The sequence below is a fragment of the Sarcophilus harrisii genome, chromosome 3, assembly GCF_902635505.1.
Source record: "Sarcophilus harrisii chromosome 3, mSarHar1.11, whole genome shotgun sequence".
NCBI classification, from domain to species: Eukaryota; Metazoa; Chordata; class Mammalia; order Dasyuromorphia; family Dasyuridae; genus Sarcophilus; species Sarcophilus harrisii.
Window position 1 is genome coordinate 398,305,968 of NC_045428.1, and position 210,000 is coordinate 398,515,967.

Here is a 210,000-nt window from a genome sequence, read left to right on the forward strand (position 1 = left end):
ATTTCGCTGCTCCTAAGTTTCCTCAACTGTAAAATAACAAAGTTGAACTGGATGACCTCTGATAGCCCTGTTAGCCCTAGATTTTATGATCATATGAACCTATGACACTGAGAGGTGACATGTATCCTCCTCCTAATGTCTTATTAACCACTAACTACAGGATAGCATCTCAAACTCAGTCAGCATACTCACAATTAAACTTATTTTCTTTCCCCTCTAAACCTACTTCTCTCCAAACTTTCCCATTTCTGTTTCCTATTTTGTCGAGAGTGGCCATCATCTTTTCAGTCACTCATATTCCTCTTTTTTAATAATTTTTTTTTATTTACAAGATATATGCATGAGTAATTTTTCAGCATTTACAACTGCAAAATCTTTTGTTCCAATTTTTCCCCTCCTACCACTCACCCTCTCCCCCAGATGGCACGTTGACCAATACATGTTAAATATGTTAAAGTACAGAAACTCATATTCCTAATCTCAGAATCATCCTTGATTTTTTTCTCTTCCTCATCCTTAAATTCAGTCCTAGTTCAAGACTTTATCCTCTCTTACCTGGATCGCTGTAGCTTCCTCCTTGACCTCCTTCTTTTTCAATCCAGTATATGGAGACTAGCTGCTAAATTAATATTCCGAAGACACAAATCTGATTTTGCCACTAATATGTTCACAAATCTAAAGTACCTCCCTATTTCTTCTAGAACTAAAATTCAAATCCCTCAGCTTGATATTTAAAGCTCTCCACAATCTAGCTGCCCCCTTCCTTTCTAGATTTATTTCCTGTGCTTCTCTTTCACATTCTCTATATTTCAACCACATTGTTGGAGCTACTAGCTATTCCCCAGACATGATACTCCACTTCCTCTGCCTTCATAGGCTGTCTGTCCCTCATGGCGGGAGGGATATATATATATATATATATATATATATATATATATATATATATATATATATATAAAATCTCTCTTTTACAAATGAGGAAATAGAGGCTCATAGAAGCTAAATAATTTGCCCAGGGTCATAATAAATGTCACAGTTCCTTTCCATGTGTCCAGATTTATTCCAAATGTCCAGTTTCTGATGCCAACCCCTTAGATCTGTTCTTACTATCCATATGTGGAATGGAAAAAATAGAATCAATTTGACTATTCAGTTTAAAAGGTCTAATACTGGATTTGTGCTACATTTATTCCCTTAATTTGCACTCTCCCCACCCCTCTTTACAGAGCATAAAATTGTTTTCGTAGGTGAAGTTAGCATCCTAGCAAACTTAACAGTGTCATATTGATAACTGGAGGAAAGTTCTACAAACAAGAATATTTAGAGGCTACTAGGTTAAAGATAATTTTTGCAAAAATTTCCTTAAAGACCTAGAACTTCATTGTATACCATTAATTGTACCCATTAGTCAAAATGAGCAGATACAATCATCTTTTTTATTATACTATGTTACAGAAATGCTTGTTCTATTCCATAAATTATTTTCTTTTTAAAAAAGAACAGGTTAACTCATCTAAAATTACATGACCAAAGCTAATAATTTGGTGAATTGACCTAGATCCAACAGATTCATGAAATCAATGCTATAGGGAAAATTAAAGAAAGACAAATCAAGTTTTTCAATTACATGTTATAATCATCAGAGCATTTATGAAATCCCACCCTGAATCAACTCTTTCTGAGGTTTATAACTTAACCTTCTGAGTCAATATCTCTCCTTTATTTGTGATAGAAAATGCCATCCATATACAGAGAAAAATATGAAGACAAAGCAAATCAAACTAATATTTTCATTTTTTATGTGTTTTGTTTTTTTTTCTTTCTCATGGTTTTCTTTTTTGTGATTCTTCTATGACAACATACTAATATAGAAATATGTTTGATTGTACATATATAATCTATCAGATTTCTTGCTGTCTTGGCATGGAGGGGGTAGGGGAGAGAAGGAAAAAAATTGTAGCTCAAAATCTTACAAAAATGAATGTTAAAAATTATCTTTATATGTAATTTAAAAAATAAAATATTATTTAGTGGGGGGGGGAATAAAAACAGTTAAGCAAAAACAGCAGAAAAATCCCAAAACATCAATTTATCTCTTTTTAATTTTTTCTTTCAGGGGAAAAGATGACCTTGAGTATTTCCGTCTTACTTTCTTTGACTGTGTTCCTCTTGGTTATTGTGGAGCTGATTCCCTCCACCTCCAGCGCAGTGCCCTTAATAGGCAAATACATGTTGTTCACCATGGTCTTTGTCATTGCGTCAATCATCATCACAGTGATAGTCATCAACACTCACCACCGCTCTCCAAGTACTCACATCATGCCTGAATGGGTGAGGAAGGTGAGTGGGGTGATTTCCAAACATCTTGTGTTGCACATTCAAAAGATGTTCATTCATGATGGACATCTGTAAGTCCATCATAATACATTGAAACTGATAGAATTCTTACTGAAGAGCCAAAAATTCTTTCTCAGCATATCTTTGTAGGAGCCCTTTTTCACTTCTTTTTCATCATGAATAAAACATGTAATATAGATCTCAGAGGGATAGAAAACATGAATTGAAAATTCCATCCCAGATACAACCTCAGTTGTATTTTTCTGATTATGAAGGAAGATTAAGCATTCCTTCCCCTCCTATTCACAGGTTATACGATTTCTGAAATAATTTTTTACCTTCATCTTCTTTGTGGAAACCAATGCATTTCTACTGGAGGGACCACCAGCAGAGAAGTAAACGAACAGAGATGTTGAGGCTGGAACTGGATGGAATTTTTCTATGACAAGACAGGGCAGAATTTTGCAGGAATCAGGATAGGACAAGAAGACAGGGGCCTTCAGATAATGATTCCATAATGGAGATTTCATAATAGAAGATAGTCAAAGATGTGAATTATGTGTACAGGAAGTTTGGAAGCAATGGATCATTTTCACATATAAAAATTTTATATAGATTTTCTAGACATCTTTTATTTCTGCATTGTCTAGATTTCCCCCTGTACCTCTTCCACTTCCCATGTCATGTAAATTTAACAAATGTAGAAGAGTCAAATGAAATCATCTATACAAAGCACTTTGACAACCTTAAGGCACTATATGAGTATCAGCTATTATTGTCATTGACATACGATGTTATTTACAGTACTAAGGAGGAATCATAAAGTAGTCAATGGACTAATTGTATTAATTCAAATAGAAACTGGGGCCATTAAACCATCCCTTTGAGGTACATATTGGTTTAGAAAATCACATGCTAACATTATCAATCTTTTATCATATTTTTTATTAAGTATTTTCAATTTTTTAAATCTGGTCTATAAGGTGAAGTGCTGTGGGCTGTAATGCTGCTGTGGGCAGCTTGTTTGAAACCTCTGGTCTAGAGAATCAGATTTGAAATTAAGAGATATAGGTACAAGTCCCTTCCTTACCACATACTAGTTCTATGATCATAAACAAATTGCTTAACTTCTCAGACCTCTAAGTAACTCTTCCAGAATATGAAGAACCAAAAGGGAGCTGCCCACATTGGGAAAGATTTCCTCACTCAAAAGTTTCCCAAACTGATCATTACAGATCCCCCGTCCATACATATTGGACCAGACCTGTGATTTCACTGTGCAGGAAACTTCCAATAAGGAAAAACTTATACTATATTGATTGGAATGTATTCTGCAATTTGCCAAGACGTTTGCCCAGCACATTACACAATCTGCTCAAGCAAGATTACACCAGAGGAGAAACCTGAACCCACTTCTCCGTAGCCACTATTGCACAATGCTTCTTTAAGTTCATGTGTATTATATTTTGGTAATAACAACAATAATAAAAGCTGACATTTATTCAGTGCCCTAAGGTGTGCAAAGAGTTTTATATACATTACTTCATTTGATTCTCCTACAATGTCTGTTGGGGCCATATGACACCTCTTCTTCAAAGAGATCAAAGTTCTTCTGGTACCAAACCTAGCTGCTTGTTTTAAAACGGAAATAAGAGAAAGAACAGAGAAAGGAGTGAGTAGAATGTACCAAAAAATACCTTGGGGAGAAAGTTAAAGGAACCAGGAAATAGCCTGAATAAATCCAAGTCCCAGCAGTCTGCTTCAGGATACTGGGGAGGGCATTGAAGGTTTTTAGAATACCCTCGGGTCTCGCCACAGGCTGGAGCTGAAGAGTAGACCAGTGATTTCTCCAAGATTTCACAGTTTCTACTTCGATCCTTAACATTCCATTCAGTCCCAAAAGATCCTACAGGCTCAGGAAATAGAAACAGCTTCCTGTACAGACCTATACATTCATATCACATCCAGGTAATGTTTCATCTTGTGTGGAGTTTGTGGGAAGTGTCTGCATCACTGATGCTTATCCTGCACAGCCTCTTTTGTGGGGTCATTAGCTTACATAGCAACAGACTGGAGGTGGGATTTACTTCACTTTCCTTGTCTTAGAAACATTCATGCTATATAAGAGGAGGAAAATCTAAATCAGAATCTTTTAAATGAAAGAAATAGAGATAGTGCTAAAATGCTAAGCATCCCAGGGTTTTCTGAACAAAACCACACAGTAATGATGAATGATGTCTCTTTTTATGGCATACAAAGGGATTTTGTTGGAGTTGGAGTACCAGAGTCTTAAAAAAAAACCCTCTGAGGATCCATATAGCACTTTTTCCTCAATAAAAAGAAACGGGAGAAATCCAGTGGAAGTCTGAGATAGCAGGCCACTGTGCAGAACAGGTTCCCCCCAGTGGCAAATGTATTATATTACAGAACACCATTGTTAGCTGTGACATTCTGTTCATCCCAGGAGTCATTTCAGAGGGGTCATTTCTGATACAATCTTTTAAAGTAGAATATTTTTCCCGTTTTAGGTTTTCATTCACACAATCCCAAATGTCATGTTCTTTTCGACAATGAAACGACCATCCAGAGAAAAACAAGAAAAGAAGATTTTTACAGAAGACATTGACATTTCTGAGATTTCTGGAAAACCAGGACCCCAAACCATGACCTTTCATTCTCCACTCATCAAACATCCTGATGTGAAGAGTGCCATCGAGGGAGTCAAATATATTGCCGAAACCATGAAATCAGAGCAAGAATCCAATAATGTAAGCACTAAAGTTTGAGAGTTTTAAAATGATTTAATTATGCTTTTAGATGGATAGAATAGATTTGGTGGGCTTAGCTTTCAGGAATGGAATCAAGGAAAATTTTCATCAGATTTTCATATTGTGTTAGATCAAAAAGTCAGCTATTAAAAATCATCCATTTGTAAACAAGTAATAATGATTGTTGTCAGTCAATAATTGTTGAGTGCTTTAGAATCTCCAAACAAACCAAAAAAAAAAGAGCTCTGCAGAATCATTAAATGATAGCAAGACTGCTAAACCATTGATCAAAAGAAGACTGATAATTCTTTTAAAGACATTCTATTCTAAAGACATTTTCTTCTTCCTCCATTGTAGGCTGCTGAGGAATGGAAGTTTGTGGCAATGGTCATGGATCATATTCTGCTTGTTGTCTTCATGCTAGTGTGTATTATTGGAACCCTGGCTGTATTTGCTGGCCGTCTCATTGAGTTAAATCAGCAAGGATGAATATGAAAGTAGATCTCCTCCAGCAGAGAGGCAGGAGGAGATGGAAGAAGAGAAGAAATGAACTAATTTCATACACTCTCATTTGTCTTTACCTAGCTCCCATTGTACCCAAACAGGAGAGTGAAATTTTTTCAATAAATGTATCAAGATCTCAAAAGTTTACAGTTCCACTTGGCATGCTGAAGTTCCCTCCCAAAGATGGTCATTTAGAGTTTAACACATACACATCCAAAGTTGGGTGATAGGAGTGGACTTTACTTATGACATTAAACGAAAAGTCAATCCCCTATTTTCTGTCTGTGTTCTTAATTGTATAAATCAAATTTTGTGTGTAAACATTTATACAAAACATTTTATTTATGCAAGTGAATTTTTGATAGAAGCCTATGAAGAAAAATTTCCCTGGGAGGGTTCAAGAATAGTTATGGAAGAGCAAATCTAATTAAATCTGCAATTTTTAAACCTTTAGTTTTTTCATCTTTCCCACTCTTGCAGATTTGCACCAAAATCAAGAAGAAATCTAATTGTTCCTCTTATTCTAAATTTCCCAAACTCTCCTGCTATGCCACAATACACCACATTGTCTTAGAGAAGTGAATTCAAGCATGAATTAAAATGTCTATTAAGAACCAAGTGAGGCAGTATAGCAAAATTAGTAAAGATCTAACCCTAGCATCAGCAAAATTTGGGTTCAAATCCCATTTCTGACACATTCTGATTTTATGACTTTGGCCAAATCACTTGACTAAATGTCCCAAAGTCTTAAGACTCTAAATTACAGAACTAATCCTTATCTACATTGATAGAGAAGTTTTCTTATTAGGAACTCCTTACACCATTGAAATCACAGGTCTAGACAGGCAAAAATAACATATCCAAGTACTATACTAGATGCTGGAAATATAAAGGCAAAAAGGAAATCTTTGACTTCAAGGACCATTCGTTGTATTGGGGTGAGAGTGGTGGGGATTTATCCAAATCATCAGATTTGGAGCTAAAAAGGTCCTCAAAAGTTATCAAGAAGAATGCTTTCATTTTATAGATGAGGATGCTGAGCCTTAGAGTGATTAAATTATTCATTCAAGATTACATGAGCCTTAGAGTGATTAAATTATTCATTCAAGATTACACATGTAAAAGTGTTATTTTATAAGCACTTTAACATACATTGACTATTCTGGAAGGTGGGTAGGAGAGATATTATCCCCATTTTACAGATGAAAAAATAGCTTACATATATGGTCACAAAATTGGGATCAAAGGTTCAAGGATTCAAAGCCTAATTCCAGGACTAACAGAAATTCTTTCCTTTCTCTTGGTAAGGTAGGGTGAGTAAGGAACTTAATCCTTTGTCTCCAAAGGGAAGCTAGGGGCACCATATTATATAGAGTGACTACTCCAGAGTTAGGACTATTCATCTTCCTGAGTTCAAGTCCAGCCTTAGATACTTATTAGCTGTATGAGCCTTGCCAAGTCACTTAATCCTGTTTGCCTCAGTTTCTTCCTCTGTCAAATGAGCTGGAGAAGGAAATGGCAAATCCACTCCAGTATTATTCCCAAGAAACTCTAAATAGGGGGGGTCAGTAAGAGTTAGACACAACTGAAAACATTCTTTGTCTCCAAATATAATTTTTTTTTGTCTATTTTTGAAAATTTGAATCCAGAAGGAAACCTGGGTCAACTGCTTCAAATGCAGCTATACTAATGATTAAACCGCCAATACTCAATAAGAAAATACAAAAATGCTTACAAAGTAAATAGAAAAGATAAATAGAATTTAGGGGGAGGAAAGAAGATGAGCAAAAGAATGGAGGACAAAATAAAATTGTCATGAGAAGTAGAGAGAAAGGAGAGTATATGATGGAGACATTAACAACATTTGCCAAGCAGCTAGGTGATGCAATGGATAGAGAGTTAGAGTTATTTGTCAGGCAGACCTGGTTCAAATCCTATTTCAGATACTTAATAGCTATGTGACCCTGAGCAAATCATTTTACTTCTGTCAACCTTTATTTCCTAATCAATTTAATGAATATATAATAGGATCTCACAGGGTTGTTTGAGGACCAGATAGTATAAAATTTAAAATAGTTATCAAACTTAAAGTGCTGTAAAAATGCTATTTTAGAAATACTTTAAGGTTTACAAAACATTTTAACATATTTTGTTTCATCTGACCCAAGAAGATAGGTAGGACAGGTATTATCCCCATTTTACAGATAAAAAAAATTTAAATCTATGGTCACAAAGTTGGCATCAAGAGTTCAAAGATTCAAAGCCTAATTGAAGGGCTAATAGTGATTCTCCTTCCTTACTATTAGGGAGGTAGGATGAGGGCCAGTGATGAAGAACATTAGCCAGATGACTTTGGATAAGTTTCAATAAACTAATGAAGATTTGGAAGTTAAGAAGTGAGATGGTGAAAGAAGTGTGTAAAGAAGATTAATCTGAGAGCAAGCATTATATGGAGTAGATTGGAGGGCAGAAAGACTGGAGGCAGGACAGCAGCTCAAATACTGTTGCAATATCCCAGAACTTCAAATTTTCATTCAGTGGGAGTGCAGGCCTTGCTGCCATTAAGTTCTGACTCTCTGACATTTCAAGGACTTCACTCACCTTTCAGCACCAATATTGAATTAAGTACAGACATCAAATTTTATTACCAGTCTAGGAAAAACCCAGGCTAAGTGAAAGCATTTCAGTGGGAACATTTAATAGCACCTCCCATCTAGCCAGGAATTCCATGGGGGGAAGGAGTGTTAAAGACTGTGTGGCCCTATAAATTAGAGGGGGCTGTATATTTTTGCATTAAGCAAATTTGCATTTGAATTAACCAATTCATGGCCAAAAACTTCAACCTGAATTTAAATCCTCAAAATGTTTATTTATCAGTTTTCTTAATTCCATAAGAGATGCACAGATAAATTTTTAATCCTGTCTTTGCCCTAAACTTTCTATGTGATCTTTAATAAGTGTCTCAATCTCACTTACCCTCAGATTCCTTAGAGAAAATCTATTAGACTCTCAGGGACTAAGAGCCTAAAGTCTCTACCAACTCTGCCTCTATGATCCTAAATCCAAATTATTCCTAATGCTTTCATTTTATTATTATTGTTGTTATTCAAAAAAAAAATTAAAGGACTAAATGACTTCTAGTTATAAATGTAAGATGCTATGATCTTGTTCATCCTTCAAGGTCCAACTGAAATCCTACTGCTCCCAAGAAGACTTCCCTAACAATTTTGGTTCATATTATGCTTTCCCCTTCATAACTTTACATGGAACTGGAGGAAGACAGACCTTAAAAGTTGCTGCTTTAATCTTTACCTAAAGCAGTAATCTCATAGCATATCCTGTGGCTTAATTATATTCTCTTTTGCATAGTTCTCTAATTGTTTCATGTTGATAACAACACTTAGCTTTTAGAACTTTAAGGTTTTACAAAACTCATTGCAATTGTTATCTCATTAAATCTTCACAACAACCCTGTGAGGTGAAGCTATTATTATTCCTCATTTTATAGATAAGGAAACTGACTGAAGCTGAGAGGAGGTTGTGATTTGTCCATTGCTAGTGAGGGTCTAGAGCAAAACTCAAACTCAAGAGATGCTAACTCCAAGGACATCCCTCTATCTGCTATGCTGCCTTGCAGCCTTTAAGACTTGTTTCCCCAAGTTAGTCTTTACACTTTTTGAGAATATAGTCTATGTCATATACTTGTGCCTATCCTTCCCCTCTTCCCATTCTACACATAATATGTTGTTATTGTTCAGTTGTTTCAATCATGTGGGACTCATTGTGACCCCATTTGGGGTTTTCTTGGTAAAGATACTGGAATGGTTTACCATTTCCTTCTCCAACTCATTTTTAAAAATAACATTTTTTCAATTTTCATTAACAAATGCAAAGAAAGTAAAAACTTTCTTAAGCCTGTGCTCAAATTTTATCTCCTTCCCTTTTCACCATTCCCTCCCCCAGATAGCAAGCAAGCCAATACATGAAAAACATGTGCAATTGCTCCACATATACTTCCACAATCATCATTCTACACAAGAAAAATCATATCAAAACAGGAAAAAATGACACAGAAAAACAAAAAGCAAGCAAACAACAAAAAGATGAAAATACTATGTGTTGATCCACATTCCCCTCTCTGGGTGCAGATGGCTCTCTCCATCACAAGTCCATTGGAATTGGCCTGAATCACTTCATTGCAGAAAAGAGTCAAATCCATCAGAATTGATCATCACATAATCTTATTGTTGACATGTACAATGCTTTCTTGGTTCTACTCATTTCACTCAGTAAGTTCATGAAGCCTCTCCAGGACCTTCTGAAATCATCCTATTAATAGAACAATAACATTCCATAACATTCATATACCACATAACTTATTCAGCCATTCTCCAACAGATGGGCATCTACTCAATTTCCAATTCATTTCTACAGATGAGGAAGTAAGGCAAAAAGAATTAAATGACTTGTCCAAAGTCACAGCTAGAAGTGTCTGAGACTACATTTGAACTCAGGGCCTCCTAGTTCTGTGTTCGGTACTCTAGCTACATGCCACCTAACTGCATATAGTAGATTCTTAGTAAAGTTTTGACTTGAAATAAATTGAATTTTTCTTCCTATATTTAAAAAATTCCTCCAATTTGTATGTTGTCAAAACTCACTTTTAGTAGGGCACCATAGTATTACAAATTAAATAAGATTTTTTTAAAAAGCTCACTGAAATATGATTTTTATTTACTCTTGATTTAAATGATTATAATGATCTTTTCTTGAAATTCTAAGGGAAAAAATTCATAGCTAAGTCCAAGAACAAAGGACAAAATTTTAAAGGGTGTAAAAGAATTTGAGAACTTCAAAAATTTTATTTTAGCAAGCAAAAACAAGTGAGTTTAATAAGTTAGCCAGAATCAGTTAAAATGGGAAATCCCCATATGACTTACTTCCTCTCTCCTTTCTCCTCCTTTGTCCCCCACTGACCACCAGAGCAAAAATTTAGAGGGGTCTCTAATTCTTTCTTCAAATGTTTGAAGAAATGTAGACACATTGAACTTGTGCTTGTCTCCAAAAGACAAAACTAGTACCAACTGAGCAAATTTCTTTGCTTGATATAAGAAAGAAATTTTTAACAATTAGAACTGAAGAGCTACCTCTGAATATAAAGTTTGTTTGGGAACAATTGAGGACTTCTGTAAGAGTTAAGGGTAACCATTTGTGGGGCTGAGAGAATTCACAGGAAGGCATTTTTTGAAAGCTAGAGAAACAGGATTAACAAACCATTCATAATATACATTAGACTGGAGCTCCCTCATGTGTTAACAACTGATTACTGCAGTTCTCAATTTAAACTGTTCCACATATTCTCAAAATTGGAAGACACTTCTTAAATTATCATAATAACAATGAACAGGAAATCCTCTTCTCTGTATCCCTACCAAGTGGTTATCTAGATTTGGCTTGAAGATCTCCAGTAATGAGATATATATATATGCTCATTGTCTTTGAAGGCTGCTCTAATTGTTAGGAAGTTTTTCCTTTTATCAGGCTGAAATTTGCCTCTTGGCAACATCTAGCTCATGTTCTAACAAAGAAACTCTGTGAACTGAATGAATTTTTTTCCCCCAAACAGATTTGAATCATAAAGGGACATTAAAACTGGTCCTCTATTTGGATCAACAATTTTAAGATTCTTTTAAATAATTTATATATTTATATATTATATATTTAATATATTTAGTATTATTTGATATATAAATATTTGTATATTATTAATAATTCTTTTTTAATAATTAAATAATGTAAACAAAAATCAGAGCATTTATACTATGTGCTAAGTGCTTAAAATTTCATTTGATCATTTCAACAACCCTTCAAGATAGATGCTAAAATTATCCCTGTTTTATATTTGAGGAAACTGTCGCAAACAGAGGGTAAGTGAGTGACTTGTTGAACTCATTCAGATCTTCCTGTCTTTACTCCCATCTCTCTATCCACTTAGCAACTTGAACTAATTAAGAACTGCTTCTAATACAGCCTTTTAGTCTGCAGAGCCCACAGGCAGAGGTCATATATAGACTCCGTGGTCAGTTTTTCAGAGCTGGCAGAATGTCCGCTGAATCTTCCTTGCCAATTTCCTGGGGTGTAATGAGGAACTTTATACTTCCGAGGAGGGCAAGGTTAATTCTAGAATCTTGGGGACTGGAAAGGATCCTTTGATATATCACCTTCCATCCTGTCATGAAAGGAGATTAGATTTCAGAGGTCCTTCTTGCTGGAGACATGGCAGGAACCTTATTGTTGATGATTCTTTCAGAACAATTTGTCCCCTCTCATTCTGCATTCTGACCTGACTGGGGGTCTAAATCATTCATAGAATCAGAGCTTGTTAGAGCTGAAAGGGACCTCTCAGAGATAACTCAATTGAACCTTTCCCCTTGGTTCTTCATTTTACATAAGAAAACATCTTAAACTCTGACTTTAAGCAAGACATTTCTCTGAATTTTACTTTTCCTGTCAGATGGGAAATTTTCAGATCATCACAAGACCCCTTTCATTTCTGTGATTCAATAATCAAGTTACTTGTCTAAGGTTTAATAACAAGTTAGTAGAAGGGTCAAAGCTAGAACCCAGATCTTTGTTATGTTGCAAGATGAATATTTTGTATCTTTTCTTTTAATTTCTACAGAGAATCTTCTATCCTTAGACTTTCAATACATGCATTAGCTCATGAATCTCACTCCACAGGGGATATAAGTGGATGGTTCTACAAGGGCTATCACATCAATTGTGCATTGAATTTCCCTGAAAACTTGGCCCTCTAGGCTCATGTTCATCAAATGCTCTATCATATGCAATGCATGATACACAATTTCTTTTCATTACACTCTCTCTTTGCTTCTTTTCAGCAAGGAATAATTATGTTGCAGGATCAATCTTCCCCCAGGTCAGAGGCTCAGCAATACTGACAGTATTAGTGTTACACTTATTTGAAGGCAACAAATATAACCATCCTGTATGGATGTAGAGAGAAAAACCTCAATAGGGAAACACCATTTCCCTAAACCCTAGCAGAGACAAGTTTGGAGATTTTGAATTAATAACAAATTCAACATTTATTGATTGCCCTGTAGGTATGAAGACATCATAGGGATGAATAGGATATATTCCTACCTTTACAAAGTTTCTAATGAAGTATAGATGATAAATGTAAACAAATAACTATATTATAGGTGGATTGGGTCATTTGGGTTTTGTTTTTGTTTTTGTCCAGACTTATGATTCCTTTGGTCTAAGAAATTCTAAGTAAGCCAGCTGTACTCACTGATACAAATAAAAAAATTGTTTTTACAGTTTATAGCCTTTGGAAATTGCAGGGAGATATTTGGAATTTAGGCAGTTTACCCAGGATCATATAACTGGTATGTAACTGATTCTGGGCCAGAATTCTATTCATCATACCAACAGTGGCTTATATCTAATTGCACAGGAGATGTATGAGTGTCTAAGTATGAAAGTTACTAGGAAGAAGAAATCAAGGAAATTTTCAAGAAGGAGGTAGTATCTAATATAGTTTTTTGTAGTTAAAAAAGATAGAGAAGTCAACAAAATGCATTCTAAACATAGGAAAGATAAGAGCAGTGTGAGCAAAACTCATGAGTAGAAAAAGATGGGATGAGTTCAGGGAATGAGTAATCCAATTGTTCTGAATATAAACTATATAAGGAGATAAATGTACAATGATATTAGAAAGGTAGAAGTGATATTAGTGAAAGCTTTGGGAGGAGAATCCATTATGCAATATATTGGCTCCCTCCTTCCTTTCTAGTCTTCTTACACCTGAGACCTTCCCTAAACATATATCTCTTTACTGTTCCTCAAACAAAACCCTCAATTTCCCGACTTTGGGCTTATTTTGGCTGGCTTCCATAAGTCATTGTCTCCCTCCTCCTCTCTATCTACTAGCTTCCCTGATTTCCTTCAAGTCTCAGCTAAAAGCCTATTTTCTACAAATAGCTTCTCCATTTCCCTCAATGCTTCCCTATGTTAATTATTCCCTATTTATTCTTCTTGTAGCTTTTTTGTACATAGTTTTCATGTTGTCTCCCATATTAGATTGAGTTTCTGAAAAGTAGGGGCTATCTTTTGTCTTTCTTTGTATATTCACTGGCTTAGCATAGTTCCTGCCACAGAGTAGGTGATTAACAAGTAATTATTGACTTAGCAAGAGCCTGAACTTTACTGACAGAATCTTCAAGAAACCTGAATTATCTACATATCATAACATGGCATTGGAATAGGACTTTAGAAGACAACTTTTTCAAAATCTCGAACAGACATAGTCCTTTCCTTTCTTCTGTGGATTTATCTTTAGGATCTATGCTTTGGTTGAAACAACCTTTCATTAATCATCAGAGAATAGAATTCTAGAATCCTAAACCTTGCAGAAACTTTGGAGATCCTTTATCCCAACTCCACCAGGATATAAGTGAGTTAAGTGAGTGAGAAAAAAGTGAAATGACTTGCTCAAAGATGCTCAATTAGTGCCAAAAGTCATTCAAATCAAATCAAATAATCCATGTCCATTTGTACAAGGCACTCTACTATTCTGGATATTTAGTAATAGGAAAAAATGAAGTAATGTAGAAGTTAAGCTCCCTTCTTATACTCCATTTGCTTTTTTCTTCAATTTAATCATCTTTCTATGTATATCTGCTTTTCACATGTATCTCTTGTAAGCAACAAATTTTGGGGGTTTGTTTTCTTAAAACATTTTCTTCATTTTATTGTATTGTTTAATTTAACCATGAATTGTATTGTTTAATTTAACCATGAATGCATGGTTAAAGCTATGACGTTTAAGTGTGTATTTTGCTCCATTTGTCTCTAAAGTTGAATTTTTAAAATAATGATTTTTCCTTCTTCCACTCTATTTTTTTTGTTAGGTAATCAGGGTTAAATGACTTGTCTTCCACTTTAAACATTATACCCTGTTTCTTCAAATACTTTAGCTTAACTTTTTAAGGTGTCCCTATTCCTATAGACTCTTTTCTTCTCACCATTAAGTTCCCCTTCTCCCACTGTTACCCTTTTACCTTTATGGTTTTGTATATTAGTTCTTCTTTTTTTTCTGATTTTGTCTAATACTTTAATTCTTTTTTTCCTCTCAAAAAGAATCCCCTTCCTCACCTCTTTAATTTGTCTTGTTCATTAGTTTTTAAATTTCATTTTTGTACCCATTTCCAGAAAAAAATTTCTCTCCCTCAATCTATTCATTAAGCATCCTCTCATACTGTCTACTAAAGATCCACATTCTCCGCTTCATGACCCCTGTACTTCTTTTTCCCCTCTTTATTCTCTGTATTCTTCATGGAATCAAAGTTTCTGAGGTATTCATTCTGATCTTCACCCTTTAACAGTTTCTGCCATTGACTTATAGAGCTTGCTCCTAATCATCTTTTTCCATTGTGTTTTACTCCTAGAAAGAACAACCAAAACAAGCACTTTTCCTTTTCCCACTCCTTCCAAACTTCAACTTCCACCCTACCACCTTTCCTATTCCCCTTCAATCACTCTTTTTCCTAAGACCAAAGAGTAATATTCCTCTTACTGCTATCTCACTACTAAATCATATATTCCCATCTAACTTCTTTCTCTTCTCCTTCCTTCCATATACTCTCCTACTTTGTAATTTCGTCCCCCCAAAAACAATGATTCACCTATACCATCATTCCATAATGCTACAGATCTGCCTCTCCACTACCACATTCACATACTTTCACCTTCATCCCATTTTCATATATATATATATATATATATATATATATATATATATATATATATATATATATATTTAGAAAGATATCTCTTTCTGCTGTCTCTCTGTTGGTGTTGCTATTGCTGTCCTTGGTTCCTATATTTATATACTCCTCCTGTATTTCCTTTGTTAAGGTGTCTGAGAAAAAAAAATATATTTCAAATATAGCTTTCTTTCTAAGAATATTTCAAATGCTTCTTTATTATTGAATGTTTAGCTTTTTCCATTTAAACTCAGATTTGAAGAGTTGATCACCATGGACTGCATCCTGAACTTAATTACTCTTGAGAACACATTATTCCATTCATTCCTGTGTTTTTAGAACACAAAAAATAATCTTTTATTATTTAAATTTCATTTCCTTTTTATTTAAGCTTTTTTGTGATTGCTTGCAGAATTTATTGTTTTATAATGTAATTGTTAAAGTTAATCATGATGTATCTTAGAGTTTGCAGCACTGGAATTTTTCTAGAGGCAATTTGCAGATTCCTTAAATTAGCACTTGATTTTCTGAATTAAGAAGGATTAGGAATTTTTTCTTGTATTTTTTTTGCACTGTGGTTTTCAGTTTTTGGACTTGTCATATTCTTTTGTTTGGTATTCCTTAAGTTGTTTCTATGCATCTTATCTTTATGCTTGTATGGACAGAATGCTTTCTTTTAACATCATTGCTTTTTGCTTCTTTTCTTCAAAACTGTCCCTCACTTCTGTGTGTTTGCGTTTCCAATCATTTATTCTCTCTTTTGTTTCTTTGGTGAGATTTGCCACCACTTAGTCTCCTTTAAATCACTCAGGAATAGTATATTGTGGTTCCATGCTCTCTTCAAAAGCCACAGGGTCCTCTGTCTCACCATTTTACTTCCTTTTGCACTTCTTTCATCTCCCTTTTATCCTTGTCATTTCTGGTTTCTCTCCTGAAGAACTAATAATACCAAAATTCCTTTTTCTGGCAGTGTATCCCTCTATTTGCCCCATTCCTAGTAAATGCAATATCTAGTTATTCATTCTGTTTATAATTGCTCATTTGAATCTATACTGTGAAAAGTGTGGTATTATGAATTATTTAGAGGTAACTGAACTAATTTACAAGATCTGGCAGCTGTATTCCCTTCCATTGTTAGTGTCTTCCCTGATGATTTATCTGCTTATACTCAAGGCTTTTAAGTTTTCTTTCTCCTGAAATTTTGGTGATTTCAGGATTTATTTTCCTTTAATTTCCCCTATTGCTCACTTTCTGACTCCTTTCTGATGATGGTTTTCTTAGGGGCTGAATCTCAAAGCATCTCAGTCTCTTCCCGTGCTGGGCAATTCATGATTCATTTGCCTATGTTTCTTTACCAACTGGCATTTTGAGAACAGAACTGACTCCAAATGAATGTTGGGCTCATTCCTTCAGGGTTAGTGGAGTTGCCACAGGGCCCCATATTATGGAGCCTTGCCTTATTCCCTCAATTTTCTAGTTTAAGTTTTCTGTTTAAGAGCAATGCTACATAGCTGGGCAAAGTCTTGCTATTTGGAGTTTGGGTCTTCATGGCACTAGGGAAGGAGGAGGGGGAGAGGGACCTTTACTACTAACCCAGTCATATGTTCTTCTCTATTCCCTCTCTTCTTCCATTCTCTTGAAGAATTCTTGTTACAATCCAGAACTCTCCCAAAAAACTGACTACCATAAGTCTCATCAAGTTTCTACAGTTGGGCATATGGATAGACAGGAAATGGAAACGGGATTAGGGAAGGAATTTAGTTGTGAAATTGCATTTTATTGAAAGTCCATGGGTCAGGTCAATTAACATAACCTTGCTTCTGGAAGTGTGGTATGGGCAATGTGGAATATAGGATACTGAGGGGAGGAAAGGAGAGGAGGGAATAAGCATTCATATGGTGCTTACTACATGTCAGGCACTGTGCTTTTTACAAATATTATCTCATTTGATTCTCACAACCATCCTTGAAAGTAAACTATTTTATTCTATTTTACCTTGAAGCAAATAGAGGTTAAGGGATTTGTCTAGGACCACAGAGCTAATAGTGGCCAGATTTGAAGCGGTTCCATTCACTGAACCACCAGCAGCCTCTACAATGCTGAGTGACTCTCAGTTAGGGTGTTTTAACATTTGGTTCTTGGATGTATAAGTCTGGGTTGGGTGTTTTAAATTTTGGTACTCTGGTGTCCTAGGAAATAGCTGAAATTGTACTGTCTCTGATGTATAATTCTGTTTTAGAAAGGTTTGAGAGAACATAATTATCAGAGAGAATATCAACTCCATTTTATTTTCAATTATTTCAACTATTTAACTTTTCTGAACCTCAATTTCTTTATCTGTAAAATGGAAATGGCATCTATCTCCTAGGGTTTCTATGAGGCTCAGATGAGAACTTGTATATAAAGCATTTTGCAAACATTAAAGCATTGTTTAAACATTTCTTTTATTAAACTATTGTCCTTGTAATTATCTCTTCATTTATGTATTTTTTAAAAATTATCCTAAATCTCATTCTTCTAGTTCTTATTTCACGGCATCAATTCATACAAATTTCTTCAAGTTTCTTAGAATTGCTAATATTTTTTCTTTCTTACTACCCAGTTCTATTCTGCTACATTTATATTCCACAGCCTGTTCAGCCACGCCCCCAGTGGCTGAGATCTGCTTAGTGTTCAGTTCTTTGATGTTACAAAGTGCATCACATTTATTTGTGAAGGTATCGTTGCACTGAGACACAGAGAAAGTAGGTGACTTTCAAGAAACCATAAAACAATCCAGTGACAGAACCAGGACTAGAATTTGGACCTTCTAACTACACATCAAATAATTTTTTTCCAATCCCACCCCTTAGACCTGAGTAGACAATTCATGTAAGAGATTTATTCCACAGTACATATTACTAGGCAGTTCTGATGATGTCCTTTACCAATCCATCATTCTACCCTGGGGATCTGAACAACTAACTTTCTTCTCCTGGCTCCCTTTTCAAAGTCTATAATGCTAAGTGTAGTCCCCAGGGGGGATTCTGGGCTTGCAATTGTCTAGAAGATGCAATCAGAATCCTCCACTGATGATAGTATTCACTACTGTAAGAGACTTAGCTAGTCTTCACAATGAAAGATGGTATTATCTAATTTAATCAGTGAGGTTGGCGCCAGTTATGTCAAACATACTTCAATTGATTTGGATTTGGCAAAGGCTGCAGGAAGAAATTTATGTGAGCAATAGATGGGAGGGAGGAGACTGAAGATGAAGAGGTCTGGCCCAAACAGCTTACAGACTATGCCTTTAAGATAACTCCAAAGTCATAAATCATAGGGTTATCCTAGTCTGACAAGTGAAAAAGTAGTTTTCTGGCCCATGAGAATAGTTTGCTCCCTTAACCTTCATCAAGGAATATTTTGTCACATAGTGTCTTACATATGGGGTAGTCTGTGGTCTAATCACTGCAATTTCAGGGGACCCATTCCTTGTCCCTCCTAACTGCTCCTTCACTATCAGGTATTTATTAAATCCTAAATATCATAATTAGAAATTCATTCTTTGGAACAAGATTTAGATGATATCTGAAATCCCATCCAATTCTTGGGTTTGATGACTCAGTTTTTCTTGAAACTTATCCTTGGTAAATTAATATAATTAACCCCAGTTTTTTATCTCATCACCCTAACCATTATTTATTTACCCTATACCATTATTTACCTTTGATATTAATAACTTGGCAAAGTCATAAGTTTCTAAGTCCCCTCCCTCCACTTGCTATCATCCAACTATCAAAAGAACAGAAGATGTTTCTTCCCCTTGGTTTTTTGGTTCAGCTAATATAACAGGCTCAATGGGAAATTATCTATACAAAGTAAACAGGAAAACCATATAAATAAAGACTACAAAAATGTAAACAAAAGGGGGAGGAAAAACTAAATTGAATGCTATGTAATTATTATGACCAAGCTTTTTTCCAGGAGAAGAGCTAAGAAATTCTGATACCTTCCTTTCCTATTTGGCACAGGTAGAAAAGAGGAAATGGCAAAGGGAAGGAGGAAATAAATATTTTTATTAAGCTTTTACATGGTTCCAGGCACCATGCTAAATGCTTAAATGTATTCTCTCATTTTTGCCATTTTACAGATGAGAAAACTGAGGCAAACAGAAATTAGCTGATTTACCCAGGGTCACACAGCTAATAAGGTCTGAGGTCAGATTTAATTCAGGTTTTTCTTACATCAGACCCAAAATTCTCTCCACTGAGCCATCTAGCTATAGAACATTGGATATATAGTCAAACTTGATTCATGTGTTGGTTAATTTAGCTAAATTGATTTTTTTTCTCTCTTTCTTTTTTTTTCTTTGTTTCAAGAGATAACTCTAGGTAGAGGAAAAGGAAGGGATACATTCAGAAATGAAGGTCATATGGGGCAGCTAAATGGCCTAGTGGATAGAGCACCAGCTCTGGAGTCAGGAGGACCTGAGTTCAGATCAACCAAACACACTTAACACTTACTAGCTAGCTGTGTGACCCTGAACAAGTCACTTAACTGAGATTACCTGGTTAAAAAAAAAAAAAGAAAGAAAGAAAGAAAGAAATGAAGGTGATTTGAAAATGAAAGTTATCAGCATACAAGTCATACTTACCTCCCTTGCTTGGATGCTACTTGACCAAGTTATGAATATTTTAGTGCATTTCATCTTTCAACATAAATCTCTCCATTCCTTAATCATTATTGTTCTCTTGGCTCATTCTGGTTAATACTCCTTTATTTTTATGCTGACACAATGTGCTGAAAACACTCAGCTTATAACAATAGCTTCCAGGAAGCCTGGTTATTATTACCAAACTTCAATTTCTGACTTTGTGAATTATCTGAACTCGAATTTTTTTCTATCTCTAGTGTCTAAATTTTCTATGACATATTTAGGGATAAAATTTTGCTTTTCCACTGATTTGTGATTAATGATTAATCAAAAATCATTGATTAAGTTTATATTATGTGTCAGGCACTAGTTTTTGGAGATATAAATACAAAAACAGTCATTGTCTTCAAGGAGTTTACATTCTAAAGGGGACATAAATGGAAAATGTGTAAAATAAATATAGACTGATTTGGGTTTATGTGGTAACTCACAGAGATAATAAGGAAAGACCTCTTGAAGAAAGTACCATGTGCACAGCCTTGAAAGAAGAGTATTTCAGATAGAAAGGACAGGACCCTGTATTAGAAACTATAAGCCAGTATGGTTGGATAGTAAATTGCTTGAGGGGAAGCTTTGAACAAATCTGGCTGGAAGTAGCCTGGTGACTCCTACAAATGAACTAAAATGGTATGGGGGAAGTAGAATTATTTCAGCTATGAAAATGTTGAATGTAAGATGCCTGGGTTAGAGACGCCCAATTTGGATTTGGGAATCACTTGCTTTGGGATGAGAATTAAAGCCGTAAGATCTGTGGAGATCATCAAAAGGGAGAGTTTAGACAGAAAGCCTATGACAGTCTTGGGATAAGTGTGATATACATGATGAGTGTGTTATGGAGGCTAAGGAGAGAGTGCCTGGAGAGGTAGAGGAAGAACCAATATAGAGTATCCCCAGGAATCCAGGGAAGAGAGAAGGATGAAGACTGTGAAAAGTTCACTGGATTTAAAAATAGAGATCACTGATTACCTTGGCCAAAATCAGTTTCAGCAGTGGTGACAGAATCCAGAAAGGATGGAGAAGTGAATCAAAGGTGGAAAAGTAGAGACAAGTAATATAGAGAGCTTTTTCTAGAAATTTGATTGGAAAAGGGAGGAAAGATGTAAGATCATAACTTAAGGGAGAATGAATTGTTATTGTTGTTGTTGTTCTTGGATTCTGAAGATTGGAGGAGTGAGTATGATCATTTTTGCACAGTTTTATCTCACTTAAATCCAATTCACCCTCATGTTGTCATTGGTTCTCTTTTTTAAAATTAAATCTTTTTATTTACAAAGCATATGCATGAGTAATTTTTCCAACATTAATCCTTGCATAACCTTTTGTTTCAAACATTTCTCTCCTTCCCTCCCACTCCCTCCTCTAGCTGACAGGTAGTGCAATACATGTTAAATATGTTGAAATACATATTAGATCCAATATATGTATACATATTTATACAGTTATCTTGTTGCACAAGAAAAATCAGATCAAGAAGGAAGAAAAAGAAAAACTGAAAAAGAAAACAAAATTCAAGCAAATAACAACAGAGAGAGTGAGAATGCTATGTTGTGTTTCATACTCTGTTTTCCATAGTTCTCTCTCGGAGTGTAGATGGCTCTCTTCATCATTGCACAAGTGGAACTGGTTTGAACCAGTTTCATTGAATGTCCATCTTCTTCCCTGAAAGAAAATGCTCAGTTTAGCAGGGTAATTTATTCTTGGCTGCATTGCAAGTTCCTTCACCTTTTGGAATATCAAATTCCAGGTCCTTCGATCCTTTAAAGTGGAAACTGCTAGGTCCTGAGTAATCCTTATTGTGGCCCTCGGTATTTGAATTGTTTCTTTCTGGCTGCTTGTAATATTTTTTCTTGGTCCAATATTTCTTGGGGTTTTAATTTTGGGGTCTCTTTCAGGAGGTGTTTGGTGAATTCTTTCAATGGTTATTTTACCTTCTCTTTCTATGATATCCAGGCAGTTCTCTTTGATGATTTCCTGAAAGATATTGTCTAGATTCTTTTTTTTCATGTATTTCAGGGAATCCAATACTCCTTAGATTGTCTCTCCTAGATCTATTTTCCAGATCAATTGTTTTTCCAATTAGGTATTTTACATTTTTTCTTTTTCTTTTTTTCTTTTTTTTTTTTTGGTTTTGTTTGACTAATTCTTGTAGTCTCATTGAGTTATTCATTTCCATTTGTTCAATTCTGAATTTTAGTGAATTATTTTCTTCATTTACTTTTTTTACTTCTTTTTGTGTTTGTCCAATTGAATTTCTAAATGAATTGTTCTATGAAATTTTTTTCCATTTCACAAATTCTGTTTTTTTTAAAGGAGTTATTTTTTTTCTGTTTCACAAATTCTGTTTTTCTGGGAGTTGCTTTTTTTCCCATTTTATCAAATCTATCTTGTAATGAGCTATATACTTTTTCCATTTCTCTAAGTTGATTTTGTAGAGAATTTTCTTCAGATAGTTTCTGTGTTGCCTGTTCCAAATCCTCTTGAAAATTTTTAATTTCCTTTCCCCATTTTTCTTTTAGCTCTCTTTTAAGATCATTTAAAATTTCTTCTAGGAGAGCCTTATTTGATGGGAATCAGGTTATATTGCCTTTTGGGGTTTCATCTGGAGACAATCTCCCTTTAGTCTCTTCAGGGTTTGAAATCTGTTTTTTTCTTTCACCATAAAAGCCGTCAATTGTTAGAGTCCTCTTTACTTTTTTAGTCTTTTTTTTTTTTTTTTTTTTTTAAGTTAAGGTCTGCCTTTAGGGCAGGGGAGGTTTTCCAAATAGCCACATCTGTGCTGGGTCAATGCTGATTCACTCCTGGTGCTGGGTGGGCGTGGCCGGGTCCCATGAGATTCTGGCATTTTGGGATTCACTGTTTATCTTTTGTGTTCTGTTGGATGTTTTATAACTTCTCCACTGCTCTACTGGCTTGCAACCAGGGCAGAGTGGCCAACACTGCTGCAGATTCCTCCCCGTAGATTCTCTGCCATGTGAAGTCTGAACCAGGAGCCAGCACCACCCAGGACTCTGCGCTGTCTGCACTGGTGTTTGTAGTCAGCTGTTTGTGTTAGGTTGCCTCCCTCTTGTTTCCAATTGAAACAGGCCTTTTCTGGTGATCTCCAAAATTATCTTCTGCTGATAATTTGTTGCACTCCCAATATTTGTGCATTCTGCAGGTCCAGAGCTAATTTAGAGGCTGGATTAGTGTGAGGGTTGTAGAGAAGGTCAGGGAGAAACATTTGTCATCTCCACCATCTTGGATCCACCCCCAGAAGTCCCAAGTTCTCATTTCTATTGGTCCTCTTTGAAGGATAAAGGTCAGTAGTATCAAGTGAAGGTTACAACTCAGACAAAAGATTTTATATAATATATATCTGGGAAATCATCCTACTTTTCCATCCTTATCCTTCTTTGGGCTAGTAGAGGTACTAATAAGCCTCAGATGTAAAGTAAGATGGAAGGAAATTGATTGGTTGGTTGATTGGTTGTTCATTGGTTGATTGTTGTTCTTCATTCTCAAAGAGGATCAATATGACATCTCTATGTTAGAGTCAAGTTACAGTGTATCCATCTGTTGCTGATCAGATGAATATGAGCTTGAAATGGTCTGCTGCAAGTCAAGCACAAATAATCCATGTGAACATTTGGGGTGATTTCTCTAACTTTGCACATTTCACGTTTCTTCTGATCTAATGCAATTCTACTTTGTTTATAGAGCACAGCCCCTTCTCTGATGAGGGTATATCATGCTGAAAATAAGCCCTTATTAAGCACCTATTGATGGGATAAGTCGATTGCAGCAAAATATTATGTCCTAGTCTCTGACTGGGCCCCAGTGAAGAGCAAAGTGACTCTTTGAGTTATCATGTACAGAGCTATCCTATACTTAGGACCACAATTACTATATAGAAACTGGAGAATAAGTTATAAACATTAACTCCCTAGGCTATCTTATATAAACAGAATCACTATTTGATTCACTGATACACATTAATTGCGAATTCATTAAAACTTTGCCCTCTTGCTAAGCATTATAATTAAGATTTGCCCCTTGACCTTGAGATGATTTGAGCCTGTGAATTCAATCTGGATGAGTTCCCAAATTGTGACTTGTTGTATCTCATCATGACTTGTTAGACTGATCACTTACTATATGACTTACAATTTAATTTAATTTAAAATTTACAAATTGTATCTCATAACAATCCTTGGAGGTAGATACTATCATTAGCTTCATTTACAGTTGAGGAAACCAAGACAGACAGTAATGAAGTAGCTTGCCAATGTTACTAAGCATCTGAAGATTAATTTGAACTCAGGTTTCCCTGACTCCTGCCCTTGGAAAGGCAGAAAAAGGTAAAAAATTGAATTATCAGCCTAAATAAGTTACAGGTTAGATATTTAATGATCTAAAAGTATATTGTCATAAAATTAAACCAACAATTTATCTTTATTCATTTGCTACTGGGGTGTTATCAATCCAGTGAACGCATAGTCTTTTTTCCTTAATTTTAAGGTGAATAGAGAGCTAGTTTTGAAGTGAGAAATATCCAGGTTCCCATCTACCCTCTCAACTCCCACCAATAACACACAACCAGTACTCTAACCCTGAGTAAAAGCCATTTAATACATTCTATAAAGGATTTTTTTCTCCAATAGTTCCTTCTTCCTATGAAATCACAGGCCCAAGTCTGATCTCTTGTCTGGCAAGAGCCATAGCCAATTTTTCCCTCTGCTAGTTGGTATTTTATCCTTTACATACCAAAACAAAGACAGTATCTGTTCATATTTATGTCAAAGTTTTATGTGAATATTAGAGCTAGGTTACATGGATGGCAATCGGTAGGATTTCTCTGATTTCCCTTATATTCTGATTCTTTTTTTCCACTCTGTTCTCTCAAAGTTTTTCAAAATAGTTTTCTGATTCTGTAGAATTAATAATACTTACATGGTGCTACAGAAAATATTTTCCAGATGGATCCTATTTTAACAAAGTCTTTACAGAAAGTTTTCTAAAATCCTCTGGTCCTCTTTAAGTATATTTAGGTCACAATATTTGCATTAGCCCAACCTATAGGTATTGATATTGCCTACTGCCCTTTCTCCATTCCCCCATAAAAATCATTAGGCTTACTCTGGGACCCTGGGATGAGTCCTTGTCTTGTTATTCCAATTTCCAAGTATTTTCCAATAGTAATGCTCTCCAATAGTAAAGTTCTTTTTTTGCTTGCTAGCTTACTTTCTTAGTGTTTTATGTCATTCATTATACCAACAACTAATTAATTATTTGATTTATTAATAACAATATCTAACAATGATTATCTAATTATTTATTAATAACTCATAATTAATGTAATAGCAAAGTAATCTTATATCTGCAACAGATAACAGCTAACATTTAAATAAGCTTTAAAATCTGCAAAATGTTTGACATTTGTTACCTTATTTGATACTCACAACAACCTTGTGAAAAAGATGTTAATAACATCCCCATTTTATAGGTGGGCAAGTTAAGACAGACACAGATGGAGTGATTTGGCCTAAGAGCACAATGATAATAAGTGTCTGAGACCTGAGATGATTTTTATATTTAGTTCTCTATGCATTGTCACCTACATGTTCCAAAAGTATCTGTGACCCTAAAATTGAGTCTTCTGTTATACCAACTAAGCTGGCTAGGGGAACCAGTCTAAAATTAAACTTTCTAAAATTCCTTTAGCAGGCAATCAAACTATGCATACTTTTCGATCCATCAATACTACTACTAAGTCTGTATCCCAAAGAGATCATAAAAAAGGGAAAAGTATTTACATGTACAAAAATATTTATAGCAGCTCTCTTTATAGTGGCAAAGAATTGGAATTTAAGTGCATGTCCATCAATTGGGGAACACGTAAATAAGGTGTTGTTTATGAATGCAATGGAATACTATAGTGCTATAATAAATGATGAATTGGCAGATTTCAGAAAAACTGAAAAGATTGCATGAACTGATGCTGAGTAAAATGAACAGTATATAGTAACATTGTACAGTGTTCAATTATGATTGATTTAGCTCTTCTCAGCAATACAATGATCCAAAATAATTCCAAAAGACTCATGATGGAAAATGCTATCCACATCCGAAAAAGAACTCATAGAGTCTGAATGCAGATCGAAGCATACTACTTTCAATTTATGTTTTTCATAGTATTTTTTTCTTTTTGTTCTGTTTCTTCTTATATAATAAGACTAATATTGAATACATTTTTACAAGATATATAGCCTATATCAAATTGTTTACCATCTTAGAAAAGAGGGAAAGGAGAGAAAAAATTTGTATCTTAAAATTTCATTTTAAAAATAAATGCTAAAAATTGTCTTTATCTAGGGGCAGCTAGGTGATGTAGTGGATAGAGCACCAGCCTTGAAGTCAGGAGAACCTGAATTCAAATATGACCTCAGACATTTAACACTTCCTAGCTATATGATCCTGGGCAAGTCACTTAACCCTAATTGCCTCAGCAATAAAATAAAATAAAATAAATTACTTGTAACTGGAAAAAAATTAAATGATATTTAAAGGAAGGAAGAACTCTTTAGCATACAAAGATAGCATAATTAACAGAAAGGAAATAGGAAGACCTGGATTCAAATTACCCCTATCATTCTGTCACATAGAGTTAACTTTTCAGGACCTTATTTTCCTGTCAATAACATTATGGGACTGGATAAGATGGCCCCTGACAATCCTAGATGTTTATGACATCTTTTTAATCCCTCCCTCTGGATCCACCCAACCCCATGGGTATGCATATTGTCTTTCAAATCCATCTTCAAACATTTAGTAGCTATGTGATTCTGTTTGTCTTGGTTTTCTCAACTCTAAAATAATAGTCGCTACCTCTCAGGATTGTTGTGAGAATCAAATAAGGTAATATTTATAAAGCAATTAGCACAATGCTAAGACAGATAAACAGTTGTCTCTCATGTTAATAGTCAATTATTAAAATTGAGAGGACTCAAGCTTTTTTCCCTGTCTTTTTCCTTGTCTGAAGGCAATTTCTCAATTACAATACTGGCAGAAGATAGGACTAAATTTCTCCTGAGTGGTAGTCAGACCCTCGACACAAACACACACATCCAACCTTAGAAGGAATCTAAGGTGAATTCCTACCCATTGTGTTCCATTCAAACAAATTTGGGTGGAGGTAGATCCTTCATCTGGCCTGCCCAAATCTGAGGGTGGTCTAGGTATAAAAATAGTCTCTTTACCCAAAAATAACATGATGTTATTCCCAGATTCTCTTTGGAATAAGTCCACTTGTCTTTATAAATTGTTAAATAATTGTTAAACAATCAGAATTGATTGTTATCCCCAAGAACACCCAACTTTCCAAAAGTATATAAGCTATGAGCTCACCATGATGATCTTTGATCCATGAGAGAGACAACCAAATGACCATTCATTTTATTGACGAAATTCTAGCATTATTAACAAAATGATTAATTACTCAGAAATCACATCTCTCAAACTTTTTAAATGCCACAATGCCTGGCACTTAGTAAGCTTTTTTATTGTCCAGTCATTTTAATCATATCTAATCCTACATGACTTCATTTGGATTTGAAAAAGATACTTGAGTGGTCCACCATGTCCTTCTCCAGATTATTTTATAGATAAAGAAACTAAGGTGAACAGGATTTGCTCAAAGTCACACAACTACTAAGTGTCTGAGACTGAATTACAAGTTAGAAAATTCATCTTCCTAACTCAAGGCCTGGTACTCTATGCACTATTCACTACCTACCCTAGGCAGTTAGTATTATTATTATAGTTACATCATGTATTATGTTATATCATATAAATTATTCCATAGTGTATCATATTATTTTATACTGATTATTAGTCTATGGTTACTGGTAAGGTTTACAATGATCTTCTAATGTTTTGTTCTTTTTACATCATCTCTAATTATATGAAAAGTCTCTGTTTAGCCTTTAATATTTTTTTCTATTCCTGATATTGTTTTTTCTGAATCATACAGGTATAATTCCTATATTGAAGAATACCAGTTTAACCAATCCTTTCAGACACAGGAATGCTCCTGTCTCAATGCAATGAACAATCTTGTTTGCAGACTGGATTCCCTATTCATTGGGGATAGAGAGGTACTTTGCTCTGAAAACAATTATCAATCTTTATAACTAAGCAGGACAGGTCAAAAGTAAATATCTCCAGAGTAAATTATAATTTTTCCTCTCCACACCATTTTTTTAAAAAATAAAAGACAAACAAAAATTTCAGCTAAGTCTCCTCAGATGTTTACTTTAAGAGCTTCTTGCCCGCTGTATATTTAAGTACTTTTAGCTTATGAATGACCCAAATGCAAAATCTGGCATTCCTACAAACCCCAAGGATCTTCTTTGGAAGACATGGGGGTCTTAAACCAAAGATTGAATTAAACTAATCAGAGGCAGAACTAAAATGGAGGAAAAGGAAAGAAAGTGCAGCAAGTTTTCCTTACACAGGGCAAATTCCTCCAAAACAGACCTAGAAAATTCATCAGACTGACTCCTGATGGGAAGATCCAAGGAACAGTCAGAGTGAGTTATTTTTCCAGCCCAGGTTAGTGAAGGAAGACAGGTAGAGAAGTAGACATTGGGGAAAAGGGCTGGCCAGAAGCATCACCTGTGCTTATACACCAGGGTAAGAGGAGGTCCCAGACCAGGGCATTGTGAAGGAAACATGTGACCACTGTCAGCTATGTCTCCTATTACCCAGTATTAGAGTGAATTGAGGAGGAAATCTGCACCCAAGGGCACCATGTCATAGGAAAGAGCTTTGTGGAACCTGCCCTGTTTATTTGCTGAAAAAGGAATAAATTTAGAACCAAGCAGCAGTCCTGTGGCTAAAACCCAGAAAGGGAACAGGATCTCAGGTCTAATCCAATCTGAAGCCTACAAACAAATAATCAGGATAGAAATATCAGATCAAAGCGATGCTTGAGGTTCTGTGACTCTGAACCAGCACTTCTGCTCAAATGGCTGATGCCAGCAGTATTTTACCCTTGCTCAGACCATTAAGAGAAGGATAAAGTTTTGTTCTGGACTAGATCATTTTTGAAACACCAAAACTTGCAGGTCCCTTCTCCAAAGTATCTCTGAATGAAATAAAACAGTTACACTCAAAACTTCCAAGAAAGCAGCAACCAGACCAGCCTATACCTTCCCTCCAGAAGTATGCAGAACCTGGCCCTAACATCAGCTCTCAAGCCAGGAAATGAATTGGAAGAATGAACTAATAATAATGATGATGATGGTGATAATGATAATAACAACTGAGCAGAATGCTTAAGACACAAACCCAGAAGAAAAGAATAATTCTAAAGCCTCTACAAGAACAACCTCAAAGGAAAACACAGCTTGGGCACAAATTCAACTATTGAGTTCCTAGAAAAGATAAAACAGACGATTTAAAAAAAAACTTTAAAATGTTTGCTTCTCTTTTTTAAAAAAAAATTAAAATGTAGAGGAAAAATCAGAAAAAAATGACATAGAAATAAGTAAATTAATGATTTGCCACAAGAGACAACTGAAAGTGTTCTCAAGGCAGATAGGCAGCAATCAGAATAGTTAAGTCTTTTCTGAGGAAAGAGTCCTCCTTTCACATATCCCCAAAGAAATGCTGCATTTTGGAAGTTTTAATGTTTGCAAAGCTTTTTACACACAATAATCTAGTATAAACATTTTTGTCCTCTCATTCTTTTAAATAAAAATGCTTTGCATGATTTCATCATCCTTTCTTAAGATATCAGGATGGCTCAGGGCAGAAAGTGACAGGCCTGGAGTCTGGAAGACCTGAGTTCAAATGTAACCTCAGATTCCCTATATTTAGAATTATATCATGGAACTATAGCTACAGAGAGGAAAGGGACATTAAAGATTATTTACCCAATTCTTTCGTTAACAGATGAGGAAACTGAGATCCCAAGGGGTTTAGGGTCTTGCCCAACTTCACATAGTTTATAAATAGCAGAATCAGAAGTTAAGCCAAGTTGCTCTAACTACAAATATAATGTTCTTTCCACTGTATCTCCATGTTCATATCCCTATGAATGGAATGAAAGTATCTTGAGAACAAGGACTATCTCAATTTTGGTTTTGTGTCTCTAGCACCTACCATAGTGCTCTTTATGTATTAGGAGCTTAATAAGTAGTTACCAAATTAGATAAAATTGCATTAAACCTGCAGGTGTTAAGTCTAATTGTCTTCAGCTGGACAGTCTCTTAGTTGTGAAGAGAGCCATCAGAGAGAAGAATTCTTGGAAGAGATTGTAAAGTGTTAAGTTCTTCAATTCTATTTATATAAATAGATAAATACACCCAAAAATAAATAAAAAGGGGGAAGAAGACTAAAGAAATAGGGTAACTAAAGATCCTGATAAAAGGACATTTTCTCAGATGATGAAGAGGAAAGAACAAATAAATTAACAAGCATCAGGGATGTCTGGTAATCTTTCACATGACAAAAAACAAAATTTTTTGTTGTTGAATAATGCTAGTCCTGTCTGACCCTTTGTGTGACCCAGTTTGGGGTTTTCTTGGCAAAGATACTGGAGCAGTATGCCATTTTCTTCTCCAGTTCATTTTATAGATGAGGAAACTGAGGCAAACAAGGTTAAGTGACTTGTTCAAAATCACACAACTAACAAGTATCTGGTATCAGATTTGAACTCAAGAAAATGAGTCTTCCTCATGTCAGGCCAGGCACTGAACCCACTGTGTCATAGACTAAAAGATCTATAGACAAAAAGGATCTTATAAGTAATTTACCAGAAACAAAAAAAAAATAGATTAAGTGAAGATACAATAAATAAAATTAAATTAACATAAAACACATTAAATTAGACAATAAATACTTTAAAAGAAAGAAAGAATTAGTGTCTGTAAATAAAGATTTCCTACTGGTATCTGTAAAGGGAAATCTATCCTCAGTTTACAAAAGAAACAGAACAAAACAAATAGTTAAAAGTCAGTATGAATAAAGTGATATAGAAAGAAACATGAATAAAGAAATGGAATCAATTGCAAATAACCTTCTCAGACCTGAAGGCCAGTCAGTAAGATCAGCAGAAAAATCTAGCAAAACAAGATCAAAGAATGACTCACCTGGAAAAAGACTTGAAAACTTTGTAAAGTTTTCAAAGATGACAAAAATAGAAAACAAAGTTTAGGGAGATCTAAGGTTCATCTTTTTACCTGAAACAGATGAAAAAAAAAAACCTAGCCACTATTTTCCCAAAATTGTTTAAGAAAATTTCTCAGAAATGAAGTTAAAAGAGACTCCAACAGTTCAATGGACCACTCAAGATGATCATAAAGAGGAACATGAATTTCAACTTAAGTAGCATCTTTGATCTTAAACTCCTTCTATAAATGCAGGCACATCACTTCTTCTCTTTTTATTTACTTATCTGTAAAATGAGGAGTTTGAACTAAATAATCTCTCAATATATGATTCAAAATTTCATAAAAAGATGATGTTAAAAGAGAAAAACATCATTTATTGGGTTTATTATTCAGGATTACTTAAACATTATAAGAAAATGTTTAAAACTGGGAATGTAATTTAAAAGAAAGATAGATAGATACACAAATATATATAGCCATGTAAGGATGTGTGTGTGTGTGTGTGTGTGTGTGTGTGTGTGTGTGTGTGAGTATAGCCATTTCTTTCTCTAGCTCATTTTACAGATGAGGAGTGTATGAGATCAGATTTGAACTGAGGAAGATCAGTGATTTTTATCTTCCAACCCTTCACTCTATCCACTGTGCTACTTAGCTACTATGGACTAAAAGATCTGTAGAATAAAAGATACTTCAAATAAGTTACTAAAACAAAAAGTTAACAAAGTAGTCTCTCCTTGAAGTCTTTGGCAAAGATAGTAGGAATGGTGCACAAAAATATTTCAAAAAAAATTTAATTCTCTTCAATATTTCTAAGTATTTCAATAACAACAACAAAAAAATCTGGCTTAGAATCTTTGATATGACAGCATGGTTTGCCATGCTTAAGATTTGCCAACCTTAAAGTGCTATATAAATAAATGTAATTATTATTATTATTATTACTATAGATTAATAAATCCAGGCACAAAACTCCAGGTAATTATGAAGAGGCTACAATAGTCACATATCAATGGTAAACTCAGGTAGAACTTAGAATAGCTAAATCAATAGAAAGATATTTGTTATCAATATTAATAAACATTTATTAAGTACTTATTATGTGCTAGGCACTGTGCTAAGTGCTTGGGAAACAAAAAGAGGCAAAAGATAATTACTGTGGTCAAAAAGTTCCCAAACTAATAATAAGGATTGTGGATTAATACTTCAATAAATTTATACTTTTGCTGTGAATATAGTCACCAGTACAGATTACAAATCATCCACGATTTCTTTCCTTTGTAACTTCAGGCTGTTTCTTTCTATAAATTATCCATTAGAGGTTCATCCAATGTGGTTGAGGCCTTTTCTAGATTTTTTGCTATTGTTTGAATAGCAGTGAAAGATAAGGCAATTTGTTAATTATCCCCCATACTTACTACATGAAAATCCCATATCCTTTTCTACTTGTACATTTTGTTAATAATAACCTTTGCAACTACTTCTCCTGAATAGTTTTCCATTAGTAATATGCTGTAGATTTCTCAAACCCACTTAATATCCCAAATGCAATGTAGAGTCTTCAGAAATAAATGCTGATGAACAAGTTTTATTGGCCACCAATTCAACTGTTCACCAAGGCCTAAACAAATATTTATCAATTTGTTTTTTTCCTGTACATATGGTTAATTTCAATTCTTTTCTTTCTTTTTTTGAACAATCAGAGTTATATGACTTGCCCAGGGTCACATTGTAAGACATATATGTAGATATATATTCAATATTCAATAATTCAATATATAATATATTTTGTATAAATGGGAGACAATTTATTGGAAGAGAAGTTTTAAGAAGATATTTCCCTTTGTAGATTCAACTTTTTACAATTAAATAAAATGATAACAAGAAACAAATATATATATTAAAAGGTTTATTATAATAAAGTAAGATTTATACCAGGAATGCAATGACAGTTTAATATGAGGGGGAAAGGAAGTATAAGAGGAATTATGTATTTTGTGCATCTTTCAGTAAATTATATAATTATAAAGATGTAGTTGCTTCTTTTTTATAGTGTTTTTAATGTGGATTCATGTTCCTTTTTTTGTGCTTTTTTTCTTCTTCTTCTTTTTTTTATTATAACTTTTTATTGACAGAACCCATGCCTGGGTAATTTTTTTTTTACAACATTATCCCTTGCACTCACTTCTGTTCTGACTTTTCTCCTCCCTCCCTTCACCCCCTCCCCCAGATGGCAAGCAGTTTTATACATATTGAATTTCATGTTCCATTTTATCAAAAACATGCATGTATCAGTATAATCATATCTTAAAGTTGTTTTTATTGTTAATATGAATTATCATGTTGTTTTTCTAATTTTAAGCCATATTCTGTTTCCTATTTGTTAGCATATTATTTCTTGTTTGTTTAATATTCATATAGGTTGAAAATAAACAATCAGATTGGAGGAACACCAAGAGAAAAGAGTATCATGAACACTCAGGGAAGAGACTCTCCAGAAGAAACAGGTGGGAAGATGGGCAGTTCTGTCAAATGCCCTAGAAAGGTCAAGAAGAATGAAAACTTTAAAAAAAAGAGTCATCAAATTTAGAAATAATGAGATCACTGGTGATCTGAGAGAACATAGTTTCAATAAAATGATGAGAGGAAAAGCTAGATTACAAGAGACTGAGAAATGAGTGGGATGTGAGAAAGCAGAGGCAACAAGCATCAATAGCTATTTCTAGTAAGTTGATTATTAAAGAAAGTAAAGATATAGCATGATAGTTTGAGAAGAAAGTAGGGCATGTTTACATTTTTAATCTTTGATTCAAATAATACAATATTCTTTCTCTGAAATGTATGTATTTAGTCAAATAATGGTTAAGTGATGATTTGTTAATGAAGGAGGACATCAGTACATGTTTGAGACAATTGAGGAGCCAGTGATTAAAAGTAATAGTAAAGAGGATGGGCCTCATATACCTAGGGAGGAGCCCCATTATGGCTTGAAGAAAGAATAGAAATCTCTTGTCTGTTTTTCCATTTCCTCTCCACCTTTTTCCAAAGAAAACTTCTATTCCTGCCATGAAAGAAAGCAGGAAGTTGGGCTACTCCATTATTCTTAGAGAAAAGAATGCCAGAAGTATATCTAACTTGCCTTTAATATTGTTCATATAGAATTGGGTTCCATTTAACTTCTAATTTCTTTGTCATTTAGGTAGGAAGGAGAACTTCATACTTTATAGCTATGACTTGACTCCTTTTCTGCAGATACTATTCCACAATGAATACACATTGCAAATAGCAAAAACTCATATATCCCAATCAGTAGCAAAACAAATAAAACAGTTATACATAAGAGACTATATGCAAGACAATATAGGGTGAAGTAGCTCTCCCATTAGAAACCAGATTACAATTCAAATAAGAGAATATCCTAGATCTCATCCAAAGGGAAATTCCCCAAAGTCACTAGAGTAGCAAACCATGGATAAGGACATGGAAACCACAAGCACCTCTCATATCTTCCCAGAGTCTTTTCCTTTAGCAACTTGGAATGGAGTCAATCTCTTCCATCTTCTCTCTTGAAGATGGAAATCAAATTGAAACTCTAAGAAAACTCTCACTTGGAGAATCCTCAAAGAGGGATTAGAAAAGGCTGGAGCCCTCTTAATTCTCTCCAACTCTGTTCCACTTTTCACATAAATCAGGGCATTCATTTCCCTCCATAAGAAAACCCATACTTATGGATTTGGGGACAGGGGTTACAAAAAACTGAAAAAAGGAAAAGGGAATGATAATACTTAAGGGACAACTTCCAAGGAATGAGAACATTTGATAATCCTATCAAATATTTTCAAAATTTTAAAAAAGAAGTATCACTAGAAAAGGAGGTTGGGTGGTTATGTGATGAGAGTGAAGCAAGAGACTTTCTGCTCTATTAGTATCTACAAAATTTCAAGAGATCTAAAAGAAGTCTTTCAGGATGTTGGCTGAACTTTCTGGAAAGAATTTATGGCAGAACATGAACAATAATTATAAAAAATTAGAAGATGTGAGAGGGTTTCGATTAGAAAGAAGTCCACTAAAGTATAAATATATATCTATACACATACATATGTGTGTATGTGTGTATATATGTATTTGTATATACACATATAACATATATATATTCGTACATAACATATATATTCATGCTGATACCGCCACCTCCACTAAGATTGTAAACCTTTCTAAAAGTACCTTTTGTATCACTCCATTTCTCTTGTCTTGTAGAATGCTTTAAACACAGTAAATGCTTAACATCATCTGTCAAATTATATTCAGTTCAATCAGTATCTCGGTTTTTCAATCAAATCACCACAATCTCCATTTTACTCTACCTCAGTTTTCCTAAAGGGTCATAACATCTAAGACCTCACCATCCTCTGCTTGCAAAATACCATCTTCTGAGGAAACAACTTGTCTACTTTTCCCCAAGTTCACCCACATCCTTGAATCTCCTCTTTGGCTTCATCCTGAGAGCAAACATGTTTTCCCAGGCTACTATCTCCAGTCTAGTTTCATGTTCCCAGGATCCATTCCTATTCTAGGATTCTGTGGTCCTATGCTATCAGTCTTGATGAATAATGAATCATTTCAAAAAGTCACTATTTAAATCAACTAATACATACTTTTATTGTTCCTGACCTGATAATTCTCAACCTTAGATAACCTCCAATCCCTATCTGCAGTTTTCCCTTTTATTTCTGATCATTACTTGAGGGCTGCTAAAGGAAACCTGTATAATATGTTATTGAATCTAACTGTGCCCTCACTACTGCATAGGAAACCTTAAATTCATTTCTGATGGACTCCCCAATAAATTCTCCAAACTCCTAACCTTTATCCACCCTTTCTTAACAAACCCTGTTCCAGAGGAGTGAAGCTCTCAGACATGAACTCTCTCATTTTTCCTCCACAAAACAAAATCTTTTTCTTTCTCCACCCATTCTTTTCTTCTTCCCCCAGAATGAAAAGGGAAGACTTCTTCATGGTCCAGATCTAGTCCACCTATACTTTTGCTTTCATTCCTCCCCATCTCTTCTATTACCTTGCAACTCTCTTTCATCTTCATCTCATTTTTTTCTTTTGATGTCAAACCTTTTAAATCATTTTTCAATTCCTTACCATATATGGGTCTCTCAATAATCCATTGTAGTATGGCTTTCTTCCCTACTTCACGGTGAAACAAATATATATGAATTCAACAATGACCTTTGAAATGATTTAACCTTTTATCAGTCCTGAACCTAAAAATAATTCTAAAACATCTTCATTTTGATGCTCTTCTCCTTTGCCTTCCATGTCTGTGTACTCTCCCCAGATCTGATCCTTTTCTGACTTCTTCACTAATTTTTCTCTCCATCTTATAACAAACAGCCGCCTCAGCGTGAGTATTCACTAAGGTTCTATCTATGACTCCCTCTTCTCTTTCCTCCCTTTCAATGCTAAACTTCTAGAAAGAGTGGCATTCATGGTCTCAACTACAAACATTCCCCTTACACAAATAACAAACAAATCTATATCTCCAGTTCCAACATCTGCTTTTAGCTATATTGCCATATCTATCTCCAGTTCCAACATCTGCCTTCAGCTATATTGCCACATCACCTACATGACCTTCCTACACATCATTCAACATATCCAAAATGGAACTCAAGCTTCTCAGAGGAAAAAACAAAAAACCAAACCCACAACTTGTCCATTCTCCTTGTTTTTATATTTCTACTAATAATACCATTATGTTCTTGACTCACTCAAGTTCATTTAAAGACTAGGACTCAATCATATTTCACTCTTCCCTCTCCCTCACCTCGCACAGTCAATTAGTTGGCAAACTGTTCATTCTGTCTTCTCAGAATGTCTCATCTGTTCCCTTTTTCCTACTTCTCATTGTCACCATCTTACTTCAGACTTTCTATCTTTGGCTGTACTATTTTTAACAACATGAGCTATCTGAGCTACCTGATTCTAGCCTCACCCTTTTCCAATTAATCTGACACTGAGTTAGCAAAAAGAAAAAATTCTGACTACATCTTGCCCCAAATACCTATCACATCCATGCTGGAGGCTTGGAGTTGAGAAACAACTTGGCTCTAATCCCATCTATTATCTACCCCCTGTGGGATCCTTGAGCAAGCCACATAACCCCCAAAGTCTTATTTGTAAAATAAGAGTGATAATTAATTGGAACTTTTATTTAATGCTACATCAAAACTGATTATTTCCCCCAGATTTTTCCACTATGAAAAATATCTATTTTTCTTTGGGACAAGTTTTTAAAAACCACCATTTAGTTTTTCAAATGAAAATTTTGGGATAACTATGACCAAGATTCAGTGAGTAAAGTCTTCACTTAGACACAGAGGCATATGGAACTTTTGCATTCCTGTCCCCTCACCCCAATCCATACCCAAATTGAGGTGAGGCTGGAAAAAAGTCCCCAGTGGAATATTATTATAACAAGATAAAGTTGAAGTTCCTTATTCCTACATTCAAAGCTGGCTTCAACCCATCTTTCCAGATTTACTCCATCATATTTCCTTTCATGCATATCATATTCTAGCTAAAATGAACTAATATCTATTTCAGATCGCTTCCTGGAATCTCCCACCTCTCCACATTCCCTTTCAGGGATAGCAGTAAACTTAAAGACCATATAGTCTATTCCCTTCATTTAAAAATAAGGAAACTGAGGCAGTCTCTTCCCACTCCTCACTATTAAATGGCTTGCCCTAGGGTGATTCAAATAGAAAATGATGGAACACAAATTCAAACCCAGATTTCCTGTCTCTGAATATTGTGATATTTCAAATCATACCACTTTTTTTTTCTGAAAAATCCTTCTCTTCCTTTATCTGCCATTCTTCCAGAAACCTTTCCTTGATCCCTACCCTGTTTACCCGAATAAAAGATTCCTAGAGGCTCTTCACACCCTTCTGTTTATCTTCTCTCTGTTAATTCCTCCATCATATTTTAACATGAAATCATAGATTCAGAATTGGAAGGAACTTTGGAAATCATCTTGTCCTTTTTATTCCCCTCATTTTATTAATGAGAAAAAGGAGGCAAAGTTTAAATGACTTGTCCAGGGTCACAGAGTTAGTTTCTGAGATGAAATTTGAACCAGGTCTTCCAGACCCCAGTGGGCATTCCCCTACTGGACTATATGTTTCTTGAGGAGACGTCTTTTTCACTCTTTTTCACCTTTCTAAACTCAGTGCCTCGCACACGGCAGGCAGTCAAAAGTTTGTTGAATTAAAATAGGAGAGAAGCCATCTATCTCTAGCGTTCAGAGTTGCTGCAACAGCAGCAGCAGCGAAGTAGCAGCGGCCTGTTAAGTCCACATGTGGCAGGGCCGGTAGAGGGGCGGGGGGCAGGGGGGGATGTTTGGAGTGGGAGGGTTTACATCACAGCGAAGTTCCCGGATGGTCGTAGCCTCCGAGCTCAGAAAGCTTTTCCTGCCCGCCTGGGAGAAGTTTCCCAGAGAAAAATGCCCCGTGCGCTGCAGCTGCTGGGGAACAAGCGGGAGCCGCCGCCTGCAGCTGGGACCGCCGCCCTGAATCCGAAAGGGAACCGACCGGGAGGGTTCTAGGAGCGGAGCACACCAGGGTAAGAGCGCGTTTTTCTTCCTTGCCCTGGCTTATCTTCTCTTTCCCCCCACCCCCCACTTTCAGAACCGGACTCCAGCTCAGGAGGTTGGGCGTGGGGTGGGGGATTGGATGAATATTTGTGTGCGCCTGTCAACCAGTGAGGTTTTGGGAGACTGGCTGAGCTCTTGAAGCCTGGAGGTTACTTGAGTGCAACATCTGGCTTGGAGACCCTCTTTCGGGTCTGCAAGACACATCTGCAGAAGTGAATGCCCGGTTTCTTCCCTCGGGCTGGGAGGGGGGATTTGGAAACGTTATTTTGGGGATCCGTGTGAGTGGGAGACAAGGAGATGGTGACGTGGGAGGTAAAGAGAAAAGAAGAAGAAAAAAGATGTCGAAATATCCCTTGTTTGCTTCGAGAGTGGGTTCCGTTGTATAACATCAGTCCCCTCCCAGGCCCTACTCTCCCAGATGTGTTCGAAGCAATTTCATCCAGCTTTCACAAAGTGGCTAACTTTTTCCTTTGGATCGCGGCAAGGCGCTTTCTCCAGTGCCTCGCCTTCTTGGTTCCTCCCTTCTTGCGGGAATGGGGCTATCCGGGGCTCGAAGGACAAGAGATGTTTAGAGATCTTAGGGAAAAGGTGACTGTGATGCTGCCCTTGCACCCTGGGACAAAGCGAGCTGACAGTCCCTCCGCGGCTCCGCCAGACTTTCAGGGACAATCTGGCGAGATTGCAAAAATCCAGTACTCAGCTGCTCTAGGTAGAGGCATAACAAGTCCTGAACTAATTTGCACACTACCTGCACCAAAACAAGGGGAAAAGCTAAAAGAGACTTGTAGAGCATCCCCATCACCGATTTTATTTTTAAGTAATAAAACAACTATTTTCTATTGTGTGATCCACTAACATTTCACCTTTCTCGGTGCCTTCCTTAAATTGGACCCCAGCCTCCAAACATTCCCTCTTTGCATTTGCTGGTATCCGCGTTTGCATGTGTGTGTGCATATGGTCACTGACCTTAGAATCACTGCCAATTCTACCCAGGACTTTTCAAAAATGTAGAATGTACTTTTCCCAGACTTCTCTGCAAAAATTTGTTTCTCCAGGTTCTTACTCTTTCTTTTGCCCTTTTCTATTTTATCTTTAAAATAAGATGAAGACTATGAAGATTTAAAAAAAGTTGTCTGTACTCTCACCAGGAAAAGGAAACAAGCTGACCCAGTCAGGAATTCTGCCAGGTGGTCCAAATGCAGAACTGGCACTAGACTTGGAAAGTTCTTAGTTTAACAAAGGGTGGGTCTGTTTGAAGGCAAGCCCTAGACAACTGGTATTGGTCAGAGCCAGGCTAGATCTGGGCACCCCTTTTGTTTCTTTTTTGTCTCTCTTAGTCTTACATGAAAAAGAAAGAGGGAAATAATGAATAACTATAGGAGTTAATAGCAAGAAGACCTGTGTTCAAATCCTGCTTCTGGGATTTTTTAGCTCAGATTATTTGATTATGGGCAAATCTCTTAATCTTTCTGAGCCTTGGTCTTCTTATTTACAAAATGTTTCAGTTATTATGAAATTCAATATCTGAATTTCATAATGTATGTAAAGATGTGATGTGGCTGAAATAGCAACCAATAGATGTTAAAAGTGTGAAGGATGTTATTATAGAAGTTCTAAAATGACATTCCCAGGCTAGTATTGACATCTTTTTCAATTGAAGATCATTTTTAAAATCTTTAAAGTCACTTATCATTTTGTGGTAATTGCCCCTTATAGTTCACATTCTAGCCATGGAGTTCCATGGCTCCAGAATCTTTCTGGGTTCTACATAAAACCCCCAGTTGTTGACACTGTCGATCTGATTTGAACTTCATTTCTGAATAGTATTAATACAAGTGCTGAACAAACTAGTCATTCCTGAGACACCAAAGCCATCTAATCACTTGCTATAGAATATTTTAAGAGAGTATGGACAGTTTTCCTGTGTCAGTTACTTTTTCTTTGCCAGTGTCCCATTCCAACCGCAATTTCAGTACAATAGAATAACTTCATTTTAAATTGTTGGCATCCTTGTCTACAAATTATCCGTTTCAAACATCAGTAAATTGAGCCCAAGAAAGTTTTTACTGAAATTTATTTGCAAATGGCTTTGTAAGGTTTGTTCCTCCTGGATGCTATGGCTTGTCATAGTGGAGGGACTTGCATAACTCAATGAAAATATGAGCTGTGCTGTTCAGGATTACCCAGGTGGTCATAGTGGAGAGTTCTGACCCAAGACAGATAGGTCATAGTGGATAACTTCTGATAAAAGGTGGAACCATTAGAGAAGGAGATGACAAACATTTCGATATCTTTGCCCAAAAAACTCCTCTGGACCATATTAAAATGCTAAAAGATAGAACATCAGAAGATAAGCTCCTTGAGGTAGAAAAGCCTGGTTTGCTAGCAGCTCAGTCTCATGAAAAAGTTAGACATGAATGAACAACAAATGTGAAGTTTTAGAAGTGAAGGGAGCATAAGATCTAATATTAAGAATAGAGATTCTATTAAAATATAATGAGATAGATTTTTTCCTGAGGCTAAAGTCCTTTTCTGCTCCTAAGGTAGGCTCTTAGGCAAGTCCATAAGCTCTTTTGGATAAGCCCATTAGGATACCATTTAATACATTGTACTTAAACTAAATAACAAGAAAGAAATAATAGCCAGTAGAAGAAAATAAGAGAAACTGGTTTGTCCTTAACATTTTTTAAAATCATCAGCTCATAGTGCTCTAGACACAGATACAATTACTATTCAATAGTAAGTATGTCCATGTCACTTGCTGCTTGTCATATTCCAGGATGATATTGCTGGCCAAGATTTAGTGTGTGGCTGGGAGAAAAAATAAACCTAACAGCCTCTGTGCTGATTCTTCTACATTCCACACAGGTAAAATGTCTTCTGAGTTGTGGGAGCTGCAAATGCTGCTTGTCTATTCAGCTGAATCTGTCCCTGTCCAAGATTCTGCCCACTTGGAATTTTGATTTGCTTGAAGCCTTTCCTTCAGTTAACTTTAATTCAACAAACATTCATTTAGCAGATGGTAGATATCAAATCCAGTATTGGGGCTGGAGGTTCAAAGACAAAAATAAATACTTTCTGTCCTCAAGAAGCTTATATTCCACTAGAATAATATGTTTGTATCAATAAATTCACACAATATACTTTGAGGAAAGAAAACAGACTAACAAATGAGGTAATAATAGAGCCAGAGTTTGAAGGGTCTTTAGTAAATATCTGTTATAATGAACTGCTTTACTTTACAGAAGAGAAAAGAAAGGCCTGAGAAATTAAATGATTTGCCCAAAGTCATTTTTGTAAAGTTATTTTTCAGTTATTTTTGACTCCTTGTGACCCCATTTGGGGTTTTCTTGGCAGAGATACTGGAGTGGTTTTCCATTTTCTTCTACAGCTCATTTTACAGTTGAGAAAACTGAGGCAAATAGGGTTAAATGACTTGCCCAGAGTCACACAATTAGTATGTCTGAGATAAGATCTGAACTCAGGAAAATGAGTCTCTCTGACTCTAGACCCAGAGTAGGGCCTTTCCTGTCCACTCTGTCCACAATACCACCTAGATTCTTTCCCAATGTCCAGGATAACAGGACAGAAATTTGAGCTCCTGTGTCATGATAAATACATCACTTTTTCCACTGTAGAATTTCCCAACGGAACTGGCATCTGAACCTTGAAGAAAGGTAAAGATTCTAAGTGGCAACAGTGAAGAGGAAATGTGTTCCAGATATAGGGTTCAGCCAGATGGGAGATGGGGAGACAAATTTTTGAGAACCACAAGTAGACCAATATTGCTGGAATAAAAGTGTGTGAAAGGGAGTAATGGGAAATAAGTCTAGAAAAGTAAATTTGAGCTAACTCATGAAGGATTGTAAATGCCAGGGTGAAGAGTCTATATTTTATCCTAGATGCAACAGACTGCTGTTAAAAATTCCTATATGGGAGACGGGTAGGTTGCACAGTGCACAGAGCATCAACCCTGGGAGACATAAGGACCTGAATTCAAATATGATTTCAGTCATTTGACTCTTACTACCTGTAATATCCTGGGAAAATCACTTAACCCTAATTGCCTTACCAAAAAAAATCCTAAATGAAAATATGGTGCTTTAGTAAGATTATTTTGGCAGTAGTTTGGAAGATGTGATTTCAGATGGAAGCAGGGAGACCAATGAGGAGGCTATTGCAAATATTTCTTCCAGGCAAGAGATAATAAGGACCTGATTTTTGTGAGGAAAGATATTTGAGGTGATGTGAGAAATGCTATGGAAGTAAAACTGATAAGACTTGGAAAATGATTGCATTGCATAGGGATTGGGGGAAGAGGTGAATGAGAGGGAAGAGATGACTCCAAGATCAGGAATCAGGCTGACAGCAATGATGGTAATACTCATAACAGGAACAGGAAATTGGAGTAGCGACAGGTTTAGAGGGAAAGATAATGAATTTTGTTTTGTATATGTTGATTCTGAGATGCCTATGTGATAACAGGTGGAAATCGTTAGAAACTAAACTGTTAATGAGAATTGGAAAGGATCTTAGAAGTCTTCTTATTTTATAGATGAGAAAATGGTCTAGAAAGTCAGTGTCTAACAGACAGTTGGTGATGCAGCCCAGGATCTCAGGAGAGAAATAAGTTGGCTCTATAAATTTGGAAGTTAATCTAGTTCACCTAATTCCTAATTGTTGTGCAACTGGACAATCTCTCTGCTACTAATTCCCCCCAAAATTCCTTTGCTACTCTTGCTTGTCTTGGCAAGGCGATCAACCTGAGTTCTCAAAGGCTAACCTAGTAGAATATAAACACTAACTAACTGGTCCTACTAAACTTAAAAGACTTTGAATTCTAGCCATATAGATTGCATCTCTATCTTCTGAAAGGTATCTGAATTAAATTTAGAGAAGATTATCACCAAGGTGGTGACAAAGGGAACTTTTCAGTCACAAGCAAATCTTAAGGCATTCTATTGAGTTATAGAGGAGTTAAAATCTGTTTCTATGAATAAAAATAGTTCATTGATTATTGGGGTGTTTCAGCAAAATATATAGCTATATTTCAGGGTACTACCTTGTTTATATCCTTGTGAGCCATTCTAACCTAAACCTGTGCATATGAATCAGGCTAAAGTAGGGATCAAGAGCTGACATGATATCGCTTATTTATTCATTCATTGATTCATTTATTACACATATACTACATGTAAGTCACATAAAAATATATAGGGGAAAAAGGAGGTAGGGCAAGGGAAGTGATGAATGAGAGGGAAGAGTCAAAGATGACTCCTTGGTTATGACTTGGTAATGGCCTTAACAGAAATATTAAAGTTGATGCCCAAAGGTCTATAAAACTGTGCATGCCCTTTAATCCAGCAGTGTCATTAATGGGTATATATCCCAAAAGATCATAAAAGAGAGAAAAGGACCCACTTGTGCAAAAATGTTTGCAGCATCTCTTTGTTGGTGGCAAAGAAGTGGAAAATGATTAGCTCATCAATTGAGGAAAAGTTATAGTATATAAATGTAATGGATTATTGTTCTATAAGAAATGAAGACCAAACTGATTTTAGAAAAACCTGGAAAGACTTACATTAATTGGGTCAGCTAGATGGTGCAGTGAATAGAGAATTGATCTTGGAGTCAGGAAGATCTGAGTTCAAATCCAGCCTTAGGCACGAAATGCATGACTCTGGGCAAGTCACTTGACCCCAATTGCCTGGCCAAAACAAAAACAAAAAGCAAGACTTACATGAATTGATACTGAGAAAAGTGAGCAGAACAAGGAGAATATTTATTGTACAAGATAATAGCAAAATTGTGTGATGATCAAATATGATAGATTTAGCTCTTCTCAGCAATTCCATAATCCTTGGCAATTCCAATAAATTTTGCATGAAAAATGCCACCCATATTCAGAGAGAGATCTATGGAGTTTGAATGCAGATCATTTTGTTTTCACCTTTTTTTCCCTTCTGTTTTTTTCTTTTTCTTTTCTCATGATTTTCCCTCAATATGAGTCATATGGAAATATGTAAAAAAAGAATGTAAATGTACAACTTAAAAAATAAAATTTAAAATGAAAAAAAAAAAGAAATGTTAAAGTTGGAGGGGGGATAATTGAGGGAGGTAAAGATGTAGGTGGGATTGGGAGAGAATATATGCCCTCAAGAAACTTGCAGGCTACTAGGGAAGGTAAGACATGTTCAAGAGTTCATGGAGACACACTAATATAATGAAATGAGTGTTGGAGTTGAAGACAGACCTAACTTCAAATCCTGACTTCATCCTGAATATGCGTGGCATTGGACAAAGTATTGATTTTCTCTTGACTTCATTCTCTTCATCTATAAAATGAGGAGGTTGAATTAAAATATATCTGACATCCTTTTCTGCTTTAAATACTATGATGTTAGAATAACTAAATTTACTACAAGATAGAATGTTGTAATTGCCAGAAAGGAGGAAGGGAAAGAGAGAGGGAGAAACAGAGAGACAGAGAGAGAGAGAGAGAGAGAGAGAGAGAGAGAGAGAGAGAGAGAGAATCCTACAGGTTCCTGTGTCACTTCTAAAGTTTTATAAGTAGGTTTAAAACAAAACAAAGAAGTTGTTCCAAAAGTCTTAAAACAGTAAAAAGAAAACTGCATTAAAATGTGCTATTTTCTCTTGTTTAATTCACAATTACCAATGCCTTCTTTAATTAAATTTAATCATCAATCAACTTCTAATAGCTAGCATTATATAGTCCTTTAAGGTTTATACAGCACTTTACATAAATTCCTTTTTTAACTTTCACAGCAATTTGTGAGATAGATGTTATAATTATCCCAATTTTATAGTTGAGGAAACTGATAGATGCTAAGTGACTAACAACTACCAAGTATCTGAGGCTGAATTCAAACTCCGACCACCTTGATTCCAAATACAATACTTTATTCACTATGCTAATATGTATTCAGCACTTATTCTATATACAAAACTTTGCACCTCCTCATTCTTCCATATCAAGATATTAAAACAAACTAATCCCACCCCCCCCCAAAACACACACACACACAAAACCTAACATGTTGATTTCATAGCAACTATTTGGTGCTATGGATAAATTGATGGACTTTCAATTAGGAGATCCTGAGTTCAAATGTATTTCAGGCACCATAGGCATAAGTAGCAAGAGAGGCAATGAGCACTTAGAACACTAACTTTTCTGATAACTGTATATCTTTGTAGAAATGATAAGAATGGGAATGTTGTAGCTTATAAATGTCTGTAAGGGTAAATGAGAGGTAGATGCAGCTACTGGGAAACTGGGAGCCAAACTCTAGTATAGCCAATGGTATCCTATAAGATTTATATGGCAGATTTGTGACCAACATCTCATCCTAATAGCTACCTTTGGGGAAGTGAAGGAAAGCATAATGGGAAGAAAGAAAGAAATGAAGGCAGAGAATATCCACTTACCTGGAATCTAGACAACTGGAAGCTTTAATGTTCTCCCATTAGTATATGGGGATATCAGCCAATTGCTATTTATGATATATAGACCCAATGGCTCAGAATTTCCTGCTTCTTCTAGAGCAGCAGTTAACCACATGTTGGCAATCAGTTCACCAAATGTTAATGGCAGCCAGTGGACTAGATAATGTTAGAGTAGACGTGGGTATTTTTATCACAGGTGCTGATATTAAGGTACTGCTATATAAATGTGTTATAAAAGGTGCTATATAAATTTATTTCCTTTCATTCTCTATTCTCTTTCGCATGTAAGTTGAAGCCAAAAAAGGCAATTGATGTTTCTATCTTCTTGTAAGATGATGTATCAAATGAGATAATAAAGGAGACATTTTCTATATAAATGTTAGTAATTATTGTGATACGCATTTTAGATATAAATATTAGCAGTCTTCATCATTATCACTGATATACATAGAGACTGAACAAACCAGTAGCATGATATGGCCAGGTACATTTTCATTCTGTCACTCAAGACTGAGGATTAAGGGATTTTGATAAGTTTTCATAGAGCCATACTGGTACTTTGGAATGTGCAGCTGGGTTTCAAATAGGCCCTTTTGGAGAGTCACTGAAGTCAAATGTAATAGACTAATATTCATCATTTTAAAAAGGAATGTGGCTAAAAAGATGAAAAAATATAAATTTTTTAAAAATAATTATATTTTATAGAGATATACTAGTAAGGACAAGCTGCTATGAGGTTATGCAAATAAGACATTTTAATAAAATGTTGAATAAAGATCACTACTAATTTCTTTTTTATTTCTTTGATAATTATCTTTTGGACATACATCAATTTCTTCTGATTAATTTTCTTCTGATATGTTCAATTGTACCTGTCACATTTAATTAAATTATTCAAAGTTTTCCCCTTGCTCACTAGTCCAATCTTATTTTTCACTACTTTTAATGTCCTATGTTCCACGCAAACTGGCTATTCATCCATCACTGAATACCCCTTTGTGCTTTTCTGACTTTATTAACACCACCCCTTCTGTCTGAATGTCCTTTTATCCCCATCTTTCAAAATCCTACCTATGTTTCAAGGCTTAGCCCAAGTGTCACTTTCTCCATATGGACTTGCCTTTTCTTCTACCAGATCAACATAATCTCTGAATTTCCAGAACTCTCAAAGGGGGGCATTGTAGTATAATGATGAGAGCTTAGTATGTGAAGTGGATTTAAATCATGCCTCTGATAGTCACTAGCCATGTAATCTTAGACAAGATAATAGAAGTTGGACTTTGTGATACATACATCCTTCTATAAATCGAGGCAGCTAAGAGGAGCAATGGATAGAATGCTAGGAAAAATGTGAATTCAAATCTATCCTCAGATACTTCCTAGCTGTGTGAACCTAGACAAGGCACCTAAATTCTGTTTACTTCAATTTATTTGTAAAGTGGGGATGATAATAGCACCTACCTCCCAAGAGGAACAAATGAGACAATAACACATAATAAATACTATACAAATGTTGGCTATTATAATTGATATAATTATTCATATAAGTTGAGGAACCTAAGTGGCAAACTGGACAGTGCACTAGACCTGGAGTCAGGATGCTTAAAGCCAGCCTCACAGACACTTACTAGCTGTGTGAACCAGGGCAAATTAGGTATCTGTCTCTGTCAAAGGAAAATAATAATAGCACTTACTTTCTAGGGGTTATGATGATGATCAAATAAGATAATATTTGTAAAATACTTAACACACAGTATAGTCCATAGTAAGTGTTTTTTTAATGCTTATTCTCCTCTTTTCCCCATTCCCTCTTCCCAAATAAGTTGAAGCCAAAAAAAGTAACTGATTTTTCTATCTTTTTATAAGATGATTTATCAAGTTAGATAATGAAAGTGACATACACTTTTTTCTGAATAAGATTTTCCCATTTGCACATAAAAGTAATATCTAATATTAATTTTTTAAAATTTTGAGTTCCAAATTCTCTCCCTTCTTCTGTCTTCTCCCCCCTAAGAAAGTAAGTAATTTGATATAGCTATACATGTGTAATCATGAAAAAATATTATAGACATATATTTTTATATAAATAGTAATTATTATGACATATATTTTCTATATAAACCTTAGTAATCATCGTCACCATCATAGAAATGCATAAAGAATGAACAAGCAGTACCCAAATGTACAGATAAACTTGAAATGAACCTTAGTATAAGTAAGAGAATAGCTACCCCAGATGTGAAGAGTAAAAACTAATGGCAATGTTCACCCTAAGGTATGGGAGGGCCACATGAGGCATCCTTTCTAAATAGGCCTGCATTTATTATCAGTAGTTTATTTCGGTAGCAATAAGGATAATAACACAGAAAGTTAAAAAAAAAAAAACTTCTTTAAACAGCCATAGTTTAAATGTTCAGAAAGGTTGAATTTGTTATGGAGGTTCAAAAATAACATCTGGTGTTTGCATTCACATCAGTTATAAATGTTAAGAGGGCTCAGTCTATTTTATTTTGTTGTATCTTCAGCATCTAGTAAAGTATCTGGTATGCAGTAAACACTTAAAAATTGTTTGATTAATTGATTTTTTGACTAATTGTGAATCTTCCTCAAGACTCTGTGCTAGGCCTCCTTTTCTTTTCTCTCTCCACTTTCTCTGTGACCTTCTCATTTCCTTTAATTGCCATCTCTATGTACAACTCACAAATTTTATCCAGTATCCAGTGTCCAGATCCAGTTTCTCCCTCAAGTTTCAATCCAGTTTCACCAATTGCCTAGTGGACATTTTTAATTGGATGACTTAGAGACATCTCAATTCAGCATCTCCAAAACAGACTTCATTCCCTTTCCTCTCATGACCCTGTTTCTGTCAAAGGCATCTCTGGATTGTAACTTAACCTGCAATCTTTATTCTTCCTCATCCCATGTATTGAATCAGTTGTCAAATCTGCCATTTATCCTTTCCCAACATCTCTATTGTATCCAAGCCCTTCTTTTTGGTCACACAGATATTGAGTCAGGTCAGAGCCATTATCACCTATCACCTAGATTATTGCCACACCTCTAATTTGGCATCCTTGGCTCAAATCTCTTCCTTTACTAGTCCATCCACAACATTACTACAAAAGCGTTTTTCCTTAAACACAGATATAACTCCCATATATGATCAACTTTAGCAACTTTCTGTGTGCAAATTAAATTAAATAGAAAGGATTAAATATAAATTTAATTAAAATAATTATTTAATTATAATTAAAAATAAATTTCCGTTTCACCTTTAAAGCTAATCCCAACCTTATCTTAACCCATCTTTCTTTTATTTATTTTTTGTTATAGCTTTTTATTTACAAGATATATGCATAGATAATTTTTCAGCACTGACAATTGCAAAACCCTTTGTTCCAATTTTTCCCCTCCTTCTCCCCACTCCCTCCCCCAGATGGCTTAACCTATCATTCTAGCCTGATTGGTACATCATGCCTTCCCTTGCACTCTGATCTGTTCAAAGTCGTCTTCTTTCTGCTCCTTACAGATATTACTCCATTGCTCATTTTCTTGTTATTGCTTTGGCCATCCCCTATGGCATGAATGTGTTTCCTCCCTACCTCTGCCTCAAAGAGTCCCTCTCTTCCTCCCAAGAGTAGTTTAAGTACCACTTTCTACATAAACCCTTTTCTGGATCCTTTAACTACTGTGCCTCCCTCTCAGACTACCTTTTTATTTCACTACTTCCTACTTTGTAGTTATCACTTTTATTTTTGTTCTGCATGTGTGTGTGCATGTGTGTATATATGCATATGTATAAGTGCAAATATATATGCATATATATGAATATGTAATACAGATGTTTTTATATATACATGTATATGTATACACACACACAGATGCATACACATATACATGTTTTCCCTGTTTAATTGTAAATTTCTTGTGAGTAGGGGTTTATTCATTCATTCATTTAGTTACTTAATTTTGTTTGTTTGTTCATTGTGTTTTCAATTCCTGTTCTGGCACCAAATGCCTCTTTAGCACATACTTATTGATTAATTAGGAATAGTATTTGGTTTTAAATCTATGTCTTTACACTCTTTTCAAAAAGGCTGTAAGGCAAGATTGAATTGGCATAAAACCCAGAATCAGACTCTTAATAGCTTTGGGATTATAGCAAATTCTCTTGACCTCTCTGAACTTTAGTTGAGGCCATCTGTAAAATGGGAATGCTGTTTGCATCACCCAACTGGAAGAATTTTGAGGAAAATGCTTTGTGAAATATGAATCCTATAGAAATGAGATTTGTCATTGACTTTTCAGAATAGCAGCTCTTTCTCTGTTATTTTGTGTACTGGACATTATTTTTTGATGGAAGGGAATCATAGGTTTGTCTCTGAGAGGGAATGGTGGCTAGGTCATAGGGAAATGAAAAATGAAGACTCTACACCTGCTTCACCAGTGATGTCCTTTAGGATTTATGCTACTAAGTCTCTGGCAATGGGTTCACCTTCTTAGCTGTATCTATTAATGCCAAAATAACCAGTCAGTTCAGTGAGTTCACTCAAACAGCTGGTGCCAGACAAGGCACAAAAGAAACCCAGTCAGTTGTTTGGCACACCCCATAAGTCAAACAACCAGCTGGTTGAAGATTTCACTTTTCAAGCAGTTGCTAAAGTGTTTGTCCCCCTAGTCCTAATTCTGTGATTTGCCAAACAATTTTTGCTTGAGATATCGGAAGATGATAGTTACTAGACGGTTAGGCCCAGTAGAAGGGAAAGAGAAATGTAGCAATTTCCTGGGATGATGCTCTCCTAAAAGTGTTTCACCTGTCATAAAAAAAGAGGAGGGGAAGGAAACATTCTCTAGGGGTTGGATGCTTTGGTCCTGAAAACCCGAAGGAACAGATAAATGTGGGGGAAGTGATGACAAAAGAGAAGCTGAGCACCAACAGCATTTAAAAACCAACCAAAAACCTTTGAAGAAGAAAGAGGAGAAGGAGAAATAGGAGGAGAAGAAGGAGGAGGAGGAGAAAGAGGAAAAGAGGAGAGGAAGAAGAGGTAGTAGAGGAGGAGGTAGAGGACACCTTGTCAAAAACAGGAGCCTTGACTAATTTTTTTCCAAGATTATAAAAAATTATCATGTTTTGTATTGGTCTACCTGCCATCTGGGGGAAGGGGGTGGGGGGAAGGAGGGGAAAAATTGGAACAGAAGGTTTTGCAAGGGTCATTGCTGAAAAATTACCCATGCATATATCTTGTACATAATAAGCTATAATAAAAAATTTTTAAAGTGTGCATAAATAAGGAATCTTCTGCCTTGGTCATCTTTGGTCTAAGAGATGGCCAAATAACCATCTCTTTATTAATAACTTGCTGATCTTATTAATAAAATGATTAAATTACCCAGAAAAAAATAATTACCATGTTTAACCACAGTAGTCTAGGATTAGAGATGGTTGTTTAAACAATGGAGATACAGTCTCTCTGAAGTAGATATAACAAGTATTAATTTGTTCAGCTGATAAAGTCTTTAATAAACACAGCCTTGGAAGTGGGGTAAATGGGATCAGTCAATCATCCAACTTACTAAGCAGGTGTATTGAGTGATTTACAGAGTCATTGATGCAGGTTTGTATGGAAAGAAAAAAAGAGGACTGAAGCCCTTAGCACTTATCAAGCTGGAAAACTGATATGGACAGACTGCACTCAAAGTAATGCCTAGCATATAATATATACTTAATAACTTTATTAATTGACTCACTGACTGTAAGACAGGAAGGCTGAGCTCATTTCTAGAAAGCAGTAAAATTCATTAGCAGTGATTCTTTGGGTCCAAGAGAATGTGAGTTAGTTGGCTTTTAAGACAATAGTCCTTAGAAAATTCCACCAAAGTTCTCATCATGGCACAGACACAAGCTTGTATTCTTGAAAGTTACAAACACACAGCAGAGCACCCAGTGTTGGCAACAACTCCTAAGCTGGAAGCATTTCAAGTCTTGCTCTGCTACTTGCTGGCTTTATGCCTGTCATCTGATAACAATCATTCAGTCAGTAAACATTTATAAAGCACCTACTATATGCTAGACACTGTACGAGGTACCAGGGATGCAAAGAGGCAAGAGTCCTGGTATCAAGGAGCTTACAATTGAATACTGCCTGACAATCAGCCCAGTTAGCTGCGTGTGAAGGAGATATCAAGAAAGGATGAACCACCAGGCACTGAGTTTTTTGACTATCGATAGCATCTAATAAATACTTTTGCTGAGGTGTGTAGGGATGGCTGTCTACATTGAATGGATACTAAGGATACTAAGTGAAATGAATACTAAGGAAATCAATTACCTTTGTAATTTTTGAAGAAATCTCTAAAGCATTTTTTAAAAGTAATATAGCAACAAAGCATTGGGAAGAAAAGAAAAAGTATTAGCTTTAGAGTCAGGGGACAAAGATTCAAACCTGCCTCTGATACTCACTACTAGAGAAGTCATGTAACTTCTTAGGCTTGCATTTTCCTCATCTGTAAAATGGCGGAGGGTGAGGGAGAAAAGTAGACCAGGGGTCCTCTTCCAGTTCTAGACTTCCAGACCTATGTCCCTATATATGCTATGAATTTCAAATGTTGTGACCAATGTCATTGATTCAAATCATTATTTGAGTGGGACGTCCAAGGTTTAGAACAAATTCATTGTATTGATTTTCTAGTGTTATTTGCCTAAATTTTTATTATTGTTCTTTTACAGAAAGCCCTGGTTTGGGGAGGTGTATTTATTTTATTTGAGGCAAATATGAAAATTAGATGGATGTCAAAATCAGGGCTTAAGTTTCATGATTTTTGCAAGATCTTGGAGCCAGAATTTTCTTATTTAGATCCAATACCATTTTTTCCACTGGGATGTATTCTGGGAACTGAAAATTGGACGAAACATAAGAGCCAATCATAGAGTATCAGATATAGAGGAGACTTTGGAGGTCATTTAATCCAAATTTTTTTTTTATAGAGAAGGAAATTTAGGCACAAATGGATAAAGTTACTTGACCAAGATCATGCATGCAATTGGTACAGAGCCTGGAATACAACTTGGGTCTCCTGATTCCCAATCTAATACTCTTTCCAGAGAATCATGTTTCCATTTGGTCTTTCACCTATAAAAGGTCAGTGAGAGAATGATAATTAAAAAAATTAAAGCTACTCAGTCAATCAATAAGACTTACAATGCACTTATTAGCAGGTCCTATGCTAGTCACACACTTTCTGTAGGAATTCTTCTATTTACCAACTATGCAGTACTGAATGAATGATATATAATGAATTAGCAGGGTTTAAAAAAACATATGTATATATGTGTGTGTGTGCATATAGTAGTTAAGAAGTCTATATAAAGCAAATATGAGCCTATGTGTTCATAGATATTCATTTTATAAAGACTTGGATACAAATTTACCCTATCAATTCATTTGAGATGTGCATAGTATGATAATTATTTTCTATTTTGTTTTAAATGATTTGTCCTATCATAGGCACTAAGCACTATGTATTTTCTCTTGTTTCTCTTTCATTAGAGCTAATCATTTCCTGTCATCTTTTTTCATTTTTCAAAGTACAGTCTATAGACATGGATATTTTGTCTTCCAGAAGAGAAAAACTTAGAAACAAAACCTGTACTTAAAGTTCATGGAGTTTCAGTTTCATTTTAATATGTAAAAATGAAACAAAAGCCATGATTTATATTTCATAGAAAAGAAAAAAATTAGAACTTTCTGATCCAATTTCTTTATTGTAAAAAAATTATAAAATGTATCTCAGGAAATGTTAATTACCCATTAGAGAAAATACTTCATTGAGAACTAAAAATCTTGCTTAATATGAAGCATTCAGAGGAAAAATTAAGTACCCAATTTGGGGAGATTTGGGAGGAATTAAGTCTGCATAACTGAGTTCCCCTCTGGAATTCCCAATTCTACAAACAAGGCTCCTTTCAGAGCTTTAGTCTTAAATTATTCTGAATTACAAGAAGAGGAGAAAGTGATGCATAGATGCTAGGAATTTAACTCTAAAGTCTTGTTGATGGCTGTTGCCTTTATTCCCCTTGCTGATTTTGGAAAGAGTTTGTAAAAGCAGCTGCCATCCCTCCTCCCCTTTTAGTTTAGTGGGGTCCTTGCCAAAATGCATTATTTGTATATGTGTAAGGCAAGCAATACATTTTCTAATCAAAAGCAGCTGTAACACTAGATTGGCTTATATGAGCATAAAATAGCAGAATTATTCAGCCAAACTTCTTTTCTCTGAGTAGATCCGTCCATCATTCTCCAGATTGGGAAGAACAACTCAGCTTTGTAGTTCATTTGACACAGATGACAAAAAAGATTTTGTTCAGGGAGCGGAAGTCAGAATGAGAAAATCCTGTAAGCTCTTGATAGGTGACATAATAACGTATTACGCTATTGTTAATGTGAGTATTTGAAAGATTAAGAATCATATGAAGGAGACATTCTGACTTAGAAAGAACAGTGTGTCAGGATAATATTCCCTAACAGCTGGGCCTGTTGAATGAATCTAAATTGTCTGGATAAAAGTCCCTTGGAAGATAAGTTTGGACATTATGCCAAACTGCCAGGGTAATAATAAGCTAAGGGACTCATGCTGTGAAATATGTCATGGATTAGACACGCTAACTGACATGTCGGATGAGAGGAAGCTGACTAAACCTCAGCAAAGATACAAGTTCCCAAATGAGACTGCTGCTCTTCCAGGCCTGACATATTTTGTAACCAAAGTAGTACTTTAGAGTGATATGTCCTTGAGAAAAACACCTAAGGTTCATCAATACAGAATGATATCATAATATTCCATCTTTGTTCGTACTCTTACCGTTTTCTTCTTAATGAAGGTTTTGTAGCAATCATAGGAAATTGTATTGGAAGAGATCTTGGGAATCAGGGTATCACTGGGTCATCAGCTCTAGAGCTATGAGAGATTCCAGGAGCTATATGGTCCAACTTTCTCATTTTACAGATTAGGAAAGTGAGGCTCAGGGAGCCTCAATTGCTCAAATTTAAAATATTACAAGTAAGTAATATAAGTATTAAGAGTCACATGTGTGTTCAATACTCTCATTTTACAGATGAGGAAATTTTCCCTTAATTGCTGCTGATGAATTTTATTACTTTCTAAAAAGTGAATTTAAATTTTCCCAAAATTATATAGATAATAAATAGCAGAGCCAGGATATAAACTAGGGCTTTCTTGCTCCAAATGCATCATTTTTTCCATTAGCTTCAGTGGTAACGTCTGGAAAAATCCCTGGGTCTTCACTCCTAAAGTCTGGTTCAGGCCTGAGATCCCCAAACCCTAAACAGGCAACAAAATATATTTTATTTATGAGAATGGCTTAATACGAGATCTCTGACTGGATTTTAGTCTAAAACTGGACACACACCCCCCAACACACACAAATACACACACATACACACATGACCATCGGCTCAGTCTAGCATCATCATTTCAATGCTGTTTGGTGAAGTGTCCAAGTCCTCCAGCCTCCCTCAGAGGTATTATAGATTCTTAAAAAGGTTGGACCACAAAGGTCCAGTAGTTGTGTTGCTGGCTGTGCAATATCAAGTAATGGGTCTAATCCCCATGCCAGAGTTTCCATTATTTAAATATAAGCATCAGTGTAATAAAGTAAGTGGCGAGACATTGAATTAGAAGTCATAAAATTGGGGATCTAGTCTAGCTCTTCCAGTTACTAGAGATATGATCTTGGGTAGTAACATTTAATTTTTCTGTGCCTCAGTTTCCTTATACCCGTGACATAGTGAGAATCATGTACAGGTCTACCATCTTCTCAAGGTGGTTATGAGGATCAAGTAAGATAATTTACATGAAAGAGATTTTAAAATGAAAGTAGTACTAACAAAAGGAAAAAAAAAGACTCTACCTCATAGTAACAAAACTTCTTTGGTTTTGAGTGTTCTCATATATACAGTAAGGGAATTATGTCAGATGTTTTCCAGGCCACTCCTAATTATATGAATCTATAATCTGTAAGAGGGCAGCTTTTGGGGGAGTAATAGTGTATAGAGAGCCACCCAAGTTTGTGTGTGATGAGATAGAAAAACTCATCTTTATGACTACAAATCTGACCTGAGACACACTAAATAGTTGTGGGCAAGTCACTTAACCCTGTTTTCCTCAGTTTCCTTAAGTGTAAAATGGAACTGGAGAAGATGACAAACCACTCCAGAATCTGCCAAGAAAACCCAAATGGAGCCACAAAGAGTCGGACATGACTGAAAAAACCAAATAACAAAATGATATATAAGAATTAGAGGAGGATAAAAACAGGATGTATATGGTATTCTGCTGGCTTAAAGGCACAATCTAAATCAAGGTCATTTCTTCATCATCTTAATTATTAACATTCTAGTTTATCAGTTACCAATGCTAAAAGTCTTTGTGATTTTTTTCCCCTTGAAGTGACCTAGTTCAAGAGTATTTAAAAATAGTTCCCTGTTAGTTTTAGTTAGCTTGAGAATAACTAAGAGTAATTGAAGCTCAAAAAGCCTGTCCTCAACACTTGCTTTTACTGTTTAACTGGGTAAATCATAATGTCTCTGAGCTTCAGTTCTTTATCATAGTAGAATGGGAGTCTTAGAATATTCAAGGGTGGGAGGTAGATTTTTATCTCTCTATCATCTTTCTGTCTATCTATCCTCTCCAACAAACACATTACTCTATCCCTCCTCCCCTATCTTTCTCTTCTTCTTTCTCCCCTCTCTTTCCCCTGTACACACATATACATACTTACACACACACACACACACACACACACTCACAAATATACATCCCTGAAATTTTTCCTCTTCCAAAATACACCCTTCTTCTAGCCCTGCAAATGTAGCAAATAATTGCCAGTGTTGAATTTTGCTGAAACAGATCTGTCTGTATGTATGTTAGGGAGGCAACAGGCAGCAAGGGGTTTACAGTCAGAAGAACTAGAGCTCTAAACTTTTATTTGTATGTGAATTAATTTCTCTGAGAATCTTCTTTCAAAGCCTCCTAACTAGGTTGCTCTTCCTGGTTGAGATCCTGAAACAGCTTTCTCCCATCTTCTTCTGGGGGGATTTGGAGGCCACGAAACCACTAGTCCTTCAACCCTGAGTATGTGTTGTTAGGTGCAGTGAGAATATCGGTTCAGAAAACCATGGGTTATGTTCTTTTCTTTTTCTTTTTTTTTTTTACAAGACATATGCATTGGTAATTTTTCAGCATTGACCCTTGCAAAACCTTCTGTTTCAATTTTTCCCCTCCTTTCTCCCACCCCCTCCCCTAGATGGCAGGTAGTCCAATACATGTTAAATATGTTAAAGTATATGTTAAATACAATATATGAATACATATTTATACAGTTATCTATTCTATACTCATGTCAATGGAAGTGACCAAGGCCCAGGCCAAATCCCCATGAATGCTCCATGAAAAGGTCACTGTATACAATGCTTGTTCTTTAACTTTTTTTTTTCCTTTTGGAGCAGACTTATGAGTTTACCAGTAAGGGAACCCCACCTCTATCAATTCAGATCTGTGATTGTCCTGCAAACTACAGCCTTACAGAGATGCTTGGGGCAGTCAGAAATCAAGTGACTTGCCTCAGAGTGACATGAGGAATTTAAATTCAAGCCTTCCTAATTCCCAGGTTTTCTCTCTATCAAGTATGACATCCTTTAACTTGCTACCATCCTTCACCTTCATTTGACCACCTAAAATATAGGTCTTTGTTCTTGGATTAACTAGATGTGAGTCTTATTAAAGAAAAACTAATCCTGCCTTTTGGTGCCAGATATATAATAGCTGATTTAATTTAAAACTCCCCCAAATCTGTCAGTAATGGGTCTTAAAGTCTACTGGCTACATATGGTAGTGGATTGAACAGCTGGGCTGAAAACTTGGTTAAATATTGTCTTCTACAAGTTAATTGTTTAAGACTGGGAACATATGTAGAGACACCATATTATAAAGAAGAATAATCAGGTTCACACTTAGGATATAGAATTTAGAATTGGAAGAGATGCTCTTGTCCAGCAGCTCTCAAACATTTTAGTGTCAGGACTCTATTACATCCTTCAAAATTATTGAGGATTTTTTAAAGAGCTTTTGTTTATGTGGGTTGTGTCTATTGATATTCATCATATTAGAAAGTAAAAAAAAAAAAACTTGGTATTATTAGGAAAATAGTTTTGATCTTATGGATCTCCTATAAGGATCTGAGAGACCCCTAGGGATCCTCAGATCAAGCTGAAAATCACTACTCTAATCTAGTTATTTTATCTCTAAGTACTTCAGAAATATTAGTAAGAAGCTAAAGTACCATCTGAATTCAGTTCTACTCTAAACCATACTTTTACTCTTAGGCTATCAATATAAAACAATGCTCTTACTAGCATTATTAGTACATTGTAACCAATAACATTTCAACATTCTGCTGTAATATCATTTGACCTCTCACCTATTTATAATTATGTTCTTGTAGAATGAATCCCTTTAAATAATGCTGTTTGGTTTCATATCCTGTTTTGGAAGGTACAATGCACAATGGAGAATGCCTGTAGTACTAATCCCATTATGGAACCTAACCACCATTATAACATTGTTTCTATAGGAACACTCATTCTTTGTCTCAATTTGGATGCCACGAATACATTGTTCCCTATCCCCCCATCCTACACAGTCCTTCATCCTCAGCACAGTGAGGAGGAAGTGAGAGGTGGAGAGGAACTGGGAAAAGGGCCTTTGGCAACTTCAGTGGCGAGAAGAGGAGAGCTGGGATGGATTCTCTGGCAAGAATGTATGACAATCTTTAGCACCAACAGGAAATGTGAAGGGATGGGGCACCATAGTGAGAGTCTGGGAGGGTCCCAGCACCTGCAGGAAGGTGCTAAAATGGGAGTGGAATTGAAGTCAATAGCTACAAAGCCTAGAATCTGTATAAAAGTTAGTGTAAAGAATACAATTGTACATCAGGAACTGCCTTTATTCTGCTTTTCATTTCTGAGTATGTGGCTATTATTTACATTGCAAAAGATTCCTTTAAGTGTTCTAGTCCCTTGGTGCAATTCAGGCTTGTTTTTATATGTTATTAACTATTTGACTGAGAAGCCTCAAAAGAGAGTGGAAGAGATTATTTTAAGCTGAACTATGAAGATTTCATCTGCTAAATGTCTAGAACACCAGGCCTGGAGACATGAAGACCTGAATTCAAAACAGGCCTCAGACACTTATCAGCTAATGCTGAGCAAGTCACTTAAACCTGTTTGCCTGTTTCCTCATCTATAAAAATGGCCAAGTTTGTTGTGAAGATCAAATAAAATGACAGTTAAGTTCTTAGCCCTGTGCCTGACCATAGTAAGAGCTATGTAAATGTTAACCATTATAATTATTATTAATTATCTATCATTTGTTGTTGTTGAATCATTTCAGTTGTACCTAACTGTTCATGATCTCATTTGAGATTTTCTGGGCAACAGTACTGAAATCATTTGCTGCTTCCCTCTCCAATTCAATTTACAGATGAGAAAATAAGGCAAAAAAAAAAATGGGATTTTAGCTGAGACTTGAAGAAAGTCAGAGAAGCAGGAAAGTGAAAATGAGGTCACTGCTACTTGTGTGACCCCCATTTTGTGGGTGAAGATATTAAGCTTCAGAGAGATTTTTAAAATCACACAATCAATTAAGTTTCAGAGGGAAGATTTAAACTTGGTCTCTCTTGACTTCAGACTTGATAAGTATTCTACTACATCTACTGTAAATATGAGATTCCACTGAGTAAAATTATACTGTCTCCATCTTGACATATTCAAACAAACTGTCAATGCTGAATGTTGGGAAATAGAAACAGGTGATGATATTGATCTTGACTTTCACCATTCTTCTGAAATGTTAAACTGATACAAAACCATCACTACAATGAAAAATCCAAAAGAAGCCCAGGAACTGACTTAGCCAGAAAAAAAACACCTAACCTCCTTGCTAAAGGGAAAGATATTGCAAGCAAAGAAAACATTTATTTAGAACTTATTTATGAAGCATTGCAAAGGAAGATGGCAGCAGTTGCTTGATAAAAAAATCCCTTCACATTTCCTGTTGGTGCTAAAGATTGTCATACATTCTTGCCAGAGAATAAGGAAACAAGAAGCTTGGCATGAAGCCCCAATAAAGCCATGTGATTCTTAAGAACATTCTTAACTGAAAATTATAGGAAAATAACAAGTAAACAGAAAATATTACTAATTTATCAGTATTTCTGAACTATCAATTTTCATCATCACTGACAGAATTATCTATGGTTGAATCCCAACTTCTCAGTCCAAAATGTACTATATAAGAAGTGTTCATGTCATTTAAGAAAATGAAATTGAAAATGGTGGTTAGAGTATAAGTACTCACATAGAGTATAAGTAATAAAAAATTAGCAGGAGATAATATACTCTTGAAAGCATTGGGTATTTGGATAATTTGTAGATCATTTGGATAATTTATCCAAAAGAATGGGGAGGGGGCAGAGATCATGAATTATATTACTAGCTCAAAAGGCAAGTCCTGATCCATATTTCTGTTTCCTCATCATGTGCTTTTCTACAGTAGACCACATCTTTACAATTACACAATTAATTGAAAGGTGCAAAAAATAAAAGATTCTATAGTGTTTATTATTGATGGAACATAAAAAGTACCAAGCCTAAATCTTCCACTTTGTAACTATCACTTGTTGTTGCTAGTTTTTCTCTCTATGGCTAAACTGAAGTTTGGTCTAGCCAAGCTACTTTCATCTTGTATTCATGAAGTTTCTAAATTTTGCCCAAGTTTAATATTTTACATTTATGTATAAGAACTTATATCTTATGGGGTTCAGCCCAAACACTTTATCTTCTACAGATAATTTAAAATCCTGAATTTTTCATCATTGTGTTGACAATCCTTCCTAGCTTTGTTATCTGCAAATTGGATAAAGACAAAAGTATACTTTAACCATATCATTAATAAAATTGTTTATCCAGAGTTAAACATTAAATTCCTACTATGTGCTAAGCACTATGCTAAGCATAAAGGCATTCAAAAGAAGGAATAAGAAATAAAAGGGGGAAGGAGGAGAAGGCAGACAGATAGAAAAAAGGAAGAAAGGAAGGAAGGAAAGAAGGAAGGAAGGAAGGAAGGAAGGAAGGAAGGAAGGAAGGAAGGAAGGAAGGAAGGAAGGGAGGGAAGGAGGGGGGAGGGAAGGAGGGAGGGAGTGAGGGAGAAAAGAAGAGAGAAAGAGAGAGAGAAAGAAAGAAAGAGAGAGAGAGAAAGAGAGAAAGAAAGAAAGAGAGAGAAAGAAAGAAAGAAAGAAAGAAAGAAAGAAAGAAAGAAAGAAAGAAAGAAAGAGAAAGAAAAGAGAAAAAGAAAGAAAGAAAGAAAAAGAAAGAAAGAAAGACATTAGACTATTAATAACTATTCTTGGGTCCAACTCTACCTATATTTTCTGTTGACTAGCTGGAATATCACCATTTTTTTTTTTTTTTGTCAAATGCTTTGCTTAAAATTTATGTAAATGACAAAGTATGCTCCTGATCCTGTGTAGTCACAGTGACAAAAATGGAAACCTGGCATAATTTGTTCTAAATGAAACCATTCTGGCTCTTTGTCATCACTACTTTCTTTTCTGGACATTCACTAGCTATCCCCCTACTAATACATTTTATAATCTTGCCAAGAATCAAAGTCAGGCTCTCTGGCCTATATTTGCAAATTCCAAGTTTTCTCTTCCTTTAAAAATTGGAATAATATTTGACCTAGTCCTTTGTTACTTTTCCTATTCTCCATGGGCTTTCAAAGATCACTAACATATCTCAGCAAACATATTTGCTAGTAATTTCAGTTCCCTGAGATGTACTGAACATTAGTCTGGTAAACTGAATGCATCAAGGACAGCTGGTTGTTTGCTTATTATCCTTTTCCTTATCTTGGATATAAACTCCCTGTTGGCCATTTTTGTTCTGTCATTTCTAATCCAGAGATCCTCCTTGTTGGCAGAAGAAATGAAAGCAAAAAAACCAAGTTGAACTGCTATACCTTCTCTCCACATTCATTATCATTGTTCTATATACATAAACAGTAGTCCTAGTTGTTTCTTGTTTCTCTTCTTGCTCACGATATAGATTTTTTTAAATCCTTTTTTGGTTTTTCTCCAACCCCTGCTTATTCTTAATTTTATTGCTCCTGACAGTATTCTTATTTTATCATGCCAATCTTTTGTAATCATCATCTATTATCTTTCCTTGATTTCATCTTCTATATACATTTTTATAAATGTTAAGTTGATCTGTAAATTCTCTGTACATTCACATTTCTCTCTTTAGACAGCTGTACCTATTTGTCCTTATGAGATTCTTTTTCTTGAAAATGTTATTCTTTAAATTGTGGTATATGAAAATTATGGAATATTACTGTTCTGTAAGAAATGACCAACAGGATGATTTCAGAAAGGCCTGGAGAGACTTACACGAACTGATGCTGAGTGAAATGAGCAGGACCAGGAGATCATTATATACTTCAACAACAATACTAGATGATGACCAGTTCTGATGGATCAGGCCATCCTCAGCAACGAGATCAACCAAATCATTTCTAATGGAGCAGTAATGAACTGAACTAGCTATACCCAGAAAAATAACTCTGGGAGATGACTAAAAACCATTACATTGAATTCCCAATCCCTATATTTATGCACACCTGCATCTTTGATTTCCTTCACAAGCTAATTGTACAATAATTCAGAGTCTGATTCTTTTTGTACAGCAAAATAATGTTTTGGTCATGTATACTTATTGTGTATCTAAGTTATATTTTAATATATTTAACATCTACTGGTCATCCTGCCATTTAGGGGAGGGGGTGGGGGGGGTAAGAGGTGAAAAATTGGAACAAGAGCTTTGGCAATTGTTAATGCTGTAAAGTTACCCATGTATATATCCTGTAAATAAAAGGCTATTAAATTTAAAAAAAAATAAAAGATAAAGACCCAAAAAAAAAATGTTATTCTTGAAAGCTTCTCATCCCTTGTGAGCTGGATTCTTCTAAAAAATTTTGGTTCAAAAGTTCTCCTACTGGTCTTTTCTCTTAACCTTTTGAAATGTGTTCTCCCAATTATACCATACATCAGTCTATTCCTGGACTCTTTCTGTCACTAATTTATAAGACAGAGTGGTCACTTAACCCCAAAATTCCTTTCATTTCTATTCCTTCAATCCATTTCTCTTTGCTGACAATCAAGTCCAAAATGGAAGCTTTCTTTGTTGGATTCTTTACACTTGAAGGATAAAATTATCATTATGTAAAAATCTTTTAAAAATTAGATGTTTTGCTTTTGGCAGAACTCCAGCAAATATCTTGATAATTTAAATTTTCTCAGCAGTACTATATTAAACCTCTGTGCTAAATTTATGATTCCTGAACTTTTCATCTTTTTTCTCTCTCAGGGTGACTTGTATATTCCAATGACAATATTGTTTCTCTTTAATCATTTACCTTTGCCCAAATACTCTCCCCATGTTTTCCTCTTTTGATTCTAGGATTTCCTCACATGACCATATCTTTTAAATATCTAGTACTGTTATTCTCACAATCATTCTCCTTTTGCTTTTTAACATAGCATATACCCTTCCAGATACAAATTCCAGGTGTTTATATTCTCCTGTAAATTCTCAGTTAAACTTATGCAGTCAAATTGTCCTCCTTCCTTCAGAATTTCTAGTTCATCTTTCTTGTTATCAAAACTTTTTGCATTCAATTATGCACATTTTAGACCATGGGCTTTATTGTTGACTTCCTTTGTCTTCTATAAAGTTCTGATCATTTCTATTGCTAGGAAACTAGGTAGTGCAGTGGTTAGATCACTGAGCCTGGAGTCAGGAAGACATGTCTTAAACAGTCTTAAATACTAACTAGCTGTATGACCTTGGATGAGATACTTAATCTCTGTCTGCCTCAGTTTTCTCAATTCTAAAATGGAAATAATGATAGCATCCACCTTCTAAGGAACAAATGAGATAGTATTTGTAAATCATTTAACACAGTGCTTAGTACACAGTAAGTGATTAACAAATACCCATTTCCTTCCTGTTTTTTCTATAATGTAGCTGCTTTCTGTGCAGTCTAATTTGCTGTACACACAGTCTTCTTCCTCTCCATTTTTGATATAAATTTCCTTTGATTAACTTTGTAAAACTCCAAGAAAATACACTCCTGCCAACCCTTGCTAAAATGCATTCCATCTCTTGCCAAAAACCTGTTATTTCTATGTATATTTGAGCTATGCTTCAGAAATCCAAATTCACCTCTCAGAATTCATCTCCTTAACCAGTTTTTCACTTCTCACATCTGCCTTTTTGTTTCAAAGTGTCTTCAGTTGGTCTCAGTAATAATAATAATGATGATAATGATGATGGTGATAACCTGTTCTCCTAAGATATTCAGGTCTCACTCGAGGCTTTCTAATCTTAAAGTCACTCGGTGTCTGAAATTTGGGGAATTGCACAATGTTTTTAATGATCCCAATCTACTTTCCGAAACAAAAACCGTTCTTTTAACCTACATTTTCCCATGATCCCATTTTTCCATTTCCCATAAGCACATGATGCTATATGATTATGAGTCTTATAACAGTCTCAAAGAATCATAGTTTCAGGGAAAAATAGGTCAGACAGAATATACACTTCCTGCACACTGTGCTAGATATCAGAAATACAAAGAAAGGAAATATCCCTTGCCTTTGAATGGCTTAAGTTCTGGAGGAGGAGACATTATGTCACTTAGCCTCCCCAGGCTTGAGTTTCCCATCTGTAAAATTAGTGGCTGGATTAGATCACCTCTGAAATCCCTTTTTGCTTTCAATTAATGCTATGACTTTATCTATACATACACAAATATAAATGTAGCTCTAATAGAATGTCTAATAGAAATTCTGTCTAAGTCCATGTTCTAACTCATGCTCACACACAAGACTAGTCCTCAGAAGGTAGCTACTTTTCTCCTGATATCAATGCCCAGAAACAGTTAATAGGGGCTTAGTTAACAACAACATTATGTGAGGATCAGTTCTGATGGACCTGGCTCTTTTCAACAACTAAGTGATTCAGGCCAATTCCAATGGTCTTGTGATGGAGAGAGCCATCTGCATCCAGAAGAAGAACTGTGGGGCCTGAATGTGGATCACCACATGGTATTTTCACCATTTTTATCATTGTTTCCTTGCTTTTTGTTTTCTTTCTCATTTTTTTACTTTTTGATCTGATTTTTCTTGTACAGTATGATAATTGTAGAAATAAGTATAAGAGAATTGTACATGTTTAACATATATTGGATTACTTGCTGTCGGGGGATGGAGTCGGGGGAAGGAGGGGAGAAAAATTTAAGACAAGTTTTTGCAAGGGAGGATGTTGAAAACTATGCATATATTTTGAAAATAATTTTTTAAAATAGCGACTTAATAATATTTATACCATTCATTAGTAGCCTACTGTCAGCTTAATCAGTGGATTTCTCCTCAATATGGGTAACCAGTAGCATCAATTAGTTCTTACAAAGAGATACTTACAAAGGGACTTAGGAAGAATAAAAATATAAACATTCCCCCTGAATCAGGGAATACTGTCCCTTTTTCTGTAGTAGCTCCCAAAGTCTCCCCCCTTCCTCAGCATAAATTCTAGATGCTTTGCTTCACTTCCCAGATTTCTCTCTTTCTTTCCACTTCAAAAACTATAATCAAAGTAATTCTATTATTGCTTATATAAAGAATGGGTTAATATGCTTCCCTATGGTTCTACCTGACATCCCTATAATGTTCCCAACCAAATTATTCTCTTTAGCCATCTGTCTCCTATATGTTTCATGTTCTTTATTAGAAAATAAGATCCTTAAGCACAGGGACTTTGTTCTTTGTATTTGTATCCCAAACTTAGTACATATAAGGGTCTTAATAAATGCATTTTTATTAAATTCATTCTGATTTTTCAGGATGCCATAGCCTCATCCTAAATCGACTTGGGAGTAAAGAAAGTAGTCAAAAATAAACAACTCCAACAGGTAGCTAGATTAGGCATCTAGATGGGACAATGGGCAAAGTGCTGAGCCTGGAGTTCAAATCTAGCTTCAAATGCTTCCTAGCTGTGACCCTGAACAAGTCATTTAACTCTGTGTGCCTTAGTTTCCTCATCTATAAAATGAGCTGGAGAAGGAAATGGCAAACTATTCTAGTATCTCTTCCAAAAAATCCTCAATTGTGGTCACAAAATGTTGAACACAATTGGAAAATTATTGAACAAAACTAGAGTGTTTTGCAGGATGTCTGAAAGTATCCAGTGTGCCACTGACCCCCTGTTTACTGGGACAGGTATGCAATGATGAAGCTGGGGAAACTGACCAAGCATAACCCTCCTTTCCACTCCTGAATTAAATGTGACAAAAGAATTAGCATTGGTATCAGAATTCAGAAGTTTCTCAATCCCAAAGGTCACTGTTGTCCTACCCAGTTTAGAAATCTGGTTTGGAACTTCAGTTTTGACACTCTCTGAATGGGACTGTGAATACTGTGAAGTCTGTTTGGTTTTTAAGCCCATAGTTGACCAGCCGCCTCTCACATCCGGATCACTGAGTCAGAGTTAATAGAGGTGGGGGCCAGTGTTGCTTCCTCCTTCCCTTTCCTTTTCTTCCTGTCCTGCTTTTTCACTGCAGGAGAAGAGTCCATGCTATTTTCATTGCCTTTTACTTTTTAGGCATTCACTTCTAGGATTCCATTGGATCTAAGTTTTTTCTTCTGAAATGAAAGAAGAAATTAAGTATGTTTTAAGTGTATGTACCAGGCACTGGGCGAAGATCTTTCCAGCTATTATCTCAATTGATCCTCACAATCCCGGGATGTAAGTGTTGTTATTATACCCCTTTTATAGTGGAAGACACTGAGTCAGACACAGGTTAAATGATTTGCCTTGAATCACACAAATAATAAGTATCTGGAGGAAAAAAATTTTAATTCAGATCTCCCTGACACCAAGTCTTGCACTCTATTTACTATACCACCTAACTGCCAAGTTATGGAATTTGGTCCATAATTGTTTCTCTTTGGAAGTAGGATTCAATTGTTCTTTTTTTTTCTGAATCATATGTTTCAGTAGCTGCTTGGCAAGGTACCAAGAATTTGGATTTACAATCCTAAAATCCTAAGAAATGTTTGCAAAATTGTCTTATTTTTCTCTGATTGCCTTGAATAGAGCCCAATGTACAAATTATTTTGGAGGACTTCCCTTGTGGGTAAGCTCCAACTTATCTGTGTCTAGCTTTTTTATACATAGTTGCTTGCATTTTCTCTCCCCGTTAGACTGGCAGCTCCTTGAGGGCAGGAACTTTTCCTTTTCTTTATATCTTCAACATAGTATTTGGCACATAGTAAATTCTTAATGAGTGCTAGTTGTATGACCGATATTGCCCCCCAAATGCAAATTATTCCCCTCAGATACGTGAGGGGATGCTCGGTTACCATCTGGGGCAATTTGAACTCTCTATCCAAATTAAAATGAATAATTTTTTTTCTTTTCACCAAATTATATAAGATGGCAGGTCAAGTCTCTCCCCTTCCACTACATAATCCTTTTCCACAAGTTAAATTGAAAGATTATAGAGAAAGGAAAACTGAAAGTATCCAAAGTTTTAAACAGTATATAGAAGTATATTGCATTAGATAGTGCAGGTGGAGCACTAAATGAGAACTCATTAAGTTAATTCACTATGTCCTAAAAATCTGATTTGGAGCCGTTTTTTGCATATACTGTTCTGCCAAACCAAAGTCAGATTTTGGAATTGAATCAAAGAGAAGGAGTGATGGAGTGAGGGAAAGTTTGTAAAAGAAAATCATTTGCTCTGAATAGAAGTTGAGACACCTGTGGTTTAGTGCATTTGTTGCCTATGTAACTTTGAAAAACTGTGCATCCCTCCTAAAATAACAGTTGACTAGTTTGTTTGAATTCAAATAGAAGAAAATGCTAAATTTTAGTTAAAATTTGGTGAAAATAAAGATTTTTTTCCATTTAGGTTCATGGACCTTCTGAAAGCTAACCATGGAGCCCTTGGAAATTTGTGGACTTGAAGTTCAAAACCCCAGATTAGAGAAAAGAGAGAATCTGAATGAAAATGGAGGGAAAGGCAGGCAGATTCAAATGACCATAAATGAAATAGAATAATACCTAAGCTGGAACCAAGCTAGCTGTAACTAGTTCATAAAACTGATTGTTAAAATTTCGGTATGAGCATTTATACCTTAGAAATAGGCAAATGCTACAAATTAGGGTTTGATTTATTGTTCTGTCTAGCCTTATGAAAGCAATAGAGAAAATGTTAATACTGAAGATTAGGCTTAAAAATGCATCCTGCATATTTTGTTTTTCAGAGATCAGGTTGTTAAACATTTACCAGTACATCCCTAAGAGCACCCCAACTTCATGCTCCTCTGAGCAGGTGGTAAATAGGATAGGACATTGGATTTTGGAATTAGAGAGACTTGTATTCAAGGCCAGACTCATATTTGCTGGCTTTGTTACACTTGAAGAGTCCCTTAATCTATCTCTGCCTCAGTTTCCTTATTTGTAAAATGAGAGAGTTGCATTCAATAGTTTCTGAGGTTTCTACTAGCTCCAGATTCTATGATCCTTATATAGTAAGTCATTCCTACCCTCCAAAGAACAAATGTGAGTTTGGGTAAATATTGAATTAATATAGTACTTGTATGGTCATAGGCATTTATAAGGAAAACAGACTCTAGTGGAGAGATAGGCAATTATCTCTTTTAAATTTATTTATTTTTTGAATCTGGAAATGTGTCAATCTTTTCTCTGCTTCATATTCTCCTGGAATATTTCTGAAAAAAGTAGATTTAAAGAGTAAAAGCCCCATAGTACTATGAAGAAATTTATGTTGGCCCTCTCAAAGATGATGCAGATGGCTTTGAGTTTCTGTAGCTGAAAAGTTTATGAAAAAGTGAGGGAGGCAGAGGGAAAACTGAAGGAGAGGAGAAGAGATTGTGGGACGATAAAGATTGTGTGGAGGAAGATAAAGGTTTTTATTTCTTCTAGAATTTTTAAGCACATACTACAGCAAAGAATTCCATTTTTCACATTCTCCAGGTTAAAAAAAAAGGAACAAAATATATTTCCTTATTATTTGTAAGGCATGATAAATTCTTTCTTTACTGGGGCAATTATTCTAGCAAAGGACTGACTTTGTGTCACACTGAGAAATATGTAATCAGTGCTTAATCAATACTTTTTTATTGATTGATTCAAATAATTTCCTCTGAACAAACACTGCCACCTTGGTCAAACTGTATATAGTATCTACATTAAGAAAGAAGAAGTCTCACAAAATTAGTGCTTCCTTGTTCCCTGTCCTGGAAAGTAAGCTACACCTTATAACCCTCATCCCTTCTTCAATCCAAGTTTAAAAAAGAAAGTCAATTTTCATTTTCTAGTCAAAGCAATTGGTCTGGGTATGTGATAAGTAAGACCCAATGTAGTAACAGCTGAGGTCCGAGTATCCCCTGGGTATAGCTATCAGATATTCCCAACTTGCCAAGATTGTTGGCAATTGGAATTCCTAATCTAGTCTAGAAAGGAAAAAAAAACAATAAAACTCCAAGATATAATAAAGAATTCTCATCTTATATTCTCTGACCTAAGAGTGAGGGCTCCTCCTACTCTACACTCTGCACTCTACAGGTCTTTATCATCTCACATTGGAATTACATATTCCAAAGAAAAATCAAATTAAACCGAAAAGAGGATTAATTCTTGTATTTTCCCACCAAGAAAAGGTGTGATCCCTTTCTGAATACAGGCTATAACTTCTCAAGGTCTCTTCCAGCCCAAGGCTTCCCTTCCCATGCCATGTCTTATTTCTAATATTTTTCTTTTGCCATTCACCTTTTTAAAACATGTCAAATATGAGATCAGAGCCCAGAGCCCAAGTAGATTTTATGGTTATACTTTAAGCAACTTAGTTTTGCTGCATTTTGTTCTCTTGTTCCTATTTGAAAAGTTAACTCATTTGTTAGCCCCCAAACTAACCCAACCTTTGAGATCCAGGAAAGGATATGTATCCACTGCTGATTGATTTGGGGCAAATGATTGAACCTGGAAGCTTAAAGAAGGTGTTGTTCAGTTATTTTAGCTGTAGATGACTCTTTGTAATCTCATTTGGGGTTTTGTGTCAGTTATCCTGAAGTGTTTTGCCAATTCCTTCTCCAGCTCTTTTTACAGATGAAAAAATTGAGGCAAATAGGGTTAAAAGACTTGCCCAGAGTTTCACAGCTAGTAAGTGTCTGAAATCACATTTGAACACAGGTCTTCATGATTTCTGACCTAGCACTCTATCCATTGTGCCAGCTAGCTGCCCTTTAAAGAAAGTAAGATAGCGAACTGACTCATGAGCTTGTACTTCCACTGTTCCTAATGACAAATTGAATTCTTTCAGTGTGGGCAATTTGGGAAATGATGAAGCTTCCATCTCGTTTACTAGTTTACATCCAGTTCAAAATTGGGATGATTCAGTGTTAATCACCCCAGATTTTCTGTGTGGTATCTATCTGTAAAAGAAGTGGGTGTTCGCAGCCCACTTTCAAATTGGATCCTAAATGGTATCATTGTTCAAAATCCCAAACAGAACCAGGCCTAAAGAGACCATGGAAGCTGTGAAGGGGTCCAGTGGCGAGTAATATCAGGCTAGGCTGCAGGCACAGAAAATGAAATGAGCCCCCAGTACCACTCAGAGGCCAAATTCAACCCTTGAAGGCCCAATTCAAATAGTTAAGCTCTGTTAAAAAAAAACTATTTAGGGGCAACTAGGTAGCACCATATATAGAGTGCTAGGCCTGGACCCCCTTTTTAAAGTTCAAATTTGACTTCAGATTCTTACTAGCTGTGTGATACTGGGCAAGCTACTTGACTCTGTTTGCCTTAGTTTCCTCATGTGTAAAATGAACTAGAGAAGGAAATGGCAAACCATACTAGTATCTCAGCACAGAAAACCCCAAATGAGATCACAAAGAGTTGAGCAACAACAACAGGACTGTTGAATTTTTTAAGTGTTTACCTTCAATGTCTCTTCGTGCTTGTGTATCTCCATCCATTTGCCCAAACTGGATTCAGTTAATTAGGATTCCTGAAGTTCACTTTTGTATAATCAAAAATGGAGATTCAGGTTGCTTTTCTAGATTTGAGGAGATTGATTTGAGAAAAGTACTATTAAAGCAAGACTGTTCTTCCCAACTGGGCTTTCTGGACACTTGAAGCACCTTGTGAGATAATGGCAAAAAAAAAAAAAATGTTTATTTGACAAACTTAAATCTCCTATATTGAGGCACTGGAGATACTCTACCAGCTTGAACTAACCTAAAAGCGATTAGGTGAAATACCTACTTGGAACATGATCTGCTGTCCTCAAAAGGCTCCTTCTCACACTAAAACCAAAAGAACAGTATTGTTCTTTTGTTTTGTTTTGCTTTGTTTTTAAAGGACATCTGATTAGTCTAGCCTTTGGCCCCAAGGGGAGGAAGTACAGTGTCTGGAGAATGTGAGAGAAGTCCAGTCTTTACTTGGGTTGTATATTGTTTATAAACCAACAGAGAAACTGAACACCCAGCCTAGCAAGCAAGCTCTTTTTGGGGCATTCTTTATTTTAAGAATTTGCATTCAGCTCAGACTTGATTAGATTAAAAAACTGCCCTGAATAATACCAAAGATTTGGGGGAGGAGCAGTGGAGGAGGAGGGGAAATGGGGGGAAGCATTTGTGTCCTCGCCCCTGGGTTGGAGACTTTGGCTCAGCGTTGGGTAGCAGGTCTTTGCTACTGAGTGCATTCTGAGCAAGCAGTACTGTAGGGGGAAGCTGAGTATCTGGTGAAATGGTGAGGATGGTCTTCCAATCACCACAGCTAGGAGTCAGATCCAAAACTGTTTCTAGACTTCCAGAAGGAGGCTCCTGATAAGGAGGTACAGAACTGGAAGAGAGGCAAGAGACAGTCCAAGGGGCAGTCCAAAGAAGCATTTTGTGGGAATCAAGAAAAAAGGCATTAAGAGCTCTTGCCCCATTTAGTGTCCAAATGACATTCTTCTTTCCACTCATTTCACCTTAAACTTATTCTTGAATTATCGGGGTAATTATTAAGTGGGAAGAAGAAATAGTTTTGTTTCAATCAATACTTACACTAATCCTGGGTCCTACCTTTAGAAGTATATTTGTGAGGACTTTTCTATGAATACAGTATTTTGAATGAACCTACTACCCTCCAAGAAAAATGACCAATTTTTTTTTTCTGGATACACAGAGGAAGGCCTAAACATTCTCAGTCACTTGGCCCCATTAACTGCCCCCAAGAGTCACTAAGAGACTCTGCAGCCCGTCAATTCCTGGAAATGGATTTTTTTTTTTTTTTTGCTTGATATACATCCCAGCTGTTGTACAGATGTGCAATACTGACATCCTTTCTGTCCATGGTATGGCTGTTGTGGTTTATATGTTGTATTTGTTATGTGGTGTTAAGTTTTTAAAGGGCCATTGGCTAGGTTAGTAGGGGATTTTTTGGATCATCTGGTAACCTACTCATGTACCCTGGGTTCTTTCCTCTTTGAGAAACTGGCAGTATAATCCTTTCCCAGATTGGGAATTAGGACTCAACAGAAAATGGGTTTTAATTCCACCACAATCGTTGACTGATCTTCCAGTTTAGAGATAGGATAAAGGGGTGGTATAGATGAGGATAGGACAGCTTCCTTAAAAATACTAAACAAATTTCCAGAAGATCCAGCCACTGGGCAGTTTTCAGGTGCTCAGCATTTTTCTTTTTCTTTTTTTTTATCCACAAACTATGTATCCTACTGATTCTTGGATGACTACCAATCTAGGCTTACTAGGCTAGTAAGCATTAAAATGCCGACTTGTTATTGAAAGAGGCACAAAATACCACTTTCCTTCCAAAATTAGTCTCTGTCTCAGATATTTCTAAGATTTCTACAGAGAATAGATTCTATATCTAAAAGATCACCTTGAGTCTTTTGATTCAAAAACAAAAAAGAGAGAAAGAAAAAGGAAGGAGGGAGGAAGGGAAGAGAGAAAAAAAGAAAGACAAAAGGAAGGAAAAAAAGAAACAGGGAAGGAAGGTAGAAAGAAAGAAAAAAGAAGGAAAGAAAGAAAGAAAAAGGGAAGGAAGGAAGGAAAAAAGAAAGGAAAGAAGGAAGAGGAAAGGAAAGAGAAAGAAAAAGAAAGACAAAAGGAAGGAAAGAAAAAGGAAGGAAGAAAGAAAGAAAAACTTTTCCTGCTTCTGTTTTAACTGTTACAATGTGAAATTGATGTAAATTAAAATATTTTGGGGGGAAAATGATATAAATTGTGTTCCCTTTAATCTTTGGGGGAGTTGGACTATGTCCTCTTTGGGGAGATTCTCAAACCCTGGGAAAAGTACACCTTTCCCAGACAAGTCCTTCCCGAGTATGTGGTCTCATTCAATTGGAGATCTTGTCCTGAGGCACAGTCAATAGTTCTCTATTGCGTGGCTCAAACTGCTCCCCAGCTCCCAGGCCAAGATTTTTCGGATATAATCAAGGGTCTGTTAACCTACCTTTGCCAAATTCCTAATCAAGAGTTTTGCTGGCTAAGAAAGCTTCCTTCTTAGTGAAAAATAAAAATTCCCTTTCTGCCACACAGACTTGGGTAGCGGATTCTTTCACAAAGAATCTGTGACAAGGACCAGAGGAGATCTCTCACCCCTATTCTCGCACCTCATCAGAATCAGCCAAATGAAACTTTCTTTTGGGAAGAGAGAGGACCAATGAGGTTGAGGCCAAGAGAGATGGGGGAAATTCTTCATCCAGGTTACTTCCTTTAAACAGCCCAAAGTGGCCTTTATCCAGGAACAGTTGGACTGGGTGCTTAACCAAGACAGTGATTTGCCTGGGGAAGCATGATCCTCAGGCAGACTCTTTCTTGAATAGTTCATCTGGGTATCATATGCGATGTATGCACTTTGGACTACTGGAATGGGTTAAAAAGAGCCAATTTGAATGCTCCAGTGTGTCAGAGGAGGGGAGGAATGGATCTGGGTGAATAGTAAAGCTAACCTCAAATTAGTTCTCAGGACCAGGCCTCCTAGCAATTCCCCATCCCCACCACACCTCGCAAACAGGCCTCCAAATACCCAGCATGTGATAGGATTCTGCAGATGTCCCTCCTTCCTCCTGAGTCACTCTTTAGCAAGCAAAGGGCTGGTAACAGAGTCCTCAATCCCCTTTCCTCCTCCCACCTACTCCAGATAGGTTGAAGCTTCCAAGTTTCTCAGTCTGTTCACCAAGCATTTTCCTGCCTTTCAGGCTAAGTAAAGCAGAGGCCCTAGGCTGACAATAGGGGTTTTAATTATGATCACTAGTGAATGAGGGCTGCAGTTATTAGAAGCAAGTGTGTTTGTCACTGGGTGTCTTGTCTGATTTGAAAAGGCTCTCATACACAGCATTAAGACTCTTTCCAAACCATGATTTTGTGCCTTTCTGTTAACTAGTTATTTCAAGTCCACAATTGAATCAAGGAACACTCTATTACTAATCAGTTCTGCCTTTTTTTCCTCTTTTGCTTAAAATTTCAACCTTACATGTTTGTTTTACTCCTAATGTCTCATATATGAAAGAGATATGTTTGTTCAAACATTTGAAAAAGACACTTTTCTAAAGAACTGTATTGAACAAATGTTTAGAGCTGGCATCATATGTTTACCAGTAAATAAAACTAGTATTTAAAAGTCTATTTTTTCTCCCCCCAAAATTTGCTGCTATATTTTGTATATGCACATGTACATAACTAGCTGTCAATTAAACATCTGATTTAAGGTTTGTTGCTACTTTTTACTTCTAAGGGTTTCCTAAGCAAATTAAATGACAGTATTTGCATATTGAATGGATATTTTTGACCTGTTTTTGCCCCCTTTTTATTTTGTTTTAGACAGGAAGAAGTAGTCAATTTTGTCATCTTCCTTAGAGATTTTGTGTGCGTGTGTGTGTAGGTGTGTATGTATGTATGTGTCTGTGGGTGTGTATATATGTATATACAATTTACATATACACACATATATATCTTTTTAAAAAAGTGTTACTTTTTAAATTACACTCAGATTCTGATAGATATGAAAGACTGACTTGAAAGTTTTGTTAAAGAAAATTTTGCTTGCAAAACGGGGTAGGGAAGAATGAAAGAAAGAAGTGTTCTTGTTACTGTGTCAGTGATTGAATAGACTTGTGCATGTTAATTTTTATTTTTTTAAAGTCAAATAATTCATATATGTCACTTCTAATTGTGTTAAACTACAGCTGTTTGCGTTTAGAAAACAGAGAGAACAAAAGTAGAGGTGTTATTACAATGGAAAAGCTTAAGATCTTTGTTGAAACAGGACAGTAGCCCAGTCCAAATATTAAATCAAAACCAACTAGTGGGGGAAATGTGCTTTCCCTTTCCCCCTCCTCCATACCTATAAGGAAGTCCATAATGCTTTGAGGGGATTTAGGGAGAAAGTTGTATTCTGATACCTAAATCATTTTCTTGTTTGCATCTCATCAGTATGTGTGTTTTCTGATGTTTGTGGAAAACTAACACTATAGCATAGATGACGAATGTTTTTCAGACAGCTCTTAATTTATTTTACAGGAAAAGTAATGGTATCATTTGGTTTTGTACAATTTTTTTTATTATGAGTTAATATAAAATTAAAAAGAAAAGAAACTCACATGCTCTTTGTAGGAATCAAAGCACCTTTAGTTTAATCCATTTGTTCTGGATAATGTTGGGCAAGTATTTCTTCTCTTCAGTCCTTAATTGCCTTATCTGTAAAGTGAGAAAGTGGGAATATAAAAGCATAAATTTAGAACTAAAATGAACCTCAGGGGTCATTTTATCCCCCTCTTTTGATAAGTGAGAAACCTGAGACCCTGCTAAGAAAAATGGTAAATGACTTATATGAGGTAACAGCAAATAGCATAATTTTATTTTGAACCCCAGACTGTTGACTATTAAATCTGTCATTCTTTCCCCCCTACTAGGGCTGTAGTGGCACTGTTAGGTGGCACCATGGTACATAAAATGCTGAATCTGAACTCAGGAAGACTTTTATCTTCCTAAATTCAAATCCTGTCTCAGAAACTCAGAAACTAGGTGTGTGACTCTGGTCAAGTCACTTAATCCTGTTTCCTCACTTTCCTCATCTGCAAAATGAGCTGGAGAATAAATAGAGCCATCACATTGCTTGTGGCAGAGATTGTTAAATTTTCCATATCAACTTTTATATTGAAGAAATAAATGCTTAGAATTGTGGTTTGGTTTGTTGTTTTGTCTAGACTTAAGAAAATTTTAATGATGCAAATTAAACTTAAAAGTGTATTATAACCACGACAACAAGATTATATGATGATCGATTCTGACTGAAGTGGCTCTTTTTAATAGCAAGGTGATTTAGGCCAGTTCTAATGATCTTGTGATGAAGAGAGCCATCTGCACCCAGAGGGAAGACCGTAGAGATTGAGTATGGATCACAATACAGTATTTTCACCTTTTTTTATTGTTGTTTGCTTGCTATTTGTTTTCTTTCTCATTTTTTTTCCTTTTTTGATCTGATTTTTTTGTGTATAGCATGATAATTGTGGAAATATGCATACAAGAATTGCACATTTTTAACATATATTGGATTACTTGCTGCTTGGGGGAGGGGGTCAGGGGAAGGGAGGAAAAAAATTTGGAACACAGGGTTTTGCAGGAGTGAATATATCTATGTATATATTTTGAAAATCAAAAGCTTTAATCAATAATAACAAAAAAGTGTGTGTATCAACAACCTGTGTCCCATTTATTTCCCCAACCTGATTTTTAAACATTCACAGCCACAACCCCCTTATATTACTTTATGAACACTGCTTGAGCTCAGCAAGAACACAGTAGAAAGCTCAGAGAATAAAGTCATAACTAGATAGGAGGCTTGGGACCTGTAGGCTAATTAATGAAAATAACAATAACACTAATAATAGCTGGCAAGCCTCACAATACCCCTGCCTACTAATGGGATAGAGCATAGGGTTAGAAGTCCAAAGTTCTAACCCTAACATTCTCAGATTCTTTCAAGAACAGATAAATTTGTTCTTCCCCCAAATAGAGTCAGCACAGCATTTCATTATCAGTCACTGAGTATGTGTTTTCCTGTCATGCATAAGGAAGCAATTTTTTATTGTCCGACGCACAGAAACACAGGCGTTCAGGGATAGTAAATTGAAAAGAAAAATAATTGTATGTGTCTCCCTAATATAGCTACTTTGATATGGACATCTTTGTAGGATTTTTTCATAAGTTAGTTGGTATTGGTTTACTTTGATTATTGTTTCCTCATTACCTATTCTGATTCCTTTAATCTCTTTCTTGACTCTTATTGCCGAGGATAGAGTTTCTAATACAATATGAATAATAATGGTGATAGTGGGCAACCTTATTTCACTCCTGATCTTACTGGAAAGGTTCCAGTTTTTCCCCATTACATATGATGCTTACTGACAGTTTTAAATATATGCTCCTGACTAATTTAAGGAAAAGTCCATTTATTCCTATACTTTCAAGTGTTTTTATTAGGAATGGGTGTTGGATTTTATCAAATGCTTTTTCTTCACTTTGATTATTGTTATTTTTGTTGTTCACTCACTTCAGTCATATCTTATTCTTTGTGATCCCATTTGGGGTTTTTTGGGCAGAGATATTGAAATGGTTTGCCATTTCCTTCTCTAGCTAATTTTATACTTGGGGAACTGAGGCAAACAAGGTCAAATGACTTGACCAGAATCATACCATTAGTAAGTGTGTGAGGCCAAATTTGAATTCAAGAAGATGAATCTTCCTAAGTCCAAGAAACTAGTGCAACACCTTGGTTAAACAGAGGTAGAAAGAAAAAGGAGGAGGAAGAAGAGAGGAGGAGGAGGAATAAGAACAGGAGAAGGAAGTGAAGGAGGAAGAGGAGGAGAAGTGGGGGGGAGGAAGAGGAGAATGAGGAGGAGAAAGAGAAGGAAGAGGAGGAGGAGAAAGAGGAGAAGGAAGAGAGTTTTCAAGCCTCTGTATCAAACCTGAAGCCAACTCATATTTTGATTACTTCTTCCTTATTTCCCATCTAGTTACACAACTTGGGACATCTCTGACTTCTACACTATGACCTATTATTAGGAAAACCTCATTATCTTTGAGATCCCATCTTCCTTGGCCCCTTACCTCATTACTACTCTTACCCCCTTTAAATGAAGAGTGGAGCCCTGAACTCCAAAACCTCTAGCTCAGACCATCTCATTTCTCACCAGGCTGTACCAATCTGATATACATCTCTGAGTTCATCATACCTCCCCTACTTCTCAGCTTCCTTTTCTGTGATGTCGTCTACCTTTAGAGTGTAAAGTCCCTGAAAATAGGGGCTGTCTGTCTTTATTTGTATGTGTATCCCCCATACTTTCCCTGGCACCTGGTAGGTGCTTAATACATGTTTATTGAGTGTTCTTTGCTCAGATTTGGAAGAAACAGATATTAATCTGCTATCCTTATACAGAGAAGCAAATTCTTTACTGCTATTAGGAAGCTAAGGGTCCTGTTTAGAGTGAGGAGATCATGAGTTACTGGATGTGGTTTTTCTTAAACTTGACCATAATCTTTCTCTGTGGCTGTTTAAAGATAAATAGCATATTATTACATAGAGAATGCTGTTTTAGTCTCATTTCTGCTTTTTACTATCTGTCAGGAAGGCAGGTCTGAATTCAAATCCCCTGATTCTGAGGTTAACTGTTAAAGTCATACCCAAGTCATTTCACCTGAGTTTGACTCCAAATGGGCATAGTAGTACCCACAGTGCCTCCCTCACAGGGATACCACAAAGCCCAAATAAGAACCTGTATGCATGTAAAGAGCTTTTCAAATGACACAGGGTTACCCAAATTCTTAGTACCGTTCTAAACTTTGAAAGCTATATAAAAGTCAACTGCACTTATTTTTTATTGTTCAGTGGGGTCTGATTCTTTGAAACCCAGTTTGGGGTTTTCCTGGTGAAAATACTGGAGTGGTTTGCCATTTCCTTCTCTAGTGGATTAAGGCAAACAAAGGTTAAATAATTTGCTAAGGGTCATACAGCTAAGAAGTGTCTGAGGCTAAATTTGAACACAGATATTCCTGACACAAAAGTCCAATAATCTGTCCACTGAGCCAAATGTCTTTCTGTGTGTCTCCCTCTGATTGTCTGCCCCTGTATATGCCCCCCTTTCTGTCTCTGACTTTTTCTGTCTCTATTTCTCTGTCTCCCTCTGTTTCTCTCTCTGACTCTGTTTCTCTGTCTCTTTATCTTTTTCTTTCTCTGTGTGCCTCACACTCTGTCTGATTTTCTGTCTCTGTCAGTCTCCCTCAGTCTCTCTGTCTTTTTTTTTCTGTGTGTGTGCCTCACTCTCTGTCTCTGTCCAATTTTTTGTCTCTGTCTGTCTTTCTCTGTCTCACTGTCTTTCTGTCTCTTCCTCCCACCCTCCCTCTCATCTTTTTTCTGCCTTCTTTCCTCCAGCCTCCCCTCCCCTCCCCTTTTGCTCTCATTTTCTGTAAAGACCAGTGAAAAAATGATTGGATAAATATTTGTAAAATGTTTCACATGTAAGATAGCAACTTCCCTTCTTTTTCTTGTGGATACTTCTGGGTAATTTGGGTAGTGGTTAATTTTTGTTGTTGTTGTGGGGGTTTTGGGGGGAGGGGAGATGGTAAGGGAAGTCTAGACCTGTAATTTAACTGGTGTGGGGAAGGGAGGGTGGGGAACTCCCTATGTGGAAACTCCCACTACAGAGAGTTATAATTTATAGTTTTAAGAGTGGCTTGGGGCTACTGAGAGGTTAGAGCACTTACTTGTGGTGACATTTGAACTCTGGTCTTTTTTATTCTCCGGTCAGGTTTCTATCCACTATGCCTTGCTCCCTCTCTCTAAATTATTAGATAAGCCTTTTAGATTTAGAGGAACAACCATACTCTTAATTCTAGAGATGGAAAAAGTTTATTTTTATTTTGAATGTTCAAACAAACTCCTTGTCTGTCTCCAGATTCATTTCCCTCTATAGTTCTGATTAAGGTTTCTCTCTTTTTGTCTCCATATAGTTCTGAACATCCAAGTCCCCTTTACCTGATCTACTGTCCTACTTAGACCATTTGTGCAACCTGGAAAAAGGTCGTTCCTGACAGAGACATGTTGATAGGGAAATAGATTTCCTCCCCCAACTTGGTTCTTTCTCATCTCATTCCTAATATGCTTCTGCCCAACTAAATGTCTCTTTCCCCTCCCCTGACTTTTTTTTTTCATTCAGAGTGGTTCATCTTAGAAATGAAACCTGATGGTGATCACACAGAGAAATATTTTCCAAACATATGTAGTAAGTTTTTACCTTAATAGTCACAGAAGAACAATGGGTAACCCCTCCTAAGTGTTTTCTGGGAAAATGTTCTTTACACTCTCCAAATAAAAGATCACTGAGGAATAATCCTGAAATAGCCTCTTAACAGAGATAACAGACATAAAATGGCTACAAAAATGGAAAAAACAAAACACCCCTCCTTTGTTCTCAGACCTTCCAGGTCTTCCCCTACCTAAGGAGTAGAATAACATTACTAAGTGTTTCATTCAAGGCCCTCCTTTCTTTAGACTTTATTATCCTATCCAGCTGCCCTTTACATCCTGAATGAGCTGCTTGCTCTGTCTCTAAAACTGCACTATGCTCTCTCATCTCATTGCTTTTGCTTACATGATAACCTCTATCAAAATGTCACTCCTCAACATTGGTTCCTATTGAAATTCTACCCCAAAACTCACATCTAATGGTACCTCTTTCATGAAGTCTTCTCTGAACTTCTCAGTCAAAAATGAGCTTCCTCTTCTGTGTTCTAGGAGCTCTTTTTACCATCTTATAATGCTTTTCACATGCAGTCACACATTAAGGGGTTTTTTTGTAGATGCCTGATTTCCCCTACTAGAATATGTTTTGTGGGGAGCAGGGTACATGCCTTACTTAACACTAAATTCCCCATAGTATACAGTAGAAGCTCAATAAAGATTAGTTAAATTGAATTAAATCAGAGCCTTACCTAAGTATTCAGACTAATTCAATCTTTTTTTTTTTTTATTGTTTTGGACATGATTAATAGGGAAATAAATTTTGTGTGATTGCACACATGTATAACCCATATCAAATTGCTTATACCCTCTTAGGGAGAAGGAAGGCAGAGAGGAAGGAAAAGAATTTAGAACTCAAAAAAATTTTTAAATGAATTTTTTCTTGCTGAGGCAAACAAGGTTAAGTGACTTGCCCAGGGTCACACAGCCAAGGCAGTGTTAAGTTCCTGAGGTCATATTTGAACTCAGGTCTTCCTGACTTCAAAGTTGGTGCTCTATCCACTGTGCCACCTAGCTGCCCTTAAAAAAAGAATTTTTAAAATTATTTTAACCTATAATAGAGAAAAAGAAAATATTAATAAAAAATAAAAAAATTAATTGTTTTTGACATTTTCATCAATAACTTAGATATAGCCATGGATGACAAGCTTATGAAATTTACAGATAGGCTTAGGAGAGATAGCTTACTCACTGGGCAACAGCTTCAAGTTATAAAAAGATCCCAATGAGTAGTCATATTGTGCCAAATTTAGTAATGAAACTTGATAGGGATAATTATAAAGTTATATACTTGAAGTATAAAATTTCACAAATGACAAAACATAATTACAAAAAAATCACAAATTCAAGATGGGCAAGACATGGTTCAATCACAGTTTATCTGAAGAAGATCTGACAGATTTAGTGGATTTAGAAGGTCATTTTTTTCTAGCAAAAGGACACGAAAGCCTAAAAAGTCTGCACCATGTTAGGTTGCAGTAAGAAAAGTATAAAACCCAGAATACCAGAATAAGGGCAATAATGCCCCCTCATACTTTGCTCTTATAAGAACATATCTTGAGTATTGTGTTTGATTTTAATATCACATTTTTGGAAATGACAACGGAGAGTATTCAGAGGAGGGTATCCAGGACATTGAAGAGCCTAGAGGAAAGGACTAATGAAAATGATTATAAGGGATTGGATATATTTAGCAGCAGCTAGGTGGTGCCATAGTGCATAGAGTGCTGGACCTGGAGTTGGGAAGATTCATCTCCTTAAGTTCAAATCTGACCTCGGACGCTTACTGGGTGACTGGTACTTAACCCTGTTTGCCTCAGTTTCCTAATTTGTAAAATGATTTGGTGAAGGCAATGGCAGTCTACTCCAGTGTCTTTGCCAAAAACTAATAAACAAACCACCAAGTCGGGTAACAAAAAGTCAGCACACGTAAAAATGACTGAACAAAAAGAGATCCAGAAGTAGAAAGAACTTTCCTCCAGTAGTTCTGGCTTTCATGAAAAGGAAAGAAGAAATAGCATTTATTAGGTATCTACTGTGTGCAGGCCCTGTGCTAAATGCTTTATAAATATTATCTCATTTGAGGTATTATTACTATTCTCTCTCTCTCTCTCTCTCTCTCTCTCTCTCTCTCTCTCTCTCTCTCTCTCTCTCTCTCTCTCTCTCTCTCTCTCTCTCTCTCTCTCTCTCAACAGTTAAGGAAATCGAGTCTTAGGGTCATACAGTAAATAATGTCTGGGGTTGGATTTGAACTCGGATCCTTCCTACTCCAAGCCCAGCTGTCTCTGTGCCATCAGCACTTGTTAGGCATGTTGTAGAAGGACTTTTGGGGTAGCTTAAACTAGGTGGCTTCTGAAGTTCCTTCCTCTTGAGTTCTGTTTGTCTGAGGTGAGAATGAGGAAACTTTATTAGATAGAAATTCATTATTTTCTTTTTAGTTTAAAAGGAATTAACTTTGACCTGAACTTTACAACTTTTGGAAATCACTTTAGAAGGTACTGATTTCAAGTCTTGCTGGGAGTGTTTAACCCTTTTCAAAGCAAATTAATAGACCTGGTCCCGGCCCTTCAGGAGGTGACAGTCTCAAACAGACAACTTATACCCAGACAGAATATAAATATAAAAGCTTCTCTGTGCAATTATGCCAACATTAACTAACGTATTTATTTGGGATTTTATTGTCTATTTCGTGACTAAGAAGGCGCTATCTTATTACTCTCCTAAACAAGGTCATCTACTCTCTACCAGTCTCCTCCCTAACTATGATAAGTAGCCCCATGGGACAGGGTAGAGTCATACTGGAATGACAGCCTTACCCTGTGGGAGCTGGAGACAGCGAAGCTCTCACATCACTGAACTGCTGCAGAGGTATCATAGAGAAATGGTCTCATTTCCCCCACACATCCCTCCATCCCAATAGTTTTGGGTTGAGTTCTTTTTCCAGGGTGTTCAGAACTGTTTCATTGCCGTGCTAGGGATATTGGACTCTTACAACATATCATTCATTAAAATGAGAAGAAGTGAGGGGAAAGGATTAGCCAACCTCCACAGAGCAGGCCAGTCTGATTCCCATAATTCCAGACCACTAGGCAGAGATTTCAAAGAAGAGTCAACTTCTTCTGCTCCCTCCCTCCTCCTCTTTCTCAACTTATTACCCCTTATGTCACCATCCCCTGCTTCCCCACTGAAGAGATGATTGGACTTAAAAGTTAACAGCATCGAAGTGACTCGCCATTTACTTCTCTGTGTACATGAATCCTTCAATAGGCTCTAAATTTTCCACCAATTGTGGGATACAAGATTCAGAGCTGAGAAGGACATCAGAAGTGACTTAATTTGGATCCTTCCTTTTATAAGGGCTTGTCTTATTTTTGTCTTTGTATTCCCAACACCTACCATAGTGCCTGGCACAAAGCAGTTGTATAATGAATATTTTTAAGTGAAATCAAGTGAATTAATTAGCCAGAAACATCAAGGATCAGATGGAATCAGAGTTCTAGTGGGAAATGAGGTGACTGAAGTGGATGACATCTAGGGGGCATACTTACACAGGATCCACAATCAACCTTGCACCATATTATTTACTAACCACACAACATCACCACCATCACCCCACCAACTCTCTTGCCCAGCCCTGGCTCACCACCACCAGTCCCAACTGTCCCCTCTCTCTAAACCTATTTTCCACTCTCCACTGAAGTTGGGAGGTCAAGGGACAAGGATTTATTCACTGTGCTGTAGGGCTCAGGCTAATTGCACCCAGTGCCATTGCACCTAGTCATGGAGAGCTCTTACTCCAATCCCTATTCAAATGAATTTGCTCCAGAATTCCCAGTAATGTCTCTGTTCTCTGTGCACAAGCAATGAGCCATTTTTATTCTCATTTTTAAAAATGTAAAAATTTAGCATTCTGTTACTTTCTCTCTCAGTCCCTCTCTTCTAAAAATAGCTAGATGGTACAGGGTATAGAGCACTGGCATGAGACTCCAAAAAGTCAAACCTTACCTCAAATGTAACCCTAGACAGTGTTTTAATTTCTATTTGCCTTAGTTTCCACATCTGTAAATGGAGATAAAAATAGCACCTACCTTTCTGGGTTGTCAGTAAGGGTTAAATGGGTTGATATTTGCAAATATTTTGTATACCTTACAGTGTTCTATAAATACTAGTTATTCTTACTCAGAATTTTTCAACTCCCTTGAGGCATATTTTTAAAGCTCTGAATATAGTTATCTTCTTGTTTGCTTTATTGGACTCTGGTAGACCTTCTCCAGTTGAGTAAATATCTTCTTTAAATAATGCATCCCCTTCATAAACACTACTGAACTTCATTGCTACACAAACAGGAAACAGATAACCAAGCCTTAAGTTGAAAGTATGAAGATATAGATAATGTTTGTGTAGGGTTAAACAGATTTGACTTCTCAAAAAATGGATGGCACGTTCCATTTTCTTCAGGTTTTTCCATTTATATTAGGACTAGGATTACACAGATTTCAAGAAAATATGCTCCTCATGCTGTGATACAATGATGTTCTCCTCAAACCAGACACATTTGAGTGGCTTATCTGGATATTAAGTCACATTTTATTACACCTCTTTCTTTGTAATTTTTAGTCAAATAAATATATTTTTCCCATGTTACCTCCTTACCCTGAAAGGGAGCAATTGAATTTATTTTAATTATTTGTGTTTATCTTATTAATTATTAATATTTATAAATGATATGTACATTTTTTTCCTTTACTGATCATTGCCTTTTTAACCGCCTTTTAAAAAATTTTTCCACTTAGTAGGTTTTTTAATTTTTTTCCAGTTATATGTCAGTATTCATTTTTATAAAATTTTGAATTCCAAATTTTTCCTCCTTCCCTTTCTTCCCTCCTCCCTTAGATGGCAACCTGACATAGGCTATATATGAACAATCATATTAAACATATTTCCACATAAATCATGTTGTAAAAAGAAGAACCAGAACAAAAAGAAAAAAAAACATAAGAAAGAAAAAATGAAAACAATATGTTTCAATCTGTGTTCAAGATATGGATAGTATTTTCCATCATGAGTTCTTTCTAATTGTCTTGGATCATCATATTGCTGAGAAGAGCTTAATCTATCATAGCTGATCATTGCAGAGTGTCGCTGTTAGTGTACACAATGTTTTCCTGGTTCTGTTCACTTCACTTAATATCAGTTCATATAAGTCTTTCCTGGCTTTTCCATAATCTACCTATTACTCATTCCTTATAGCCCAACAATATTCCATTACATTTATAAACCACAACTTGTTTAGCCATTCCCCAATTTGATGGACATTGATGGATTATATGTCACATGACTCATATAAGTTTTCTTCAGCATAACTCATGTGTCCCCACCCTCTCTCCAATAACCTGTTATGTCACCCTCATGTTACCCTGTACTACCCAGAGGAAGGTCATCTCTAGGAGGAAAGATGATGTAAACAGAGTTTCCTCACTTGCTTAGAAGTTGTGCTTACAGGAACTTGAAAGACATCACAGAAGCCTGAGTTAGAATCTTCTGCCACCATGAACAAGTAACATAACTGCTCTGGGACTCAGTGTTCACATCAGTAAAATAAGGAATAGATGTCCTCTAAGTTTTCTTCCAGGTCTAATGCAAAAATCCTCTCATCTAATCCAAAGGTGAGCCCAATGAAGTTAAATGACTTGTCTAAACTCAAAGGGGTAGTAAATACAAAGCCAGGATTCAGACCCAGGGCTTAGAAATGGCTGTGAATGCTTAGCCAGAATGGAACTTGTTCAAAGAATAGTTTTTATCTCCTGGTCAGCCTGCTTGTTTCTAAATAATAATCTTTAGCCTTTTGTTATAATTTTTGAAAGAAGTCATGCTAAGTCTCATAGACTAGTGGAACTTCAATTTTGACACTGAAGGGTATCATTTCATTTTAACATAGTAATCTAGACTTTGTACAAGATGAGCTTTTTTCTTATTATCCAAGAATAAAAAAGGCTGTAAATAGCTAAATCTAGTCTAATATCAACACTCATGCATTAAATCCAAGATGTTTGTTACTGTTGTTCAATTGTTTTCAGTTCTGCCCAACATGACTTCATAGGATAAGTTTTAAATGCTCCATTTCAAAACAGTACTATATAGGGTTCACCTACATGGGAGTGTCTGGAAAACTCCAAAATTTGCTTTTTGAAATTTTTGCTATTAAGAAGATATTCTTGGCCCTTTGTGACTGAAGGTAAAAAATTTACTGAAGAAATGGTTATCACATAACAATCTACTTCCCTTTTCATAAGAACAATAGAAGAATCACTGTCCATCTTTAAGGTTTAGATTTCTCATCTTTGAAATTAGGGGAATTGGAAATGACCTCTGAGGTCTGTGCCAGATTTAAAAATGACTCCAGATAATGCAGTCATTATAGTTCAGTCATGTCACTCGTGTCTGACTTAGTGACCCCAATTTTGGGATTTTCTTGGCAAAGATTTGTGAGTAGTTTGTCATTTCCTTCTCCAGTTTATTTTACAGATGAGGAAACTGAGGCAAATAAGGTTAAGTAACTTGCCTAAGATAGCATAATTAGTGTCTGAAGCCAAATTTGAATTTAAGAAAATGAGTCTTCCTGACTTCTATCCATTGCATCTTGTAGCAAATATGCAGTCAGATTATAGAAATTGAGGAACCTGTGTACTTTTCCATTTTACAAATTGTCATGCTAATGTTCACTTCCAATTCTTTTTTGTATCTTTTAGTAAGTTAATAATATCCTAAAATTAACAGTGTAGGTCAGCCCTTTCTAGAGTCACCCAGTGTCAATTGGGTGTAGGCCAAAATGTGTGGGTATCAAGGCAGGGATAGGGGTTCAAGAGGGAAAGGGAGAATATCTGGTAAAGTATAATGAAGTTTGGTTATTATTTCAAATGCTCTAGTTATCAAATTCTCATCTGGAGGTCATTAGAAAGAGTGAGCCTATGCCAGGAGTTCTTAATCTTGAGCCCCCAGACCCCTAAGAAGCCTGTAGCTAGGATAGAGGTCTATAAACCTGAATGGGAAAAACCTCTTTATTTCAATATAATTGGTTTCCTTTATAATCCTATATATTTTATTTTTTGCATTTAAAAACATTCCAACAAGTAATATATAGACTTCATCGGACTGATAAGGGGGTTCCACGGCACAAAAAAATTAACAGCCCCTAGACAGTACTAAAGTCTGTCTTCCATTTCTTATTGAGGCAGAAAAATAGCATTGTGTTCAGGAAGCCAAGATGTTTGTTACTGTTGTTCAATTGTTTTCAGTTCTGCCCAACTCTTTATGACAGAAGACCCCTATTTGGGGTTTTCTTGGCAAAAATCCCAATAACCTGTTATGTCACCCTCATGTTACCCTGTATTACCCAGAAGAAGGTCATCTCTGGGAGGAAAGATGATGTAAACAAAGTTTCCTCACTTGCTCAGAAGTTGCGCACTTTACAGATGAGGAAAGTGAGGCAAATGGAGTTGTGACTTGCCCAGAGTATCACAGTTAGTAAAAGTATGAGGCCAGATTTGAATTCAGGATGGAAGGAAGTCAATCTTCTTGACTGAAAGCCCAGCACTCTATCCACTGAGCCACCCAGCTGCCCGAGCTGCCAATATAAGTGGAGTGCAAACTCAGTCATGTTGTACCAGCCTGGAAAGGTTTCAAGTTGGGGCCCAGTGATGGACCTTCAAGCAGGGAACCTCCCCTCCCCCAGATAAATTCCAAAAAGTTGTCTTCCCAAGACTGACCAGATGATGGGGTTTTGTTTTTGTGTCTATGTGTGTGGTTGGATTTTTTTCCCATACGAAGACCATCTACTAAGTCCTGAAACATTGGAATTTGGATGAATGGAAGATGTACTTAAATTAATGCAATCAAAACTCATTTGAATTATTTAGTAATTATTTAGTAAATTAGAGTGAGCAAATGGCTATGATATATGTGTAAAGCTTGATTTAACACATACATGACTGAAACAGTCAATCTGGGAAACCAAGTCCAACTGCTAAAGTAGTCTCTCCATCTCATATGCTCCATTTACTCCAGATAATGCAGTCTCTGCTTACTAATCTGCAGCTGCCAAACTACACTGCACTAAAGAGGAAATGGAAAGAACAGGGTTCCATGGGTGACTTGAGTTTCCATTCATGAGGTGAATGTACTTTGCTTAGAGACTGCCATTCCATTCTTCAGTTGGCCTCCTCTGTGATGAGTTAAACAGATGTTAGTGCGAGATCTGAAACTTTTAAAATAAAAATTCAAATAGAAAGATGCTTTCATTGGCACATGTCTTAGAACCAAAGAAAAGAGCAGAGAATCAAAATGATTGGTTAAAGAAAGACGATTAATAGGAGATCGTGTTGTAGGTCCATAGAATACATAGAATGCTGTAGAGTTGGAAATAGAATATAAGCTCTTTGAAGACAGGAACTATATTATTGTTCTCTTTGTATCCTTAGCATCTAGCACAGTGCCTTGAATACATAAAGCACTTAATAAATGTATCAGTTGAAAATAATTTAATAGGAAAGACCAATCCACTTTGAGAATGGACAAGGGTATGAAGGCAAGGGTAGCCTGGAGAAAATTAAGAAATATTAGATAATTAAACCAGGCAAAGAAAATGGGGGTTGGGGGGGGAATGAGGCATAAAATGAGCTTATGATGAATTTGGAGGGTAGGTAATGAAAGTTGTAATGTCTTACTCTAAAACATTTACTTCTGCCTTCTGCTCCCCCCTTTACAATTCACCACCATGACGTCCAGTTCCTTTGGATTGTCTTTATCAATACAAAAAGGTTCAAAGTCATGAAAAGGCTTACTTAAAGTCATACAACTTGTTAGCAGCTGAACCAGAAATATACCCTCCAAATCTTGGCTTCTTGGCTATGCCCTTCACCATCACTTGGTGATTTCTTATAAGTTCCAAATGCTATGGAAAAAAGTAGGATCAGAGTATTTTAAAGAAAGAACAACTTGGATTATAAACTTGAGAGAACAAAGTAAGATTTGGGAGTGGAGTGGGTAGAAAGGTGGCAGGAAATGAACAGCAGAAAACTAAAGTCAGACAGAGCCAAATGACCTAACTGAGGCAGAGTGAACAAAAACAGTGAAAGGTAAAGAGAGAGGATAGGTGATGGAAATGGGAAGGTCTGTTCTGTATCACTCTAAAATGTTTACTTATGCATGCCTCCCTTTATGGTCTGCCTCTAAAAATAGAAAAGTAAAATTAGCATTCTTTCTGAGTGCCTCAGAGTAGAGAGAAGGGACTCACTAGAAAAAGGAAGGAAATGAACAGTAACCTTGAGTCCATATTTATGTGGAAGAAGGGCAAGAAGGCAGATGAAGAGGAAAACATAAATAACTCATTATAGTTTTTTTAAATAAGATTTTAAAGTAGGATGCTGTATTTTTCATTCACAAGTGATTCATCTGGCATGGAAATATCTCTGCCTTGAGACTCTAGAGCTGTCTGTATCCATGATCAATTTTTAATCAACATAAATAGTGTCATAAATTATACATGACAAAATAGCATACAGTATTGCACAATGAGGGATAAATAATTTAAATGATTAAAAACTGTTTAGCTGTCATAGTTCTAAAATGTAGAAACTACATTTGAAAATCCTAATTAGAGATTAGAATAGAGTGTGAAAGAAGACTTACCATGAATTTGGAATAGAAGGAACCTGGGTTCAAATCTCAGTTCTTTCAATTTCTACCTTTGTTATCCCTTATCCTATGAGGGTCTCAGTTCCTTCATCTATTAAATCAAAAGGATTAGGCTTTATTAGACTAAGGCATCTTTCAAATCAAAAACCTAATATACTAAGTGAGGTTTAACACATAAACCTAATTTTTCCCCTAGCCTTGTTCTCTCCCATTTTCTCCAGGGATAGAAATTGCTGCTTACCCAACTGATGAGCCATCCATTCATAATTTTACTTATATAGGCTGGAATCAAATCCTCTTTTTCAGATGTCCACAGAAAAATTGTTGTTTTATGAATAAGGGGGTTTTGTTCTCTCCACAATCTAAGTCTTGCACCATGTTATCTCAGGAAAGATAACATAAATGAACTTGCCACTTTCTTAGACTGTCTCAGCTTTGCATTGTCATGATCTCCACCCCCAAGTTTCTGTTTATAATTGTCACACAACTAGAAGTATAGCCAGTTAAAGCTAAATTCAGCAAAAATACAGTCATAATCCTACTCCAGATCTCATGAAGTAATAGTCATGAGAATTATATTACACAGGTTGGAATACACCCTAAAGTCATTGATAAAAAGAAAGACCCCAAATACACCAAAACATTTATAAGAGCACTTTTTGTGGTAACAGAAAGAAAAAGTATGACCTATCAACTGAAGAGTAGATCAACACAATGTTATACATGACTGTAGTGGAATTGTACTGGCCTGTTAGAAAAGACAAAAAATGATGACAACAGAGAAAAATGGAAAAATCTACATGAATTGATGCTAAGTGAAGTAAGTAGAATCAGGAAAATAATATACATAATGAGTGCAATAAGGTAAATGAAAAGAACACTTATGAAACAATTGAAAATTAATATTGCAGAACTATAAAGAAAAAGCTCAAAACCAAAACAAAAAATTGAGAAGACATCTCCTCTAACCCCTTTGGATAGGTGGGGTGGGGTGGGATTCTACATGTGTGGAAAATTGCATTTGTTATCATATGGTATTTTTATATACAAGTCAGTTTTGCTCATTTCACTCTTCTATTTGTTCTTTTTTTTAAAAAAAATTGTTACAAGGGGTGGCTATTTAAAAAGAGAGGGAGTAAAACAGGGAAATTTAGGCAATAATATGAAGCATTGTAATATACCATGTTCTATTATATCTCTTCTTTACTACATATAGATTTTAGAAATTCCAAGAAGCACTCACAGTTGGCCAGCAAATACATGATAAAGACATTACTTATCCATTCTCCACCATAAAAGCTATCCACTGGTCTAAATAATCAGTTCAATAGGATTAAAAGTATCACTCACCATATTTTTCTGGTTGCCTTTGGGTTGTTATTAATACCACTTAATTTTTATCTTTTGGCTATACAATACTATACAATACATGATTTAGGTTTAAACAGACCTGGCATCATTACCTATAGTTATACATTCACAAAGCACAAGAGAACCAAAGATAATTTCCCCTATACTATCTTCTTTTCTTTTTACTCAGCACTTATTCAGCAACCAATGTATGCTTTGTAGAAGTGGGTGATCTCTCACAATTCATAACAAAAACTCTTCAATTGGATGACTGCCATTAAAACATGGCAGACCTATTTATATTGTATAAAAAAGTAACTTTACCAGGTTTATTACCATTCTACAAACTCCATGTTACTTTCCAAATAGAGGTATATAAGGAACTTATGAGCAGCTAGGAGGCACAGTGGATAGAGTACCAGACTTGGGATCAGGAAGGTTTATCTTCCTAAGTTCAAATGTGATCTCAGACATTTACTCACTATGTGGCCCTTGGCAAGTCATTCAACCCTGTATGCCTCAGTTTCCTCACCTGTAAAATGAGCTAGAGAAGGAAATAGCAACACACTCCAGTATCTCTGTCAAGAAAACCCTAAATGGGGTTACAGGGTCATACAGGACTGAAAATGACTGAACAAGAACAGGCACCTAGGAGTCCTGAAGACTAATGCAATGATATTATCTGAGTATGGGCATATAACAGTCATTATGCTTTGTGTGAGCCTGGGAAACATGTCATAATCATCATTCTGATTGATATTAAGCTCTCAGATACTAAATCCTCTTTGTTTCCCATCAAGAGCTATGTTACTGCCAAGGGGAATGACCAAAATAAGAAACAGAAAATAAATTAAGTCAAAGTGATTAACTGCTTTAAATCTTTTCCTTTATAGTAATGCTTATTTTTCATCCAAGGAGAGCAGCAGGAGAATCAGCACATTTATTGCATTAGTCATTGTATTAAGTGAACACTTCCCGTACTTTATAATTTATTTGAATAGAACTGTTAGAGTTTTTTTTAAATGTTATATTGGTGCCTGTTGTTTTTTCATATTATTATTTCCAGGTCTATTCCTTTTCCCCTAAACCATCTCTAGTAAAAAAGAAAATAGTTAAGTAAAAATTATCAACAAAGGGATGTTGACTGTCAGTGTATATAATATTTAATATAACTTAATAATTTAATTAATTTAATAATAACTTCTATATTCCCTGCCTCTGTACTGGCAGGAGGGAACTATGTTTCATTATTTGTTCTCTCCAAGACTAAAATTGGTCATCATAAATAATCTGAGTTCAGCTACTATTATTTTCATGAATATCATTACTTAATCATTGTGCATATTTTTCTCATTTCAGCTTTCTTCATGCCATATCAGTTCATTACAATCATCTCATGTTTTTCTGAACTCTTCATATTTATTGTAATTTATGATACGGTGATATTTCATTTTATTCATATATAACAACTTATTCAGCCATTCCCCAGTCATTGGGCATCCATTTTGCTTCTAAAAAGTTCCATTATGAATATTTTTATAGTACAAGACCTTTCTTTCTCTCTTTGACCTTTACAGCCTGTAGGAAAATGACTGAGTCAAAGTTATGAATATTTTGGTGAGTTTTCTCACATTGTGTTCCAAAATAATTAGAGCAATTCATAACTCCACCAAGAGTGTATTAATGTCTTCAGATCCTCCTGTAATAACAATTTCCATCTTTGCCATTTTACACGTGTGTGAAGTGAAACATCAGAGTAAAGTTCTTTTTATTATTCATCCTCAGTTCTTTTTATTATTGTGTTTTAGAACATTTTTCATATGGTTATTGATTGCTTTTGACTGCTCAACTATTGAAGTATGGGTGAGTATAAATATGTGTATGAGAAAATATATACAATATATGATATATAATATATATAATACATTATATTTGTTATATTACTATTGTCATATATTAATATTATTATACTATGTTATATCATATATACATATGTAGAAACATATGTATACTACTTGTATACATAATATTCATATAATATTTATGTAATATATCAATGTCTTGGACATCAGATAGATATAAACTTTTATAGTGGTTAGTTTTCAATTTTTTCTTTAATTTTTCAGTTTCATCAGAAAGGTGTACTAGTTATTTTCCTTTGCCATTTATTGGAATATTGTGAAGATGAATTAGAGACTTAAAATTCAAAAGGGACTTTAAATGTTTGAAGGAAAAGACCTTCTATAGATAGTGTCAATAATTTGGCTTTAGGCCAAATTCTTACATTTCTGAAATTTCCAGTCTTTGCAAAGTAATCAGATAATATATGATCCTAGGGCTAGAGCTAAAAGTGACTTTGTAAGTCAACTCTCCACATTTTACACATTTTTATAGATAAAGAAGCTACAGCTCTTGGAGGTTGTGACTAAGATAAAAATGTTCTTCTCTTCTTTAAAAATGTTTTATTGATGCCCTTTTCTTTCTTTTTATATCACTATAATTTCCCATGAAGTCTCCCTCAGCCCTCCCATAACAGTATTTTCTTATAATTAGTCAAGGAAAACAAATCAGCACATTGACTATGCAAAAATATATGCCTCATTCTAAACCTTTAGTCCTTCATCTCTCAGCAGAGAAATAGGACACATGCTTCTCTCTCAGTCTTTTGAAATCCTAGTTAGTCACTGCACTGACCAGAATTCCAAAATCTTTAACTGTTCTCATTTACATCTTTATGATCATTATATTAATTGTTCTTCTAGTTTTTCTTTTGCTCTGTATCTGTTCATGTAAGTCTTCCCAAATTCTTCTGAAATTTTCATTTAATTTCTTAGGGCATAATAATATTCATAGGATCATAGATCTGGATTTGAAAAGAACCTTAGAAATTCTAGCTTGTCTGAACTTTCCATTTTACAGATGAGAAAACTGAGACAAATAGCAGTTAAGTGATTTGCCCAGGGTCACCTAACGTGTTATATAAGGCAGGTTTAGGACCTAAGTATATCTGATTCCAAATCCAGCATTCTATCCACCATACTACTCAACATTTCCATTCCATTATATTGATATACAGTTGATTCAGCCATTCCCCAATTGTTATGCTTTTAATATCCATGTGAACTTATGTGACTATTTTTGGATTTTGGGAACCCTGGGCTATGCTTCTGGAGTTTTGGTAAGTCACAAGTTCAGAAATGAAGTAGGTTAGTAAAATCATTGAATGAGTCTAGACTAGAAAACCAGGTAGAAGAACTAGTGATTCTTCCCACCTTTTAGGCTACCCATCCCATAAAACAGCATTCCCAGCTTCCCAGCTTTCCAAGATATAAAAAATTGCTTCAGTAGGCAATGCCTATCAAACAGAACACTTTTGTATGGACTTTCCACAATTCTCAGGCAAAGTGTCTGTCTATTTCCAGTAGAATGGTGATGGTACCCAGACAGTTTGGGCACTTAGCCCAGACATTTCTTAATGTATTGCCTCTTCAGGAGTAATCCTCAGGCATAGCTAAGCAGAGATAAGGACGATAGTTCAGCTATGAATGAATATAGGATGCTTTCATTTCTGGAAGACTTCCCAGTCTGTTTGGGTTCCTGTATTTGTTTTTAGGATGCTGGTATAGTATATATGTTGGTAGCCAAATAGAAAACTGAAACCAATAAAGGCAGCCTTTATCATTTAGGAGGTTGGCAAACAGAGGTTGACTTTAGAATTTTGGCAAGGCAAAAAGTCCAGATAGCCTACCAGATGCACTAGAGGATGTGGCAATGAGCAGAGAGTGTTTCCCTCTCTTCCACACCATCACAAGGCATATATTTAATGGAGACTACTTCTGAAAGAGTGCTAATTTTGAAAAATGAATCTTTGAAAATAGATCTATGCTGTACTATCAGGAAGAGATAAGTATTGTAGCAAACTACCTTATTTTGAACACAAATCAACATTTTCTGTTCCAAAGCAATATCTAATGCTCTACAATGCACAATGTCCTATTTATAAACAGTATATTTTTTACTTGCAAGATATTTTTTTAAATCTGGAATCATGGATATCCTAAGGCCTAGTGGGTTTCTTTGCTCCCTTTTTGCCACTATAGTTCATCATGTTGTGATGTCAGCAGGAGAATAACCTCAGAAATACTCTCTAGACTTACGTTCCTGAGACCAAAGCTGTATTTCTCATTTGTTGATATAAGAGCTGACAAAAGGCAAAGTACAGCCTTTAGCATCTTAGCAAAAGGAGCCCTGTGAGCAATTTAACTTAACAGGGCAATAGAGTTTTTAAGATGTATTGTGAGGGCAGGAATAATCATAATTCCCTCAAGTTACAAATTAATGTAGTCAACTGAAGCATGAGGAAAGGACACAATGCAAAGGCATCCATTAAACCAACCCCAAATGGATCTAAAACAAGGTTTCTTAGTCTTCTTTGTGTCATGATCTTCTTTGGAAGTTGAGTGAAGTCTATGAGCACAGAATAATGTGTTTAAGTACATAAAGTGCATAGGATTAAAAAAGAAACATATTAAAATAGTTATCAAAATACTAAGTTTTAAAAATTCACAGACTGACTACTGGTTAAAAACCCCAGACTATGGTAACAATTCCTAGGATTATACCTGTTTTGGTGCAATGTACTCTATTTAATTGTTGATCTCATGGAAGCACAGGTTTAATTTGAATTATAGGAATTCATAGAATCCACCTAGAGTTTTGAAAGTGATTTTTAGAGATCATCTAAGCTAAACCTCACAATTTACAAATGATCATATGAGACCCAGGCAGATGCTCAAGATCATGCATATAAGAAAGTACTAGAAACAGGATTTTAAATCAGTGCTCATTCCACTACACATTACACAACATTATACTTGCTCATGAATCTGGGTTAAAATGAATTTCATTTGCAAAGTAAAACCTGTGTAATACTTCATATTTAATGATATTTTCACACAAATTGTGTTCTCCACTGGTTCACTTTTTAGTTGAAATTTTTTCATCTCAAAAACTCAAAACTGGCAATTCAGTTCAGTCTTATAGCATAAGTAGTAACTTCCCCAAAGCCAAGAAAAGTAGGTGGCATTCAGGATAGTAATTGTCATCAACTTGTCTTGGCATTCTTTCTTGTTCAGTTGTTTTCAGTCCTGTCTGACTCTTTGTGACCCATTTGGGAGTTTTATTGGCAAAGATACTGGAGTGGTTTGCCATAGTTTGCCTTTTCCTTCTCCAATTCATTTTTCAGATGAAATTGAGGCAAATGGGATTAAGTGACTTTTCACCCAGCTGATAAATGTCTGAGGCAATATTTGAATTCAGGAACATGAATCTTCCTTACTTTCAGCTCAGCCTTCTATCCAACATATCACATATCTGTCCCAGACATGATCCCTTACAACCTTGAAGGTTGTCAAGTGGTGTCAAAGTACCAGACTACCACAGATGTTACTACGCAGTTGCATCAGAATAAATAAATTAAAGTAACCGCCCCTCCCCCCCCAAAGAAAAACAACCAATGAGTCAGATTTTATCAGAACATTTATAATATTAGGTACAGAGATATATAGTTGCCCAGGTCCTCCATGGGTATAAATTAGTCTGTGGTAGTAAATTAGACACTGGGGATCTTGTTAACTCTTTCAGAACCATTAGGGTAATATTTAGAGTTGTGCAGTAATAATTTAGTTAAATAATACCCTTGTTAGTAAAAGGCTTTATTTAATTCTCTTTCAAAAAGCTTCCTAACTTATTTCCAGAGGCAAATTGGATGCAGTGTAGAGTTAGCTGAATGGGTTGAGCAAAAAAGAGCCAAATAACAGACTAGCTGACAAAAACTACAACTTGAATTTTCCCTCAATGATTACTTAACCAGTAGTAGAATCTTGAAAGAGAGTCTTGCTTCCTGAAAAAAGCATTTAATTCAGCTATCCTATTTTTCATCATCTGTATATCTAAAGACACAATTCAAGGACAAGTAGGATAACTGGCGTGCCTTGATTTTAGTGAGACATATCCCTATTAATGCCTTTTCACTCATTGCCCTCCAATAAATGGGTTGCATCAAAAGAAAACTAACCAACAGAGAAGTAGCATTGTATTTTGAAAAGAAAACTAAACTTGGGGTCAGTATAGTCCTCAGTCTTCCTCTCCAGGTAATCATAAGCAAGTCATGACTTTTCTTTGAACCTCATTTTCCTCATCTGTAAAATGGGGATAATAATGCCTATAGAGGAAATTTTCTAGGATTGTTGTGAAAAGCAAGTGAGAAAAACCTTAAAGAGTTATATAAATGTCAGCTATTTTTTTCAGATAAAAAGATGTGTTTATATCTGACTGTAACGGTTCCAGTACAACACTATGCCAATTACAACACCACCAATAACAACAATAAACATTTATATAGCCCTTATTATGTGCCAGTCATTGGGCTAGGTGCTTTACAAATATTATTTCCTTTGATTCTCACAACCCTGTGAGGTAGGTGCTATTATTATTGCCATTTTATAGGAACGGAGTTAAACAGGGTTAAGTGACTTGCCCAGGGTTACACAGCCAGATTTGAACTCAGATTTTCTTGACTTTGGATCTGACAGTCTATCTACTACTCCACTTAGAAGAGAAAGGCAAATTTTATTAATATAATAGGTAAGGGATGAATATTTATCCCCTCAGTCACTCTTATATAGGAATGAAATAATTGAAACTATCTATGTATGTCAAATTTCTAAGATTCTTGCAGCCACTACTGCTTACTACTCACATTTCTTCCCCCCTGCCCTATGATGCTACTTTCTTACTGAACTTTTCTTGTAATGTTACAGTTTAATCCATACGCTTAATCAGGACACCTAAAGTACAAGTAAAGGGAAGAAAAGATTTCGCTGTCCACAGGACAGGTTTTCTGCTCATGAGTATTTCTAGAAATGAGCATGTGGGCACTTCTAGAAGCTTAGCATCTGTGCATGGTGAGAGTTTTTGCCCAAACTTTCCCCATTTCTAGATTTTCCTTCCTGTTGAGGGCACTAACATCTACCATAAATATATCTTGTATTTACCAGTTTGTTTATTTATATGTTATCTTAGTCCATTATAATGTAACCTCCCTCACTCTCATTCTCTCCCCACTTCCCAGCAGAAACCGTGTTTTGCTTTTTTTTATGTCCTCAGTATTTAGTCCAAGTCTGATACACAGCCAACTCCTAATAAAGGCTTGTTGATTAACTCATCTGCTATCTCATGATTATTATCTAGCCCAAACTACCTAGAGGAGGAAATCCCTCTAAAACATGTCAGATGAATGGTTATTCAGCTTTCTTTATAAAATATTGATGTCTATAAATTCTCATGAACCTTCTGAAACAAACTTCTTTGCAAGCCTCTCATTAATGTTTGTTGAATGTCTGAGTGACACTTTCTTTGTTCTTTCAGGGATTTCAAGAACCAAAAGGAGACTTAACAGATCACAGAATCCAGTTTTATTTATAAGAAAACTGGCTTGAAGAGGTACAGGGACCTGTCTAAAGTCAAATAGGTAAATCTATTCAAATACAGACTTTCTGACTCAAAATCTAAGTTTCATTCTTCTATGACATTCTGTTTCCCTACCACATAAAATTAGAATTTACTATCCCACTTTTCTTTCATCCTTTTGACTGAAGTAGATATATGAAAAGAATGTATTAATAATAATAACTAATATTTATATGGTGCTTTAAGATTTATAGAGTATTTTACGAATATTATTTTATTTGATGCTTATAACTCTGGGAGGCTGATTTGAGTCTCACAACTTTACTATCATTATCCCTATTTTATAGATGAAGAAATTGAGGCAGTCAGAGGTTAAATGACTTGCTTAAGGTCATATAACCCAAGTTATGAGGTCAGACTTGATTTCAGATCTTCCTGACATCAGGTTATGAGTGTTTTATCTGCTTCACCACAAAGGCCCCTTATTTTCCTCATGCTCTGTGACCACCTTGTGCCAAGGGGCCTCAGATTTGCAGAATTCCTTGCTGTAGATGTCTTGGTTTTTGCTTTGCTTTTTAAAAGTTGCTATTATTATTGTTTGTTCTTTGTTCTCGAGGAGGACCATAATAGCAGGGAGATAATGTCATGATATGAAAATAAATTGGATTTAAGTGACAGAGGACTGGGCAAAATCACCTGCCTCACTTTCTCCTCCAGAGCCATCTGGGTCTAGTGGCCAGATATAGATCAGGAAAACTGGAGATGGCCCTGGATGAAATGGGAGACCTTGCCTTTTTAAGCTAAGATCTCTGTTTGACAGACCACACCCATTCAGTGATTAAGGCTAGGTAGCAATTGAGGCCTTTTTCACCTAGACCAAAAAAAAAAATAAATAAATAAGGAGAGACTAAATAAATAAATAAACCAAGGAATGAATCTGGAAAGAGAAGATGCTCAGGATTTCTGACCGAAACAGAAATAACTGCTATTTACACTCAATTTGAGTCTATCAGAACCCATTCAATGGCAAAACGGAGCTTGGCCTAGGATCTATTGGTGGCCAAATAGAATCAGATCAGTTTTGATTTAAGACCTGGTCCTTAAAAAAGAAATCTAGCCAGTAAACCCTGTTTTTCAACAATAGGACAAGCTCTTGATCTTGTCAACTTCCCTACAGTTTCTCTGAGGCTCAAAAATGTTGTGTGTGGAGTCTGCAGAAATGTAGAAGAACCTCTAGCATGACATAATGCTCCAAAATTTCCCCCAGGGTAAGTGGAGTAACAATTATTCAGGCTTCCATTTGACCCTCATTTTGAAGTTACTGAGAGCCAAGGGTGTGCCTCCCCAGATTTCTTTTGTAAATATCTTGTACATGATGTGCATGAGTTTTTAAAAAAATCATTAATTTCCATTAAGATCATCTTCCCTTTGAATTGTGTTATAAATTAGCAATCTACATGAAATAAATTGGGCTATATCAGTAGGCTTCAAAACCTAAAAGCAGGATATCATTGCCTTCTCTGTGTGTCTCTCTCTTTCTCTCTCTCTCTGTCTTTGTCTCTCTGTCTCTGTCTCTCTTTCTCTCTCACATACACACATACATACACATTTACACGTTCTTATGGTTTGCTTGGATTCCCAACAAGGAACTCTGAAAAGTCCTTTGGGTCGCTGCTGTCTCTATATGTATATGTGCATACATACACACAAACACATATATATGTATACATATACACACATATATATGCCCCAACAGTGACCATTCTCTCAAGGACATGAGTGCCAAGTGTTTTCCAACTCCAATAATTTAAAAGTTTTGTGGAAATGCAAAGAATCTCCTTAGTAAAATATTGGGGATTCCTATTTCTAATTATATTATGCTACTATTTTGTTAGGCAGATTGGAATGATTATCATAAGCTCTGCAACAGGTCAGCAACATTATTTTCAATCCAAATTCTTTATGTAGAATTTTTTGGGGATAGCATGTTCATATTCTTTGGCTCATCTCATTGAGCAGTTAACTAATTCTAGGCTTTTACTCAAGAAATAAACTTCAGTATAAAAAGGAAAGCTTTCCATATCTTCCATTGCCCCATTCTCTCCTAACACCATGGGGTAAGTGGATTCCCAGGCTCTCCTCATTTCAGTCCATCCTCCACTTTAGCTGCCAAAATAATCTTCCTAAAATCCAAGTCTGACCACATCACCCTCCTATTCAATCAAATCCAAGGTAGCTCTCTCTACTTCCAGGATTTGGCTTTTAAAGCCCTTTATAGCCTGGTACCTTCTTAATTTTCCAGGACTCTCTGACACCAGTCTTCTTACAGTTCTTCACATCTTTTTTTCTGATTTTCCTTGCCTAACTCTGGGCATTTTCACTGGCTGTCTATCTATGCTTAGATCTTTCTTCTTCCACTTTTCTGTCTCTGAGCTTCCATGGTTTCTTTCAAGTTCCAGCTAAAATCACCTTTAAGAAGTTTTTCCCTGCCTCCTGTATAACTAGTGCCATCCCTCTGAGATTACTTCCAAGTTTTTCTGTAACAATATTGTTTGTACATAGTTACTTACATGTTCTTTCCCCGCATCTGATTGTGAGCTTTTAGACAGCAGAGAGGGGGTTGTTTTTGTTTTATTTTTTATTTTATTTCTCACACATATACACCCCAGTCTCCATTGCTTAGCACAGTGCCTAACGCACAACAGGAATTTTTTAAATGCTTTGATTAGACTTGCTGCCACTAGAGTTGAAAGATCCAGGTTCAAATCTTTATTATGTTACTGACTTGTATGAGCTTGGATAGTCACTTAATCTGTCTAGGTCCCAGTTCTTTTATCTATAAAATGAGAGGGTTGAACTAAGTGGCTTCTTAACTTCCATCTAGTTCTAAATCAATGAATCATTGGGATACATAGTGATTCTTAGTGGCCCAGGGGCGTGGAGAAAGATATACTCAAATGTAAATATAGTGAGTGTGAAAATATCCTACTATTCCACTCCTTCTACAAAGTGAGAATTACATTCAATCTCCAGTATATCTAAATTGCTGGGGTCATGGAACTCTGGGAGCATTCCCTGGGGCTTTCAGAGCTTGCTCTGGTCATGAGATATCAGTTTTCCTTTTTGCTCAGTCAACTAAAAATCCACCACAGCCAACTAAAAAAATCCACTATTATTGTTTCTCTCTTCCTCCACCTCCTCCACTCCCTACCAATTCCCAAGGGAATAAGTGAATGGAGATGGACAACGTGTCTCTTCCACAAAGTTTCCAACTTTAGTTCTTTCTGAGTCCAGAAGAAAAGAAATTGTTTGATGGTTATTGTAGATAGCTATGTTGTGTTGATCAAATTAATGAACTGGTCATTCTTGATCACAAGAACTTCACCAGTTAGCAAGATGTCCTCTCCTGTAGAGCCATGGTTCCTTTGCTAAGATAGGTTTATCTATTACACTGTTTTTAAGCAAAAAGAGGTTAGTTCTAATTTCTTCTAAGGACTAATTATATATTGTGCTTCTGCCTACCTATCTTTAACTTTTCCAGTAAGAAATACACTGTGTTAGTCACTCAAGGGGATACAAGAGAAATAGAAAAGCCTGCCTTCAAAGACCTTATAATCTTTGTGGGGAGCCAGATCATATGTTCCCAGAAACAAGAGAGAAGCAGAAGAACATAAAACAATAAAATATTCACTTGCGTGTCCAGACAATAAGTGTAAGCTTCCCTTTTTCAAGACATTCCCTCTTCCAAAGAGGTTCTTAGACAGAGAGCTGACAAACTTTAGAGGACATCTTGAGCTAAATGTCTTTATGTTACAGATAAAGAGAACGTGATAAATATTGCATTGGATTTCCCCTGAAGGTGTTAGAGGAATGCATTGTTTATAGCAGCCAAGCTCTGACTAATAGGTGTCATTAGTATATATTTGGCCTATGTGTGAAATGTGGGTGCTAGGATGTGATAGATCAGTTCACTGTGATTCTCTAAACAATCTCTATAGATATCTCTATAGATATATGTCATCAAAAATGTATGAAAGTCAGAAGGATTGAGGAGACTGATCACAGAGGACCGGATGGACCCATGTTTGCCATGTTCTCCTCTAGTTGATTATTTCTCTTAGACAAGTACCATATGATGTTTTGTTTCTAATAAATATTTTTACTAACCAGCAAATGATGTTTTACTTCATACCAAGAAGATAAAAACATCAGCTTTGCATCAGGGTTAACCTGAAGTTTCCCTATCATATTACTGCCAAATCCCAGGGTCTTGAAGAAAAGAGGCAGCAGGGTTAACCTGAAGTTTCCCTATTATATTACTGCCAAATCCCAGGGTCTTGAAGAAAAGAAGAAAGATCATGTAAGCAAGAAATTCAAGTAGTGAATTTAAAATAACTTTGGAAAAAAAAACCTTATTTCTCCCTTCAATGATCAGTTTTTAAGATCAGTTGGAAATTGTTAGATTGGAGTAAAGTTTGAGCAGGTCTGATTGTAGGGAAAAGTTGTGGTTTCTTAGTGTTTAAAGAATGAAATATTTAAACAATGAAATAAGCTTTTTTTCTTCTCTTTTTTCCTTCATTACAAAAGACATTTCTCTGACTAGAGAAGACAAGGTGATGTAAAAACAAAAAAATCAATATAATTCATACTAGTGGAGTTTTTAAGGAGCAAAAGATATTTAAATGTATGACTGTTGCCTCTGGTACACATGGGTGAGTTTTGTAGGGAAATAAAAATTTTCTCAGGCCAAAAGTTTTTCTTTTTACTATCTTTTCAAGACCAAATGACTAAATGGACTTTGAGGGAAAATTACAAGGCATTTTCTTAAAGCCTATAAAAATTCCATACAAGGCATAGCTTAAATGTAACAGATGTTGTAATTGCTTAGTGGAAAAATGTGCTGAGGTAGGTTAATCCATAATGTAATTCTTTATTTTAAACATTTTCATGTAGTGTCTTCATTACTTATTTATACAGAACAAATATTTGTTAAGCACCTTTATGTTTAACACATCTATGTGCTTTTGTACTCCATCCCTAAAGTACACATTCATCTCTTGAAATCTCTGATTTGATCCATATTCTATCTTCTTCAGAAAGACTTTTCCCTTCAGTCTGGGGAGTTCCTTCTCACTTCAAATTAACAAGTATACACAAACACACATATATATACATACATACACATACACATTTTATATGTTGTGTTCACACAATTAAATGTAATAGGGCAGGACTCTTTTTGTTCTTTCTTTATATCTTCAAAACCTATCCTACCTCCCATGACATAGTAAATGCTTAATAGATATTTATTGAAAACTTTGGATAGAAAATGGCATCTATCTTCAGAGAAATAACTATGGAGACTGAACATTGTAGTGAAGTTTACTATTTTCACTATTTTTTTCTTTTGTTTTTTCTTTCTCATTTTTCCTTTTGTTCTGATTTTTCTTTCCCAATATGACTCATATGGAAATATGTTTAAAAATGAATATATGTATATAATCTATATCAGATTGCTTGCTGGTATATGAAGGGAGGTGGCTAGGGAGGGAAAGAGAAAAAAATTTGGAACTCAAAAATCTTAATTTTTAAAAAATAGATATTTATTGGATTGGACTGGATTTTATTTCTCATGGTAGGAAATACAAAGGCAAATAAAGCAGAATAAATGCCTCCCTATGAGATTTCATTTTAGTGAAGAGAATAACATTTTAATATGGCTTAATTATTTCAGGAGATCTGTATTATCATTAATATTGATATTGATATCAATATTCCCTCTGCCAATGAAGACTGAAAATCCTCCACATTAGAAAATGACCTTCAAGGGTTCCTCTGGCCAAAAAGAGTTAATCACCTAGTAGTCAATCTTTTTATGGTTACTACTGAATGATAGAAAGAACACTAAATTTGAGATCAGAAAGCCTAAGTTCAAATTAGCCTCTTTCTTCTTATGTGACTTAGAGCAAGCATTTAAACTTTCTCAGTGATTTGTTTCCCCATGTGTAAATGAGTGAGTCCAGAGGTCCCTTCTAGCCCTAAATGTGTGATCCCACAATCCTCTGAGAAAGCTAGAATGGTCCTCAGACAACAAAACACTAGCAGGCTCATATATAATCAAAGTCTTTTTTTTGGCTTGATGTGGTCCAGTGGAGTGGGCGAATATTCCCTTGTTATGGACCAAGGCTCACCTCCAGGTCCCAGTAAGGAATAAAAGAAGGGTTTTCATGTAAGCAAGGAAATCTTATAATGACAATCATGGCTCACATTCAGATGCTTTGCTTATAGAATTTTATAAGGTAAAATTATTGCAGTATTCCCATCATCATCTGCATTTTATAAATGACAAACACTGGAACTGAACCAGAGAATTTCCATGACTTGCCATAGTCTCATAGCTAGCTGATAGACATAACAGAATCCAAAACTCAGGTCTTGTTCCTCAAGCCTAATGTTTTTTTCTGAAACACCATACCACAAATATACAAATAACTATAATGCAAAATAAGAATAAACAAATATTCTATGTAAAGATGTAGAGGATGGGGAAACTGTCCTTAAAGTTTTGGGTCAAGTTCTGCCACTGATGAGGACTAAAAATCCTCATCAAAAAATGTGTGATGGGGAGCCTCGGAAACCTCAAATAAAACATCATAGATCTAAAGCAGGGAGGGATTGTAGAGATCATCTAAACCAGAGCTTCCTAAACTTTTCTCCCTGTGTGATCCTTAAACCTGAGAAATTTTACATGACTCTGGGCATATAGGTATACAAATAAATCATTTATTAATAATAATTCATAACTTCACAACTCCCACATTCAGTTATGACTCCTCATATGGACTTATGAGCTAATTCTAGACCAATTGATTCATACTCTTGATTATAAATTACAGATGAGTTGCTGATCTGTGTCAGTAGGGGGCGTTTTCAAATGTAGATTATTTTGAAATGTTCCACATCAAATAAAGCCATTAAAAAAAATGTTGCAGACAAAGTCTTACAGAATATTAGAAGAGGGAAAGATCACTTTCTGAAAACTGTTATGTTTTTATATGATTCACATTTTTAGTTTGCCAAACAAGTTCTTTGCTATTGTTGACCATGGGATGACAGTAATTATTGGTAATTTACTTTTAAAATTAGAGAAAATGAGGACAAAACTGATTTGATCATATTAACTAAATTGACTAGAACTGATAGCTAAATTAAATCAGAAAATCAACCATCATTTCTCAGTTTGTAAAAACCAGTTCTATGTGGGTGTGTCCAAAGCCTGTAACACAATCATTTCACTAGAATTCAAGGGGATTGACACTTAATCCAGTTCTCAGTCTCTCTGGACACATTTCTTAGATCACATTTTCCTATGGAAATAGTCATACGGGAACTTTTAGTATTTTCAGGCCTTGGAACAGTTATGCTATGCTTGCCTTTTAGAAAAAAAAATACATTGTAGAAACATTTTTTTCCTTCTCCATGCTTGAGAGGTAGACCATTACAGATGCATAATGTCAGTTGAATTTTGCTTGATTTTTTGTTACAAAGAATGATTCATTGAGGAGGGTACAGGGAAATACTTTTAGCATTCTTTTAAAAGATATTAATTTAACTTGAAAAAATACACATATTATGAGGGCCAGCATCCCATTCTTAAAAGGTTCAATTTTGAACTCCCATAAGAAATCAAAAAAGTTGGAGCAAAGAGTCAGGAGCATGGGCTAGCTTCTTATTCCCAAAATCCCTTCAGCTTTCTGCAATTCCTATGTAGTTGGAGCTCAGAGTTTTGCTAGAGAAACAGTATGGCAGAGGGGACAGAAGAAATGGGATCAAAATAGTCATTCACACTACATATTATATCATAGCTCTTGAAGTAAATTTCATTGTGACATATTGAGGGCATGCCCACCAACCAATCCTGCTGAACAATTTGGAAAATATTCACTTGGCATGGCCTTTTGTAACAAAATACACAGGTAACTGTAAGTCATCATATTGTAGAATTCAGTAGCCTATTGAGTGACCCAAAAGTCTTAGTTTTCTGTTACAAAAAAAGCTTAAAAGGAAACTTGGATTTGGGGGACATTTGTGATATATAATTATATGTTTATTTACTTACATAATATATATATGCACACACATATATATATATGTGTGTGCTTAAGTATATATGTATACATATACATATGTGTGTAGCACAGCCAAGCTAAGGAATCATTCTATTTTAAGGATAAAAGGATAGAAAGAGCACTAGACTGGGAAGCAAGAGACCAGCTTGACTACTTATCATCTATGGGACCTTGTTACTTCACCTCTACAATACTTCATCTCTCTAACACTCAGTTTCTTCTTCTGTAGAATAAGAAGAGTTGGGCAAGGCTCTTTAAGGACCAGCTCTAACATCTTTGGATCTCTCTTTCTAGTCCCTTGGGTGCTCATCTTACTCTTGGTTCAGCATTGCCCCTTCCTCCTTTTTGATGCCTGCAGTGCCAATAATAATTCACTTTTACATAACAAGTTAGGTTGGCAAAGCACTTTACATACACTGTCTCATTTACCTTTGTGAGGTGCCACTTGGAAAGGACACTGGGCTCAGAGTCTGAATACCTGGCTTTGAATCCACTCCATCACTCGCTGGCTACAGGTGAGCATCCGCTGCCTGAGCCTGGACCCTCATCTGTGCTCTTCCTGATTCTTGCAGAAGGGATAAAATGGTAACAGTCATACTTAAGCACGGCTTGCAGGATGGGAAGGAGCAGTGCAGAGGATAACAAAAGAGAAAACTGCAAAAGAGAAGGATGTCATCAATGTATTGTCAGAAAAAGCTAGTTATGTGGTGAGAACAAGAGATAACTACTAGCTAGCCTATGTGCTTCAGAGGTATCACACAGTGTCAGCAGAGTGGCCCCTTCTGGTTAACTTACATCAAGACTCAACAAGACTTAGGCAGGATAGCTAGGTAAGGATGGATTGCAGTCTGCATTACTGGAAAGAAAAGCTGAATCATCAGAAAGTTCACAGATCCACCTGAATAACTAATTTATATCGGTATATTTCCATCCCACTGGATTGTAAGAAAAGTAACTTTAAGGTGCTATAAAAATACAAGTTACCATTATTTTATTAGTAGTATAATTGTCATTACTAATGTCGCATATACCACCACAAGACAGAAGGATATTCCTTCTCAGGAGGGTCAAAAAGAGAACAGATTGAGGGGACAATAGTGCTGTTGAGTAGAAGGCTTGTGGTGGAAGTGACTTCCAGAGTTTAGGGGATAACAGCTAAGGGTCTGGGGCCCAGAGACACTTCAAATCATGGCCACTGGAGATGTCCTCTGCCTACATTGGAGTCGTTGTTGATGTTGATTTATCCTTCATTCTTGAAGAGGACCATGACATCAGGGAGGGGGTGCCATGACATTCACATGAATTGGACTGAAATGAGGCAGGGCTGTGTAAAGTCACCTGTCTCACTTTCCCCCGTTTCATCCTTTCCAGTGGCCAGAGATAGGTCAAGACTCCCTCAGTCATTACTCCCTCAGCAATGCTCGGGCACCAAGTGCACCTTAGGGTCTCTAAGCTTTCCTGAGGTATTTGGGACTGCCTCCGGCATTTGTCAATAGTCCAAACTGTCCTAATTAGGCGGAGCTTTCCTGGGGGCCCTTTGAGACTTTACCCCCCTTCCTCTTCCTGTCTTCTCTCTTGTTCCCTTCTCCCCTCCTCCCAGGAAAAGGAGTGGCTTGCATGGGTGACACAGCCCATGTCCCTGGCTCATCTCTGGTACTATATTCCAAGAACACCAGGAAAATTATTACCTGAGGTGATTTGTAGAGAGGGAGAAGCGAGTATAAGTCACTGCTTTAAAGACAGCTGGAAAAGTCTTGAGTGAAACAAGCAGAGAGATTTTATCACATGCCTCTGGCCAGTTTGAGTAGCAAGCTGAGCAAGGTGCAGTGAGGAAGTGTAGTCACATGTAGCATATACAGGAAACAGACTACAAGAAAGGAGGGGAACCTTAGAACGTGGGGCTAGTCAACGGATTTAAAGAAATACAGGTCAGTGTTTTTCATTAAACAAAAAAACCCAAACCCTTTTGCTGTTTCTATTGTCTAAAATGCCTCTCTCTTCTTATCCTTCTTTTTATTGCTGCTTAAGTGTGAGATTTAGTCTGGATCTGGATGAAGCTGGTAGTCACAAGTTGTTAGAGGAACAAACATGGCTCATTACTGTGAAAATGAAATTCTCAGAATCTCTTGCTTCCCTATTTAGAACTTCTAAGCTCTTTGAGACAGACATAAAACTTGAAAATGTTCAGTAACATTTCAAGGCACCCCTTTTCTGCATGTGACACTCTTTCTGCCTTGTTATAACCAGCAAAACTTGACAAAGCATCTTCTCTTTTGAGGGGACATTTAGAATTTAGATGATGCTAATGGATGTGGTGAAGGCAATTTCATTCAGTATTAAAAGCTTTTTGCAGGCTAATATTTAATCTTAAAAATGTTTACCTATCACCATTAGAAGATTCTAAAGTATGCTTTCCTCCTTTCTTTCTCTTTTACAGTTTCTGGATGGGAAAAGAGGAGATAAAAGAGGGGTAGACAAAAGAGGGGGAGAGTATAGAACAAAAACAAGATGAGGAAGTACTGGCTTAAGTAATGCAGCAAGTTAGTCTAAGAAGAAAACATAATAATGTGCCAACTGACAGATGATAATAAGCAGAGCATGTCAAAACTATGAGATCAGACTCATAAAAGTACTCTAGTACTTTGGGGAGTCTTGGACTCCACAATTTAAAGAGGGACTTGGAGAACATTCAGAGGAGAGCCACGGGACTGATTAAGCGAAGGCAAATCCAACTTGAGAAAAGTTGAAAGGACTCGAGACTTTTCAGCCTGGAGAAGTGATGGGTGAGGGGACAATTTAATCATTATCTTTCAGTATACAAAGGTCTTTTACACTGTTGAGTATGGTCCCTTTTGAGAAGGAGCAGGAGGAAACTGGCTTAAATTGCAACGTGAGGAGGAATCTAGGTTAGATAGAAGAAATTTCTGACGAACACTATAGAGAGGAAGGGAGGCTGGGTGGCCTTTCAGAAGGTTTTTGAAGACAAGAAAGATAACTCACTTAACTGGGATGCTTTGGGAGTGGCTATGACCAAAGTTGGGGGAAAGGGGAAAAGAACAAGGGCAATTTCAGTCTAATTCCCTTTTAACTCTGAGTATTCTGTGATTCTTTTGTACAGCTGGGAAGGAAGAATAAAAGGAGAAAAAGAGGTGGGGACAGAAAGAAGAGAGAGAGAGAGAAAGAAGGAAGGAAGGAAGAAAAAGAAAGAAAGAAAGAAAGAAAAATGGCAGATGGAAAGAAGGAAAGAAAGAAAGAGGGGGAAAAGGGAAGGAAGGAAGGAGAGAAAGAAAAAGAAAGAAAGAGAAAAAGGGAGGGAGGGAAAAGGAGGGAAGAAAGAAAGAGAAAAGAAAAAAGGAACACAAACAAAAGAAAAGAATTTGAGGATGGGAGGGAATACTAGAAATGAAACTGGACTCATGTTATTTTTATTCCAATGATGTAAAATAAGATCATTGTTTCATGTTAACTAATAACAGTTCTTAGGTTGTCATACTTTTTACTATTTTATTTTGCAAGATAATGGAGAAAGCAACCTAAAGGAATAAAGGAGGATTCTTATTAGTAGAAGTATTCAATCCAAGAATTACTTATGCAGAAATCTTGTGCTAGTTCTGTCAAAAGAACTCCATAGTTTGATCCATGGGGATGCATTGAATAAACTCTTCATTGGTGGATGGTGCCCTTTATACAGATAGCTAGAGGAGAAACAAGCCAGTGAATTGCAGTGGGACTGCCTCTTGCTGCATGATAGCTGCACTTTAGCCCCTGGGTGTCTACATGTAGTCTTGATCTGTGGTTTGACTTCCCTCAAAATAGAATTTTCTTCTTTCTTTCTTTTTTTCTTTCTTTCTTTCTTTTTTTTTTTTTTTTTTTTTTTTTTTTTTTTTTTTTTTTTTTTTTTTTTGCAGAGCTTTGTTACTCTGTAACATTTGTGGTCTATTAGTTTTAGCAGCCTAGGGCAGGGACAGCCTTTTTTGTCTTACAATATTTTCCAGGTGGGTGACTGAATAGTTTTAAAAATATATCTTTTTAAATATCATTTCCATTTTCTTTGGCCTTCATGCCTTCCTCCTTTTTTCTCCTCTTCCTGTTCCCATTCATTCATTTGTTCAATAGTTATTAATATTTGCTATATTCCAGGCAGGTACTGAGAATAGAAGGACCAAAAACTGAAATCTTTGTCATCAAAGCATTCGTATTCTACTAGAGAGGATACAAAATATATTCAAGATAATGCAAAGTAATTAAAGTAATTTCAAAGAAGAAGGAATTGATAATAATTGTGGGAAATCAGGAAAAAGCTGCTTCAATGGGAGGTGGTACCTGACCTGGGCTCTGAAGGAAGCTCTGGATTTTATGATGTAAAGATGAAAAGGAAGCATATTCCAGTCCAGATATGGGAAATCATTTCTACAAAAATACGAAGGCTGATTAAAAAAAGATCTAGAGACTCAATTACCAGATTACAATTTATTCATCCTTTTTTTCCTCCCCTCTTTCATGTCTCTGGACAGAAAGTCCCTTCATTCATTAATATCTTTTTCAATTGCCCTATGCCTCTTTGAGGATGGGCCACCTAGACTATTAAGATGAAATTATCAACAGTGTAGTTCTGTTGGGTGAGGTCAGTCTGGGACTGGAACTGTGCTGGTGAGGTTCTGATGAAGGAGTGGATGAGCTCTTAGGGCTCTCTGGAAATCCACTCTCCTTTATTGGTCTCTTCTCTATCACTTTCTGTGTTTGTGCATTAGAAACTTTAAGAAGTATCTGTCATTGAGACCTCTTCCAATGGATGATAGTAACCCAAAAGACCAAGGGCCAGAAAGACTTCTAAAAGAAGAGGAAATGACATAGAATAATGGTCCAAAGTGAAAATAGTAGATCATATGAGGAGTAAGTGAGATGCCCTAGACTAGGAGAAACATGGGAACCCTGGAAAAGAGAAAAAAGAGTAAGTTGGAAACGTAATTTCAGGTAGGATATTTGCAAAAATCATTTCAGCTGGGAAGACTTGGAGCAGAACTAGAAAAGCAAGACTAGAGTAAAAAGGGGAGAGCACAGGAAGACATGAGCTCAGATTCAAACTCAGACTAGCTGTGGAATCCTCGGTAAATCACTTAACCTGTGTCTGTCTTCAATCCCTCCTCTGTAAAATGGAAATAATAATAGCACTTACCTCCCAAGGGTGATATATGGATCAAGTGTGATAATAGTTCCAAAGGGGTTTCTAACTTTAAACTGCTATATAAATGCATATTGTTATTAATGTTGTTGTAAAAATAACAATGTATGTGTATAAATAATATAGATATAATTATAAAAATAAGGATTTTTTTTAAGTTAGTCATTTACAATTTATAAATAGACAAATGTAGAATTTGGAGTAGTGAGGAGAGGAGAGAGAGTTGGGTTCTCTTTGTGTTTCTATCATGCCACAGAATCAAAACTTTAGCCTAGAGGTTGGTGAAATTCACTGGAGTAGTTTTTGTGTTGTTGTTTTTTTTTTCATTCTTTTTCACAAGGGGATTAATGTAAGCAATGGAACTTAAAAGTGGAATTCTCAGCTTACTGAATTCCTTAAGAAGATCAACAGAGGCTTAACTGGGCTATCCCTAATTCACCTAGACCTACAGGCATATTTAGTTTGCTAGCTCTTCTTTCTCAATTCCTTATTAAAATTAGAGTCAACAACCACTGACATTTTGAGCCATTGTGTATTTTAGGGAAGTAAATGCAAAGCATTTCAGGCTAAGGGAGAAAAATGAAAAATATACAGTTCTGGGTGTAGCCTTTATAACGCAATAAAGTTGGTCATCTTTCAGATGAAAGACCACAAGTCATGAGAGCACTCTTTGAGCAGTTTCAATGAATAAACTCTTGTATATAGAGGTATCTAGGAGATACAGTGGATTGATTACTAGGCTTGGAGAGGGAAAGATCTGAGTGCAAATCCATCCTCAGATACTCACTAGCTATATAAGTCACTTAATTTCTATGTCTTGTTTTCCTCACTTGTAAAGTGGGGATAATAATGCTTGCCTTCCCCTACCCACACCCAGGGTGGATGTGAGGATAAAATGAGATATTTGTAAAGTACTTAGATAGAGCCTTGAATATAGGAAGCATTTAATAAATGCTTGTTTCCTTCCTTTACAAATGTCTACTATATTACAACTGTCATTATTATAAATATAAATTATAAATATATAAATATGTAATTATTATAAATATAAATATATTATAAATAAAAAATTATAAAAAATAGATATAAACATAAAAATATAGGATATGAATAGAGGCAGGTGAATAGAGAGGTAACCTCGAAGCCAGGAAGACTGTGATTTAAATTCTACTTCTAATATAAATTACTTTATAACCTACTCACTTAACCATCCAATGTACAATAAGATACAGAGAAACAACCTGCAATAATAGAAGAAGTTTCTTCATCTGGGTGTTCCATGTTTTAAAAGAAATCATAGAAATATGTATAGAAGAATTGCACATGTTTAATATATATTGGATTTCTGCTGTCCAGGGGAGGAGGTGGGAAGAAGGGAAGGAGAAAAATTTGGAATACAGTTTTGCAAGGGTGGATTTTAAAAACTATCTTTGCAAATATTTTGAAAATAAAAAGCTATTTAAAAAATAAAAGAAACCATAGGTTTAATACCTATTATCAATATGGATAGACTAATGGGACTTGGAACATGGGACCAGAACCCTATGTGAATTCTACCATAGATAATCTCTCACTAACGTACTGTGATCATGTACAAGTCAATAAATTTCTTAGACTATTTTCTCATCTTAAAATTTTTAAGAAATAACAATATTAATGTTACCTCCGTCACAGGATTGATTAAAGGAAAGCACTTGCACAACTTTTCTCTGCCCTGAACAGACTTAATTCATATGTGAAATGTCCTTCCTTTTGATCTGTGCCTCTTAGAAATAGTAGCTTCCTTCAAAGCCCCTTAGCTATCTGTGTCTCCCTGTTACACTCAAGAGCCATAGTCATTGGTTACACTTGGAACATGTTATTTCCCCACTATACAGGGGACAAAGCATTACACATAAAAAATATATGTTTAAATGATCTATGGTGATCCTTAAAACATTTTAGAAATATGAGTTATCTTTATCCACACTATATCATAAAGAAAGGGAAACAGATTGTTTTTTTTTAATATTGTCTATATTTTTAATGCACCAATTACCACCTATGAGCAGATCACCATTCCTTGGTCTCTGGCCCAGATGAAAGAGTATTCTCAACAAAAGCTAGTTGTAAGACCATAAAAAGACGTTTTATTTTTTGCTTGTGTTTTTCCTGATACTTTTTTAAGTCAGTCATCTGTGATTTATAAGTAGACAAATATAGAATTTGGGGTATAAAGAGAGGAAACAAAGTTGGGTTCTCTTTGTATTTCTATCATGATGCATCTAGGGTTACATTCTTTTGAACTAGCAAATCTTCAGAAGATCTAATTTATTCTATATTCTATTGACAGAATGCTTGAGAGGAATCTGTACAGTCTCTGATGAATAGTACTGTCTTCTCATAGCGCTGCTCTACAAAAACACAGAATGATTTAGAATTATTATATGCTTACCTTATACTTTTTAATTTTCTGACATTTTCCAAACAAAAGCCCTTCATAAGATAGTAGAGGTACAATTCTCCCCATTGAAGGAAAAGGTGAACTCAGACATGCTATGACATAATTGTTGTTCTTTGTTCTTGAAGAGGACCAGTGGAATCAAGATAGAATATGTCTGACTATGGCTGATCAGACCAATATGAGTTCAGAAGGCTCCACTACAAGTTGAGAATAATCCATGAAAATTTTTGGAATGCAGATGTCTCTAAATTTGTACATCTTATGCTTCTTTTGAGCTACTGAAATACTTTTTTGTTCAGTGAATATTGCACCTTCTTTGATCTGGACACACCATGTAGGGTAGTCCTTTCCAAGTATCTCCAAAGTTTCACAACTGATTTCAAAGTTCTTTGGAGAGACCTCGAGTGTGTATTTGTACTTCTTCTGACTTCCATGAAATAACTCAAAAAGAGTCTTCATGAAAGATCAATGGAATTGTCCAATGATTGGGAGTTAAGTAACAGCAGGTGCTCACCAGAATTCTTCTTTATTAGAGATTTTTAGACTTGGACTAGATGCCTACTTATAGGAGAAGTCGTAAAAAAGATTCATCTTCAGGATTAGCTTTGACTCAAGGCTTTGAGGGCCTTCCAACTTCTGATTCTGTGAGTGTCTTACCAATTCAGCATATACTAGTATTCCTTTTGCTATCTTCTTTTTCAAATGAGATTTCCTCTCTATTTATGCCTATGCCCAGATTTTAATTTTGTACATATATTTTTATATATTTCAAAGAATATATACATCCTTTTTCAAATTCTCATATTGCCTTGATTTATAAGACAGGGGAGTTTAAAAACAAAGGAACTATACTATAGGAAGAATGGGAGGATCTGGTTTGGTTTCATTTCATTTTAGGGAAAGCTTTTCTGGATTAGTTTTTTTTCTTAATTTAGGTTACATCTTTGGGCTTGAAATTTTTTTTAAGAGAATATTCCTAATGCTAAATGTTCCTAAATATTCCTACAGAACTCTCTCTTGATAACTGCAGGATGGAAGACTCCCATAACTTTTCATTTAAAGGAATCATAAAAGGAATCACTAATTTGTTGCCAGATTCTTATTGTGACCATTTCTTTGTGTTTTGTTAATAATTGTTGCATTTGTTTTTCTTACATATTGATGATAAGGAACTGTCATGTGCCGTTCTGTCCCCTCCTGCTTCTCTACTGTGATGAAAGTTGTCAAACAAACAAACAAAAATACCTACCCATCCTGCTGAGCAGAAAGGCTGAAGCAAACAGGTTTAAGACACATGTTGGATTTACTTTTTGTTAAAAGTGGATCAAGTACATAGAGTATTGAGCCTAGAATCAGAAAGACCTGCATTAAAATTTGACCGCAGATGTAACCTATTTGTGGCCATGGGCAAATCATTTAATCTCTGCCTCAACTTCCTTACCTGTAAAATGGGGATAACAGTAATACCTATTTTGCAGAGTTATTCCACGGAGCAAAGAAGATTATATTTGTAAAATGATTATTATAATGTTTGGAACATAGTAGGTGTTTAATAAATACTAGTTTCCTTCCTTCTTTTCTTCTAAAAGTATTTTGCTTTGCCATTATATTGTGACTTCTTAGAAGCATGACAAAGTAGGTAGACTCAGGAAGTCCTGGATTTAAATTTTGCCTCAGATATTTATCAGCTGTGGGACACTGATCACTAAACTTCTCTGTGTCTTTTTCATTCATTCAGTGTATGTTTATATCTATTTCACAATAATTGTAAGGATTTGATTAATTTTTATCAAATTTGGATTATTAATAAGAAATGTCATCATGCCTCATATATTTTATTTAGTGATAACTTACAAAAACTCCAGGAAGTGTGTATTTTTTTTGAATGAGGTCCATAATTCATGAACTGTCTCCATGAATTCATGAATTACTTTCATAAAATAACTTAATTTGTACTTATTACTTTTCTCTATAAATTTTTTAAAGTTGACACATATATGTTTTATATATATACATATTTGTTCTCATCAATAAAAGTATAGCTTTAGGGATAGTAATCATGTCTCCTATAGATTTTCTAGCAAAGAGCTTGGTTCATAATAAGATTAATAAATGCTTTTTTATTTCTTTCATTTATTTATTCATCCCATCGCCTACTCTTTGTGCTCCCTCTTCTTCTGTACCATCCCTCAGGGCTTGTTAATACCCAGGAGTCAATGCTTCATCTCTGGGACTTATTAAATACTTAATGCACAGAGTACTCGTTTAGCATTTAGTATATGCTTCCTTATGTTGTTAAATATATCATTTTTGTACTTGTCCTGTCTCTCCAACTTGATACTAACTCTCGGTCTTATCCTATAGCAATTACATGGATTGGTGATGGTGACCAACACATGGAACAGTCATCAAACTAAAAAGATCGGAGAAGTTATATATATGGGAAATTGTTTGATAAATAAGGTTACTAGAAAAGGAATCTTGGTACAGGAATGAAAAATAGCTGACTTGTCAAGTTCATTAGGGTCTCATGAAGAAATGGTACTAGGGGGAAAGAGATAAAAAGAGTAGAAAATGCTTTGTTCCAAAAGGCAAAAATATGTATTATATAGATACATGTATGTTATATATACATGGATATATGTGTGTTATATGTGTATATAATGTTTTGTGTATGTGTGATGCCAGGAACATATGAGTCTGGCAAAAGTTTAGTATAGAGGATTTCAGATGCTGTGGTCATTATGTAAATCTCAGAGAGGAGGAAAAACTATAGAATCTTAGAATTTTAGCACTAAAGAACATAAGCTATTGTTCAGTCATTTCAGTCATGTCTGACTCTTCATGACTCCATTTGAAATTCTCTTGGCAAAAATATGAGAGTGGTTTGCCATTTCCTTCTTTACATTTTCCAGATGAGGAAACTGAGGCAAACCAGGTCAAGTGGCATGCCAGGATCACACAGCAAGGAAACGTGTGAAGCCAAATTTGAACTCATATCTTCCTGACTCCAAGCCCATGATGCCATTTAACTAGCTGCCCTGAGGGACATCAGAAATCATCTGATTTTTACCAATGGGGAAATTAAAGGTTAAAGAGAATAGTTAAGTGTCTTTCCCACAATAAGACAGTTAATTATTGGTATAGCCAAGAAGACACCCAGGAATCAAATTCAAGTATTTTGATTCCAGTTCATTAAAATAAAAAATAGGATTTCTCAGATTTATCCTAAGAGAGAAGAATGGGAAAATATAGAGATATAACTAGGATAGAGTAAGTGGGGCTTTCCCCAGGTCTCTCAATTTTTAGACTATTTAAGATGACCATTATCCTCGTATTTCTATTAGAAAGAAATGATAAGGGACAAGGAACAGCCATGTGCATTCTTAATGTGGCATTGCACTGTGCAGGTGATGTCAAAGCTGTGTTATATGTAGATTGGTTCCATTTCTAAGCTGCCTGTCATAAGTCCCTAAGGGCTGAATACACTGGGTATATGTGGAGATAGAAGATGGAATCAGGACCCACTGCCAGAGTGGAAGTGTTGTGAATGGGTACTTATAGCATTGCTGCAATCAGAGCCAATTAGGTGTCCTTGCTTCTAGCACCAGTGGTCTCCACACTCACCCACTGTCCCTATGGGAAGCATCACCTTGTGCCTGTTGTTTCACCATCTCTGTGAGTGTGTGAAAGTTCTAGCAGAAGAGAACATGTATCCAAAGCTCTGTTTGGTATGCCCTGGTGGCAAATATTGCTGGTCATGGCTGTGAAAAAGAAATAAGTGCCATAACCTTTGAGACAATCTTGATGGGACCTTAGCTATCCCAGACTATCTAGAAAGGAACTTTTTGTCCAGCCTGCATCCTCTGGGTATCTTCAAACTACCTTGTGGGATACTTATTAGCATATCTTTAGGCAGGATTTAAACTTGGTTTGCCTGGTGCAGACAGACCATCTAATTCTCTGATGTTTCCTCCCTCTAGAGTTTCCTTCTTGGCAACTGAGAAACCCCATTTTCTGAGACTATATTTCCCCTATAAAAGATTTGCTTAAAATGAAGATCTTTGTTAAATTCTCTTCAGGATTAAACCCATTATGAGGTACTCTCTTTCTCTCCCTCATAGTGCCTTCCTTTTAATGGAGTTTTTCTCCTTACTCTAGCTAATTCTGATTAGTCTAACCTTCCAGTCAAGAGCTTTCTCTCTCCTCATGTGCTTCCTTTCTCCTGCTTAGTTGTGAGTTCCCCAGGGGAATTTGCCTTTTTTTCCTTGTTAACTATAAACTTTTTCAACTCTATTTCATATTTGCCACTCCTGGTGTGTCTATTTTATGTTTTGTTTTTGTCTGTAAACTCTTCTCCTAAATTCACTGTCCTTTGGGCAAAAAGAAAAAGAAAGAAAGAAAAAGAGAAAAAGAAAACACAAGTGCCAGACTATAAGAAATCATTAACCTTTCCTTGGTAGTTCTAACAGCAGTAAATCTGTAGTCTTCCTTACAAGAAATTGACACTCTTTTGAACTTCCTTATTCTGTATCTCTCTGGATTCATCTCTTGCTTTTGTTTGTTTAAAAAAAATCTATTAAGAACAGTCTGAGTACTAGTATTATAGGACCTTAGAAATCAATTACTTTTACTCCCCCATTTTTACAGGAGAGGACATCTAGATACAGAGAGGGTAAATAATTTGTCCAAGTTTATGCTTAAATATATTTTGACACAAAATGTCCAGATGCAACTGAACAAGATTCAAACCCAGATTTTCTGACTCTCCATCTTGTGCTTCTTTCTCTACATCAGACTCACAACAGTGGAATTGAGTTGAATGTTCTTTTTTGTATGGGCAAGGGCAAAAAAGATTTAAGGTATAATTTCTTGGAAGGCAACTGAATTTTGTCCATAATGGTTTCTGGAGTCTTTTTCATCTGGTGTCCAAAATAATGTTTTATTGAAAGACTAAATGTAGAAAGAACATTATTTGTAAATATGATTTAATTAATATCTCATTTGAGTTTTGAACTTTCCAACTTTATCCATGGCATGTGAATAAACTTGAGGTCTTCCTGAACAAACAGCAATTTTTTGGCCTTATGAATTGGTTACAGGAATTTCCCTACCTTTTGGGATTACCCTCCCTTGTCTCTTCAGTCAGCTGCTTTCTCATACTCTGCACCTCATCTCTTATCTCCCCTGGGTCTATCTACGGGAAAATTAGCTATAAAGGGAGATTTTTTTCCAGAGGAGAAAAGAAGGAAGAGAAAGTAAGGAACTTAAGTTTCTGGAGAGGGGGAGAGCTAGTGCCAGAATTGATTCACTACATCCCTTTGCAGAAAGAAGAAAGAGATATATAACTTTTCTGAAGAATTTAACTCCCCTTAAATCTCTGCCTTCTCTGTGGCAATGAAGGGGTTAAACTAAAGTCCTTTCTGGTTCTAACTCCTGTTTACCCTTTGACAATTAATCTTTCCTTCCCCTTCCTTCCCTTTTCCTTCTCTCCTCTCTTTCTTCCCCTCCCTTTCTGTCCCCTCTTCCTGACTTTGTGTCCCATAAGACACATGTTCATTATCAATCACACTCATTAAAGCATTTTACTTTTAGGTTGTGATGAATATATAATGCTGGGAGTCTGGAAATTTGATGTTTTAGGTGTATGTATGTGTAAATATAGGTATGTATGTGTGTATATATACACATGTATATATATGTGTGTATTGAGTATGTACATGCTTAAATTTTCTCTCATTCAGTGCTATGCTGTAGTCTATCTATAGTCTTCAGATATATCCTTGTCATGTGCCATGATGGGAGTAAGGGTAGGTCTTTCTTCCTGTGGGCTTCAGCATGCTGCATTGGGCTTTTGGAGAAGCTACTTATCTCCAATAAGATGTCCTGTGTTGTGATTGCTTTGCCTTAGTTGGGAGAGAACCATAGAGAAGGGAAAATGAAAGAGAAAAGGAGTTGAGTATGACAAGAAAGACATAGAGAATAAATGAATGTCAAAATTGAGATTTGAACCCAAGTCTCCTGATTCCAAATCCAATATCAAAATGTGATAAGGGTATAGAAAAGTACTTTAGGATATTTTGAGGTGAAGAAACATCACTTTCAGGCAGTGACATTAGGGAATGTTTCACATAGAGATAGTAAGGGAACTTAGTCTTGAAGGAAAAGAAGAATTTGAACAAGTAGATGAAATATGAATCAGATAAATGAATGAAGAAATATCTGGCATAGGGTTTCCTAGCTTTTGATATATACTACTGATGGGTTCATGGTCATGGTCATGTGGTAGTTTGGTAAAACCTATGGATGCCTTCTCAGAATAATGTTTTTAAGTGGATACAATTAAGTTTATAGGATTAAAAAAGTGAGGCAAAAAGAAAGAAAGGACTTAAATTTCAGATGATGGGAAGATCTACTCCTGAAAATGATTCACTACATCCCTTTATAGAAAAAGAAAAGGTATATGTAACTTTCATTAAGAATTTAATTCCTCTTAAAGCTTTGCCTTCTCTGTGACAATGATGGAGTAAGACTGGCTAATCTCATTCTAAATTCTGTTATCTTATGAGAAATAGTCCTTGGTACCACCTCTACCTCCACAATCATATTGAAATGTAATTATCCAAATGTTTGAAAAACAAGTTCACATACCCCAGATTAATAACCTCTGATCCACACACATCTAGTAGATAGAGAGAACAGGTAGTGGAGAATAGAAAGTCACTTGGTTATTTCTTAAAGCCACTAATTATTTTCTAGTGGATATCTATTTAGCTGTAAACACTAGCTGAATTTTCTTCACTGCCAAGTGCTGGGCAACATAACACCTGCTAAATTGTCCCTGAAGAGAGAATCTATACACAAGGAAGCCCTTTCCAGAGGAAATACAGAATTCATCTTTTGGTTCTTTACATTCCTGGGTGAAGGGAAACCTAAATAACCACTTAGCTGGCATGTTTTAGAGAGTAATTTTTGCTTTGGGTGGGATGGATGAGATGCTTAATGAATTTTTACTTTAATTGAATGGACAGGAAATTTATATAAAATTTCTTGAATTACTTTTGCCTATATCATGTTATTTGACTAGGGGGCCTTCTGAATCTGAGATTCCAGAAGTTCCTTTTTCTCTTAAAGACCACCTGTCCAGAGGAGGTGAAAGGTTTATTGTAATCTACTCTACACTAATCCTAATGTATTTGTGCCAAACACTTGCATTTTGCAGCTGTGACCACTGATTTCAGAGTTAATTTGCTTCTGAGCTGATTCAACAGTGGTACTTTCTCTTAACCATGGGGTCTTTTCAGAAACACACTTAGCACTCACATTCAGTACAATTCCATGACCTGTTTTTGCTCACAAATATGTTAAGATGCTATTGTACCCATCCACAAAATGTTATGCCAGTTTTTAAAAAGCGCCAACTATGCGGTTTTAGAGGAACAGCCTGTAGTATAATATTTCAAATGTTGATTCACTAATGGAAAAAAGATGAGGCTGTCTATTCTTTAAATGCTGAAATATTCCCCAAAGATTCTCTATTTAGAGAAAAACCTTATGAAGGCATCTCCTGCAGATTTTTTAAACAGTTTAACAGTTCTGTCGGTATTGCAGAATACAACAAAATGCCCAGATCATTGATTGTTTTTGCTGTTTTGCCAACCTACCTTCTCAGGCCCTAGAAGTAGAACTGATCTAAATCAAATCTACAAAGTGAGACACATTTATCTTTGGAACCCTGTCCATTGTATTTGACCAATGTACTCATTCTTTTAATCTTCTTCCTCACTTCCCCCATCTATGTCCAGATTCTGTTAATAGTCATATAGTTCCCAGTTTCTTTCCCCTCCACTCAAAGGTATATTTTGTGTTTGGGCTTTTTTGGATCTCCCAAAGTGGGCATGATGATAATCAAATATTGATTTAGTACCCACTATATCTTGAAGAGATAATAAAATCAAACCTTAATTCCTTCCCCCTCCTTCAATCTATCCCAAAGCAACTCAGTTATAAATTCTCCTATGTCTAAGTGAAAGCTCATCATCCTCCCAGTTTCTAATTCTTGATTTTTCCCTCTCCCTCATTCTTTATCCTCTATTCCTCCATCCCATTGCCAAGTGGTTTTCAATTTTTCTCTACGGCCGTGTTCACTTTCATTCTCATCTCTTCACTCCCAGAGTTACCACCTTCACTCATGCACTTATCATACCTCTGACCTAGACTACTGTATATTGCCTTGAATCCATCTGCTTCTTATATAAAATCCTTATCATTCTTTAGGATGCACCCTATCTGTAACTTTGTTGTGAAATCTTTCTCTGATTTTTCTAATTATTAGGAGTTTTCTGCCTTAATTTTATTTATTGGGGGATGTACTATATCCTTCCCATAGAATATAATCTTCTGAATAGCATGCATTGTTTCATTTCTTTTTCTGTATACCCAGATCCATAGCAATCCCTTAATAAACAAATGCTCAATGAATCTGAAGTCTTAAAAAAAGCTGTATCGATATTATTTGATTCAATACAATAGATACTAAATGCCTTCTCTGAACAAGTTGCTGTTCTAACTGGCATTAGAGACAAAAAAAATACCCCTGAAATCAAAAAGCTTATATTCTTTTGTATGGAAACAAACAAAAAAAAGTTCATATAAATACACAGATAAATTTTCAGGGGAAATTTGACAACTTGGGAGGGGACAGGATAGGCTTTGCCACATTGGAGGTAGCACCTGAGTTCACCTTGAATGAAGATAAAAATTCTGAGAGGTGAAAGTGAGAAAGTGCATTCTTTCCAGCTGGGGATGCCTCCTCATTCTAACATGTCTCTCACAAAAAAACTTTTTCTGTACCTCTTTACTGAGGAAATAAAATAAAGAAACAAGAAGCACTTGATGCTGAGCCCAAGCACATATTTCATGGATGTCAAGTGCCTGGGGTTGCTAAAAATTGCCAGTCTTCAGCCATGAGCAAACAGTAGCTCTCTGTGTTAAATGCTCTACTGTGCTCTGTCTATTGAAGAAATGCAAGATTTCTAGAAGTCTGTTTCTTCCAAAAGGAGCAGCACTATGGATTGAATCAAGATGAATAGGTTAGTATAAAGAATAAATCAAATTTGAAGAGACAGAGAAATAGAGACAGAGAGGGAGAGAGAGAAAAACAGGCAGATAGAGGGAGAGGGAGACACAGACAGAGAGACAGGGATAGAGATAGAGAGAGAAGAAAGAAAGAAGTAAATTCCAGGCAGGGAGAATAATCTGTACAAAGGCACAGACAGACGTTAGAGAAGAATGCCAAGTTTAAGGAACACAAATTTCTATAATCCCTTTTTTTAAAGATGAGGAAACTGAGGCTCACGAAGGTTAAATGGCTTGCCTAGCATTCAACATAGATTTTCTCCAGTCTTCAAATCTAATGTTGGTTCTATTATGCCATATCACCTCTGTTTCATCAATTGGAAAAGAAAAAATAGAAGATAGAGTAGATTTGGGGATATTTTTTAATGACTCAAGAAATTTAGAATATAAAAAATGTAAAGTGACTGAATATCGAAATTTAATTTCATGGTCTTTTGCAATCCACAAAAATGATTGTCCATAATTGATAGGAGTAAATATTACCCATATATCATTTCCAGGCTTTTAACCCACAAAATAAGGGTTCTATCCCACAGTATTTATGTTAATTATTCCCTTAGTATGCAAGGGTATTCTTTCTGGAGGTTTACCTTCAGAGCCCTGAGTTTAAAGTGTAATGACTCATTTGAAGATACTGAACTTGAAAATGGCCTAAGACTAGCTATTGACAAAAACTATGCCCATATATCCTAGGTCTTGTATTCTATGCTGCACTGATCCCATCTTCCTCTCTTTCTAGGAAAGAATCCCAAGAAATTGATTGTTACTCCCTAGAAATAAACAATGACCAGGTTATTCTGTAAAACACAATCCTGGTAAAGATACAAGGGAAAAATTATTACTGTTTCTTTGCTTTTAGCCTTTCTACCAGTATCTTTTCCTATTGATGCTATTTTTGAAATGAAATCTAAACTTGGCGTATGTTATTATAAGAAGAAATGTCAGGAAGTCTTCATATTCCCAATGTGACCATGGTATTATGGTGGTCATCAACCTGGTGACCACAGGTCTTTTCAAATGCCTCAGTTCTAGGAAAAGTTTGAGTGGTTGTGATAAATTCCTATGAAGATTGATAAAATAGTGAATATGGGAGGAAGGATGGAATGGTGATATTCTAGAGAAATATTGATTGACACACCAGATACTACATGTGTATAGAAGTAAAAATCTGATTAAAATGAAGATCAAAACCAATCTTGAAAGAGAAAAAGAAGGGTAAGAGAGGGAATGAGAGATCATATGGAGCCAGTAAGATATGGAATTGTGGGTAGAAAAGTTAAGATAGATAAAAGGAGGGGTTAAACATTAAGTTTTAATTACTTTAGTTGTAATTCAATTCAACTAATATTAACTAAGAACTGAATTACAAACAGAGCAATGATGGCAGCCCCTGTTCTCAAGAAGCTTATGATCTAAAAAAGATAAAGAAATAATGCATATAAAAATAATTATGATATGAGAGGAAAAAATGGTAGACACAAGAAAAAATCTACACAGAATAACATGAGGAAAAAATACCTTGGTTGTGTGACATTGAGAATAGAAATAGGAGATATTATATCTGTTAATTCCTTCATTCATTTGGCAAACATTTATTGAATTCCTACAATGACAAGTAAAGTATTATAATGAACTAATTCTTTTTGGGATACTCTGTATCTAGGAAACATAGAATCTAATGAGCTGAGAGAAGACTAATCAAATTGATACAGGGGAGAAATTGTAGGTGTAGTAAAGGGTCTGAGCAAAAGTGAGAAAATTGAGACAGGAGAGAGGTCTATGAAGAAGAGAGTTAGGGTTAATAAAGCCTTCATAGATTTCACCAACATCTAAAGGAAGGAAAGAATAATAAGAGATAGGGACTAAGGGAAGGGGAAGAATACATTCAGAGTATGAAGAGTGATCCAAATAAAAGCATGGAGATTCAACAAGGCAGACCATGCATGAAAAGTAATCTGGCTAAAATTTGAAATATGTGAAGGGAAATAACATACGACTACAAGGGAAAGTAGGAACCTTATCATGGAGAGCCTTGAATGCCAGAATCAGGAATGTATCCTTTATTTGATAATGTAATCCATCTTAATTTTTTGTGCAATGTGGTTCCTTTAGAAAGTTACTTAGGTAGTGGGATAAAGGATTGGTTAGGAAAGAACCAGTTGGAAGCAGAAAGACTTGTTAGAAGATTAGACATTTGTCAGTGTGAAAAGAAAAAAAGGAAGGAAGGGAGAAAAGGATGAAGAATACAAGCTTTTCCACCCAAGAAATTGTGTGCATATTAAATATGCACAAAATAAAAAAGTCCAGAGATCAACTTGTTCTCCAATTCTAAACTGCATCAAAAAGGATGAGAACAAGATAGCAGTAATAACTATAATACTAAATATAATAATAGCAATAATAATAATGATAGCCTGACAATATACAAAATACTTCCTTTACACCAGTGTGAGCTTGGTAGTACCCTTATTTTATTAAAAAAAGAAGCTGAGGATTGGAGAAAAGTAATTTTCCCAGTCATACCAGCTAGCTAGCAGCATAACACAGACGCTAGTATTGAGATACTTTACATTAGAAAAACAGAGATGGTTATGATTAAAAATCAAGAAACAAAAGAAAACTTCAAAGACCTTAATTCAACCTTCCCCTTCCCTTTCCCCCTCTCTTGTTTAAGAATCTGCCCTTTCCAATAGCTCTTTTTCAACTTCTCTATTCATGAATCTTTTTGAAATTCTGTTTTCTCCTTATGATGATATGCTTTATAAACTGTGCATATGCTGAGGAACCTTCTAATTGTTTCATAGACTTAGATCTGATCATTGAGAAGATCCTAGGAAAGACTAGTAATAATATCAATCCTCTTCCTTCCCTCCCACCTCCAATTGGGTTATAAATCCCTTGAAATCAGGATCTGTTTTGTCTTTTTTCTTCTTTCTATCCCAGGCATTGAACAGAGTAACACATATTTTTAGGAGATCAAAACTTATATTTTATTGGCATAAGGATTCCTGGTGAGGAATTTCTTCTATCAATGCAGGTTGACACCTACGCTACAATTTAGCTTTAGAGAGTCACCTAGAACACTGGGAGGTTAAGTGATTTGCCCAGGGTTACACGGCTAATATGTGTCAGAGGTAAGATTTGAATCCTCCTAATGATTCCATGACCAGTTTTCTATTTAACATGCATACCATACAGCCTTACACACCTCAAGAATTGAACAAAGACTTATTCAATTGACTTATCAGAAAATTTCAGCTTCTTTGGATCTGAAAGCAGCTCCATTTCATTCTAAAGTTGGTCATGTAGCTCTGGAATTTTTAAAAATTCATCTAAATAGTCTGAAGGAGCAAAGTCAAGCTAGGTGACAGCTATTTCTTCCATCATCGAATTGTCAGCATTGGCTGGGGGGTGAACATAAAGCACCTCCTTCCAGCTTTTAAAGCTAAAAGCTCTGTATTTCTAATCAAATCTATCCCAGAAACCAGAGCGCTTAAGGAAGGAAGTGACTGATAGGAACACCTCCCTATGCTCACACCTGTCATTTCCATTGTGTCCAGGAAAAAGTCATCAGAGAAGGGGTCACCCTGCATGAGAAACCCTCCTTTCTGCCATTTCTCAAATAATTACTGAAATATTAAGCAATTTCAAAATTCCTCCTTCTAGCTATTATTTTGCCTCAGCTCTAAACCGGGCAGTAGTTATCTAGTTGCTAAAGCTGTATAAAACACAGAAAAGAAACCATCAATGGCAGAGCCCAAAAAATCTATACACCCCATCATTTGGCTTTGCTTGTTTGTACATTAGATTATAGACTTTTTCACTGGACCTTAGAGGTCATCTGATTCAATTCTTTCATTTTTATAGATTAGGTAAATGAGACCTTAGAGAAAATGAAATGATTTGTTTATGGTCACAAAGTTAATAAATGGCAGAGCTAGAATTTGGGCCTCTGAGTTACTTGACTACAGTCAGTTCTCACTGCCACTCTTTGCTGAACCGTTGGATTCACTGAGGATTCCAACTTAAGAGTTCACTGTGGCGTTGACAGCTGGATATTAAGCAGATTATGGAGAATAGGAAAGGTAACTTCTGTGGACTCAACAATTTCACCCTCAGAGGCTTTATAAAGTTATTACCACTGCCTCACATATCTCTTTTTCCCAGTTGTCTTATGATTCGTTATTTCTTCTGGCTAAAAAAAAATAACACTGGAAACTTTTAACAGATCATTCTATCCCATATTGCTCAATGTGTTTTTCCAGAGTATCCTGAAAGGAAATTTTGGGTTATATGAACCACAAAAACTGCTGACTAGGGTACCACCTACCAAGATGGTGGGAAGGCTATAGAATTATATTTCTGTTGTTCCTTAATAAATGTTTTTTCTTCCCCTCACCCCCAAAATCCCTTCTAGCTATAAATTTATCATCCTATAAGTCATGTAGCAAAGCCCATATTTCTCTTGACAACTTCAATTTTTATAAATTTCTAGTTATCTAGGCTTGAAAGAATTATTTAATTTATTTGTTCTTGTTCTAACTGGGTGCTGAATAAATGCATTTCCAGAGGAGTATCCTTCCATTTGAAGATATTTAGTCATGGAGAACTCATTACTTTCTAGGATAATCCAGCTGTCTGCAGCTGTTTTAAACTAACAATGTGTCATTGCCCATTTGACTGTCAGTGGCATGAATTTTCATATTGGAGCCTAATTACTCTGGTCCCCCACCTCTCAAAAAAGATGATCAGATTATAAGTTTACTCAAATGATCATGATAAAAAGCAGAGGAAGAGAGCAGTTTTGAGCTATCTTAACCCTATCTTGGTTTGGGAAGGGTTGTTGGGTTTGCTTGAGAACTGTGATTTCATCAGTATAGAGATTCCTCAGAGTGAAAACTCCATCCAGAGATGCAAATCAATAATTCTGCTCTTACATATCTAACCTTAGAAGATTCCTGGGGTACTTAAAGATTAAGTAACTTGCCTCAGGTCACACTGATGATATTCATCAAAGACAGGCTCAAACCCAGTCTACTATCTCCTGTGAAGAGATAATGATTATTGGATGAATTTCCATCCAGGTGGATTGTCAAGTTGAACAATCTGTAGGGCAACTATAGGAACAATTATCAGAGACAATCTATTCTATCTTCTTTGGATTGTAAGATCCTCAAAGACAGGAATGATTTTTGTCTCTTTTTGTATTGCCAGTGCTTAGCACTATTCTTGGCACTTACTAGGTGTTTAATAAATAATTGTTAACTGACCAAGTTAAGAAAAGATTCTTCTATTTGGGAGTGTGCTGATAAATGTTTAACAACCAGCTCTCAGAAAAAAATTGTAATGCCAATACACATAAGCCCTGTATACTTTTAACCTTATTAACATATTCTCCATTACTTTCTCAAGTCTAAAGAAATCACAAAACAACAAATCAAGGCCTGATTTGTAGTATTTGCCAATTTCTTTTTTTAAAAAAATTCAATGTATTTACAAAGATTATATCAGAATATTTCTTATTTGATATTATTTCCAAATTAACTCAATTATGTTAGAACTAGAATATAAAAATATATTATCAAAATCAAAAGTTTCAAATAAACACATGTTAAAGTAATTAAAAACAGAAGATTTTAGTGACACCATATAAATTCACACTGAAAGTGAATTATGACTCCTGGATGCATTAGAAATACTTAGAATAATTAAGGCAAATTTAAAGGAAAAAAATAAACTTGCAAAGCCATTTGAACTCAATTCCAAATTCCCATATTATTGACAAGCATGAAGTCTTTAAAATAACATAACTCATAGTTTTCATATCTAATTATAGAACTACAATATGAAAATTATTATAACTTTCAACAATTTTAAGTCTATCTGGAGTTTGCCAGTTTCTAATGTATAAATGTTCACACTAAAAATTTAAGAGTCTGGTTTGAATTGGTCCAGCATTTCACACTCCTGCTTCTATCCCAGTGGGGGTAGAGAGAGTTTATAGAAATGAATTAATAGGCATATCATAAGATTTTTTTTCCCTCTGAAATTCTACCCTTCTAAAGGTAAAGAAATGTGCTAAGAGTTTATGACTGAAAGAGAAACTAGGCAAAGAATTTTTTCTTTCCTTGGATCCTATAATGTATTTCCTCTTATTGTCTAAAAATCTTCATAACCTAATTTAATGAGATATGTATTTATTAGTTCTAACAGAATTTTATGTACTTTTACATAAAACTTCAAAGGAATGCCAAATGTTTTTCTTTTTAATTATGAACTAAACAAGTAGAATCATTGTCATAAACAAAAAGTACCCCAAAATAGGGTCAGATACAAAACTATAGACAATTAGGTGGCTCAGTGGATAGAACTGGGCCTAGATTCAGGAAAACCTGAGTTCAAATCCAACCTCAGACATTTACTAGCTATATGACACTGTATGAGTCACTTAACCCTATTTGCTTTAATATATTGAAGAAGAAAATGACAAACCACTTCAATATCTTTGCCCAGAAAATCCCATAGACAATATAGTGCATGGGGTTACAAGAGCTAAACATGACTGAACAACTGAACAACAACATCATGAAGCCCTGAGTCTTCATTATATATAGTTAATAGCAAATATTTATAAAACAGAGTTCAGAAATGAAATTTGTCCTATCTTTCCACTTAATTTAGGTATAAATATTCTATAAGTCTTAAAATTGGAATATCACAGGGACAGCAAGCTGGCATAGTGGATAGAACACTGGCCCTGAAGCCAGGAGTTCAAATCCAGGCCTCAGACATTTAACACTAGCTATGTGATCCTAGGCTAGATACTTAACCCCAATTTCTGAGAGAGAGGAGGAAGAGAGGAAGAGAGAGGGAAAGATAGAGACAGAGAGAGACAGAGAGACAGAGAGAGACAGACATACAGAGACACAGAGAGACACAGAGACAGAGACAGAGAAAGAGAGAGAGAGAGGGAGAGAGGGGGAGAGGGAAGGAGAGAGGGGAGGAGGGAGGAAGGAAAAGAAAATGTGAATATCACAATTAGCTATTTTTATTGTAAATTTGCAGTAGTCCATATTTGGAAGAATTACCGATGATATAGAGAAGAATTCTCAATGTGAAGTCAGAGGACCTGGATTTGAATCCTGAACTGCCTTCTACTACTACCTGTGTGACCCTCAGAAAATTCCTTCATTTTTCATGATACCACTTTCTTCATCCATAAAATAAAGAAGTTGGACCAGGTAATTTCTGAGATCTCTTCTACCTATAAAAATCTATAATCCTATAATTTACTTTATTTGTCATAGACTCTGTAGGGAAGAACAAATACATTTCTGGTAGAGCAGAGTCAAGACAAGACTGCCTCTTTTCAATTCTGTTCACTAAGCACAAAATTTTATCATTCACTGGAGACAGCAAGACAATGGCTTGGTAGTCTAGAAAGTAAAGACAGTCTGGCATAGTGAAAATAAAACCAATTATGAATTTCATTCCCTCCTTTGATACTTAATATCTGTGACTTGAGGAATTTGAACTTCCTCAGCCTGTTTCCAATAAGAGGATTGGATTTAATTCCCTCAAAGATCCTTTCCAACTCTAAATCTATGATGCTATGACAGCTTGCCTCAGAGTTAAGAATTAACTCTCTAAATCTCTTCACGTGTAAAAGAGGGATAATAATAACACCTACTTCATATGGTTTTTATAAGACTTCAGTCAGATAGCATTATGTACCTGCTGGCTACTGGTATTATCGTAGAAGCTTATAAAATATATTCTAATACAATCATTAATAGAAGATTTTGATTATGGGATATGACATTCCAGAGGGATCCAGAGTCCTTGCCAAAAAACAAAAGTAAAGTTGTAAAATGCTTATACCATCATTGATGCAGATGATAAACTTCCACCATCACCATCACTACTATCTCATGCCTAAGACAATTTCATGAGTTGCTCTGGTCAAAAAAAATATTACTTGCTTACTAACCTTCTGGAAATGAATCTCTCCAAAGTGAATGAGGCTAGTCCATGCACTCTAGAAAGAGAATCTCTGGATCTGTAAGCTTGTTAGCACTTGTCCAGGTGTGCCCTCCACTTGGATCTCAAGAACCACCTTTCATCTCTCATGAGAGCTTTCAGACTTTGTAGGACTTGTTATATCTTCTTCAAGGACCCAGGGTCATCCCCCTGTGATGAAAAAGCATCAAAGAAAGACTTCAGTGGAGGGAGGTAATATCCTTTAATGTATCTCTATTCATGACTATACTGTAATCATTTTTCCTATAGCTTGCTCTTATCAGCAAATGACTATGGCACAAATTCTCTTAATAATAGCCACTTCCATACATTCCCTTCGTGCTATCAAGAATTAGCCAAAGGGTACTGTGACTCCAGGTTTAATCTCCATTAAAACAAGCTCAGCTACATGTCTCCACAGGGCTATGTAGAAAAAAAAAAAAAATTTTAAACTGTTTTTCTCGTTTGAAGGTTGTTTTCAATGCATCAGCATCCCACTTCCTTCAACTCATTGCTTTAATTTTTTTGTGGAAATAGTAATTCCTGCTGGCTACCAGACTAGCCTAGCCAAGTAATCTGATGATTGAGTGATGACTGAGGAAACCAGCTAGTATATTTTCATGTTTTTGCATGATTTCATGGAATAAATTCTCATTTGCTAGTCTTGGCAGGAAACAAGGGTAAATTGCCCTCTGAATTCTCTCTCTCTCTCTCTCTCTCTCTCTCTCTCTCTCTCTCTCTCTCTCTCTCTCTCTCTCCTCTGTCTCTCTGTCTCTGACTCTCTGTGTCTGTTGTGTGCATGTGTCTTTTTCTCTCCCTTCTCCTCCTTTTTTCACTTCCTCCTCTCTCCCTGTCTCTTTGTCTCTCTGTGTCTCTAACACACGCACATACAACACACACATACACACACACAAACACACACACACATACACACAAACACACACTCCATATTCTAGGCTGATTCATCAATATTCACAATATTCTAGCTTCTGCCTCTAGGCCTACTTACAGATGTCTCCCATGCCTGAAACTTATTCTCTCCATCATAATACCTCTTATAATTTCAATTTCTTTCAAGGTTCAACTCAGTTCAATTTATTTTCATTCAAGAAGTATCATTTAATACCTTCTGTGCACTAGACACTGTGCTAGTTTCTGGGCAACAAAAAAACCAAACAGTACTTTCCCTTAAGGAGCTTATATTCTACTGAGAGGAAATACTGTGTATACAAATAACTATATTCAGAATATACACACACACATACTTATATATATATATATATATATATATATATATAGAGAGAGAGAGAGAGAGAGAGAGAGAGAGAGAGAGAGAGAGAGAATGAGGGAGGTATGGCAAATACAAAATAATTTTGAGAGAATAACTTTGAAAACTGGGAGGTATTTAGGAGGTCAGGAAACTCTTACTATAGGAGTTGATACTTGGATTGTGCTTTGAAGAAAGCTATGTGTTCTATAGGCCGAAATTAAAAGAAGAGCATTCTAGTATAAGGGACTGTTTATACAAAGATTTGGAAGCTGGAAATGGAATATCCAATTTGAGCTTTGGAATAGTGAATAGACTACTTTGATTCATGCACTGTCTCCTACTAGAAGCCTTTTCTGTGTGTCCTAATTGTAACTCAGCAATAAATATTATATATAAATATTCTATATGGCATGACAAATATTGTACCATAGAGTAATACATTTTGAGTTGAAAAGGATCTTAGAGACCCTACCATTTTAAATTTTTTATTTAATTTAATTTTATCCCAATAGTATTTTATTTTTCCAAATACATGTAAAATTAGTTTTCAATATCCATTTTTGTAAAACATGGTACTCTAAATTTTTCTCCCTTTCTTCCCCACTTGCCTCCTCCCCAAGATAGCAAGCAATCTGATATAGGTTAAATATGTACAATCCTTTTTATTTCCTGAGGCAATTGGGGTTAAGTGACTTGCGTAGGGTCACACAGCCAGGAAGATTTGAACTCTGGTCCTCCTGACTTCAGGGCTGGTGCTCTATCCACTGCACTACCTAGCTGCCTTTGTACAATCCTTTTTAACATAGTTCTATAATTGTTTTGTGGTACAAGAAAAATGACCAAAAGGGAGAGAAAAGCCACAAAAAACAAACAAACAAAAAGATGAAAATACTATGCTTCAATCCATAGTCAGTCTCCATAGTTATTTCTCTGGATGAAATTGGCATTTTCCATTCCAAGTCTATTGGAATTGCCTTGTTGAGAAGAGCCAAGTTCATTACAATTGATCATCATATAATCCTGTTATATTCTCCTGTTTCTGCTCACTTCACTCAACCTGTTAATGTAGGTCTTTCCAGGCTTATCTTTAGTCAGAGAGGTCATACCATTTTAAAGGATTTATTTTTCAATTATCTGGTTTTGGCACTGCTTTAAAAAATGTTGATATATTTATAATCTTGGAAGAATCCACAACATTATATTGGACTAAGTATCTCTTTGATCCTGTATTGTTTTTTCACCTTTCTTACATACTTCCATTTCCCCTGCCTCTCATCCAACATTTTTCAGATGATTTCACTAAACAATCCCAAACAAAGCTTTGGAGAAAGTAGCACAGGGGTATACATTTTTATCCTTCATTTCACTATAAGAGATTTGAACATCAAGATGAAAAAGACAGTGATGATAAGAAATTATTAGATAAGAAATTCCAATAGTTGTGAATAGATAGGTATCTAGACAAAAAAAAATAATAATCATGGCTTTTCATTTTATTGCTGAACAATATTGTATATTAAACTGAAGAAGCAGATGAATAGAAAGTTCCTAAAAAAAACACCATTAGAACAATGATATAAACACTGTGTAAGTGTAGTGGCAAATCGTGACTTCAGAAAAGAAATTTTAAAATCATCTACTCCCTTTCCTTAGAGATATGAAAAATTATGGGTACAGAGTGTTGAGTGTGCTATCAGACATGAGAGCACTATTAGTTGATTCTACTTAATTTTTTGTATTACAAAGAGAAAAGACTCCGTGGGCAAAGATTGGGAGTGTATTGTATATTCAGATATGACTTAGATATAAAAGCAAAAACATCAATAAAAATGTTAATTAGAAAAGGTTTCTTAATCAAAGACCTTTGTATTTCAGAAAATAAAATGCCCCTTTGGCACTTCTCATACTGGCTTTCTGAAAAACCTTGGCCAAGAAATGCTTAATACCTAGCATTTTTTCTGAGTGGCTTAAGATGCATCTTGACTCTGGGCACTGAGTTGAGATTTTTTTATGCCTGACTGCCACCATCTTGTAGTGCCAGTATCTAATGTGAGAAGCAGGGCTGTTATTTCACTTTTTCAGAATCATTAGTCTTTGCTCAGGACTGTTTCCTGCCAGCTTAATATACATTAATAAAAGAAACAGCAACAACTTTGTGTCACCTTCAAAAACATTCATTTGAGAGACAGCCAGGGCATAGTGGGACAAGTCTTGGCCTTGGAGACAGAAGCTTGAGGTCCTCCCCAGACATTTACTAGATGTCTGCCTCTAGATAAGGTGCTTCATTCAGATAAGCCCTAATTTTCTCATCTATGATAGAAGGATAATATTAGCTTCTTACCTACAAGAGACATAATTAGCATAATAATCATTTATGTAGAACATTTCATAATTATAAATGTGAGTTATTATTATTCTCCAGTAATTATTAATGCAATGGAGCCATGAAAATAAGTATGAGCTTTGGTGCCTCTGGCATGATTCTAGTGGAAAGAATTTTGGATTTAAAATCAAGACTTAGGTTCAAAACCCAACTCTACTATTTACTTCCCCTTTGACTTTGTGCAAGTGATTTAACTCCTGTCTATCCATCTATAAAATGAAGGAGAAATGGGTCAGGTCTTTTTTATATATCTATAATCAAAGGGCACTGAGGAAAAGATGCACTTTTTTAGGGAAAGTTTTGAACAAATGGCAGTATTCTGTTGCCTGCCCTCAAGGAGATTATTTTTGCTTAGAGTAAACCTAAGTGTGTGGAGCTCAGAGAGGAAACAACTATGGGCGTCTGAAGGCTCGTGGGCAATGACACATGAATTGATCCTTGCAGGATACTAGGTATTCCAAGAAGTTAAGATAATGAATCACTTTGTCTGATGGACTTAGGTTATACATCCTGCAGGCTGATCAAAGGAAAATACTTCAATGATCTTAAAAAAGAGTTAGCATTCTCAGCACAAAATAACATTTAGTAAATATTTGTTGAATTCAATTAAATTTTTGCTCCCTTCTGTCTTTTCTTTCTGTTCAGTTTCTGTGAGAAATTATATTAATGAGGGAAATCTATATAGTTGATGGATATACATGATGCCATTTGATGCCATTCACTGAGCTTAGCAATATTTGGCATTTCAGAAAGGGCTATTATCCTGGGTAAGTATATAGGACATAACTCTGATCAAGACTTTCTGCTTAAGAACTTTGGGCGGCTCCTGTTACCTCTAAGATGAAATACAAACTCTTAAGTCTGGCATTTTATGTCCAATTTTCTGCCTGAATCCCATCACATAAACCCTACACTGTGTTTAGAATATCCTCATTCATTCACTAATTCAATAAACATTTATAAAGCAGCTAATGTGAGCAAGGCACTGTGCCCAATGCTAAGGTTACACAAACAAAACCAAAGCATCTGTTGGCCTCAAGAAGTTTCCATTCTGCAAAGGAAAAGCAACATGTTTGCATAAATAAACCAATACAAACTAAATACAAGGTAAATATAAAATCTTAGCAGGAGAGACACTAACAACTGGAGAGATCATTCAAGGCTTCTTGTGGCTGATGGTACTTGATAGTGCCTAGAAGAGGCTTGAAGAGAGCTAAAGATATTTCAAGAAACATGAATGAGAAAGTAGTGCATTCCAGGTATAGGAAACACCTTCCCATGAAGGTGGGAAAATGGACATTGTCCATGGGACAGGTAGGCCAGTTTGGTTGACTGTAAAATGCATAAGAAAGAAAAATATGAAAACAGCCTGGAAAAACTTGGTTGGAGTCAGTTGTTTGAAGTGTCAGACAGAACAGGTGTTTTATCCTGCCTAGAGGCAGGCAGAAATATGAATTAGAAGACTATTTCAGTTCTCCAGGTGAGAGATGATGAGATATTAAATTAGAGTGGTAGCCACAGAAGGCTAGGGAGCTAGAATCAACAAGACTCATCAGCTAATTGGAAAAGTAGAGAAGAGTGGAGGGGGAAGTGAGGAAGAGGGAAGAATTGAGGATGACTCCATCTAAGTAACTGGGAGGATAGTGGTGCTTTCACTTCCCTTTCAGATTCTTCTAGCTTGGAGCATAGTAAAGTTCAGTACATAATAGGCTCTTAATCAATGCTTATTGGTTAGTTAGTTGAAGCCCTTATTTCACATGCCTTCTATCAATCATCCCCAAACTATCCTGAATGTATCTTTTTGTACATAGTTGTTTGCAAATTGTCTGTCTCATTAGATTGTGAGCTCCTTGAGAGATTGTTGTGGCCCTTTTCTTTGAATCTCCAAGACTTTTCACTGTGCCTGGCACATAGTAGGTGCACAATAAATGTTTGTTGACTCACTTGCAGATTATCCGTTTATTCCTCCATGTCTCAGATTGTCTTCTTTGATCCCTTGTTAGCACTCTCTCCTCACTCAAATCACCTTGTATTGATGTATTTGTGTACGGGTTATATTCCTCCCAATAGAACAGAGATTCCTTAATGGAGTTTTGTTTTTGTTTTTTTATTCTAAGAACCTAGTCCAACATAATAATTACTTAATAAATGCTTGCTGAATTTTAAAAATTGAATTGATGGTACAGTGAATATATTTCTAGACTACCTCATTTCCCACAATCTTAATGGGCTTTGAAAACTATTTATAGAATTAGTATAAAATATCTTTCTAAAACATGTATCCACTTTTTCACATCTTTATATTATGGATTAAAAGAATCGAATCAGGCTTTAGGTTTAGGTGGTCCCATGATGTGGTCATATCTAAAGAAAAGAAGATTAATTAAATAAATTTCTCTAGGTCCCTTCCGGCCTCTGACTTGATGTAAGCCAAAGCCGGTTGACCCACTTGCTGCTTGAAGAGGCTAATTCTACCTCTGGGCTGGGAAGAAGTTATGCTGTGTTTGAAAGCATATAATAGTGTGTGTGTGTGTGTGTGTGTGTGTGTGTGTGTGTGTTCAAATGAACATGTCTTCTAGGCTAGAAACCAATTTCTTTGCTCTGTAGGTACTTTGCACAGACTCAGAACTCCTTTTTGAGTCTGAGGGAGCTATGCATGCAAAAAAACCCAAAAAACAAAACAAAACAAAACAAAACAAAAAAACCAAAGGCAACATTTAGTCCAGCCAGGAAAGTAAGAAAACAGAGTGATTAGAGACTAGCAATTTCTCAATGAAGTGCCATGTTACTATTAGCCTATTACTATACTACTAGTTCTGTCTCCCATTAGATAGGCAGATGTGGGGGATAGGGCTGTAGAGGATACATCTATTAACAGGGTTCTAACTTTCTCAGTGTCTTGGTTGAAACCAAACTGATTTGAAAAGAGTGACCCTCCTTTGCAGCTTCATCTGCAACTCCAAAGACCTGACCACTGAGCTCTGCTGCTGATTGATAGAGAAAACAGGCCGCCTGAAAAACAAAGTTTTTCCTCTCATCCCTTCCAATTTGTCTGTACTAGGATAGTCTAACAGCCCAAAGGAAATATTGTGGGATATGCTCCCATTTGGAATGTATTGAGGTAGAAATTCCTTCACCTATAAATGGGAAATAAAGATCCAGGCAGTGGGAATATGGCATCCAGTACTCATCTAAAGAAGGCACTTTGTGCTCATGAGAACCATATTTCTTTGTCTACCTATATTGTTACTGGCTGCCTCTTCTTCCCAGTAGTTAAGTGACTCATTCTGCAGCTCTATGGAATTAATTTAAAGCATTTGCAAATTTTCTATCAGTCTCATTAAGGTAACAAGGAGAAGTGGGTAGTCTGTTTAAGGAAATTCCATGACTTCCCTTAAACAGTGACAAGAATGAGAAAAACAAGCCAAAAAGGCTCCAGGGATTCGAAACATGTGGTTTGTGTGTTGCAGTAAGGCCACACAAGAAAGTAAATAGTCTATATTTGAAAAATTACTCCATGGCCCATTTTGCCTCCCATCTCCCCTCTGAATCCCATCCCCCCACCTTCAAGATGTTAGCTTTCTTTAAAACTTGATGTTGCTCTTTACCCTTTGTGAGATAAATAAGGAACTACAGTTAAGGGTAGTAATTTGTTATCATAACCTCCTTCCAGGTCAACTACTTCCTGTGGTGTAATCACCACAGCCCTTCCTTCTCTCTCAACTACTTCTGCTCCTATGCTTCCCTTCTTCTACCTTAACCCCTTTCCCTCCGTAGTTCTTTAAGGTTTGCAAAGCTTGTTACATATGCTATATAATTTCATCCCTAAACAACTTGTATAAGGCAAGTGCTCTTATTATCCCCATTTTACAGATGAAAAAATTGAGGCTAGAAGAGGTGAAATGGCTTGCTCAAGATCACATGGCTGTAAGTATCTGAGCTAGATTCAAACTCAGGTCTCCAAGTCTAGAATTCTATGTACTATATCCCCTAGCTGCCCTAATCACCATTTAAAATGTAAGATTGCAAGCTATCTTAGGTCCAGCAATAAGCTTTTTCTAACATTTGGTGTTACCTTATAAATAAATACCTGAGGCAGAATTTAGGCTCTCTTCTTTTAGACTATAAATCCAGAACTTTAGGCACTATACTGCCTTGCTAGCAACAAAGAGAAACCTACGTATTTTCATGCTTGTAAGGGGCTGCATTAAATGACCTCATATGATGACTTCTCATATTTCTTCTCCAGGGCAAAGCTTGCTCATGTTTTGCCACATTTATTTTCAATTATTTTTTATTTTCAATTGATTTTTGATGATTTTTTTATATTGTGGTAATCATGATGTATATTGTTTACTTGGCTTTATTTATTCTCTTTGTATCAATACTCATTCTATTATTTCCTAAATATTGGAAATTTTTCTAGCTTGGCTCTCAGAGTTATTGTAACACAACTGAGAACTTTTTATCTAAAACATGTTCTTTAAAACTGAAGAGGTATGAAACAAACCTTAGAGATCATTATATTATTTCCAGGTTTAAAATAAACTACATATTATAACAAGGTATTATACTACATGTTATAACAAGGTATATTTGTTTAAAGATTTCAAAGAGGTTGTCTGATACAAACCCTTAGAAATAAGAAAACATATAGGTTTCCATTTATTCTATCCTAGGCAGCATAGAGTCTAAAGTACTGGACCAGGAGTCTGAAAGAACCAAGTTTGAATTCTGACCAATACACTACTTAAAAGGTGAGAACAATGTTTAGATAAGACTCATTGCCTGCTCCCAAGTTGCTTAGTGTCTAGTAATGTAGAGGTGGTGGTAAGTTTCCCAGGTTAGTCTACCAAAATCTGTTTATTCATAACAAAATAGTTCTGCTAAGAGTAATTGACTGCAGAGTGCTTGGGCCCTGTGATAAAGAAAAGTCTTCCTTCCCCATATATACTATTCCAGACAAAATTTTAAAATGAGTTCAGTTTGTTTTGTGTATTAGCCTATGTAGCTAATATGGCTGGAAGTCAAAAGATATGGATTTCTCTTTTTGTAATTACTCTATCAGCTGTGTAATCTTGGACCTGTTTTTTTCCCTCTGGACCTCATTTTCCACAATTGTAAAAATGAAGGAACTGGATCAGATTGCTTCTCAAGGTCATTTCTCACTCTAAGATAATATATTTCTGTTTCTTTTCCTGTCTTCCTTTCAGAGATTTAGGACCTACACATTGCCTCTAAGCCTTCCCTTGTGGTATTCCAGCCAAGCCAGTCACACCTACAAAGTTCTCCAAAATCATACTCCTCCCCATAAGTATCCAACTTCAAAAGCCTTCTGTGCAGATGTTCTCAGTTAGGTGTTAAAAGGAAAGTAAACTGAATTTAATGACTAATGATTCTTTAACCCTCCTAGAGGTGTTTTCAATTTAAAAAAAAAAAAGTGGCTTGTTAATATCAAAATAATAATAATAATTCTAATTGTTGGGACTTCAGGCTTTGTGGTAAATAAAAATGAAATAAAAATATGAGTTTGGGGATAAAGTTTTTTAGGGGACAATAACCATGTGTACTGCAGTGGCATTCCCCTAGAATTAACTTCCCCAAAACTGCTCCTGTTTCCCACAATTTCTTCCCTTCTTTTTCACAACTTTCTCTTTCTCAATTTCTTATCCTCAAGTTCCTTTACAAGACCAGCTAAAGTTCCAACAATGGACATTGGGCCAACCCTTCTTATTGAAGTTGTTTGTACAAGGATGAAAGCAGGAGTGCATATACTCCCAATGGTCTGCATACTTCCATGGAATTCTCTTACCCTCCAACTCAGGCAGATGTGAGCTGCTGTGGCCTGTGGGGATCATTGGTGATTCTTGTGACTCTCCACATCCGGCAACTGTTCCAGCCGGTATAGGGAGGGGAGACTTTTCTGGGCACAACTTACTTCCACAAAGGCCACATGTTGGAATGAAGGACTGGCCTTCAAGTTAACTTTATTAGCAGACTTATTTTTGCAAACCTATAAATCTACATGGATTTTTTTAAAAAATCAAAGAAATCTACATTTAAACCTCTTGTCTCAAAATCAAAAGATGTGGCTGAGGATCTCATAGGATTTGAAGATAAAAAAGGATCCTGTAGGATTCTTCTCACCAGAAAGATGTTCCCCCATAGTAAGATGTAAGCCAAGTTGGCCAAACTTCCTTCTACATTCATGGTTGCTACTATCTACATGCTAATAATCAGTGTGATTAAAATCTAAAAGCAACATTAAAAAAAAGTTTTTCTTTATTTGTCAGATAGTTATGATGAAAAGTATGTAATAAAAGTCCTTTCCTGAGCATAGGTCACCTGAAACACTTATAACAAGCTACTTAATAATTAACCAGAAGTGGCAGGTTAAATTAGTATCCTCTTATTCTTTCCTCCTGAGTTAAATAGCAAACAGTGTGGCAAAATGGACAGAAACAGAAGTGGAGTTAAGAGACTTGGGGTCAAATTATATGTTGGCCACTGATTCTTTGAGTCACCATGGGGAAATTATTTAACTCTTTTGGCCCTAGTTTCCTTATATGTAAAATGAGTAAAGCTAAACAGATGACCTCTAACATCATAAAATGCAAAGTTAGAGGAGACCTTAAAGACCAGGTAAATACTCTTCTAAGAACTCCCTTTATCATGTGCCCAATGAGTTGGTTTTAGGTGTGACTGAAGACTTCCAGAATTTCCAAGGAATGCATAAACTAGCTAGATAGTCCTATCAACATTTTGGACAAACTTAATTGTTAGGGAATTTTTTCTGATGTCCAGCCTAAATCTGCATCTCTGCATTTTCCATTTATTGTTCTTTATTCTGCTCTTGATAGACAGGAAAAACAAGAATTACTCTTCCACATAACAGTCTTTCAAAAACTTGAAGATTACTTTCATGTCCCTTTCTTGATTGAAGACATGGACTCTCATGAAGTTTCCTGAACTGTTCTCTAATATGCATATGTTTGATTTAGAAACCATCAGTCTTTCTAGTTGGACATCCTGGTCTTTATCAGTGAAATGGATTGGACTTTTTCTTAATCATTTGAATAGGAAAAAAATGTGGGGGATGGGGGAGAAGAGAACAACAAGGAGAGCAAAAAGAAGGAGGATGAATAATCCAAAAAAAAACCCAAAGGGAAGTATCATAATTTTTTGTCTCCTAGCACCTGGGTAGAGGGAAAGAATGGCTCTCCTCCCAACCAAAAGACAAGCAATGAAACCAACAAGTAATAAGGATGAACTGCTTAAAGAATTGTCTTTTCCTTCTGTGAAAAGCTGACTTTGAGAGAGATAAGAAGGGGGCTTTCCCATTATCTTGGACAACTTAATTTGCTAGAAATCTCTTAGGAAATCCCCTCTGTTCCCAGGAAAAATTGGGGTGTGTGTATATGTGTGTATGTGTGTGTGTGTGTGTGTGTGTGTGTGTGTATGTGATGTTTTTTCATAGGACACAAGATCATAGATATTTGGGGGATCTCAGAGTTCATCTACTCTCACCCCCTCATTTTATAGATGAGAGAGCTAAACCCCAATATGTTCCATGACTTGCACAGTCATATAACTATTATTATATATTATTACTATATAGAGTCAGGATTCTGTGGTTGGTCTTCTTACTCCAGATGCCTTATTCTTTCCATTTATCCATCATACTCTATGAAGCATCTGTTGTGATATATGACAATGCAAGAAAATTTTGTTTAAGCAGCATGGACAAAAGCAGTACGTTTTAAAAGTTTTAAATACTGTTAGATGACTTTCTGCACCCTGCTCCCCCAGGAAATAAGGCTAATGGGTGGGCAAACTTCAAAGGCCCCTTTGGTTTCAATAAACTTGCAAAATTTTGCATTTTAATCTTACTTGGAAACCTCAAGGGCACATTTCTTTCCCAAACTGGACTATTTCTCCCCCTATCTCTTTTCTTGGTTAATAATTCTATTATTCACCATGATCTTTAAGATTTCTTCCATATCTCTTTTCAATGATGAGGTGATTCAGGCCATTTCCAATTGACTTGCAATGGAGAGAGCCATATGCATCAAGAAAGAAGAATATGGGGGCTGAATGTGGATTTTCATCTTTTTTGTTGTTGTTTGCTTGCTTGCTTTTTTCTTTCTCTTTTTTTCCCTTTGGATCTGATTTTTCTTTTTTTTTTTTTTCCTTTCCCTCTTTCCCTCCTCTCCAGTGTTTTGTTTCTGGTCACAATCTCCCTCAATCAGCCCTCCCCTTTTATAGCCCCTCCCCCTTTCTTATCCCTTTCTCCTTCCGCTTCTGTTCTCCCTTCTATTAGCCCTCTCCTTTCCTTTTTCCCTTTCCCCCTCCTACTTCCCTATAGGATGAGATGTTTTCTATCAAGTTAAATAGGTCTGATATTCTCTTTGATCCAAATGTAACAAGATTAAGGTTCACAAAATGCTCATTCCTCTCCCTTCTTTCCCTCAATTGTAATAGGTCTTTTTTGCTTCTTCATGTAATTTACCCTGTTTTATTTTCCCTTTCCTCTTCTTCCAGTATAATTCCTTTTCCACCCCTACTTTAATTTTTTACATCACAATAAGCCAAATTATATCTACACTCTCTAAGTATATCCCTAACAAAGATACAGTTCTCAAGAGTTAAACATATTTTGATCTGATTTTTCTTGTGCAGCATGATAAATGTGGAAATATGTTCAGAAGAACTGCACATGTTTAACCTATATTGAATTGCTTGCTGTCTAGGGGAGGGGAGTAGGGGAGAAAGGAGAGAGAAAATTTTGGAACACAAGATTTTTACAAGAGTGAGGGTTGAAAACTATCTTTGGGTATATTTTGAAAATAAATAAATATTAACTATCCTATTCAAAAAATAAAAAGAATTTCTACCATATTCCCAAGATTTCCAAATGGCCTTATTTGGAAAAGAGACTATATTTTAAGTGAGTATTAAGTATGCTTCTATATTGTCTTTTTTTCAAGGCCTCCTAATTCAGTGTATGTCAGAAGGAATAAGATCACTTCTGATTCTGTATGGAACAAACCTAGTGGTTTGCTGTTTTTCCTCAGAGTGTGGATTCTAGAGCCAAGGCCATACCAAGCAAGTGTGTAGCAATGTGGCCACAACCCTGGGATAAATGAAGGCCAGATTGGAACTTGGAGCTAAAAATTTATAAAAACATGTCCATATGCTCTCAATTGCTTAGTTGAATGTCATTCAAAATGCACTTCAGTGGAGGATAAAATACTCAGGAAAAAGGGACCTTGAAAAGGAGGTGGATTTTGTATAAGGTATTTGTTTCTGTAATTCAGTCACTCCAACTTTTCATGACCCCATTTGGGATTTTCTTGGCAAAGATAATGGAATAGTTTGCCATTCCTTCTCCTGCTCCTTGTACAGATGAGAAAACTGAGGTAAAGTTAAGTGATTTGCCCAGGGTCACACAGCTACTAAGTGTATGAGGCTGGATTTGAACTCAGTTATTTCTAATTCCAGGCCTAGCACTCTATCTATGATATGCTACCATACAAGATATTAGTTTGGAAAAACAGCCCTCCCTAAGGCTCAAGAATACTTTCGTATAGCTCTCCTAGAGAGATATCTATAGACATATAGGGACTGTCAATCTCCTGAGACTACTACAAAATACAAAATACAAAGGAAACCAATTATATTGAAATAAAATTATAAAAAACATACCCACACACACATCTAGGTATGTGGGTGTGCATATAAATATACACACACATGTATGTGTGTGTGATGACCACGTTAACACTCTAGATACCTTAGAATCAGCCAGAGTCAGGATAAGCAAAAGTCCTTGATCTTTATTCTTTGTCTTTAGAGGTAGGATTGAATTGGATGGAAGCAGAATCTCCGCAACCCTTCTTCGTCTCCCACCCAGAAATGACCCTGGCTAGTTTTACTCTACCCCCTAGTCCAGGGTCCTCAAACTACGGCCCACAGGCCAGATGCAGCAGCTGAGGACAATTATCTTCCTCACCTAGGGCTATGAAGTTTCTTTATTTAAAGGCCCACAAAACAAAGTTTTTGTTTTTACTATAGTCTGGCTCTCCAACAGTCTGAGGGACAGTGAACTGACCCTCTATTTAAAAAGTTGAGGACCCCTGCCCTAGTCCCTCCTACAATTTATACACCAATTATTGAGCCAGCACAGGATACTGGGAAGGGCCATTTTCCAAGCATATGCTTATAGAGTATTGTCCAATTGGTAGTTAGCCTTGCTTGGTTATCCGACCTCAGTGCATTGACTCAAGAGTTTCAGCCCTTTACATCTCCCGCTTTCTTTTGTTTTAGAACACAGGTGCTCACGCCATCCCTGACTTCTCAGGGAGGTGAGAGCCCCTAAAAAGGAGGTGATCACGCCCTCCCTCACATCTCAGGAAGGGAGATAAAAAGCACCAAAGGGAAGTGAGGATTGCTAGCAGTTTCTGGGCTGAAGAGACTTATTAGAGACAAGTATGCACAAACCCACCAGTATGGGAGGTATTACACAAACACATAGCAATAACACACAGGTTATTAGTGATGACTCTCCCCACAGCCAGCACAGGCTCAATGTGGTACAATAAACATGAATTGTACATGCAAGTAGTGATATAACAAACAATATAAATCAACATGGTTTTATAAAAGATTTCCAGAAGTCCTAGAAGGAGGGTATGTAAACAACAGTCACATATACGCCTTCTTCAGCAGTCAAGAGATAGTCCAAAACCAATCTATTGTCCATTGCTTCACGTGTCAGGGAATCCAATGATCTCTACAAGTTTTTGAAGACATGCAACAATCTTTTTATGTGTTAGGGAATCCAATGATTCCAGCAGATTTTGAAGTCCTGCAACAGTCTTATCATTTCTTAGAAAATCCAATGATTCCTGAGGGTTTTGAAATCCTACAATAGTCTTATCATGTCTCAAAGAATCCAATGATTTCTGAGGGTTTTGAAGTCCTACAACAATCTTATGTCTCAGAGAATCCAATGATTCCTGAGGGTTTTCAAGTCCTACAACTATCTTTTTATGTCTCAGGGATTCTAATGATTCCTGAGGGTTTTGAAGTCCAACAATTTTTGATGTCCATGAGTCAGTCGCCATAACTACCATGGTCTTTCAGTGGTGGGCACAATCAGTAACAAAACCACCCAATGTTTCTTGGGTCTTCTCTTTTGTTTCAAGGGTCTGCTCCATCTCTCTCCAATGGACAAAGCAAATATGGTTTATTGGCACCCATCTGATTCCTTCTCCAGCTGTGGAAATACAAGCAAACCCTCTCCCCTAAGCAGTTAACCTATCTGGTCTCTTCCATTCACGGCTTTCTGGGTCTCTCCACAACACCTGGCAATTATCTAAAGATAGTGGAGCTGCTCGCACTGGACACCCTTCCGGTGGGTTATAAAACCTGTCTGCTGGAGCCAGTGCATCTTTGTCAAAAATCAAGAAGTTAATAGTATAAAGGGTTAGATTTAGAAGTTCTCTAGGGTTACCTGTGACTCCCCCCTTTTTTTGTTTTTGGAGGAGTGTCTTAATGTCTCTGTTTCTCCTCTCTACTATTGCCTGTCCTTGAGGATTAAAGGGTATGCCAGTAGTGTGTAAAATCTTATACTGTGCACAAAACTGTGCAAAATGTTTAGAAGTATATGCACATCCATTGTCTGTTTTTATTGCTTGTGGCACACCCATAATTGCAAATGCTTGGATAAGGAACCCACTGACTACTCAGGCTGTCTCTTTTGCTGCTGATATTGCAAAAGTGAATCCTGAAAAAGTGTCTACCACAACATGGATAAAAGACAGATGACCAAAAGATTTATAATGGGTCACATCCATTTGCCAAATTTCATAGGGTCTCAAACCATGAAGGTTCTTCCCTAGAGGCAATGTAGGAGTGTAAAAAGGAATGCAAGCTGCACAGGCTTTTATTATGCTCCTAGCTTCCACTCTTGTTATTCCAAATTGTAAACATAAAGCTCAAGCAGCCTGATGATATTTAAAATGAGATTCTTGGTCTTCCTGAAATAAAGGAGTATTGGCCAACATGGTTAGAAGGCTATCTGCCTTTTAATTACCATAAAAAATACCACCTGGAAGTCCACTATGAGAGTGGACATGCAAGATATAAATCTTACCTGGATGCTTTCTCACTTGCTCTTGAAGTACCTTAAAGAGCTGATATATATTAGAGGCTTTGCAGAATGGCTAGAACACTTTATAACTCTACCAACATTAGTGTACTTGTTTTCCCTTTGTCATTTTCCCTTTTTGTTTACTTTGTTGATCCAACAAGTATAAAGTACCTAAGAGTTGTTCCAGTTCCAGTTCTCTAACTACTAGTGCTTTGAGAATTTTTTTTTAACATAGCTATTGAAGTTCAGGTTTCTTCTTCTTAAAAAATGTCCATCAGCATCCTTTGACCATTTATCAGTTGAAGAATGACTTACAAATTTTATGCCATTTTATATATATATATATATATATATATATATATATATATATATATATATAAATGTGACTTTTGTAAGATAAACTTATGGCAAATATTTTTTCTTCTAATTTTAGTTGATTTATTCAAAAATATATTATCTTATATAAATAAAATTTCCATTTTACTTTCTATCAACTTTTCTGTCTTTTGTTTGTTCACGAACTCTTCCCCTAACTATAGATCTGATAAGTAATTTCTTCAGTGCTTCTTTAATTTCCTTATAAGCTATGCTTAACTTGGTATACTGTGTGAGATGTTGATCTACATCTAGCTTTTGCCAGACTGTTTTCCACTTTCCCCAGAAGTTTTTGTCAAATACTGAATTCTTGCATTTATCAAACACTATTTTACTGTTATGGTTTGCTTCTGTGTATTATATGCTTAATTTATTCCACTGATAAACTTTTATATTTCTTCTCCAATGCAAAATTATTTTGACAACTACAGCTTTATAGTATTGTTTGAGATCAAACCCTATAATCCCCTCTTATACATCTGGTTTTTTTTCACTTATTCTTTTGATATTTTTTTACCTTTTGTTCCTCCACTTAAATTTTGCTTTTATTTTTATAGCTCTATAAAGTAGTCCTTTGGTAATTGGTGTGGCACTAAGTAAATTAATTTGAGCAGTGTTGTCATTTTTATTATAATGGTTCAGCCCATCCATAAGCAATTACTATTTTTCCAATCACATATGCCTTTACTTGGGTAAGGAATATTTTATAATTATGTTCATAAAGTTTTTGTGTAAGTGAGATGAGTCATGCTAGTTCCAATGGTCTTTTGATGAAGAAAGCTATCTGCATCCAGAGAGAGCATAGGAGTTGGACTGTGTATTACAACATAGTATTTTCACTTTTTTGTTGTCGTTGTTTGCTTCATTTTGTTTTCTTTCTCATTTTTTTTCTTTTTGATTTTACTTTTCTTGTGTAGTATGATAATTGTGGAAATATGTATAGAAAAATTGCACATGTTTAACATATATTAGATTATTTGCCATCTAGGAGAGGTGGTGGGAGAAAGAGAGGGAGAAAAAAATTTTGGAACACAAAGTTTTGCAAGGGTGAATGTTGAAAACTATCTATACATGTTTTGAAAATAAAAAGCTTTATAAAAATAAAATTAAAAAAAATTCTTGTGTATGACTTGGCAGGTATGACTTCAAAAGATTTTATATTGATTGTATTTGTTTTAAGTGGAATTTCTCTACCTCTTTCCTCTGGATTTTGTGGGATAATTAACAGAAATACAGGTGATTTGTTTGTGTTTATTTTGTATATTTCAACTTTGCTGACGTAAATTGTTTAAATTCATTTTTAGTTGACTTGCTTAAAATTCACTAAGTAAACTATCATATTATTTACAAAAAGTGATAGTTTTGTTTCTTTGTTGACTGTGTTAATTCCTTACATTTCCCCCCTCGTCTTTTTTTTAAAATAGCTAGCATTTCTAGTACAGTATTGAATAATAATGGTAATAATTGATATCTTCACTTCACTCCTGAAAGATTTCTGTCTTTCTCCTCATTATAGATTGTTAGATTCTTGTTTCTAGTGTACTCTTTCGTTCTCTCCATTTTATGGCTGCATTATTCTTACATTTTCAATTATGATTTCTACCTGTGTAGTTACTTCCATTCCATTCCCTTATATGTTTACTTCTCTTTTTTTCTCCTGTCACCTCTTCAATATTTTGTTTTACATTTGACCACTTCTTCCTTTATCTTCCCATTATCTACTCTTCTCCTCCCTTAACTTCTTTTCTTCCTACTTCACTGTTGGATATGACTATCTGTACTCAACTATATATATATATATATAGGTATATTCTCCCTTCCTTGAACTAGTTCAAATGAGAGTGATGATCAAGTGTTGTTGGCTGTCCTATCCCTTCCAAACTCTTTTTTGTGCACCTTATTCACATGTATTAAAATCTTTCCCATTCTTTCAATTCTCCTCTTTTCTAGTGCATTCTTCTTCCTTATATTTCCATTCCTCTTTTGAGATTATCTAAACATAAATCCAGGTCCTCTCTCTCATTAAATTCCTTCTAAAATAGTGTATGTATTATTTCCCCATGTAAGAATGCAGTGTTTAAACTTATTTAATTTCATATGATTTCTCATTCACATTTATCTTTATGCTCCTTTTGAATCTTATGTTTGAATGTCAAATTTTCTATTCAACTCTGGTCCGTACATCAAGAGCACTTGAAAGTTGAAAATCCTCTATTTCTTTAAAAATTCATTTTTCCCCTGGTAGAATTATACTCAATTTTTCTGCATAGGTTATTCTTGGTTGTGAGCCTAGATCCTTTGTCTTCTGGTATATCACATTTTTTTATGGCCGTGGTTGCTAAAGCTTGTGTGATCATGACTGTGGCTTGGGATTTCAATCTTTTTTTTCTGGTCCTTTCCTTGTATTCTTTCTTTGACCTAGGAGCTCTGAATTTTGGGTATAACATTATTCAGAGTTTTCATTTTGTGATCACTTTCTGGAAGTGGTTGATAGATTCTCCTTACTTTCTGGTTCAGAGGTCTGGGCAGTTTTCTTGAAATATGATTTTCTTTGTTCTTTTTTCTTGTTTAAGGCTTTCAGGTCATAGAATGGTTTTTTAAATTATCTGTCTATGATCTTTTTTCCAGGTCAATTATTCTTCCTATGAGATTTTTTCATATATCCTCTGCTGTTGTTTTTTTTTCCCCTGTCTTTTGACTTTGTTTCATTTTGTCTTAATGTCTCATGGAGTCACCAATTTCCATTTGGCCAGTTCTAATTTTCAAGGAGCTACTTCCTTCAGTAAAGTTTTACATCTTTTTACCAAACTCTTCATTCTTTTTTCAAACTTTTCCTCCATATTTCTTATGGGTTTTGGGAGGGAGTGGTTTATAATAATAGTTTTTTTTTTCCAAAATAAATGCAGAGTTTTCAACATTCACTCTTACAAAACCTTGTGTTCCAAATTTTTCTCCCATAAATCCTTCTCACCTCCCTTCTCCCTAGACAGCAAGTAATCCAATATAAGATAAATATGTGCAATTCTTCTAAACATATTTTCACATTTATCATGCTACACAAGAAAAATCAGATCAAAAAGGGAAAAAATGAGAAAGAAAAAAAAAAAAAACAAGCAAGAAAACAACAACAAAAAGGTGAAAATACTATATTATGATCCACATCTAGTCCCCATAATCTGGATTAGATGGTTCTCTCTATCACAAATCTATTAGAACTGATGCTGTTAAAAAGAGCCAAGTCCAAAAAGAAAATTTTTTTAAAGTTTAAAAAAAAACTCAGTTGTGTGACCCTAAACAAGTTACTTAACCCCAATTGCCTCAGGAAAAAAAAAAAGTTTTTAAAAAGAGCCAAGTCCATCACAGTTGATTACCACATAATCTTATCTTTGCCGTGTACAATGTTCTCTTGGTCCTATTCATTTCACTTAGCATTAGTTCATGTAAGTCTCTCCAGGCTTGATTTCAGCCTGCTAATCATTTCTTATAGAACAATAATATTCCATTTCATTCATATGCCATACCTCATTTTTTAAAAATTTAATTTACTTTTGTTATTTTAAATTCTGAATTATCTCCCTTCCTTCTTCTCTACCTTGTACTACAGAAGGCCACTTCTATAGTGGTCACTACAGTGGCCACTTTTCCCCCCACCTCTCCTTTCTTCCTTCATACGGATGCAATCACACACACACACACACACACACACACACACACACACATACACACACACACAAAACCATACCACGTGTATTTCTATTTATCAGATTTTTCTGTGGCCATGTATAGGATCTTTCTTCATAGACTTTTTGTATTTGATTTGATTGTTTATAATACTCAGAATAACTTAGTTATTCTTTATACTATATTTCTGTTACTTTTTTCTTAGCTCTGCTCATTTCACTCTTCATTATTTCACGTAAGTCTTTTCATACATTTCTAAAACTCATCCTGCTCATTTCTTATAAGAATGGTATTCCATTACAATCATATACCAAAATTTCTTTAGCCATTTCCCAACTGATGAACATTTCCTTACTTTCCAGTTTTTAGCATCACAAAGAGAGTTTCTATATTTTAGAATATATGTTTATTTTTCTTTTTCCCTGATTACCTTGGGAAACAGAGCTGTTAGTGTTATTTCTGGGTCAGAAAGTATACAGAGTTTTATAACCAATTCCAGATTGTTCTCTAAAATGGTTGGATCAGTTCAAAGTTCCACCAATAGCCTCCCAATTTTTCCCACATCCCCTCCAACATTTGTCTTTTCCCCTTCTATCATTTTAGCCATTCTGATAGGTGTGAAATGATATCTCAAAGTTGTTTTAATTTGCATTTCTCCAATTAATAATGCTTTAGGTCATTTTTAAATATTTTGATGAATGACAAGCCCAGGAGACAATTTCTGGGTAATTAATAATTTATTCATCAAACTAGCTAATCAATAAATTGCTGGTTAATGATTTTTCTTGACAAAGACAAAACCATAAATACACTGAATGCTTTAAATACTTTTATAAAAGGGAATATCCCTAACAAGAGAAATCAACCTTGACTGGTAAGTATTTAATGTGAAGGTAGGCTAAAAGTCTTCATGAGAGTCAGCCACCTCCAGTAATCTGAACAAGATAATCCACCCAGACCACTCTGGTTGATAGCTCTTTCATGATCTGAGTTACCCCAAACTCCAAAGTAGAAGTGTCAGGATAGGTTTATTCTAAGAGCAAGAGTTTACCTAGATTAGATTCTGTTTACACAACAAATAAAAGTAAGGTCTCCTAATTGGGTGGGGTCCTATCCAAGATCAAGGAATATATTCCCAGAGGATTGGGGCAATCTCCTCTATCACCCATGCTATTCAGAGACTGGTTGATTGACTTATGGAGGCTGGTCCCTAAGTGAGGAAATAAAAAAACCTAGATCCTAATTAATACTTGTTTATTAATGCAATAGAAAATAATTATTTCTCCCAATATGACATATAGTTTTGATTTATTTTTCAAGAAACTGCCTGTTCATATTCTTTGACCATTTATGAATTGGGGAATGATTCTTATCCATATTGTTACACATTTGATAATGTTCCCTGTATATTTGAGATATGAGCCATTTATTTTAAAAAACTGTCTATAAATTTTTCCCCTGATTTTCCTCTTTTCTTGTAATCTTAGCTATATTGGTTTTATTTGTTAAAGAAAATTAATTTAATGTAAGCAAAATTATTTATTTTACGTCTCACAATGCTCTCTTGTTTATTCATAACTTCTCATCTATAAGTCTGATAGTTAATATGTCCTATGTTCTTCTGATTTATGATATTGTACTTGATCTTTGGACCATTTTGACCTAGCTTAAAATGGTGTAGAGATTGGTCTATATCCAATTTCTGCCAGACTGCTTTCTAGTTTTCCCAGAAACTTTTACCAAATACTGAATTCTTATCTCACAAGTTTAAGCCTTTAAATTTGTCAAACATAACATTACTATAATCATTTAATATGTATTGTATGTCTACTGTGTTCCACTGATCCACTTTTCTATTTCTTAGCCAGTACCAAATAGTTTTGATAAAATTACTACTTTACAATACAATTTAAGATCTTGTATTCTTAAACCTCCTTACTTTACATTTTTTCATTAATTAATTAAGTACTGGCAAATTATGCAGGTTAAAGGAAACTCAATTGCTAGTTTCTTTTTGGTCTTGGTCTCTTGCCCTGGTGCTTCCAGTGCAGGTTAATATGCAGGGCTAATGATTAGAACTGCTGTTTCTGGACCCAGAGCTCAACAGCTAAGTTTCTGGAACTTTCTTGTGCTCAGAACTCAGCAATTTCTGCTCTCTGCCCTGGATCTGTGGCCCAGAACTGAATAATGTACCACACAGTTGTCAGATTGTATGCATTTTTGCTTTCAAAGCTATTTCAGGGATCCCCTGGATTTTCTTTCTGCCCTGGTACTTCCTTTTCTGAGGCTCTCTATTAACCCCCTTTCAATGCCTGAATGGTAGAATGCTCTACCTACCCCATCCTACCACATGCTCCTGGCCAACTCCCATCCCCAATAATCACAGTCTTCTCTGACTTCCTAAGCTATCCTGGACTGTAAAAATGATTCATTGTGACTTTTTCTTGGCTTTCTTAATCAGAAATATGTATGTCTGGTGTGTTTCATAGATAATTGGGGGGAGAGGTTGCTTATTTTTAAGGCAGGGAAGTTGAAGCTACCAATAATAGACCCTAATTTCTGAGAATCTTCATTTTAATCTTTTTTTCCCTACAACATTTTGGGTCTTGGACCATTCCCATTGACCAGTGAGACCTTAACCCTGCACTATGTTTTTGTCAAATATAAGCCAAAGAGATTATTTTGAGAACTGATTGTTATTTCTGTCAATTCTGACTATTTCAACAAATATTTATTGAATGTTTATATGGCAAGCCATGTAGTGAAAAAAGCATTGTCTCCTGGATCAGAGACTCTGGATTTAAATCCTGACCTTTATACTTTTTGTGTAATTCTGGATATCACTGAACTTCCCTGTACCTCTTGTTCCTCAACTATAAAAAGATACAATTGGACTAGATGTTCCTTCTATTTCAAGATCTAAAGAGTGAAAAAAATTTCAACAGCCTCTAATGCTAATGGTATGATGGTTATGATAGAAATGAATAGAGAAGGAAGAGAATTAGGAGAAGATATTTCCTAATTGTATCATAGATTTAAAGCTAGAAAAGACCTCTAAAAGCTCTAAATGGGACAGTGGATAGAGTGCTGTGACCTTAGGTAAGCCATTTAACATCTGTCTGACTCAATTTTTTCAATTATAAAATGGGAAGAATAATAGCACCTATCTGCCAAGGTTCCTGGGAGGATCTAACAAAATAATATTTGTGAAGTGCTTAGCATAAAACCTACCACCTATTAAGTGCTGAATAAATATTAGCTATTGTTATTATTATTAAAGGAGCTAGCTGGATCTGTGAATAGAGTGTCAGGCCTGAGTTCAAGAAGACCTGAGTTCAAATCTGGCCTCAGACACTATTAACTGTGTGACCCTGGAAAAGTCACTTAACCCTGTTTGCCTCAGTTTTCTAATCTGTAAAATGAACTGGAAATGGAAATGGCAAAACACAACTGAAAAATGACTAAACAACAAAATTATTGCTACCATCTAATTCAACCCCATCATTTTGTAGATGAAGTAACTGAGATGAAAGAGGTTAAATTGTTTGCCCAAAGTTATCTAGGTAGTAAGTAGCACATATGAAATTCAAACCTGGATCCTCAGACTTCAAATCTAAAACACTGTACCACGCTGCTTCTCAATTAATTTCTCCCTACTCTCAATGTGATGTCAACATTATTCATCTACACTGATGTGTCAGTTATTCATTCAGATGTGAATTAGCATTCAACTTCTTCTTATTCAATCATTTCCAATTTTTCATGACTCCATTTGGGTTTTCTTGCCTAAGATATCAGAGTGATTCATTTCCTTCTACAGATCATTTTATAGATGAGGAAACTGAGGCATACAGGGTTAAGGGACTTGCCGAAGGTCCCATAGCTAGTAAGTGTCTGAGGCCAGTGAACTTAGAGAGATGACCCTTCTTGACTCCAGGCTCATCACTCTATCCACTGCACTACCTAACTGCCTTTTCAACGTGTTACCACTTGCTATATAACAAATGTGTCTCAGAAGCACAACTCAAAATATAAAAAACTAAGGCTTAAAACTGTACTATCTACCACACTTCAAGGTTTAAATAATTCATCCTTATAGTGATGTCTTTAGATAGGTATGACAAATATTCCTATCTCCATTTTGAGGAAAAGGAGGATCTGAGCTGCTAAATAAGTATATAAATCAGGATTTAATCTTCTAGTCTGATCTTCTTTCCAATACACAATGTTCTTGCAAAGTCCTAAACACATCTTGAAGGGACTTGATTTATATTTTATATATGTAGATTTGGCTATTTTCAGTCATCTTAATTTAATATAAGATGATTTAGACTTCTAAATGATGGTTTCCAACTGTGACTCTCTACCATTCCTCTTTCCTGAGAAAAGCAAGCACAGAATAATCCCTTGATTTTTTCCAATCTATTCCTTTTCCTTTTTCTGTGAATTGAGAAGGGAATATCAGAATCTTATGACCTCTGACCACCAGCTTCTTTCAACATCTGGGGCTGGCAAATTTGAGAAAAGAGGCAATGACTCCAAAGGTGTTGCTGTGAGTCCAACAATTACTGACCTTGTGACATAAATTGGTCACTAGCAAACCCTTCTGTATTTTCTGTATTCAAGATATTGGATGGTTTGAAGTGTAGTATAGCACATGAGACCTTCTCAGAGTTATATATAATATAAAGAAGTATAGAAGCACCCTGAAAAAAAAATCTACCCAGGAAAAACACACTCTCCTTCATTTTCTCTATCCCAAAAATTCCACACTACTCTCTCCTGATTTTCTTTCTCTTTCTTCTTCCCCCTTCCTTCAAAAAGAAATATCTAGCCTAGAACACCACTCATTGGGCAACTCATTTCACTTTTATCTGCTTCAGTTTCCTCCATTATAAAATAAGAATCATGATAGCATCTACGTTCCAAGATTGTGAGGTTAAATGAGATAATCTATAAAGTATTTAGTACTTCCTACCTGACACATAATAGATACTTAAGAAATTCTTGTTCTCTTCTTCTCAACCCCTTCTCTTTCCTATTTGCAGATGATCCAAGGTAGGAGAGGAAGGGGCTGAGACAATCATATACTCTATTATTTATAGATGTTACCTTCTTGCTCTTACAGTTCATCTGCCTTTGCTGCCATAGTATGGTAGCAGAAGACATATTGCTGTAATTTATATGTAACCTGTAATATATAGGACACTTCTGGGCTCTAGCTGTTTTCTATCTTATTGCATAATTGGGTTCACATTGATTGATTGATGTGGGTAATTGGGAAAGAAATGTGAATATAAGATAAATTTTTACAATCTTAAACTGAAATTTTCAAATTTCTCAGCATCTCAACTGTTCAAATCTTTTAACTTTTTATCTTTTGATTTCTTTTATTTTTTCATATGTCCTTTCATCTTCCCATTCCATTTCTGTTATTGTTCAGTCGTTTTCTATAGTTTTTGACTCTATGAGTCTACTTGAGGTTTTCTTGGTAAATATACTACAGTGGTTTTCCATTTCTATCTTCAGCTCACTTGACAGTTTACGAAACCAAGGCAGAGTTAAATGACTAGGGTCAGCTAGTAAGTGTCTGAGGCTGGACTTTGAACTTATGAAGATGAGTCTTCCTGATTCCAGACCCATTGTAATTTCTTGATAACCTAATATTGGCCTAATCAGCTTAAATTGATGTCATCTTAGTTAGCATTCTTATAGCAATTGTTGAATCCTTCAGTATTACCTAAAAGAGCTTTTGTCGTAAAGGGAAGGGAAAGATTTGGGAAGAAGAGAACAAGAATTTGTTAAGTATCTACCATATTCCTGCTACATAGTGCTAAATACTTCTTGTCGAGATATTATCTCATTTAACCTAATAACAACCCTGGAAAGTAGGTGCTTTTATGATCATTTTACAGTGAAGCAAATAGAAATTGGTTGGCAATGTCTGATGCCAAATTTAAATTGCCATCTTGACTCCAGGCCTAGAGCTCTGTTTGCTGTCTCCCCCTCCTTAAAGCTGCCTTTTGGATATGAATGACCAAATTGACCAAAGAAAAAGTTTGGAGTGGCACTCATTGTTAGCCTAATTAATGGCAAAAGACAAAAGTCTAACTAGGCTGCTTGGAGCCATGAATGGATAAATCAGTAGTGTTAATGCCATGCCATAAAATGGGAAACTACAACATGTAGCAGGAGAGAAGGAAGATAGGAACAAGGGAAGGGAGAAGTAAAAAGAGCTTATTCCCCTTTTTCTGGCCATTTGACTTTGGGACTGGCTTTCTTAAACTGAATTATTTCTCATAACTTATTTTATCTCCTCCTTTATTTCTGAACCAATAGGTTTAAAACAAAAAAAGAAAAGAAAAGAAAAGAAAAGCTTAAAGACTGTTTTGATATATTTCCTATACTTTCCACTCTTACTCCCACTCTCATCAGAGCCTTCCTATTTGGATATCAAAAAGGTCACATCTACATTCTCCAGATTGCAACTTTTTGGGATACACATTAGTCTGTCTACAATGTAATTATACTAATTCTACTGCCTCTCTACAGTGCAATTATATTAATTCCTTTGTCTCCATGCTAACATAAGGTTCCTAATCCACATTTGGTACATAAGACTTTTATACTAACTTTTACCTCTAGATTCTAAAATTCTGAAATGTTCCTCTCTAAAGACAAACTCCCATCCTTCTCCTACCAAGAGAGAGGGTTACTGATCTTACCCTTCAGAGAAACATTAATTAATCAATCAATTTATTAAATATCTACTATATGCCAGGTACTATGCTAAGTATAGGACCTAGAAGGAACCTGAGAACCCTATAGTTTAACCTTGTTGCTTTACAAATAAGGAAACTGAGGCCCAGAGAAATTAAATAATTTGTCCAGACTCAAAAACCTCCATTATTTGAAGATTGCTTCAAGTCTTCTTCTGACTTTATTTGCTTTCCTGCATGGTCTGGACCACTGCAAAAAGACTCTTGAGAGCACCCTTGAATACATTTTTCCTTGATCCCCAGACATATGAGAATGAAAAATCTCCAAGAGAAAATCTCAACTATTCATTTTTTTCTACCTTTCTTCTAACCAGCTATTTAGAGAAAGGTATGCTTATGGCTATTTGTCTAATATACATTCATGTTGGTCTCTGCTTCTCAGAATTCCTTTTTATTTATCTCCTTTTGATTCTACAGAATACCACAAAACATCTGTTGTCAACTTTTTTTAGAGTGGCTGGGTAGCACAGTGGATAGCAATCTGGCCTTGGAATAAGAAAGATCTGTTTGAATCCTGCCTCAGATATTAGCTGTATAATGCTAGGCAACTCATTTAATTGCTTTAATTCTTTCTTTACCTCCATTTCCTCATCTATAAAGCAAGAATAACAATAATACCTTCCTTCCAGAGTCATTGTGAGAATCAAATAATATATGTAAAGTGATTGCAAAGCATGAAAGACTGTATAAATGTTGTTTCCTCCTTTAATCAGACTCTCATTCCTATCCTTCTTCCACATATTCAATAGTTCATTTTGCTCCTTATTTTATAGAGATGATCTAGGCCATCCGTTGTAAACTTACTCAGCTATCCTCTTCCAGACTTCAACACTTCAACACTCCTGTTCTAGGGGAAGAAATACTCCTTTTCCATTACAAAACCAATCCTGACAACTTGCCTTATCCCACCCCATACCACTGCCTCTGGGACATTAATCTGTCAATCATCCCAAGAGATAGGCTTTTCTTGCATATTCAATATCTTGGTTCTTTCCTCTCTACCTCCAAATTCCAATGTGTTCACATCTCTCTTATTGAATGTGGGAGGGAAGCCTTTCCTGAGTCCACTACTGTTCTTCTTCCCACTTAACCTTCTATTACTGAATTTCTCAAAACTGTAGTTTACACTCACTAGTCCCACTTCTCCATCAGCTACTCATGCCTTAACTCCTTGCATTCTGGCTCTCCCCTTCACAGATCTTACTGTAGTTACTTTCTTGATGACCAACAATTCATTTCAGCAAGCATTTATTAAATACTTTCTTTATGTGAAATATTGTGCTAGGCATTGGGACTAAAAAATGAAATATTTTCTGCCTCAAGGACCTTACATTCTATTTGGTGACAGAAGAATATATAGATAATAACAGCATTTTAAAGTTTGCAAGCACTTGACAAATGTGATCTCAGTTGATTTTCACAATAACCCTGGGAAATAAGTGTTCTTACTTATCTCCATTTTACAGATTCGGAAAATGAAGCACTGTTTGAGTGACTTGTCCAGGGTCACATGACTAAGAAGTATCTTGAAGCTAGCTTTGAATTTAAGTTTTCCTGATTTCAGGTTTTGAGTGCCCTACCCCTTGTATGCTCTAGTTAATTATGCATAATGGCCATGTAATAAAATGATCAAGTAAAAGATCAATAAAAAGGAGGCTCTAGAAAACTTTGTGAGGTGAGAAAACACTAAAACAATAACTAGGGAAGGATTTATGGATAAAGTGATGCTTCAGTTGAGCCTTGAAGGAATATAAGGATATCAAAAGGCAGGAGATGGAGGAAAAGTATATTTCAGATATAGCCTTTGACTTGTGAAAATGCACATAAGTAGAAGATGAAATTTTAAGTTTGAGAAATGACCAGAAGTTCAGTTTGGCTCAAATGTTTCTAAGAGGATCTAAAAGAGAATAAAATGAAATGAGACTGGAAAGATAGTTGGAGTCAGAAATGGGAAAGTCCTAAATGCCACGCTAAGGAATGTGTAATTTTATCCTAGAGGCCAGTAAGGGATTTTAGCCAGGGTAAGCCTGTGCCATTAGGAACATTATTTTGGCCTCTGTGTGAAAAATAACTTGGAAAAGTGAATGTAGGAAGTAGGAACACTAATTAAAAGGCTGAAATATGGTGTTGGAAGGCTGTAGGAGATGTTCAGAGGTCAAATCAAGGGAAAATTTCACAAAGGAGGGTAATTTTATGTTTATTTTTTTAAGGTGGATTGTATCAGTACCTTTTCTTTCTACTGATTTGGGGCTAAAAATGAATTGCAGGATCTCTGAGAGATGGATATATAGCCAATAAATATTTCCCACTATAACCTTCTCTTCCTCCTTTCTTTTATCTTTTTTTCTGTCCTTCCTCTCTTTGTCTTCTTTTAAATTTTCCTTTCTTTTTTGCCTCTTAGTGGCACCTAGTGGTATCCCTGGGCATTGCTTAGCCTCACTGGTAGACCAAGGGAGTTGCAAATTTCTGCTCTGTTGCATCTTCCCTTTGGAAAACGCCAAAGTTCTTTACCAGACATCTCTCATTCTCCTTGGCTATCCCTGTGATTCCTCTTTGGCAAGTTTACATTTTTCATGATTTTAGATGCTTATTAAGAGTTTTGTATCATTGTAAAATGTATAGGATATACTGTATTTTAAAAGGACCAGGTCTATCAATTGCTTCAAATGATGCCAGATTTTTTTTTTATGATTTCAAAAACATTTCATTTAGATTACTATAATTTCTCCTATCTGGACAAATGCACTTTAAATAAAAATAACTACAAGAAGATATTATCATTTTAATTTGAAAAAAAAAATTTCCTTCTACTATCTCTATTATGTGTAAACTGTGCCGTTGCCTCATCTTGGTCCTTTGAGGTATTCTTAAATTCCAGTCCTTATATCATTCCCTCTTGCACTAGGAAAGGTATTTTATGCATGATAGACATTCAATAAATGTTAATGGATGCTGTCAACATTTTTAAATTAGATCTATGATTTCATTAGTGTAAAAAGCTCTCAGAAAGGAACTCTTCTCTACTGACAAAGATTAGCACTTTCTCCATAATTTGTACTCCTTGGGAGTTGCCTGAGCCACTGAGAAGTTAAGTGATTTGCCTACAAACTTACAGCCAAGTTAGTATATGTCAGAGGCAGGGTGGGAATCCAGATCTTGACTCTGAAGCTGTACCAGGATGTCTCTTGCTAATGGTATTACAAGACTTTAATAAACATGGGAATGGAACCCAAACTCCAGTCCATTGTTCCCCTATCTCTCACCTGCCCTGGCCCTTCTGATCTTTTATTTGGATTCCACTTCATTAATGGGAACAATTTTTAAAAATACATGTAAGTAAGGATTTGCCATTTGGGGATTTTTTCAGGTGTATAAGTTTATGGATACTAAGTTAAGAATCTGTGATATAGTTTTATGCTAGAGAGTGGAAGCTAGTGAGGAGATAGAGGGAGATGGAGTTAAGATATGTGAGATATATCAAAGGGAATTTGATTATGTCATCCATTTAGAACTTCAGAATAAAGCAGTAGACTTAAAGAAAAATTTTAATCATATTACTCAGATTATCACCTCATAGATTTAGAACTAGAAGAGACCTTAGAAATCACCTAGTCCAGCCTTTTTTGTTTTTTGGGGGAGAGGCAATTAGGGCTAAGTAACTGGCCCAGGGACACACAGCTAGTTAAATTCACGTCCTCCTGAATCCAGGGCTAGTGTTCTATCTATTTCACCACGTAGCTACCATAGCCTCTTTCACTTTACAAATGAGATTGCAAGAATTCCAGAGAAGTTAAGTGACTTTTCCCCAAGGTCACCTACTATGTTTGTTGACTGACTATTTAACAGTGATATTAGGGGAATTTATCCTAACATATCTGCTTCTGGATTTACTTCATTCAGGAACGAGACCTCTTTTTTTTTTTTTCTCATGAGTGATTTTGTTTTCCCAAAACCAAAGGACATTTATAGTAAATTTGAACTATAAATCCCACCTGAAAGGAAAATTTCACCAGCATGTTAATATGATTTTACCCTTGCTCCACAATTGTATTATTTTCTATGTTAATTCTCCTTTCTAATTTCTAAATAGTGACAGAAATGAAGCTTTTCTTCATTCATTCTCTTCATTTCTGAACTTTTTCTCAACCATCTCTAAGTACATTTATTGTTGGTTTAGCCAGTAGATTGACAATGAAAACAAACAAAATTTATTTCACTGTATTTTATTGTGGTTTTGCAGCTATCTTTGTGTCTGGGCATACTGAAATCATATGCATACATACAAATAAATACAAATTTTGGCCCAAAATGTACATTTTTAAAAACCTGGCCTTCTTGACTCCTCATTGACTTCCTAGGGTATTTTTTTTTTTTTTAGTCACCTATCTTCCTATTCACTTCCAACTCCCTTGAAAGGCACTGGAATGCATTGAAAATCTCAAGAGCTGGATCTGAATTTTGCCTCTGCAACTTACTGTCTCTGTGATCTCTGACCTTTAAGTTTCCTTATCTGTAAAATGAGTGGGTTGTACTAAATGATGTCTAAATTTCCTCCTAGCCCTAAATTGGTTATTCTTAAATGTAACCCTCTAAGTCTAAGTTTAGGTGTGTTGGTTTTTTGGTTTGTTTTGGGGTTTCACATCCCCTCTTAGGACCATGGGACATTCTTGTTATTCATGAAATGGATATTTTATTTCTCAGCAACCATTTAGTTGCTAAGGTGAATAGTCCACACTGAGAGAAACATTTTCAAACAGACTTCCCTGAAAAGAATCTTGAGAGCTGGGAGGATTATTGCTTATTGCTCAATACTTACTGAAAAAGTTGAGTTCATTCATAACACAGAGATTCACTTAGGTCTTTGTACCAAGTGGATGTAAAGGGTGCAGAGAGGAGAAACATTTTAACATTTTTTTCCTTTTTTCTTAAGACAAACCAATTCAGTGACATTTTCTGCATGTTAGTTTGAAGTAAAGGAAGAAGGAACAAACAGCAAATTAATCAGACAGGAAGCAAATAACCACAGTAGGATGTCTGTCTCTGACTCAGTGTGTTAACACTCACCCAGAAGTCCAGACCTTGTCTAAAATGGCTGGTTTGACTACACTATGTTGGTCCTAGCTGATAATTCAAATTTCAGAGATGGTTGTCATGCTTATCTTAGGTCTCATATGTCCTCTCCGCTTGTACCCTGATCATACATGTTCCACAGTGTCACTTGACGGTAAGACAAACTGCATTTTAAGCTAAACTTATTTCCTTTACAAGGGCCTGGGGAGAACAAAATGGCTTGTAGTGGATCATCTGCTATGTCAAAATGAAAGTGCTTCATTTGCTAAGAAAAGGTCCTTGCTATGGCTCCATGTAGAGTTCATAGCATGGTGATATCCATTAGCCATTACTTGGGGTGACATTAAGGGATTAGTAACTGCAATTATGAATTGTTAATGAGCAAAAAAACTTTACTAGCATTATTTTTCCTTTTCTTTGGAGAAGCCTTAACCTCTTTGCAATACATTTATTCTGGAATTGATATTTATTTCTGTTCTTGTATATATGTATTTACATATACATATGTGGTACAGTGTGGCCAAACATTTATTACTGAGCTATCAGTTTAGCAAGGATCTATGTTAGATTTCCAGTAAAGGCCTAGATAGTTGAACAAACATTATTACTATGATGTGTTGCTGTGCAACTATAGTAATATTTTTTCTTCTTAGGTAATATTCTTTTTCTTATAGGGGAAAGGGATCTTTATTTTATTCAAAAAATTAATTTTATTTTATTTTTAAATTGTTTGTAAATGAATTTTATTTTAAGATTACTTTAAATTAATTTCATTCTATTTTAAAATTATCTTCATAATAGTTTTCTAGAAGAGGAGGATATATTTGAAATTTCATAAACTATTCATTTAACATAAAAAAATTTCAAACTCTAGGATTTTAAAAATCAATTTCAGATTTTTAACAAGCATTTACTAAATCCTTGAAATGGCAACTTATTTTAGAATACATTTTTAGTCCAATGTGACAAGAATTTATTAAGTAAATATTACATTAAGAGACGTGCTAGAAAAAGGAAGGAGGGAGGAAGAAAGAAAAAGAAAGGAAGGAAGGAAGAGAGAAGGGAGGGAGGGAAGGGGGGAAGAAGAAAAGGAAGGAAAGCGAAGGGAAGAAGGAAGGGAAGGGAAGGGGAGAAAGGGAAGGGAAGAGGGAAGGGAAAGGAAGGGGGAAGGGAAGGGAATGGAAGGGGGAAGGGAAGGAAGGAGGAAGGGAAAAGAAAGGAAGGGGGAAAGGAAGGGAAGGGAAGGGGGAAGGGAAAGGAAGAGGAAAGGGAAAGGAGAAGGAAAGGTAAGGGAGAGGAAAGCGAAGGGAGAAGGAAAGGGAAGGGAAAGGGAAGGAAAAGGGAAGAGAAGGGAGGGGAAGGGAGGGGAGGAAAAGGGAAGGGGGAAGGGAGGGAAGGGGGAAAGGAGGGGAAAGGAAGGGAAAGAGGAAGGGAGAGACTGGGGAAAGAAGGGGAAAGAAAAGGGGGAAGGGAAGGGAAGGGAGGGGAAGAGAAGAGAGGGGAGAGGAGGGAAAGGAAGGGGAGAGGAAGGGAGGGAAGGGAAGAAAAGGGAGGGGAAGGGAGAGAATAGGAAAGGAAAGGAAGGGAAGGAGAGGAGGGAGGGGAAGGGAAGAGAGGAGAAGGGGGAAGGAAAGGAAGGGGAGGGGAGGGGAGAGGAAGGGAAAGGAAGGGAGGAGAAAGGGGAAAGGGGAAGGGAAGGGATAGTATACAACATATAAACAAGTAAATATGTACATGATTGTTTGGGTAGGAAGGAAAATACTAACAATTAACATAATCAAGAAAGGATCTCATCTGGAGAAGGTGTGTGACTTGATCCTTGAAGGAAGCTAGAAGTTGTAAGAGTTAATGATGAAGGGGGAGAGGGAATACATTCCAGGAATGAGGATAGGCACAGAAATAGTATTTGAAATACCAAGTTCCAGAGAACATCAAGCAGTTCTATTTTGTTAGAGTGTAAAATGTATAAAGAGGCAGTAATGAGCCATGAGTGTAGAAAATTAGGTTAAAGCCATATTGTGAAAGACTTTAAGTACCAACCTGAGGAAGGTATCCTCTATTTGAGGAACCTCTGAAGGTCCTTTAGGAGGCAAGGAACAAGGGCAGAAATACTTCAAAATATGTTTTTGGCAGCAATGAGGAGGATGAATTGGAAAGGAGACTAAAAGCAGAGGAGCTAATTAGGAGAATGAAGGTGAGAGATAACAAAGACCTTGGCTAGGTCTTGTGACTGGAGAAGAAGGTAGATACAAGGAATGTTGTAGAAGTAGAATTGGCACGATATCGGATGTGGGAGGTGGAAGAGAGGGGAACAGTTGAGGATGACTCCAATCTTGGCAGTTTGAGTAATGGTGATCTCCACAGGAAAAAAAAATTAGAAGAAGAGTGGATTTAGCAGATGAAGATAACAAGCATCTTTTTGAACATGTTGAGTTTGAAATATCTACAGGACACTTTGAGATATATAAGAGACAGCGGATAATGCTGTAGGAGACTGATTTTAATCCTTACTGTGTTGGGCTATTCCTCAAGACTTATCTGTGCTCATAGAGTTGACTCTTGGTAGAGGAAGTTCTCACATGGGGAGTTTCCTTTTTTAAAATTTTATTTTTATTTTCAGTTCTAAATTCTCTCCATCTATCATGTCTTTTCCTTCTCCCCTCCACCCCACTCCCCACTAGAGAAGACAAGATATATAATACCCATTATACATATTAAATGATGGAAAACATATTTTTACATAAGCTGTGTTCCAGAGGGGAAAAGCAAGAAAAATAAAGAGAAAAAAATAACGAAAAAAATGCTTCGTTTGACACTCTGAGTTTATCAGTTCTCAATTTGGAGGTGGCTAAGCTTTTTTCATTATGAATGCTTTGAAATTATGGTGGATTACTGTATATAGGTCTTTTCACTTTTTCTGAAAACATTTCCTTCATCATTTCTTACAGCACAACAGTATTCCATCACATTCATATACTATAATTTGTTCAGACATTCCCCAGTTTAAGGGCATCTTTGCCATCACAAAAAGAATTGTTATCAGTATCTTCATAACTAAGAGGCCTTTTCCTCTTTCTTTGATCTATTTGGAGAATAAATTTAGGATTAATATTGCTGGGTCAAAGAATATGTCCCATTTTATACCTTTTTGGTTATAGTTCCAAAAATTTTTCTCTAGAATAGTTGGACCTGGGGTAGCTAGGTGGCACAATGGATAGAACACCATCCCTGAAGTCCGGAGGACCTGAGTTCAAATCTAGCTTCAGACACTTAACACTTCCTAGCTGTGTGGCCCTGGGCAGGTCACTTAATCCCAATTGCCTCAGCAAAATAAAAATAAAAATAGAATGGATGGACCATTCATAACTCTGCCAACAATGCATTAGTGTATCTAATTTCCCACATCTCCTTCAGCATCTGTCGTTTTCTTTTTTCTGTCATCTTAGCCAATCTAATAAATGAGATGGTAGCTCAGAGTTGTTTTAATTTGCATTTCACATGAGAGTTTCTAACAAAGGTTTCCTACACTAACAAAACCATAGATCCTTTACAAATCCAGATAATGTATGTATTTAAAATAAAGTTCTATGAAATTCTCAAACTCTTTTCCTGCAAATGCCTATTATTTTCCTTCTCAACAAACTCAGAAAACTTGTGGTTTGGGTTTTCTTTTTTAATTCTTAGGAGCTACCCACAAAAAAAATCTAAACTTAGGGAACTTTTTTCCTTAGAAAATCATAAAATGGCCATCCGAGTCAGTCAACAAGCATTTATGGGAATACAAATTTAAAAAAAGATAATCCAAAGAGTTTACATTTTAGTGGATGAAGACAACACATATGTGGGACAAAGGTAGAGGGTTAAGGGAGGTGGAGGAAAGATATGATAGAGGAAGTCCAAAGTATAGTGTAAAGAGGAATGAGAAAAAACTGGTCTGAGTGCCTTCCTTAAATGTGGGTTCTGGCAGGAACCACCCAATCAGAGGGAGAGGTCACAGAGGCAGAGAGAACTTCCAATGTGCAAATTATAAGGCTGGAGTGAGACTTCAAGAAGAAGAGCTGGGACATGGTGGAGGAATTATTATTATTATCATCTACCTTTAAAAATTAAACTTAAAAAATATGTTATTTAAACATACATTGGATTGCTTGCCATCTAGAGGAAGGGGTTGGGGGAAGGAGGGGAAAATCTGAAACACAAAACTATGCAAGGGTCAATATTGAAAAATTATCCATGTATATGTTTTGAAAATAAAAAGATTTTAAAATAATAAAAAAATTAGATTTAAATTTAAAAAAATTTTTAAAGGAAATATGTTATTTAAAAAGTATATCAAATACTAAATTATTTATTAACTTGGGCTATGAGCTTCAGAGTGTTATGGCCTCTAAAATGTGTTTATCTAATCAATCACTGGTCATCTTTTTCAGTTCTTTGAGAGAGAGCACTCTGAGCTGTTAAGAGCAACCCATTATAGTGAAAATTATTCTCTGGACTCTGACCAAAATAATATTTCAGTGATGACCCCAGTGATAACAAGGCCTATGTGGGTCTGGCCTCTAAGCCATTAGTCCCCTTCTTTCTTACTCCCTTACTTTATCTAGTGCCAGGATCCCTAAACAGGATTTTCACAAGAAAAAGTAGTAGAACCAGCATGGATAAATAGAGTAGATTGGTCTCCACTTTAAGGCGCTTAAAAACTAGTTTCTTAAAGACTAGCTAATATTTTGTTAATATTTCATATATTTTGATGAACGCCTCATACATAGTTAAAGTATAATCAATTTCATTTTCATCAGCCTCCCTCTAAAAGATATCACCACTTTGATTTCTAGCTCTTTTTTGTTTTGTTTCATCAAATTGTTACCTAGTTCTTCTAAGAGGAGCTTTTACATCTACAAACCTCTTGGGTTTGTTGAAGCTAAAAGGAACCTTAGAATCTCATCTAATCCCCTCATTTGGCAGATGAGGAAACTGAGGGGGAGGCCAAGTGACTTGTCATAGTGATAGTAAGTGTAGAAAGGCAGGATCCAAATCCAAATATTTAGGATCCAAATCCAGCACTGTTTTCGTAATGCCATACTGTCAAAAAAAAAATCTACCAAGGAAGACTAGTCCTTAACTTTGCATTGCTCAATGTAGAACATTTAATTCAAGGCACTAGAAGGATGCAAGATTTAATTAGAAATGTGTTTCTGAGAAACTGCACATTAGATTGAATGAATATGTCCCGTAATAATAGCTAATATTTATGCAGTGCTTTCCAAAGAGCTTTACCTGTTCTTTCTCATTAGATCTTCACAACAATCCTGGGATATATTATTTTAATGATGAAGAAACTAAGACTGTGAGAGATAAAGGGATTTGCTCAGGTCTTTCTAATTCCAGCCATAGCTAACGATCTAAATCATCATCTGGCTTCCCCAATTCAATAATAATAGCTAAAATTTATATATTACTTACTATGTGCCAAACTCTGTGCTAAAAACACTTTACAAATATTATCTTACTTTGTCCTTACAACAACCCTTGGAGAGAAGTGCCATAATTATCCCCCTTTTATAGATAAGTAAACTGAGGCAAACAGAGGTTAAGGGACTTGTCTCACTACCCTGATCTAGCGGATCACCAGTTTGCCCTAGCTCATGGAGCTAGTATATGTCAGAAAAGGCTCTATCCCTACAAGGACAAAAATGAAAAAATAACCTCTGCCCTCTAGGAGCTTACATTCTATGGAGAGATACAACATGTAAACAGGTAAGTATCAGACAACGTAAGGAGAAAGAGAGTACTGACAACCAAGGACAACCTTTCCCAAAGAGAAAATTCTTAAAAGAAACAAACGATTATGAAAGCTAGAGAGGGGAGCTTAGGTTTGGAGGAAAGTATCTTGAACTGGGCAGCAGCATAATAATATACAAGTTCAGGAAAAATACCATGGTTCGGCAGCTAGATGGGGCAGTGTATAGAATTGGTCTGGAGTCAGAAGACCTAAATACAAATCTTGTTTCAGACACTTTCTAGCTGTGTGACATTGAGCTTCCTCATAATTCCTGTTTGCCTCAGTTTCCTTATCTGAAAAATGAGGATAATAACCTACCTCCTTGGGTTGTTGTAAGAATTAAATGGGAATAATTATAAAATTAATTTATTAAATTAATTAAATGAATTAAAGGCAGGATATGAACCAGCTCTTCTGTCTTCCTGTGTCAGCTCTCTATCTGCTGCATTCACTGCCTCTCAAAATAGAATTGTTTTCCCAATAATAATCCTCCCACAGTTAACAACTTAAAGATGGGTGTGTCTCTCAGCTGTTATTCACTTTTATGCTTTAATAAATGGGTCTCAATTTTCTCCAGAGTCTTAGTTTTACTCATGCCTACTAAGTGAAATATGGAAGAGTAAAGGATACTGGTTATATACCAGCACCAAAAAACCAGTGTGAATTTTTATTTCTTTTAACTTTGATGCTTTTGGAAGCTGTTCTGACAATAGTACTGAGAGACTTTGTGCAACCACATGGCTAAATTTAGTAACATTTTGGAGCCTTCAGAGTGACTTGTTTGAAAAAGGGCTTGTTTCCCCTGCTGTTTATTTTATACGAAATCTATTTCAAAAATAATCTGGAAGGCTCACTAAATATAGTAGATTAGAAGCAATATAGTTCCACGGAGGGCAGAGGGGAGGAGGAAAGGGAACAATCTTGCAATTAAATTCTTTGTTTTAAATAGTTTAGAAGTAGAAAAGGAAAAAAAAATATGGAAAGATTGAGTAATGTTTTCTGTGGAAGGAGTCAGGCTGCAAACATTTACTGTATAATTTCCTAATAATAATAGCTGAGATTTAACAGAGTGTGTAAAGATCTACAAAATACTTTACATTCAGATATTATCCTGATGAACCTCTGGACAACCCTGCAAGGTTGATGCTATCACTGTCCCCATTTTACAGATAAGAAAGCTGAAGTTCCCAGAGATTAAATGATGTGCTCAGCATCATATAGCTGGTAAGTGTCTGTTTGAACTCAGATCTTCCTAACTCTGCTGTTCTACAGATCATAGATTTAGGATGGAAACCATCTAGATCAACCCATGCATTTTATAGATGAGAAAAAATGAGTTGCAGTGAAGTTATATTTCCTAGCCATGGCCAAAGAAAATATGAATGGCAGAGTCAGGATTTAAAATCAGCCTTTCTAACTCCAAATTCATCACTCATTTCAATGAACCATGTGACCTCTATCCACTAGACTCTACATCTCTCATATGAAATTGCAAGCTATCCCTGATTAATAAACCAGGTTCATCTGGTTCTCTGTACTGACAAAGTGTAGTTCTCCCTTTTATCTCTCATTCAATTGACTTTTTAAAAAAATTATTTATATCATATTAATTTCCAAACATATCGCTCCTATTCCAAACTGAGTAAATCAATTAACACTTAAGTGTCTACTGTTAAGACAGGTAGTGACTCAGTGAATAGAGCATTGAGCCTGCAGTCAGGAATACCTAAGTTCAAATCTAGTGACAAACATTTCGTAGGTGTGTGATCCTGGGCCAGTCACTTAACCTGTATTTGCCTTAATCCCCTAGAGAAGGAAATGGCAAAACACTCCAGCATCTTTGCCAAAAAAACCTCATAAAGAATCGCTCATGAGAAGAATCTTTTCATGAAGAGTCAGATATGACTGAACAATACTGTGTACCAAACACTCTGCTAAACTATAAAGTAAGGCATAAGACAGTTCATATTGCCAAGAAGTTCACTGCCTAATGGCGGAAACAGCCTGCAAACAATTATGTACAAACAAGATATATACTGCATAGTTTGAGGAAAATCCCAAGGAGCAGGTACTGAAACTAAAAAGTAGGAAGCCTTTACTTGGACCAAAACCTAAAAAAGTTGTTTGCTGCTTTTTTTTTAACAGTTTAAATAAAACCAATCTGATTGACTTTTTAAATCTAGCATTGTTCTCCTTGGGTCCTTGTACTACTTTGATATGTATATATATAGCTAGAAGCTCCTAGGACCAGCTTCCCAGTATGCATTTGGTTTTTTAAAAAATCTCCATGTTAATGATCTTTTCTGCCATCAGAGAGTTAAAATATTATAAATGGCAAGTCAATAAGTGGGGATTTTTCTAGCCAGTATCATAATATAGAAACTACAGGCAACTGCAGCTGCAAAAAAGTTTGTGTTAAAGAAACAGGATGACTGTGGTTTTCTGTGAAAATTAATTTTTCCTGTTGAGTATTTTTTTACAGGAAGTTCAAGAACAAAGCCAATTTCATCTTAATTGGTCTAATAGATTTCAGGCCTTAAGCACCTTCAACTTTGAAAATTAAACTAGTGAGGGGATTCCAGTGAGATCCATTTCAGTGGTAGATTCTGCGCAATAGAAACAGGAACAGCTAGGGGAGGAATACAGATGCTTTTGATGCTTTTTGATTCAAGATGGAAGCAGCCATTAAAATCTGTTGTCTTTTCTTTCTTCATTGTAATTTGATATTGTTTCATCATAATTTAATGTGAATTTTAAACTTTTTTAAAAAGAAGATTGTCAGACTTAGATGTAGCGCTAAAAGGAACTTTAGAAATTAACTAGTGCAAGCCTTTCATTTTTTAAAAAAAGTTTTTATTTTTTAACATCACCATAATTTCCCCCAATATCCCTCTAACTTCTCCTTCCAAAGAGAAATTCCACATAACAAATAATATTTTTTAAGATAAAAAAGAAAAAGACAAGGGGAAAAAATCAATATAATTGATCCCACCTTCTACAGGAAACCTTTGCTGATCCCTCAATTCTAGTGTCATCCTTCTGTTGATTATTTTCAATTTCTCTTTGTATATAGCTTCTTTGCCCTTAGCACAGTGTCTGACACAAAATAGGTTCCTAATAAATGTTTATTGATTGACCAACATATCAAAAATGTATTCAAAGTGCAACACTTGTGCACTTCTTCCCTCTGCCAAGGAAAAGAACATGTGCTTGAGGTAGGGTGGGAATAGAATGATATTATCTTCTCATAGCTCTCTTTTTGAATTATGCTTGTTCTTTGTCATTTGGCAATATTCAATTTTCATTTCCTTTTTAAGTTCTCTATTTGCATTGCTGTAGTTATGCTATATGTAGTTTTCTTGACTCTTTACTTCATTACTTTATATAGGTCTTTCCAATAAACTTCTCTATATTAGTCACATTCATCATTGCTTATACCACAATAATATTTCATTATGTGCATGCTCCACAGTTTTTGTAAACATTCTCCAATCAATGAACATCTATTTTTTCCCAATTCTTTTTTTTTTCTTCACAAAAAGTGCTACAAATGTTTTGCTCCATATAAAAATTTTCTTCTCATCAATGGCCTCCTTGGGGTGTAAGTCTAGAAATGGAATGTTTGGGTCAAAAATTGTAAAAATTTTAGTCATTTGATTTGCATAATTCCAAATTACTTTCCAAAATGGTTGTACTAACTCACAGCACCATTAACAATGCCCTAGTGTGCCTTTCTTCTCATAATCCTCTAGTATTAACCAATTCCATCTTTTGGTATCTTTCAAACCATTCATTTTAGAAGTGAGGAAACAGAATCAAAGGGATTAAGTAATTTGCTCAAAGTAACCCAGGAAGTAAACGTCTAGATTCTCCAACTCTAAATTCAGTACTTTTTCCATTTCATCATTATTTCTCTTCTCCTGATAATCAACTATATTTATTGATCAACCAATGACTTGAATACTTGAATATAATATCAGTGATTCCAAAAAAGTATACAAATCATTTTGTTGTAGTTAAATATTATTATACAAAATATTACTCAGATAACTGACCCATTGACAAAGGCATGGAAGTCTTAGATATTAAGGTAAGTTACTTAACCTCTTTAGCCCTTTGTTTTTTCCTCTATCAGATGAAGAAATTGTTTCAACTAGACAATATCTGAGATATTTTAAAATGAGCCTCTTGGGGCAGGTAGACGGCACAATGGATAGAGCATCAGCCCTGAGCTCAGGAGGACCCTGAGTTCAAATCTGGCTTCAGACACTTAACATTTCCTAGCTGTGTGACCCTGGGCAAATCATTTAACCCCAATTGTCTCAGCAAAAATAAAGAAAGAAAGAAAGAAAAGAAAAAATAAAACAAAATCAGCCTCTAATAAAGTAAAAAGTGCACAACAGAGTACAAAAGATAACCTACAATGAAACAAGAAAAAATAGACAATTATAAATACAATGTCTTCTATTATTATATATGCTTTCTTTTTCTTTTTTTCTTTTATTTCTTTTTTTTTTTTTTTTTGAGGCAATCGGGCTTAAGTGACTTACTTAGGGTCATACAGCTAGTTAAGTGTTAAGTTTCTGAGACCAGATTTGAAATCAGATTCTCCTGACTCCAGGGCTGGTGCATCTACAGCACCATCTAGCTGCCCCAGCATATACTTTCTTGAAATGGAAATTTATTGTTACAGATTTTGAATACTTCTTGATATTGTCAAGTACATGTTCCTTCTGTCATGTCAAGTGATACTATGATTTGCTCAAGACAAGGTAGAAAGATAAGATCTCAGCCAACAAAATAGTCTAGCTGGACATACATGAAATACGTGAAAATGACTGAAGAATATTTATGAAGTAGCAAAATATATAGTAAATGCCAAAACAGGGTCCATAAGTGAGGGTAAAAGAGTAGTCAGAATAAATTCTCTCCATAATTAATTTTTAGATAGGGTTCTGGGAATTTTTTTCAATGTCCTTTCATTAATAAGTTCAGGAATTTGACCTGCAAATAACACTCCAGCTTATTTGCAAAAACAGATTAAAATGTAATTGGAAAATTTTTAACAAAATAAATTTTAAAATGATAATATATTTTAAAGCTAGATCAGTATGCTGTAGCAGAGATTTTTATATGCAGATTAGTGTCCCCAGTTGCTATTTGAATTTGACACTACTGGCCTAGAGTATAAAAGTTTAAGCAACTCCAGCAGGCTCCCATAGCCATTATGTGTCAGAAGATGGCCTTGAACTCAAGACTAGTTCTGAGACTAAGTCGCTATTCATTACATCATGGCTGCCTCTGTCATTCTGGGAAATTATATTGCTATTGTTTCTGTGTTATTTCTGACTCTTCATGCTTCCACTTAGGGTTTTCTTGACAAAGATACTAGAGTGGTTGTCATTTCTTTCTCCATCTCATTTTACAGATGACGAACTGAGACAAACAGAGTTAAGTGACTTGCCTGGGCTCACACATCTATTAAGGGTCTCAGGCTAAATTTAAACTCAGGAAGACTATTCTTCCTGACTCCAACTTAATGTTCTATCTGCTGCTACATCTAGTTGCATTTGGAGTATTACAGAACTATTTAATCCAGCGAATTTTATCCATCCAGTTATACATTGCTCTGACAATTTAATTCCCCTTCTCTAATATTTAGTATTTTGTTTTTCTCCAGTTACTTGTAAAACAATTTTAACAGCTGTTTTTAAAACTTTGAGTTCTATATTTTCTCCCTTCCTTCTTCCCCATGCCCCACATTGAGAAGGCACATGTGAAATCATGCAAAACATTTTCATAAAAATCATGTTGTAAAAGAAAACATATCCCCCTTCCCCCAAAAAAAAACTCAAGAAAAATGAAGTTAAAAAAGTAATCTTCAATCTGTATTCGGACAAAATAAGTTCCTTCTCTGGGGATGGATAGCATTTTTCATTACAAGAGCTTCAGAATTATCTTAGATCATTGCACTACTGAGAATAGCCAAGTCATTTACTCTGATCATGTTACAATATTGCTGTTATTTTTTTTGTACATGGTACATTTCACTTTGAATGAGCTTATAGAACTCTTTGCAGGTTTTTGTGAGAGCATCCTACTCATCATTTCCTATAGCACAGTAGTATTTCATTATAATTACATATCACAATTTGTTCAGCCATTCCCCAATTGATGGGCAGCCCCTTAATTTCCAATTAACTTATTTTGTATTATAATTTACCCTGAGAAAGGAGGTGATATAGGTATAGATATAGATATGTTATATATGTATTGTACATATAAATCCTTTTCCTTTTTCCTTTTTTTTTACTCTTTTTTGAGATACACACTTAGTAGTGGTATTGTTTGGTCAAAGGGTATTCATGGTTTTTTAACCCTTTGGGCATAGTTCCAAATTGCTGTACAGAATGATTAAATCAGTTCACAGTTCCCCCCAAAATGCATTAATTTCTCATTCCTCCCCATTCCCTCGAACATTTGTCATTTTCTTTTTCTGGCCTGTTAACCAATCTAATGTGAAGGTATGAGGTAGTACCTCAGAATTGTTTTTATTTGGCGATTTAACTTTTGAGAGTAGCTTAGACTTCTAATGTAGAGGAATAGGGACTCTAAATAGGGTAACAACACATAGGCCCTGAATACAAATTGGAGGTTAAAATATTTAGTACCATACTATTTTCACTTTCTCTATATGTGTGGGTTTGTCTGTTTCTTCTTTTACAACATAATATAGAAATTTTACATGATTGCACATATATAACCTATATCAAATTGCTTACTGTCTTAAAGGGGGAGATGAGGAACAGAAGGAGAAAATTTGAACCCCAAAATTTTTTAAATGAATGTTAAAATCTGCTTTTACATGTAATTTGAAAAAATATAAAATACTATTTAAAACAAAAAAATTAGTATTAGAGACAGGTGCAAAAAAGAGTTGAGAGCTGGAAAAGACCAATATCCTATGGAAAATAGATTGAATCATGCAGGAAATAATGCCACATCTGACTAGCTTAGAACCTCTAGGATCTTCATAGAGAAGACACAAGAAAAAGTTGGATTTGACATACTCAGTAGTCCCTACTCATGTTGACTTTCTGCCTTATCAACCTAAAGTTATCACTTCCTCCTTAGAAATCTTCTAATTTTTGTCTGTATGAGATATTGCCATTTAGCAATATAAGCTTATATAGGGAAATTTATCTTAACTACTTGACTCTAAATTCTTTGGGAACAGACATCTTTGCTTTTTTTGATACTCCTGAAAATATCTAGTAAAAGGACTTTACCTATGATACATGTTTAGTGAATATATATATCAAATATTATAGGATTAAAGATTTATAACTAGAAGGAACCTCAAAAGTCATTTATAACCCATCCTCTTGTTTTATAAATGAGGAAACATAGGTCCATATCTTGAGGTTATATAGGTTCTAAATTTCACATAAGAAATACTTTATGAGACAGCAGTTTAGTAGATTAAAAATACTGGATCCAAAGTCAGGAAGACACAGATAAAAATTTAGCTTCTGGTATGTACTGGTATAACTATAGTCAAATCCCTAAACCTGCCTTGATTTCCTCATCTGTAAAATGGAAATAATATCTATAGCACTTATCTCACAAGGTTGTTGTGAGGATCAAATACAATAATGTATGTAAAACACTTTGCAACTGTGGAGCACTCAATGAATGTAAGTTTTGATGATGATAATGATAATGATAGTGATACTTTTCTTATGTATAGTTGAAACTACTAACCTCTAGGATATAATGCTTTGATTTTTTATTTATTTCTCCAGTATATATATATATATATATATATCCATCCCCAACAAAACTTAACAGAATTCTAAATTTAACAAAATTCAACTCCAAGTAACAACATTCTATCCCACCCATCACTTCATAACATTTAAGAAGGTAAACTGTAATTTTGTTCTATTCACATTGCCCCTGCTATTGTCACTAACTCTCAGGTGCCCACTCTTCTATGTAATTGTTGATACTTAGTTTAAAAAGCTAAGGTTTCTCTTCACATCAAGGGCCATGTCCAGTTGCCTAATCCATATCGGACCACTGGACCCAGATGGCTCTTAAGGGGAAAATGAGATAGGTGACCTTGCACAACCTTCTCCCATTTAAATTCAATTCAGTTGGATGTCATGACATCACCTCCCTGATGTTATGGTCTTCTTTAACAACAAAGGACAAACAACAACAACCAGATAACAATGTGCATTATACTAGATACAACATACACCATTTCATATACTAGCACTGCCTAATGAGACACCAATAAATATTTTGAAAAATAAATACATAATGTGATAATATAACAAATACATATAAATAAATTAGAGACAATCTAATCTGTTAATAGTTAAGAAATATCAGCTAGTTGTCAAAGGATATCAGGTTTTAATGATCATAGATTTCTATCCTTAGCTTTGTGCTTTGTTTATCTTCTCCTGTTCAAGGAAATCATTACTAACCACAAAGGTTACTCTCAAGCCAAAGCCTGAGAAAAGAGGTCAGCAAGTCCTAGAAAGGAGAAAAACATTTAAGTGATTTAAAGAACTGTCTTCAGTGTTATGTTTGAAGTGTCTTACTAGCAGGTAAAAAATGTAGACAAATTGAAGGAATTACTGTTTGTCTAAAGGATACAATAGAAGAGGGAGAATGAGTCAGACAATGCCACCTTTTCTGTCAATTATATTCTTTTTATTTTCAATATGTTTATTTTCTATCTTCTTTTGAGTTTAACCTAATGATACTTTTAATTGGGGGAGTAATGAGCATGTTTTATTCAGAAACTGATCTTTCCTCTTTAAATACAGATATTTATATTAGCTTTTTCTCACATTTGAGTTTTTTCTGTTGTTTTTTTAAATTTTATTTTAATACAAGCATAGCCAATATATATTGCCCCAACCAATGTCATTTGGGTGGGGTTTTTTTTATTATTATTTAAACACTTAGTTTCCGCTATCTTACCCCAGGCTGGAAGTGCAGGAGTTACTCATGAACTTGATTCTACTACTAATTAGCATGGGAGCTTTTGACCTACTCCATTTTTGCCCTGACACCCCTCGTTAGTAAATCTGATGTGGATTTCCCTCTGTCCCCCCTCACCCAGATGCTCCCCATATTGATGTTAAACTTAGTGCACTCAATCATTGTCACCTGCTGTGACAGAACTCTTGAGTTCAAAAAATCCATCAGACTCAGTCTTACAGGCTTATAATACAATAACAATTTGTTACCATTTCTCAAAAACAACATCCATACTTTATAACCAAATCTGATCATAATATGTGAAATCATTCTATGATATTGCTTGGTCTGAGATGCAAATTCTATAGATTACCTTTGACACTTTGTCTCCCATGACATTGTCTGATCTAAAAAGTAATCAATTAACAGTATTTTTAGGATCATGTCTATATATTCAGCGCTTGAATTTCTTCCCAGGACCAATGTATTTCTAATTTTATAAGGAAAACTAATAGGAGAAAAGAGGTTGCCTTAACAGAGAGCTGCCTTTCAGCAATTTTTTGCTAGAATGTATCTTTTCTAGTAAACAAAGAGTACCAGCAATGGTCATGGGTTTGTGCCAATCTTTCTCTGAGGCCCCACTGTAACCAATGGCACTAGTTTGTGAGAAGAGTTCGGGTGTGGCTGTGGAACAGAGTGAAACTCTGGTGGTTTCATAATAAAATTCTTGCTTATAGGCCAAGGGACCAGGTTTCTTTCCATTCCACTGTGATTCCACTTCAAAGCTAGTGAACTAAACAGTCTAAGGAGTTGGATGAAGGCTATGTGGTCTTATCAAACAAATGAATTCAGATCCTACTGTTGAGGAGTTTGGGCTTATTTAGCAATTTAGGAGAAAAATGTTAAGTTAATTTTAAATGTTGGCCACTTTAGACTCCAACTTTGATTTCTGGGGGGCAAAAGAGGAAAGAAAATTTAGGATTAAATGTCACAAAAGAGCCTAATGAATTCCCCCCCCCTCTCCCCTCCATCTCTCTCTCCTTCCCTCCCTTCTATTTTTCTCTCTGTCTCTGAGTCTCTCTCTGTCTCTCTTTGTCTCTATCTCTGTCTATCTCTATCCCTTCCTTCTCTCCCTCCTTCCTCCTCTTCCTTCTTCTTTTCTCTCCCTCCCTCTCCCCCTCTGTCCCTTTGTCCCTCTTTCCTTCTCCCCCTTCCCCTGTGTCTCTCCTTGTCTCTCTTGGTTTTTTTTTTTCAGGTTTGAGTGATAATATTGAAGCTTAATTGTCCAAGATGCCTGTTCCTCCTCCTCCAGCACCTCCACCTCCACCAACATTTGCTCTGGTGAGTGTCTCTTAGTGACTACATAAAAAAAATACAAGTATGTATTTGTTTTAAACATTGTTGCTCTAGTAATGAACTGAACCAGCTATACCCAGAAAAAGAACTCTGGGAGATGAGTAAAAAACATTACATTGAATTCCCAATCCCTATATTTTTGTCCACCTGCATTTTTGATTTCCTTCACAAACTAATTGTACAATATTTCAGAGTCTGATTCTATTTGTACAGCAAAATAACGGTTTGGTCATGTATACTTATTGTGTATCTAATTTATATTTTAATATATTTAACATCTAGTGATCATCCTGCCATCTGGGGGAGAGGGTGGGGGTGTAAGAGAGGAAAAATTGGAACAAGAGGTTTGGCAATTGTCAATGCTGTAAAGTTACCCATACATATAACCTGTAAATAAAAGGCTATTAAATTTAAAAAAAAAAAAAAAAAAAAAAGACTGGTCCAGAATAAAGACCCTAAACTCTAAAATAAATAAATAAATAAATAAATAAACAAACAAACAAACATAGTTGCTCTTTTGGCTTAAATAAGAAATAATCAGATGTAAGCAAATCCTCAGCCAAAAGGGAACAAATAGCATTAAACATTTTTTTTAAATTTCCATTTGTTTCATTTCTCTGTAACTGTTTTAAGTTTTCAATACAGTCTGATTAGATCTCACCCTGCCCTTGTCAGCCATATTACTAAAATAAAACTTCCAAAGGACACAGTGTTCCAAGGACTAACTCTTTTGCCCATTCTTTGATACACTTTATACAATTCTAATTGGTAGTAAGAGATAGATGGATTGCCTCTCATCCAGAGGTCACTCATCCCTATTTTTGACCTACTTCCTTCCCTGAAATTGGTTAGTTCTGATTGAACTCAATGGCAGTAGGTCAGTTCTGACTGGAACTGATCTTTCACTAACTTTTGCTCCAAGCTGTCTTCAATTTAATTTAATTCAACAACTATTTATAAAGTGGCAATATGTTGGGAATACACAACCAGAAAAGTTCCCAGTCCTCAAAGGGCTAACATTCTACTTACCTGATATTACATGTCATTCTTGTAATCTACCAGTTCCAATACAATCCTAAACTTATAGTATCTCAGATTTAGAACTGAAAAGTATTTGAGAGAGCGTCAGGTCCAACCTCTTACAGATTTGGTTCCTCAAGAAAAACTAAGATCTAGGCAAGTTTAAGTCACCTTTCCAAAGTCACACAGCTAATAATTGTCAGAAATGGATTTGAACCCAGTTCCTCTGACTCCAGACCTAAGACCTGTTCATATTTTCCTCTCTGTTCTGCCCCTCATATCAAGTTCATCAAAGAGTCAAAAGATTTGAAACTAGAACATATCTTATACACTAGATGATCTTCTAGTCCCTCCTGGTCAGATTATCATATTCATTTTCCCTAAATCATGCCTAGTTAAATGGCAGAACTACAGAACCCAAGTCATGTGACTGATATTCTTCCCATTATACATTATTTCCACATTAAATCAATTGTCCCTCTGAGTGCCTCTAAGATTTAAACTTCTCCAGTTTCCTTATCACTAATTCATATTACTTGATTTTGTAGAATAAGTGAATTGTTAAGAAGCGGTATTTTTCCTTTTATTTTCTTCTAATTCTAATCCATTGTTACACAATAGATTAATATTCCTACTACTGATTTTATCATGACATTTCCTGACTCAAGTATCTACTATTCCTGCCTATCACTTATCATACTGAATAGAAGCTCATCCTAACATTCAAGGTTCCTCAATTAATGGGTCCCACTTTACGTATATATCTGCTAGCCTTCACCAATATAGTCTATTACAACTCCCATAAGGCAAGTCTCCAGTTTTCAACATGTAGCCTAGTCATTCTCATTAACTTGCCTTTTCTCTTTCTGGCCTGGCCTGATCCCATTTACCCACAGTTCAAAGAAGCTCAAGAACTTGAAGTAGTTCCAAGGTCAACCTAGTCTACTTACAGTGAAAGTCATTCCCTAAGATACATTGTTAATTCTAAGTTGGCTCTAGCTACACCAAGGGATTTTACAAATGCAGGTGACTTTGGCCAAGTCCTTAACCTTGTTTGCCTCAGTTTCTTTATATGTAAAATGAACAGAAAAAGGAAATGGCATACCATTCTAATATTTTTGCCAAGAATACTTTCACAAATGGAGTCACAAAGAGTCATTCATGATTGAAACAGCTGAACATATATTATTACCCAGTTGAGAAAAGAGCCCTGAAAAAATTAAATATGAGAAATGAAAGAAGAGATTGGGCTAGCCCTGTTCCTAGCCTGTCTTTCTAATAAACACATCCAAGAGAGACCCCCATAATCATTAAATTTGCAAGGATTATCTCCTGAGTCACCATATAACTATATTTAAGATCTGTCAGTTCAGGAATTGCCCTAAGGGCAATCAGGAATGGCCAGACTAGATAATAACAATATTAATAAAAAATAATTTCTATAGCATTTTAAAATTGCAAATAATTTTATATTAGCTCATTTCATCCTCACTGCAGCTCTGGAAGGTTAAGTGCTATTATTATCCCCATTTTATGGAAGAAACTGAAAATAAGAGAATTTATATGACCTGCCCAGAATCACATAGTTAGCTAGTAAGGGAGGATTCAAACTCAGATCTCTGACTCATAAGGCTAGTAGGCTATACATTAAGCCATTTTGCTGCCTAGGTAGCCCTTGGACCAGACTATAATTGGATGGACAGATGAATCAGTTCCTGATTCTATCCTTTAGAAGCCAAATCCTGGATGCCACCTGCAAAGTCCTCTCTGCCCCAATATTAAAATTCTCTTTTGTCCCTGGTCAGCCAAGTCAATGTCTGTCCGTTACAGCCCAATAGATATGGGCATGAATTTTCAGTCTTCTCTCCCAGAGCAACTTCCCTGAACTAAAAATGAATGTTATTTATTGCTACTGAGTGCTCCCAAATTATCTCTGTCTTAAGAAAAAAAAAAAAAAAAAAGAGCTACGTTTGTATCACTGTCAAACTTCCCCAAGATCTATAACCTTTTGCCAGGCTTCTTAATTAGGAGTTCCTCTGTCAAGGCTGACCCCCACTGAATGTTACAGTTTGTGGTCTTAATTTTCCTGATAAATAACAAGTTTACATGGTTAATTTTCAGGCAAACACAGAAAAGCCTTCCTTGAACAAATCAGAACAGGCTGGAAGAAATGCTCTACTTTCTGACATTAGCAAAGGGAAAAAACTCAAGAAAACAGTTACCAATGACCGAAGTGCACCGATATTGGACAGTAAGTACCCCCCCAAAATTAATTTTAAGGCATGATGGTATATGACTTAATAATCAAATCCAAACAATTCTGCTAATGCCAGCTGCAATGCTGGCAGATGGAGGTACTCTATTACTCATTGGGTGCCAGGGTCCTCGTGGCTTTCTTCCCTGAATGCTGCAGGAAGCTGACATAATCATTCTTTGTCCCAGGCACACAGGGGCTCCTTTCTGAGGCGCTCAAAGTATTTTGTAAATCTTAACTCATTGCTCCTCATTCCCCACCCAGGTCAGGAGCAATGAGCCCCGTTCTCTTTTAGAGATTGAGATGATAAAATCCATGATGTACTGATTGTTTTATCCAATATAAAGTCTATAAGCCAGCCAGGAAAACTTGACATTTTGTCTCTCCCACATTTGTAATTACCAGGCAGTGCTACTCAGTAGCATGAGAAGATACCCTTGGATGAAATGTAGTACTAATGTATGGCGGGGATTCAGGACTGTCAGCACACCAGACCTTTCTATACTCTCTATCAGTCAGATAAATTAGAGATATACCCTATCTTATCTAACCTTTCTAGACTTCAATAAGGCTGGGATTGATTTTCATAAGGCCTTCTAAAAACTTTGTGGGTACAGGATTGATGGAATTGGAAAGATGCTGAGGGCACTGGTTAGAGGGCAGAGGAGTTGAAAGGAGAAGGAAATGGAGAAGAGGAAATCAATGGAGATCTCTGACTACTGCTCCTTGACTAAGCAATAGTTATTGAGCAATATTTTCCACCCTACAAAGGGGAAGTACAAGGTTTTTGACTTTTGATTTGAAGCTATCTAACCTCCAAAAGCAAATTTCTACAATATGTGCTGTTGTATTGTAACCCCTCAATCCTCTTGAGAAAATTCATCCAATTAGTATGTATTAATTTTCTTCCCACCCTCTAGAACAAATTTTTAACCTGATGTGCATAAACTTGTGGGAGGAATATATATTTTAATAACCATTTCAGTAATTTCTTTGTAATCTTGTATTTTTTTTATGTTGTGTACTCATAAACATTCAGAGAAAATGCCCATAGGTTTCACCTGATTGCCATAGTGAGCTAATATGGCACAAAAAGAACTCAGAAAGAACCCCAGCTTCTAGAATAATAGAATAATTGATTCATAGGATGGTGGAGCTAGGGAGCATACTTGAAGATTTCCTATTCCAGACTTCTGATTTTATTAAAAAGCAGGGGTTTGGGAATAGATTTATTTTATGCAGAGTTGTTGTTCTTGGAGTTGTCATTTTTCAGTCATGTCTAAATCTTCAATGACCCTGTTTGAATGACCCCATATGGCTGATGGAAAAGGTAGAACTTGCACTCATCATGCCTGACTCACAACGGAATGCTTTACTCATTATCATCTTAATTCTTTATCTACCCATGCTATTTCATGTAGGAGAATTCCAAATATCAAGGGGCTAAAGCCTAGGATATTTCTAGAAGATCTCTGTCTACAAAGGAAAGGTTCTCTGAGTAATATTAGCAGCAACAATAACAATCAACATTTATGTGCTTTAAGGTTGCAAAGCATTATATATATATATTATTCAATATTATTCAATAGTCAAAATAATCATATGAAGTAAGGACTGTTATTATTCTCATTTTACAATGAAGTATCTAAAGGACACAGAATGTAAGTAACCTTCCCAGGGTCATATAACTTCAGCTTCTTAAGTGTTTTTTGACGCCATGTCTTTTAACTGAATGTGGAAGCTATAAAATTATGATTTATTATCAATAAATATTTGATTTGTAAACCTATTTTATATATCTATATACCTGGAGGCACATAAAAATTTCTTTGGCAAAAAGGGATCATGAGTAGAAAAAGTTTAAGAAGCCCTTGTATAGCTAATACGTCCGAGAGAATCTTAACTAAATATTTTCTATCTCAAAGTCTAGCATTCTTTTCACTCAAAATGAAACCTTGTAACTAGGCCCAATAGACTCATTTCTTTAGCTAAAAATTTAAGCTTCTAAAGGAATTATAAAGCTACGTAATAATAATTTTGTGTTTTGAATTTTAAACCAGACCAAACCAACCCTCACAGATGCTCACATTCCAAGGGTTGATTACCTGTAGGGTTTTTTTTTTTTTTGGTCACAAAAATTAATGAAAGCAATCTGCTAAAATATGGAGGGGGTAACAGTCCACATTGGTGGAGGAAATGCCCACAAAGATTAGATCACAGATTATTGAAGCATTTAAGGACAAATAAGATAAGGCTATTGGGAATAAAGACTAAACATGTAAATAGAATTTTCTTTCACAGCTTAGTAAACTAAGAAGCTGAGGAAACAATTTGGGTTTTTTGCATGTTTTTCTCCTCCCACACACCAAATTTCTCAGAATATATGAACATAGTCAATGTGTTGCTATAGAGGAAATCTGGATTTGAAGTCTGGGACCTACGTTCTTTCATTTACTATCTTAGTGACCTTAGAGGGATATGTAAAATGCTTTGCAATTCTTAAAGGTATATAAATGCCTGGTATTATTGTCACTTATCCTCTTCTAATCTCAGTTTTCTCCTTTGTAAAATAAAGGATGTAAAATGAAATGACTTCTGAGATTCCATCTAACTTTAAATTAATGATTCAATAATCCTGTGAAGCGCGAATGTATTATTTAGAAAGAAGTAACCTCCTGATTACAAGCTTTGCAATCCCCGAGATGAAGTGATGACAAACACCACAATGTGAACTTTGTTTCCCCAGCACAAGTAGCTTGCTTTCCAGCACACTGAGAGGCAGACACCAACCAGAGAAGATTTTACAGAAGCCCAGATCCAGAATCTTTTGGTTGAGGAAAGAGAAAAGAGGGGAATCAGTGCATATTAGAGACAAGTGGATCACCTGCTCTTTTTGTCTATTCTGTACTCCTTTGTTATCACTTTGGAAATTTCTATATTTTCTCAGCTGGTATGGAGGGAAGAGAGATGTGGTATTTGAGGTGGGGAGGAGGTAAAGATCTGGGCTTCATCATTAAGGCCCTTCAGAGAAGAGCCACAAAGTATAGAGAAAGGTACTGTAGTGAAGAAGAATCCAAAGAGTACTCCTCATCCTGCTTTTCAGGTAGATCCTTGTTTTATTATTTTATTTATATATGAATATGTATAATATGTACATAAACATAAATATATATGTATGAAAACATATACACCTATATATATATGTATATTTTTTTTGTAGTAATTACAGTATTCTGCAATTCTAGGGCTTGATGAAAAAGTCAATGTGAAATAACATATGCCTTCTGTTTGTACTAAAGTTTTCATTTTCCTCTCTTTGCAGAACCTAAAGGATCTGGTGGTGGAGGCAGCAGCTTTGGAGCAGGTGGCAGTGGTGGCGGATTTAGTGGAGGTAGTAGTGGTGCCACTGGAGGTGGTTTTGGAGGGGGTGGTCCACCTGGTTTAGGTGGATTATTCCAGGCAGGAATGCCAAAGCTGAGATCCACGGCCAACAGAGATAATGGTAATGACATGAACAAATTTTTCTTCCTTATTTATTAGGTTGCTCTGTCACCCCACTGCTGCCATATTTCATAGGTATAGCTTGAAGGGATGTTGGAGGTCATCTTGTCCAATTCCTTCATTTTAGAGAGGAGGAAACTGAGATGATTTAGGCGAGAGAGTTTAATTTCCACAAAGAAAATAGCAGGGGTGAGATTTGTAACATGCTGTCTTGATTCTTTAAAAATTATTGCCTATTTTAAATTAAGACTATTTTATAGGAACAGACTGTATTTAACAATAGTTTTTCTACTGATATCTGACTATGGTAACATATAGAGTAATCATGTATTTTAGGGGGACACTTTTTCAGGACAGCCTGGGTTGGGAAAAAGAGCAATATCTATAGCCCTTTGTTTATGGAACCCTGACTGATGGATTGGCATTCTAGGAATTTGCCCTGTCTACTTTTTGGAAGTTGACTGACTCTGTTCCCCAAGCTATATTTTAGATTACTTTCCAAAATCAGTCTATAGCATTTAGATAATAACCATCAATTGTGGGAATAATTTTCTTGAAGTCACAGGGGATTTGCAAACCCCTCACATCCTCCTAGAACAGGCTTTGGGTCCATGGGAGGCATTCATTGAATTCCTGATGATGATAATAGAATTTCAATCCCAATGATTCTGAAAATATGCTGATGGGACACTCCAGAGCAGCAATCAAACCACAAAGCATCTGCTCTGAGTTGCTAATAGCATAATAAAAAAATTAAAGCATCTCCCCTGCCTCTATTAGTTGTGCTCAAATGAAAACAGTACTACATGAGACTATCTCCTGCTTATCCAGAGATATAAGAAATCACCTTAGAAAATACTACTTAAAAATGCTCATTTGGATAAGGAAAGGAGCAGGAAGAATAAATTCTAATTTCTTACACAACCTACTTTAATGTTCTTTCTTGTTGTTCAGTTGCATCTCAGTCTTTGTGACTCCATTTAGGATTTTCTGGGCAAAGACACTGAAGTGGTTTGTTGTTTCCTTCTCAAGCTCATTTTACAGAAGAGGAAATTGGGTCAAACAAAGTTTTAGTGACTTGCCCAGAGTCATAGGGCTAGTAAAGTGTCTGAGTTCAGATTTAAACTCAGATCTTTCTCACTATAGGCCTGCATTCTATACCCTTGCTACAGTGTCCTTTAAGAAATGTTAGAATTCCGTTATAATGGTGGGTCCTAGATTTAGAGTTGGAAGAGATTTTGAATTCATTCAATTCATCCCCTCCACCATTTATCAGATGAGGAAAACATGGCCTAGAGAAATTGACAATTTACCCAAAAACACATAGATAAGTGGCAGAGGTAGAATTCTGAATCCAAATCTGTGGATTCTTCCAGCGCCCACTGCTGGTAGGCCCATCAATGTCATGTTAACTATATAATAAGGCTGTCTGGTCTACCAGTGTGTAAACGGAAATAATCAGCAGGAAAGAATTAAGTTCCCGTTACTCAGTCCTCCTAAAAAACACTTCAATTAATGCCGGCTGCCTTTTTTTTTTTTTTTTTTTTTAACATTTTTGTTTGTCAAACCTTTCTCTGACAATCTTCGCCAATCTCCATTTTTCTTTATGGAGAGATATGTTTATCATATTTTTTCACCTACCTGTAAAGAAGTTCTTTTGAAACCAGTAAGACCTACTATACAGTGTGAAAGTAGGAAAACTAAAGCCAGTCTTTTTACGGGAAGACTATTTTCTTTAAACCTTATGATAGAAAGGGTAATTGTTTTTTGTTGAGTTATTGTTGCTTAATTTGAATTGTATAAACTTAAGTAATAACTTTTAACTGCATTGAGTGGTCTGCCCTTAGCGGCAACCTATCCACTAATTGTGTTGAGATTAGTGCAAAATCTTCTGAAACTCACTGGGTTTATGGAACTAAAAGGAATTTAGAAATCTGGATCCAAACTATCCCCCTAACTGAGGAACTTGCCTGGATAAATGAATGGATAGCCAGCCTTTTCTTAGAATTCTCCAGGAAGCGACCTTCACATTTGAGCAAGTTCTTTGTTTTCATTTTCTTAAACTGCATCCATCCTCTCTAATCCCGTATCATCTTCTCTAGTTTCAGAATCGGGAGGAACCCGCCCCCCAATTTTGCCCCCGGGAGGAAGAGCTACGTCCGCAAAGCCATTTTCTCCCCCTGGAGGTGTAGGGCGGTTTCCTACACCTTCTCCGGGCCACAGGACTGGTCCTCCCGAGCCCCAAAGGAATCGAATGCCTCCTCCTCCCAGGCCTGATCTGAGCGCAAAGCCTGACAGCGGTCCGCCTCCCGTGCCTAGCACGCCAAGGCCAACACAATCAAGTCTCCACAACCGAGGCTCTCCCCCAGTGCCCGGGGTACATCGGCAGCCCAGCCTGGGGCCAACGCCTCCTCCATTCCCTGGCAACCGAAGTGCAGGATTTGGTGGGATTCGACAGTCATCTCCAGGCACCTCATCTCTCTTCTCCAACAGACCTCCCCTTCCTCCTGCCCCGAGCAGGGCCATGGATGACAAGCCACCGCCGCCGCCGCCTCCAATGGGCAACAGGCCTTTGGTCAATAGAGAAGGGGCTCCCCCACCTCCTCCTCCTCAAAACAATAAGCCTCCCGTGCCTTCCACACCCAGGCCATCCTCCTCTTCACAGGCCCCACCTCCACCTCCCCCTCCCAGCAGGCCTGGTCCTCCTCCTGTGCCTCCGGTGTCCAGTGGGAATGATGAAATCCCCAGGCTTCCCCAACGGAATCTATCCCTTACTTCTTCTGCGCCTCACTTACCTTCACCAGGGCGTTCAGGTCCACTTCCTCCCCTACCCAATGAGAGACCGCCTCCTCCAGTGCGAGATCCACCAAGCAGATCAGGTATGACCACATCTCCAGAAACTCCGTGTTCCATCTAGGCTGACAATATCAATTAGCAATCAGTCAACAAGTAGTTATTATTGTGTACCAGGCACTATGCTAAGTGCTGGGGATATAAAAGAAAGGCACAAACATTTCCTACCCTGAAGGAGCTTACATTCTTGGTGGTGATAAATCATAATAATATGAAATATATTATAATATATACGATATAATAATATGCTATAACATAATAACATGATATACTATTTATTATGTTATATGGAAATAGTATAATATTTTATTATAAATTTATAATATTTCAGGACTGGGGATAAGGACAGTACCTGTGCCCCATTGGTGTAGGGAACTCCTAGATGAGGAAACTCCCTCTATCAATTTAGATCAAGGTCTTTCCTATAACAAATTCTTAGAGCAGAGCAGAGGTAGGTAACCTTGAGGTCTGAATTTTTAAAAAAATATTTTGACAACTGTATCTCATTATAATTAGATTTCTTTGTAATCCTAAGTATTTTATTTATTCATATAAAAACATCTGTAGATTGGGGCCCTTTATTCACCTGCCAAAGAGGTTATGACACAAAACACTCTTAAAGAGTTTCCTAAAAGGGCAGCTAGATGGTGTAGTGAATAGAGAACCAGCCCTGAAGTCAGGAGGACTTGAGTTCAAATCAATCTGATCTCAGGCACTTAACACTTCCTAGCTGTGTGACCCTGGACAAGTCACTTAACCACAATTGCCTCAGACCAAAAAAAAAAAAAAAAAAAAAGAGTTGCCTAAAGCACTGAGAGATTGTGACTTTTTTAAAATCAAAAAGCATTTATTATGGACCCACTGTGTGCAAGTAATATGGATAAAAGTTCAAAGAATAGCAATTCTTATTTGCAGGGGTCTCATTCTAATGGAGCAGACAAATACATGTAAAATATATAGCATAAATATAAAATTTATAAATACAAATATATGCAAAGTAAAAATACTAGGAATGGAGTTTAGGAGAGAAAGTACTAGCAGTTGAGGGAATCAGAAATGGTCTCATGAAGAAGATGGTTCATGATCAGCCTTTTAGAGGAAGAAACAAATTCTATGAGATAGAAAAGTAAAGAGGCAAAGAATGTCCAGTGCAGTCACACAACTAGTGCATATCAGAGGCAAGACATAAACCTGGATTCTCTGCTTCCAGACCAGCTCTCTAGCTACCTACCATGTTACCTTTGCAACAATATCAAGTCTATATTTTTGTAGCACTTTAAGGTTTACATAACAGTTTCCTCAAAACAACTCTGTGAGGTGCAGGGTAAATGTTACTTACTCATTTTAGAATTAAAGAAAGTTAGGAACAGAGAGGCTGGTTAGGTATGCTATCCCCTCAAGACCATATTAATGTAATACTCGACCAGATGAGGACTAAAACTCAGGTTTTCTGCCTCCTTAGTGTTCTTTCCACTATTATCAGCTTTTTCTGAGGATGTTTACTTAATTATCTAGATGCTTCTTATTTCATCTGTGTGTCTTTGTGTCATTTAACTGTTTATTAGCAAAAGACATCCCTTGAAATATCAAGAGGAGATTGGAGGTAAAATGTGTTTTCCTATTTGTTAATTCTAACAAAGAATATTAAGTGATCACAGAGGTTGAACTTGTTAGTAAAGTAAATTATTAGTAAATAAATATTATTTTTATCAAAATTAGAACTTATTAGTATATTATCAACAAAATTGTCAGAGTTCATCTACTCCATTTTAAGGGTTAATTGCAATCCAAAATACTTTTTTTGTCTTTCTTTTTTCTTTTGTTTAGCAAAATAATTGGGATTGAGTGACTTGCCCAAAGTCACACAGCTAGGAAGTGTTAAGTATCTTGAGTTCTGTAGCCACTACCCCCCCCTCCCCAGCTTATCTTTCTGTTGACTTATAACTACACAATTAACTTGCATTTGAGGGAATAAAATCTCTTTATTTTGCAGTTTTAAAAGAATCAAGAGACCCTTTCTGAAATACTTGCTCAGGAGATTCAAATTTTTACTACTACATGAAATTATTTTAAATATAATTTTTAAATCATTTAAAGTATTTATTTATACCTTACATTTCCCTCTTTAGTGAGTGTTCCTGGGTTCCTAACTAAAATGTAAATTAAGGTTAATTTGCTTTTAGTATGATTGGTTTATCCTCAGACAAACTGAATTAGCTGAATAAAAATTAGAACTCCTCTTTCTGGCCACTAATCTTTTTTTTTTTCCATCTAAGTGTATAAGGACCTTTCTGAAGGGGAAGATGAAAGAGGGAACTTCTATTTCTGGTTGGTTTCCTAATGATATTTCTACCAGGGGCTGATTGTGGTTGGAATTGTTCATTACAGGAATGTGTCTATTGAATAATTTTGCATTTAAAGGACATCTTATTTCTGTGTACCTCAAAAGATTTTTTATTAAAAACATCCTGTTAATTAATAATTAATTATCACTTAATTTATAAACATTTATTAAGTGCTTACTGTATGTCAAGCTCAAGAGGCAAAAAGACAGTTCTTGCCCTCAAGGAGGTCACAATCCAAGGAGAGATAACACACACACACACACACACACACACACACACACACACAAATTGCAAAATAAAAAAAAATACCCCCCCCCAAAAAAAAAAAAAAAAAAACAGTTTCTCTCAGGACATTTAAAAGGGTTTTTTTCAAGCTCTAAATCTCTAACTATATTGTTCTAAAAAAAAAAACTAAATTGTTCTACAAATATAAAACTATATTGTTTTACAAATTCTACTAATAAAATGACTCAAAAAGGATAACAAAACATTTTTCAGGATCCAAATATTAAATTAGTTAAATCATAAAAGGGAAAACCTTCTTTGATTAAAGTAGAATAGTGATCTTTAGCGATACACTTAACTGACTACTCAAACAACCCTTTAACCAAGAAGTGTGTATTACCTTGTATACATACCAGTAAATAAGCATTTATGTGGTCAGACACTGAACTAAGGCAGTGAAGATACAAAAACAAAAATGAAATAGTTCCCTCCCACTGGACACTTGCATTCCATTAGGTTAGATAAATATGTATTTGTATGTACTTAAAATAATGTGGATCTTTGTTCATGGTGTATATAAGCTTGACCATTTTGCATCCTTCCTTAAATTAAAGTCTTCCAAAAAGCAGATACTACATCTTCTCTATAGAGGCATAGATTCAGAACGGGAAGGACCCTATGCAGCTATTTAGTCAAACTTCGTATTCTATAGATAATTAAATAAAATCCCTTCATTTTATAAATGACAGGATATTTTGATTAATTTTTTAAATAATGTTTTTTATTTAATGAGGAAAATGAGACCACAGGAGATTCCCACAGTGGTAGAGCTAGGATTTTAACCCACTTCATTCCAACTTCAAAATTTAATATTTTTTTCCACACAACCTCTCATGGTTGCAACATTTATTTAGTACGTTAAGGTGTGCCAAGTGCTTTACATATATTATCTTGTTTGATCTTCATAACAACTTTGTGAAGTGGATGCTATCATTATCCCCATTTTACAAAAGAGGAAAGCGAGGCTGAGTTTTAGCAACTGACTCAGAATCACACAACTAGTTAACGTCTAAAGCAGGATTTAAATTCATCTTTTCTGTTTCCCAAGTTCCTACTCCATACAATATACCACCTAGCTGTCTTAATAGTGGTATATTGAGTGTCATGAAGACTTTCTTATTTGTTGCTATTAATTATGATGAAAATATGAGATATCATATTGTCTCTCTTTTTTTTAATGCTTCAGGACCTCATCCACCTCCTCCACCTATAAACAGAAATGGCAGTGCTTCCCGAGCACTGCCTTCTACACCTCAACTGCCTTCCAGAGGTGGATTAGAAAACCAGAGAAGTAGCCCAAGGCCTCCTCTTCCTCCAGACAGACCTGGCTCTGGAGCTCCACCTCCCCCACCACCTTCATCTTCAATGAGAAATGGCTTTCAAGACGTATCATGTGAAGGTAAGATATGATGCCCACCTATTTTATATGTCATTTGACCTGTTTATGTATAATATGCAAATCATTAATAAATAACTTAATTCCCCCCACCATCTCAGTGCTTTTAGGATCTCTATAGTACATCACCCACAATGACTTAAAACTAAAGATAATAAGGGCAGAAATAAAAGGCAGATGATTTTCTCTTGATTTATATAATCTTTGTTTGCTTCCCATTGTAGCAAGATGGAGAATTATGAGATTCTAGGATCCTAAAAAACTGACTTTTCCTCCCCATATTACTTTATTTTTAGACAGTTTACAAAAAAGAAAGAGGCCAAAGAGGTCTTCCCCTTAATAAATGCCATGGTTATATGTCAATGAATTATGCTCCTTTGGATATGACTGTGGTACCCCAACCAGCACTTTCATTTCTTTTGTAGCTGAAATTATAATTAATCATAATTCTATGAATCTATCAGATATGGTTTCCTTAGGTAATGTTAGGCTGATGTGCTAGTTAGCAAACATCTTTTTTTTCTATTCAACAAATATTTATTTGGCATTTAAATATGTAGTTCACAATACTAGGTGAGATTAGAAAATTAGAAATACAAAGATCATTTAGAGGGAAAAGGAATCTCAACCTCCATCTAGTCTAATCTCTCTATTTTGTAGGTAAGGAAACTGAGACCCAGAGAAACAATTTGTCAAGATCAGCAAGATCCCAGCTTCTTTTCTTTTATTTATATACCTATACAATTTTTTCCAGTTACATGTAAAACAATTTTTTTACATTTGTTTTTAAAACTTTGAGTTCCAGATTCTCTCTCTTCCTCATTGAGAAGGTACATGTGAAGTTATGTAAAACATTTCCATAAAAATCATGTTGCAAAAGAAAACAAAGATTTACCCAACCCCAAAAAAATCTTAAGAAAAATATGCGTCAATCTGTATTCAGACACAATAAGTTCTTTCTTTGAGTATGGAGGGCACAAGTCCTTCAGAGTTGTCTTGGATTATTGTATAGCTGAGAATAACAAAATCATTCACAGCTGATCATTCCACAACATTGCTATGATTTTGTCCACAGTACATTTTATTTTGCATGAGTTCCTGAAGGACTTTTCAGGTTTTTCTAAGAGTATCCTGCCCATCATTTCTTGTAGAACAATAGTATTTCATCGTAATCACATACCACACATTATTCAGCCATTCCTAAGGTGATGGACATCACCTCAATTTCTAATTCTTTGCCCTGAGAAAAGAGTTGCTATAAATGTTTTTGTACATATAAATCTTTTTTTTTTATTTCTTTTGGGATTCATGCTCACTAGTGGTATTGTTAGGTCAAAATATATGCATGATGCAAACATATTTTAGTATATGTGCTATATTGAATGTTTGTTAAAATGCTGTTAGCTTTTCTTTTATATACATAAATCTAAAGTAGTTTGTGCCCAATTGTGTCTGAATTTCATTCAGTACCTTGGGTTAAGTTAATTCTTGTAGCAGATTGCCTAGTATTGACAATATCATTTGATTTTCTCTCAGATGAGTGGGAAAGCAGATTTTACTTCCATCCACTATCTGATTTGCCGCCTCCAGAGCCATATGTACCGATGACCAAGAGTTACCCCAGCAAAGTGGCAAGAAATGAAAGCCGAAGTAAGTATTTACCTAAATGTGCTTGAGTGATTTAAACTTGGACTTACTGGAATAGGTTTCATTGTTGGTAACATCAGGTTGTCATTACTCAAGGGGGAGCTCTATCAGATGGGGAAAGAGATGAAGAATTTTATTTTGGGCACTTGAATTGCTTATCCTCAAGTAATTAGATAATTTTCTCATAAAATGATGATTCTGAATATATTCAGTGTGTCCTCCATAGACAATTCTTTTAATAAGTTATCAATTTAGTATGCCTGTGATTTCCTAGTAAATTGAAATTTTATTAGATTGTATGCTTCAGTAATTCCATCTTCATTTTGGCCTATTTAAAAAGACTGCACAAAATAGAGCCATTTTCTTTTCAAGAGAGAAGAAATATATTGGTCAAACTTTGTATTAATTAAATAGTATCTCCCTTTCATATAGTCCTCTTTACTAGGAGATGCATAAATGTGAAAGACTAGAAAATATGAGTAAACTCAAATTTATGAAAGTAACTATAATTTTAAGAGGAAGAAAAGTGCCTCCCAAGGAAAAGCCAGAATTGAATGGGCTAGCAACAGCATGCATGGTTAGAAGGATATAAATGTAAAAGCTGAAGGAGTTAGCAGCTGATTAGTTGGGGAGGAGTGAGGAATGAGGGAGAGGAAGAAGCAAAGATGACTGAAGTTTGGAATCAGGGATTGTTGATGCCATACACAATTTGGGAGAAAGAGCATATTTGGGTGGAAAACTCATTATTATCTGGCTATCTCAACCCTAAACACCACACTGTCTCAGATCCATTCCCAGAAATAAATGAAAAAGGCTTTTAAGAACCCTGATACAGCTATCCCTAAACACTTCCACTAAAAGTAAATAATTTCATCCATAGAGTAAGACATTTTACTGTCACTCAGAGTCCATTTATTCTTCCTGACCACATAATTCTTTATAAGTTTAGTTAATTAGTTTTCCACCACCTCCTACAGATTAGAGCTAGCAATAATGAATGACAAGTGCTTAAAAGCCTGAACACTGACATTGAATAGAGGTGACAGGTGACAATCTCATGTCAAATGAAGAGACAAAAAGCTAAAAAGTAGACTTAGATTTGTGCCAGTTATTAATACACAGAATAATAGATGATAATAATAGCTAACATTTACACAGCACTTACAAGATGCCAGGTACCATGCTATGAATGCTTTAACACTAATTATTTCATTTGATCTTAACAACCCAGGAAGGTGTCACTATTATGCCCATTTTACAGATGAGGAAACTGAGGCAAAAGCACTTAAGTGATTTGCTCAGGGTCACACAGCTAGTATTTGACACTGAATTTCAACTCAGATCCAGGGGATCTGTGCACCATGGCACCACCGCACTGGTAACACTGAGATAGCAAGGTTTAGGGATTCGGATCTATGATCTAGTACTCCCAGAGAGGCTTCTTCTACTGAGGCAGGTTGTCACCTTTTCAGCAATGTATAATCTTAGAGACCTATCTAGAACATTCAATAGTTGTGACTGGTCCAGGATCATGCAGTCAGCGTGTATCTGACTTAAAATTTCTAACTTTCAGTTAGAACTGAGAGCCGGCCCCACTTCTCTATACTCTGAACCACACCAGCCCTTCCTGAGTTACCAAGAAAAAGTTAAATGGCATTTGGTACTCCCTATTTTGTATTGTTCTTTTTTTGGTTTTCTGGAGGTCTCTGAGCAGCCTTCATTTCAGCACAGTAATCACCTCAAGAACAGCCAGGTGTTAAAGTCCAAATGTCTTTATTGTCTCCCTCGCATGGTGCTCAGCTAGCTTTCTCATGGCCTTCAGGGGGGATTTGATTTCAGTGGGGGAAGTGCAGGAGGCCAGGCCAGCCATACTAGGCTGATGAAGATGGAAATGAATCTCTCTCCTTGCCTCTGAGAGCTTGACTTCCTGCCTCCAGTCCACTTGTCTTCTCTCACTCTCACTCTGGCTGAGGCTCCTAGTCTATATGCTCTACACTGAGTATAAACCAATCATTATATCACTAGAAAATCACTATTTGTAGTAAGATTAAATCAATCATACTGAACTAGAGAACTATTAATCATCATGTTAAACTAGATAACCATTGTCTCATCAATTCCTTGACTTAACACCTTGTAAGAATCCTTATTTCAGAGTTCTGGCCCATAACGCTATTTAAAAAGAGTGATTAATATGTTTTAGGACTATTTTTGCCAAAAATATTTTAAATAAAATGAATTTCAAACACTTGGAATTCACTTCTCAGGACAACTCATTCCCTGACAATTCCCCCCAAATGAGACAACACCTTGTCAGACAAATATGGGGCTTGTAGTTCTTGGTAAGAAATAAATCTCTGGATGAGGTGTAACCCAGCCACTATTACGCATCCTTATCATGAGAGAGAACTTTAATAAGAAGATATAATTGTATGTCTTTCCTTTGGGGCTACTGCTATGTCTGGGTATATTTAAAGGAATTAGAATTTTGTGTCCCAGAGTAGAAGGAAAGCCTGAATATCTTCCCTGATTTCATCAGAACATTCTTAGTCCAGTTAGAACATGATCTGTGTATTTAAATCAATTGCCAAGTCATCTTCCAAACTGAAAGAAAAGAGTTGTGCCAAGGGTGCCACGTCACTAAACTTCTTATTCCCTGTCCTCCCTGACCCCCAGGTAACTTTCTAAGACTATCATTTAGAAATTAGTTGCTTATGGAAGGACTTTCCACACTGGGAGTACCCTATACTTTGCAGGCCAAAGCAAATGTTTAGTGTTTTATGGACATTGACCTAATAAAGCATAATGGGGAGGGGGGATACATAATGACTCATTGGTCATCTGTTATTATCTATTCCAGTGAGTTAGCAATTCTTCGATACCTTTGTTTTCCCCATATAGACAGCAAAACCTCACAGGAGCATAGATTCATAGTTGGAGAAGTAAGAGGGACCTTAGAGAGACCTCAAGGTAAAGCCCCCCCTTTTTTTAACAAGTGAGAAAACTAGGACCCGGAGGATTTAAATAATTTGTTGAGGTTACATAGCTAGTAAGCGTTTAAGTTGGAACCAAGTTCTTCCTGATTTTAAATTAGACACTCTACTATACTAATTCCTGGAGGAAACTTAGGTCTATTGCTGTATCTCATTTTGGGTGACAGAGTGGGATATGTATTGAATAACAACTAAATATAACTTTGTTAAATTCAGCCCATTTGTGAAAGCTCCCTGAGATGGCTCTCCTATGATACATACACACACACACACACACACACATACACACACACACACACACACACACACACACACACACATTGGTGTCCCTGTGACAATTCCTGAGAATTTCTTTATTAGTTTATTAGTCCCATTTTGTGGGGAGACCAAATGCTCTCTTCTATTTCCAGAAACCCAGTTCTAATAATTATAATAAATATCATTTATATAGTACTTTAGGGCTTACAAAATGTTTTTAACATGTGTTATCTCATGAGATAATGATATTTTACAATTGAGGAAACTGAGGCAGACAGATATTAAATAACTTGCCCAGGATAATACTTCTAATAAATATCTCAGACAGTTTTGAACTCAGATCTAATCCCATGTATTACTATGATTAACTATTATTGTTAGATATTACTAAGTTACTATGTTGTATTAGATACACTATATTATATTACATAAACACATTACTATACCAATTAGTTTACTCTGTATCCTAATATATTCTTGTATATTCTCATTTATCAAAAAAGGGAGCAAGTACCATAACTATTAAGATGCACATTGTAGGGGATGAACAGAAAGCCAGGGATCAGTCATGGGGGCATTTAACTACAACAGAAAAGCCCATCTGCCTTGTGACCAGCAGCAATCCTAAGGATTTTAAAAGATATTATTCTGGTGTTATACCTGATGGCTGATCATTCTTAAGGGATTTTCATATTTTATCTTGACATTATAAATGCTTAACAAATATTTATTGAATTGAATTGGCAAAGAAATATCATTGGCTTGTACATATGCTCAACAAGTCAATAGACATGGTAAGTCACCTTGTCTATTCAATAACATATTTTTAAGCCCCTGTTATGAACAAGGCCCTGGGTTAGACACAATGCTTCCCCAAACTCTGCCTTTAAGGATCCTAGAATCTACTTCTGCTTCACTCATTTTTTACATGTGACATAACTGTGAGTTTGCTTAAAGTGTTGGGTCAGCAGTCTATAATTACACAATTGTCCCTTTATTTTTGTGTGAAAAAAATTTAACATTCTAACCCACTTCTTGATTTTTCCTTTCTCTTTTTTTTTTCCTCCCTTCATCTTTCAAGGTGGCTCCAACAGGAGAGAAAGAGGAGCTCCCCCACTTCCCCCAATCCCCAGGTGAATGGGATGGCCAACCTGCCCCAGCCCAGTTGCTGTATTTACCTGAACTGAAGAGCTGCTTCTCTTGTCACTGTTGGAAAATCAGCCCCCTCACCCTACCCACATTCTTGCCTCTTTTTTGTGTCCTCCTTCGAGTGGCTAAAGGGTAAAAGGTGGGGCTATTAGGATGCATGTGTATTTTGTGGATTTACCACAAATCAAGGAATAAAATACACCTAGAGTTTATGACCAGTACACACACATATATAGTGTGTGTATGTATGTATACATATATATAAAATGTATAAGTATATATATGTATACAAACATACATGTATTACCTTTAAAACTATTGCTTGCTTTAGGTGCTACCTGCAGGTAAAGCCTCGCATGACAAATTGGCAAGTGATGAGAGATTTCAAATTCATGTTAGCAGCTTCTAAAAGAAATCTGAGCATTTACTGCCTATTTGCCTTAAACCTGTACTTCTTAAAGTGTATTCACTCATCTAAGAATGTCTCTTTCAAAAGGATACTTGCTTATTTAATTTTTCTCCCCATCGTTGCATGCTTGGCTTACTTCCTACTTCTATGAACCACAGACCACTTAGGGAGTTTACTGAGTTCCTGCTCAAATACTGCTTTCATCCTCAGCACATTCAGCCCTTGACAATCTAAGGTAGGGTGTGGGAGATAGAGCATTATGCTCTTAAAGACACTTTTTTTTAATAACAGTGTACCATAATCCCACTTTAAAAAAAAAGACATCCAATAAATGATTTAATAATTAAAAATTAAATAAAAAAGAAGTTAGTATCCCATATTCCTTGTTAGATAGAGAATTGATGGCTAAATATTGTTTTCCCCTCTTCTCCTCAAACACACATATCATTGGCCAAACTTTAAATTCATAACCTTGGTATTTCAACATATAATTTGGTCTGGTATAGTTTGTGTTCATATGGAAAGTAGTTATTGAAGAGAAATTGAAGGTTTATGAGACTCCCTGGCTCAGAGCTAGCTGGTTATTCCATATGTATGTCTGCTAGATTCCTTCCATACCAGTCTGAAGCAACTTTTGTCTTTCCTTCTTTTTGAGGCAGTTTTCATGAAATTTGCCTGGCATAAATCCAATGATGACCCAAAGTGAAAAGGAGAAAAAGTTAGGAAAATATTGCATCAAATGCTATTTTCTAAAATGTGTAAAAAGAGAAACTGTATTGAATAAGTAAGCATAAGGGCCTTGAAAATCCAAGGCTGAGGCTTATCGAAAAAAAAGAGCATTTTGAAGGAATAGAACACTGGAAAATGAAAAATATTTGTTTAAAAAAAATTTATACGAAGGAACCCATTATCTGAGAGCTCTGTGAATGAGGCTTAGATAAGAACTATAGGAAAAGCAGATGTTCCTTTTTCATACAATTTTGTTTACAAAACCTTAATAGAAATTTTTATCTTAAGATAGAACAAAGGGGAGTGGAAGGGAAGGGGAAAAAAGTTTCCATCTAAATATTTTATATACTTGGTTGTGTCTAAAATTGTTTTATATATTTGTTGTTTTTTAAAAGCACATTAATAATAAGCATATATAGATCTACCCAAATTTTTATTACGATATCAATTTATTATTCACAAGTTACTAGTTAACTAAAAAAAAAATCCGAAGACAAATTGAAAAGATTCATTCATGTTTATAGAATAAAATATTCTCTCATTTATGTCCATATATATATATATATATATATATATATATATATATATATATACCAGGGGTATATAATGAATTATTAAGTTACCATTTTTAATTCTTTGTGTTTTTTATGTGTCTCCTTGCCAAAGTCTTGGATGTGACACATGATTGTTTGTTCTTCATTCTTCTGCCTCACACATATCTGCCAGGCAATAAATGCTGTTTGCCTGCCCTGAAAGATTCAAGGACTGAAGAGTTATTGCAAGGGCTGGGCCCCATATGTCCAAAAGTGTATTTTTGTTATGATCTATGATGTTTGGGGAATTTATCTACTGAACTAAGTCATCTTATTTTGAAAAGCTCAGAAAAGATGTACCTGGAACAGTGGAAAGATCATTGTCTCTGAAATCACAGGAGTGGGTTCAGACCCCTACTTTGAATTTACTTCCCTGCCAGGCTCTCAGATTACTCATCTAGAAAATAAAGGGATTAAAATAGATAGCTTTTAAGTTGCCTACACATTCTCCCTATGTGTGTTCTTATCCTCTTAGCTGATTTTGACAACATAACATTCCTATGATGAAGACTAAAATCAAGCTTCTGAAAGTGTGGCCCTTGGTCTTCATTGTAAATATATAGAAGAGAAAAACTCGCGAGAAAGAAAATGGTCCAGATTTTGTGAATGGAGCAAATACTCAGTCCATTGAATTCTGTGTCCTAGATGTAGCATAAATTTGAGCATCTCAACTCAAAGTTGCCAACCATCTGGAATTAATACATTTAGAATGTATTTTTTAAATAATTGAATGTTCCAGTATTCCAAGGATCTCTTGCTTGCTTTCTTTAAAAAAAAGAAAAAAAAGGAAAGAAAACAAAACCCTTTTTCTAGCCAAAACTTCTCATAGCATCTCTATGGTAAAACTACAAAAAGAAAAGAAAAAGAAAATACTACTGCAAAAGATGTAAAAATCAGCATTTTTTCTTCCCCCAAATCTGAGATTACTATGTCTGTTTTCATTTTCTATAAAGTTTTAGCTATATTCAAGATGCAATACAGTATTTTAACATTCATTATATCATTTTATATTAAAGTATATTTACAGTATTAAGATTCAGTATTCAGTATTTATTTCACTATGCATTTTGTTTAGTAAAAAAAGGTGAAGCAAGAAAAAAAAGTTTACTCCATTGGTGCCTTACTTTGTGATTTTAAAGAAATCAACTTTTTTGTGTCTATAGCATATTAGTAAAAAAAAAAAAAAAAAAAAAAAAAAAAGTTAGGCTTTGATATTTCAAACTTAATACAAAGTATGACAATTTATTTTGTTCTGTTAGTAGCACAAATAGGGTGATTATTGAAATGCCCAGTGAAATTCACTTTTTCCTACTTTACAGTCAGGAACTGTGGAAGGGCAAATGGTAAATTGTTTTCATAGCACTGCACTGTAAACATGCACATTTTGATATTTGTTCCTTATTGAGTAGCTTAAATGATGGAGCCCAGTCTTTTTTACAGTGATCTGCGCTTTTAAAAATTAGCCAGGTAATAAATAAAATCAGAATGATCAAACATAAGTTGGTGGTTTTTCTATAAACATCCATATAACAACAGGGGGAAATCGTGTCCATTTTCTGCCTTCTACCATTGAGTCAGGTCAGGTTCCCCAAGAAACACAAAGTACGTGTGTGCAGTTTGGTTAGTATTTCTGGCACTCCATTCTCATCTCTCTTTGTTTGGGGTTTGTTGTTGTTATTGTTGTTTGAAGATCGATCGATGCTTGTGTGGGAAGTCATATGTGAAAAATTTTTAGAGCAGATGCTCATGGCCTCCTAATATAATAATACTAGAAACATAGGGCAAAAATAAATTTGGCAAACTGGAATTTTTACAACATCAAGAGCAAATAGAGAAAGCCACCCTCTCCTAGCATGTTGGTGTGACCCCCTGAAGCTACATTATGAGAGCACATGGACAAGAGTGACATAGTCTAGAGAAACATAAATGGAGTGGCAACAATCTGCATGATTGAAGGGAGTGTACATATTAATGAGATCACAGATTTATGGGATTATTAGAGTGATGAAAATTTCAATAATTTGAAAATATTATCAATTCAGTATTAATTATAGCTAGGTATCTAGCTGATCAGTGGCAAGAGCATAAATTTAAAAAGCAGATACAAATATAACAAAAAACCAAAAAATTTCTAATTTTTTGAAAAATAGCCAGCAGATCATAATCAATTTTTTTTAATTTTTAAAAAATAACAGACAGATCATAGACAGTCAAAATAGAAACATATTTCCCGATTCATCATAAGCCAACTTACTCTGATATTTATACGGACAAGGGTCTGTATGCATGTTTCTTCAACTTCAGGGACAGACTTTCACTAGCATCTTTTTCCCCATTACCTAGAACAGTGCCCAAAAGCTTGTAATGGGGCCTTCATAAATTAAGCCCCTAGGTGGCGTAGTATGCAATGTATTGAACCTGAAAAGCCAAAATTCTTCTCTAGTTATTTCCAAGCTGTGTGACCACTGTTCAAGTTACTAAACTTGTTAGACTCAGTTTCTTCATCTGTAAAATGAAAATAAGAAAAAGTACCTACCTCCCAGAGTTATTTTATCAAATAAAATATTTGTAAAATGCTTTGAAAATCTTAAATGCTATATAAATGCTAATTATTATTTTTTTAACTAGTTGTTCATTGATATTCTGCTTGTGCAAATGACAATATACCCACACTTTTTTTAGTATTGGAATTTTTTAGTAAAATCTTTTAAGGGAAAGAGGGAAATGAAAACAGACTTTATAAGTTGATTAACTCCCCCCATACTTTTCCTTGTTCAAAAAAACCGAAAACAAAACAAAAAACTTCAAAGCTGATAATCTGGAATCAATTCATCTTTGATCTAATCATCAACATTCCAGCACTGTACACAATGCGGTCTCATCAGAACAGCTCTAAGGCCCTGCCTGAGCTCTCAAAGCAAGAAAATCATGTTCAGTTTGCAGTCATAGATTTATTGAGTTGAAAGAGGCACTCAAGATCATTTCGTTAAACCCTGTCATTTACTGATAAGGAAACTGAGATCCATAGAGTTTATATATTATTCAAGGTCACAAAACCTGTTAGAGAAAGAAATCACAGACCCTCATGTTTGGAGGGAGTTTCAAAGGCCATCTATGAGTGGAATCCTTAAGGGTAGAGATTTTTTCTTTTGCATTTTTGTCTCTAGTGTCAAGTCGGACACACTCACTTGACTCTAACGTAGTGATGACATTTTGGTTCTTTTCAGAAATGAAGGACAACCATCAACCAACTAGCCTAGTATACAGCAGATACTTAACAAATGCTGTTTGCACTGAATGCACTCCAATCCAAACTTGTCAAAGAATCCCCTCTATAACATACTTGACAAGAAGGCACTCAGCCTTTGCTTAAATACTTTCAGTGAGGAATCCCCTATTTCCTCCTGGGATTGTATGTTCCTTTGTACAGCATTAACTTGAATCTTTTCACGATATATGTTATCCTTCTCAGGATGGTCTTCAAGTTATCAATGTCTTTCCTAAAATGTAGGGTGGAGACCTGGATATGTCCTATGTGTTCTGACCAAAAGATTGTGGATACTATTATATCATTAGTCCTGGATAGATTTCCCTTAATGTACTCTGAGATTGCATTAGCTTTCTTGGTTGCTAAATCACACTGCTAAATCAGTCTAATAATAATAACTAGCAATTATTAAATACTTACCATGTGCTAGAAATGGTGGCTTTTACAGATACTATCTCCTTTGATCTTCACAACTGATGCTATTATTCTTTCCATTTTAAATTTTACCTTGAGGAATCTGAGGCAAACAGATTAAGTGATTTGCTGAGGGTCACACAATTAGTAAATGTCTGACGACTCTGAGGTACCACTATAAACCTCTCAGATTGGCTAAGATGACAGCAAAAGATAATGACTAATGTTGGAGGGCATATGGGAGAACTGGGACACTGATGCGTTGTTGGTGGAGCTGTAAAGTGATCCAATCATTCTGGAGAGCAATTTGGAACTATGCCCTAAGAGTTATCAAACTGTGCATACTTTTTGACCCAGCAGTGTTTCTACTAGCCCTGTATCCCAAAGAGATCTTAAAGGAGGAAAAGTGACCCACATGTGCAAAAATGTTTGTGGCAGTCCTTTTTGCAGTGGCAAGAAACTGGAAACTGAATGGATGCCCATCAACTGGAGAATGGCTGAATAATTATGGTATATGAATGTTACGGAATGTTATTGTTCTATAAGAAATGACCAGCAGGATGATTTCAGGAGGCCTAGAGAAACTTACATGAACTGATGCTGAATGAAGTGAGCAGAACCAAGAGATCATTGTGCATGGCAACAGCAAGATTATACAATGATCAATTGTGATGGATGTGACTCTTTTCAACAGTAAGATGATTCAGGCCAGTTCCAATGATCTTGTGGTAGAGAAAGCCATCTACATTCAGAGAGAGGACTGTGAAAACTGAGTGTAGATCACAACATAGTATTTTTATTTTTTGTTGTTGTTGTTTGCTTGCATTTTATTTTCTTTCTCTACTGGCACTTTTCTTTCTCATTTTTTTTCCTTTTTGATTTGATTTTTCTTTTGCAGCAAGATAATTGTATAAATATGTGTGCACATATTGGATTAAACATATTTTTACCATGTTTAACATATATTGGATTCCTTGAGAGGGGAAAATTAGAACACAAGGTTTTGCAAGGGTTAATATTGAAAAATTAGCCCCACCTTTTTTTTTCTCTGAGGCTATTGAGGTTAAAGTGACTTGCCCAGAGTCACACAGCCAGGATGTATTATGTGTCTGAGACCAGATTTGAACTCAGATGCTCTTGAGTTCAGGGCTGGTGCTCTATCCACTGCCCCATCTAGCTTCCCCCAAGCCTATCTTTTGAAAACTAAAAAGGTTTAATTTAAAAAAAAGAAGTAAATGTCTGAAACCAGATTTGAACTTAGACATTCCTAACTCCAGACAGCTAAGTGGAGCAGTAAATAGAGTTCCAGGCCTAGAATCAGGAAGACCTAAGTTCAAAGGCAGCTTCAGATAGTTACTAGCTTCATGACCCTGGGCAAGTCATTTAATCCTGTTTGCCTCACTTTCCTCATATGTAAAATGAACTGGAGAAGGAAATGGGAAACCCCTTCAATATCTTTGTGAAAATGACTCCAAATGCAGTCATGAAGATTCAGACACAACTGATCAACAACTTTTTAAATTCTACCTGGTGCTTTATCTACCACACCTCTTAACATAAAGTCCACTACCCCAAATCTTTTTTAAGACAAATTTCTGTCTAGAAATTTCTCCTCCATCTTGTATTTGTGAAAATGACTTTTGTTAAACAATTATATTTAGTCTGATGAAATTTCATCTTGTTAATTAAACTCAAAATTCAATATTCTAGTTTATCAAGATCATAGTGCTTAGCACATATTCGTGCTTAATGTTGATTGATTGATTGCATGCAGGCAATCTCAGGATGTGTCAGAAGCCATTATCTTCATTAGGTTCTTGGAAGTGTCTCCTTCCTTCACCTCATCAACTATCCTTACTTTCTGATGATAGTAACAGTATGAGTCTGGTATGTCACTAGTGCCATCAGAGGATCTAGGAGATGATCATGAGTTGGTAGCTAAAAATTCAAAAATAGGGGCTAAAAGCCTAGATTTAGAAGTTATGAGGATAAAGATTATAGTTGAAGCTTAGGAGGAGATGAAATAACCAATGGAGAAAGTAATGGGAGAAGAAAAGAGAACTGAGGACAAATCCTTAAGAGGGGAGTAAGAGGAGCCAGCAAGAAATTAAGAGGAGCTAACAAGGGAGAATAAAGGGGAATTCATAAAGACAAGAGATAGGAAAAGAGTCAGGAGTCATAGAAGCCAATATAAGACACTTAATTTAAATATACAATGGTAACTTAGAGAAAATTTTAATAAGAAAAACTCAAGCCAAAATATTTTTCTTAGCTAATTTTTAAAAAATGAAAGATCCTGTTCTCTGACCCTTTCAATTCAACAAAGTTTTGCTGAGTATCATATCTTCAGTGTAGGAGTAGCTTTACTTCTGTGCTAACCACTATTCTTTTTTTTCTGTGCTTCAAGTCAGTAAGCATTTGTTGTACCTACTATGTGCCACAAACTGTACTAAGGATGTGAAGGAAGACAAGAATAGTCCCTGCCCTCAAGAAGCTTATAATCTGTTGTGGGAGACAACATGTGCCAATTTCTGTAATTCAGTGTAAGGTCTTCAAAAGTTGCTATGGCCAGACAACTTATCATTCTGCATTCAATTTAGTGACAATTTAATGAAATTTTACAACTATTTATTGTTTATTACATGCAAAGCATTATGTTAAGAGAGCAGTAATAAAAAGTAGAGCTAGATAGAGAAAAATTAAAGTAAAAGAGAATACAAGTGGCTGGGGGAGTGGGTAGAGCTCAGTGGAGGGTTCATGAAGGTAGCACCTTAGCTAGGTCTCTAAGAAGTCAAGCATTCCAAGAGGTAGAGTTGAAGAAGTGCATTCCAAATCTGAAGGGTGACTTATGAGATTCCATGGAGTAGAAAACTTAGGCAATGACCATTAACCCAGTTTGGTTGGAATGTAGAACTCATGAAAAGGAACATTACGAAATACTTTTGGAAAGGTTAAGTGGGAGTCAGATTGTAGGGGACTTTGTTGTTGTTCATCCTTCATTTTCAAAGAGAACTAATAGCATCGCAGAATGATGTCTTGACTTATGGATGAACTGGATTTAAGTGAGGCAGAAGTACACAAAGTTGTCAGCCTCAATCTCTTCCAAAAATCATCTAGATCCAGGGGCAAGACAAAAGTTTGACTGGGATGCAGTGGATGTCCTTGGCGTTTGACCAAGCTCTAAGCATTCTACAACATTTACTTTGGTCATTTTCATGGCCACTGGAATAAATTGTTCTCATCCAGCCATGAGTAAGGGACTTTAAACACCAGCCTAAGGGGTTTGTTTTATGTTAGAGGCACTAAGGAGTTACTGAAGATTTTTGAGGTTTTGACATGATAATAACCATATTTGACAAAGATGATTTTGGCAGCAGCATGTAAGATGATTAGAGGTGGGGAAACTGGAAGCAAGGAAACCAATTAGAAGCTTTTAGTTATAAAAAAATATAGCCTGAAATTATAGTAATCCAATCAAAAGGTGTGATGAAGGCCCAATTTAAAATAGTGGCTGTGTAAGTAGAGAGAAAAGTAAGAATGCTGAGACAGAAGGATGATGTGTGTAGATAGAATCCTAGAATATCTATCCATATAGATATTTGAGCTAAAAGGGCCCTTAAAAGACTTGGAGTCCAATTCCCTTATTTTACAGAACAATGAGGTATTGTTACATAGCTAGTAAAGCATCTGGATTAGGATTTGAAGTCAGGTTTTTCTAACGTCTAAAATCAGATCCAGTGATCCACTCCATCACATCTGACAGTCGACTGGATTTGGTGAGTGAATGAGGAAGAAGATCCATGGTATTTCTGAGGTTGGGAACCAGGGTGATTGGATAAAGAACAAAATAATGCTTTTATGAACAGAAATAGGAGATTTGAAGGAGAAGTGAAGGGGATTTGGGGAAGGGGAGAATGATGAGTTGTTTGCTTTTGGAAAAATTGAGTCTGAAGTACTTATTGGATATTTCAAAAGATATCCCACATGGGACAGGAAGGAGAGAATATGAGAGAAGGATTGTTCTTGTTGTTTGTCCTTCATTCTCGAAGAGGACCGTGACATCTGGGAAAGGATGCAATGACATCCAAGAGAATTGGATTTAAGTGAGGGAGGTCTGTGAAAGGTCACCTGCCTCACTTTCCCCTCCAGAGTCATCTGGGTCCAGTGACCAGATATAGATCAGGATGCCTAGAGATGACCCTGAATGCAATGGGAGACCTTGGTCTTTTTAAGATAAGGTCTTCAACAGGTCTCAGTTTGACTAAGGCTATCAATTCAGTGGATAAGGCTAGGTACCAATTGAGACAAAGAATCTCCTCTTTCACTTAGTCCAAAAAAATCTAAAAAATGAAGGAAGGAATGAATGAATGAACCTGGCAGGGAAAGACCCTCAGGGTTTCTGGCCAAAGCAGAAATGACTTGCTGTTTACATCAATCTGAGTCAATCAGGACCCAAATGGGGCTTGGAAGAATTTGAGCAAGAAGCTAATGATGACAAACCATTTCATTCAGTATTCATTCTGATTCAACCAGGAAGAGTTTCTATAATGATCAAATTATTGGAGGAAATGTATTTCTTAGTATATGATTTTCATTTCAGGATCCATTCTAACCAAGGTTGAGATTTTGAGAGGAAGCTCCTCAAAATGTCAGAATTAAGGTCTAAATAGAGATATGGCTTATCATTCTCAGAGAGTTCATCAGCCAGTG

The 210,000-nt window shown here is 35.8% G+C and overlaps 2 protein-coding genes and 1 long non-coding RNA gene across 11 annotated transcripts in view; 2 read left to right on the forward strand and 1 right to left on the reverse strand.

Annotated features, from left to right (window-relative positions):
• The window catches only part of CHRNA1 (cholinergic receptor nicotinic alpha 1 subunit), a 24,806-nt gene extending 19,055 nt beyond the window's left edge, over window positions 1-5,751 (forward strand). The window contains exons 7-9 of the mRNA XM_003763981.3: window positions 2,117-2,340; window positions 4,866-5,105; window positions 5,463-5,751. Coding sequence (XP_003764029.1) covers window positions 2,117-2,340; window positions 4,866-5,105; window positions 5,463-5,594 — 596 coding nt within the window. The 3' untranslated portion in view covers window positions 5,595-5,751. The remainder of the gene's footprint in view (window positions 1-2,116; window positions 2,341-4,865; window positions 5,106-5,462) is intronic.
• A 32,924-nt stretch (window positions 5,752-38,675) lies between these two features.
• On the forward strand, window positions 38,676-202,808 carry WIPF1 (WAS/WASL interacting protein family member 1). Of its 8 annotated transcripts, XM_031960431.1 has the most exons (11): window positions 38,676-38,881; window positions 99,374-99,476; window positions 131,373-131,548; window positions 140,659-140,736; window positions 180,076-180,161; window positions 183,318-183,447; window positions 186,773-186,952; window positions 189,054-189,830; window positions 193,621-193,833; window positions 195,367-195,480; window positions 199,810-202,808. In XM_031960431.1, the coding sequence occupies exons 5-11, from the start codon at window positions 180,111-180,113 to the stop codon at window positions 199,863-199,865; spliced, it is 1,521 nt and encodes a 506-aa protein (XP_031816291.1). In that variant the 5' UTR covers window positions 38,676-38,881; window positions 99,374-99,476; window positions 131,373-131,548; window positions 140,659-140,736; window positions 180,076-180,110; the 3' UTR covers window positions 199,866-202,808. The 8 variants fall into 8 exon arrangements, with proteins under 8 accessions (XP_031816291.1, XP_031816292.1, XP_012400298.1 ...); XM_012544844.3 differs by lacking the exons at window positions 38,676-38,881; window positions 99,374-99,476 and adding an exon at window positions 109,148-109,472; XM_031960433.1 differs by lacking the exons at window positions 38,676-38,881; window positions 99,374-99,476 and adding an exon at window positions 109,508-110,327.
• LOC116422441 lies at window positions 75,660-109,305 on the reverse strand. Of its 2 annotated transcripts, XR_004233082.1 has the most exons (3): window positions 109,233-109,305; window positions 107,974-108,198; window positions 75,660-76,302 (listed from the first exon to the last, which is right to left on the reverse strand). It is a non-coding gene; the product is annotated as an uncharacterized LOC116422441 (long non-coding RNA). The 2 variants fall into 2 exon arrangements; XR_004233083.1 differs by lacking the exon at window positions 75,660-76,302 and having other exon boundaries at window positions 107,903-108,198.
• Window positions 202,809-210,000: the final 7,192 nt, after the last annotated feature.

Coding starts and splice junctions, on each gene's coding strand:
- WIPF1 (XM_031960431.1), top strand. CDS start 180,111: ATGCCTGTTCCTCCTCCTCCAGCACCTCCACCTCCACCAACATTTGCT. Junction 183,448..186,772: donor AAGTGCACCGATATTGGACA/GTAAGTACCCCC, acceptor CTCTCTTTGCAG/AACCTAAAGGATCTGGTGGT. Junction 195,481..199,809: donor GGCAAGAAATGAAAGCCGAA/GTAAGTATTTAC, acceptor TCATCTTTCAAG/GTGGCTCCAACAGGAGAGAA.